Source organism: Oncorhynchus mykiss, chromosome 8, assembly GCF_057628025.1.
Source record: "Oncorhynchus mykiss isolate SJ-2025 chromosome 8, ASM5762802v1, whole genome shotgun sequence".
Classification (NCBI taxonomy): Eukaryota; Metazoa; Chordata; class Actinopteri; order Salmoniformes; family Salmonidae; genus Oncorhynchus; species Oncorhynchus mykiss.
Window position 1 is genome coordinate 22,057,926 of NC_143029.1, and position 253,389 is coordinate 22,311,314.

Here is a 253,389-nt window from a genome sequence, read left to right on the forward strand (position 1 = left end):
TTGCGCAATACCCTAGATGCAGTTGCACCCCTAAAAACTAAAAACATTTTTCATAAGAAACTAGCTCCCTGGTACACAGAAAATACCCGAGCTCTGAAGCAAGCTTCCAGAAAATTGGAACGGAAATGGCGCCACACCAAACTGGAAGTCTTCCGACTAGCTTGGAAAGACAGTACCGAAGAGCCCTTACTGCTGCTCGATCATCCTATTTTTCTAACTTAATTGAGGAAAATAAGAACAATCCTTTTTGATACTGTCGCAAAGCTAACTAAAAAGCAGCATTCCCCAAGAGAGGATGACTTTCACTTTAGCAGTGATAAATTCATGAACTTCTTTGAGGAAAAGATTATGATTATTAGAAAGCAAATTACGGACTCCTCTTTAAATCTGCGTATTCCTTCAAAGCTCGGTTGTCCTGAGTCTGCACAACTCTGCCAGGACCTAGGATCAAGAGAGACGCTCAAGTGTTTTAGTACTATATCTCTTGACACAATGACGATTTGATAAACAGAGCAATGCTTGAAGCACAGCGAAGAGCATGAAAGTGCTGTTTGAATGAATGCTTACGAGCCTGCTGCTGCCTACCACCGCTCAGTCAGACTGCTCTATCAAATATCAAATCATAGACTTAATTATAACATAATAACACACAGAAATACGAGCCTTTCGGTCATTAATATGGTAAAATCTGGAAACTGTCATTTAGAAAATAAAACGTATATTCTTTCAGTGAAATACGGAACCGTTCCATATTTTATCTAATGGGTGGCATCCATAAGTCTAAATATTCCTGTTACATTGCACAACCTTCAATGTTATGTCATAATTACGTAAAATTCTGGCAAAGAGCCAGGCGGCCCAAACTGTTGCATATACCCTGACTCTGAGTGCAATGAACGCAAAAAAAGTAACAATTTCCCTAACTTAATATTGCCTGCTAACATGAATTTATTTTAACTAAATATGCAGGATTAAAAATATATACTTCTGTGTACTGATTTTAAGAAAGGCAATGATGTTTATGGTTAGGTACATTCGTGCAACGATTATGCTTTTTTCGCAAATGCGCTTTTGTTAAATCATCCCCCGTTTGGAGAAGTTGCCCGTCTTTGTTAGGAAGAAATAGTCCTCACAGTTCACAACGAGCCAGGCAGCCCAAACTGCTGCATATACCCTGACTCTGTTGCACAGAACGCAAGAGAAGTGACACAATTTCCCTAGTTAAAAGAAATTCATGTTAGCAGGCAATATTCACTAAATATGCAGGATTAAAAATATATACTTGTGTATTGATTTTTTTTTTTTTAAATGGTTAGGTACACATTGGTGCAACGACAGTGCTTTTTTTGTGAATGGGCTTGTTAAATCACCCGTTTGGCGAAGTAGGCTATGATTTAATGATAAATTAACAGGCACTGCATCGACTATATGCAACGCAGGACAAGCTAGATAAACTAGTAATATCAACCATGTGTAGTTAACCAGTGATTATGTTAAGATCGATTGTTTTTTATAAGATACGTTTAATGCTAGCTAGCACCTTACCTTGGCTCCTTGTTGCACTCACATAACATAACAGGTAGTCAGCCTGCCACTCAGTCTCCTCGTTGAGTGCAATGTAATCGGCCATGATCGGTGTCCAAAAATGCAGATTACCGATTGTTATGAAAACTTGAAATCGGCCCTAATTAATCAGCCATTCCGATTAATCAGTTGACCTCTAGTCAGAACCTGGTAATATCAGGATGTAGGATGGGACATAAACCTAACACATTCAATGACTAATTTCTCTGAAAGGGGGAAAATATCACCAAATTCACTGGGAATACATTTCATAGGATAAAGAAACAATACTCCAAGCCGCAGGTCCATACTACTTGTCAGACACAGAGAACTGATACTATATACTCGTTAGGTGGGATTGGCGTGCGGTGTCTGTAGGTGGCTTTTGACCATTCCTTTGGATTCCTCAGGTCTAACTCATTGTTAGAAAAAGGTTTGGTCCAAATCGAATGCTAGGTACTATATTTTTGTAATATTATATGAATCCTATACATTTAAATGGCCAATTTAGATGCAATCAATTAGCTTAATTTCTCAAAGATAAAATAATATTAGAAACAAAATAATGTTGCAGGAATGCTAATCTTATCTGTTTCTAACAACAGAAAAGATTTCAGAACAATCTGATATGGTTGGTGTCGAAACCTTTCTTGTGCTTTTTGAGGTGGAACTACCCAACAGCACTTGTCAAACCCACCAACAAATATGGTCAAACCCCATCAAAGCCCATAGAGATCAAGGTAAAAGAGAGCCTACAATGAAATACAGTGAGCTCCAAAAGTATTGGGATAGTGACACATTTTTGATTGTTTTGACCCTGTACTCCAGCACTTTGGATTTGAAATGATACAATGACGGAGGTTAAAGTGCAGACTGTCAGCTTTAATTTGGGGAAATTTTCATCCATATCAGGTGAACCGTTTACAAATTACAGCACTCTTTGTACATATTCCCCCCATTTTAGGTGAATAAATGTATTGGGACAAATCCACATATATGTGTATTAAAGTAGCAAAACATTACATATTTGGTCCCATATTCATAGCACACAACATGTAAAGTGTTGGTCCCATATTCATAGCACACAACATGTAAAGTGTTGGTCCCATGAGCTGAAATAAAAAATCCCAGAAATGTTCCAGAAGCCCAAAAAGCTTATTTCTCTCACGTTGTGCACATTTCTTTACATTGGTTAGTGAGCATTTCTCCTTCGCCAAGATAATCCATCCACCTGACACCTGGCAAATGCTCACCTTCGATGGCCACTTGCACACTGGAGAAGTGTGCTCTTCACGGATGAATCCTGGTTTCAACTGTACCGGGCAGGTGGGCGAGCGGTTTGCTGATGTCAAAGTTGTGTAAAGAATGTCCCATGGTGTCCGTGGGGATACGGACAACAAACACAATAGCATTTTATTGATGCCAATTTTAATGCACAGAGACCCCATGATATCCTGAGGCCCATTGTCATGCCATTAATCTGCCGCCATCACCTCATGTTTCAGCATGACAATGCACAAGGATCTGTACACAATTCCTGGAAGATGAAAATGTCCCAGTTCTTACATTGCCTGCATACTCACCAGACATGTCACCCATTGAGCATGTTTGGGATGCTCTGGATCGACGTGTACGAAAGCATTTTTCAGTTCCCGCCAAAATGCAGCAACTACACACAGTCATTGAAGAGGAGTTGGACAACATTATACAGGCCGGGCCTCCCGAGTGGCGCAGTGGTCTAAGGCACTGTGTTCGAGTCCAGGCTCTGTTGCAGCCGGCCGTGACTGGGAGACCCATGGGGCGGTGCACAATTGTCCCAGTGTCGTGCAGTTTAGGGGAGGGTCTGGCCGCCAGGGATGTCCTTGTCCCATCGCGCACGAGCAACTCCTGTGGCGGGCCGGGCGCAGTGCACGCTGACACGGTCGCCAGGTGTACGGTGTTTCCACTGACACATTGGTGCGGCTGGCCTCCGGGTTAAGTGGGCATTGTGTCAAGAAGCAGTGCGGCTTGGTTGGGTTGTGTTTCAGAATACGCACCGCTCTCAACCTTCGTCTCTCCCGAGTCTGTACGGGAGTTGCAGCGATAAGACAAGAGTGTAACTACCAATTGGAAACCACGAATTTGAGGAGAGGGGGGTAGCAAATAAATAAATTATGAAAAAAACACACAAAAAAAATACATTACACAGGTCACAATCAGCACACTGATCAACTTTATGCAAAGGATATGTGTCGCACTGTATGAGGCATATGGTAGTCACACCAGATACGGACTGGTTTTCTGATCCACGCCCATATTTTTTTTAAGGTATCTGTGACCAACAGATGCATATCTGTATTCCCAATCATGTGAAATCCATAGATTAGGGCCTAATTCATTTATTACAATTGACTGGTTTCCCTATATAAACTGTAACTCAGTAAAATCTTTGACATTTTTACGTTTATATTTTTGTTCAGTATACAACAAGCATACTTTGTTGTATGCTATGATTATGGGACCAAATACTAAACTTTTCACAGCTAGTGAATCTGTCCCAATACTTTTGGTCCCCTAAAATACTATGTACAAAAACTTCTGTAAACGGTTTACCCAATATGGATGAAAATACCAAAGTTTTGGAGTACAGAGACAAAACAACAATCAAAAAATGTCACTGTCCCAATACTTTTGGAGCTCAATGTCCTTCTGTTGGCTTGGATGTCCTCGGACCATCAGGATCACCCACAACTTCCTCCTTGTGTGAGGTTATTCTCAAGTACAACAAAGACATCCGCCTTCTCCTCCGGCTCTTTATATATAGAAAAATCCCCCAGAAGAAACTCTGTCCTTGACTCAGTGAATAGGGAAGCTCAGTCTGACATGTGCTTTTCATCTGTGGAGAAGGAATGTTATGAAGACTGTGGTCTGTGCAGCACCACCGCTAGCTAGGTCACACTTTCATCACCACATAGAACCAGAGAGACAATAGCCAAGGCCAAGATGGCTGACTCAGACTTACCATGCTCGCCTCCGTAGACACCCTTGAGGACCTTGACGTAGTCCGACTGGCAGTCCCGTGCCTCCACGTCCAGGTCTCCGAACCTGAGGACCAGGCTGTTGCCCTCTGGCACGCGGATCTTCCATTCGCACCAGGTGTTGTTGGGGTAGGTTCCCGGGTAGTTCTTAGAGGAGAGGACACCGCTCTCTGGGCCCAGCATGGAGTGGCCACAACCGTCATCTGGACAAAACCATAGGAGAGAAGTCAAGTTAGATCAGAAGAAGTTCCGTCTCCATTTTGGTGTTGTATTTCTGTTAAATTGTTTAAGACTAGTTAAACCATGATATGAGGAACACACGTGATGGTGGAGTTTGGTGGAGAAAAACACTAACTCTCTCAAACTGGAAGGCAAATAAGAACATTCACCATTCAAGGCTCAACTTTCACTCCACAAACACGCCAAACAACCTCACCAGTAAATGAGACATTTTGTTCAGTTTGCTAGCTAGCCAACATGACTAATTTTACCAAGCTGACAGTTTGAAATGAATCAAGGAAAGCAGCAGGTCTAGATAGAGAATGTGCCAGTACATATGAAAGGAATAACGTATGTTAAGTAGACATTGAGGGAGGGAGACAAGTCAAGACAAGCAAAACAAAAGACACTGTACATATTGCATTGTGTCAGACAAATACAAGCTCTGATGACAGCTATTGGAAGGCAGTCTTAATTACATCAATCAAAGTGAGTAAAAATTTGCCAATGTCTCAATGAGCGAACGTCTTCTCAAACAGACAAGTCAAAACAAATAGGAGTTACTTCACAGAAATACCTGGCTGATGCACTTCTGCTTAAGAATGCAGACACAGCTAAGCAAAAAAAACACAACCTCCAAGAAAGGCAATGCTCTCTCTTCTAGAGATTCCCTTTGGGTGGTACGAGAGGTGGGGTGTCTGTCTGATATGCTCAGCTGCTTGGGCTAGGCCAACTCCAGGCTCTTTCAGAGGGTGTGGGGCTTCCCTTTCGTGTGTGTGTGTGTGTGTGGTGTGTCAGTGGCTCCCACGCCTCGGGCCTAGCTCAGCACCCTGGTGGCACAGTGGACACTGTTTACAGATAGGTTAATCCACTGTCCCCCTGGGTGTGGCATTAACACTTGTGACAGCACTAACAGGCCTGCAAGGGCTTCATGGCAGCTGTGGCCCACAGAGACCAGCCACCGGACTGGACTGCTTCCCACAGACCTAGGTCCTGTCCCTCTAATCCCTAGAGACTTCATGTAGATGTGACATTATTAGCAATATTTATTAACAATATGGTGAAAATTCTACCTAGCTTATCATAGGGAAAGGTTGCGCTACTATCACATGTCTTATGCTTACACCTATCCCCAATACATCATCCCTATTCAATTTACTTCAGATCTAGCCTACATGAAGTGCCTAGAAGGTTGGGGCTTGGAGGTAGGGGCTAGTGTTTGGACTGGGCCCTTGAATTTAGATGTATGTAGAACAGAAACACATAGTCCAGACATAGTCCACATTGAGTGGCTGCTGCCAACACACTGACACTAACTCAACTCCAGCCACTTTAATAATGGGAATTGATGGGAAATGATGTAAATATATCACTAGCCACTTTAAACAATGCTACCTTATATAATGTTACTTACCCTACATTATTCATCTCATATGCATACGTATATACTGTACTCTATATCATCGACTGTATCCTTATGTAATACATGTATCACTAGCCACTTTAACTATGCCACTTTGTTTACATACTCATCTCATATGTATATACTGTACTCGATACCATCTACTGTATCTTGCCTATGCTGCTCTGTACCATCACTCATTCATATATCCTTATGTACATATTCTTTATCCCCTTACACTGTGTACAAGACAGTAGTTTTGGAATTGTTAGTTAGATTACTTGTTGGTTATTACTGCATTGTCGGAACTAGAAGCACAAGCATTTCGCTACACTCGCATTAACATCTGCTAACCATGTGTATGTGACAAATAAAATTTGATTTGATTTCAATGGCAGGATCATTTCACATAGGCCTAAAACATGCATGAAATAACACTGGTTTCTGGATAAGGATCTCTAAATGATCTCTCTTCTTTCCAAGGAAGGTAAACTCACATTTAATGGAAAAACATTTCAAGAAAATGAGTTGGCCTGTGGACAAATGAATGAGGCTATTAAAAAACACATGACGGCAGCTTTGACTTGACTGGCCAGTCCACAGCCATGCAGTGATGGTTACGTCAGCGTCACACACTGCGCAGGCACACACAGTGGCCTTTGTGGTCCAAGGCTGGACTCAGTCCAGATGTGAGGCTAGGCGGACACCACAGCGGGACGGAAAAATGTAAACAAGATGCAGCTACCCACCTGGGGGCAAGCGCAGGGGCGGTGGTATCGTCACACAACGGTAAAGTAGGAGAAGGTCAGAGTGGGCACTTTAAGATCCCCTCAAGAGCCTTTTCGGGTAGTGGTTTGTTTGGAACAATAAAAATCAAGGTTCAGCCCACATGCACTTTAAATACCTACTGTACAACAAAATGTTTACATGACAGTGTCCCCAGCAGATAGACCTACTAAGACATTGTTTTGTTTATATAGATCTTCAATGACCTAGACATTTATCTGATCCTCTCAGATATGGGCTCATGTGTTGGAGGTTTCAGTCAGATTTCACTTATTGCGTTTTTTGTTCCTTGAGATTCCTCATTCATAGCAAGGTTGCATTTCTCTCTATGCAGTGCACATAGTTCACTAGAGTAAAACCTTTATGCATCTTTTTTCACTTCAGTCATACTGATATACACCAGCAAACTCATGCATTTATTTTTACTTACAGAGAATATAATTATGCTATTTACATGTTAAATGCCAGTGCATCTCTCATCGTCTCTCCTGAACACCTGGCTGACTCCTGCCCTCAGGACAAACGTTAAATATTCACTTCACACACTCAGAGGGGGATCTGTGGAAGCAGATGCAATGTGACAGGCAGGGAGGCTCAACATACTGTAATACCAGGTAGAGGGGGAAAACACCATCAAATAATGACAGGAATCAATTCTTCCCAGCTCTGTCAGACTACAATGTGCATCGGACTAAAACTGTTCACTGCATGGATCCACACAAGGATCCCAAAGGCAGCCAGTGGGAGAGCTTTGGCTGAGTCTCCTAAACTGAGTGCTAAGGCATGCGTGGCGCTGTAGGGCATTGTTCAGCAGCCAGTGGTGACTCCTTGGTACGGAGAGACAATACCACAGGAGCACAGACACAAAAGGATGGCCCTGCTCCATTGTCATTATAATGCACGTAGGCTATTAGGCCAAATACTACAGAATCGAGAGCCATGCCGTCCATTAGTGTGGTGAAACAGGAGGATGATCAAACACACAACTATTATGGTTTCAGCTCCAGTACCTCCTATTTGGCTGTTTTATCACTGGTGAAAGTCACCTATCTTCTTAGGGGTTGTTAAATTACATTTGGTATGTAGCCTATGTAAGCCTACAGGTTTAATGGTTAACCATTGAACTAAGTACTACTATACTTACTTTCAATATTCCCCTTCTAAGGTAAAACAGCTCAGAGAGTTAAGGAGTAATGTTTGAAAGACAACTGAAAAAAATGACTGGTTCTATTTTCTCACAACGTCCTGCATGTTTGATCTCAACTCAATGTAGCCTAACAGTGATTCAATGTAACAAATTCATAATTAATTGTAATTACACGACACACACTATTGTTACATTTGATTATTGGCAAACCAGTTATGGCAAGTACTTAACATTCGAGGCTTATTGAACAAGCCACACACAATGTGTTATTAACCCTTTATGTGCCATGTGTTTAAGGCACATAAAAAACGCCTGGTGTGCTTTCAACACATGGCACACCAAAGTCTAGTAAAATGTCAAATTATCGGTGCCATGCTGAATCAAGGAATATTCCGTTTCCATTGAATATAAAGTAGCGAGACCTGTTACCAACAATCTGTTGTAGTCAACAAAAAAAAAATCATGGGTAAACGTGTAAATCGCTGTTGCTTTAACGACGGTTAGTTTACTTACCGAGTTTTTCGCCAAACGCGGAAAGTATAGTCCAAACGACAAAGAATCCATTAAGTTTCTCCTTTCCCAACATCTCAGATTTTATCCAAAGTTACGCAACGAAATTGCATATGGAGACACATTTGTCTCGTCTTCATGGGATAATTTTCTTCAGGAAGGTTTGCTGTAAATCAAAGGATCCCGATGCGCTCCGTGTGCTTCTATCCTGCCTGTATCTCCACAGTAGATTCCTTGAATGAACTCTTCCGTGTTTCATCCACAGGCGGCACCCAGTGCTCAGGTCGACCAACCAGTCTGACAGCCACGGTGTCCGTTGGGAAGAGGAGTATATTTGTTGAGCAGCCAAGACAGGCAAGAGGCAACACTTGATCAAAATAATTGTTGTTGAGTTCAACTGCACACCCCTGCTTAAAGATAGGCCCATGACCTTTTATACTAACTCAAATCAGCCAAATAGGAGGTACTGAGAACTCAGACTAAAATAGAACCAGTTGTCTTTCAAACATTACTCCTAGAAACTCTCTGAGCTGTTTTATCTTAGAATGGGAATACTGAAAGTAAGTATAGTAGTACTTAGTTCAATGGTTAACCATTAAGCCTGTAGGCTTACATAGGCTACATGCCAAATGTAATTTAACAATCCCTAAGAAGATAGGTGACGTTCACCAGTGATAAAACAGCCAAATAGAAGGTACTTGTAGGCCTACTATTCTGTAATAAATTGCAATGCTATTGGTCATTGGCTATTCTAGCTATTTATTTAATGACATAAAAAGTGACTCTGGTGGGGTGTTTTAGACTAGCTGATTAATTGATGATGTTTGTTTTCATTAACATTTAAGGTGATCATAGGGCAGTGAGGTGTGGAAGACCTACGTTAATGGGTTGATTAGATCTAATTTATATACACTGAACAAAAATATAAATGCAACATGAAACAATTTCAAAGATTTTACTGAATTACAGTTCATATGAGGAAATAAGTACATTTGAAATAAATGCATTAGGCCCTAGTCTATGGATTTCACATGACTGGGAATACAGATATGCATCTGTTGGTCACAGATACCTTAAACATAGGGGCGTGGATCGGAAAACCATTCAGTGTCTGGTGTGACCACCATTTGCCTCATGCAGCATGACACATCTCCTTAGCATAGAGTTGATCAGGCTGTTGATTGTGGCCTGTGCGAAGTTGTTGTATATTTGGCAGGTACTGAAACACGTTGTCGTACACGTCCATCCAGAGAATCCCAAACATGCTCAATGGGTGACATGTCTGGTGAGTATGCAGGCCATGGGAGAACTGGGGCATTTTCAGCTTCCAGGACTTGTGTACAGATCCTTGTGACATGGTATCGTGCATTATCATTCTGAAATATTAAGTGATGGCAGCAGATGAATGGCAAGACCAAATTTCCATCGATTAAATGCAATTGTGTTCGTAGCTTATTCTTTTTATTTTTATTTCATTTAACTAGGCAAGTCAACCTCTTAAGGATCCGCCCCTTTTTTCAATTTACTCCTAAAATGACATACCCAAATCTAATTACCTGTAGCTCAGGCCCTTAAGCAAGGACATGCATATTCTTAGTACCATTTGAAAGGAAACACGTTGCAGTTTGTGGAAATGTGAAAGGAATGTAGGAGAATATAACACAATAGAGCTGGTAAAGATAATACAAAGAAATAAACAACCGTTCTGTTGTGTTTTTTTTGTACCATCATCTTTGAAATGCAAGAGAAAGGCCATGTTGTATTATTCCAGCCCAGGTGCAATGTAGATTTTGGCCACTAGATGGCAGCAGTGTAAATGCAAAGTTTTAGACTGATCCAATGAACCATTGCATTTCTGTTCAAAATGTGCTTAGTTTGTTTATTAACAACTTTTCATGTTCAAAATTGTGCACTCTCCTCAAACAATAGCATGGTATTCTTTCACTGTAATAGCTACTGTAAATTGGACAGTGCAGTTAGCTTAACAATAATTTAAGCTTTCTGCAAATACCAGATATGTCTTTGTCCTGGGAAATGTTATTGTTACTTAAAACCTCATGCTAATCGCATTAGCCTACATTTGCTTAACCGTCCCGTGGACAGGACACCGATCCCGAATATGTTTTTTTAAGAACAAATTGTTATTTACAATGATGGCCTACCCCGGCCAAACCCTAACCCGGACGATGCTGGGCCAATTGTGTGCTGCCCTATGGGACTCCCAATCACGGCCGGTTGTGATACAGCCTGAAATCGAACCAGGGTCTGTAGTGATGCCTCTAGCACTGAGATATGGTGCCTTACATGCTGACCACACTGCTCGCACGCACCAACGATCGCTCGCGTGCATTGCCAAGCGCTAAAATAGAAGTTAGTTCTATTTGTGAAGCTGAGCGCGGTGCAAATCCTGCCTCTCCCATCTCCTCATTGGTTTATGGAAGCAGATACCCACGTGCCATCTCCTCATTGGTTATACCCACATGGGTGATTGAAAGATGAACTTCGGTCGGCCAGTCGTGGCAAAACACCTATGAAAGTTAGATGCCAATCGCCATACAAAGTCCAAAGAAGAAAAAGTCTGGAAGGAGGAGAGATGACTAGAAACGATTCGGTTGACCGTTTTATGTGTGGATTCATTGTCGGAGTAGAGGACCTTGTGCATTTCAGGTAAAATAACAACTCAACGTTTATATCCCAGAACAAATTAGCTTGCAACAGAAATCTAGCTAAATAGGACAAATTAGCTATCAGGTGCAAGTAAGCTAGCTAAATTGCCATAAATGTTTGATGCTTTTCGACCTGTCCCCAAATTAACATAATTGGTTCAGTGTTTGTTTTGATATTTCAACCTGCGTGTCGTGATTGCGTTTGGTGTTGTGGGACAAAAGCAATTTGCGCACGATGGGGCATGCATGCGGCCGGTTTGGGTACGTATTAGACCGCTGCGCCACTCGGGAGCCCCAGTGGTGTACAGTACTTAAGTAAAAAATACTATCTAAGCTGTTTTTTTGGCAATCTGTCTTTACTTTACTATTCATATTTTTACTTTTACTTCACTACATTCCTGAAGAAAATTCTATACTTTTTACTCCATACATTTTCACTAACAGCTAAAAGTACTCGTTACGTTTTGAATGTTTAGCAGGACAGGAAAATTGTCAAATTCACACACTTATCAAGAGAATATCCCTGGTTATCCCTACTGCCTCTGATCTGATGGACTCACTAAACACATGCTTTGTTTGTAAATTATGTCTGAGTTTTGGAGCGTGCCTCTGGCTAACCATAAATTTAAATAAAAAACAAGTATCAGGTTTGATACTTAAGTATATTTTAGCAATTACATTTACTTTTGCTACTGTATATACTGTACCAGTCAAAAGTTTGGACACCTACTCATTCAAGGGTTTTCTTTATTTGGACTATTTTCTACATTGTAGAATAATAGTGAAGACATCAAAACTATGAAATAACTTTTATGGAATCATGTTATAACCAAAAAAGTGTTAATCAAATCAAAATATATTTTATATTTGAGATTCTTCAAAGTAGCCACCCTTTGCCTTGATGACAGCTTTGCCCACGCTTGGCATTCTCTCATCCAGCTTCATGAGGTAGTCACCTGGAATGCTTTTCAATTAACAGGTGTGCCTTGTTAAAAGTTCATTTGTGGACTTTCTTGCCTTCTTAATGCGTTTGAGCCAATCAGTTGTGTTGTGACAAGGTAGGGGTGGTATACAGAAGATAGCCCTATTTGGTAAAATACCAAGTCCATATTATGGCAAGAACAGCTCAAACAAGCAAAGAGAAATGACAGTCCATCATTACTTTAAGACATGAAAGAAGGTCTGTCAATGCTTTTCCTTCGCTCTGCGGTCCAACTTATCCCACACCATCTCAATTGGGTTGAGGTCGGGTGATTGTGGAAGCCAGGTCATTTGATGCAGTACTCCATCATTCTCCTTCTTGGTCAAATAGCCCTTACACAGCTTGGAAGTGTGTTGGGTTGTTGTCCCGTTGAAAAATAAATGATAGTCCCACTAAGCGCAAACCATACGGGATGGTGTATCGCTGCAGAATGCTGTGGTAGCCTTGATGGTTAATTGTGCCTTTAGTTCTAAATAAATCACAGACAGTGTCACCAGCAAAGCACCATCATACCTCCTCCTCCATGCTTCGTGGTGGGAACCACACATGCGGAGATCATCCATTCACCTACTCTGCATCTCACAAAGACACAGCGTTTGGAACCAGTAATCTCCCCTAACCCGGACGCCGCCGCCCTATGGGACACCCAGTCACAGCCGTTGTGAGATTGTGAGTGACGCCTGTAGTGACACCTCAAGTGTGTAGTCTGTAGTGACGCCTCAAGCACTGCGATGCAGTGCCTTAGACCGCTACGCCTCTCGGGAGGCCCACTGAGGTATATTTCAAACCAAATACTTTTAGTCTTTTAGTCAAGTAGTATTTTACTGGGTGACTTTTACTTTAGTTATTTTCTATTAAGGTACCTTTACTTTTACTCAAGTATTGCAATTGAGTACTTTTTCAACCACTGCTAATGTCTGCCCATACCATAACCCCACCGCCACCATGGGGCACTCTGTTTAAAACACTGACATCAGCAAACCGTTCAGCCACATGATGTCATACCATCATGTCACCACCATGTCTGCCATCTGCCCAGTACAGTTGAAAGCAGGATTCATCCATGAAGAGCACACTTCTCCAGTGTGCCAGTGGTTATTGAAGGTGAGCATTTGCCCACTGAAGTTGGTTACAACGCCGAGCTGCATTCAGGTCAAGACACTGGTGAGGACTACGAGCATACAGAGGAACATCCCTGAGATGGTTTCTGACAGTTTTTGCAGAAGTTCTACGGTTGTGTAAACCCTCAGTTTCATCAGCTGCCTGGGTGGCTGGTCTCAGACGATCCCGCAGGTGAAGAAGCCTGATGTGGAGGTCCTGGGCTGGAGTGGTTACATGTGGTCTGCACATGGTCTGCGTTTTTGAGACCGGTTGGATGTACTGCCAAATTCTCTAAAACAACATTGGAGGTGGCTTATGGTAGAGAAATTAACATTAAATTATCTGGCAACAGCTCTGGTGGACATTCCTGCAGTCAGCATGCCAATTGCACGCTCCCTCAACTAGAGACATCTGTGGCATTGTGTTGTGTGACAAAACTCCACATTTTGTGGCCTTTTATTGTCCCCAGCACAAGGTGCACCTGTGTAATGAGGATGCTGTTTAATCAGCTTCTTAATATGCCACACCTGTCACGTGGGTTATCTTGGCAACGGAGAAATGCTCACTAACAGTGTGTATTAAACATTTATGGGTACCTTTATGTCAATGAATTATGGGACCAACACGACATGTTACTTTTATATTTTTGTGCAGTATATGTGAAAGACATGCACTGAGTGTACAAAACATTAAAAACACCTGCTCTTTCATGCCATAGATTGACATGGTAAAGCTATGATCCCTCATTGATGTCACTTGTTAAATCCATTTCATTCAGTGTAGATGAAGGGGAGGAGAACGGTTAAAGAAGGATTTTTGAGCCTTAAGACAATTGAGACATGGTTTGTGTATGTGTGCCGTTCAGAGGGTGAATGTGGTAAGATCATAAAATGGAAGTGCCTTTGAACGGTGCATGGTAGTAGGTGCCAGGCGCACCAGTTTGAGTGTGTCAAGAACTGCAACTAGTTTTTTACACTCAACAGTTCCCTGTGTGTATCTAGAATGGTCCACCACCCAAAGGTCATCCAGCCAACTTGACACAACTGTGGGAAGCATGGTGGTCAACATGGGCCAGCATCCCTGTAAAATTCTTTCGACACGCTTTCGCAGGGGGATTGCAACTCAGTATTAGGAAGGTGTTCTTAATGTTTTGTATATAATGGGTTGATTAGATCATGTTTATATGAAGTTTAACTTTTCAAATAATGTCACACATTGTTTTCTCTCACACTCATGGAGTTCAAATACCCTTATGACTGCTTCTCTTTTGCCCTGTCTCTGTAGTCTTTATCCAGACATTCAAATGCCGTTTTGATTGACTGTTGTTGGGGCCCTTTTAGGGAAATCCATTTTTTTAAATTCCTTGTTTATATAATAATGTGACTAGAACATTTGATATTGGTGGATGTACAGTGTAGCTGACGGTTATTGATAATGATAATTAAACAAAGATCTACTTTACTGTAAGGGCCACCTCCAAATTGTCCCCCTGCTGCTCTCTTACCAAAGACAGATCAGTTATACACTATCAAACAGTCACAGTGCTGTCCTCTCAGGGGAGATGATGAGTGACTGTGGGAGCTCCCCTATCCCTGTTACAGGGCCTGCTGCTAGCTGCAACAAATCCGTCGACAAGTCTACATCTGAGCTCCATTAGACACTGCCTATAGTACATGGGCTCCTATCACATATCAAATCACAATGAATTATGAGACAAAACACTTCTGCCATAGATTGACCAGGGAATCCATAAACTGTTATGGTTTTGATAATGACACATAAAGTGGTATAGTGACAGGATTATGCAATAATGAGTTAAAACGGGAGGAAGTATCCAGACAGGCAGACTCATAAGGCTCTGGACAGACTGTCTTAATGCTGTGGACCATCGTTTGTTAGTCATATATTTAATCCCCTTGATGTATCTTTTTCTCTATTTTTATCCTTTTTTACTTTGATTATTAAACAGCAAGGAATCTTACAGATTGTGCTTTAACGTTTATCTTTGGTCCAAGAAATTGAATAGTGGAACTATATCTCATCCTAGTGGAGTTTCTGTGCACTACATGTTAGACAAACTTCAACAATTGTAGGCACAGGAGAGACATGAGAGGTTAGTTATATTTGGGAGAGATGCAGAGTGATCTACAGCTAATATTTAATTCTGTTGATGTTCCTATTGCAGAACTGAGTCTGAAAATGGTTTGAGGTTATTTTGAGGTCACTCTGAAGTATGTGACTTTCTGTACTGAAGGCAGAGAAAGCATCGACTTCCTTTTTTTAAACAACTATTTCACGTGTCACCCATTACACTTGCTGTGCAGAGCAAACGCACTTCTGAAAGCGCTCTGGAAATTCACTATCTGTAATTGATTGAATCACTGACTTTGGATAAAATAATCGGCTAAATGGCCCACTATGTTGACACAAATATGGATAGAATATAGCAGCCTGCAGATGGCGATGTTGATTGGGAAGGGATCTCTTCCTCTTTTCTATACAGGGAATAACACCCATTTCAATGGCAACAACACTTGTCTCAGTGCTTATTACCTACACATTATATTGAACCTAAATGAGGTATGACCCCAAGGTGAGAAACCATTTTCAATAAAAGAAAAGGGAGTAGCCTGAACAAATAGCACAGTTGTTGGTTGCCACTAGAACAGACTCAATAGATTATGGCTGTAATTTACAGTAGCCTACATTTAATGAAAGTCCATAAGGCTAGTTACTCTCCTTTGTCCTCAAAAAGTTTACATTTTATTTTCAAATGACATTGACCTACAGTATTCCGTAAATGTGTTCACAGGGGACAGGCAAGATCTTGTCTGGATTATTTTCAATTATTTGTCAGTAGTGTAACTTGGTGAAAACTATAGTACGGGCCAAATAAAGTAAATATCAAGGCACAAGGCGAGACCCAGATGCATACACTAAAGGCAGATGGTTGGAGTCTTACAATGTTTATTAATCCAAAGGGGTCGGCAAGAGAAGAATGGCAGAATGGTCAGGCAGGAGGTACAGAGTGGCAGACAGGCTCGTGGTCAAGGCAGGCAGAATGGTCAGGCAAGCGGGACAGACAGGCTCGTGGTCAAGGCAGGCGGGGCAGACAGGCTCGTGGTCAAGGCAGGCAGACTGGTCAGGCAGGCAGGTACAGAGTGGCAGACAGGCTTGTGGTCAAGGCAGGCAGAATGGTCAGGCAGGCAGGTACAGAGTGCCAGACAGGCTCGTGGTCAAGGCAGGCAGAATGGTCAGGCAGGCAAGTACAAAGTCCAGAAACAGGTAAGGGTCAAAACGGGAGGACTAGAAAAAGGAGAATGCAAAAAGCATGAGAACGGGAAAAACGCTGGTTGACTTGGAAACATACAAGACGAACTGGCACAGAGAGACAGGAAACACAGGGATAAATACACTGGGGAAAATCAGCGACACCTGGAGTGGGTGGAGACAATCGCAAGGACAAGTGAAACAGATCATGGCGTGACAGTAAAAGGGTTGTGTCACGCCCTGGCCTTAGTATTCTGTGTTTTCTTTATTATTTTGGTTAGACCAGGGGGTTACATGGGTGATTTATGTGTCTTGTTTTGTCTAGGGGTTCTGTAGTTTATGGGGTTGTGTTCAGTTGAGTGTTCTAGCCAGTTCCCCTCTTTCCTCTGGGATTCTCTGCCTCTAACCCTATTACAGGGGCTGAGTCACTGGCTTACTGGGGCTCTCTCATGCCGTCCCTGGAAGGGGTGCGTCACCTGAGTGGGTTGATTCACTGATGTGGTCAACCTGTCTGGGTTGGCGCCCCCCCTTGGGTTGTGCCATGGCGGAGATCTTTGTGGGCTATACTCAGCCTTGTCTCAGGATGGTAGGTTGGTGGTTGAAGATATCCCTCTAGTAGTGTGGGGGCTGTGCTTTGGCAAAGTGGGTGGGGTTATATCCTTCCTGTTTGGCCCTGTCCGGGGGTGTCCTCGGATGGGGCCACAGTGTCTCCTGACCCCTCCTGTCTCAGCCTCCAGTATTTATGCTGCAGTAGTTTATGTGTCGGGGGGCTAGGGTCAGTTTGTTATATCTGGAGTACTTCTCCTGTCCTATTCGGTGTCCTGTGTGAATCTAAGTGTGCGTTATCTAATTCTCTCCTTCTCTCTTTCTTTCTCTCTCTCTCTCGGAGGACCTGAGCCCCAGGACCATGCCCCAGGACTACCTGACATGATGACTCCTTGCTGTCCCCAGTCCACCTGGCCGTGCTGCTGCTCCAGTTTCAACTGACCTGAGCCCTAGGACCATGCCCCAGGACTTACCTGACATGATGACTCCTTGCTGTCCCCAGTCCACCTGGCCGTGCTGCTGCTCCAGTTTCAACTGTTCTGCCTTATTATTATTTGACCATGCTGGTCATTTATGAACATTTGAACATCTTGGCCATGTTCTGTTATAATCTCCACCCGGCACAGCCAGAAGAGGACTGGCCACCCCACATAGCCTGGTTCCTCTCTAGGTTTCTTCCTAGGTTTTGGCATTTCTAGGGAGTTTTTCCTAGCCACCGTGCTTCTACACCTGCATTACTTGCTGTTTGGGGTTTTAGGCTGGGTTTCTGTACAGCACTTTGAGATATCAGCTGATGTACGAAGGGCTATATAAATACATTTGATTTGATTTGATTTGTTCTAGGTAAGTCTATGGCTGCCTAGAGTGGTTCTCAATCATAGGCAGGTGTTTATCGTTGTCTCTGATTGGGAACCATATTTAGGCAGCCATATTCTTCAGGTATCTTGTGGGTGATTGTTCCTGTCTCTGTGTTTTGCACCAGTTAGGACTGTTTCGGTTTTTCCACGTTTTCATCTTTCATTAAAGATGAAACAGCGGCCAAAGACACAGGACTCTTGGACATGGGAGGAAATCCTCGACGGGAGAGGACCCTGGGCTAAGCCAGAGGAGTGTAGCCACTCCAAGGTGCAGCAGGAGAAGCGGCAGCAGGAGCAGCGCAAAGAGGAATGGACATGGGAGGACAAATTGGACGGTAAGGGACCCTGGGCACAGCCAGGAGAATATCGCAGCCCCAAAGAAAAGCTGGAGGCAGCACGGCGGCGCCCGAGAGTCAGCCCCAAAAATGTATTGGGGGTGGGCACACAGGGAGTATGGCGAAGCCAGGTAGGAGACCTGCGCCAACTTCCTTTGCTTACTGGGGGGCGAGAGAGACCGGGCAGGCACCGTGTTATGCTGTGGAGCGCACGGTGTCCCCAGTGCGGGTGCATAGCCCGGTGCGGTACATACCAGCTCCTCGTATCGGCCGGGCTAGAGTGGGCATCGAGCCAAGTGCCATGAAGCCGGCTCTACGCATCTGGTCTCCAGTGCGTCTCCTTGGGCCGGCGTACATGGCACCAGCCTTGCGCATGGTGTCCCCGGGTCGCCTGCACAGCCCAGTGCGGGCTATTCCACCTCGCCGCACTGGCAGGGCGACCGGGAGCATTCAACCAGTTAAGGTTGGGCAGGCTCGGTGCTCAAGAGCTCCAGTGCGCCTGCACGGTCCGGTCTATCCAGTACCACCTCCACGCATCAGCCCTCCGGTGGCAGCTCCCCGCACCAGGCTTCCTGTGCGTGTCCTCTGCCCAGTACCACCAGTGCCAGCACCACGCACCAGGCCTACAGTGTGCCTCGCCTGTCCAGCGCTGCCAGAGCCTTCCTCCTCTCCAGCGCAGCCGGAGTCTCCCGCCTGTTCGGCACTGCCAGAGCTTCCGTCCCTCTGTCCAGAGCCGCTAGAGTCTCCCGTCTGTCATGAGCCGCCAGAGTCTCCCTTCTGTCATGAGCCGCCAGAGTCTCCCGTCTGTCATGAGCTGCCAGAGTCTCCCGTCTGTCATGAGCCGACAGAGTCTCCCGTCTGTCATGAGCCGCCAGAGTCTCCCGTCTGTCATGAGCCGCCAGAGTCTCCCGTCTGTCATGAGCCGCCAGAGTCTCCCGTCTGTCATGAGCCGCCAGAGTCTCCCGTCTGTCATGAGCCGCCAGAGTCGCCCATCTGTCATGAGCCGCCAGAGTCGCCAGTCAGCATGGAGCAGCCAGAGCCGCCAGTCAGCATGGAGCAGCCAGAGCCGCCAGTCAGCATGGAGCAGCCAGAGCCGCCAGTCAGCATGGAGCAGCCAGAGCCGCCAGTCAGCCAGGATCTGCCAGAGCCGCCAGTCAGCCAGGATCTGCCAGAGCTGCCAGTCAGCCAGGATACGCCAGAGCCGTCAACCTGCCTGAGCTATTACTCTTAGTTTTGGGCTACCTCTCAGTCCTGAGCTACCCCTCAGTCTTGAGCTACCCCTCAGTCTTGAGCTACCCCTCGGGGGGGGGGGGGGGGTACTGTCACGCCCTGGCCTTAGTATTCTGTGTTTTCTTTATTATTTTGGTTAGGCCAGGGGGTGACATGGGTGATTTATGTGTCTTGTTTTGTCTAGGGGTTTTGTAGTTTATGGGGTTGTGTTCAGTTGAGTGTTCTAGGTAAGTCTATGGTTGCCTAGAGTGGTTCTCAATCAGAGGCAGGTGTTTATCATTGTCTCTGATTGGGAACCATATTTAGGCAGCCATATTCTTTAGGTATCTTGTGGGTGATTGTTCCTGTCAATGTGTTTTGCTCCAGTTAGGACTGTTTCGGTTTTTCCACGTTTTCATCTTTCATTAAAGATGTTTATAAATAACCACGCTGCATTTTGGTCCGCCTCTCCTTCCCAGGAAGAAAACCGTTACAGGTTGACCTTAACAGGGTTAACGCTTTCACCTTTATTCACTTTAAATCAGCCATAATATGTTCCAAATGTAGCATCATATGATGCAAAATGCGTCATATGGGGATGATGTCTGTATTTTGAAAGTTACATATCTTAAAAACTTGAGTGCTGACAAGGAAAACACTTTTGGGACTATGTCAACAATGGACTAATGAAACAAATAACAAAATTTAGTTTTTGGGTGGAGTTTTCCGACTCATTTCCCTGACCTACCCACCTAAGTGTAGGCTATCTTAACCCAGCTAGCACATAACGTTCTGAGAACCATATGCTTCTTAGAGCTTGGTGAGAGCTTGGTTGTCCTATGGTTATTTTGAATACAACCTTCCCACAACATTCAGGGAATGGGGCACAATACCCAGCTAGCACATAATTGTTCTGAGACCATATGTTTCAATACTATGGGAATTTCAGTACTTCAGTATAACGTTTTCTACAGGTTTCCTCAATGTTTCATTCAAAGTCATGTTCACAGAACGTTCCGAGAATGTTAATAAACAACGTAAAAATGAACAGCTTTGAGTAAAAAAAACAAAACGCTCCATGCTAGCTCCATCCTGGTGGCACAGTGGACTAATTCCATGGATAGAGAACAGAAGATCATTGCTTTGAATCTCCCTGACGCCATGCCTAAATAAAAAAAATGATGCGTTTGCAGGATTAATCCCCCCCCCCCCCCCCCCCAACTGAGCATATTCTTATACCTGCTCATATTGCACTTAATGCTAATCAGACAGTATGTTGTATAGCCAATGTCGATAGGTGAAGGCAATGATTTCCATTACTGGTGATCTATACAGTGTATTTCCATGTACAAGGAGAAAACTAAGAGGAACTCAAAGATGATTTACTAGATTATATCCCTGCAATTATAGCTGAATGGTTCTCAATATGCACCAAGCTTGCAGCCTATTCACCACTATCCCAAAACTATTGCCAGCTGAAAGCAGATTGCAATAACTAAATCAAATTACCATCAATAAAATTAAAATAATTCCGATAATAATGTCTAGATGGTTATGGTTATCTTTCATGCACCAACAGCTTTGGTGAAGATTTATCTTACGGTCCTTGTCATACTGTGCCTGTTTTCTCTTTTGTTAGATTGAATCAAGGCTGATTATCTTTCCAAATGTGAGATTTTTTTTTACACATCTTGCGCATTCTATCATGCATTCTTAATGTTATGACTCTGAGAGCTGAAATGGTGGGTGAAATGAAGCACTATGAATGAATAAATTGCATTTGATTTCGCTATTCTAACTCTAGATTTAGGGGTCTTCATATGCCTTGTTAAAACTGAATAGAATTTGAGAGAATACACACATCCATGTTGTTGTAGTTTTTAAAGTTCAAGGGCACCAATGTCTGTCCTATAACGACAAAAGTACAATAGTACTTTTTCCAAGGTTTCAGTAGAGAGGTGAGGGCACTTCGCTATTCAAGGCTTGTGCTAAATCAATATCCCATTTTCAGACCACAATTTAAAGTGTCTCTCTTTTAATGAAAAGAAGGGTTGAGGCTTTCTTTGCAATGGTCTCGCTCAAGGTTCCATTTCATTTTTACGATACAAAAGCCAAAACGCTTTTTAATGTTAATTCCACAACACAATTATAATTGTGTCTAATGGTCCGCTATTTTATTTGTTTGGAGAGGAGTTTAATTTTGTTTTTATATCCACCAGTTAAGAAAATGGTTAACCTGTTCAGTTGTTTTTCAGCTGTGAAGTTGTTTACAAATCTAATTTCTTCACCCACATTTTGACCCTAAGATTTCAGAGGTTCTTGTTACTGTGCATACTCTCCATGCATTATTTTATGGAATATTTTTGACATTCACAATTTTCCCACATGAAAAACATGAATAGGCCTACATTCGATTAAAAAAATCACGGATAGACTTTTCAATATCAAACTGTTACAGCGTCTGCTTTCCATATAATTATTGTAGGAATGATGAAACGTTGATAACCCACAGTATAGTTTACTGAATGTCCTTGACTTGCTGGTACCATTGAAAATGTGTGTCCTCCACATTGTTACACAAGACTGCGCTGTTTCTTACCCATGGCTGCAGTCCACAGCCATAGATCATAAAGCAGTGCTTCGTAAGTGAAATAGATTTTTAAAATTATTTTAAAGAATCTAAAAGACACCATCTGACTAGTTTCTGAATTCTTTGAAGAAAAATCCTCAAATGTAATTGCAATATAATTTATTTCATACCGGTAAACCACCTAAAGCATTAAGCCCACCCATCTTGGGACAACTGCATAAGCTTCCCTTAAAGGGACAATCTGCAGTTCAAACTACAACAAGCGGTTGCCCAGCCAATGTTTTGGTAAATAGCTGAAGCATGGGGCTGGAGAAATGGCAGAATAGTTTTGTTGTTGTTGTTGTTGTTGAGTGCACTACAGATGGCTATATCGGTCTGCTAATACAGAACTAGTAAAGTAAACTTTTTTTGTAGATTTTTTTTGTAGTAATTTTTTGTTGTTGTTTTATTAACTTTTTTATTCTGCTTTTTTCAGCGGGTGCTGCAGAACCCTCAGCACCCCTGCTTCCCGCGACTGAAAGGTACAGTGTATATCAATGGGTATGTATCATTATAATTAGAGTCCAGAAATGGATGCAGCAACTGCAGATTGCCCCTATGAATCACAAATCCAAACAATTGGATAGTAAACAGTTTATTTTAAATTCAACTTGGGAATCAAATCAAATCAAAATCCAATTTATTTATATAGCCCTTCATACATCAGCTGATATCTCAAAGTGCTGTACAGAAACCCAGCCTAAAACCCCAAACAGCAAGCAATGCAGGTGTAGAAGCACGGTGGCTAGGAAAAACTCCCTAGAAAGGCCAAAACCTAGGAAGAAACCTAGAGAGGAACCAGGCTATGTGGGGTGGCCAGTCCTCTTCTGGCTGTGCCGGGTGGAGATTATAACAGAACATGGCCAAGATGTTCAAATGTTCATAAATGACCAGCATGGTCGAATAATAATAAGGCAGAACAGTTGAAACTGGAGCAGCAGCACGGCCAGGTGGACTGGGGACAGCAAGGAGTCATCATGTCAGGTAGTCCTGGGGCATGGTCCTAGGGCTTAGGTCCTCCGAGAAAGAGAAAGAAAGAGAGAAAGAGAGAATTAGAGAGAGCACACTTAAATAGCTATGTTGGTTATAAATGCTAAGCCATGGAAAATAGAATGGCACAAAACTTGCAAGGCACAAAAATGCATGGACAAATGCCATATCATATCAACAAGTGAACTGTCCAGCATCTCTGAATTCTACTTTTTTAAATGTTGTTTGTACATTGGTATATTGAGCACATTTTCCCATTAATTAGCTAGAAGATTGCAGACCAAGCTGCAATATATCAGTTCTCTGAAAACTAAGATAGAATGCTGTTGAGACCTTGGTCGTTGTGTCTCTTTCTATGTGACTGGCAGTAGTTGAAACACGAAAGCTGGCCATGGTATAAAACAGCTTCTTGACAAGAAGATTTGTGTCGTGACTCGCTGGTTTTGGGCTATACAGAGTCATTTGTCATTTCAGTCATTGCTGGAGGTGGCTGAGTGGGGCTCACTTCTCTGATAGGGGAATCAGGGGTTATATATTTTTAGCCTTGCCATTATTCTTGCTGACAGAGTCCTCTCATTAACTTAATTCCTACAGTATCTCTGTTTTAGACAGAGACTAGATGATTGGGCATGAAAAAGGAGGGTGGCAGAGTGAGTATTTTACCTGGTAGGGTCCCCACTTTATCGTACAAAACGATTTACTTACACCTAATTCATTTCGTAGTCTTGAAGCCATTACACACTCACATTTGTTCAAAATCGGCAGAAAAATTGACAACTGCAGCTATTGTACCAGATCATAGCAGGGATCTGTAAACAATCTCACACTAAGTCCTCTTAACTGGCAATGAAAATATCTCTATAAGTGCTTGTTGCACAAACCACCACGTGGTGGAATGCAAGTCAAGGCTGTAAGCTACATTTTTCATAAAGACTTCGACTACCGTTATCATTAAGACAGTGCTTGTTTGTTGTCTTGTGTTTTGTTAGGTTTGGAAACCGGATAGTAAAGGCATAACGATAAAGAAAGGTCCATACACAATACAAGAGGGATGTAAGTGAAATGCAAACCACATGTTATCACATGGCCGATTAGGAATAAGGTACTGATTGGTGCTGTTCTGTCGTACAACTCTCCTGTCTGTTTGGACTTTCAGATGAGGCTTTTTAAAAACCAACAGAAGGAGAAGGGACTGTCTCCCAGGGATGAAAGGGATGCAATGGACAATGCTATATGCTTTCATCCACATCCACTTCCATCTTTGAACTCAGCCCTATACTGCAGCAATATATTTTACACGATTTCTATAGTTGAATATGGAAAAGATTGAAGGACAGAAGGATTTTGTGTTAACCAATAAAATCCTTGAGATGGAGGAAGCATGAGCTGACAGAAGACTGGTAGTCTGAAGATACGCGGTCCCATTGTTAGCAGCAGCAGCTCAGAAATAATAATGTCATGTTGTAGCCTGTAAACCAGTGTTTCAACAAAGCCACATTGGTTGGTGAGATCTGGATTTGAGATATGAGTAGTAAACTGTGAGGAACTTTTATCATTACAAGTTACAAGATCAATGCAAAGATAGAATAGCTAAGAAATATGTGTGGGGGAAGAGTTCATGTAGAATTGTAGTTCACTGAACTCTTCAGAAATTCTTCCTCTGTTCATTTTCAGTATTAATTTTTGTAGAGACTGCCAGAGGCTCCATCCCAGATGGCATCGTATTCTCTATGTCGTGTACTACTTTTGACCAGGGCCCTAGGGCTCTGATCAAAAGTAGTGCACTATATAGGGAATAGGGTGCCATTTGGGACTGAACCAGAGCGAGGCACCACTGCAACCGAATACAGCTGAGGTTTTAGAATTCTTCAATTCTTAATTTCAGACTGAAAACGGGGGAAGGCCTCAACTGGCAACAAAGACATTCCATACCATAGAGAAGCTGTTACTTGTGTAATTACTGTGATGCTGGCGTCTCTTACAGGTGTTCATATATGTTCCTATAGGTTCCATTGACAAAAATAAGTGGATTATTTATTTATCCCAGACCTGTGTATTGGCTTCCTCTGTGTGCAACAATCAAGTGCATCCTCTTTTGAGAAATTGTTGTTGAGATGGGACAACACCAAAGGAGAGTTTAAATACAGCTGTTCCCCAGCACACCTTCATCTCTGCAGTAGAGACAGGAGGCAACAAGCTACTGTAAACGTTTGAGGGATAAGGAATTTTAATTCACCCAAGCTTGCAAACCCACAAACTGGACATGAAAGCATGTTGATCATTACCGGTCAGCCAAACAAATTCACTTGCTCAGGTTTCTTAATTACAAAGCTTTGATAGAAGAAACTCAAAAGATAACCTATTTTCACTTATTTAGGACTGAACACGAAATGGGGTTCCTGACGGTTCTGTACTTCTATGCTGTAATTGCCTTGCTGTCAAATAAGACAAGTAATTCTAAGAATGTAGCACTCCCAATAAACAAAATCAATGATATTCTTGTTATTAATTGTAGCACATGAAGGTAGAAGGGCAGAGCAGACAGACCATGTTGTTTCCAGATCATAGAAAGAAAGAAAATAATGTAAGCCAAAGCAAGTATGTGATCACATAGAACTTACTTCGGCTAATTTGGTTTAACAAGTAAACACAAACAACTGAAAGCAAAAATGCTCTGTATAACATATTTTTAAAAATGCAATAGGTATTCTGTAACTACATGCTTCATTCCTGTAATATAACACAGTAATTACATTGGATATTCTATTGCTGTACCTCTGGCACAAGGCCTGTGTACTGCAAAGTGTGGCCAAATTATTCTATAATGCTAGTTTGGTTTAGTTTAGTAACATAGGCCCAGTTTACTGGGTACAACACATGTTGAAATTAATCTTCATGCGAATAATGAGGACTATTATTGTATGACTCCTTTATTCTAGAAATGTCTGTCTCTCAATGGCAACTATCCCCTTCACACTGTATATCAACCTTCAGACAATCAAATAAACTATGAGAGAGAGGGTTCAACAATCTGCCCCTGACTCAGAAGGCCCTCAGAGTTCAACTGGCCCATTACCCAAGGCTCCAGAGTGTCCCGTTGTGGTAAAAGACAACACATCGAGGCACAGACCAGCACAGCTGTCTACGCTGTAAGAGAATACCCGGCCTCTCTCTAACCCAGAGCATCAATCTCCAGCAGGCTGACAGGCGCTATGCCCACCTGTTCATCAGAACCGGCCGCGGCCCGGCTGTGTCCTGGCCAACACTGGGCCTACGTGTGTCACAACCAGTAGCATTTCAGCATCAATCCTTGCCCCTGTGTTGTCTTACTCCTTCACTTTGCACCACTTGTTCTCGCTTTCAACCCTGTCGCTATAATTCCAACCTGCATAGCTCTAGCACAGAAAGGTTGTACATAACAGCCGACGTAGCTCACAAAATGCCCTTTGTCTTACATGAGATATGGCCCAATCGGATCATGTTTTTGATATTTGGCCAGTCACTTATAAATGTTCATGTATAAATCATACCATTGAATTAAACGTTTAGCAGGCTGTTGTTACAGTCCCTGAACTTGAAATACACAGAAAACAGAGTCCCATGTTTGCTGCTAAGATCATAAGGTGATTCTCCTGAATGAGGCCAACCACAAGACTTAAAATCCCAATGTATGAATGAAGACTGCAAATCCAATTACATACAGTTACAGTACCAGGGAACTGCTCAGTAACAGACAGAGTGGCGTGTGACTATGTTGCGTGGTTTGGGTTGACATTAAAAACACATTTAATCTGCATCCCTGACCCCCCCCCCCCCCCTTTCCATAAACCATCAACTCTGTGTGAACTATGTAACATCACTTATACACTGAGTGTACAAAACATTAGGAACACCTTCCTAAAATTCAGTTTCACCCCCTTTTGCCCTCAGAACAGCCTGCAATTCATTAGGACATGGACTCTACAAGGTGTCGAAAAGCGTTCCATAGGGATCCTGGCCCATGTTGGCTCAAATGCTTCCCAAAGTTGTGTCAAGTTGGCTGGATGTCCATTGGGTGTTGGACCATTCTTGATACACATGGGAAACTGTCGAGTGTGACAAACCCAAAATCGTTGCAGTTCTTGACACACTCAAACTGGTGCACCTGGCACCTACTACCATACCTTGTTCAAAGGCACTTCAATCTCTAAATCCCATTCACCCTCTGAATGCACACATACACAATCCATGTCTCAATTGTCTCAAGCCTTTAAAATGATTATTTAACCTGTCTCCTTCCCTGATTTGAAGTGGATTTAACAAGTGACATCAATAAGGGATCATAGCTTTCACCTGGATACACCTGGTCAGTCTGTCATGGAAAGAGCACGTGTTCTTAATGTTTTGTACACTCAGTGTATGTTGATATTGGATTCATTCAAAATAACTGTCAAACACTAATATACATGATTGCAAAAGAAAATGTGAGGTCTCAAGATTGTACTGACATGTAGGACTAAATAATACTTGAAGTGGGATGGACCTGAGTACGTAGACAGAGGAAGGGTCTCAAGTTAAATGTGCTCCTTATTGCCAGTCACATGATCATTTTAGTTGTTGTTTTGTTGTTGTTGTTTGTAATAAAACATCTAATAAAAGCCTTCTTGCTCTACATACTTAAATAAAGCCTTCAGTAAAACAAGTATGTCACTTGTTTATGCTCTTTGCTCTACGAATGAAGCCTTTGAAATCTTTGGCTCTCCTGACATTAACACTGCTCCCATATTGAGAACAATCATTAAAATCTCTATGTTCTTATCAAACAACCCCCTCACAAAGAAAGACAAAAATCCTCTATGCACTTCCTCCTCTTGGTCTACCCTCTTAGTCTAACCTCCCAAGACCCTCTCTGTTCTTCTTGTCTCTATCGATCACCTGTCAGGCTCTACTATTTTCTTGAGCTTGTGGAGGATCCTCGCAGGCGAAGTGCTCTCAGCATACCTCACCTTCACACCTCACCAATCTCTTCTCATCCCCTACTCTTTCTTTCCTCTGTCTCTGCTCTCTTCTGTTGTTTCCTCCTTTGCTGTTCTGACTGTTGAGCTCCATTATGCCTCCCCCAGGCACCCTCTCATTTCTTCACAAAGCCCCCCCCCCCCCACACACACACACACTCCCGGGGAACAACCCTAATGGTAGGGGGGCTTGGACCTGGGCTCTACGGGGTGCCAGAGCAGGAAGGTTTTATGTTACCTGGCCAGGTAAGACCATGTTTGTTTACCATTATCACAGCAAGTCCGGAGGTCATGGGACATGAAAAAGTGCTGTGGCTTTGGAGAGTGAAGAATTGTTGACATTTGGAATAGCTGATACTTAATCCTAGCATTGTGTGGGATCCAGCACTCTAGCTCCCCGGCTCTCAACATTCCTCGCCCACCATGGACAGACAGCGCAGGTCTAAAGGTGTGAGAGAGAGGCCCTTTTTTCTCTCTGTGTTCCCCTATGATCCTCACACCTACACCAACATGCACACATGCGAACACATTGTTTGATTCTTGTGCATTATCAATTACAGAAACAAACAGAAAACAACATGTTGTTCCTCAAATACAGTAACTATGTCAGAGAGTTCCTGTGCTATGGCAACTTTCCACTCCCCTCATGTATTCAGGTCAAAGTAAATTGTTGCACATGCAGTTTATCACGATTTTTTAAAGATTTTTTTAAGAACTCAGTCGGGGTCTCAACTTACTGTTGAGAGTTAGAATAGTAGAATACAAGGTGCAATTTTGAAATGTGGTTGTGCACCAGCAGTTTTTCTCTTATGTCAGCCACTGACAGTCCCTCGATTAGCCCATGTCAGCTAAATGTCTTTGGATTGGTAGCGGCCAGCTATCTAAACTTGTAGTAATCAAGGTCGAATTACCGACCGGGTGCCCCTATTGATTTTGTTAGTCACTCTCACTCAAATGTCATATTAAAAACTGCTAACATTTCTACCCTCTGGCAATGTGTGTAGAGTTGCAGGAAATTAGCTGTAAAATTGCAAATTTTTCTCTCCGCTCCATGGCAAAATGAGCAGAATTTAATGACATTTCCTATACAATTGCAAAATCTTTTCACCACCTCATGGCAAAATGTGTAGAATTGCAGCCAACTGGCCTCCCGGGTGGCGCAGTGGTTAAGGGCGCTGTACTGCAGCGCCAGCTGTGCCATCAGAGTCCCTGGGTTCGCGCCCAGGCTCTGTCGTAACCGGCCGCGACCGGGAGGTCCATGGGGCGACGCACAATTGGCCTAGCGTCGCCCGGGTTAGGGAGGGCTTGGTCGGTAGGGGTGTCCTTGTCTCATCGCGCACTAGCGACTCCTGTGGCGGGCTGGGCGCAGTGTACGCTAGTCCAAGGTGGCCAGGTGCACGGTGTTTCCTCCGGCGCATTGGCTGGCTTCCAGGTTGGATGTGCGCTGTGTTAAGAAGCAGTGCGGCTTGGTTGGGTTGTGTATCGGAGGACGCATGACTTTCAACCTTCGTCTCTCCCGAGCCCGTACGGGAGTTGTAGCGATGAGACAAGATAGTAGCTACAACAATTGGATACCACGAAATTGGGGAGAAAAAGGGGTAAAATAAAAAAAAAAATTAAAAAAAGATTTGCAGCCAACTTGCTTTAAAACTGCAACATTTTCTCTACGCCCCATGGCAAAATGTGTAGAATTGCAGCCAACTTGCTTTAAAACTGCAACATTTTCTCTACGCCCCATGGCAAAATGTGCAGAATTGCATGAAATTAACAAAAAAAATAAGAATCGTTAAAAAAAGAAAGATTTAAACACTCAAACTAAGGTAAAATATCAAGAACCTTTACCAAAAAAACGATTTCAAAAATTAAACGTACAGTGACATATCAAGAATTTTTAACCAAAGAATATAGTTAAAAAATCTAACAGACTATATTGAAATATAAAGAATCTTTACTAAAAAAACGATTTCAAAAATCAAACAACTACAATCAAATATAATGTTTTTTTAATCAAACAAAGACTACAGTAAAATATAAAGAATCTTTGCCAAAAAACACAATCAAAACATGTCTGTCACACAGGGTCTGCCTCTTTTAGAAGGGCGATATACTACTAATCACAAACCGCACAGTTCAAAGAATCTGGCGGCCGATGCAGACGCAGTGTCCATCATCTTAAAAATAAAGTGATTACAATTGATGGGAACAATTTATCCTGCAGATGCGATATGACACTGACATTTTGGCAGAGGGAGCTCGTCCAGAGGGCAAACTTTCACTGCCTCTGAGAGCTTCTGAAACAGCTGGTCCGGAGGACCCGGTGGCCACGCTGCTGTTCCCCTGTAGCACGGCACACTGTACAGATGGAGCCACTGAGTCTCGTAAATCAGGCCGACCAAGAGTTCAAACACAGATTCAACCACAAAAACCAGGGAGGTTTTCCAATGCCTTTAAAAGAAGGGCACCTTTTGGTAAATGGGTAAAAAAAAGAAAAAAAGTGAGTGCCTTCCGAGCTGCACTGTGGTGTAAGGCACTGCATCGCAGTGCTAGCTGTGACACTAGAGATTCCAGGCTCTGTCGCAGCCGGCCGCAACCGGGAGACCCATGGGGCGGCGCCCAATTGGCCCAGCGCTGTCCGGGTTAAGGGAGGGTGTGGCCGGCAGGGATGTTCTAGCGACTCCTGTGGCGGGACGTGCGCAGTGCACGCTGATCTGGTCGCCAGGTGTACGGTGTTTCCTCCGACACATTGGTGCGGCTGACTCCCGGGTTAAGTGGGCATTGTGTCAAGAAGCAGTGCGGCTTTTTTGGGTTGTGTTTCGGAGGACGCACGGCTCTCGACCTTTGCCTATCCCAAGTCCATACGGGAGTTGCAGCGATGAGACAAGACTGTAACTACTAATTGGATACCACGAAATTGGGGCCAATGGTGACTTTACAACAGTTACAGAGTTTAATGGCTGTGATAACATAAAACTGAGGATGGATCAACAACATTGTAATTACTCGACAAAATTAACCTAAATTACCACGTGAAAAGAAGGAAGCCTGTACAGAAAGATAATATTCCAAAACACGCATCCTGTTTGCGTTAAGGCACTAAAGTAAAAGTGCTATAAATATGGCAAAGAAATGAACTTCATGTCCTGGATACAAAGCGTTATGTTTAGGGCAAATCCAACACAACATATGAGTACTTCTCTTCGTATCTTAAGCATGGTCGTGGATGCATCACGTTATGGGTATGCTTGTCATCGGCAAGGACTAGGGAGTTTTTTTTTTATAAAAAGAAACAGAATAAAGCTAAGCACAGGCAAAATCCTATAGGAAAAACCCTTCAGCAGAACAATAACCTAAAACACAAGGCCAGATCTACACTGGAGTTGCTTACCAAGACGACATTGAATGTTTTTGAGTGGCCAAGTTACAGTTTTGACTTAAATCGGCTTGAAAATCTACGGCAAGACTTGAAAATGGCTGTCTGGCAATGATCAACAACCAATTTGACAGAGCATGAATCATTTTAAAAAGAATAACGTGCATATGAAAACACAATCCACAAGTTCATCTGACTCTGGGGAAGTAGATAAAGGGCCTCATTCTCAAAATCCCGAAGTATCCATTTAAGTACGGTGGTGGAAAAAGTACTCAATTGTCATACTTGAGTAAAAGTAAAAAGTACTTTATTAAAAAAAGTACTTTAAAAAAGTACTTTTAAAAAGTAAATTCCTTATATTAAGCAAACCAGACAACATGATTTTCTAGTTTTTTTAAATGTATTTACAGACCGACGGGCACACTCCAACACTTGGGCATCATTTACAAACGCTGTATTTGTGTTTAGGGAGTCTACCAGATCAGAGGCAGTAGGGATTACAACATGTTATATTGACATTGTCCTGCCTGAGCATTCGAAATGTAACAAGTACTTTTGGGTGTCAGGGAAAATGTATAGGTGTAAAAAGTACAGATTTTCTTTAGGAATATAGTGAAGTAAAATCAAAGTTGTCAAAAATACTTAAGTAGTACTTAAACATTTGTACTTAAGTACTTAGGGCCACTGTAAATTAGATTATTTCTGTATTTAATTTTCAATAGATTTGCTAAAATGTCTAAAAACATGTTTTCACTTTATCGTTATGGTGCATTGTGTGTAAATGGGTGAGAGAAAATCAATACATTTATAATCCATTTTGAATTCAGGCTGTAACATAACTAAATTGTATAAGTCAAGGGGTGTGAATACTTTCTGAAGGCACTGTAGATCCTTTCACGCCATCTGAACTGCTGCCCTGCTTGTGCTTGATGGCACTAACAGAGCGACTCGGGTACATGTGTGTTAGTTTGGTTGTGTGTGATTCTCTGTCCTTGGAGGCAGTGAGTGTAAGTAGAGGTGGTCAGAATGGACTGAGGGGGTATGTGAAATAGGAGCAGCAAACTGTTTAAGCTCACCTCCGCTCATATGAGTATGATTTATGTAACCAGCTGCTACCCTCTGAAAATCAGAGTTTTCCATCTCAATCTGCCGTCTTAATTTGCAGGAATGAAGTGGTCCTTTAATCCTGGAGCTCAATGTGTGGCACATCACTTTAAACGCTGCCTCAAATTATATCCCACTGGGAGGTGGTCCTCTGTATACATATCATTTAAAAGGGAAGTAATCACACCAAGCAGGGGAATTCAATCTGAGCTCTAGAAGAAAGTATATGAAAATAAATAATGCATTTACTGCATTTGAGTTTTTTGGAATGAATTTGTTATGCAAGTCCTGACCCATAACAGCTAACTATGGAATATTCAGTGAACTGAAAATGTATTTACTCTCTCGAGCCCTCAAACTCGAATCTGGACCTAGAAGCCAGTTCCACTGCTTTTTTTCCTTTGTTCCCCTCTAATCAGGGGCTGATTTAGACCTGCGACACCAGGCGTGTGCAATTACTTATTAGGTAGAACAGAAAACCAGCAGGCTCCGGACCTCGTAGGGTCTCTAGGGGATTCTGATAGAGAATGGCTCTTCTATCTGTTCTAATGCTGTAAATCAGACTCTCTAGATGGGTACACCTAAAAGCCTGCTGAACATGTTTACTAAAAATGTAAAGCATGTAATGGATCTAAATTAACTTCATTTTGGCATGTATTTTGTATACATTGTTGGCATTTTCAAGTTCACAGATGACCGTGTTGTGAATTACCCCAAATAGGCATAAACAAACCTCAATAAAAATCACCTACTGTATTTTTTCCAAAAAGAATTGTTTTATTCAGCGACGGACAGTTTTGACAGTGGAGTCTTGGCCGGAGACCACCACAGCTGTTTTTCCATACTACCTCCTTTTTCATCTCTCTTTTAATGTCCCACATTTCTGGTCAGTAATTGCAGATTCTGACAACAAGATCATACAATTTGTGATTTGTTAATGTGGGTTGTCAATGACTTTGTTGATGCATGTATTTCACCAAGGGGCTCCAGTTCCAGAGAAACTCTGTGTTTGTGTGGAAACTCACATTCAGTTACGTTCTCTCTCACTGTACACACTCCAGGGGGGAAGGTGACAGTTGTTGTTGGCTAAAGTGGCAGGCTATGGAGAGGAAAAAGCTAAATGCAGCTATGGAATAAAACCAGTGATTTCTCAGGCTGCAGGTGGAAAGTCAATCTTGTGGCTGAAGTTCACGACTCTGAAGCTTTTACTTTGCTTTGATGGTTGGATGTGAAATTGTGTTTTTCTACGATTTCGTTGTCTGTCCCCCATCCATTGTTTTAGACGGCTCTTGTGCCCATCAGAGCTCCACACAAAATTGCTTAAAAATACTCCCATGTCAACTATTTGTCTTTGAGGCCTCTTTCATGGCACAAGATTTTTAACCTTCCAGTGTCATTTTGTCAGTCATTTGTAACCACTGACTTTGTTTCTCCCATCCAGAGGACTGTAGCAAAGCGTATTAGATATGTGAGGCATTCTTAGAACAAGACATGAGGATTCATTTCCATTATTAAGAGTGTTCCAGCCCAGTGTAAACAGTGAGCGCTGCAGTGAAATAGGATATTGTGCTGAGATGGATGTGCACTGGTGCAAAGTAAAAGTAGTACAATTAGACATTTAAGTAAAAGTAGACATTTCTTCCCCACAGATTCTGCCCCACAGATTTTGATTTATCTAGTCTGTGTGTGTGTTAATATTTATTTCATGTTATTAGTGATTTAGGTTGAGGTTTTAAAAAAAACCTGTCCCTCGTTTTAAGGTCAACTCTGTTGCATGAACTGAACACTTGTTTTAATATGGTGAAAACTATTCCTTTTGAAATAAATTGAACATCTTATCATCAATCATAGTGTAAAAGCAGGTGAGCTGATCCTCCTCTTTCTGGCCTTTTTCTGGTGTTTTGTGGTGGGAAAGTTAATGCGTCAATCCCTATGGCTGATTTAAGATGACTTCTTCAACCCTGTTACGGTCAACCCTGTTACGGTCAACCCTGTTACAGTCAATCCTGTTACGGTCAACCCTGTTACGGTCAACCCTGTTACAGTCAACCCTGTTACGGTCAACCCTGTTACGGTCTACCCTGTTACGGTCAACCCTGTTACGGTCAACCCTGTTACGGTCAACCCTGTTACAGTCAACCCTATTACTTTATTTTGCACTTAATGGGTGAAATAAAACATACATTTTTCATCAAGTTACACTACCCAAAATACTGATCACATTCCTCATGTATGCTCATATATTTTGATACATTAAATGCTGATATTGAGAACCTATGTTATGTATATGTTATATATTTGTACGTCCTGTTTTAGGGTGTGATGTCACTGAGTACTGCCCCTATATATAGGACCTTCCACCCCCATCTGGGATATGGATCCTGATGGAGATCTAGCAGGGGAAACATTGCAATAATAAAATCACCTGGGAGCATGAGCAGCAGTGTGCAGTGTTTCTTTATTTTTTTACTACCCAAATGGAACTCATTTCGTGGAATGACCCTTGTATGTTTTACATGATTAACGACATGCCTTCAGATCTTGGTGTGTTCAAAATGGCATCAGTGCCTATCACCATGTGTTGTCATAAACCATTCTAAAGTAGACCCTAGAGGAGAATACACGTCCCCATCAGACCAGTTGACTAAAATGCTTTGGATGGTCTTATATCAGCTGTTATCACCTGGAATGTCAGTCTGAGGTCAAACTTAAAGAAATACAGATACTCTTGGTGGATGTTGAGTCACTCTAGCTATGTAGTATGTAGATGGGTATTCTGTTTTGCTGGCTTTGAAATAAATTCAAATCAATAGCATCCTTGGATAAATGATCCACTTAAGAACACATTTTAAAAACAGTTTGCTCCAAATCACCAGCAGGATGCTCCTGTGTGGACAGGGTTCCAAGTACGCATTTGTAGTGCTTATGTTGACTAATGTGAAAAATGCCAATGGCCATGGTGTGAGAATCGGCAGCCATGTGGCACACGTGCATGGTCTGAATGTCATATAGAGCTGCTCTACAACTTCAGCATTAGCGTGGTTGGCATTCCTCTACAACCAGGGAGAGGCATTATCACACAAACTCCCACATCCAATTCCTATGTTCAATGGTGGTGAGAGGGCCAAGTAGCAGGCATTACAACAGTGATACTATCACAGAGCCCCGCCAGGAGGTTTTATGTGGCCCTCGACTTTAATTAATTTCATGAGCAAATAACGTTCTACAATATGATCCCTAGGAATTTGTATTATCAAAGTTTTTAAATACAAAGTCAAGCTCATAGACACAAATGATTGTATACTGTACTAATAATTTTAAAAGTTCCTGCCTTCATTGTTGGAAAGATTATTGGGCATACCTTATGAATTATTGACATACTGTATGCTGTAGGAGTTGCTCATGTTGTCTTTTCAAACTATTGACCTGTGACCTTTTTTAATGGCCCACTAATTTATATAGTTTACTGTCAGTGCATTACAAGGGCCCACCATTGAGGTTTTATTTCTTTCATAAACAGCCTCCATCCATTCATCTGAATTCAAGGATGGATTCCTGAGCCATAAAGAAAGAGACAAAAAAAGAAACAGAGGTTAAAGAGATGACATAATATAGTGGGGGTCATGAGGGGTCATGAGGGCTCCTCTCAAATCAAGATGAACAGAGTTGGAAAATGACTGCAACACGGCTGCACGTAGCACACTACCAGTCTCTCAGGTGGTTCATGTAAGTGATCCTGTCTTGTGTTTACGTAGCAATAGACCCACCACAAGCCCTATACTCTGTATGACTATGATGGAGAAAAGGCTGAACGCTAATCTGAGAGGTGGCACGCTGCCCAGAGAGAACAGACTGTGGCAATGAGAGCAGAGCAAGCCACTGCTTGGGATGGTGAAGCTGAGGGTGTGAGAGAGATCAGACTGTTATTAATTAATGGACTAAATTAAAAAACACAATGCTTTCTGCCATTTAGCCTGGCATGTGTTAACAATCATATTTCAACTCTCTAAGGTTATATTATAATGCAAGCCTCGTTCCAGGGTGGAATATATCAGATGCACGTTTTAATTCTGAGCATACTGATAGGGGTAATGATATTCTAACCAAACAAATTGAAATAGTGCCAATGGTTTACAGAAGTGGAGAATGTTTTTGCATGGTTGAGACAAACTATACAGAGGGAAATGTAATGTTAAGCGCACTAAAATGATATAGTATGTGTTGATGGATACCTTCTATCTTGGCAAACACAAATAACCTGTTCACAGTGTGGTTTCCACTTTTATGAGACCATAGCGAGAAGGCCAATTTAAGAACTTTTTCTTCTTGGAGAACGCATGCTGAAATATGATAGCCTGTCTATCCATATACAAAAATCAATTTACATAGGGCTTAGGCCTATAGCATAGCCTATTGGTGCAATGAATCCTAAAGTATCACAGTTAAAAATATATGGCAAATAGAAAGCAAACTGGATGGTCTTCAGAGATAGATGGGAGGGGTTGGGGGTAGCTGAAGGATGAGACTAAAAACAAACAAAAGAGAACTATTGTAAAATAGATTGTGTCCGTAAAATATGTATAGTATGTATAAGCCGGAAGTAAAAGCCAACGTGTTGTTGTCCATTAGTTTACGCCAGTTAGGGGAGGGGTGGTAGGGTTAGGGGAAAATAATAAATATATATATATACATATTATATATATATATACATATATATATATATATATACGGGCGATTGTAGATTATGCAGACAATTACATTGATGGAAGCCACAATCAATCTGCAATATTAAAACTAATCTACCCCCTAAAAACACATAAAGAAGAAGCCTAAAGTAATTTATACACATGGTGATCAAAACGTCTTGTGATAGGCTGTCTGCTGTACTGGACCTGACTGATCTGGTGTAGATCATTGTCCCACCACTGCTGAAGGTCACACATAGTGACAACTGGACCCAGATCACACTGTCCGTATACGGAAATGGGGGTCTGTGTGTTTTTAGGATAATATGAATGACAGCTCCTCTCTATCTCTAATTAGCAAGCAAGACTTTATGAGTTCCTGCTTTTAGATTATATGCTAACCTCACAAATATTCCTAATAGCGACACGAAAGGCTATCGTGTGTCCCATCGCATGTTCCAGAGGACCAGCTGGTCAGAGTTACCCACGTGGTGACGACGGCTTGGAAACAAGACTTCTGACAGTTCTGGGTGGCACAGTCAAACTGCTACTGGTCTGTTTTTGCCTACACACCATAGCCGTGGGAAGATGTTTTGTGGTGGTGGGGGGGCACATTTCTCCCGCGCTGCAGATGGCTGTATCAGTCCGCTAATACATATACTACTTTTGTTTTATTTATATATTTTTATTTTTTACATTTGATTTTGCAGGGGGTGCTGCAGCACCCTCAGCACCCTTACTTCCCGCGGCTCTGCTACACACCAATCTATTATGCAATGTTATTTTTTGCCTACATGCCACCTAGACAAGTTGATGATAGTAGGCAATAGCCCAGATGACGCTGAATAGCCCACACTTTGATGGTAGGCTACCAATAACAATTATGTAATAAGAACACATAGCCTACATACTGATAGTTTTAAATCTCATCAATCATTTTTCACTTAGCCTACATGCAGTAGGCTAATTCATTGACCCAAACACTGCATGTAGCCTATTTTTATCCCATTAACTGCTAAAACGCTTCCATGATTACTGAAAAATAATCTCTCTGAAAAGAGTCCTTTGTTAGTGGCTCTCTGGGAAGGGAGAGAGACCCACCACCCCTCGCTTGTCTTTCATCACATTTGTCAGAAGCTGATATTAATCTACAGCTGTCCAGTGCTAAACTGAAACACAATCAAAACGACCATCTGAGAGAGGAAACATATGGTGGCATCGTCACTCTTTTATTTGGACTTTTGTTGTAGATTTTTCTTTCTCAACCCCTATTTTTTTTCTCCGTCTGATATGTAAGTTACGTGTTATTTGTGGCTTGTTTGTATGTAGCCCATTGTATGACCTCATGGAGAAAAATAAAGAAAATAGTAGTGGTGTTGAGTATAGTGTAAGAAATATCCATGGTCTCTTCTCAAGAACGTCTCAGTTGAATGTGCATAGCTGCTATCTCCCTGTAAAGAACTTTCTGAATACTACTCTGTACAAATATACTACTCTGTACAGGTATTGAATTCCCTTTAGACATACAGTATGTCTTCACACTGAAAAGTTGAAGCATTAGCATTGACAATATCTACAAGAGAATGATGTAGCCCTTTCCTGCAGTCAATGGCCAAAAGCGCACTCTTTGACCTCATGGGTGGAACATTATTGATATTTGTTATAATGTTCTCATTAATAAAGGTTGTTTTTTTTACTATGAAAATCTTGTGTTTCTATGTCAAACCGTTTTGTTATATTTCAGTTTTCTGTGATGTATATAAAAGTGAATAAGGATTAGGATACAAACTCAAATTGGAATACATTTCAACTCTAGATCTGACATGGTACAGGTGTCTTCTTTTTTTAAGCCCATAACCATGTGTGTGAGGTGTGTACTTTTGTTTCAAAGTAGATTTGTTGAAGACTACCAAGAAACACTCTGTGGGACCCTGATTTAACCCACTGCAGTAAAAGGTTAAGAGGGGAGAAAGAAAATAAGATGAATGTGAACCCCAGTACACTGACAATGCATCAGTGGAGGGTAAAAATGTAACACTTAAGTTGTGCTTACAGATGACTGGAAGATATGGATGTTGTACAATATAATATCATTGAAGAAATTAACCAGAATAATAGACTGACACATCATCAAACATAATAGTTTTCAATCGGACTGTCTATGAAATTGTATTTTCTAAAGATCACCCATATCTGCCCTGTACATGTTCGCCTAAACAATCAGAGGCTATAGTTGCGTTTTAATCACATTGTGCCGTTGCTTTATAGTTACAGGCAACACATTGACATTACATCCGAACTGTATCAAGAAAAAATACTTTAAAAGGCAATATATTAATATATTCACAATACAATATTCAATGGGTAATCTTTTGACTTTGCAATATACCTGGGATGACTGAAAAAACAATGAGGAATAAGTTTATAAAGATCCAAATCTTAAATACAACATTATCACAGATGTAGGATCTTAATTTGAGCCAGAATTGGTGAAGCAGGAAAATAATCCTGCAGCAACACGAAATGTGAATTATTATGTGGATTATAATTAATGGACATTAGTGTAGGGATTGATACATTTTTCATAAGGGAAAATCAACTCTGAAATTTCAAAGTGGAAATTTCAAATTTCAGAAGCCTTTTTAAACTTCAAATACGCTACAAGTTAGAAAAAAGTTATCCTGCAACAGGGTGATCAAATTAAGATCCTACACATGTATAGAGCTGCCCATAGATCGCACACAGACATACATACATAGCACAGTTGTGTGTGTCCACTTCTGCTACCACCTGTCCACCCTTCCCCCTCAAAATCACCAGTCAAACCAGTTGTTCCCTGTGGGTCGGGGTCCAGATTTGACAAAATGCTCCTTTTATGAAGTCCGGAGCCCCCGTCAAATACTGTGCAGTGACACTACCATTGTGTGTGTCCGTTGAGTTCTGAAACAGTTGTCGTTGACAGCTGCTGGGGAGCAATATAGATAGAGTCAAGTGGCTTCAAATAGCCAGTGCTCACTTCAGTCATGTTAGAGAATGCTCCTCTCTCTTGCTCCTCTCCTTTCACGGATAGAAAAATAACAATGGCAAATAGTGTTTGTCCAGTCTCTGACTATGCTCTTGTCAAATCTCATTTTTGATGTTCCAGTTTCACACATTCACCATATTTGTTTTATTTTTCAACAACTGTCCTCTTTGGAGGAGTTGAATGCGTTCAGTCTTGGCCAGATAAAAGTTGTCAGTCACACCACTTAGTATTTCTGGCATGCTGTCCAGCAAGTCCTGCCCTCCTTTCTCTTAAGTAGGAGAGACTCAGTTTTAGATTCTCTCCCTTGTGCACTGCATTTCCAGCAGATGGTATCCACAATGGCGTAATTTCAGCTGAGGATGTTTCCGCCACAGAGGGTGTAGCGTCGAGCTGCAAGTGAGATTAGAATCTGTTACAGAAAATGTCTGTCAATATCACACAGTGCAGAGAAACACAGAGGCCAGCTTGGGCCTGGAGGGCAGCAGAGCTTTAAAACCAGTACAAGTCCTTGCTCTTATCCTGGGCCTGCAGACCTGAGAGGACAGGAAAGAGAAAAAAGAGAGAAGAGAAGGGAGGGCAAGAGAAGACGATTAGGAAGAGGGAGATCAAATGGCTTAAAGGTAGAAGCAGGAAGCCTTGAAGCAGAAAAGTGTAAAAAAAAACAAAAAACATTTTGCCTCTCAGAAAAAAGCAGAGACAGAGAACTCAACCTGTTAAAACACAGAGACATGGTCTTTCTTAGTGTTGGAGAGTGGCCTTGAAAAGACAACAGTTTTCCCAGGCAGAAAGAAACCCTACATTGTGTTATGAATGTAAGGATAACCCTGGTGTAAGGCGTCACAACGTTTCTTAACTTCTATCTTAAATGAATTGGAGAGCCCACAATAGTATTCACGCATGTTTGGGGACAATCAAATAATGAAGGCTATTCTGAAGTGCCCTTGGAACCACTACTCCTTTATGAAGAGTGTGTTTTTGTTGTTATTGCTATTATTACCTGCATCTACATTGAGGCCGATGCTCTGGCTGATGTCTGCCCCTGCCCCGGTGAAGGTACCGGTCCAGGCCGAGCTGGTTGGCTCACTCTTCCCAATGTCACATGTTGAGGCGCTCGGCCCTTGGACAGTGGATGGAGGGAGCCGGTGCGGCCGGACGGAGGGCACCAGCAGAGAACTGTAGCGGGGGTCAAAGTGCGTGCCATACACCTCGTGCATGCTGGGTCGAGGGTAGGTGGAGCCCTGGGTGCCGATGGCCCCGCCAAGTGAGTAGGGGTGGTGGTGGTGGTGGTGGTGTGAGTGGTGCCAGGGCTCTGGGGTAGCATGGTGGAGGTGACTATGTAGGGAGGCAGAGGAGTAAGGGTCCCCAGTGAAGGGTATCTCTGAGTGGGAGGCTCCTAAGGCACTGCTCATGGAGGAGGGCTGGTACGCACTGTTCCAGAAGGACGGAGGGAAACTCCTCTGGCTCATCGGGAATGGTCCATCTAGGAAACCACAGACACACTGAAATGCTCAATCACAGATCAATTATGTGGTAAAGACTATGAATGTATCTGTGGATGAGGATCGATAAGCCTGTTCTGAGGATGTGGTAGAATAGCAGAGCTTAAAGACTGATCACTCAATGATCAGTTCAGTTGTAGGGATGAAATAAAGGAGAACATGATGGGAAAAATATGCATGGATGAATATCGTTGTTGTTGTCCATCATTTCTGATGGTTGATCAACATTGGAGAATTTTGTTGATTAAGGAAGTAACATGCAACAGAAAAGTTATACCAAACTCTCACTACAGGTTCCCCTACAATACAGTGAACAAGTCTGAGCCCTAAATTCCACAGAACCCACGTTATTATATTTTCAACTGCTTTATTTACAGCAATTCATCATGCCCATCAATTTTGTTTGACTTTCTGATTCCTTTGTAATTTTGATCAAACACAAATGAGAGTGAATGACTGCCAACTGAAACAATGAGAGCAAAACATGGGATTCATTGATTTGTTATAAAATCCAAACTTTTAAAATGCAGTTTATTTTAGTAGGATGTGAACACAATGATATACCAAAAACCAAGAACTCACTTGCATGCAAGACCTAGGCCTACTTGCCAAATGAATGCAAATATTTATGAAAACGTTTCCTTTATCTTCTATGTAGCCTAAATACACAGTTTTTGAGGTTAAATGAAACCCCGCGCGCGAACAGGTGTTTGGAGTGGTTCTGTGATCGGCACCTCTCCAAGAGGTGGATGTAGGTCTACCTCGTGCGGACTTGTTGCTGACCGACCCGGGGACGTAGCTGGTGGGCTGGTTGAGGGCCCGGCTGAAGTGCTCGTCCACCACTGAGCTGATGTCCCCCTGGAAGTAGGTGAAGAGCACGCACCGCGAGTTCAGGTACTCGGCCTCCGGAGGGTGATCTTTCTCGCGCGCGCAGTCCTCCTCCTTTATCGTCGGACCCGCGAGGTTCGAGAACGAGCTGCCCCCGCTGACGCTCTCTTGCGCTTCTTGCATTTTGGAATAAAATGCCAATTTCTGAAACATCCGATAAAAAAACGTCAGAACGTAATAGCCTTGACATGTATTAGATATGAATTTCTATCAAGGCATCAAGTTACAAATGATCTACTTGAATTTCATCTGCACATTTGGGTGACCACGTGTGACATTTTTGCGCTTTTCATTATTGTCCAACAGTTGCGCATTATATTGTGGTCTCTGTGTGTGGTATATTAAAAATAAACGCATGGTCCTCTCCTCATTCATAGGCCTATTCAAACTTGTTTTAGAGGAGGCAGTGATTGGATTCAAGAACAAAGTTATTGCATTTAAATTCCTGAACATATCGCAACTCAGTTAATTTGTTAATTATGGACATTGGAGAGTTTTTAATTAATGCCATTATTCCATTCTCCCTGTGCATACTCACTCAATTTAAAGAAAACGTTAGACCTATTTGAAATATGAAAACCAGCTCTGCATTTGTGTATTGACTATGAGAGGTTTTAAGAAAGTTGCAAACATTTAAAGGGCCGTAGCACCAATGCACGTCTGGAAAACAAATAGTCCATATAGGCCGAACTGGTTCTTGTGCATGCACAAGCAATATCTTAACTTACAGTAATCACCGGATAAGCTTAAACGAAATCGTTACCAGAGCACTGTTTATTCAATTTTCAACTGCCCTTGCTCATTGCAAGTTATGAAAAATGTGACGCGGTAACAAAATAATTGTTGTGAACGTAAAAGAATCCTAAATTGCATCCAACTTCGACTTCGACGAACGGTTAATAAAAGTGTTAACGAAGCCCACAATCTATTAATGACCCATCATAATTTTGCTTTGATTGGTTAATAAAGGCCTTGGCTATTTCAATGTAGCCGACATTACGAATAGTCCTAACATACACATAGCAAAATATCCTAAATAGCAATAGAATACAGACACAACAAATTCAGTAGCCCAGCCTGAGCGATTCGATTTAGCAAGACAGAGAACATTTCTATAAACACTTGAAAAATAAGTTGGTTTAAAACACCTATAAACACTTACATCAACTAAAAAATATTATCACGCAGATTCGATATAGTCAACAATATAAGGAGGTATGGCTATCATTATTCATTAATGAATCATCAATAACAATAAAAAATTGGCCTAGCATTGTCAATAGGCTAATATATTATTATTAAATAGATAACTGTCGGAAGGGACTATTGGTTCCCAATTTTTAAAGTGACCATTGCCAAAATACAGTTGCCTAGAGAGACCTAATGATGCGCCATAATGCGCAATGAAAGTTTTATTCCACACAAGTTTTACAAAAGTTTCCGTGCACTAAATATGCCAAAAAGCGAAACAACACAATACATAACATACCTGGTGATGATAAGGGCTATACGCTGCGGAAAAATAAGGCTGAGGTGGTGGACCATACACTTGATACATAACATCCAAGCAGCTCATGGCGAAAAAAGCGAATTCTCACGGTTAATAACTTGACAGAATAAGCAGATTGTAGGGATGTAATTTCCTAAACGGAGAGAGATTAACCTGGGACGTTGGAGAGCTGCATTTCTATCCCAATCGCGCTGCGCGTCCTGCCTTCTTAACGCTACGTCAGTGCGACAGGGAACGCGTGGCGGGGGAAAGTAAAGACGTTACACAGCCAGCGGTTTTCAAGTGTCTCTGGACGAGCCTGCATCTGACCAATGAGGGAGCAAAAGCACTTCACAAGCTGGTGTATTATGTCTTCTGAAAGTCTGCAATGAACATTTCATTACTGTCATGAGATGCGAGATGCTAAATGAAATACAATGGAGCTCTGCCAAATAGGGTAGGCCACTTAGTGGAGAGTTTAGTAACAAGTTTACTGACTGTTTACTGATATCGACTGTTACCTGGAATGAATTCCTTTGATGCGCACCTGCTTGTTACTTGCATTTAATCTATATTACATGCCAACACGCTAATTTCACACACATATGTATGTGTATTATATTTGTAGCTCATTTATATTGTCTTTACATAAGGCTAGTTACTGGTTGCCACAAATGAGAGAGTATGATACAAAATATTGTGAATAAAACTTTTTACAAATTATATTCTAATACTTTTATAGTTGGTTGGGCCAGGATAGAAACCCATGGATCTGTCGCATAACGTTCATGGCTCTGTGGTAAGCTGTAAAGACCTATTAATAAGACTGTGTTATATCCTTTGCAATGGAGGCTTTTAAAATAATCCCTCAGTGTAAGTTATATCAAGCAGTACATGCAGCCTGTACGGCTGTCAAAATAATCTATTAATTGGAACATTACATTTATTCATACAAATTTCCCCCAAATGAGTACAATACGAGTCAGAAATGTCAACATAAGGAATGTAACATATTTACAACGTTGTTGGTGTTAATTGTCTATGTAAACAGTTCAAATAAATGAATGGGAGGAATGCAGGTCTCCAGCCCCACACAGTACAGAGTGTCACAATCCTTCAGTGGCCTGTCAGATTCCAAGGTCAGAGGTTAAATAGTTTTGTCGGGGTCAGAACGGATTACCTAGAGTTTGAATGATAATAATAATCATTTCACAACAAACAATAATGGAACTGGAATTAAGGTATTAATATTACAAAAATGTTGCTCTAGTCTATTGTGAACAAAGTGAGACAGGTAATGACTATTCATATCCTAAGACTCTCTCTGTATTCATGGTCATTGTGGGCTTAGACAAATGGTTTTTCCACCATAAATATAGTGAGCTCCAAAAGTATTGGGACAGGGACACATTTTTTTGTTTGTTTTGGCTCTGTACTCCAGAACTTTGGATTTGAAACAATGACTATGAGGTTAAAGTGCAGACTGTCAGCTTTAATTTGAGGGTATTTTCATTCATAGTGAACCGTTGAGAAATTATAGCACTTTTTTTACATAGTTTTAGGGGACCATAAGTATTGGGACAAATATGTGTATTAAATTAGTCCAAAGTTTAGTATCTGGTCCCATATTCCTAGCATGCAATGATTACATCAAGCTTTTGACTCTACAAACTTGTTGTGTTTCAAATGATTTTGTGCCCAATAGAAATGAATGGTCACCTATGGTAAATAATAATAGAATATGTTTCTAATACATGTGGATGCGACCATGATTATGGGTAGTCCTGAATGAATCGTAAATAATGATGAGTTACAGATGCACAAATATCATACCCCCCAAAAAATGCTAACATCCCTTGTTAATGTAATGTTGAGAGGTTAGCATGTCTTGGGCGCATGATATTTGTGCATCTGTAACTTTCTCACTCATAATTATTCAAGATTAATTCAGGACTATCTGTAATTATGGTAGCATCCACATTAATGTAGAAGTGTTTAGACACATATTTTATTCATATTTACAATAAAAATTACTCCAAAATGACACAATAAAAATTGGGGGATTATGTACAAAAAGTGGTGTAATTTCTAAAACGGTTCTGGAATACAGGCCCAAGACAATAACAACAAATTGTCACTGTCCCAATACTTTTGGAGCTCACTGTATTCCTTTAAATGTTTCAACAATTGAAGGGAGACAAACCTTTTAACATATCCTACAAAACGTGTCTGATGCTGGATAAACCATATGAAGGAAATCCAAGGTAAAGATGATTCTAGCCCTCTGATGGCGAGTTGGATAAGAGAGTGTCTTTGCACTCAATTAACCTTGTTGGCTGGGGCAGAAACAGGACCATGGAGGAAACCACCACCCGCTCTGCTCTGCCAGCCCTGCGCTGTGTCGGGGAGAACCCGGCCCCTCACGCATCAGCCCTCTTAAACTCACAATTAACAGCTCTGGATTTTCAGATGAAAACTGAGTCCCAGCACCACTGCATGGTTGGAAGTAACACTTTGGGCACATCAGTGGAATACATGCAACACATACTGACTTTATCCTCCTGTTTTGTCTACAGTCTACTGAGCACATTGCCTCAGGTCTACAAACAACGTACTCTACCTTTTTAGAATGGCTGTGTATTCTAGCACTTATTCAACTTATTCATACACTTATCATCTTATATTTCAAAGTCGTAACAGTTCATCAGTGGCCTATATAATTTTTAGTTAGCCAAATAATTGACATGAGAATCCACTGCAGGTGGTAGTGAAATGGTCAGTAGGGTTATTGTTGAGGGATACTGCGTGATAAGGGACTATGATAATTGTATTTCCTTTCCTGCGCGTTATACATTAGACTCGGTCAGAGCTCAACTTTCAGTCAGTCAGATAATATTGCCATTTGCAATACATTTCCATTTCTGATGTCAGTGTAACGCAACGTGTTTTTCTTTCTACACAACAGCTTAAAGACAAGAAATGGGTGGTGAGGGTTAACACCGCGCTAATAGGAGCTAACTCGCCGAGACAACAGCACATTTAACACGTCTAATGAAAGGTAGTGGATAGGGGTCTGGAAAGGAAGGGAGGGGGAGTGCACCTCACAGACTGCTTTTATTTATTGTTATGTTCAACACGGGGCTGCCTAGACCAAGACTCAAGTCTAAAACCATTGTTTGGTCCCCTGATGGAGAGGGACCCTTGGCCCTGACCTTCCATTTACAGGTAATATGCCTGGCTCCTCCCAAGGCTACCGACTAGGAGAGAAGGTGGGGCTGTGGGTGGAGGGGTGAGGGGGGTGGGGGGGATAGATGAGGGGATGAAAGGAGCGGCACACAAAGGTATTGCCAGAGAAAGCCTGAAGTGAACGAGGTATGCAAACATGTACTTTACATAGTAGCTGAAGGAGGGTAGGGTAGGAGGGGACTGCAAAATGAGGACTGAATATATTAGTAGGATATGTTTTTTTGTTTTTTTGCTGCGCTAATCATTGTCTTGTGTGTCCGGTGTTTTAGTTCCAGCATTTAAAAATTCATTATGAATTAAAATAATTATTATCACTCTAGTTATTTCAGGATCTCTACAAAAACATTAAAATACTTACAACTAGATTAAAACTCTTCAAACTGCTTGAATAACTATTTTATTGTATTACAACTGACTCCTCAAATAAATTAAGCTGAAGGTCATTGGTGACAAATCCTTGTCGTATGAAATGACTTCCATGTTGTGTATGAGGAATGATCATTGATCCTCATTGGGTTTGAGGTGTTCTGGTAGTGTGACATAGGTGTTAACACCTACACTCCATGTGACCGCAGCAACCGTTTTAGAAATGGGACTTCCAGTGTGAAATGTGAAACAGAGAGTTTCTGTTTCAGGAGGGATATTGTGACACCTGTCCCAGACACACAGCCTCACTGCCACACAAGGCCCAGCAGCATATGAGGAAACCATTAAAGAGCACAGAACAGGCACATACAGCCCAGGACCAGGGGGAAAGTTCGAGGGTCATAGGTCAAATCCTAGGCGGTACACAGCTTTTTTGTTTGAGCCAATGATCATTTAAAATGCATGTAATGAACACAAAGAAAAAAAGAAACCCGCACTCATTTCTAATCAAAGGCCTGCTACATCGGGACCGGTAATATTATGACACAATTAGGACGCAGTGGGCCTGCAGTGTGTCCAATTGATTCGCCAGAGCTCTGACTACATAGCACGACATGGCATAAGAGAAGCTTGATACGTACAGTAGAGCCCCAGCAAACCCTTCTCGTGGCAGAGACACCTGTCGCTAGTATTAGGTGGCGATGAAGTCGTGGTCTGGCCTGGGGAGGAAATGTGGAAATCCAAAGACACTGGGGTGACTCTTGAATTGAGCGAGTAGGAACCGTCAGCTGTGGACCTGCTGCTAGGCCGCTTCCAGGCTTATGCATTCACACTGACTCCATTCATCCACCCATTCATTCCTTTGGACACGCCTGACATTAGTCTAATATAATTTATTGAAAAACTACCAGTGTGACTGTATGTTGCATATGTGCTTAACCAGGACAATGTACAGTAGCACTCCGCATTAGGGAAAACACAGCAAGAGAACTGTATGTAGAAAGTCAAAATGAAGTCATGTAAAACATGACCAGCCCTTCCCTAGACTTTCACTAGATTGCTAATGATTATTTTAATTAGATTGATCAACTAATGATAGTTTCCCTGTTATTTCATGTTGGTCTTGGTCATCATGTAAATGTCCAAGACGACCAATGTACCTTTTTTCCCCTTCCTTTTTTATAGGAATTTGAACTTAGAAAGATTTCATTTAGAATTCAAACCAAGAAAAGCAAGGCCAACCATTTCAAATAATATTTGAATGACTGTCCTGGACAGTGATTTTTTGTTCTCTGTGCAGAAGCTGAAAATACCATGTCCACAGCTCTGTAACAGAAAACCTTGACAGTACAGGGAGTGGTTTCTTACCAGTTTAGTCTTCAAATGTGTCTCTTCTTTGTGACAATACACCATCATAGACACATGATTGAAAAGGCATTGAAAGTCTAAGAATAAATTTAATCTGAGATTCGGGTGATTCATATAATATGATGACTGATTCTCCATCTTAGAGAACACACTGAGGCAAATCAATGCTGGTTGTTGGTGATGTATTCTGCCTACAAGGTCTAACCCTAACTTTAACCTGAAAATGCTGTAAAGCTTGAATGAGATGATTCAACACAAGCAAATTTATTCAAACCTGGTCATTGTTACTTGTTCTACGCAGTTTGTTTGTTCTACGTTGTAGCCCAGGCAATCTCAGTGTACCCTGGATGAGAGGTTAGGGTTAAAAAGAGAGATCTTGCTAGATGTGCTTCAGCTTCTCATTACGTGCAATACTGTCTACACAAAACCCCTATAATATTATGTCAATTGTAGGAAATACATTTGTTCCATAACTTCATGAATGTTTCATAAGGTAAAGGTAAAGGGTGTGTTACTATTAACTCCCTGTAGAGTGTGTGTGTCTGCAGTGAGTGTGTTTCTTCCTCGTGTATGAGGAAATATTACTGAAAGGTGACTAGCATAAAAATATTTCCTTTCCATTCAAGTGGTGCCATGCTAAGTTGGCATGGGTTTGCCTTGGCGGTGGAGTGCGTGTGATAAACGTGCACTACTGCCCCCTCCACAGAGTGCGTGTGATAAACGTGCACTACTGCCCCCTCCACAGAGACCCACATAACAACAACCACACGTTACGTCACCAGGCTCCTGTTGCATATTGAAGTCATATCTTTTCCTGCCAGTTTTATGGGTGAGGGACACTATAAACCAGGGTGAGGGTGGGGTTGAAGGATGTGGTGTGTGGGTGACGAGCAAGCATTTCGGGGAGTAGTCAGGAAAAAATTGAGGAGAAATATATTAGTGCCACATTTTTACAGGGGCAAGAAATTCCATCCGGCTCAAATGTGTTTTGGCGGGCGTCTTGGCCCCTTGTCAAACCCATGACTGTCACTGCGCCTCCTATTTCTGGAGGGGACCTGGATCCAGAGAGGGGCGAGCCCATTAGCAGTTAAAATTAGGGCGGCCCGGTTGTAACAACACACGCTTACTTCCAACAAAGGCGACGTGAGTGTCATGGTCATGTGACAGTACTGAGTCCTGTGATTCAGGAGACAGCTGGAGGGACAGGGCTGGCGATGTGGGGGACGGACGAGGTGTGGGGTGCAGTGTGTGTATGTGTCTGTATGTGTGTGTGTGCGGGGTAGGGGTGTGTAGGGAATGTGTGTGGGTGTGTGAGGGGTAGCGGGGTATAGTGAGTGTGGGTCTAGGATGCAACAGGGTGTTTGTGTGTCTAGTAAATACAGGTAGTTTGTAATCGTCTGGCTATGGCCCCCTGGCCTCTCTGGACTTTGAAACACGCCCATGGCCAATCAGATATCACCTGGCCCAAGTGGCACAGTGTACCCCTGGACCCCCCACATCACTGACTGATTACATCCTGACTGCTTATATCAGTGTCTCACAGTGGATAAAGTTCTGTGTGTGTCAATCTTTACATGCTTTGCCTTGTCTCTCCTATGACAGATTTCATTACAAAATCATTAGGAATGACGGCTGCTGTTCATACCGTCATAAGTGGGAGTTAGAAAAAATCCATTAATATTGAGTGCACATCAAACTCAAAGTCGTAACAATGTCACACCTACAACTTTCGCTTCTGTACTGTATCTGTCCTCTGCACAGTACAGCTACCAGTGAATGGTACTCTTTTTGTCAGGAAAATATCTGCAAGGACGTGGAGAGATGGAGAGATACTTCCTCATTGGCTGCAACAAGGCGGTAGAAATATATAAAATTAAACACAATGCAACCGGACTGATTTGATTGAGTTTAAAAGGTTGTGCAGACCGAATGGGCAGGCTTGTCCTTGCACTCTGAATCTCCCATTGTGGCCCTCATTTCAACACCTCTTTTATCCTGGGCCATTAGGAGCAGAAGACAGGATACCTTGAGAAGAGAATCTCTCTCTGTTCAATACTGTTATGTCCCTAGGTTAGCATCCAGTGGTAACTTTGAAAAAGCACTTATTGGTAAATGGAATCTAACTTGAGTTGAAAAACCTTTATAAAACTGTTCTTTACCAGTTGAAGAGAAAGTCCTCGGACACAAGGTTATAATGATGATGGATCTGGGAATAACACGTTTTCAGATATTAATGCAAAACACTACAAAAGTGGTTAATTCAATTATAAATCTGCATGACTTTACCTGCTTGGTAAATATGCATATATATATATATATATATATATATATATATATATATATATATATATATATATATATATATATATATATATAAACTGATCAAAAAACACAATATCTATAAAAATATATATTGTACATTTTTTTAAAACTTTTGTTTTGATTCTGTACATGTTGACATGATATGGTATTGTATGGTACGACAACAGATTTCTATGCTGAACAAAAACAAAAATGCAACATGCAACAATTTGAGATATTTTACTGAGTAACAGTTCATTTAAGGAAATCAGTCAATTTAAATATATTCATTAGGCCCTAATCTATGGATTTCACATGACTGAGCAGGGGCGCAGCCATGGGTGGGCCTGGGAGGGCATAGGCCCGGGACGGCATAGGCCCACCCACTGGGAAACCCAGACAATCAGAATTTTTTTTTCCTCACAAAAGGGCTTTATTACAGACAGAAATACTCCTCAGTTTCATCAGCTGTCCGGGTGGCTGGTCTCAGACGATCCAGCAGTTAAAGAAGACGGATGTGGAGGTCCTCGGCTGCCGTGGTTACACGTGGTCTGGGGTTATGAGGCCGATTGGAGGTACTGACAGATTCTCTAAAACGACATTGGAGGCAGTTTATGGTAGAGAAATTAACATTCAATTCTTTGGCAACATTTCTGGTGGAAATTCCTGCCGTCAGCAACTTCTTTGGTAATGTATTGTGTGACAAAACTTCACATTTTGGAGTGGCCTTTTATTGTCCCCAGCACAAGGTGCACCTTTGTTATGATCATGCTGTTTAATCATGTTCTTGATATTCCACACCTGTCAGGTGTATGGATTATCTTGGCAAAGGATAAATGCTCACTAACAGGGATGTAAACAAATCTATGCACAACATTTGTGAGAAATAAGCTTTTTGTGCATATGGAATATTTCTGGGATCTTTTATTTCAGCTCATGAAAGATGGTACCAACACTTTACATGTTGCATTTATATATATTTGTTCAGTATAAATGTGTGTCTAAATGCCCATAGAATTGAAGAAGCCCACTGAAGGCCACTGGCAATCCATGTGCTGGAATTTGGGCTTGGCTACATCAGTTCGGTCACACTTGTGGCTTATTTATAGGGGCCACCGCGGACTGATGAGGCAAACCCACTGCTGTCTGTCCACTCTCCTTGTTTTCGCATGACTTAGTTTGCAGACATGGCCAACTGAACGTGAACGCAAGTTGGGCAGACCACCCCCCCCCCCCCCCACCCCCCCCCCCCCTTGGACAAACCAAACGTCTTACCTTACACACCATGTGACATATCTCTCTAGAGAGCTAAAGGTCTGAAGAGACATTATTTTACTTTTATGTTAAGATTCCAGGACATACAATAGGTGAAACCTGGAACATACTGTATGCAGGACTGGGGTTTGAGTTGAACCCAGTTAGGATCATGGCTAGAAAGCTCGGAATCTATAATATGATACATACTGTACATATTATAGCTTCCGAGCTTTCTAGCCAGGATCCTAACTGGGTTCAACTCAAACCCCAGTCCTGCATGGGATAAACAGGGGTGATAATGCACACAGCCCAAGAACATTTGAAAATATGAAAGACAACTGCTGACAGCAAAATCTGATTAACCGAAAAGCATTTCTGAGGGACGTTGCACCAGAGCGTTGCACAGTGGGCCCTTTTCACAGCCACGCTGTCTGGGTGGTGATAGAGGCAGCTGTCCCATCTTTTTTTTCCCTTCTCTGTTGGCCATTAATTTCCCACAAAGGCCCGAAGTGACAGCTCCCTCATAGTGACCATACTTGGAAACAAGGTGCATGACAGACATGGGGAGAATGGAATACACAACTTGGGTGCACAACAACATGTGCATGACAGCTACCCCCTTGTACAAGCAGGTCACCCTTGACCTGCTTGTAAAAACATTAAATGATGTTACATGTTTTATGTGAATGGTGAGGGGAATTTATGTAGTACAGAGTGTAACGGTTTCAATCATCAAACTTTACATATTGCCTTTACATTTTATCAGGTTAAGGGGCTTTTTTGTAGGCCTGCATGTTCACTGAAATGTATTCTCAATTTATTTAGTCATTTATTTTATAAGTTGAATTGTGAATTTAATATGAATAACTTTCATGGTGTGTACAATAATGAGGGTACTGTCCAAGAATTTGAATACTTAAGGTTGGACTTTCACCATGAACACATATTTTATGGCAAATTCCATTTATTTATTATAATTTAACATCTACATTTCAGTTTAAATGCATATTTAATATAGGTCTACTAACAGTTGCAAAGATATTGCACTGAACTAATATTGAGAATATCCTGAGAGGAGGGGGGGGGATCTCTACATAATGGTAATTTAACCATTATCCTATTTGTTTAAAATGCCATATTTTGTCAGCAAGACACATCAATTAATTCAGGCTACAATAGTGTAGACCCAATGACAATCGTCGAATGTCATTAAACATTTTGGTGTTTTGTAACAGATGTCTCTTTCCATTCATCAAATGGCGCCAGTGCACAGTGCACTGTTTGGATGCTGGAATTATTTTGGAGTGGACGAACATGCGCAGGTGGCCTATTTTTTTAAGTGATTCGTTTGACAATAAGATGAAAACGTCATGATTGTTCATGCCAAATTAAAAGGTAATTCATTTTTTGTTGTTACATTTCCACAGAGATCCAGTGAAAAAAAATATAGACCTATGATTGTCACAGGTATAATTCGCACTCCGCATATTTCTATTAATTTCTAGGAATATTCATCATAGCAGTTGGGTTTTTAACTACTCTCCCAGCTATGTAAATGAGATATGTTAATTAATGGTTTCTTTCATCACATGAAGTGCAAACCAAGTATGCCATCTATGTCTACCTAGGCCTCTGTTTATGATGAGAGTGTGCCAAGCATTCAGACTAAATGAAAATATACACTACAAGAACCATCCCAGGCATCTCCCATAACAAGCTGCAGAAACTCTCTAAAGCATTGCTGCTATGTTGTGGGGAATCTTGAGAATCTTAAGCTTAAACCACCATGCTTCCCAGCCTTCAGCAGGACCTACGGGGTTACGGGGATCAGATCAGCCTAGCAGTCCACTCTCACGATTATACTTTTTCCGGGATCTAGATTCTTGCCCACAACCACCGACACGGCACAGAGAGCGAGGCAGGCACCGGAGGCTGGAAAGTGATTTGCTGTAATTAGTCATGAGGGAGAATATTCCATCTATCTATCTATCTATCTATCTATCTATCTATCTATCTATCTATCTATCTATCTATCTATCTATCTATCTATCTATCTATCTATCTATCTATCTATCTATCTATCTATCTATCTATCTCTCTCTCTCTCTCTCTCTCTCTCTCTCTCTGTCTGTCTGTCTGTCTGTCTGTCTGTCTGTCTGTCTGTCTGTCTGTCTGTCTGTCTGTCTGTCTGTCTGTACAGTAGGTGTTTTTGTGTGGTCTCTCTCCCCCTGTAGAGTGGCAAATCTCCCCCGTCTCCCCTGTTCCACTTAACACTCCCCATATGTGTCCTGAAGGGTGGACAGGTGGCTTAAGATTCACTTAAATGATGGTTTGGAGGAATGGGGTAACAAAACGGTAATGATTGTCAAATCTGTGGGAAATACTTCAGAATAATGGTCTGGTCTGGCGCTCTCCTCTCAGAAATGTTACAGTTATGCCTTTAGTGTTAAACAGTGTTGCATTTGCAAGATCATATTCTGCATGACACAAATTCCTGATTCCAGTGGTGTCTCAATAAAACTGGACACATCTTGTAAACAAGGAATTTGGCTGTTTAAAGGATGGGAGGGAAAATGTATGATATATTTTAGTGGTGCTGAGAAATGTGAATAACCTAAAGAATCATTGGATCTATGCTGCTACTGCTATACTTTATGTAGACCACTTTATGTTACCACATCATTTCCTACAGCACGTTGTAAATAAATAAGCCACATCCATACTTATGGAAAACTAATCACCAAACCACCAGGGCTTATCATCCATGACCTTTGAGTGCTAAAGCGACGGAAATCAGAGAGAAATGTGGCCAAAAAATATCACCCCTATCTGTCACAATGTCAAGTCATAACTTTTGGACTTGTCTCCTTGGACTTGATCACATTTCATTTCAATATTTAGAAAAGCCCTTCTATGTCAGTACCTTGGGTCCTGTGACCAGCAGGGCCATCATATTGCAGTATTTCAGGATGAGGTCAGAGTCTTTTTCATTGCGCAGCGGTCTGCCAATTTCTCGACACCTGCCTTAAAAGTGACAGCTCTATGGGCGTCCCCATGAATCAACGGTCATGTGGCCACATCTCAACGGTCCAGGACAGGCACCAAGTTAGAAACGTCCCTGTAACCCTAGTAGGACAGCTGAAAAAGAGTACGAAGAAACGGACTAAGGGCTGGAGGAGGGTGGGGGGTGGACGGTTATTTGGAGGTTGAGGTCAGCAAAGGGTTTTGAGGGGCGCATGGAGATTGTGAAATGAGAACAAGGGATGTGCTGACTTTTTGGGAACAAATGTATGGAAGCCGATTTCTGCCACCAGATTTTAAAAAAAATATATAGATCCTATCTGGACATTTTTTGATAGTATCGACATCGAAATTATTAGATTCTATCTCCAAATATCGAGATACTGTGTTTCTTTATTTGTATAATTGTGTGGTGACTTCAGAGGGGGCACCACAGGTCCCAAAGGGGGGGGGGGGGGGGGGCTAAACTAACAAGGTAAAACTCTGGACCCTAGTAATTAACATAGTTCACAGGAAATAGTAACAAATCAGCCGTAAAATAGATTTATATTGGCTATGATGGGGTCAGATTCTTTCTAATCAGGTCATGTAGTTACAAAAAACTAGACAGCAACTGCAATTGGACAATAGAACTAACAACACTGAGCTTGTTTTATGCAGGGTTGCATCGTGTAGGCCTTTGCATCTGTAATTACGTAAAAAGTTACTCAAACACTATGTCATCACCATTGATTGATTAATTTCAGTCAATCATTCTGGATTGAGAAGGTCTAGGTATATGTACTCGATGTATTTACTAAAATATTGGCACTACTCTCCACAGAATATAAACAACATTTGTCTTAACAAAATAAATAGGCAAATTTCAGGCTATAAATACATAGCTTAGGCTATAAATACACGACGTTAGCGATTCGCTTCCACTGGCAAGACGGGATCAGAGAGCATAGGTTCCTCAAGGCCTGCCGCTGTGGTTGTTATCAGTAGGCTACAGTTGATCAGACTGAAGCACAAATGAATTGTGCTAGAGTTGACAAATCATGAAGCAAATCAGTTTAAACAACAATACTTTGTCCCTCTTTTCAACGCTTTTGTGGCAATATTTGTTATTAAACCAGCTCACCACACGTTTGCCGGCAGCCCTGCTGTGCTGATCTCTGCTACGTAGATAAATGGAAATCGCCACTTAACGCTACAAATGAAAAAACATTTCCTATATGTATGTTCTAATAACTCAAATTTCGAGTTAGTATCTAACAATTTCAACTCAGTATTTCAAAAATGTTTGGATAGTAACGCAACATATCAACACTCCCTAGTCCTTGCCGATGACAAGCATACCCATAACATGATGCACCCACCACCATGCTTGAAAATATGGAAAGTAGTTGCTGTGTTGGATTTGCCCCAAACATAGCACATTCAGGACAAAAAGTTAATTCCTTTGGCATTTATTTTTGCAGTATTACTTGTTAAGTGCCTTGTTGCATGTTTAGGAATATTTTTAAAAAATGTTTATTTTTATTTTATTTAAAAAAAATAAAAAAAATATTCAGGCTTCCTTCTTTTCACTCTGTCTTTTAGGTTAGTACTGTGTAGTAACTACAATGCTGTCTCCATAGGGGAACCCTTTTTGGTTATAGGTAGATCTCATTTGGGTTCCATGTAGAACCATCTGTGTAAAGGGTTCTACATGGAACTTAAAAGGGTTCTACCTGAATCCAAAATCGTTCTACCTGGAAGCAAAAAGGGTTATTCAAAGGGTTCTCCTATGGGGATAGCCGAATAACACTTTTAGGTTCTAGATAGCACCTTTTTTTTCCAAGAATGTAGTGACTGGGTGTATTGATACACCATTTAAAGCCTATTTCATTGTTTTATTTAACTAGGCAAGTCAGTTAAGAACAAATTCTTATTTACAATGACGGCCTACCAAAAGGCAAAAGGCCTCCTGTGGGGACGGGGGCCTGGGATCAAAAAAATAAACAAATAAATGCAATATAAATATAGGACAAAAATATAAATATAGGACAATTAATACCTTTACCATGCTCAAAGTGTCAGATTATTATTTATTTTTTTATCTACCAATCGGTGCCCTTCTTTGCATAGCATTGGAAAAGCCCCCTGGTCTTTGTGGTTGAATCTGTGCTTGAAACATAGTACTCGACTGAGGGACCTGACAGATGTATGTGTGTGGTACAAAGATGGGGTAATCATTAAAAAATCATTTAAACACAGAATGAATCAGTGCAACTAATTATATGATTTGTTAAACAAATGTAGATTTCTGAAATTATTTAGGCTTGCCATAACAAAGGGGCTGAATAATTATATAGCCAAGTCATTTTAGTTATTATTCTTTTAATTCATTTGTAAAAATGAATAGAATTTTCTATTAACTTTGACAGTACGAGGTATTTTGTGTCACAATTATATCCATTTCAATCACACTTTTTAACACAACAAAATGTGAAAAAAATAAAAGGCGAACACTGTAGGTTACTGTAATTCTAGTTAAATATTATTTCAGATATTAACATCAAATAATGAGAACAACCCTTAATTACATACAGAGTTTTTTTTATTATCGAGCTCCACCATCATTCCATTTACAGTGGCCCAAACTGTCCTTGATTAGCAGAATAGTTACCTCAGATAAAGAGATAAAGAGAGATGGGCGAATACATTCCAGTTGCCTGGGCACTTGTTAAAGAATATATTACAGTTGCTCAGGGGGCAGTCTGAAGTATTCATCTGTTAGAAGTCACACAGGTCATTTATCCTGTCGCTATAACACATGTAATTATGCAGGCCAAAATACAGCATGTGAAAAACATTGTTCACATTTTAGCTTTGCTCCTTTTTGGATGGCTAAAGTTTTTTGTTATTAGCCAGCGTCTCAGTATCGTTGGCCCAACATCTCCTTAATTAAACACCTCCTCATATCTGCTAATTAAGAATCATTCAGCCTCTTTCAGTGTCCAGCTGGAAAGAAAAGGACTGTCTTCCTATTTCTTTTGCAGCGCTACATTTTTCCACCATCTCTAAAGACTTTAATTGAATGCTCATATAATGCTAGCGCCTTAAGGTGACACAAGGGCCCGGGGAGGGAAGGCATGCTTGGTGATGAAAAGATCCACACAGGTCCTAGGAGACATAAATTGGCTCGTTAAGAGGAGAAAGATCAGTATGCAACATATTCCTCTTATTCACATTGAAAATAGACAGGTGCAAATAGAAAACAATTAAATCCCTCTGGTGTTTGTACACAGACCAGCCACACAATGTATTTCTATCATTTTCTTTTGGTTTTTAGATTTGTTTAATTGTAGCTGAGGAGGATGCTTGCCATGGATGGTGAAAAAATATGTACTCCTCAGTCTCCAAGGCCATTGTCTCATATTCTCTGAATGGGGGAGGAGAGGTGAGGTGCCAAACAACGCTGACACAAACTGGAAAAAAAATTGTGTTGTTTATGAATTTGAAGGACCAATAAAAAGGGATAAAAAATGTAGGTGCTGGATTTTAGGGGTGTCCGTTCATAACACGAGGAAGCAGTAGTTCCAGTTCAAGGGGTTAATGAAGATCCACACACACACGCATACAACACCACTCTCTCTGATACTAATTGTGGTTCTGTAAAGAAAAGAGGAGAACTTAGGCTATGGCACAGTTGGGAAAATATATGCCTATTTGCATGTCAACAACTAAACAGGCTATGTGGACCCAAACACATCAAATCAAATCAAATTTTATTTGTCACATACACATGGTTAGCAGATGTTAATGCGTGCACATGCTAGGTGCACGAAGAACAATAGAGCAATGTAGAAATATATATACACTATAAAACATAATAAGCATGATCAATTAACAACTGAAAATAACTTAGCACCACAGACAAATGCTAACAAATGCCAATCGCTATTAAGCATGCGAAATAGTAATGCATTCTGGATGACAATGCTAATGCTAACGCTAGCGGGAGTACACAAGCTAGCTAGCTAGCAAGTTTCACACAAATGGTACCTATTTACAACAGTCACTATTTAGCTCCAAACAACAAGACATCTGTCACGAATTACTAAGGTGGGTGGACAGGGCGAATAAAATACCCAGGCCTAACACAGGACCAAAATAGTCCGGAGAATAAAACACACGAAAAACCACTCATACCGGCCAGGCTCCCAAAACACCAAAGCCGACGCGCTGTCCCTCCTCTATGATACCGAGGAGCGGTCCGTTGAGCCAACTCCCATCATTCCACCGTCATGTCTCGTGGCACCGGTGGTATGGGAGGTGGACGCGGAGATAGAGGAGGCCTCACGGTTAGAGCCGGCCCCCCCTAACTGTCCAGTGGGGACTCAGTACGTGCCGAGGGGGGTCCGGGACAAGCTGATCCGGTGGGCTCATACTCTCCCCTCCTCGGGTCATCCTGGCATCGAGAGGACAGTGCGGAGTCTGAGAGGGAGATACTGGTGGCCCACGCTGGTGTGATGGAGGACCCTCTCTTCCATCGATGGGAGAGGAGACGCGGCTGCTCCTGCTGATTCTATTGTGTTCCTGTCTTTGTGTTTGCACCAGATAGGACTGTTTTGGGTTTTCACGTTTCTTGTTTTTGTATTCAGTTGTTCGTGTGTACATTTACATATTAAAAGAAACATGGACACTTACCACGCTGCATATTGGTCTTCTGATCCTTACCTGAAATCCCTTACAACATCAGGATTTTGGCACTTACATTGAGCTGTACGCACAATAAAGAATAGCAATTTCTTCTAATAAGGTAGAATAAGCTGGAGAGAAAAACAGTTTGGTCATCAGAATGGAAACTACAAACTGCCTGAGGACCTGCTTGGTCGGGTATTACGCTAAGTAACCCCGGGAAAACCAAAATAATGGAAAACCAAAATAAAGTTTGGGTCTTGGAAAGGAGATGAGCTGGCTGTTTTTACAGCCGCCCCCAAATGTGTTGTACATATTTGCTTCAACTGACAAGCCAGCTAAGGGTCAGTAGCTTCTTGAGGAAGAGCGGGCAGCTGGATGAGTTGAGCAACAGGCCTGACGTAGATTTGTCCTTGACTTGGATCTCTGCTTTCCTCACTTTCCCGTCTGCTCCAGGGATAACTGACTTGACAGTTCCAACTTGCCAGAGTGCCCTAGGAGACTGATCGTCCACGATCATCACAACGGTCCCACCTACAAGGTCTTCCTTATCCTTGTGCCACTTATGGCAGCCATGAAGTGCAGGTAAATAGTTCTGTGTAAAGCAGTGCCAAAGATGGTTGGGTAGAACCTAGCTGTGTCTACATCTTTTGTGACTAAGCAGTTCAGTCTCTGGGTAAGCCACCTGTGGGACTGACGAGTCTGGCCACTACATGAGAAGAGAGTTAGGAGTGATTGGATCCGGATCCGCGATGTCTGGCTACACATATCCCAAAGGCTTGGAGTTCAAGATCCCTTCTATTTCGATTTGGACAGTCCTCAGAACCTCTTCGGAGATGGTCTGCGCACCAAGGGTGGTTTGCAGGGCAGTCTTGATGGATCTGATCTCCCTGACATCCTCCAAAGTGTTGTGCACTTGGTGGGTTGAAGGCGAAGCAAATCTTCTGACTGGCTAAATGTTCCTGGACCTGTGGGTGGGGAGTCATGAAGGCCTCTCGCTCCCCTCACTTGAAATTTGTTCCTCGATCAGACATGATCTCAAATGGCTTTCCTCTTCTAGCGATAAAGCGTCTCAACACCATTAGGAATGAATCGGAACCCATGTTTGTCAGTAGATCCACTTCTACAGCCCGGGTGGTCATGCACTTAAAGATGAAGCCCCATCTCTAAATGTTTTTTTCTGCCAATCTTGATGATATACAGTCTAAAGCAGCCCATGCCCGTAGAATCAAATGTGGGCTTGTGGAGCCGCAGTCGGACTGGAGGCAGGTCAGCCATCCTAGGTTGGCCTCACCACTTCCTGCATTTGGTGCCATTCGGTGCCAAGCTGAAAACAGCGAATGGCTGCCCTCCCTCTCAGTATCCAGAACCTTGAACGTAACTCAGCAAACACCCTCTCTGGGCTCGGGTGCCTCAGCTGCTAATCATATTTATTGATCAGCAACCTGGTGAGAGGATGGCCTGGGTCCAGAACTACTGGGTGAAGAACGTCAAGGCACAGCTGTTCACACCTTCAAAGGCGACCTCCAACACGAATCAGTCCGGTGTCGTTGTCAAACTCTGGGGCCAGCGTCACCAGACGGCTGCTCAGAGGGATTGGCTTGCCTGCTTCTAGTAGGGAGAGGTCTTCTGGGAAGCTCTCAGACTGAGCATGTCTGAGTATTTTGAGTTCTGCTTGCTTGAAATTGTCGTCTGAAGGGCTTTCAGCCCCGTGTAGCAACTGCACTGTGGCTTCCACCAGCTCATGGAAAGTGTTGAACTGGGCAACATCAGGAAGAAACGACTTGGTGACCGCTGACAGGGGTCCACAGAAGATAGGCTTCCGCGGCTTCTCTGTTTCATCAGGAGGTACATGGTCTGGTCTTCTCGGCCAGGATGACTGGGCTTACCACAGGAAAGGAGGAACTTTACTCCAACGGTTGTGTTCTGAAAGCTTGTGATATTGTTAGCCGGATTTCTATCCGTGTCCACGTAACGCCAGGCCTGGGGTTCCTGTATTTAAGCGTCTCTTGTGGCTACAAATACTTTGTACCTGCAGGAGTCTGACTGGAGCTAGGTTAAGACTGTTGTAGAATCCGACCAGTACGTGACCTCATGGATTTCCAGGGTGAGTTATTTTCTTAAGGCCACAGCCAGCTGGGCACCGGTGAGTGCAGTGCAGAGCTTGAGTCTTGGCATCAACTGTTGTCGTTCCGGGGCCACTCTTGATCTTGCTGCAAGGAATGCCACTTGGATCCGTCAATTGGTGTCTTCAGTATGGAGGTACGCAACGGCACTGTACGCACGTTCTGAGGCATCACTGAAGACGTGAACAATTCTTGTGCTGGTTGGGAGATCCATGTCAGGGCTGACGTAACACCTTGGCAGTATGACCTGAGATAGCTGTGGAAGTTTGTTATTTCAAATAAGCTAACTTGGAGAAGATCTTCAGGTAGGTCTGGGTCATCCCACCCTCTTTTCTTATTCCAGAGCCTCTGGACCACAACCTTGGCCCGAGTGGTGTATGGGACGATGAAGCCGAGTAGATCGCACTGGCTGTCAAGGATCCAATATATGTTGCGTGTGGTGGGTTCAACTTTCTCCATGTGACCTTGCTTGTAGCCAAGAGTGTCAGACAGACTTTGCCATCGTAATCCAAGGGTGTGCTCTTGGGGTTCCATGCCATCCTGGGTGAACCACAGCTCACTGCTCTCTGAACTAAACTCTTGAGGTAGGTGGTCGATGCTGTAAGGTTGCTGACCCACTTTCCTAGATCGAATCCTCCCTCAGTAAGAAGGTGCTTCAGCTTGTCCACCAGTTTCTTGGCTTCATCCGCAGAGGGGAGGCTTTTTTAGACAGTTGTATACATAGAAACAGTGTTCTACAGAAAAGCGAACATCTTCTTTGGGCTCACTGTGGTCGAACACATGCTTCTGAAGGGTAAACGTGGCACAGCCATCACTAGCTGGCTACCACCCGGTTACTCAACCCTGCACCTTAGAGGCTGCTGCTCTATATACACAGACTTGGAATCCCTGGTCACTTTAATAATGTAACACTAGTCACATTAAACATACTGCTTTACTCGTTTCATATGTATATACTTTTTTCTATTCTACTGTATTTTGGTCATTGCCACTCCGACATTGAGGACAGAGAGAGCTCTGCAGTGTTGATTTATGACATTTGAATGTGCATTAGACGGCAACACGATCATCAAGTGTTTTAGTACTATATCTCTTGACACAATGATGAAAATAATCATGGCCTCTAAACCTTCAAGCTGCATACTGGACCCTATTCCAACTAAACTACTGAAAGAGCTGCTTCCTGTGCTTGGCCCTCCTATGTTGAACACAATAAACGGGTCTCTATCCACCGGATGTGTACCAAACTCACTAAAAGTGGCAGTAATAAAGCCTCTCTTGAAAAAGCCAAACCTTGACCCAGAAAATATAAAAAACTATCGGCCTATATCGAATCTTCCATTCCTCTCAAAATGTTTAGAAAAGGCTGTTGGGTAGCCTAGCCAGTCTCCAGATCTCAACCCCATAGAAAATCTTTGGAGGGAGTTGAAAGTCCGTGTTGCCCAGCAACAGCCCCAAAACATCCCTGCTCTAGAGGAGATCTGCATGGAGGAATGGGCCAAAATACCAGCAACAGTGTGTGAAAACGTTGTGAAGACTTACAGAAAACGTTTGACCTCTGTCATTGCCAACAAAGGGTATATAACAAAGTATTGAGATAAACTTTTGTTATTGACCAAACACTTATTTTCCACCATAATTTGCAAATAAATTCATTAAAAATCCTACAATGTGATTTTCTGGATTGTCTTCCCTCATTATATCTGTCATAGTTGAAGTGTACCTAAGATGAAAATTACAGGCCTCTCTCATATTTTTAAGTGGGAGAACTTGCACAATTGGTGGCTGACTAAATACTTTTTTGCCCCACTGTACTTACACATACGCTATGGTCACAAGACGCAGGCCTCCTAATTGTCCCTAGAATTTCTAAGCAAACAGCTGGAGGCAGGGCTTTCCCCTATAGAGCTCCATTTTTATGGAATGGTCTGCCTACCCATGTGAGAGACGCCAACTCGGTCTCAACCTTTAAGTCTTTACTGAAGACTCATCTCTTCAGTGGGTCATATGATTGAGTGTATTCTGGCCCAGGAGTGTGAAGGTGAACGGAAAGGCTCTGGAGCAACGAACCGCCCTTGCTGTCTCTGCCTGGCCGGTTCCCCTCTTTCCACTGGGATTCTCTGCCTCTAACCCTATTACAGGGGCTGAGACACTGGCTTACTAGGGCTCTTTCATACCGTCCCTAGGAGGGGTGCGTCACTTGAGTGGGTTGAGTCACTGATGTGATCTTCCTGTCTGGGTTGGCGCCCCCCCTTGGGTTGTGCCGTGGCAGAGATCTTTGTGGGCTATACTCGGCTTTGTCTCAGGATGGTAAGTTGGTGGTTGAAGATATCCCTCTAGTGGTGTGGGGGCTGTGCTTTGGCAAATTGGGTGGGGTTATATCCTTCCTGTTTGGCCCTGTTCGGGGGTGTCATCGGATGGGGCCACAGTGTCTCCTGACCCCTCCTGTCTCAGCCTCCAGTATTTATGCTGCAGTAGTTTATGTGTCGGGGGGCTAGGGTCAGTTTGTTATATCTGAAGTACTCCTCCTGTCCTATCCGGTGTCCTGTGTGAATTTAAGTATGCTCTCTCTAATTCTCTCTTTATTTCTCTCTCGGAGGACCTGAGCCCTAGGACCATGCCTCAGGACTACCTGACATGATGACTCCTTGCAGTCCCAAGTCCACCTGGCCGTGCTGTTGCTCCAGTTTCAACTGTTCTGCCTGTGATTATTATTATTTGACCATGCTGGTCATTTATGAACATTTGAACATCTTGGCCATGTTCTGTTATAATCTCCACCCGGCACAGCCAGAAGAGGACTGGCCACCCCACATTTCTTCCTAGGTTTTGGCATTTCTAGGGAGTTTTTCCTAGCCACCGTGCTTCTACACCTGCATTGCTTGCTGTTTGGGGTTTTAGGCTGGGTTTCTGTACAGCACTTTGAGATATCAGCTGATGTACGAAGGGCTATATAAATACATTTGATTTGATATTGTACAGAAATGTCATTAGGTAACATGAATACAAAGCCAGCGAGAGGTGGTTAGAATAGGATGGGAGGCCAAGAGCCTGTGTAACCAATAGAGAGTCAGAGGCACTAGTGTGGGAACAAACATAGACTGTCCCACAGTTGGGTAAACAAGAACGTTCATAGTCAACAGAGCATGAAGGAGTCCTGAGGCAAATAGCATAAAGCACAAGAAATAAATATAACAACTTGGGGCTAGCCATTGTAAGTTCAGAGTCACACGCTCCAACAGTTTGTGTGTACTGGAGGTGAGCGAAAGCTCGGAGCGAGGGGGGAGTGTGGTGGGGGTACCTGTACCAGACAGGGGGAGACAGGCCAGGGCAGACAGTGAACAGATCGCCAGGTGGAATCCAAGCAGCAGTGCAGCAGGCAACGGGAGTAGGTGTCATACCCACTTGGGAGAAGCTTTTTTTTGGAGGCCTCTGGATTTGGGAGGGGTAGGCTGTGAGAGACTCCTGCCATTGTAGAGCTCAAAGGCTTTGACACCTCTCACTTCACAACTCCGTGCTAATTGAAGTTGTATCTGTTCTGTCCTAGCAAGCTTGGCAGCCTTAACTTAAATTAAAATATATCATTGTAATGTACTTCTTGGCTTTCAAAATAGCATCAGACCAAACATTACTAACTCAGTTCCAGGTTGGATGGTGTTCTCAGGTCTCTGCTGTTTGTTTCCCAGAGCACCCGCTGTATAGTTAGGAAAAATGAATCCTTGGTAGTAGGATTCCTTCTAGGCAATGTTGCCCAAAATCAGGTGGTAGGTTTGGAGTTTTGATCTGGGGTGAAGGTTACAGTGTAGAGGGTAGCATCCTCTATATGTGTTTCTGCCCTAAAAAAAATCCAAGTTTATCTAACTCCAATATACAGTATGTCCCTATGGAACAAGGCCTTGCAGTGCATGGGAGATGGCCTTGGATTCCAGGTACCTAGGTCCCCAAGACTGTTTTTGTTGAATGACAAGTCTGAAATGAAATTAGAGGGATTAACCAGACAGAATTTCAAACATAATATTTAAGTATTGTGTCAGTGTTAAGGCTGGAAAAGCTCTAATGAGCCAATGTTCCTGGAAGGGATGAATATGTTGATAAAAACAACATCATATCAAATTATGTTAGCAAAGAGGCTGGACAAAAATAATATACTATAAAAAGATATTGGAACGATTCTGTTTTCTTAACGGTACATAAAACAATCATGGCCATGAAATAGCATATCAATTATCAGTAAAAAATATCCCTATGTTTTAGTGTTTTGTATTTCTATTTTTTGTTTTGTTTGGTGCGTTAGTTGCTTTGTGTTGAAGACGAGATAAATGAAATAAATTGTCTATATAAAATAAATACAGTCAATTCAATTCAATTCAGGACACTAATAAAGAAAACAAACACATACAAACACATTCAACATAGCATGAATCACATGCACTGTATAACGTCATTTTTATGTTCTGTGAATTACAGTATTTTCTCAACAGATGTAGGAGAACCGTAATTCTTTAAGGTAAAACTGATGAGAGAGTTAATGTGCTGCACATGACTCAACCCTAGCCTCCTGGCTGGCCATGAGTGTCATTGAACTGATTTACCTATTTGAAGAGGCTGCATAAAGGAGTTTGTTGGTAGAAAGCAGGTATTTTTCTACATGTATTTATTTGAACTCAAAGGGGCTGTTTTTCTGTAAGAGAAGTGCAGGGTCCTTCTTCTATGCGGATGTTGTATATAAATGTGTATTGTTTGCTCAAGGCCAAATAACAACAAATTGTATTGTCTAGCGAATGAGTGCACAGAGAATGGGCCAGACTTTTAGTCTCGTTACAGTTCGACAACCATTTGTTCAGCTGGTTGAAATGAATTTCAGATACATTAAGTGGCTTTGGAAAAAAAACATGAAATAATGAAGAAACTGTTATTTTATTATATGATCAATGTATCGTTTACCCATCTTGCAGCATGTAGCCTAGTGGTTAGAATGATGAACGAAGTAACTGAAAAGTCGCTGGTTCGAATCCCCAAGCTGACTAGGTGAAAAATCTGTCCATTAACCCTAATCGCTCTGGATAAGAGCGTCTGTTAAATGATGTAAATGTACTGTATATTCAGCTAAAAATAAAGCTACACAAATTGTGTTCTCCTATTTTATCATTCAGATTCGTATGAGCTTTCATTGAACATTAACGTTAGCATTACATTGACTGTCTGTTGTGGTGGGGAAGACGTCTGAATACATTATCCCACTGAGTACAACAGGTCTCCTCCCTCATCTCCTCAACAAAGCCAGTCCACACCTGGCCATTTCTCCAGACATCACATGTCCTAAAGCCACTGAACCTCATCTGGGCTGCCATAGAGACTGGGGGTGTCCTCACAAAAGCATCACATTGAAATGGATCAGTCATGCTCTAAGCCTGTGTGAGAGAAGAGGAGCATAAAGGAAGCAAATGATTCATAGGACTTCAATGACGTCTCGGACAGACATAGACAAATAGGCTACAGGCAGACACTGAATATAAAACACAGGTCTGAAGGGGTACATCAGAATTATTTTCTAATATCAAGTGGATTTATCAAATGGTTTGTAATAATTTATAGTATAGGAACGGTTGCAGATTTATAGTAAAACTATCTAATTTACTGTTTCACGATGGGAATAAAAATACTAAACTGCTGACAAGAAAGTTGCTATAATAGAAATATAATCTGTCCCTAAAATGTCTTTCAAAGGCTGGAATTTATCAGGAAAGAAAACTGTAAAAAAAAAAAAAAAAAAAACTGTAATCTGAATAGCTTTTATTCAACAAGTTTCCCTAAATACAGGAGTCCGCTTACAGTCTAATTAAATGTAGAATAGGCCGCTATCACCTCATACTGATAACAGAGAAAAACACACAGACTTCATGCACAACAATCACACCCAGGGAAATTAACACATAGGCCATCACAGAAGACAGAGTGTACATACACTCATTAAAACTCATATTTCCTTTCTAATCGCCCCAGTAATGCCTTAAAAGCCACAATCTGTCAAATGTAAGTACCATCCTAGTGGGCCAACTACAAAAACAACGGAGGAAATGCATGAAATGTAGATGTTGTAGGTGTCCTCAGAAAGTCAAGGAAATTCAGTGCATCAATGGAGAACACTTTCACACAGAAAGTGCATAGTACAATTATCAAAAGCATCCTTTATTAGGCGCACATCAAAATTGGCACGGGTGAAACGTCGGCCGTTCAGAATACGAGAAAAATACTTTCTTGATTTACTCCATCCTTGTTAATGTGAAAGAAAAGAGTGAGAGAAGAGAGAAGAGGGAGGAGGGGAATAAGTGGAAAACTCAAGGCTGTGATGTACAGTACAGAATGCGGTGAGGAAAAGGTTTTTAAGCCATCTTTGCCAGCTGGAATAAACCATTTTGATCCCAACCCTGGTTTGACATCCACTTGATCAACACATTTAGAGCACTCTCTCTTTAGTTAAGTCTCAATATTTTGCACAGTGAGTTTCTTTACTTCAGAAACTTCCCTTGACCCATAGAGTTTTGAATGTGATGAATCTGTGTAATGTACAATATGTAATAAAACCACTTGTAACCTCTGGCCCATGTATTAGGTGCACATATTTTTGTATTTCACATATTATTCTGAAATTAGAAAACAAAACAACTTTTAAAAGCTTGTAGCCATAGTAATATAACACATTTCATGCTGAAGTGGTAAAAGGTACTTAGCAATGCTGTCTTACAACAGATTCCCTGAACATGGTACAAGCTCAACCGGTAGATGAATTGAAGCGCAGTGATGTTTGCTTATTCCATGGCATTGTTGAATACTCGTTTTTGATTGGCTTGAATGGCATTCTGGAGTGTGTGCATTATTTCCCTTTATACAACGGGTGAGTCTCATCCTGAATGCTGATTGGTTAAAAGCACATTCCAGTGGGTGTCTATTCCACAAGTTACCAATAAATCTACTTTTAAATGCCTATTTACTCTGCTCCATCTGACTGCGCAATCCACTGTCTCATCAGCCCAGCCAGGCAAATTATAAACTTCATATCCACTATAAAAAGCATCTAGACATTATCTCACATTTTTTTTAGACAGACATTTAGTTTTCAACAGCGGTGATTTGTATAAACCTTGCTGTCTATCTCGTCGACATTTGCAACACTGTCTCCAGCTGTCCCATAGTAATGAACATGTAGGGGTTGGGAGTCGGGATGAGACAGACAGGTAGGCAGCATTTCTCAGCTAGTTGACATCATGAATCAGTTGGCATCATTTTTATGGATATATGTAAATTGGAAAAAGGTCAAACGAAACAAAGTGCAGCGAGTTTACAGTCTTTTTTAACTACGCAAGTCAGTTAAGAACAAATTCTTATTTTCAATGACGGCCTAGGAACAGTGGGTTAACTGCCTGTTCAGGGGCAGAACAACAGATTTGTACCTTGTCAGCTTGGGGGTTTGAACTTGCAACCTTCCGATTACTAGTCCAATGCTCTTAACACTAGGCTACCCTGCCGCCCCAATCTTCAGTGTTTGAAGTGATTGTGTTAGCTGTGTTGTTGGCTAGCTCCTCTGAACAACAGTGTCCAGACGAGAGAGTACATTTTCTACACCAGGCGAAATCGTGCCTCATTAGCTCATTGTTATGGATGTATCCAAATAAATGTCACTAGAAAACAGCTTAAACAAATACAAATGGAGCTACTATGCTGTTATTATTTTTGACATTTGACGTGACTGTAAATTAGCCTTAGTTGGCTAGCTAGCAAGCAAGGGATAAGATCGTTGGCATTGAGTATGGAAATGGAACATTTAGAACGAACGACTGGGTTGCGTCCATAGATACAGAACAAAAGTCTGAACGAACGACCAGCTGGCTTGGGTAGCAACCCTAGATTAGTGTCAGGACCATATCTTGTGGAAGGATGAAATAGGATGGATAAATTAATTAAAATGTAAAAAAATATGAATATATGACAATCATTATTTGAATATGTTGGTAACCCGTTGTATAAAAGTGATAATGCTCTCGAAGCTGGTGTTTGGAGGATATATTAACAACACCCATGCCAATATCCTCCAAAGACCAGTTTATCGGGCATTATCACTTCATATAATTCAATGGCTATAGTTCATTCTTACGTGTTCTATGTTTGAGCTGCTTTTGAAACCAAAAGTTGAATTGAAAACATTGATATTGTTGAATATGATTTTCATAATAGCAAGCTAGGACTGATGGCTTGGTTAGCTAAACTAGCAAGTCTGTTTGCTTGGTTACCAAGGCAACTACTGTCGTTCTCTAGTAAACTTGCTAGCTACCTCAGTGGATGTTGAACACATTTATAGCAGCAAATGCGTTAAATTATACCCATTGTATAAAAGGGATAATCAACTCGTGGCTCTATGCGTTCTCTGGAAAATAATGCAACTCTGTGGAAGGTTAGTTCCACTCCAGCACCATCCATCCGTCGTTCATTATTTTCCATAGAACGCATAGCCTCCTGTTGACTGTCCCTTACTTAACATGCAACAGAAGAGTAAGAGAGCAGTGTGTCTTTTTCTTCATTTTGAGTCTATTGATATTGTATGAGCTGATCCCCAATAAGCTAGTGATCATTTACTGATTAAGCTCTCCAACACACACACACCAGATCCAGTACCACTTGCAGCAGCCAATGCAAAACATAAGGCGCAACTTCAGACCTATTCTAAAATGTAACAAATGTTGGTTACAAACATTATTGCATTCCTGTAACATTGCATTTATTTGGTCTGCAAATTGGATCGGTTGTACAATATGATACAATACAAGAGTTCAATAGAGTAATTCAAACCATATTACTACACTTTTAGAAAAAAAGGTTCCAAAAGCGTTCTTCAGGTGTCCCCATAGGACAACCCTTTTTGGTATCCATGTAGAACCCCTCTGTGGAAAGGGTTCTACATGGAACCCGAAAAGGGTTCTACCTGGAACCAAAAATAGTTATTCAAAGGGTTCTCCTATGGAGACAGCCGAGGAACCCTTTTAGGTTCTAGATAGCACCTTTATTTTCTACAGGTGTAGGTAAGGCAAAGAACTGAAGAGGAAGGTTTTAAAGAACCAAAACTGTGTTTGAGTTTCTAATGGACAATTTACCTTGAAGTTCTGCTACATATATGCGTACAATGTAAAATGCTTCAATGTAAGCGTGTGCATACAGTACATTTTGCCCCTGCCTTTGACTGACAAACCCCTCCGCTATTCAGTTCAAACTGAGACTTGTTTTCCCCAGATGGCATTCAAGCACCCTCTGCTTTGAAATATACAAGAGAATGAGTGAATAAAGCCACTATTCAATCAAAGATGGCACAAAGTGGAAACCATTCACATGATTGGAAATCATTCACATGATTGGAAACTATTCACATTATAGGCTATACACCTCTAGTTCTTGACAATGTCGAAGACGTTCAATAGAGTTGGTAAGAAAATGAGTCATGTTTAATTAGTGCCTCTGCAGTTAACCTGTGTTTACAACATCAAGATCACATTTAAATGTAAATAGAAACATCAGTTTACTCTCAGCATTTTACAGTTTAATAATTCAACGATGATTAACATTTGAATTATGTCTGGGTGACAGAAAGGTGTAAAGACATGCTTGGAAGATAACTGTTAAGGAGAGATGAGCATTTGAACTAGTTTGCTACAGCAGGAAAAGAATTCTGCAGCAACAGGAAATGTGAATTATTACGTGGATTACAATTTTCCGTTATGGCAAACCAAGTCTGAAATTTCCAAGTGGAAATTACAAACTTTAGAAATCTTTTCAAACTCAAATTGTCACGTCCTGACCTTAGTTCCTTTTTTATGTCTCTATTTTAGTTTGGTCAGGGCGTGAGTTGGGGTGGGCATTCTATGTTTTTGTTCTATGTGTTGTAGTTCTATGTGTTTGGCCTGGTATGGTTCCCAACCAGAGGCAGCTGTCAATCGTTGTCTCTGATTGAGAACCATACTTAGGCAGCCTGTTTTCCCACTATGGTTTGTGGGTAGTTGTTTTGTGTATTGCACCTTGCAGAACTGTTTGTTTGTTGTTTTGTTGTTTTTTGTTCAAGTATTCGTATTGATTAAAAGGTATTATGAATACTTACCACGCTGCACCTTGGTCTTCTCCTTCTCCCGACAACAGACGTTACAGAACTACCCACCACCAAAGGACCAAGCAGCGTGGTGAAAGGGACTCCTGGACAGGTGAGCAGCGCTATCTGGAGTATGAGACAACCTGGGAGGAGATAGAGAGGTGGTCGGTCGACCCAGGGAGAGTGCCGGAGCCCGCCTGGGATTCTCTAGAACAGTGCGAGGAAGAGTCCCGGAGAATGGAGTTGGCGACACAAACACGGCTGGCAAGGAAGCCCGAGAGGCAGCCCCAAAACAATTTTGGGGGGGGATGCACACGGGGAGTGTGGCAGAGTCAGGTTGGAGACCTGAGCCAACTCTCCGTGCTTACCGTGGCGGACGTCGTACTGGTCAGGCACCGTGTTATGCGGTGGAGCGCACGGTGTCTCCAGTACGCGTTCTTAGCCCGGTGCGCTACATCCCAGCTCCCTGCATCTGCTGGGCTAGGGTGAGGATCCAGCCAGGGCGGATGGTGCCAGCCCTGCTCTCCAGACAGCCAGTGCATCTCCTCGGGCCAGGATATCCTGTGTTGGCTCTGCACACTGTGTCTCCGTGTGTCTGCACAGCCCAGTGCGTTTGTACCTTTCGCCACGCACGTGCCGGGATAAAATCACCATCCAGCCAGGACGGGTTGTGCAGGCCCTTAGTTCAAGACCTCCACTGCGCCTCCACGGCCCGGTCTATACTGGGCCTCCTCAGAGGACCAGGCTGTCTCTCTGTCTCCTCCCTCCAGGTTCTCCCCCTGTCCGGAGCCGCCAGAGCCGTCCATCAGTCGGGAGCCGCCAGAGCCGCCCGTCAGTCAGGAGCCGCCAGAGCCGGCCGTCAGTCGGGAGCCGCCAGAGCCGCCCGTCAGTCTGGAGCCGCCAGAGCCGCCCGTCAGTCGCGAGACGCCAGAGCCACCCGTCAGTCGGGAGCCGCCAGAGCCGCCCGTCAGTCTGGAGCCGCCAGAGCCGCCCGTCAGTCGCGAGACGCCAGAGCCACCCGTCAGTCGGGAGCCGCCAGAGCCGCCCGTCATTCGGGAGCCGCCAGAGCCGCCCGTCAGTCGGGAGCCGCCAGAGCTGCCCGTCAGTCGGGAGCCGCCAGAGCCGCCCGTCAGTCGGGAGCCGCCAGAGACGCCCGTCAGTCGGGAGCTGCCAAAGACGCCCGTCAGTCGGGAGCTGCCAGAGTCTCCTGCCTGTCCGGCGCTGCCAGAGTCTCCCGCCTGTCCAGCGCTGTCAGAGTCTCCCGACTATTGGGGGCCCGCTGTAAGGGCGCCGGAGTCGGAGGCGAGGGTCACCGCTCCAAAGGCGCCACCTAAGTGGGCCAAGACTAAGGTGGAGTGAGGTCCACGTCCCGCGCCGGAGCCGCCACCGCGGACAGATGCCCACCCAGACCCTCCCCTATGGGTTTAGGTTTTGCGGCCGTAGTTCCTTTTTTATGTCTCTAGTTTAGTTTGGTCCGGGCGTGAGTTGCGGTGGGCATTCCAAGTTTTTGTTCTATGTGTTGTAGTTCTATGTGTTTGGCCTGGTATGGTTCTCAACCAGAGGCAGCTGTCTATCGTTGTCTCTGATTGAGAACCATACTTAGGCAGCCTGTTTTCCCACTATGGTTCGTGGGTAGTTGTTTTGTGTATTGCACCTTGCAGAACTGTTTGTTTGTCGTTTTGTTGTTTTTTTGTTCAAGTATTCGTATTGATTAAAAGGTATTACGAATACTTACCACGCTGCACCTTGGTCTTCTCCTTCTCCCGACAACAGACATTACACAAATACACTACAGGTTTGCATTTCTGAGCAACAAAGAGTGATCAAATTAAGACCTTACATCTGTAGAAAAAATACAACAAATGGCAAGGCTAGCCTACATCATGACAACAAAAGAATATGCAAAAGAATATGCAAGGAGTATATGGAAACCTACAGTTCTTACGAAGTCCCAATGTATATTTTGCCAGATGTTATCCTCTTCACTGGTTTGCATTCCCACACAACTACAATCAGGACCTACTCCACAGCATCATAATGGACTGTCATAGCTTAGTTAATTAAAGTCTATTGCACTTAGCAAGGAAAACATAACAAGTAATTATATTACAAGACAGAGGCAATGTGAGGCTAACAATAGCAATGACACTCCACTGTCTTTCACATTGTATTTTCAATGAGGGGTAGGAGTCTGTGGTGAATTGAATGGTCTTTCCTTTCATGTGACTGACTGAATATAGGCAAAAAAAATTGTGTGTGTGTGTCAGTGACAGAGAGAGAGGGATTGTGCTTCCTTTAAGATTGTCTGGGTTAGTTAGAAAAGGAGCTCTCTGTCTCTCATATATACAGTCATTTAATATGTTGTGGTTAGGCATTTTGCCAGTCACATAGCTGCTTGTATAAACACTGTACTGTATAGACAAATCATGTATGTCTGTGGTTGCCAAACTTCATCATGCACTTCATCTATCAATCCATTTCAGAAAAAAACAAGCATCCTTTATAATCATGTCACTATTGAGCCAAATTGGCAAGCACTTAGTCGACGGTCACGGATTTCAAAGGCCTTCAATGTTTGTCCTCTTGTTGTTGGAAGTTTTGCCTCTCACTATTTCTTCGGTGATGATCTGCAATGATTCAGAGTTTCTGTGCCAGAATATGCAGTGAGATTCCCCCAGATATTTACCACCAATGAGAGAAATGCCTACCATGTCTGATGCTGCTCTTCAAATACAGCCACACTGACCTGCTGCTCGCTCCGGGTTAAGACGCACACAGTTGTGGAATTCTTGGACCTCGCGTTAGTCAAAACCCATAAACTGATCGACAACCTCTCACAGGAAGACTGTGGGCAACAGTGAACAGAGAAAATGCAGCTAGTATTCATTCACATTCACTATGATGCACTTTCCAATCAAAGGGATTCCTCTTCATAAACACATGAACTTAAAAATGCCTGGGTAGGAAAACGGACAGGCAAATACAGTCTCCACAAACGGCAGAATAGGAGCTTACTCATATATATTTACCACTAAACCATGCATTAACCAATGTTTCCTCAAAAGCTACTAATGCCATAAGGGGTTAGGGTGAAACAAATAGCTTCTCCTCTTTCTGTCACTCCATCAATCAATTTCAAGCTGCAGGTTGATCTTTCTAAGGTTGTTTCTCTGTAATCTTAGATCCCAGTCGTTTCCAGAGGTTAAATTCCAACAGGGACCTGGAAGACCAGTGTGTGGCTAATAGAGTAGGAGAGGAGACAGAGTTGCTTTCCATAACGACTTAAACTAACAGCAGGCCGGGACTTTGGGAGGAAGGCTCTAAGAAGGGTGTGACGGGAGGTTTAGACATCAAATCCCAGGCTTATCTCTACACTGGTCAGGTTTTTAACTGACGACTTTGAAGTCCAGTTTCTCTCCCTGAGGATCAATATCACTGATGGTGTCTTTCTTTAGTATTCAGCGTAATGATATAATCTGAGACATCAAGATAGAACAACATAACTGTTTTGGATTTTTAGAATGTGTGTTTTATTTATTTGCTTTATGATTTATAGTGATAGTATCAATATTGATAAGATATTGGAGGAAATCAATATTTTCACATGTCAAAAATAAAATATGTTTCCTATCTGAAAAGTGATCATATTCAACAGTTCAACAGAGGTCAATTGTTTGCTGTACATTAAGTCTCTAAAATACATCAGATACTGTTCCACCTATTATTTAGTAACATGTTAACAAAGCTATTGGTTGGAATGTGTATTTGGCCTCTGTTTCTCCAAATACAGCACACAGTTTAGTAATAACAGATTTACCATGGGGCCAACCAAAACAGAAATGGATGTGATAAATGTATTTTGTACACTATACTGCCATCATATGGACACTTTCAGACCTACACGTAACTCAAGGAGATTCATCATTCAAGACAAACACCAACCACATCATAATTTTCCAGCTGAATAAGACAGTGGCAGAGATCTTGTCGGATAAAAGATCATTTTACTAATACAAAAAAAAAGAAGTAGAAGTTTGATATTTAGCTGCAAATGTAGATTTGTGAATGATCCCATTCAATAAAAGCTTAATCATTGACAGTACAGGACACCTCTAAATATTGTCCTACCATAGGCTCCAGCAGGCAGTTATGTGCAATGCACTCATTATAGACACACACTCATTAAGACACAACACAAAGACAAGATGTCAGAGGCTTGTAGTGGGCTCTACTCTAACCTCTGACAGAGCTCCTACATTACAGTGTTGCTAAAGGTGTCCGCTCACTGTTCTTCCCAACACTGACATCTCGAGTGGCTTGGACATATTAATGCAACCTGTACAGTTGATATTATGATAAAAAGGCAGCTTCTAGTATGTAGAGAGCTTTCTATATGGCCATTGTTGATCCTGTATGGCTGATAACGTGGTCTCCAACCCCCACTTTACTGAACTTGTGTGTTTGAGGTATGAGTAAAAAGTACATAATAACCACTCTCCTGCATTGAAGGCTTCAGTGGATATACAGGTGAACTGGACAAGGATGGAGATTATGTTTAAATATGTCCTAGTCAGACCCCTTTTTAAATGAATATCCTGTAGAAATACACTATGAAATGTCCTGCTAAAGTCAGCTAAACGGAAATGTAATTTCACAGTATGACTATACAAATAGCAAAAACCCTTCAAGGTATAAAATTAAGGATATATTTTTTGCATATGAAATGATATCTGAGGTGTCTATGGGTGGTTTTTAGTGGGTCTGAGAGACCCGTGAGGTTAAAGCAGTGTTGTGGTTTGATTCTCTGACATACAACAGTAAAGCCATCAGTCTCACACATCCCTGGATCTCTTGATCTTTGGCCCACCTGGCCTACATATGGAGACTCACCGCCAAATGTAAAGTTCTGGTTAAACATTGTCCCAACGTTTGCGTTCAGCCTGCTGTTGTTTTTACACTAAAGGTCCCCGCAATTGTTGGAGGCATTATTGACTTTGTAATTAAACTATTTTAACGTCAGGATTTGGTCATCATTAGATTTCAAGCCATCTGTTCCCGTCCATGGGCTGAAATGGATTTTCCCCTTGAGTAGATAAAGGATAACACTGATGGGGAATATCATTCATTTTGCTTTATTTATTCATGTTGTGGAGACAAATGTTGAATCCTCTACTTTAATACATAGCCTGTGCACGTACGTATCAACTCAATACATTTAAATAGTGTATCGCTTCGAAATGATATCATTTCGGCACACAAATGCCCTGGTCAATCTAATGTTACTGATTATGGTTTTATTGGCTTCCATCTGCTCAAAGGCTAACAAAGCTCCATTTAGACAACTCCCCGGAAGTTTCTCTAAAGGGTCACAATGTATAAACAGCTTGATCCCGCTGTGGGTCAAACACCTCTATTGGTTCTAGTTTCTGGTAAACACCTTTATCTGACCATATCTCCCTCTATTGTACAACGAAGAAATCAAATAATAACAGACAAAGCTCAACTTTGATCCACTGCTTCTTCCATTGTCATTCCGGACAGTAATCTTTCTCTCCTCACCTGGTGTAGGTCCAGTTGAGCCATTAAAGGGATGTGTATACAGAGTTTTGACACTGGGGCTTTCAATTGAGAGATTAGAGATTGTTATTTTGGATGTACTGACAACCAGACAAATGGCTGAAGAAGCACATGAACGCAAACTAACAAAGTCTCTCTCTCTCTCTCTCTCTCTCTCTCTCTAATGAATGAAGCCTTACAGTATTATTTAATAAATGTTAATCTGTATTGCAAACAACAGTCATTTCTAAGCTCCTACCTCTCATTCGGTTATATACAGGTCAAACACCTCTATTGGTGTATAAGTTAATTTTCTCTTAATTTTACATTTATCAAAACCTAAGATACAAAAATGTTTTGCTTACAGTTTAGTTTCAAACACCGTCTGGCCTAACTCAGATAGAGAGTATATACATTTCCAGCATTAATATTACATTGTAACAGGCTATAAAGGCAACTAAAATAAATAACATGCTGTTTTAAAACTTGTATAATCAATCAAACCTGTCTTACATGAGACTATATATTTTACATTTCAAATGTTTACATTCCTGGTATCATTCTACAGGTATTTATTTACATGTTGACTCAGAAAATACACAAAGTCGCCTTTGAAGATGAAGATGAACAGATTGAATTATATTAAAAAGGCTCAATTGCAAATGATTCATTAATTCAATTCATCAAAACATTTGACTGCACATTGACTGAACAGCTGAGGGCTTCAAAAATGGACAAAAGATATATAGGCTACATAAGAGATACTTTAAGCATATTTCTGTCTGTGATCTGAGTCATTGCTTACAGTGACTGAGTGGTGTGGGAGGGAACGGAGGACCTTGAGGAACGGTGTGGGAGGGAACGGAGGACCTTGAGGAGTGGTGTGAGAGGGAATGGAGGCCCTTAAGGAGCGGTGTGAGAGGTAACGGAGGACCTTGAGGAGTGGTGTGGGAGGGAACGGAAGACCTTGAGGAGTGGTGTGGGAGAGAACGGAGGACCTTGAGGAATGGTGTGAGAGGGAACGGAGGACCTTGAGGAGTGGTGTAGGAGGGAACGGAGGACCTTGAGGAGCAGTGTGAGAGGGAACGGAAGACCTTGAGGAATGGTGTGGGAGGGAACGGAGGACCTTGAGGAGTGGTGTGAGAGGGAACGGAGGACCTTGAGGAGCGGTGTGAGAGAAAATGGAGGACCTTGAGGAATGGTGTGGGAGGGAACGGAGGACCTTGAGGAGCGGTGTGAGAGGGAACGGAAGACCTTGAGGAATGGTGTGGGAGGGAACGGAGCACCTTGAGGAATGGTGTGGGAGGGAACGGAAGACCTTGAGGAGTGGTGTGGGAGGGAACGGAGGACCTTGAGGAATGGTGTGGGAGGGAACGGAGGACCTTGAGGAACGGTGTGGGAGGGAACGGAGGACCTTGAGGAATGGTGTGGGAGGGAACGGAAGACCTTGAGGAGTGGTGTGGGAGGGAACGGAGGACCTTAAGGAGTGGTGTGAGACGGAACGGAGGACCTTGAGGAGCGGTGTGAGAGGGAACGGAGGACCTTGAGGAGTGGTGTGAGAGGGAACAGAGGACCTTAAGGAACGGTGTGAGAGGGAACGGAGGACCTTGAGGAGCGGTGTGAGAGGGAACGGAGGACCTTGAGGAGTGGTGTGAGAGGGAACAGAGGATCTTGAGGAGTGGTGTGAGAGGGAACGGAGGACCTTAAGGAGTGGTGTGAGAGGGAACGGAGGACCTTAAGGAGTGGTGTGAGAGGGAACAGAGGACCTTGAGGAGTGGTGGTGGTTGGAGGTTCTGTCACAGCTCACGGTCCTCCTCCACTAGACCCCATAAACACAGTGTTGATGGGTGGCAGCGATGACACCATGTCACGTACCTCAGATGATCCCTGGTGAGGAAGCGGTGCATCCTGGGAGTGGAACTGGGCAGGACCTCCATACATGCAGGGTGCGGAGATCGAGGAGGGGAGGGGAGGAGCTAGAGACAAAAACAAAATTATCTTGAATGGGAAACTTACTAGAACAATTATACAAAGCACTCATCGTTTCACCCAGGCCATTGCTACACATTGGTAGTGGAACAATGCCGTTCCCTATTACAATGTAAAGTGCCTTGAGCACTAAATATAAATTAAATCCACCACTGACCTCCAGGTGTGCCCAGTGAGTCAGACTCAGGGTAGTAAGGGCCTGCCGGCTTACTGCCTGTGTCATCCAGGATGTTGAGGGGGTCGTGTACATCAGCGTATGTTGGGACGGAACGAATACTGCTCACACTGCTGATAACTGACACATGCTGGTCTATCATGGAACCCAGCCTCTGGCTATCCAGGTAGCCACTGTTTCCATAGTACCCTGAAAAACAGAGAGGTTCCTCTATAAGCAGAATACACATTTATGGTACAACCCTGAGTTATTTCTGACTAGGTGACGTGACCACATGATCTAACAAGGAAAAACAGACTACTCAGGGCCTATTTCAATATAATTCATCCTTACCACTGTGTCCTGCTGTTGAGTAGGCAGACTCCTGACAGCCACTACTGTTTAACCCACTCATGACAAAGTTGTATCCTCCAGAGTCCAGTAGCTGAACCCCCTGAGTCTCCATCCCAGGATCAGGGACTGTGCTGTAATTGGAGGTGGGTCTGGAGCTGTAGGGGGACACAGCACAGCTGCTGTTGAAGTAGTCTTTGGCCAGGTGCTGCTCACTGAAGGACGGGTAGTGGCTGCTATCGGAGCGGGTGTGGTAGGCAGGGGCCTGAGCGTGTGTCTGGGGCCTGAACACAGCCTGGTAGTTGGAAGTGGTTGGGTAGTAGCTGGGGTTACTGGAAGGCAGGCTCTGGTACATGGTGTCTGGGAAGGCTTGGCAGGAGATGTGGGGCTGGATGGTGGTGCAGGCGATCTGGGGTATGACGGCCATGGGGCCCTGGTTGATGACACTGCCCCTGTTCACCATGGCAGGGGAGATGGGAGGGGTCATCAGAGGGCCACTGTTCTGGGAAAAGTCCATTTGTCCTTGGAGTATAGAGGAAAGTGACTAAGATTTTAGACAATACAATAGGAACATTTATTATTAAATTAGCAATTATCACACAAACTTATTTATGTTAAACCAATGAAAGTTTCAATAAAGCTCACATACAATCGGGCAAATTAAATTCAGGAACTGACTGAGAAAATGTAACCCTAAAAATACATTTGCACCTGACAGAGAGAATCCATCTGTTTCAGAGCCTTGGTAGACAGTCATGTTTGCCTGCTGATTAGCTGACAGGGTCATGTATGTGTGTTCTGAGAGGGACTCGTTCTTCACAGACAGATCACTGGACACCGCGCTGGGCTTGTTACGGTTGGCCAGGAAACAGGAGCTAGGGGAGGCAGTGAATGCCGCCTTGCTGCCATCTGAAAATAATCACAACAATGTACCTCAGTGATCCTACATCCTCTACAATTACTCCATACTGCTTCATAAAAACGGATAGTATTAAGATGAAATTCAATAACAACTTAATGAAAAAAAAAACAATCAGAGTTCCACATAACATAATTAGATACTCTATGTATGACATGTAATTGTATATTTTCGATCAAAAGTAAAAACAGTCACGATTGCGTGTACCTGCATTTCTCATGTATTTGTCTAGGATATTCTGGAGGTCTTGTTCTTTGTCATTGTTGAATTGTGTCTCAATAGCCAGAAGGATATACTCATCCAGCAGCATGCGGATTAGGTGGAACGAACCTGGGATGAAAAAAAAACACATCTTAGTTTGCTACTAGCCTAACAACCTCTTACTGTCCTAGTTTTTCCCACCAGAAATCAACCTATTATCTTATCACATTTTTCTGAAGCTCAGATGTGCACTATCATTACAGAATATCCAAATATTCTCTAACAACCTTCACCTTACAAATTGTGAAACCGCTCCAAAGGCTGTTCTGTGCACCAATCACCAGGTGCGGAGGGTTTGACCCAACCAGCCCCAGAGGTCTGCCTTCACCTGGGCTTTCATCTCCCCAGGCCTGCTGTTTGACCTGTTGGGTCATGTGATTGTTCTCCAGTCTGTTTGACTTTTGTTTGGTGATAGACCCGTCATGGCCAGGAGGTGAGGAAGGTGCATGGAAGTCTGTCTCCAAACACAGTGCACGCGACCGAGAGATAATGCTTTGTTTACCTGGGGCTAGGCCATTATAATTTATGGCTCATTGTAGCATTCTGTTCAGAGCCAGCCGACCTAACAAAATGATAAGTGTGTTTGTGTCTGTCGTAGTGCCCGACCGGGTATCATTTAGGCTATGGCAGTAGTAATGAATTTAACTAAAAGCTGAAATGACATATAAATAGGCTAGTGTACAGCATTTCCTAAATGTTCTAGATGTTCCATGGATATACACACTATCAGGAGGAACTGTTATAGAGGGATGTAGTCATTTCTTACCAAAACTTGTGGCGTTGTTCAACGTGAGGTTGTGCATAACACGTGCTCCAAAGAAACTCCACTTGAGGAGGAAGTCCTGAGCTCGCTTCTTTATGGACCGTCCGTTCTGCTTCCCAGGCTGGAGAGAAATAGAAAGAAACAGATTAGATGTCAACATCCAATCTGACAACCCCAATCTTAGATTGGAAATGGGGACAACGTACCTTAATGACCTTCTGCTCCACAACAGTGTCCAGCCACTCGATAAAGGATTCCACAGTGGCATTCTTCTTCAGTAGGTCTTTCAGCTCTTGGAACGCTGTTATAGAGTCATCTAGCAACACGAGGAGAAAGCTAATTAACATTGTTTACAGGAATTAACCTGCCAGTGTTTTCCATGTACAATGTAAATGTTCGATGAGGGAAAATGATTCAAGTCTCTCACATTCAGAGTAGAGGTCAGAGTCTTGGTCACCACTTGAGATGGTGAAAAGGGCTTGTGACCCTATGCTGTTCAAATCCACTTGATCTATATCCACCACCATGGAGTTCACCACATTCTGGTCAAAAAGAGCTGGTCTTGCGATCTGTTGTAAAAACAAAAAATGACCAAAAATGACATATGCAAATTCTATATCTTAGAGTCATAATAAAATGAATGATATATAGATATACTTCAAATACTTTTAAATATGTATTTGTAAAGTTAAACATGAACAAAATATGTATATTCTTCTGTGCTGTTATCAGTGCTTTACCTGGGCAAGGTGTAAGAAGGAGGTCTGACGTTTTAGAGAGGACACAAATCTGCGTGCGATCGGGAGCTTCTTCTCTGAGAGGCATTCTGGGAGGTTTTCCAGAGAAGACACCATCCAGTCTTCCCAGTGCTTGGCCAAGTTACGGATGTCTGCCAGGAGACTGCAAACAATATACTCTTCACACAACAGTACATGACCTGGACCGACTGCCATATCTTATGACTAGTAATTCCATATAGCATAAACCTTACAATACATCTGGTGTCCAGGTGAGCAAAACATAAATGTCGAAAGACAAAAATACTCTACCTTTCAGGCATCTCCTGCATCGTAGCAGGGATCAGGACATCTGTCAGAACCTGAAAAATGGATAGCACAACCTGTCCAGTTGAGGTAGGAGTCCTTCAACAACTAATGAGGATGCTGCTTTATGATTCTGGAGAAACACCCACCTTATATAGTATAGAGTCACACACACAGAAGATGTCCACGATTATGGAGTTATCCAGCAGTGGTAAAAGATGGTCGGGCATTCCTTGCCAGAAATGCAGCAGAAAATTCTGTATCTGAAACATAGTAAATATAAATAGTGAGTCATGAGAAAATTTGTCAGAAAAGGCTACAAAATCTTTTGTCTGGATTTTGTATAGAATACCTCTTCAAAGTTGACATTGATGGCATTGTCCAGGATGCACTGACAATGTGTTTTGTACATCATGATGAGCGTGTCCACCTATGGGACATAACGTTTTGCATTTACATTTGAGTCATTTAGCAGATGCTCTTATCCAGAGCGAGTGCATACATTTCACACTAACATAGTGTGAAGATAATTCACAACGGTTACAGTCTTCTTGCTACTGAATACCATAAGTGATCAGCAATCTTAATCTTAATAATCCTCCTAGGTTTTGGCCTTTCTAGGGAGTTTTTCCTAGCCAACGTGCTTCAACACCTGCATTGCTTGCTGTTTGGGGTTTTAGGCTGGGTTTCTGTACAGCACTTTGAGATATCAGCTGATGTACGAAGGGCTATATAAATACATTTGATTTGATTTGAATGGCACAGAAAGTTGAAGTGTTGATGAAAAAAATACAAACCTTCTCTTTAGAGACAGAACCTTGAAGCACTAGATGCTGTACACTTGGGAATTCTGGGAGCAAAGTTCCTGTTTTGGAGCTGAGGGAGTATTTCCGAGTATATCCTCCCTGTTAAATAGAGGAACATCAAACAGTATGAATGTTTGACGCCGTAGTCTTGTAACAGGTAGAAGGTATTAGAAAACATGATTCACGTCACTAAAATCTTACAAGAAGATATGAAAATGAAAAGAAACTGTTATTCGTCTGTTATATATTTGCTAGAGACTGTTCATTCATAACAATCTTACCTCATTCTTGAGTTTGCTCCCTGAAAATCTAGAATCAAATAATAAATCAGACTGAGATTCAATTCCAGAATGTCATTGCAATTTCAATTCCATAGTTGAGTAAGTAGCCTCAGACCTGGCTGATCACTTCCCATAACAAACATTACAGATTGATGTGTATTATGACAATGCTCCAGAGCAAATTCTGTGAATGATCTTACCTCGTCAAGCCTTTTCCTGAGTACACCAAGTGATAATAGGCACTGCTCTCTTTGATGCCAATGCCGTAATAATGATATCTGTCGAATATCAACAACATCCATACATGTTATATTGAGGCATATCATAAGAACAAGAACAATTATATTTGAAAAGCAAATATTCCCCTCTACATCTTACTTTGAATGACCTCGGGTCCCAAGTCTTCTTGTTGTAAGAAGTGGAAATTTCTGACGAATTGTCTAATGTGCACAGAGAATACAAAAAAAACAACATAATTTACATTTTCCACCACCATAAGTTGGGTTTATCTATAACATCACACCACAAACTCCACAGCATCCTCAAGACTCATCTCACCTTGCCAAATGTAGCAGCACAGGCTGGATCCAGTTTCTCCTTCCTACAGAAGTCTAGGTAGTGAGCGTACAGGATGCAACGTGGCAGACAAACCCCTTCACAAACAATATAGTTTTCCTCCAGCCTAGGGAACCAACAGTCACACAAATCAAATGGATAATCAATCATCAACAACAAAAAATAAACATTCACATTCGTAAGAAGGATTGTTACTATACAAATGCATTACAACACAAGAAATATTATAAAATGTTGTGACTTTGGAACACTACCATTGAAGGGTGAGCTGAGTCTGTTTCTTCTTGTCTTTTATGATCTGAGTGATGCTTTTCCTCGGGGTCGTCTGTTTGAAAGCCAAATCTTTGGAATACTCAACAAAATCCTGGTCCTCCTCAGAAGATGGGGTTTCATTAGTGTCCTCTGCTTCTGACAGTGTTGTGGGGGAGAAAACAGTCATGAGGTGAAAAATATTTTTCAGTTGTACAGGGCCATGACAAGGTAGGTGGCTAAATGAACCATACAATTAGAAATAAGTATTCCCTAGACAGGATTTCCAAGAGTCATGAAAATTAACATAATAGAGAAAAATGGGTCCCATGTGGCTCAGTTTGAAGAGCATAGTGCCTGCAACGCCAGGGATATGGGCTCGATTCGCAAGTGGGACCGGTACATGGTACGAAAAAATGTATGTCCTCACTACTATATAATTCGCTCTGGCTAAGAGCGTCTCCTATGACTTATTTCTGGTCAGATTGAGTAGAATGTTTAGGCTACAAATGGTAAGAGAGAGGGAGAAAACATGGGATTTGGAATACATGCTTTTCTTTTAGCCTACCCAACAAACAATAAAAAAAAGTATACTTTGGTGCAGGCATATTTCAACAAAAAACGATCCACAATTTAATACAGCACAAACTACTGCTTGACATCAACAAGCGCTCAATTTTTAATGGCGTTTATAATTTGATGACTCTTAGGGGAAGAGGGCCTCTCAGCAATCAATTATGTGTAGGCCTATTAATCCGAATTTATTCATCACCTGACTTAATTCCCGAATCATCTTCCTCGACAAACTTTGAGAGTGAATGTCCATGGAAATCACGGGGTAATTTCTCGTCAGATAAAGCGGTGTGCATAAACTCCTCAGAGGCATCGCAGAATTTCTTGGCTGAAGGTGGATGAACATGAAGAAATGGGCCATCCCGGATCGGGCTTGTATTCCGTTTCATAGGCATGTTCAATTAAAATATTATGAGGTAAAAAGTAAAACAAAACAAATACAAAATAACTGAAATAGAACATTTAAATGCATGTGTAAGAACATGTACACAGATTGTCTTCATGAGGCAAATATCCTATCCGCACAAATACAATTCTCTAAATAAATATACTTATATATACTTTTCCCCCAATTTCATCATCTCATCTCATAATTAGATATCCATTTTCAGTAGCCTAATAGAAAAAAAACAAAGCGCAGTTCTCAAGTCTCTCCCTACACCTTACAATGAAACTCTGATAACGACCTTTTTGGAGTCAATGCTGTGGTTAAAGAACGACGTCACATTGGTAATTGCCTAGGGATTCATTTATCATATTTGCAGAGGACGGGGCGCTGATTCAGTCTATCAATGATTAACTAAAAAGCCAACATCTATCCTTGGTCTGCTGTAGTCCTGCACTGCCTCGCGCCTTATGCCGTTAGCAGACAAAAAGTGTTTGCTATTTTAATCTAAAATTGAATCATCTATGCAATAAAGCAGTGTATTTGTTTACGCATAATTATTTCCTGTGGGTTTATGCGAAATACCTAAATGAAACAGTTTTTCAGCAACAAGGATATAGGCCTTGTATCAAATGCTACTCGGGATGTCCCCCTACAGTGTAGTCAAGCCAATACGTTTTTTTTGCTCTAAAGTTACATCTGAACACAACAAATCCGTTTCAAACCTGACATTAAATTAAATACCGTGTTATTTTATCGAATATTTTGTTTGCTGGGCAAATTCTCACATAATTTTCCATACATTTCTTTAGGGGGGGAATACCTTGTGCTATTCTTACCAATGCAGCAGGTACAGTTGAAGTCGGAAGTTTACATACACCTTAGCCAAATACATTTAAACTCAGTTTTTCACAATTCCTGACATTTAATCCTAGTAAAAATTATCTGTCTTATGTCAGTTAGGATCACCACTTTATTTTAAGAATGTGAAGTGTCAGAATAAGAGTAGAGAGAATGATTTATTTCAGCTTTTATTTCTTTCATCACATCCCCAGTGGGTCAGAAGTTTACATACACTCAATTAGTATTTGGTAGCATTGCCTTTAAATTGTTTAACTTGGGTCAAACATTTTGGGTAAGCCTTTAACAAGCTTCCCACAATAAGTTGGGTGAATTTTGGCCCATTCCTCCTGACAGAGCTGGTGTAACTGAATCAGGTTTGTAGGCCTTCTTGCTCGCACATGCTTTTTCAGTTCTGACCACAATTTTTTCTCTAGGATTGAGGTCAGGGCTTTGTGATGGCCCGTCCAATACCTTGACTTTGTTGTCCTTAAGCCATTTTGCCACAACTTTGGTAGTATGGTCATTGTCCATTTGGAAGACCCATTTGCGACCAAGCTTTAACTTCCTGACTGATGTCTTGAGATGTTGCTTCAATATATCCACATAATTTTTAACCCTCATGATGTAATCTATTTTGTGAAGTCCACCAGTCCCTCCTGCAGCAAAGCACCCGCACAACCTGATGCTGCCACCCCGTGCTTCAAGGTTGGGATGGTGTTCTTCGGCTTGCAAGCCTTCCCCTTTTTCCTCCAAACATAACGATGGTCAGCTGTTTAAAGGCACAGTCAACTTAGTGTATGTAAACTTCTGACCCACTGGAATTGTGATACAATGAATTATAAGTGAAATAATCTTTATGTAAACAATTGTTGGAAAAATTATTTGTGTCATGCACAAAGTAGATGTCCTAAAAGACTTGCCAAAACTATAGTTTGTTAACAAGACATTTGTGGAGTGGTTGAAAAACGAGTTTTAATGACTCCAACCTAAGTGTATGTAAACGTCCGACTTCAACTGTATAGGGAGGAAGTTCGATTTTTCTCCGTTCTTTTCAAGGTCACAGCTGTTGACTGCTGATCCGAAGTTGGATGGGTCTTCAATGAAATGAAGGTAGCCTACAGTCATTTCTAACAACAAAAATGTAACAGCCAACATGCTATTTGTCACAGAATTATTGTGTTTATTGTAGCTGCCTGTCAGCTTACATTTGTGGTAGTTGTGTAATTTAGCTACCTTGCAACGCAACCAGCTACATGTAGCTAGCTCGCTAATTTCCATGCGGAGAATAGTTAGCACCAATGGTATGGAATTGTGGCTCGAGTACTCCCTGAACCATAATCTGGTATTACAGGAGCCATTCTCCTTTATGCCCAGGAAGCAGCCATTCAATTTGCCATTCACCAGCCTTTAAAACTTAATCATGTTAAAATATTCAGGCCAATTTACCAAAGAATAGGGCATGCACACTTGCTCTAAAACAATACTTAGGTTCTTCCCAGATGAGGCATTGTTTTGGTTCCATGCAACTTTTTACTTATACCTTTTTTGGAAGTAAATACTGGCAGGGACGGCAGTACTGCCGATAGTTTCCCTTCGAAACGCCATTGTTTGGTAAAGTACCCAGCATGTTTTTATATTAAGATTGAAAAAATGGTGAAAGGCAAGTTGAATGGCTGCTTCCTGGGTTTAAAAGATAAGGCTTTCTGTAAACCCAGATTCCAGTTCATAGCTACCCATGCTGTACTGTAAATATTGTCCAAACTTCTTATCGTATTTTCGTAGCCATATCTAATTTAATGTTTGACTTAGGGAATTCATTTGATATGTTAGTTGGTTAGCTAGTTAGTTATACTTCTCATGTGTAACGATGTGCGCTGAGAGTCGGGAAGCTAGTTCAGGGAGTGAGTATTTTAATTAATAAATTAAACATAATACAAAACAAGTAACACGAACAATGCACAGACATGAAACAGAAACAATGACGCCTGGGGAAGGAACCAAAGGGAGTGACATATATAGGGCAGGTAATCAAGGAGGTGATGGAGTCCAGGTGAGTGTCATTATGCGCAGATGCGCGTAACGATGGTGACAGGTGTGCACCATGATGAGCAGCCTGGTGACCTGGAGGCCGGAGAGGGAGCACACGTGACATCATGACATGTGTGAGGTCACTATGTAGCCATGCACCAGCTCACGTTTCTCTATGATCATTTGCTGTTATGCATACATCTTCACATATTCTAATCTAGGGCAGTAGGTGCGTGGGTAAAATGACCAGGGAAGCTAATACAGGAAAAAAGCCATATTACAACCTGTGTGTTGTGATAATTGAAATTGTTTTCTGTGAGACTAGTCAGGATCGAGAGGAAGATAAATGGAGCAAAGTACAGAGAGATACTTGATGAAAACCTGCTCCAGAGCTCTCAGGACCTCAGACTGGGGCGAAGATTCTCCTTCCACAGGACAACGACTATAAGCACACAGCCAAGACATCGCAGGAATGGCTTCGGGAAGTCTCCGAATGTCCTTGAGTGGCCCAGGCAGAGCCCGGGCTTGAACCCGATCTAACATATCTGGAGTGACCTGAAAATAGCTGTGCAGCAACGCTCCCCATCCAACCTGACAGAGCTTGAGTGGATCTGCAGAGAAGATTGGGAGAAAATCCCCAAATACAGGTGTGTCAAGCTTGTAACATCATACCCAAGAAGACTCAAGGCTGTAATCGCTGCCAAAGGTGCTTCAACAAGGTACTAAGTATAGGGTCTGAATACTTACATAAATGTGATATTTACGTTTTTTTTATAAATGTGCAAAAATGTCTAAAAACCTGTTTTTACTTTGTCAGTATTGTGTGTAGATTGATGAGGGGGGACAATCATACATTTTAGAATAAGGCTGTAACGTAACAAAATGTGGAAAAAGTCAAGGGGTCTGAATACTTTCTGAATGCACTATATATGCATCAAGAAGATCAATTTGTCCTCAGTTGTTCTCTCGTGAATGTCAAGCCTTTTGACGATGACGATGTATGGAGAATCTTAGCAACAGAATACTTCAGACGAGCAGTCTCCAACAAAGCTCGCTTTGTGCATGTTGTCCACGTAAGGAAAGATGGATATGTGGTTGATTTGTATGAGAGGGAAAACATCACATCACAGAGCTCCTGACCACGACCAAGTATGTATAATTCCGGAAATACACTCCCTCTGAGCCTGTGATACTTAAGAGCGAGATGGAGAAGAAAATGATGAAACAGAAGTTCTGTAGAAAAGGACACGTTAGTGGAAATGGATTAAGCACGAGTGGAGTCACCAGGAACTCTCCCAAAGATATGTGGGACATTTCTGAATCGGATGGCTGTGAAAAGAAACCTGAAAGCCCAAAGTCAAGAACCCCAAAAGACAAGAATCCGACTGTGAAATTCAAAGCACTGACATTCGGAGGTGAGATAGCTGTGCAATGCGCTCACATCAACACCCTCAGATTGTTGGTGCCAGCTGAAAAGCAAGATCCCCAATTTGGAGGAAATGATGGAAGCGATCCAGGAGCATTACCATACACACACAATTCCCGTGCAGGCAGGTGTTTCATGTTGTTGCCAAGTCTGAAGATGACGGCAGATGGTACAGAGCCTGCATTGTCGGAGCACAGTAAGACGAAGTTGAAGTGATATTTGTGGACAATGGGATAGTAGCAAAAGAGTTTGCACGATCTTCAAGCAATAGTGCCAGAATTCCTTGATCTTGAGGGGCAAGCGTTTAGATGTAGCCTTTACAACTTGATTGAACCTGCAAAAGGCAGCGGTGGTGATTGGTGCACAGAGGCATGAGATTTACTGAAGGACATCACTCAAAGCCACTCAGGGAATTTGACATGCAGTGCACACTTTCAACTGTATGTAAAAAACAATGTTGTTGACCTCCAGAACACTCAACAGAATGCAACAAAGAAGCTTGCCGAAAAAGGTCTTGCAAGAGAAGGGCAAACCTCTATGCAGCTTATGCAATCAGTATGCCCAGACTCTTTTGTCCATTCCTCCTTCAACTTGAGATGCAGAAAGTGAAGAGCAAGTCTGTGTCACTCATGTGTGCAGGCCATGGGAGATGTATTGCCAGTTGGACAGAAATACTGAAATGATTGAAGACTTGATGTAGAAAGTCACCATGGAAAGTGAAGAAATTCCGCGTGCCAACTCTGGTCCTGGTATTGGAAAACTTTGCCTGGCATAATAATACGGTAATGGCAAATGGTACAGGGATGTGGCTTGCCCTGTTCAGTCTACTCTGCTTCTAAACATGTTTTGGCTGTGGACTATGGAAACATGTATATCGTTGAAAAAACTAAAACTATTTCATGTCTATTCCCAGACATTCAGCAGATTTACTGTTCACTCCCATCCAGGCATTCAGATGCAGTTGAACAAATCCTGAAAAAGGACAACTTTGCAGAGGTCAACAAATGGCTGGAGAAATCCATTCTCCACTAGCCACTTCAAGCTGTTGTTGCAGGAAAGAATGAGGGTGGGACTGTCTCTTTCGATCTGTTTGATGGAGACATAAACATCAATGAGAACGTCAAAACCACTCATTGCTAATCAAAAACACAAGGAGAAGAAAAGCAACAGTGGACCTGTGACTGGTCACGAAGGACACAAAGAGCAATTGAAGAACAAAACTTGATAAAAAACTAGACAGACATCATCTGAAAGTGTTGCTGGCCACAACAAGCACCAACATCAAAAGAAACAGTCTTTAAATGCTCAAAAAGCAAACCCACCAAAGTGTCCTGATGCCCAATAAGATTAGAAAGAGCACAGTGAAAAAAATCACATAGTTCAAATGTGAGGAAAGGACAGAAGGAAAAACAGATCAAAGTGATGTAGACAGTTCCTCCAAACTTCCAGAAATAGTTTGCTCCATCCAATTGCCAAAACTTGCACAACTCCCCCTTGTTCCCAAAATAAAATCAGGGTTCCGAGGTCTGGGGTTTGTTTCCCACATCAATACCGTAAACAGCTTTTTTTAAATCCAAATGCAAAATGATGAACAATCCATTCTGAAAATGGATTGAGCTGTTTAACGCTGAGCTGTTTAAAGAAACCATGGAGAACCATGTTGCTGCTGAATATGAAGAGGATGGTGTACTCTACTGTGCAGTTGTAACAGATAATACATCAAATGGCCATTTCACGGTGGAGGTTGTTGACTATGGAAATTCAGACAAAACGTACACTCTGACAAGTGAGGAGTATGTCAAAGGACTTCAACGCTTGGCAAAATTAACAAAAGTCGACCAGTGGCACAGGGCAGTTGTACGGCATGCATCTATTTACCTACAGAGGACATCTCAATGGGTTGATGAATGGAGTGTTCATCATCCAGCAAATGGAGGCTGCAATTTCTGAATGTGCTGAAGACAACCCCCCCCCCCCCCCCCCCCGAAAGGTAATATGACAAGAGTGTGATGAGGAACAAAGGACTTCAAAGCTATTCCTGATCACCTTTTAAGCATGACTTAAGTTATCTAAATGAAGATTTCAGTATGACAACATCTTCTTGGAGTGTATTTGAAAGAAGATCAGTGGTGTTGCTTTCTGACTGGCACAGTTTAGTCTTGATATTCATGTATCATAAATAACTGAAGTGGAATGTCCTTTTGTTTGAATGATATTGTGCCTCTTGCTTATCGAACAAAAATACTATTGGGATATTCAGGCAAACTGCTAAAATGTTATGACTATACTGATATTCAAGTTAGTAATTTGATAGGCCTAGTTTTTTGATAATTGATTATGGTTATTTTCAGTGGTGTAAAGTACTTAAGTAAAAATACTTTAAAGTACTACTTAAGTGTTTTTTGGGGGTATCTGTACTTTACTTGAACTTTTCTTTTACTTCACTACATTCCTTAAGAAAATATTGTACTTTTTACTCCATACATTTTCCTTGACACCCAAAAGTACTTATTTTGAATGCTTAGCATGACAGGAAAATAATCAAATTCACACACTTGTCAACCAAACATCCCTGGACATCCCCACTGCCTCTGATCTGGTGGACTCACTAAACACACATGCTTTGTTTGTAAATTATGTCTGAATGATGGACTGTGCCTCTGGCTTTCCATAAATACATTTTTAAAAAAACAAGAAAATGGTGCCATCTGGTTTGCTTAATATAAGGAATTTGAAAGGATTTATACTTTTACTTTTGATACTTAAGTATATTTTAGCAATTACATTTAATTGTGATATTTAAGTATATTTTAAATCAAATACTTTTAGACTTTTACATAAGTAGAATTTTACTGGGTGACTTTTACTTTAGTCATTTTCTATTAAGGTATCTTTACTTTCACTCAAGTATGACCGTTTTTCCACCACTGGCCACAAAAATAACCAGTGGTGGGAAAAGCACCCAACCGTCAAATTGAGTAAAAGTAAATATATCTTAATAGAAAATTACTCAAGTATGCCTTTAACACAATTATCGGACTCATTTCAGTAATTGATACGCCATTTCCATTTTTATAATGCTGTTATTTGTTACAGATTGGTTGTGAATGGATTGTCAATAATCGATGTGTAACAATCGTTTGTTAAGTAAAGATACATTTAAAAAAAGAATAACAATTAAAGCCGTCGAGAGTGGATTCAGGTCACAACGCTGTTAATACTGTTAATGTAGAAAAATATACTGTCAGAAGTGGGATTCGAACCCACGCCTCCAGGGGAGACTGCGACCTGAACGCAGCGCCTTAGACCGCTCGGCCATCCTGACTCATGTTAAGCATAGCATGAGTTGGCTATTAGTATAGCTATTTGAACTAGATACGCTGTTTTTTTTTAGAATCTGTCAAATGTAAGTGTTACAGATTCCATGATAAACTATACAAATAAAGAGTCGCACACTCCATATATCATCTTCCATTAATTTATTGGGTAGACCCAATAATCATCCGGGAGTTGATATATGGATTGTGCGACTCTATTTTTTTGAGTTTATAGTTATTCCCTTGTTTGTCAGCACCTTCACACAAAATAATGTGTCTGGGTGTGCGCCAGTTTTTTATTCTACAGATTCCGCGATAGAAATATAAAGGTCATTTCAGATTGAGCCGACATATGCAGCGTTTACTGTGAATGCAGTCTCCGTTTATTTTTTTAATTGAACCTTTATTTAATTGTGCATGTCAGAGAAAAACATTATTTTTTTTTACAATGACAGCCTACCAAAAGGCAAAAAGGCATCCTGTGGGGACGGGGGCTGGGATTAAAAATAAACATATTGGACAAAACACACATCATGACAAGAGAGACACCACAACACTACATTAAGAGAGACTTAAAACAAAACATATGGTAGCAGCACAACATGGTAGAAACAGAATTGGGCACAGACAACAAGGTATAATTGAAGCGGGAACATTGCCTTTACATTCCATTCACGCTGTAAAATTGCATTTCCGCGATGCGGGTTGAATGTAGCACTAAATTGCTGTCTAGAAATCACGTGCTTTTGCAAGATGTTCTCGTGCTCACTTCCTTGTTAGCATTACATTAGCACACAAAATCTGATAATCGTGTTAGTGGGTTGTGGTATATATCATCGCAGTTAACCTCCTTTAAGCAGGTTTTCTATGCATTTTGTAGCCAATTCATTTCAACCAAAGTGTTGAATCTCGTGCAAGGCTGCTAACACATTCTAGACTGCTTCATTGTTTCTTCACTGCTGTTAGACAGCGTCGTCTTTGCCGTTGGACCATCTAATGGTATAGCATTCTCTACAAATTGACCTACACTTGCCTAAAGGGTATAAACATTGCGCTTGCTCTAGTAGCTACTGCAGTGCCTGTTTTGCGTGTTATTTTGGCATTAATCTGTCACATATCAGTTTGCAAACAATGTACAAAAAAAAGAAGATATCACTAAGTTAATAAAGCCTTATACAAACATGGTCTCTTTTTTTGTTTTCTTGAGTAAAGGAGCTCCAAAATGCATGTGTTTCAGCCTAGCTCGGTGCTTTCTGTGGTCGGGCAAACCAGCAGAAAATCCAGAACGTTGCACCGTGATTGGCTCAGTGTTCTGTCCCTCAAGGGGATACAACGTCACCGCCATGTCTAAGGGTAGAGCTTGAAAATTCAAGCCCCTTGGGTGCTGCCATAGAGTTAAATTAGAAGTGCCCATCCAAGAAGGCTCAAGGTCATTGGGGGCTCCCGAGTGGCACAGCAGTCTAAGGTACCTTATTTTAGTGATAGACACATCACTACAAACCCTGGTTCAATCCTGAGCTGTATTACAACTGGATGTGATTGGGAGTCCCATAGGGTGGCGCACAATTGACCCAGCATAATCCGGGTTAAGATTTGGCTGGAGTAGGCAGTCATTATAAATAAGAAATTGTTCTTAACGGACTTGCCTAGTTAAATAAAATTGGCTTTTGAAGTAGCTTTGATACTTTCAAAATCTTAACTAGCAGTCATCATCATGAATCAAGTCAACAATCTACTGGCAAATCCTTTTTAAGCCTTGTCATATGAAAATAAATTATAGATAACACGTATTGGTGCTCATTGGCCATTGGACATAAACAGTGGCAATTTTAACATGTAAATCTTGGTGGGGCGGGGGGAAAAAAGCAGGATGCATGCCAGCAAAGCGACAACACAACACTAAACAATACATTAATTGCACAACGGTGACAAACGGTGCCCACAAACTGTTAGGGCCTACATAAAGCTGTCCTAACATCTTACCATTGCTACAGCTGGCTATCAGTGGAGCCTTGTCTGGAAGCGAAACAGTTCATTCAGCTAGGGAGATATATACAGCTGAAGTTGGAAGTTCACATACACCATAGCCAAACACAATTAACCTCAGCTTTTCACAATTCCTGACATTTAATCCTAGAAAAATTCCCTGTCTTAGGTCAGTTAGGATCACCACTTTATTTTAAGAATGTGAAATGTCAGAATAATAGTAGAGAGAATGATTTATTTCAGCTTTTATTTCTTTCATCACATTCCCAGTGGGTCAGAAGTTTACATACACTCAATTAGTATTTGGTAGCATTGCCTTAAAACTGTTTAACTTAAGTCAAACGATTTAGGTAGCCTTCCACAAGCTTCCCATAACAAGTTGTGTGAATTTTGTCCCATTGGAAATTGCTCTCAAGGATAAACCACAATTTTCTTCTGAGGGCTTGGCTGATTTCTTTGATTTTCCCATGATGTCAAGCAAAGAGGCACTGGGTTTGAAGGTACACCTCCAATTGACTCAAATGATGTCAATTAGTCTATCAGAAGCTTCTAAAGTCATGACATAATTTTCTGGAATTTTCCAAGCTGTTTAAAGGCACAATCAACTTAGTGTACAGTGGGGCAAAAAAATATTTAGTCAGCCACCAATTGTGCAAGTTCTCCCACTTCTAAAGATGAGAGAGGCCTGTAATTTTCATCAAAGGTACACTTCAACTATGACAGACACAATGAGAAAATGAATGAATTTATTTGCAAATTATGGTGGAAAATAAGTATTTGGTCAATAACAAAAGTTTATCTCAATACTTTGTTATATACCCTTTGTTGGCAATGACAGAGATCAAATGTTTTCTGTAAGTCTTCACAAGGTTTTCACACACTGTTGCTGGTATTTTGGCCCATTCCTCCATGCAGATATCCTCTAGAGCAGGGATGTTTTGGGGCTGTTGCTGGGCAACACGGACTTTCAACTCCCTCCAAAGATTTTCTATGGGGTTGAGATCTGGAGACTGGCTAGGCCACTCCAGGACCTTGAAATGCTTCTTACAAAGCCACTCCTTCGTTGCCCGGGCGGTGTTTGGGATCATTGTCATGCTGAAAGACCCAGCCACGTTTCATCTTCAATGCCCTTGCTGATGGAAGGAGGTTTTCACTCAAAATCTCACGATACATGGCCCCATTCATTCTTTCCTTTACACGGATCAGTCGTCCTGGTCCCTTTGCAGAAAAACAGCCCCAAAGCATGATGTTTCCACCCCCATGCTTCACAGTAGGTATGGTGTTCTTTGGATGCAACTCAGCATTCTTTCTTTGTCCTCCAAACACGATGAGTTGAGTTTTTACCAAAAAGTTATACTTTGGTTTCATCTGACCATATGACATTCTCCCAATCTTCTTCTGGATCATCCAAATGCTCTCTATCAAACTTCAGACGGGCCTGGACATGTACTGGCTTAAGCAGGGGGACACGCCTGGCACTGCAGGATTTGAGTCCCTGGCGGCGTAGTGTGTTACTGATGGTAGGCTTTGTTACTTTGGTCCCAGCTCTCTGCAGGTCATTCACTAGGTCCCCCCGTGTGGTTCTGGGATTTTTGCTCACCGTTCTTGTGATCATTTTGACCCCACGGGTTGAGATCTTGCGTGGAGCCCCAGATCGAGGGAGATTATCAGTGGTCTTGTATGTCTTCCATTTCCTAATAATTGCTCCCACAGTTGATTTCTTCAAACCAAGCTGCTTACCTATTGCAGATTCAGTCTTCCCAGCCTGGTGCAGGTCTACAATTTTGTTTCTGGTGTCCTTTGACAGCTCTTTGGTCTTGGCTATAGTGGAGTTTGGAGTGTGACTGTTTGAGATTGTGGACAGGTGTCCTTTATACTGATAACAAGTTCAAACAGGTGCCATTAATACAGGTAACAAGTGGAGGACAGAGGAGCCTCTTAAAGAAGAAGTTACAGGTCTGTGAGAGCCAGAAATCTTGCTTGTTTGTAGGTGACCAAATACTTATTTTCCACCATCATTTGCAAATTAATTCATAAAAAATCCTACAATGTTATTTTCTGGATTTTTTTCCCTCATTTTGTCTGTCATAGTTGAAGTGTACCTATGATGAAAATTACAGGCCTCTCTCATCTGTATACTGTAGCTAAGAAAGTAATACAGTGTGTGTTGTGTAGTAAACTGTTAGTAGCCCATGTGCATCACCCTAATAATTTGGTGCACATGTAGCCTATAACTTGTTTTTGAGAAATGTATTTGAATATTGTAAGAGCTTTCATTGTCTGCTTATATGCCCCCTTTATTTATCCTACGGTTCTGAGCTGGTGTACAGGGAGAACACTAAGAATGGCCCATGTTCTGAATTCTGTCTCCGTACAAAAAGCTATATTGACTATGTCTGTCATAGCTCGCTTGGCTTAATCGAAATTACAGATTGCCTCTTATCCACTTGTCCCCTTGTGCCATAGTTTGAACTATGATTGTCAGTAGAACCCACATTTGTTTAAGCAAGTCAGCCATATCAGCATTTTTTTAAAGGCAGTAAATGAGGCTGAATGAATGTTTCATTGCCAGACAAGGCTTCGCTGATAGCCAGGTGTAGCAGTGGTAAGGTGTTGGGACAGCTTTATGTAGGCCCTAACAGTTTGTGGGAACTGTTTGTCACCCTTATAGTGCAATTAATGTATTGTTTAGTCTTGTGTTGTGCAGTGGCTTTGCTGGCATGCTTCACCCCCCCCCCCCAACCCCCCAAGATTTACATGCTAAAATCACTACGGTAACTAATTAAACAGAACAGTGTCCATGTTTCAGTTTATTAGAAAAAAATGGTTGCAAGTGAGTAGAATTTGGCCAGTTTCTGTGCTCCCAGCTGCAGCAGAACGTGCCATTTTCAAAAGGCTTTGCGGTCCCATCATGATCAGACCTATACATTGTTATCAACCCTAACAGTTCAATACCACACCTAACATAGACTTCAATGTTTTCCTTCTGATAGGAAAATAGTGTTGCACAAAAGGATAATCGGTGATGTGAAAATAGGCTGCCCAGTTCCACAGTTTAGGACTGATGCTGCAGGTCTTAATACCTGAAGACACCCACTGTATGGAGTTTCTTCAGACACCGAAGAAAGTCTTATAATAATGTAAAAAACAACCTTAGTCCAAAGACAGACATACCAAGGTTAGGCCTACTACTCACGTCAGTAATCAGATATGTTCCTCTCAAATCCATAGTTCCTTGGAGGAGTCTTCAAGATGTGCATGTACACAAGATACATACGCCAGTACACACTGCAAAGAGGTGCATTATCACTATCACAAAGAAACTATAGCTAAAGTATGTAAAGAAAACAATTGTAAATATTTCTACACAAATGTGTACAGAGTTCCAGCATTTTGTAAAATCTGTATTTATTAATGATTTACAAAAGGCTATCATGAAACAATTTAAATGATTCAAATGTGTTACCTAAAATGAGAAACATGAATACATTTGTATACATGTCGGTTAACATCTTTAAAGCTGAAACAGGATATTGATACCGTTACTTTATGGATAATGAACATTAACAAAGTCAAATCTGGCCCATGTTCTGAAAAAAAAAAAAAATCATATTTACACACAAGATGGAGTCTCTCAAACAGCTGTGAATGAAGAGATGTACTTCATGTAAATAGCATTCTGCCCAAATCCTTAAAACAGCATTTACCTACAGTAGCCTATAGGTCCCAAATGTATTCCATGTTTGTTTTTATCGATTTAACCGAATTCTCAAGCATTTTAAATAAACAAAATCTGTGCAAGTACATTACATAAGGTTCAAATAAATACCTGTTAAACAAAACAAGGTTTTTACTTTGGATTTTTATTATCATTTGAACTGAAAATGAAGTAATTTTCCATCATGGTACGCTTCCACTTTCCGCATACTGGCAATGTATATAACTGGTCAAATTTCACAACTCTGCAAATTACTGTTAAATTCAAACGAAGAAAATCAATACTAAAAAGTGTGTGGGGGGGGGGGGGGGGGGGGGAAATAGAAAACATAAGACCCCCCCCCCCCCTTCCCAAATTTACAGTGAGAACCAAAAGGTAGGAAGGAGTTCCTTATCTCAATTTCCTACGTCACACTTGTATAAAATGCCCTGTTGGATAAACTCTGAACCGTCCATTTCTGAAGATGAAAACCAAATGAGAGCTGTTACTATTAAGAATTGAGAGTTATGTTTGGAAGGAGAGAGATATTTACAGTGTGGGCGTGCACTCAGGTGGACCCCCAGTAAACCAGTTTATATATGTGGAAGTCGTAGTGAAGACATATCCTCTTCCAGTGATGCCTGGATCAAAACTAAAGCCACATTCTAAGGAATGAATAATACAGTGTATCACAAACCAGAATGGACAACTTACTCCATTTGAATCAATGAGTATAGAAAGAAGTTCAACTTAAAAGATTGGTCTGGTAAGCCTGGGCATTTATTTAAAAGTGTGAAAATATGTAATGCAGAAAGAGCATAAAATAACATCATAAAATATTCCACATTACATTAAGCTATTAAAATCGTTTAAATGAACAAAACTTTTTCATCCCTTAACCCAAGAACCATTTTACAAACAAAAATATATTCCCCTTCATGTGATTTCAAATTTGTCTTAGTAGTATAATTCATTTTTGTTATTTATTATTATTTTTTACAGTGCTTTATTATAATATCTGATAGTTTAAGAGGGAAATTAAGCAAATAAATGTCTCACCTATTGCAACGATACATCTAAATTGTATGTAATGTATGTAATGGGTCCAGTTGTTCAATAAAAACAACAAAAAAGGAGAGTCACTGGGAAACAAAACCTGTCTCTCTTTCCCATTGCTCAGTCGGGGCCTGGCGGTCAATTTTTCTTGCTAAGGCTACTTGTCTACTGCTTTGTATTGAGTTCATTTTCCAGCTCCATGAGTTTTCGCGAGGCCTTGACTTTGTTGGATACTTCCTTCCCTTGGGAAAAAAGCCGCTGGCGCTCCTTGAATGTCATACTCTCCGGGGCTCCTTCAGTTAAAGTGTTTTCCTGTTCTTGACCACTGCAATGAGAAAAGCAACCACAATACGACTTAAAACATATACTGTACAACGTTGTGTGTTCTGAGAATTCCTCCATACGTCTCAGTTTCTTATGGTCCTCATTCGGTCTAAAAGTATTTCCTCTGACCCAGTTGAATTGTCTGTTTATGAAGAGAGAGATAGATGCATGGCAGGCCTCACCCTTTCGTCCACTTTTCTCGCGGGTCCTTGTAAACTTCTCCTGATCCTACAAGCCCGGTTGTGTTTCCAGTGTATGAATGAAATCCTATGTTCATTCATTAAATTGGGGAAACAGAGCACATTAGTTAATGAATATGTTTTGTACCATGTTGGGAGGTTAAACCCAAAGCGTTTATTTTTTAGATTTTTTAAAAAGCTGCTGGGTACATAACTTCTGTGTAGAACATACCTTTACTAAATGTATTCCCTGGGATAACATTTACCTGCTTCAGTACACAAGGAATATCGCACACCAATGCAAAGTTATTGTGACATAACACCGTGTCAACTGTAAATTGTTGCCAAGTCACAGTCCAGGCTACATATGATCGTTATCTGTACCCAGCAACTTTTCAGTCACGTTCAAATTATACAACGGTGCCTTTTCCACAGACCAAAACAAGCCACAGGGACTAGATTAGCTGAGGGAATAGTGTTAGTACAGTCCAAGGCACGCCTGAAGCAGCAGGGTCTGCAAAACAAGTTTGTGGGATCAAAAGTGGAGGTCAACCACTAAGTCATGTAGCACCCAAGATAAACTGTCATCAAGCCTGTTATGACTAAAACTTTACTTAATAACCACTGGATGGTAGCTAGGAGCTCATCAAAGCCACAGGTGGCTGAATGAGGACTGATTCGGTATCTTAACTGGCATTCTAACTTCTAACCCAACACTATTGACCCCCAGGTGACCTCTATCTCTGACCCACAGTAGGCATTAATCAGTAAGATCACGTGTCCGTGTGTGCCCGGGCCAGGCAAACGCAGTTGCTGCTGTCTATCACACTAACCCGGAATTCCCACTAATAGAATCTTACTGGTTGTGTTCCAACATGCTGTGTCTGAATGGAAGCACAACCATAATTCAAATGCATGTGGATTTCTCTTTGTTTAAAATGAATGAAAACTAGGGATAGCAGGGCAGACACAAACACATTGACGTGTGAACCGAGGCAAGTCTCCACTGGCAGGGTCAAGTTCTTCTGGCACAGAACAGGCTCTCGGAGTCTACAGACTGGTTGACAAGTTGGTACCTATCCAAGATCCGTTTGTCCCCTGAGATAAAACTATACCTTCTGAACCCTCCAGTAACTAAGTCACCACAGAAACACAGTTTTTCATGGTTTGTTGATTTCATTCTTTCGGAAGCCAAATTTAAGCTTATACAGAACAGTACTTGGCTTCAGATGTAATTGTAAAAATGCATAAAAGTCAACCAAAGGTCTTTCTACATTCGTGTGCCATGGATAATGTTTTCCTTTCCTTACACCTGGTTCCAAATATTCACATTAGTCAGATTTAGCTGATATTCTTTTAAGATAAAGTGGAGCAGAAGGTGGAATCTGAGCCTTCTCAAAACCTTTGGCTAGACATCTAGACGTCTTCTCAACCAGAGAGCTGGGTTGCCCTTCTTCTTGATGCTGCCAGTGGATTAGTCTGCCTGAATGTATTATTGTTAACAGAGGGAGCCAATGATTCAGGTGGAGACGGGTCACGTGAACCATGGCATGGCCCTCAGAGGAGGTGGTGGTGGCAAGCAGCAGCATTAGACAATATCACTGACACAGACAGACTGACGGGACAGCCAGAGACACAGAAGGCACAGACAGATAGACAGACAGGGCATACCAGATGAAATACACAAAAACAGAGACATGGCAGACAGACGGCAGAGACTGGAACAGTCATAGAAGACACATAAAGGAGTGAGCAGAACACTTGAGCGCTGAAAGGAGGAGTGCAAAGCAGCAGAGGCAGTAGATAGCAATGGATATCAGGTCGATTGGATTGAGTATAGATTCAACGCAGGGAGGCGTGTGACGGAGTGAGGCGGGTTATGTTGATGTGGGGTTATAGCAAGGTTAGTGATTGGTCTCTCAATTTGAGTGAGGAATGCAACACAATAACAAAAGGCCCAGACATCATCATCATTCATACTGGGTAGGGGAAGGGCACTGGTGCTGTGTGCAGATGCTACATGCATGGTGACAGTCACTGAACATCTTGACACTGTTAGACTGTGTTGCATTAGTGACATATTTTCTCCATGGCTGTTTAAAGTCTTCATATCCGGGAGGGGGGGGGGGGGGGGGTCACTTTCATATTTTCTTTTAGAACATGTACCAACAAACTCATCTGTCTGGAAAATGAAGGCACAATCCTGTGGTTCCGGACAATGTGAATATTAAGTTATTTACTACAGTAGTCTATGCTACGGCTTACAATGGAACACTGAACATGTATTGTGTTTAGAGTAACATAAGATAGAGATATTAAGGGAAAGGGGGATACCTAGTCAGTTGTACAACTGAATGTATTCAACTGAAATGTGTCCTTTGCATTTAACCCAACGCCTCTGAACCAGAGAGGTGGGGGGGGCTGCCTTAATTGACATCCACGTTACACTTGAATTCTGTTCTCACCAAGAGGCTTTAAATATTGTGGTTTGTTGAGCAAAAAATGTACAGACTATTCCTCAAATGTAAAACAAAGCTAATCTTTAAACATTTTATGGAAGCATAAATACTGTTTTAATAACTTATAAAATAGAATGTCATTGGTTCCAGCTGTTGATGAAAATAACAGAACGTTTCTACTTTTGTCAGTAGGGGTCACTAAAGGCTTAAATAGAAAACATTGTGTCACAGATGAAGACCATAGAACTAGATTCAAGTGAATTAGTACTGCTCAGTAATCTAATCAGTGATTGGTTGGGAGCCCTGACAGAGCTTTAAACAGCCACAGACAAAGACAATGCCTCACTCAACAGATCTTTCCCCTTTGCCAGGTGTGCAAGTGAGCCTAAAGAGAGCTGCTCCTCTCAGGTCCCACCACAGTGTGTGTGATAGATAAGCCAGTGTCTCAGTGTTCCTTAAAGCCAACACCACCACCAAGCAGCCGTGGGGCCCGCAGGCGGGAGGCCACCCCCTCAGCAAAAACAAACACACATGGGCGGGTCGGCGTTGAGCGGCAACACCAACAGTACTATGATTGGATATCTGGAGTGCTTTCACAGGGAATCACGGGTTGGTAGGTTTACCGATTGCTTTTACTCACTAGAAAGATGATTGGAGGAAGAGGAATGGGTGAGGACAGAGGACATTTTCTGACAGAAGGATTGGGAAAATTAAACAAAAATGGAACCTGATTTGCTAGTGGTTGAGTGGAAATTCCAAAAAAAGAGGACAACAAACTATAACACAAACTGATGGGAGAAAAAACGAATTACAAGTTGATTGGCAACTACAATACAGATCTATTGGATTGCGAATAGAGAAATAGTGGGAGAAAGGGAGAAGGGGAAATGGAAGATAGAACGCCTCTGTACTGGAAAAACAGGAACACAAAAATATAACACAAAAAACACGAACGACTGAATGAGAGATATGGAGTGAGAGGTATACGGGAGGCGTGTCCTCTCTCCTTTCTGTGTCTACCTTTAAAGTTGCCTGTCGGGATGAAGCTGAGGCTGGGTTTGATGGGAGGGGGAGGGGGCTGCCCTGCAGTACTGTTGGCATTGACAGCCGGCGGCTGGAATGAGCTGGACAGAAAGATCCCATCAGACATAGGACGGGGCTTGCGCGCAGGCGGCTGCGGCTTGTGCGCGGGCGGGAGGTCGCCATAGGACTTCCTGGTGGAGGAGAGCTTAACCTGACCTGCTAGGCCTGTAGTGTCCTCATCCTCCTCGTCATTGTACGAGACAAACTTGGCAGTGTACAAGGCGTCAGGGGAGACGACCTGGGTTTTGAGGTAGGAAGTGTTTCTCTGAGGCGGGGGTGGTGGAGCGTTAGTGGCAGTGGTTGCGGGGGATGCAGTGGGAGGGGGGGGCTGAGGCTGGTAGTCCCTGGGGAGGGGAGGTCTGTACAGACCAGGCTCGTCAGGCGTCAGCAGCTTGCGCTCGGCCTCCTCGTGCTGCCGGCGCCGCCCTTCCTCCAGACGTGTGTAGTACTCCTCCTCCTGCCTCCTCTAAGGGAATGGGAAGAGCCTGTTAGTGTGGCCTACTCTCACCAAGGCATGGCTGGCTGGACCTGACTCACTCTTCCTCTGCTGGAGGGAGACTACCCATGGCCACAAGACACCCAGACAAGTCTTCCACCTTATCTGTCCACTATGTGTCTGTATGTCTGTGTGTGTGTGAGGTGGGGGAGACTACTCTGTGTGTACTGGGTTCTGTAATACTTTAGTAGAGAAGCCTAGCGGTAAAGAGCGTTGGGCCAGTAACAAAGGTCGCTGGTTTGAATCCATGAGCCGACTAGGTGAAAACTGTCGATGTGCCCTTGAACAAGGCACTTAACCCTAATTGCTCCTGTAAGTCACTCTGTATCAGATCGTCTGCTAAATGACAAAAATGTAAATGTGCTGTTTTTCCTCTCCTTCCCTCCATGCTGTGTTGAGAACCACCAGAAGTGAGGATGGATAAAGAGACTTCTCTGACAGCTGGGGCCAACAGTTTGAAGTGGTTTGGGATAGACTACAGTCAACTGATCCGATAGGCTTGAAGACTCCAATTCAGGGATTTTTGGAGGGATTCTATGGTTTTAGCTCTGGAAAGGTACCAGCTGGTAATAGAGATTGGTCAGCTCTGGATTCTGTACATGGATCCCCTGGGTTAGTGTGTGCGTAGTGGGTGGTATGGTGGGTAGGTATATGTCATCGATGAGAGGATGGTGGGGGAACAGATATGTATTGTACTCTGGTATGACCACCACAAACCACAGCGAGGGTGGGGCATTCCAATAGCGGTTCCAAGCAGTGCCTGATGGAATGACTATGGCTTCCCAGCAAATGTAAAATATCGTAAAAAGTGACTACCATGCTTTTTGGGGGTAGGAGGGTTACATGCATACATCCATACATAACATTACATAACACAGAGGAAGGGGACCATCATGAGTCCATGCAGTTGGACATCATTGCCATTATTACAGGGCTTCAATTACCAGTGGTGTGAGGATGACTCACAGGAAGACAACAGCTGAATCAATGGTCACACAGTAAAACAAAATGGCACTGGGATGTTGTAACAATGTCACACAAGGCAAGATGAAGGGGTGCTGCTGCTCTCAGACCACTGGTAATTCAATGTCCTTGTAACTAACTGGGACTGAGGACACAAAACACTAGTGCTCCAAAAACATGCTTAGCCTCTGACAGACCAAACACCACCAGGTTTCATTAAGATAAGTCAGCATCCTGTCTGTCTGCAGACTCCCTGTCCACACGCCCTTTGCTCTCTGGCCCAATAACACATCCCCTGAACACAGGGTACTACTTCCATCACTAATCACTGTCTACTGGCTTCTTCTTATGTTCCTAAAACCCTGTCAGACAGAGTACCCTTCACAGTTCTGTGACTGGTTCAATGTAGAGGGGCGTGTTCACAACTCCTCCCACAAGATCACTTACAGCTCTGTGGGAGACTGACCAACTGGGAACAGAACAGTAGAAACCTTGAAAAAGCTGATCATGTTAGCAGATTTCACAAAAAACGACCACCTCAGTTGACCCTTTCCACCCCCTGAAGAGAAGTGATCCAACGGATCGGTCTTTGTTTTTCACTGTGTATTCTGCTGCTGGGCTGTTTTGTTGAGGCACAACTCCTGTTTCACGAGGTAAACTACAATTAGCTGGGCAGATCCCCACAGGGTAATACTATAATTACCATGCAGGTAAGACTCTCTCTGGGTTTTCACTTTGATGTCCTCTGTTAATAGATCTGACTGGGGCATTCTGCTTTAATCTGCTCTGCTGGCAGTGACATCAATCCGTTCACATAACTAGCTTTAATAAAATGGAAGGAATAATAATACTGAAAGACAGCTGTGGGCAATGCAAGCATCTGGATTTCATTGCGGTCTATTGCATTCATATTATTTTATAATCGGATTGAAGTCTGACTGAACAGAAATCACAGATAGACATGTATGATACAATATTTTGCCTGTATGAACATAAATGAGAAATCATATTTTGACAGCACCCGTCTAACCAGCTGTGTGTTAGCTAGCTAGCTATGTGCTGTGCGAGAACTGTGTAGCGTCGATATACGTGGTTCTGTGGGTCCTGTCAGGGAGGTGTACCTTCTCATCGACCTCTCGTCTGGCCCTCTCCTCCTCTCTCCAGCGTCTCTCCTCCTCCTGTTTGGCCCGGTCCTCCGCTTCGCGCTTACGGATCTCCTCCAGCTGTTGCTTCCTCCGCCGCTCCTCGTCCTGCAACTACACACAGACACTTCAGCACCATGTACACGGCCCAGGAACGGCCTACAGTCTAGTGATCTCAGGAGTCCTTCAAAATTGTGTGCTTGGAGATGAATCAGTGGAATATACTTTTAAATCAACTGTTTCATATACTATTCAAATGCATTGTACATTAATGTTGTGAGGCCATACTTTCTAGCGTGAAAAGGTGGAAATATAATTTAGTAACAAACTATCCTCAGCTCTGCAACTAGAGCAGTGCCTACTGCTGCGCTAGTCTGTCTGTGGTCTCAATGCATAGTGCAGGTCAGGTTAGTTCACACAGAACCTCCTGTCATGGGCTCATATCACTATATTTGGTGTGTTTACTCACTCAGTCACAGCTCCACAGTAAATCCCCAAAGCCCTAAGGACCCCTATCAGGTCTGCATCTACACACATCTACACAAAGGCTAATTCAGTAGATTGGCCCCCCTGTGAGGTACCTCACACTGGCATCGGGTTTCCAGACAAGGGCTTGTTGTGTTGAAAACTTCTAGGTCTAGATATGCTGATGGGATGCTCTGTATGCTGTGTAGAAATCTAGAGGTTATTTTCTCTCTGCCACAGGATAGGTTGTCTGTGGTGAGAGTAAAACGGTCTGCACTGCAGACAGACATATGGCGACAGCTGGACATGCAGAATGAATGGCAAAGTGCAGCGAGAACAAACAGCAGCATGGCTAGGCAGAGCAGAGGAGCGTCCAGTTCAAGCCTTAGTTACATCACTGATGTCATGGTGACCAAACACAACAGACTGGAAGTCAATCACCGGATGAAACATGATTACAGATGGACAGTAGAAACATTTGCTACACGGTGCAACTTCCCCAATGAGAGGGGAGTTGAGGAGGAGAGCGATGCTATATTGGCTGAGCACCGGCGTTGTTCACACAGAGCTGGATGAGTTGAATGAAGTGGACTGACAATGACACAATGATGGGTTACACCCCACATGCAGATGACCACTGCTGGGGGAGGGTCTCAAATCATGCAGACAGACCCCCACTGCAGGCCAGGCAGCTCCCTGTACTGAAACAGCTGCATAGTACTGAGTTCTCTGGAAGAAATACAGTATTTAACCATGCCCCAGGTAGTTCTTTCTTTCTAACCTTCTTTAAGGTTAGATGAGTTATCATACTGATTTTCTTATTCTTTTGGGGATTTTTTTTTTCAGGGATGATTATTTATGTTATGAGGCATTATTATGTGGTATTGTCTTTAAATGAGCCCTGACCAAATTACTAAGTGTGACTGTCTGTTAGATCACCGTTCCACAGCAGCAGTTATCTAGTGGAGACAGACAGGGTTCCACAGCATCGCAGGGTGACTTCCCCGTACCCCGCCCCCGTCGCCCCACGAGAACAGCAGCCCCCCCCCCCCCAGGCCAGATGACAGGGAGGGGACAGAATGAACGAGAAGAGAAATACAGGTGGAACCGAAGACAAGAAAGGAGGATAAGGAGGAGTGCGTAAAGAGAGAACGTACCAAGTCTAGAACAGAGATTGCTGGGACAGCAGTCTGCTGCGGGAGAAGAGAAAAAAACAAATAGAAAGAAAACAGGAAGAACGAGGGAGAAATAGAGTAAATAAATATAAATTAAAAGGAGGGCATAGAAGAAGACAAAAGTAATTTTTTTTAGGGGTTTTGGAGGCAGCAGTGATGTGGTGCCAGGAACATTTCTCCACAGAATGGGGCTTATTACTGCCAGCGGCCGAATGAGTGGCCCACTTCCCCTCAGACAGACAACGCTCCGCTCAGTCCCATCCCTCGCATGGAGCTCCAAAGTGCCCCGTTTACAGGAGGAATTTACACATCGTTCCACCACCAACCCCCTGGCCGAAACTAAGACCATCTTTCTCCCTCAGAGACAGACAAGAAGGGGATGTGAGCCTTGGCCTTGCTGGCAGGGACTGCTCACTACATCCCAGAATAATTGTCTCACTAGACAGTCTGGATACAAGGTCACAGCAGACTGAAGATAGTACTGTTGTAACAGTTACAAATGAGAAGCAATACACTGTAGAGGGGTTTATGTTGATCTGTGGTGTCGTCTGAGGGGACTAGCGACATTAGCCCAGGTTAGATGGCATTTTATTCTGGTGTTTTTTTTGCATGTACAATGGTACAACACTTTTGATGGGCAAAAATATGCTACTCTAGCCATCTTGTTAGACCAGGAAAATGAGATGAATCATTTCCAAATGGCCATAATACATTTGTTAAAAATAACCAATTTGTACTTTGCCATGTTTCCATGTAAGTTTGTTGTGTGTCCGGCATCCTCCCTCCCTCCCTCCCTCCGCAGCCAGTCGAGTACAGCAGCTAAGCTCAGCATGGCAAAGCAATGACGTAAGGATGTTGAATGTTTTGCAATGTGCACCTGCATTGTAGCTAGCTACTTCATGGGGTTCCTCATGGGAATTCCATATCCTATTCTGTAACCATTAAGCCCAGTTCCATTTCCTCTTTTCTTAGTGTTTTGCTTCCCATGGCTCGCCCTTCCTTGGCATGAGAAACTTCAGTAGAGAGGCTAAAAACCTTTCAGAGCTCAGAACATTTATAATGGGTGTACTGTAACCAATGATGGGTTCATGTGCATCTAATTGCACTATGAAGATCTTGGGCCACTGGTCTTCCTCCATACACCTTACCTCTGATGTCCGGTATGATTCTCTATACTGTAGCCTACCTTCTCCACATCCTCCTGTTCTCCCCTGTGCACACTAGACCTCTGCTCTCCAGGGCAGCTCACCCTTGCTCTCTTCTCTGCCTCCAGCCGCTGCATGATCATCATGGTGTCCACGTCCTCGTCGTCATCCTCCTCATCTTCCTCATCACTCTGCTTGGACTCCTGCAGTCTCTTCTGGAACTGCCACTCCAGCATCAACTTCCTGAGCCGGTCGCTCTCCTCGGCCGTACGCTCCGGCTTGGCCTGCAGGTCCTGGATCTCCCTGTCCAGCAGATCTACGATGTGCAGCTGCTGCTGCTTCTCCAGCTTCTCCCGGGCGTCCCTCTTCCAGGGGTCTGGGGACAGGCTGTCGCTGGAAGACAGCTCCTCCTTGCTGATGGTGATGTACTGTAGGTCCCGGCGCTCGATGGTGCGGGGCTGCTGCTGGGGGAGCAGCTCTCTGATCACGGTGTCCATTGGGTTACCCTGAGGGGGCAGGGTGCCCGCTCTGGGCAGGGTGGACAGTTTCTCTGGCCTGGGGGGCTGCTGCTGCTGGGCCTGCTGTTGGCCCTGGGGGGGGAGGTAGGGATGGGGCACCTGCTGCATGGGGGACCGGGGAGGGGGCATCTGCTGGTGCTGTGTGGGAGGGGGGAGTGTGCCCCCGTGTTGGTTGTTGTTGTGGGCTACAGGCACAGCTGGGTTACGGACCTGTCCCAGCTTCCTCTCCTGCTCCCTCCTCTTCCTCTCCCTCTCCTCCTCTAACCGGGCCTTCTCCTTCTCATACCAGCGCTGCTGCTCCTCGCGCTTCTTGCGGTCGGCTGCGGCGGCTGCGGCCTGCTGCTGGGTGGCTGAGGGAGGAGGGGGCAGGGGCAGGTCGGGCTGGAGCTCAAAGTCCTGGTAGTGTACGGGGGGAGGGGGCGGTGGAGGGGGAGGGAGGTCCGTGCGTGTGGACTGGGCCACGGGGCCTGGGTGGGGAGCGATGGGGCCAGGGGTCTTCCAGCGTCCCGGGCCACTCTTGTGGTTGCTCTGGGTCTTGTTGGAGGAGGACGAGGAGTAGTTGAGGTGCTCCTGGCTGGAGGTGGAGGACTCCACAGAGGAGGAGACCTGGTGGTGGTTGACCCAGTGTTCCCCACTGCCCCGCTGGTAGTCAGCCTCTCTCTGCTGCTGCTGGTGCAGGTGGACCAAGTCCTCAGGACGCAGGCCGGTTGGAGGGTAGCCCCCTGGGAGGTCACACAGCTCCTCCTGAGAGTGGTCCACCCGCTGAGAGGACAGACACGGCAGTCACACACACATTAACACAGTGCAAGAGCAGCACAACACTTTTTCCCAACTGTATACACCTAATTCCTTTATAAATTAACACGCTTTTCATAGTATATACTCTGAGGGAGGCTATTCAGAGAAAACATTTCTGTATGATTCCTTTGCTCCTGGAGTGATGTCACTGTGTGCACACCTGCATAGCTATGCTGTTGTGGTGGTGGTCTTCCATGGGGCCGGGAGGACCCCTGTCGTCAGCGTATATCTGTCCTGGGGCCGAGTCCATCCGGTTCGTAGACTTGGAGGCTGGGATGGTGAAGTATTCCCTGGGGTAGGTCTGAGTGGGAATAGGATAGGCCTCCGGATGGGGAGGAGAGGGCTCGTCCTATAGACAAGGAAAAAGGGACTACTATTTAACCAGACATTACGGTTGTCTAAGAGATCAAGATAATCGTTCTTGTGGTCGCATAGAGAAGGAATTGTGTTAGTTCAAACCATACATTAAGGTTGGCTACCAGACACCTGATAAACTAGACAATTGTTCTTGTGGTCTTGGATTTCTGGAATCAGTGTTGTTAACGGTAGATGGCGTTGGGGTGCCGTAGTCAGGAAGACCATTGTTTGTTGGTGATGCAGTACATGAACACAGCACCACAGCTGGGTAGCTAATCAGTAAGTGGTTTGAGAACTGATTAGGATTCATTAAAGGGGAACATGAAAAACAAGAGGTAAAGCTATTTTCAGTAACGCTGCTTTCGGTTTTTACCACCAATGACTCATGACTCATTACAGTTTTGAGTGCTGAGAAAAACGGGTTTAAAAACAGGAAATAACGCAATACTGTACGGTCTCTGCATGATGGACTTCAGCTCTGACCTGTCCAGTGGTGTGACTGGTAATGTCTTGGTGTGGTCTCATAAATTTCTCCTCAGAGAGACATTCCTCTGGCTGCTGTTGCTGCTGTGTTTACTCACGTCAACACACAGGTTGCCCGTGGAGACAGAGGTGATCTTGGTCCCAGGTCCTCGTGTGTAGACGGCCTTCCCTCCCGGACTCTGGCTCTGGTCTGGAGGAGGAAAACGCCATGGAGTCAGAGCTGAGCAGAGGCAAACTCAGTGGTCACACACTCTATACTGTACCCCAGTGGTCACACACCATACTGTACCCCAGTGGTCACACCACATACTGTACCCCAGTGGTCACACCACATACTGTACCCCAGTGGTCACACCACATACTGCACCCCAGTGGTCACACCACATACTGTACCCCAGTGGTCACACCACATACTGTACCCCAGTGGTCACACCACATACTGTACCCCAGTGGTCACACCACATACTGCACCCCAGTGGTCACACCACATACTGCACCTCAGTGGTCACACCACATACTGTACCCCAGTGGTCACACCACATACTGCACCTCAGTGGTCACACCACATACTGCACCTCAGTGGTCACACCACATACTGCACCTCAGTGGTCACACCACATACTGTACCCCAGTGGTCACACCACATACTGCACCTCAGTGGTCACACCACATACTGTACCCCAGTGGTCACACACCATACTGTACCCCAGTGGTCACACTCTATACTGTACCCCAGTGGTCACACCACATACTGTACCCCAGTGGTCACACCACATACTGCACCTCAGTGGTCACACCACATACTGTACCCCAGTGGTCACACCACATACTGCACCTCAGTGGTCACACCACATACTGTACCCCAGTGGTCACACCACATACTGTACCCCAGTGGTCACACCACATACTGCACCTCAGTGAGCACCGTTCACCATCTCTTGCTATGGGGTTTGGAGGCTTTTGTTCCAGCCCGACACTAAAATAATCTCCTAATCAAGACACACTGGCACAAGTCCCCAGGAACAGGGTTGGGTAGCACTGCCCTCCGGACATGTACAGTATGTCACAACAGGCCTAATAAATGTCCCTCTATCACCCCTTCGATCTACTCACTGGCCACGTTGGGGCTGGAGCGGTGGTCGGCCCGGTTCTTCAGTAGCCTCTCCTCCCCGCTCATCTTCTTTGGTTCTGGGTAGGCCTGCCAGTCGGCCTGGGGGCTCTCTGGAGAGCCGTTCTGGACCGAGTTGTTGTACAGTTCAAAGCCTTCGCTCTTTGGTCTCAGTTTACCATTCTTGTCACGCCCTCCCTGCGACGCTGAGAGGGAGAGAGAGATTAAGGATTAATGAGCCAACCACAGTAGACAGTTCATGCACAATGGACATCCTTAACTATCTGCAGTCATGTTCACAGCACACACTAACATCCAGCACCTCAAACTACAACTGTCTTTCTAATACCACAGAAGTCTATAGGCTGGATGTTGAAAACAAAACAACTCAGACTTTGGCTTCTGACATTTCAATGGAATTTTGAGCCCTAATGACAACTGCTAAGTTTAATTGGGGGGAGGGGGGGGGGGGATGCCAGAGCCAAGCCACAAACCCTGATTATGCTAGTGTGGTAACACTGACTCTAGACCATGACAACAAGAAGGGACATTGTCTACATCTGGAATGGTACCCTGTGGGCCAGTAGTACACTATATAGGGGACAATAGGGGAATTTTCAGACACCACCATTGCCCTAGCAGAGCAGACCCGTACCTCTGGGCATCATAGGAGAAGGCTGGTTGAGGAGCGTGGCCAGGCCGTGGTAGATGGCTCCCTGTTTGGCCACCTCCAGTGTCACCACAGAGCCTGTCCTCGTCATCAACTCCGCAGCCCTGACAAGAGAACGAGGACATCACATATATTCCTGGGACTCAATCAGAATAGATTAGAATGGAGAGATGATTGAATGTAACAGATCAAAACAAATATGCCAAAGTTGTTGTTTTTCATCGTGGTAGTACCAAGTACAGATGTTTATGAGACTTTCATTGGCAGACAAGGAGTTGACATAACTTGATCAGGAATGGCTTTAAAACATTCCCCATATGCAATTGCATTTAGAAATTCATTTCCCCACAGTTTTAGACTGTCTGTTTGGAGCTCAAGGCCTTGTGGTTAATCACTGGCAAACACATACACACAATAACTTCTCAAAGCAACCAACAAGAGTTGGAACAGATTCTCAGCTGAAGAGCAGATAGAGTGTAATGCTTTCATTTCAACATGGCTATTAGATTTTAAAAGTACAAATCAACTCTTTGAAAACAGAATGTTAGCGATTGAGCACTGAGTTTCAACTGTTTGGGCATTTGGAAACCGAAGGCACACAGACAAAAAGGTTGTGGGTGTTTGAAAGGGTATAAAGGATTAATCTGTGAGAGGCGTGGACCAAGGATAAGCTATTCATTACTATTAGACCCAACATAAACATTGTGGAGGTCATTGTAAGTCAGTGCACTGTAGATAAGTCCCCCGCTCATTCAACGTGATTGAGCCAATTTAGTTCCATGGTGTGACTGGCTTCTATTGAAATGGCTCTTTGTATCAACTTGGCCTTTATGTTCCCTATCTAGGGTTCTCTTCAGTGCGTTATAAGGACAACAGCAGGACATTACATGTCTTGATTCAATCCTAAACCGAATCTGTACACAAGGGCCAAGTAGTGTTGTAGAGTGACCCGGGGCAAGGCAGGCCAGAAATATTTCTGAGGCATTACCTCTCCTGGGAGAGGCCCACCAAGCTGCGGCCGTCCACACTCAGCAGCTGGTCCCCTGCAGCCAGACGCCCGTCCTACACACACGCAGACATGGACACGCAGACATGGACACGCAGACACGGACACGCAGACACGGACACGCAGACACGGACACGCAGACACGGACACGCAGACACGGACACGCAGACACGGACACGCAGAGAAAGAGGGTGAGGGAAGAAGAGACAGGTTGTATAATAGCAGCAGTACACACATGTATTTGTCATTGTTGTGAGTCAGTCTAGATTTTTGATTTGAGTAGATTTATTAGGACACCCATTAGCCAACGCCAATGGAGACAGCTAGTCTTACTGAGGTCCAACATATAACAAAAAAAGACATTACAGCCAAAATACTTCACAATTGACATACTAGATGAGGTCGTTCTGAATACAGGATGTAGTCGTTGATCTAAAACACTCACCATGTCAGCCGCGCCTCCCTTCACAACAGACTTGATGTAGATCCCGAGCTTGTCCTGCCCAGCACCCTGGAGGAAGACCGAGGAGAACATTCAGTACACAGGCCAAGGAGACAGACAGAACACTTGGACATAAAGAAGGTCTGGCTGGGACACTTGGCCCCAGTGTTCTATTGTGACACATGCTACTGTGGCGCAGCTGCTGATCAGCTGGCCTACTGGACTGGTGAAGCATTGTTAACAGCATCACAGACCATTTAGGGTTATAGCACATCACTCAAATCACACAGCTACTGTAGCACTGTCTGGAGGCATCTGTCTGCAGTGAACTGACAGCTAAATTAAACTATTCATCTGGAATCTAGAGAGCCTGAGAGCAGGACAACTTAGATTCAATCAGCACTGTTGACAGAAGTATCAACAAAACATGCTGTTAATAATGACGCTACATGAGACAAGGCCAAAGGAGGGTTGACATGATACTACGTGCCATCTGCTGTTTTGACATGATACTACGTGCCATCTGCTGTTTTGACATGATACCCCGTGCCATCTGCTGTTTTGACATGATACTCCGTGCCATCTGCTGTTTTGACATGATACTCTGTGCCATCTGCTGTTTTGACACGATACGTGTTTTGATACGTGTCATGATACGTGCCATCTGCTGTTTTGACATGATACTACGTGCCATCTGCTGTTTTGACATGATACGTGTCATCTGCTGTTTTGACATGATACTACGTGCCATCTGCTGTTTTGACATGATACTACGTGCCATCTGCTGTTTTGACATGATACTACGTGCCATCTGCTGTTTTGACATGATACTACGTGCCATCTGCTGTTTTGACATGATATGTGTCATCTGCTGTTTTGACACGATACGTGTTTTGATACGTGTCATGATACGTGCCATCTGCTGTTTTGACATGATACTACGTGCCATCTGCTGTTTTGACATGATACGTGTCATCTGCTGTTTTGACATGATACTACGTGCCATCTGCTGTTTTGACATGATACTACGTGCCATCTGCTGTTTTGACATGATACTACGTGCCATCTGCTGTTTTGACATGATACTACGTGCCATCTGCTGTTTTGACATGATACTACGTGCCATCTGCTGTTTTGACATGATACTACGTGCCATCTGCTGTTTTGACATGATACTACGTGCTATCTGCTGTTTTGACATGATACTACGTGCCATCTGCTGTTTTGACATGATACTACGTGCCATCTGCTGTTTTGACATGATACTACGTGCCATCTGCTGTTTTGACATGATACTACGTGCCATCTGCTGTTTTGACATGATACGTGCTATCTGCTGTGTTGACATGATACGTGCTGTCTGCTGTTTTGACATGATACGTGCCATCTGCTGTTTTGACTAGCCACTTCAGCCAGTTTAGGTTCCCTTTAAGCGTCACCACATTTGAAAGACCGGGAAACCCTATAATGAGTGGTTCCCCCATCCCTCTGGCCTAACTAAAACTCCAACAAGGCCTCAAATCACCATACCAGTTAATACCGCTTAAATCATTCCATTTCAAATACAATCCTAGAGTAGTGTGGGAGAATCCCTGAGCGTCAGCGTTTTAGAAAGAGTGGACTAAAAATGTTATTTTGATGAAAAAGTATTTTTCCATTGCTGATGGCCTGGCCAGAGCCAGCTGTAATATTTAGGGAAGATCAGGTAGAGATCACATTGAGCTGCCTGGGATAGTACTTGTTCTGTTCGGTTTAATATCATTCCATTTCAAAATAACGAGAGAACAGTTTACATGGAGCTATGGCCCAATAATACCAGACCACTCTAAAAAGAGCTTTCACCTGTACAAACATAGCAGGCTAGATAGTAGATACAGACTTTACTCCTACTTTGTAACTCCAGAACTCCACTGAACAATTGCTCCTTAGCCCATTCAACATCATGCTTGCCTGAAGGAACCCATGGAACAGCATCAAATTAACTTGACAGAGAACTTGGCCACCAGACACTATTAGTGTTACTGAGAACAAACGGTTCATCTCTGAAGTTGAACATGAACTCCTTCATGAATTCAAGGGAATTAGTACAGCTTCCATTAAAGCAATGAAACTGCTTTACACTGTCACCTGCATCCGCATGTAGGCCTATAACACACAGTCCTGACCTCTTCTGATGAGCCACCAGTACAGTACAAAACATTTAGAAACATGTAGGCCTATAACACACAGTCCTGACCTCTTCTGATGAGCCACCAGTACAGTACAAAACATTTAGAAACATGTAGGCCTATAACACACAGTCCTGACCTCTTCTGATGAGCCACCAGTACAGTACAAAACCTTTAGAAACATGTAGGCCTATAACACACAGTCCTGACCTCTTCTGATGAGCCACCAGTACAGTACAAAACATTTAGAAACATGTAGGCCTATAACACACAGTCCTGACCTCTTCTGATGAGCCACCAGTACAGTACAAAACCTTTAGAAACATGTAGGCCTATAACACACAGTCCTGACCTCTTCTGATGAGCCACCAGTACAGTACAAAACATTTAGAAACATGTAGGCCTATAACACACAGTCCTGACATCTTCTGATGAGCCACCAGTACAGTACAAAACCTTTAGAAACATGTAGGCCTATAACACACAGTACTGACCTCTTCTGATGAGCCACCAGTACAGTACAAAACCTTTAGAAACATGTAGGCCTATAACACACAGTCCTGACCTCTTCTGATGAGCCACCAGTACAGTACAAAACATTTAGAAACATGTAGGCCTATAACACACAGTCCTGACCTCTTCTGATGAGCCACCAGTACAGTACAAAACCTTTAGAAACATGTAGGCCTATAACACACAGTACTGACCTCTTCTGATGAGCCACCAGTACAGTACAAAACCTTTAGAAACATGTAGGCCTATAACACACAGTCCTGACCTCTTCTGATGAGCCACCAGTACAGTACAAAACCTTTAGAAACATGTTGGGCTCTCGAGTGGCGCAGCGGTCTAAGGCACTGCATCTCAGTGCTAGAGGTGTCACTACAGACCCTGGTTCGATTGCAGGCTGTGTCACAACCAGCCGTGATTGGGAGTCCCATAGGGCTGCGGATAATTGGCCCAGCGTCGTCCAGGTTAGGGTGTGGCCGGGGTAGGCAGTCATTGTAAGCAAGAATTTGTTCTAAACGGACTTGCCTTGTTAAATAAAGGTTAAATAACATGTTTTTGTGAGAATGTGTGTTGAGAAGCAAAGGGAGAAAGAAAACAGAACAGGTGTTTTCCTCTAGACAAACCATAGCATCTTGGAGCGGAGGAATATGACAAGCCAGAGAGACAGCAGCCAGAGGAGAGGGAGATCCCAGCCCTCGTCCTCAACGGTCAACAACGCATTCCACTGTGCAGCAGATAGATACCGCCACACAGCATAGCCAGCCTGGTGGTCCTTCTCCTCCACAGCACCAGTTCAACACCTCACCACAACACCAACTTATGCTCCTACTCAAGTGTAGTGACTCACGATAAGACCCTGTATTTACAGAATCAACATTCCAGTCTTAGCACTAATACCTCTTGACGCTGGGCCACGAGTCTTTGGAAGCGACATTAAAGGAGGGGTGTGGGGCTCTGGTGACCCTTAACAGAGATCAGCAGGGGGCTGTGGGTAGAGACTGACTCCAGCTGGCTTTACCAGTAAAAGCCACCCATGTGTGGGCCCATTGCACGTCTCACGCGAGGGCTGCCGTAGATGCGACACACTGTTGTTTTAAGGCTAGTGTGTGGTGATCGGCTGAGAAAGGCTGGCGGTCGACACTAAAGCTACGGGAGAGGTTTGGGCGGTCGCCTGCTGACTTTATTCCTCAAAGTGTTTGATGATCTGTTGTGAAGATCTGCCAAAACAACCACTGAAATATAAACCGCTGAGGAGTCAACTACCACACTCCTTATAATGTGTTGCTTTACGTCTGATGCCAATGAAAACAATGTAAAGACAGAGGATCTGAAGACTAAAAAGGGCGAGACAGAGAGAGAGGATGGACAGAGAGAGACCGAGGGGATCTGTGGGTATGGGAGCCCAGAGTAAGGTTCAGCCACAGTAGCGGAGAGGCAGACACAGAATCTGCCTGAGAAAGCTGAGCCATTTACTCTACATTATACCCCCCTCTCCTCCCCACCTTGATGTCCATGTCACTTTATATCTACTGCACCATACAATTGTTCTAATATAGCACAACCACCACCACAGAGCATCAGATAAACAAGAATGAGCCAAGAATATGAAAACCACCAGACCTAAAACCCTTGAATAGAGGGAAGAGTCAACTAAACCAGCAGCAGATACACTGAAGACATCGCTATGTTCAGTCTGGCACTGTTGTGGTAGTCACTATGTTCAGTCTGGCACTGTTGTGGTAGTCACTAATCTGTGTCTTATCACCAGTGCTGTCACTTGGTGCTGGGTGACAGACTCCTCTTAGAGGGGTGTCACCTAAGCCCAGAGGGGGACATTCCAGAGGGCCTCCCGTCCTCCCCGGGGGACATAATGGTCCCCATCACAGAGGGGGGGGAACAGGAGGAAAAGGTGTCCCCTTACCCACATGAGGACTACTGGCCCTCTACCAAGCTGATACAGATTCAGGTTTGTTGTCCTACAAGACGGAAATCTTATCATAGCTCACATTTGGGCAAGTGAGAAACCCAGGCTGTCAGTTTCATCTATACTGCCACGGGGAAGAAACAAACCTGGAAATGCGTGTGTGTGTGAGATGCAACGCCACTTGGGTTGTTGTTACCGACACGACGACGTCATTAAGTCACCAAAAACCCAAATGGTACTTGTGTTCTTTCAGGTGTCCAATCTAAAGCCATAACTAGGTGCTACCTGATCTCCCCAAAACATGTCAGAGCTTCTGTTACCACAGAAACATGTAGACTAGTAGAGTATGAGTAATGTTCTAGATGAAGGCCTTTACATCAAGTAGAGATGTGAGGGAAATAGGAGCTCTAACCCAAAGACAGAGAGGGAGGCGGTGTTTCATGGAATCCACAACCCTGTAAGGTAGTAGTCATAGACCGACACAGCAGGAGGGCTACTGTACCCCGCCTCGGCCGCTCAGCCCAAAACACACAAACCAAGTTCATAGGCTCAGTTAGCACAGCATGAAACAAAGAAGGTCTATAAAGCCCATTAATACAACTCTGCAGTGCTTTAACGAGAGCTCTAATTGCTACTGTTTTTTAGTATGACGGCTGGCTAGTGTAGCAGAATACAGGGTAGTATTCATGCCTGCCTAAAGGTGGTATAATGTATCTCACCTATGTCACTAAAACCCCTTCCTTCGGACCTAAAACACATAGACCTAACTTGATTTATTCTAGTAAAGGAGAGGAAGTTGACACTAATGGCTGAGTTCACAGAAAGCTTGAAAAAGGAGAGCCACACACCCTAGGAGGTCAAATATAATTTAATAGTCTAATAACCAGCGTTATTCAATTATTACATCTGAGCTCCTAGAGCGTCTGGCTCTCCATTTCTTTTTCAAATGTTCTACTCTGCCAGCCAGCACCTCGTCTAGCCAGGTGTTCTACTCCGCTAGCCAGCACCTCGTCTAGCCAGGTGTTCTACTCCGCTAGCCAGCACCTCGTCTAGCCAGGTGTTCTACTCCGCTAGCCAGCACCTCGTCTAGCCAGGTGTTCTACTCCGCTAGCCAGCACCTCGTCTAGCCAGGTGTTCTACTCCGCTAGCCAGCACCTCGTCTAGCCAGGTGTTCTACTCCGCTAACCAGCACCTCACCTAGCCAGGTGTTCTATTCCGCTAGCCAGCACCTCACCTAGCCAGGTGTACCACTCCGCTAGCCAGCATCTCGCCTAACCAGGTGTTCTATTCCGCTAGCCAGCACCTCGCCTAGCCAGGTGTTCCACTCCGCTAGCCAGCATCTCGCCTAGCCAGGTGTTCTATTCCGCTAGCCAGCACCTCACCTAACCAGGTGTTCCACTCCGCTAGCCAGCATCTCGCCTAGCCAGGTGTTCTATTCCGCTAGCCAGCACCTCGCCTAGCCAGGTGTTCTACTCCGCTAGCCAGCACCTCGCCTAACCAGGTGTTCTACTCCGCTAGCCAGCACCTCGCCTAACCAGGTGTTCTACTCCGCTAGCCAGCATCTCACCTAACCAGGTGTTCTACTTCGCTAGCCAGCACCTCACCTAACAAGGTGTTCTACTCCGCCAGCCAGCTCCTCACCTAGCCAGGTGTTCGACTCCGCAAGCCAGCACCTCCCCTAACCAGGTGTTCTACTCCGCTAGCCAGCACCTCGTCTAGCCAGGTGTTCTACTCCGCTAGCCAGCACCTCGTCTAGCCAGGTGTTCTACTCCGCTAACCAGCACCTCACCTAGCCAGGTGTTCTACTCCGCTAGCCAGCACCTCACCTAGCCAGGTGTTCTACTCCGCTAGCCAGCACCTCACCTAGCCAGGTGTTCTACTCCGCTAGCCAGCACCTCGTCTAGCCAGGTGTTCTACTCCGCCAGCCAGCATCTCGTCTAGCCAGGTGTTCTACTCCGCTAGCCAGCACCTCGTCTAGCCAGGTGTTCTACTCCGCTAGCCAGCACCTCGTCTAGCCAGGTGTTCTACTCCGCCAGCCAGCATCTCGTCTAGCCAGGTGTTCTACTCTGCTAGCCAGCACCTCCCCTAACCAGGTGTTCTACTCTGCTAGCCAGCACCTCTCCTAACCTGGTGTTTCTTTCGCCTCCTGACAGAATGAACATGTGTAGCTAGCTACAACACTGTTTTTAATGAACACATTGTCGGAGGAGGTGTTAAACGTGTTGATTCGCAGTCATGCTGCACGCCTCGCCCGATGCCAAGAGGAGATTTGTGTCTGTGTGGACTAAGTGTGGCACACATCACAACTGTGATTGGAGCCTCGGCGCATGTGGCTCCAGAACAACACTGTAGACAGCATGTTCAGCCTCGGCGCACGTGGCTCCAGAATACACTGTAGACAGCACGTTCAGCCTCGGCAAGTGGCTCCAGAATACACTGTAGACAGCACGTTCAGCCTCGGCGCATGTGGCTCCAGAATACACTGTAGACAGCATGTTCAGCCTCGGCACATATGGCTCCAGAATACACTGTAGACAGCACGTTCAGCCTCGGCGCATGTGGCTCCAGAACACACTGTAGACAGCACGTTCAGTCTCGGCGCATGTGGCTCCAGAACACACTGTAGACAGCATGTTCAGTCTCGGCACATGTGGCTCCAGAACAACACTGTAGACAGCACGTTCAGTCTCGGCGCAGGTGGCTCCAGAACAACACTGTAGACAGCATATTCAGAGGAAAGATCAATGCCCAAAAACATCTGATAGAAATGAAGTGCTTGATAGAAACTATGAAGAACTTTAATAGGGAGCTGCAGTATCACAAAGTTTTCAAACACTTTTTGGATGAAGTGCCTTGCTGTCCATTTCAATGTTACGCTTCTGTTAACTTTTTACGCCACAATTGTACTTACTACAAGAGCTGTTTTTCGGACAGACACTGACGCCTTTAAATGTGTGGACTAACAAGTGACCGCATCACTCTTAAGTAACTGGTCAACAACACAGGGTGAGCAGGGGAAATGACCCTCTCCTTTGTAGTTTGTGATTAGTTTACCAGGTGTTATGATCTGAGGCTGAGCACACTCACACTGAGGTGGCAAGGTCCAGTAAGGACAGAGAGTACTTCATCTCACACACACCTAGTGCAGCCGCCACCACACACTTTCACAAAGCTAGCACTGCCCAGAGACACACACAAAGCTAGCACTGCCCAGAGACACACAAAGCTAGCACTGCCCAGACACACACACACAAAGCTAGCACTGTCCAGACACACACACCTAGAGCAGCCGCCACCACACACTTTCACAAAGCTAGCACTGCCCAGAGACACACACAAAGCTAGCACTGCCCAGAGACACACAAAGCTAGCACTGCCCAGAGACACACACACACACAAAGCTAGCACTGCCCAGACACACACACAAAGCTAGCACAGCCCAGACACACACACAAAGCTAGCACAGCCCAGACACTCACACAAAGCTAGCACAGCCCAGACACTCACACAAAGCTAGCACAGCCCAGACACACACACAAAGCTAGCACTGCCCAGACACACACACCTAGAGCAGCCGCCACCACACACTTTCACAAAGCTAGCACAGCCCAGACACTCACACAAAGCTAGCACAGCCCAGACACTCACACAAAGCTAACACTGCCCAGACACATATCACACCTCACTGTAAACTCACAGTTCAACTTCAGTTAATTTATTGTTTTAACCAATTAGAAGAGAGGACGCACTGCCACAAAATATAGATCTGCTTTATCGCAATGTGTGCTTTTACAAAATCTAAATGAAGTTTTACTACTTTAATTGAGAACTGTTAAGTTTTTCACAAACTAGCTGACAGAGGAAAAATGTAGATTCAGGAAGGGAGCCCACTAAAGCAGTCCAAATGTCTGTTTATTTTTTACTTCAGTCAAATGTACTGTGTCACAAACAAACAGCTCTCCCGACCTGCCCTGCCCTGCAATGAGTCTTCCTGCCCAGGGAAGGGCCCTGTAACCCAGATCTGCTTTATAGGAAATTAGAGCAAAGACATCCTGTCACACAACTACTGTCTGTCTGTCCCTTCACACTGAGGCGGCATTCATACTGTGTGTGAGTGTGCATATCTTAAACCAGACTCCTAGAGGACATAAAATCATACTATGATATGCAGTTTCCTGCCTTTGGGTTTAGCACAGGAAAGAATAGTTAATCACACCAAGTCGAGTGCTGTGGACTGGAGTCCTGAAGAAGTTTACTATAATACACACACAAGTCAATTTGTCCACAGCTCTTTGGTATTTAAGCTGAGCTCCATAGTGAGACGTGAACAGCTCCATCCATCCATCCATACACTCATTATTTCAGGCTACGCTACACAATTTGACTGGAGAAAGAAGGAGCAAGGAACTAGCAGCATAATATCATCTCACAAAACAGACTTCTTTTTCTCTCTCATCTCTGTTCTTATCTCTATTTCTCAAGATGGAACATTCTGTCTGTGATGACAGCGAATTAAGCAAAGAGAATGTGTCCTTGAATTGGATAAGAAGTGTGTCAGACAGTGCGATCGTCACACTGGGCCAACTCTATGCAACTCCAGATGAACAGGATACAGACACACTTAGGCACCACACTAATCTGACGTCTTGACATCTGCCTGCGGTCTAAATAATTCCAGTATGCTTCCCTCTGTTGTGTGTGTGTGTGTGTGTGTGTGTGTGGTGGGGGGCAGGGCGTGCTTGGTTTAGTGGAGACCACACAGATCGGTGTCTTCGCCCCTCTGTCTGAGGTGTGTGATGGTTAAAGGAGGCTGCTAGGCTCTTCATGTGGTTTTCTATTAAACAGGCTCTTCAGTCTTGACAGAGGCAGACGGGGCTCTGGTTTAGAAGGGGGGGATTTGGATATTTCCCTGGAGAGTACAATCCATCTCTCGCTCATTCCTCGTCTGCTATTCAAGTCTTTCATTTGGTTGTTTAATAACTTCTGCCTCTGTCTGACAGTCTGTCTAAAAGCTGCAAGGCTGTAGACAAGGACACACACACGGCAGGCTCACTGCTCTAATGAAGTCATAAAAACAGTAGTTCACAGAGCGGCGGGAACGAGGGACCTTTCAGGGGCTAACTCAAGCCAGATGTGCTATATGTCAGTCTGATAAGAACCACGTACAACATGGTCAAATGCAGGCGCACACACTCACAAATCATTGGAACCAACGCTCCACAGATTGAAGAGGGACAATTATGGAGAGGGAGACTAGATGTCTGGTCCCCTGGACACACTACTAACCGCATGGAGAGGAGAATACCTAGAGAACAGCATGTTTAAACCTCTAGCAGCTTTTCCTTCCATTCCTACAACACTACGTGGTGGTCATATATCTGTTGCCTTAAATTAGACACTCCCTCCCTCTCTCAGTACCTGCTCCTAATCCAGACAGTTGCAGTCAAACATGGAATGAGTGCTGTCACAAATGTGAGCATCCACCCCAATCCTAACTGACAGTATGAGGCAGTTCTATATGGGCAAATGAGAGTGCTGTCAAATTCTACTAGGCGCCAGGATTCAAAGTGGCAAACTGTCTCGACACGAGCATGGCTCCCATAGAGGTTAGATTATTAGATCTTTGGTTAGGGAGGCAACAAGGCCAAGTGTTAAATTGCCCGTGATAATGTGTGCATCACCGTGTACAACTTCACCCCAAACAACGTGCGTTTGACAGAAGGGCAATTGGAACAGTGAACTCGCTGGGCATTGAACTAAACATTCCATTTGTCACAGAGAAAGAATGGCAAAGGAAAAAGGGGAGTGATCATTAGCTGGGAACCCACAGCTGGGTTATGCCATGTTCTTAGTAACCACTGTCATTCAGTTGAGTACATGCTGTAGAACCCACCCAGGAAATATAGACTACTGTAGGGCTACATGTTGTAGCTCTTGCTGTGCCCCAGGGCAGGACTGGCAGGCAGTGAGTGACCAGTGCAACCACATTCTGAGAAGCACACACACACACACTTGTAAGCTAATGCTCAGAGTCCCGTCTCACACACAGCCAGCCAGCGAGCTAACCAGCAGCAGGAAACACAGCCCCGCGAGCTCAGAGCACATCCTCCCATTGTTACTGCTGCTACAGCACTCTACTGGAGGGAGACCATAGAGTTTGTACTCTACCAGCTAATCATTGTATAGCTGCATCTACACTACTGTTCCATCACTATCGCCTCAACATCTACAAAACAAACAGACTAGCAAACAGACAAACAAGCCAACTTATATAATATTTAAAAAGCACTGAAAGGAATGAGAACGTCTGTTAAGTTCGAGGGCCAGTCTGTCTACCTCCAGATTGGGGAAAGATTAATCAGAATAGCTTCCCCAGGCCTTGGGTTGTCGTCAGTGTGGGGAAATGCTGGACAATGAGCAGCAGGACTCCCCTGTGAGGTGGAGTGGAGAGAGAGGGTCAGGATATCCCCCTGTTCTTCCTCATTTGGAACCCAACACTCTGTCCCCACAAAACCCTTTAGGTGAACATCTGCAGAATAACAGCCTGGAGTAAACAAAACTAGGCCTGTCAGAGCAGAATCAAGGGGACAAAAGTTAAGCAAATCAAGCTCTTGTCCCAGAGATGAAGTTCTGGCCTGTGTGCCTGCATCGCCTTGACAATCATTAACTGTGTGGTCTTGAGATAGCAGCAGTAGAGCAGCTGGATAGCCCAAAATAGCTCAGTAGAGAACCGTCCTAGGTTCCTTACATAGTGGGTCACAGCAATATGATGAACTGGTGTGAGCTCTGGAGGCTCTGGAGGCTTATTTGGTCTGAGTTTCTGGCTAAAGAGAAATACATACATTTTGAATGAGCAACCCTGCAAAAGATGGAATTTAAACCCAAAACAATACTTGATTAGAGAAAACTCTACAGGTGTGAAATATGAAAGACAGTGTGAAGCTTACAGCAGTAGAGAACACTGAGCAAGTGGAACTGCAGCACATACTGGAGGTCTATTACCTGTGTCTTCCCATCCTCAACCCCCTCTTCTGACAAAACGGCTACACACCCCCCTCCACCCACCACACATACACAGTCACACCTGTATTTAACACAGAGAGAGACAGAGAGAGAGACAGAGAGAGAGCGCCTCACCGACTCGTCCTTCTTTCCGACCACAGAGAACCACATGGTGTAGGTAGATAGTTCCCGCTCGGCTAGAACTGGCTCGTGCTCAGGCTCAATTAAAAGTCCACAAGGAGGGGCAGATCACAGCCCAGATGTACTGGTGTAATAATCACAGAGACCACAGACCAGTCAGAGACCAAAACAAAACAGCTAGCGAAGGAGGAGATACTAGGTGCGGCGCAGTGAGAGAAAGAAAGAGGTCCACACTACACTCTACTGTAGGACGCCATATGACAAATAATCAGCAGCCAGCCAGAGTAGGAAATACCATTTACAGACTTAAGTAAACAGTCCACCAGCGTTAGCCACTCACTACTCTGCAACAGTTTGGGTAAACTTTCAGAGCACTAGCCAGCTGTGTTCTGCACTGGGCAAATTACTCTCCTCTCCCCCTCTCTCTCTCATTCCTTCGCTTCTCCAGTCTGCCTCGGACTCATGCCTTCCTTCTGTCTCCTGTCCTCCCCTCCCATTTTCCCCTCCCTCTGCTCTCTCTCCCCACCTCTCTCGGTCTTTCTCCCTCCCTTCCTCACACCACCTCAGGTTGAAAATAGCAGTAAAAACAGAGGGTGTGGCCCCCACCTCCTCAAATACAAAAACTATGCTTTGAAAATAAACAGTTCAGGGAGGCCACTCTATTCACCCCCCCCCCGCTCATCCTCCATCCACCTCCCAATCATCCTGCCCCCCCCCGCTCATCCTCCATCCGCCTCCCAATCATCCTCCATCCACCCCCCCACACCATCCACCCCCCCAATCCATCTTCTTCTCAGACTCTCATTCATCTGTCAGTGACAGTCTAAAGCCTCATGTCCACCAGACGCGTTAAAATCATTGCCAATGGAGTAGTCCGCAACGCGGCGTTGTGGATGTTGCACTAGGCTGTGATGTGCTTTACCGCATGGTGGTACAAACTACAAAGTAGTCCGCAACGCGGCGTTGGGGATGTTGCACTAGGCTGTGATGTGCTTTACCGCATGGTGGTACAAACTACAAAGTAGTCCGCAACGCGGCGTTGGGGATGTTGCACTAGGCTGTGATGTGCTTTACCGCATGGTGGTACAAACTACAAAGTAGTCCGCAACGCGGCGTTGGGGATGTTGCACTAGGCTGTGATGTGCTTTACCGCATGGTGGTACAAACTACAAAGTAGTCCGCAACGCGGCGTTGGGGATGTTGCACTAGGCTGTGATGTGCTTTACCGCATGGTGGTACAAACTACAAAGTAGTCCGCAACGCGGCGTTGGGGATGTTGCACTAGGCTGTGATGTGTTTTACCGCATGGTGGTACAAACTACAAAGTAGTCCGCAACGCGGCGTTGGGGATGTTGCACTAGGCTGTGATGTGCTTTACCGCATGGTGGTACAAACTACAAAGTAGTCCGCAACGCGGCGTTGGGGATGTTGCACTAGGCTGTGATGTGCTTTACCGCATGGTGGTACAAACTACAAAGTAGTCCGCAACGCGGCGTTGGGGATGTTGCACTAGGCTGTGATGTGCTTTACCGCATGGTGGTACAAACTACAAAGTAGTCCGCAACGCGGCGTTGGGGATGTTGCACTAGGCTGTGATGTGCTTTACCGCATGGTGGTACAAACTACAAAGTAGTCCGCAACGCGGCGTTGTGGATGTTGCACTAGGCTGTGATGTGCTTTACCGCATGGTGGTACAAACTACAAAGCTAACCACTTGGCTAGTTAGCCTCCCCTTTCCAGCTAATTATTTCACATTCAACTGACCAGCAACATTTTTTGCATGGAGGCCCCGGTAGCAATTAGTGCTTTGGTGGAACAGGGCAGAGAGCCCAGAGACAGGCAAAATGACCTTCTCCTCCATACTGCAAACCTTTCTGCAGCCTTGCGATGCACATGTGCGTCAAGTAGCGAAAATGCGGACTAGACATCCGGCAAAATGTATACGCATCTGGTGGACATACAGCATAAGCCCCCAGAAACACACACAGACCTACCCGGGTCAGACCTGGGCTATAATGGTGCCAGCTGAAACAGGACGGTCACTTTTTACACACACACACACACACACAATTATCCGGAGTTACGGCAGACTAATGCAGTAAACAACCACAGAAGAGAACCCAGTACAACCTAAGGCTCTTATATCAATCCACACCAACAGTGTTAGAAACAGCATGTTCCACCGGCAATGTTGTTGAACTGAAAATGAGGACACCTTCAGGCAGGTTCTTGACAACGATTGAGAGAAGGGCTTATTTTGGATTATTTATGTGTTCACCAGGCAGTAGTCATCAAGTCTGCTTGAGCATGGACGCAACAAATGTTATTTCTTAATTGAATCTGTGTATTTCACATCACTCACATAACACTTCCCTTCCAGCCAGGAAGTCACAAACCTCTTCCAGGAGCACTAGCGGGTATCGACAAAAACCTTATCAATAATGAAAGGAAAGGATTGAAAGATGTCTTACCTTGGCAGCCACAATGCTGAGGCCCATGCCATTGTGCTTCTTCAGGGTGACCGTCACAACTTCCGGTTCCTTCCGCATTTGCTGCAACGAGAGGACACAGCTTAGAGAGCGTTAGCGTAGGAAAAATGTGCTTCTACAGGGCTCTCAGAGCTGGGAGCTCTCTCCTGGACGTTTCTCAGGCAGAATGAGGCGCTGGATGAGGGAGCAGAGGGATAGGCGCAGAGCAGGGTCGTCATACAGAGAGAGAGCTGGGTTGGGGCGACCGCAATGAGAAATGGCGGGGGCTGGAGAGGAGTCAAGAATGAAAGCCACATGCGCTTGGCTCCAGAGGATCTCAATGGGATCGTTTAAAAAGAGGGCTGCCTGGGAGCAGGGTGGGGAGAGAGGGAGAGGGCAGGGCTTTCCACACAGACTGCCTCTCGTCCCTATGGCACTGAACACATTGAGACTCAACAGCCCCAAAGACACAAACAACTCTTCGCTCATCTGCTGAGCTATGCTGTACAGCCACATAGTTCAGAGACAGAGAGTGGATACAAAGCCACATTAAGTAACAGGGATCTGGTGGCATTTCTCATCGTGTGATGTGGTGTAGAACAAGTCTTTCTGAATGCCATTGGAGTGATTTCACCAAGTGCTAGAGGGCAGGGCAATGGTGATGCAGGGTTCAGCTGGCTACAATGAGTAAAGAAAACATTCATTCAGACAACAGATATTCTGCAGTAAGAGACTAACTCTCAACTCAAACAACACCTGCCAGCGAGAGCATCTTCTCCAGAGAGAAAAAGTTTTTAGGATGACAAAAGTCTGACTGCACTAGGCTAGCTACAGTAACACCTCCTGTCTGGACTAGTGATCAGGGAAACCTACCCGTTGTTGTCCTCGGGGATCCCCTGTCTGTCTCTGTGTGTCTTATTAACCCTGTAATGGTTGCTAACAGTGGGACTCTATGGAACACTAGAGTAGTGATTCTGGAGCAATGTGGTGGAAACATGAGGCGGGGTGCCGGGGTCGCCCTGCCTGGCACACGACCAAGAGGCCATTAATCAAAACCTCAGCGGTGCTTAAATGGTTTGGGCGCCCTCCTCCTCTCCGGTCCCTTTACTAGTGTGGGGGCTGGGGCTAATGCCAACCCCGAGCTGAGGTTTCAAGCATGAAAAAGGAGAGCTGGGGGGGAAAAAAACAGGGCAATTATACAGGAAGCAGTGTAATTTCTTTTTTTGTGTGATTAGGGTGAGAAGGGTATAATTTACTGCTGTTCCAGAGCTCTATGGTCACTTATTGGCCTCTGTGGTGTAATTGGTGTTGATTGAAATCGAGCAGGAGGAAGTGTGTGTGTGTGTGTGTGTGTGTGTGTGTGTGTGTGTGTCTGTTAGTGTTAAGTAGAGTAGGGCAGAACGGTGATTGCATGACAGCAGCATGAGACATTAACGTTTTCCATACGATCGTTGGAAACAAGTGATGCCAAAACATTAAGCCACAAACAGAGAAGTTAGAGTAATTGAAACATTAAAGTGTTCTAAACAGCTAAAAGCAGCAGCCTATTCATTCCTCTGTGCTTCTCCGTTACTTAGTAATATGGTGGCTAATGTATAAGGACATGTCTGCGTCATGACTAACAGGGACTAATGTGCATGATCATGCAGCTCAATGTAATGGTGTCCTGCATAGTCCTAAGCTGTAACGGTTGGATGGACACCTACCAGGTCTGAGTTGTCTGCAGAGAAGTGGCTGTCGCAGTCGACTCCTTCAAAGTGGATGGTCCAGGTCCCAGGGGAGCGCGGGTGAGGGGTTAGCCGACAGAATCCTGCACAGGACACGAGAGGAAATCACAGTTATCTTCTTCTACTTAGTACAGATCTGAGACTACATTTACACGGCAGCAGGAACAACTCTCTCTCAAACACTCTGATGAGGACAGGAGCAAACAGCTCTCCAGTCTCCTCTTACATAGCTATTACATTCCACTGCCTACACGTCAACAAAACAAACACAGGCCAGCCCAGCCTCTGATTGGTTCACAACTTTAGGTTTAGACAGAACACAACCGGTGTGACATTCCGAAATAGAGTGTATTTTTGTATCCTCCTCCACACAAGTACCTCTCTGACAAAGGGGGTCCAGGAACTCCTGGAATCCGTTGGGAATGTTCCTCACAACGTCGCAGGAGTAGCCGTCCTCGGGCAGCAGGAAGGGCAGCTGCAGGTCAGGGTCCTCCTCTAGCTGGACCTCTCGTCCGTCGCTACGAGCCAGCTCATCTGCTGTGTTCTCCGCCACGGCAACCACGTGGTCTATAAGCTCCTATAGGGGGAGACACCAGACGGACCAATGGGGGTTTAGTTACATCAGGGGAGAGGGATGTGTGTAATGGTCCTTTGACTGTTTCCTCAATATTCCACAAAGTAGAAACAGCAACCTGGACTGGAAAAGGGAGCTAGGAAGATCAGTCAAGCGGTGAGCTTAGCTAATGTTTACCCCAAAATAACAGCTCAAACTCCAACACATTACAACTATGGGAGGAGACTTGTGTTAAGCAATACTTCAAACCGCAAACCCCCATTTCTCCACTTCAGAGTCATTCATTGCATCTCTAGTGTGTGAGTGCGAACGTGAATAGAGGAGTGCGCACGTGAATAGAGGAGCGCACACGTGAATAGAGGAGCGTGAGGTCATGTCTTACTGGGGGGATGTAAGGCTCGTCGGGAGCACAGTGGTAGTTGGTCATGAGGGCGTTGAGCTGCAGGGAGTTCAGCTTGAAGCAGGTGTTGTGGATGTTCTGCACGTCCTGCATGGAGTACTTGTCCATGGTGAGAAGAGTCGTAGCCTGGGGAGGAACAACAGAACAGAGTACAATTAATGACAGAGAAGGACTTGATTTATAGTGACCTTTTGTCCACGCTGAAGTCCTTCCCCTACAACTTTCCATAGGAACAACGGCTCCTAAAGCATCACCCAGAGCTGCTGACAAGAATTCAATGAAAACCATTCTTCTGAGGTGGAAGAGCCTGCCCCGCCTACAGTAAGTCACCATGTGGAAAACAGTGGGTAGCTAACAGGTGTCCGTGCTGGACAAAGATAGGTGGATCATACCTGTACGATGCGACTGAGGTGGCAGTCAGCAGCCAGCTCCAGGCCCTGTTTCTCTGCCCAGGCCTCGATGTGGCTGAGCTGCTGGCGGAGGATGGCGCCCCAGTAGTGTGAACACAGTCCAGAGTCGGCCTCCATCACCAGCTTGTTGAACAGCCACATGTTGATGAAGTGGAAGAGCTGGGAGAACAGCTGGATGGTCAGCGCCGCGTTGACACGGCAACGACGCAGCAGCGACATGGCGCCCGTCAGGGTGTGCAAAACATCCTCTACGTGGGGAGAGAGCGAGATGGAGGATGAGGAAGAGGGGAAGGAAGAGGAATGTCTTTTTACATTTCCACTACTGCTGGAGTACTTAGTGAATAACCAGTCCACCAAGGTTTCAGTTGATTTCTATACACTATGTTCCCACTAGAGGGCTCACTTTAAAAAACAAGCCGAGTGACATACTGTGTAGCTGTGAATGTAAATAAACTCTGCAAAAAAAGAAACTGTCTTTCAAAGATAATTCGTAAAAATCCAAATAACTTCACAGATCTTCATTGTAAAGGGTTAAACACTGTTTCCCATGCTTGATCAATGACCCATAAACAATTAATGAACATGCACCTGTGGAATGGTCGTTAAGACACTAACAGCTTACAGACGGTAGGCATTTAAGGTCACAGTTATGAAAACTTAGGACACTGAAGAGGCCTTTCTACTGACTCTAAAAAACACCAAAAGAAAGATGCCCAGGGTCCCTGTTCATCTGCGTGAACGTGCCTTAGGCATGATGCAAGGAGGCATGAGGACTGCAGATGTGGCCAGGGCAATAAATTGCAGTGTCCATACTGTGAGATGCCTAAGACAGCGCTACAGGGAGACAGGAAAGACAGCTGCTCGTCCTCGCAGTGGCAGACCACGTGTAACAACACCAGCACAGGATCGGTACATCCGAACATCATACCTGCGGGACAGGTACAAGATGGCAACAACAACTGTCCGATTTACACCAGGAACGCACAATCCCTCCATCAGTGCTCAGACTGTCCGCAATAGGCTGAGAGAGTCTGGACAGAGGGCTTGTAAGGCCTGTTGTAAGGCAGGTCCGTAACACACATCACCGACAACAATGTCGCCTATGGGCACAAACCCACCGTCGCTGGACCAGACAGGACTGGCAAAAAGTTATCTTCACTGACAAGTCGCGGTTCTGTCTCACCAAGGGTGATGGTCGGATTTGCGTGATGGAAGGAATGAGCGTTACATAGAGGCCTGTACTCTGGAGCGGGATCGATTTGGAGGTGGAGGGTTCGTCATGGTCTGTGGCAGTGTGTCACAGCATCATCGGACTGAGCTTGTTGTCATTGCAGGCAATCTCAACGCTGTGCGTTACAGGGAAGACATCCTCCTCCCTCATGTGGTACCCTTCCTGCAGGCTCATCCTGACATGACCCTCCATCATGACAATGCCACCAGCCATACTGCTCGTTCTGTGCATGATTTCCTGCAAGACTACCATGGACAGCGAAGGGCCCGGATCTCAATCCCATTGAGCACGTCTGGGACCTGTTGGATTGGAGGGTGAGGGCTAGGGCCATTTCCCCCCAGAAATGCCCGGGAACTTGCAGGTGCCTTGGTGGAAGAGTGGGGTAACATCTCACAGCAAGAACTGGAAAATCTGGTGCAGTCCATGAGAAGGAGATGCACTGCAGTACTTAATGCAGTTGGTTGCCACAACAGATACTGACTGTTACTTCTGATTTTGACCCTCCCCCCCCTTTTGTTCAGGGACACATTATTCCAGTTCTGTTAGTCACATGTCTGTGGAACTCAGTTTATGTCTCAGTTGTTGAATCTTGTTCTGTTCATACAAATATTTACATGTTAAGTTTGCTGAAAATAAACAGTTGACAGTAAGAGGACTTTTTTTGTTGTTGCTGAGTTTCCAAATGTAACAGTATCCCCCCACTGTGGCCTGGATGAGTTTAATATACACACAGTAAGAGTGTCAGACTGTGTATGAACAGAGGGGAGTCACCTATTTTGGGCCTTTGAGGGTTCTGTTCCTCTGGGTCGTCCAGGAAGGCAGGCATGTAGTTACTCAGGTCAGACTGCAGACACTGGACCAGGTACCTGAGATAACACAACAACACATTGGTTCTGTACGGTCCACACGGATATGGATAAACAAAAAGACACATACAATGCATATACGTCCACCTACATGAAGTCAAACACACATACGTTCCCTTGTCCTGAGAGCAACACTTGTCCTGAGAGCAACACACACACATAAAAGACAGATATACAGAAGAATGCAGAAACTTGCACACACACACACACACACACACAGCCCTAACGGGACTTCCTCTGGAATCCCACAGTAAACCAGTGGTCTGGCCTGGCCGGCACGGCCACCGCTCTGCTCCGGGAAAAAGACAAAGCACCAGTTGTTTCAGCTAGCCATTCCAGGGAGCAGCGAGCAGAACAGGGGAACGGGAGAGCCGTGGAAACGGTTTTTACTGGGACCTTTCCCCTCTCCCCAGGCCCATAGAGCCCTGCTCCAGCCTGGCCAACACAAGCCAGGCCCAAGACATTCCACATATTCACAGCTCCCCTTTGTGTTCCTGCATCCACACACAGACTCCAGAAACAGTACGGACAAGGGCTAGATTTACTTCCTCCAGATCCTTACATGGTTCGAGCTGAAGCAACACAATTATCTTGCTTAACCCCCTGTCCCTCGGCTACTTTTATTGCTCATGGGACAGCTCAGGCAGAAGTTAGCATGGGCCGCTAACCACTAGCTACGACACTGTGAACGAGGGCCATTTTTCCATGGGCAGCAGACATCTATATTTTGTTTTCCACTCAGGAGAATCGATGCCAGAAATGGCAGGGTACTTCACATTTTGATCTAGAATTAGCATAATAATTGTCCAGTCATACTATTACTCACATGTGGTTTGAGTTAGCCCTGATGGCGTACATGCAGACATGACATACACAGGATTGACAGGGTAGTGTGGGCTGCTGCTCCGTGTGACTAGCACACAAACAGAGCTGGGAGCAGGATAAGGTAAAGCCTGGTCTCCAGGTCATGGGTGAGAAAGTGGGGGGCAGAGAAGTGATCAGAAGAGGGACAGGAACAAGAAGTGGGAATGATGGGGCAAAGAGGAGTGGAAAGAAGACAAACCGGGGCAGTTAAAGAGGCTGGCCAAGAAGACGGAGGAGCATCGAACTACATAGAGGAGAGGACCAGGCGTTAGGAAAGAGACGGGGCCAGAGGGTAGGGAGGAAGTCGGGGCACTCACTTGAAGGCCATCTGGACGAGGTGTGCCAGCACGTCCTGGGCGTCCAGTGTGATGCGCGACAGATCCTTGTCCTGCTTGATGAAGTTGAGCAGCTCTGAGGCATTGGCCATCCAGAAAGCCAGGGCCCCCGCAATGTTCTTCTGCTTCTGGAATACACCAATCACAGAGCAGGACAGACCGAGAGAGAGAGAGCAGGGGGTCAGAGAGGAGGTATAGACAGACACAGGGTGAAGGGGGGACTTTCTCAGACTCACAGCCATGAGCAGTAGCAGCAGGGATAGGGATAGACTCGTGCACCTGCCACCCTACCCCACCCAAATCCAAGATGTCCAGAACCAGACACTGGCCCCCAGTTATAGCCTCTCACAGAGGGTCAGGTTTGGAGGGGGGGGGGGCTGTGCAGAGTTGACTACTGGATTAACAGGCTCTTTATTCAATATATTATTTGATATGACAAACATATTGTACAGCTATAATAGGCACAGATCTAAGATCAGTTGACCCTCACCCAATCCGAACCGTAACCATTTAGGGAAAACTGACGTTAGAACAGTGCCTACAGGAAATTTAATTCCACTTTTATTTTCTTGCTAGCTTCTGTGTGGAGCAGTTCCCTGCATGTCCTGATATAAATGCGGTCTACTTCCTCTAGCAGTAGCTACTGCATCTCTGCAAGGGGACCACATTCCACATCAATCAGTATACAAACAAATACTGGTCTGGGATGGACATTCAGCGCAGTTCTCATGTTTTGTAGCCTGTGAAGCGGTTCTTGAACACCTCTAACATGTAGCAGAGATAAAGCTAAAGCTTTAGAGCCCAGTGTCTGGTCTGTGTGATGAGCTAATGTCAATGTCCCCTTAACACAAAAAATAAGGGATACACAAGGTCCTCCCCGACTTGACTCGGCCGGCGCTGGTCCGTGTGTATTCCGCACTCGTCTATCCCCACAAAGAAACGACAACACCCCCACTTCAGAACGGCCACAGGGCAGAACGCATCCAAAAGAACAACCATGTCAAACCACAGACAAAATTAAAAATGGAGAAGGGGAAAATTCAACAAAAGCAAAAGAACGTTGGGGTTTGTCTCTCATCCACACTGAAGTGCAGTAAAGCATGAGGTCACATGGAAATTACAATTACTTCAATGTTGCCACAATCAGAGATTTGTTGTTGGTTTTAGTACCACATGTTCCAGGTTGAAGGCTGAATGAGGGTTATTATGTTGGTGTTTTAGAGTCCAGCTGTTGGAGAAGGGATTGTTTGGTTGAGGGGTTTTTGGTTTCTGTTATGGAGAAAAGAAGCATGGAGGACTGAGCAAAGCTTGACTGAGACGATAGAGGGCGAGACTGAGTGAGAGATGAGAGAGAGAGAGCTCTCTCCCCGAGCAACGTGTTAGGTGTCCTACCTGGTCCGCTTCAGGAATCTCCTGTCACAGAGGTGAGGGGGGGGGAAACAGACAGACATCCCACAGGACAGAGAAAGACTGTCAACAAAAGCCATGGCATGGACAGATTCACACACAGGTATGTCAACAGAACACAACACACAGCACTCACACACACAAATGGTCATGTGAAATACACATGAACTCCACTTTGGTAGTGTATGGGAAATGCCTTTTCCTTTAAATATAGCAAGAGAAGGCACAGCCTACTGGCAGAAACTAGTTTTGAATGTACCCACAATTCTGTTCCCTGTAGGAGGCAGGGGCATTGCTGTGCAGATGGATTATTTAAGGAACACAGATTACATTTCCAATGTCCCTCATGAAGGTTTAAGACTTGGATTTCCAAAATCATCAGGATGATTTCTATAAGATTTCTATAAGACACACACAGAGCAACGCAGACAGATATCCCTAATGCTCCTGCACTGTGTGTGCCTAGTATGTGTCTGTGACAGACACTGTCAGTGTGTAGACAGATAATCATCTATCTATTAACAGACTACAATCGGTATGTAAATTGAGTGTCTTTAAGGTTGTATATTGACAGGATGAGGAATCCCATGAGAACTGACCAGACAAACAGGTCTAAACTCACACCATATTGAGTGTTGTGAGGAGTCAGTCAAACTCTGCTAGGTTTGATTGTTTTGGACCATTTCTGTTTTTCACACATAACTCAGGGTTGGTGTCCCAGAGTATGGGCATTACTGCTACACTAGTACAAAATGTCATTTGGGTTTTGTGCTGGCTGAGAGTGCTTTTGGAACACCACAATGATCCTGTATTTCAGTGTGTTTCAGTTAATACATTAGGGAGGGGGACACAGAGACGTTGGACACACAGACATAACATGGGCTTCACGCCTCTACAAATTATTCCGTGGAAATGACCTGGTTGAATAAACCAAGAGAAATCTTACAAAATACTACGACTACCGGGACGACTACCGGGACGACTACCGGGACGACTACCTAGTCAGCTACAGGGTTTGGGGTTTTCTTTGGGGTTTTGTTTCGGTCCTGGGTCACCTGTATCTCTAGAGGGAAGTGAAATGAACTAATCAAAAGAAAAACATAAAAGTGCAGAGAACAAAATGATATTTTGTCAGAGTGTCCTTTTTCCAGGCAACTGGCTGAGGATATAACGTGGTCATATACACACCAAACCCAGGCCTTAAACCTTGAATGTCCTCCTAATTAGAATGAGGAGGAGAAAAAATACAGCGAGGAGGCAGGATGGACACTCACCTGGATGACTCCTTCCATCATGCTCACCATCTTGTTGACGATGGCTATGACTTTGTGGGTGCGCTCCGAGGGGCCGATGTCGGGCCGGTAGTGGCTGGACATGACGTAGCGACAGGTCATGTACAACACGTAGGTGGGGGACAGCTTGAAGTGCACCGTGGAGCTGTTGGTGTAGTTGATGATGGCCGTCAGGAAGGTATCTTCGGCTGGAGGGTGACAACGGTGCGGTGTGAGTTCACGTGACACAGGCAGATGGGTCAGTCCTGATTTTGCTACAGGAGTGACTGTGTGCATGTTTGTGTGTTTACAGAAGGGCCTTGTGATAACATTGTCCCCAACCCTGGCTTCCTGGTTCCCCAGCAGGGGCTGTTTATAGTGCATTGTGAGAGAGCAACCCCCCCCCCCCCGATATTAGAAATCAAAGGCCTCTGCTCCACAGCCAAACACATAAGCTCACACAACTTCAAATACACAGAGACTGATTTCAGCCGGGCCCAAGACTAGACTCCACAAACAAGGTTCTGCATATAATAGGGCTTGAAAGGCAAGTTAAAATGGCTTAAACCAATAAAGCTATGCCAAAGGGGGAGCGGGAGAGCCCATCACACACATCAGAAGTAGCAGTACATTCAGTGTGTGTTCATTGGAGAATCATTGCATGTCATTCACAGAACAGACTGGTGGGTTTGGCTCCCTATTGATTAGAAGGTAATCAACCAATTGCTCGATCAAGAGAGAGAGGGAGAGAGAGAAAGAGAAAGAGAGAGAGGGAGAGAGAGAAAGAGAGAGAAAGAGAGAGAGAGCGAGAGAAAGAGCGAGAGAGAAAGAGCGCGAGAGAGAGAAAGAGGGAGAGAAAGAGAGAGAAAGAGCCCTGCATGCTACCACCTGCTATTTTCACAGCCTGACTAATTCATGTCGACAGTCATACATACATATGACCTCTATGGTACCAAGGTCTAACAATGTGCGTATTTACATAATAACATTTCAGTTAATGTTGACATGACCGTGTTCAATAAAACCCCTAGGGGCAGTGGACAACATTAAAAGCCAGTTGGCGGCAGCTTGCAGACAATGAGTCAATACCTTTCAGACACCAGCTAAATGCACTGTAGCAAGATGGTGTGGATGTCCTTTATCTAGTTATCATTAAGTCACACTATTACTACACAGCAGGTATAGAGAGAGATGTTACTAAACTACACAGCAGGTATAGAGAGAGATATTACTAAACTACACAGCAGGTATAGAGAGAGATATTACTAAACTACACAGCAGGTATAGAGAGATATTACTAAACTACACAGCAGGTATAGAGAGAGATGTTACTAAACTACACAGCAGGTATAGAGAGAGATGTTACTAAACTACACAGCAGGTATAGAGAGAGATGTTACTAAACTACACAGCAGGTATAGAGAGAGATATTACTAAACTACACAGCAGGTATAGAGAGAGATATTACTAAACTACACAGCAGGTATAGAGAGATATTACTAAACTACACAGCAGGTATAGAGAGAGATATTACTAAACTACACAGCAGGTATAGAGAGATATTACTAAACTACACAGCAGGTATAGAGAGAGATATTACTAAACTACACAGCAGGTATAGAGAGAGATATTACTAAACTACACAGCAGGTATAGAGAGAGATATTACTAAACTACACAGCAGGTATAGAGAGAGATGGTAAGAGAAAGACTCAGAGTGAGAGAAGAGAAAAAGCTAGAAACAAAGAAAGAGAGAAAGAAGGGCAGAGTGAGCCAGTACTTAGCCAGGACTCAGCTCCAGCAGAGAAGGACTCACAGTTGTCCCTGAACTCGATGCTGGCCGGCAGCGTCACTTCTGGGCTCAGGCTGTCCTGGGACCTGCAGGGAGGACAGAGGCTCTCAGTAAACCAGCACACATAGGACCTGTTCACCCCGCCGTTCACCCCGCCCGTTCACCCCGCCCGTTCACCTCTCCAGAAGCAGGGCCTGCACACGCTGGTACAGCATGGCTCCAGTCTGCTCCGGATATGTGAATGCATGAGCTTCCCTGTGCGTCAGAGTGAGCAGTCGTGTGTGTATACCATGCACGTGTGTATCTGTATTATTGATGAGGGACCCCAGTGCAGCTCAGTGAGGCTCGGGTTTCCCCTGGTTCACAAGGCATGGCTGGAGATGGTGTGTCCGACAGAGCAGGGGACTGTAGCGTGACAGAGTTATGACGTAAGCTACTGTACCACTGCTCTCTAGGCAGCACCACTGTAAACACAGATGCTGTCTCGAGTAGCAGTTGACCTAGCTTCAACTGAGTTACCTAGAGTGGAGATTTCATTTACATTTAGCGGACACTCTTATCCAGAGGGATTCACAGTAGTAAGTGCATTCATTTTCATACTGGTCCCCCGTGGGAATCGAACCCACAACCCTGGCGTTGCAAACGCCATGTTCTACCAACTGAGCTACTAATGTCCCCATTAATTCATTGATTCCAGGTGTTTGTGTGTGTGTGTGTGTGTGTGTGTGTGTCTCACCTGCTGTCCTGCTGCTCCCCGCGGATCATGGGTTTGACCATGCCTCTCTCGCTGCCGTTGGATGAACGCTCCATTTCCAGCTTCCCTGAGCTCTGCAGTAACACAGCAATACACTTCATGGTGGAATGTTCTGCTGCCCAACGATGGCACTAAGATCCCTCAAACACAGCAACTACACACACAACATATGAAACACTCTGACCGCAATCACATACAACCACCACACACGTAGTGCTGAGAACACCAAAGGACACACATTGACATGGAGGGGGAGCTACTGTACCTTGCTGGTGGAGAGGGCCGTCCCACTGTGGAGGTCCCCTTGCAGGTCAAAGGTCGTCTCAGGAACACTTCTGCTTGACAGATGGGCCAGAAAGAGAGAGGTGGCCAGAAAGAGAGAGGTGGCCAGAAAGAGAAAGACAATAAGCTCAAGGACAGAACATCTCCCAGGCAGAGCAGGAGGGACTTTCATTACTGGGAGAGAATGACAGGAGCTCAGACATAATCCACAGCACCACACACACACACACACACACACCAGGCGACGCACACGAGCACACACACCAGGCGCATACACACACGCACGTACGCACACTCACACCCACCAGGCGCACGTACGCAGACACACACACACACCAGACGCAAAGACAGAGCTGTCTGTTCTAAAGAAAAGGACTTACTATTTCATATGCTGACCCATGACAAGAGGACGCACACATGCTGATCTCTACAGTACAGCCATACAGTCTGCCCTGAGGGGAACATGTGACTGTAGCCTCTCTTACTGAAAGCTGTGTAATTGACCAGAGAGGACTGGTTCAGGCCAATCACAACACAGTCCCATACTTAGAGCAAAACCCATAGTCTGAGTTTGAACTAAATTGGTGTCATTTGATTTCCATTGCTGTTCAAAGCCATTGAGTTTTTGGAGGTCATGGAGCATGGAGGTCCCATAGCAAACATACGTGTCCCAATGTACAAGTAGCAAGAAATGCACCAGAACTGTCCCAAAAGTCCTCTGATCTATTCTCTTTTCCACTCCCTCGTTCCCTCTCTCACCCAGATGTCATCCTCTCTAACATCAGGCCACAGCATTAACGGTGGATTAGGGTTTATCACTACATCCACAAACATGAAGAAATTAACCAGCCCAGCCAGCCAGCCCAAATGTTATACATCAAGTCAACGTGGCTGGTCAAATTAACATCCTGGGAATTCTGTCCTTAGTCTAAAGCCCAGATATACACAGACTTAATGACTCTCTAATTAGTGGATCTACATCAACAGTTCGTCTCCGCTCACCAAACGCACTCTAGAAGCCTAACGACTGATAACATGCTAATATAGTCATCTTCTTGAATCCTCATAAATCTACTGTCAATGAGAGCCTAGGTCATTCTCCAGTCATCTACTATAGTGTCCTCCCCCATGTGGTGGAGACGTCCACAAATGCAACACATTCTCCTCTGTGAGAAGTAGAAACCCTGCCCTACCACTGTCTAACCATAGGAAGACATTACTCTGTCTCACCTGGCAGTGTCCCCGTCCTGTTCTCTCTCCCCCTCTCTCTCTGGTTGGAGTAGTGTTTGTAGTGAGCAGAGGAGGCTGCAGCAGTGATCTGTGTGTGTGAGCATGTGGGGCGCCAGGGTCCTGGTCCTCTCTGCCTCGTTAATGACACAGCACTGCAGGCCACACCCCAGCCAGCCAGCCCGGACTGATCAGATTAGAGTGTCCTTACAACAGCCCAAGCCTGGCAGGCAACCCAAATCTACCTCTTTACCCTCTTTTTCCCCATTCTGGCACTTCCGCTCCCCCTCTTTCCCCCCACCCTCCTCTCTTTCCTCCACTCTCTTCCTACCTCCTCTCTTTCCCCCACTCTCTCCCTACCTCCTCTCTTTCCCTCACTCTCTCCCTACCTCCTCTCTTTCCCCCACTCTCTCCCTACCTCCTCTCTTTCCCCCACTCTCTCCCTACCTCCTCTCTTTCCCCCACTCTCTCCCTACCTCCTCTCTTTCCCCCACTCTCTCCCTACCTCCTCTCTTTCCCCCACTCTCTCCCTACCTCCTCTCTTTCCACATCTCTTTTCGGCTCCCTCTCTCTGCAGCCAGAGTTAAATTAGAGCTAAACCTGCTGCACCCAGATGGCTCCTCCCCCTCCCGCCCACGTGGCATCTGTTTCCATGGCAGCGATGTGGTCAACTACGGGCTTAGAGTCACATCCCAACCCCAGGGAACGAATCTCTCTCTCACACACACACACACACACACAAACTAATACACCTTTGAGAAGGTCAGAATCCTGCAAAATGGAATTCAGCAGCACTGACTGAGCTGTAGAGATGGGTAGGATACCTGACAAGATATAGGTTTTGACTAAAGATTCAACTATCAGAAGATAGGTTGGTGTACTAAGGCCACAGGGTTCTAGACCAGAATGAGTAGCAGGTAGGCCATGGCTGGGTTAAATGGCACTCTATTCCCTTTAAAGTACATTGGTTTTCACCAGGACCCAGAGGGCTCTAATTAAAAGTAGTGCACTATATAGGGAATACGGCTCCAATAAGGATGCACATGTCATCGCTGGTGGCTGGCAGCGATGTGTAAACAGGAGGCTATGCTGTCATGGCCTGTTCAGAACACACCATTGTGCTGTTCAGTCAGGCAGCTGAGAGATGCATCCTGGGACTGATGACACTGGTTTCAGCCGGTCTCCGCTGCTTCCTGTCCCATTCACAGCCATTCCTGTCATCACCACTGGGATGAGCGAGCTAGCTTTCCAAATGTGTCTACATTCGTAGTGTACTGCAAGTGTGTGTGTGTGTGTGTCAAAGCCATGGGAAGTAAGGGGGGGGTTGAGGGTGCCGCAGCACCCCCTAAAAATAAATAACCCCCCCAGACCCATCTTGGTTGTAAAGATGGGGAGAGGTCTGTACGTAATGAGATGCTCTGATGTTTTGACACCACACTCCACAAAGCAGGTCCTACAGGCTCTAGTTTTATCTTATCTTGATTATTGTCCAGTCATATGGTCAAGTGCTGCAAAGAAATACCTAGTTAAGCTGCATCTGGCCCAGAACAGAGCGGCACGACTTACTATTCATTGTAAATCAGACGGCTAATATTAATACTATACATGCCAGTCTGTCTTGGCTAAGAGTTGAGGAGAGACTGACTGTCGCCATAGGTGTCGGCTAACGGGGATCTTTATAAATAAATAAAAACTATTCTCGCGGCCACGGTGTGTGTGCGTGTGTGTGCGCGTGTGTACGCGTGCGCCGGTGAGTGTGTGTGAGTGTATATGCTGGCGCCAACACCCCTCACCCCACCTACCCTGACTTGTGCCTGCCTCTCATCATTTGTCCGGGCCCTCCCTTGCCCATGCTGTGGTCGTAGCTGGGGTCCACAAACTTGAACACGTGGGAGGCGCCGAACTGCAGTGTGGCTCCGCTTCGCAGCACGGTGGTCTCGGTGACACGCTGGCCGTCCACGTAAGTCTCAGCCTCCAGACTGTGTGGTGTCACTGTCACCAAACCCTCCGTATGCATCAGTTTACAGTGGTGGGGCAGGATACCTGGACCAAACAGCTGGAGGAGAGGAGACACTCAGTATTACTAGACCTTTAGCTCAGATAACTAGCTGTCCAGTCTGCCATCGTAATTTACAGCTACATCAATGTAGCATGAGACAGACAGACAGACAAAGGGCAGGTCCTTACCTGGATGGAGCCGTCGTCTGTAGTGTCTGAGCCCACCTCGGTGACACTGTGCTGCAGGCGGTAGAGTTTCGGTTTGTCCCTGGAGTCTGAGCCGTCTATGGTGGAGACCAGGAGACAGTCAGTACTCACAATATGGAGGGACGCTCGCTCACTCACTCACTCACTCACCAACACATGACAGAGTCATACACTTCACACACAAAATACATAAGAGGGGAAATAGACATACAAAACCCTGTTGTCATAACTTCCAGTAGACCAGATAATCTGTGTATTTTGATTAGTAAAAACAGATTTTAGTAAAAGCAAAGCAGCAAATTAGTTAACAAGGGTGGGAAAAACATGTATCTTCTGAAAATCCTATGGGTTTTGCGAAAATCCTCACTTGCTATTGCTAAGCTCAATAATGTCTGGCAGGGGCCCTAAACGTGGCTTAGTGCAGTGGAGTTGACTTAAGGTCCCGTCCTAGATAGTGAGGCCCTTCTCTGATTGGCTGAGCCACTGATCAACAAAGCATTCAGGCCAGTAGCATTCAGTTGCCCACAGACACTGACCTAAGGTTTCCTTTCACCGAATTGTTATGGCGAGCATTTGGGGTGGAGAACCTGATCCTAGATCAATGAAAGGGAAACTTAGGGTCAACTCCTACCCGATCTCCTAACAACTAACCACTGATACAAGGTCAGATAGATATTTTGCCATCACAATAATGGTCAAAACTAGAATAACCAATAATCTTCAGGGTAGTCTGATCCTAGATCTGTACTTAAGGGCAGGTTTTACCACAAGTCAACTTCTATCCAGAGAAACACAGCAGTAGATGGGTGTGGTGGTGGAGAGGAGGAGAGGCGTGGGTGGTAGGTTTACCTTCGTGATGCCGATAGGTGTAGTAGCCATAGTGATTCCCCCTCCCTAGGTGAGCAGACATGCAGAGGCGGCAGCAGTAAGACACAGCAGTAAGACACAGCAGTAGGTTGTAGCGACAGACAGAACACACCACAGGAAGCCAGGAGAGAGAAGACACAGCATGGGGTGTAAATGTTGCACCAAGGAAAAAACGCAGAGCCCTTCTTCGCCTCACACACCCACAGTAATAATCACCAATCATTTTTTTTTTTTTTTTAAATCGCAGAATCCACACTAACACACACAGCCTTCACCTAAACCCCCAACACACCTTGAATCACTTTCCTGCAGAAAGAGCAGATAACCCTTGCCTGGGAGACACACTTTTGTGGCAGTGTAAGCAAACAGATTGCAAAATTGCAAATCTTTTAAGTACTAATCAAATCCCTGAGGTTAAAAATGGTTCTGAGAGACAGGGTTAGTGCACTGCATGGTTGGTCAGGGGAGCAGAGAGAGAGAGCGAGAGAGAAAGAGAGGGTCAGTGGAAACAGGCAGCTGTTAGGGCCAGCCCAGCAGTGAGGACTGACCATCATACTGGACCCAACACCTAGGCCAGGGATGGGCAACTTGTTGTCCGCACCTTTTGTAGGGGGAGGGGGACTCAGCCAGGGTCTCAACACTGGTGCAACTTTGAAACTTGTCAATTAGCCCATGTCAGCTATTTTTTGGAGGTGATTGGTAAGTTAGTCTATCGTCCAGCTATCTAAACTTGTAGTAAGCATGGTTAAATTACCCATGCCTCTTGATCAGTAGTTATATTAAAAACTGATAACATTCACCTCCACCCTAATTGGGGGGGGGGGGGGGGGGGTGTACCCAGACCCGAGCCACAGCGACTCCTAATGATGTGTTCCATGTTTTTTGTGGCCCCCACCCCCATCAAACCACCCCCATTCCTGACCAAGGAAGAACACGAGCAGCAGCTACTGTAGTCCTGAAAGCATTCTCTTGGTGGGGAAGGGAAGATACCTAGTCAGTTGTACAACTGAATGCATTCAACTGAAATGTGTCTTCAGCGAGTGGGAGAGAGAGGGTACAGTTAGGCTTGGGAAGTATACCGCATACTGGAGCATTTGGAAAAAGCAACGGGATGGTTTTTCAATACTATCAAAACTATTTATTTGAAGTAGAAGAAGTCAACCGATTATGATTTTTCAACGCTGATACCGAGGACCAAAATAAGCTGATACAGATACCGATTTACAAAAAAATGTATTTGTAATAATGACAATTACAACAATACTGAATGAACACTTATTTTAACTTAATATAATACATCAATAAAATAAATTTAGCCTCGACTAAAATGAAACATGTTCAATTTGGTTTAAATAATGTAATAACAAAGTGCTGGAGAAGAAAGTAAAAGTGAAATATGTGCCAAGTAAGAAAGCTAACGTTTAAGTTCCTTGCTCAGAACATGAGAACATATGAAAGCTGGTGGTTCCTTTTGACATGAGTCTTCAATATTCCCAGGTAAGAAGTTTTAGGTTGTAGTTATTATAGGAACTATAGGACAATTCCTCTCTATACGATTTGTATTTCATATACCTTTGACTATTGGATGTTCTTATAGGCACTTTAGTATTGCCAGTGTAACAGTATAGCTTCCGTCCCTCTCCTCGCCCCTACCTGGGCTCGAACCAGGAACACATCGACAACAGCCACCCTTGAAGCAGCGTTACCCATCGCTCCACAAAAGCCCCTCTGCAAGGGGAACAACCACTCCAAGTCTCAGAGCGAGTGACGTTTGAAACGCTATTAGCGCGCACTCCGCTAACGAGCTAGCCATTTCACATCAGTTACACCAGCCTAATCTCGGGAGTTGATAGGCTTGATGTCATAAACAGCTCAATGCTTGAAGCACAGCGACGAGCTGCTGGCAAAACGCACGAAAGTGCTGTTTGAATGAATGCTTACGAGCCTGCTGGTGCCTACCATCGCTCAGTCAGACTGCTCTATCAAATCATAGACTTAATTATAACATAATAACACACAGAAATACGAGCCTTAGGTCATTAATATGGTCGAATCCGGAAACTATCATCTCGAAAACAAGACGTTTATTCTTTCAGTGAAATACGGAAATGTTCCGTATTTTATCTAACGGGTGGCATCCATAAGTCTAAATGTTCCTGTTACATTGCACAACCTTCAATGTTATGTCATAATTACGTAAAATTCTGGCAAATTAGGCGGCCCAAACTGTTGCATAAACCCTGACTCTGCGTGCAATGAACGCAAGAGAAGTGACACAATTTCACCTGGTTAATTTTGCCACCGTTACTAGGCCATCTTTGAAAATAAGAATGTGTTCTTAACTGACTTGCCTAGTTAAATAAAAGGATAAATAAAGGTGTTAAAAAAATAAATAATAATTCGGCCAAATCGGTGTCCAAAAATACCTATTTCCGATTGTTAGGAAAACTTGAAATCGGCCCTAATTAATCGGCGAATCCGATTAAATTGGTTGACCTCTAATTTGAAGTTTTCAATAAATGTGAATATTTGTAGCCTTCTTAAGTTAATACCTGCAGTCAACTTGTGCAACTTCATTTCACCGGTCACATTATTTCACATGATGAAGTTTACCGTAGTTTACCGTAGTTTACAGTAGTTTACCGTAGTTTACAGTAGTTTACTGTAGTTTACCGTAGTTCCCCAGAACAGTTGAGCCAGTCACGTGTTTGTTTGTAAATAGCACAACGGGAGAAAGCGGGAGCTAGTCAGTCCATAGCGTTCTCTATCGGTGAGTCTCTGCTGTGCAGCTATGGATAATTTATCTGTACAGCAGCCATTTTTTCCCAGTGCTTCATAGTGTTTTTTTCCCCTCTGTTCTTTGGTGTACATATGCTGCTCTTCCTTCAGAAACGCATGCATCACAACTTTGTTCTTGTGCACAATTTGCCTCGTTCACTTTTGCTGTTAAATGTCCACACTCACCGAAAGTGATTCGGTAGCTACACTAGCTATGCTTGTAAAACTTTATGAGCTGGATTTGCCCATCTTGCAACTCGTTTAAGTTCGTTTTCGCTCATTAGCATTTAGCTAACAGCTTCTATGTGAGTTCACTATAAGTTGGGGCTAATTTTGTTAGCATTCTGGTAATAGAGGCCCAAAAGGGCTTTTCTTGCGTGTGCCGGTAATACCGTAAATCCCGGGATGAGAGAAGGACGGTATGACAATATGAAAATCTGGATACCGCCCAAGCTTAGGTACAGTCAACTTGGCAGGAGATGCTTCTAGGGCCCACCTCACTCCCCTTTCAGAAGAGTAGAAAGTTCAGGGCATCAGGTTTGGTCCATATTGCCTACCATGCCTCTACTGGTGTGTGAATGTCATTGCGCAATTACAGTGATTATACTGTTCTGTTAGCTATGTGAGTAGAATTAACTGTCGTCTTACATCCTGCAGTTCTGTACACGCCAGCATTTGGCGTCGGCTGGGAATGTGTGTGTGTGTTCTTGTTCAAGAGTGTGTATATGTGTCATATATATGTGATCTGCAGTGCGTGTGTGTATGACACACCTGGGCTGAGCTCCACCAGGTAAGGCAGTTTCTCTGGGGGTAGAGACCCATGCAGGGACATGTCCATGCCCTTCCCCCTGGGGCCCTTGTCCTCTGGCTTGCGACCCTTCTTTGGCACGTAGTCTGGAGGTCTCTTCTTCAGCTGGAATACTAGGTCTCCTGAAACAACACATGCATTATGACCCAGAGCTACCAGGAGAGGGCAGTATAGACAGGGGATTTCAGATTAAAACAATACAATCCTTACAGACAACGGACTATCCTCAACGCAACATGCAATTCATTAGGCCCAAATCTATGGATTTCACATGACTGGAAATACAGATATGCATCTGGGCACAGGTGTCATTTCTGGTCACAACTTGCAGACATGTTTACGTGCTGCTGTGCGTTTTGTTGCTAACCTTACTTTGCTACCTGACAACTTAACGGTTTTTACTTTTTAATTACCATTTATATTTTTTAGTTATTTCCCCTCACTCAACTTTTTTTTTTTTTTTTCATACAAATTTTTCACTCCGGACGCTTTATCTGGACTTGGTTCGTCAGGACTTCCACCAGCCGAAGCTAAGTAGTAACATTAACATGATGCCTTCTAATTGCAGTCGCTGTACTCATAATATACAGGAGAACGATCGCCTTACGGTGAGGATAGCTGTGCTACAAGCCCAGCTTCAGACGCAATCGTTAGGCAAGGGTAATTTCAGTGTAGGAAAGGATGAAACAGCGTCTGTGCCACCAGTAAGTACAGATAGTAGTATAAATCCCTTCGCACAGTCCCCGCAGCCGGACAACTTTCTCACGGTTTCTGGAGGGAAATGCTGTAGGAATGCTCAACCGGTGTCGCTCATTCAGCCGACAGAAACTTTCAACTGGCTCTCCCCATTAAGCAGCAAGTCGGAATCACAGGACGAGCCTTCTCTGGTCTCTACTTCTCCCGTTACGGGGTCTGAGACGCCGAAGCCTCCCACCATTAGCTCTGACTAATGTAAAACCCTAGTCATTGGCGACTCCATTACCCGCAGTATTAGACTTAAAACAAATCATCCAGTGATCATACACTGTTTACCGGGGGGCAGGGCTACCGACGTTAAGGCTCATCTGACGATCGTACTGGCTAAAGCTAAAACTGGCGAGTGTAGAGAGTATAGGTGTAGTCTGGCCCAGGAGTGTGAAGGTGAACGGAAAGGCACTGGAGCAACGAACCACCCTTGCTGTCTCTGCCTGGCCGGTTCCCCTCTCTCCACTGGGATTCTCTGCCTCTAACCCTATTACAGGGGCTGAGTCACTGGCTTAATGGTGCTCTTCCATGCTGTCCCTAGGAGGGGTGCAACACTTGAGTGGGTTGAGTCACTGACGTGGTATTCCTGTCTGGGTTGGCGCCCCACCTTGGGTTGTGCCGTGGCGGAGATCTTTGTGGCCTATACTCGGCCTTGTCTCAGGATGGTAAGTTGGTGGTTGAAGATATCCCTCTAGTGGTGTGGGGGCTGTGCTTTGACAAAGTGGGTGGGGTTATATCCTGCCTGTTTGGAACTGTCCGAGGGTATCATCGGATGGGGCCACAGTGTCTCCTGATCCCTCCTGTCTCAGCCTCCAGTATTTATGCTGCAGTAGTTTATGTGTCGGGGGGGCTAGGGTCAGTTTGTTATATCTGAAGTATTTCTCCTGTCTTATCCAGTGTCCTGTGTGAATTTAAGTATGCTCTAATTCCCTCTTTCTTTCTCGGAGGACCTGAGCCCTAGGACCATGCCTCAGGACTACCTGACATGATGACTCCTTGCTGTCCCCAGTCCACCTGGCTTTGCTGCTGCTCCAGTTTCAACTGTTCTGCCTGCGGCTATGGAACCCTGACCTGTTCACCGGACGTGCTACCTGTCCCAGAACTGCTGTTTTCAACTCTCTAGAGGCAGCAGGAGCGGTAGAGGTGCTGACCTGTTGCACCCTCGACAACTACTGTGATAATTATTATTTGACCATGCTGGTCAGACCCACCAGATCCACCCAGCACAGCTAGAAGAAGACTGGCCACCCCTCATAGCCTGGTTCCTCTCTCGGTTTCTTCCTAGGTTTTGGCCTTTCTAGGGAGGTTTTCCTAGTCACCGTGCTTCTACACCTGCATTGCTTGCGGTTTGGAGTTTTAGGCTGGGTTTCTGTACAGCACTTTGAGATAGCAGCTGATCTAAGGCTATATAAATACATTTGATTTGAGATAACGGGCCTCAGGATCTCGATGTTATTTTTATGCATTCAAATTGTCAATCAATCAAATGCAATGTTGTTGTCCGTAGCTTATGACCTTCTATTGTCCCCAGCACAAGGTGCAACTGTGTAACAATCATGCTGTTTAATCAGCCTCTTGATATGCCGCCACACCTGTCAGGTGGATGGATTAGCTTGTCAAAGGAAAAATGCTCACTAACAGGAATGTAAACAAATTTGTACACAAAATTTAACAAAAAGAAAGTTTTTACTCATAGAACATTTCTGGGATCTTTTATTTCAGCTCATGAAACCAACACTTTACATGTTGTGTTTCTATTTTTGTTCAGTGTAGATTCACTATTAGTTAAAATGAGCTTTTGGCTGTGTATAAATCATGCAATGCTGTCAATGGAAGAGGTGCTGTAAAACTTCAGATACAAGCAGGATCTGAATCTATGATTGGGCCCGTAGTGCTATGGTGTCCTACCTCTGTCATTGGGCCAGTCTCTGAAGATCTGAAGAGGACACTCTGTATCATCCAGGATGATCTCCTTCCCAGACTTGTCATCTGTGTGCTGCAGAACCACAAAACCACACCCATGAAACAACCACACATTCCACAGCAAATTCCAAATCAACCAAACAATAATTCACATAGAATACCTCAATGCTCAATTATAATGTATATAGGGGCCATAAAAGATGTGTACCAAACCAGCCTTTATAACATGATTACTGCACCTAAGAATGCTCCAGTTCCTCATGCTCCAGACATAACCTCTCTCCCTCCTACTCTCCACTCACTCTGGCTGTAGTGATGACCTGTCCAACACAAGACGCTGGCGAGGCAAATGTCCATGTCTGATTGGAGCATTTGAAATGTTTCCTTTTTTAATGACTCGGATGTATAAATGAGAGGCGGATGGTGGAGGGACTGAAGGGGGAGGGACTGCTTTAATGTGATTGGCTGTGACCGAGGCCGGGATGTGAGGTGGCGAAGGTTGGCGCTGAAGCATGGAGATGTTTGTCACACGATGACAGGCGATATTAGGCCAGCCATGGTGCTGCTGCTCTGCTATCCCTACCCTGCAACCACACACACACACACACACACACACACACACACATCTGCTGGCCTGGCACTTTGGAGAAATGCAATTCAATTACTATCAAACAAAGGCCTGTGCCAACAGACCCCTTCATGCTTTAATCTGTCAGACCACAGGGAGGAGTGTGGCCGGCCAGATGGGAGATACGGAGAGAGAGACGGATGAAGGGAAGGAGAGAGGGAGTGAGAGTCACACACACACATACACAGAGACAGAGAGTGCAGCCGGCTGATGAAATACTGTATGTAGGGTTTAAATAGGACCTAGGCCAGTTACCGCAGAAACATTAAATCAGCTTAAAATGTGGCCCGGCAACACCCACCCTGTCCTCTAGTTCACCCCGGAGACAAATGGAGGGGAAATCGAGCAAACATTCATTTGTTACTCACACCTCCATTTTCTAAATAGGACAGCATGGCGGCTCGGGGGTGTGTATTACACAAGGGTGACCTAAGCTCCTCTTGTGAGGCATATATACAGTGCCTCACAAGCCTACCCATAACATGATGCAGACATGACTATGCTTGAAAATATGGAAAGTGGTACTCAGTAATGTGTTGTATTTGCCACAAACACACCACTTTGTATTCAGGACAAAAAGTTAATTGCTTTGCAGTATGACTTTAGTGCCTTGCTGCAAACAGAATGCATATTTTATTTATTTTTTAAATTCTGTACAGGCTTCCTTCTTTTTACTGTCAAATTAGGTTAGTATTGTGGAGTAACTACAATTTTGTCAATCGATCCTCAGTTTTCTCCTATCACAGCCATTCAATTCTGTAACTGTTTTAAAGTCACCATTGGCTTCATGGGGAAATCCCTGCGTGGTTTCCTTCCTTTCCGGCAACTGAGATGGAAGGACACCTGTATCTTTGTAGTGACAGGGTGTATTGATACACCATCCAAAGTGTAATTAATAACTTCACCAAGCTCAAAAGGGATATTCAATGTCAGCTTTTTTTCAATTTTTACCCATCTACAAATAGGTGCCCTTCTTTGCGAGGCATTGGAAAACCTCCTTGGTCTTCGTGGTTGAATCTGTGCTTGAAATTCTCTGCTCGACTGATGCACCTTACAGATAATTGTATGTGTGGGGTACAGAGATGAGGTAGTCATTCATGCAACTTATTATGTGACTTTACCACGTTGTCACTCCTGAACTGGCTTGCCATGACAAAGGGGTTGAACACTAATTGACTGAAGATATTTTAGCTTTTCATTTTTGATTCATTTGTAAAAAAAAAAACATAATTACACATTGACATTATGGGGTTTAGTTTGTAGGCCAGTGACAAACAACCCCATGAATCCATTTTAAATTCAGATCATAACAAGAACATGTGGAAAAGGTCAAGGGGTGCAAACACTTTCTGAAGACACTATACAAACGTTTCACTTTTGTGAACTGTGCTCCCAAACTAAGAGTGTTCCCTGTAAAACTCTGACCACAAGTGGGTGCGTGATTTGATGATGCTATAAAACTAGAGATACAAGGTGAGAAAGGTGAGTCTGTCATATTGTATAACTGTGTACAGCAGTTGTATTCCAATTTAAGCTGGTACACCATTTTTTCTTTCAGAATTTCTGAGGACCCCATCCCACCCCAAAGCTAACGACACAACCTTAAAAATCACTATATTTATTTTTAAGTCAACAAATAACCTTCATTACATTTAAATCTCTTATCAAAATGAAAAGAAACCCAAATAATAAATGTAATAAAATTGTATTTTTCACATTCTTACTCAAAAAGATGTGTATATTGTCCTATACAATAATGTGTACTCACTGTTCTGTTCAATTTCTTTTTTATTGTTTATTTTGATGACCCCACTAGGGGCCACGACCTCGACTTTGAATACCACTGGTGTACAGTAATATCTAGAGCAGGGTATTGACCTCTTACCCAACGAGGTCCGGAGCCTGCTGGTTTTCTGTTCTACCTAATAATTAATTGCCCACACCTAGTGTTCCAGGTCTAAATCAGCCCCTGATTAGAGGGAAACAAAAATGCAGTGGAACTGGCTTCGAGGTCCAGAGTTTAGTTTGAGGGATCTAGAAGCTTGGTAGGTGAGGCTAATATGGAGGAGTGATCACCAACCCTGGTCCTGGTGAGCTACATGGTGTGCAAGGATTTTGTACCAACACTAACAACCCTGATTTAACTAATAAACTGCTCATCTAGGGTGTGAAGAGCTGAATCAGGTTGGTGCTGGGTTGGAAGAAAGGCCCAAACCCGCTATAACTCTTCAGGCCCAAGGTTGGCTTCTAATGGGGCAGAGTAACGTCTAGTTGTGTTTGGAATGGAGTGGTGTGCTGACTCTTACCCTGGCAATGCAGTACTCCCGGGGGTTCTCCTTCTCCAGGCCGTACTTCTCCAGGGCCTCCACCACAGCAAAGTCTGCCATGTCTGTCATGGACAGCAAGATGGTCTTATAGGGGATATTGGGTTTCAGACTGTCTGCATAGATCCTCAACGTCCCCCCTAAGAGACAGAGACAGGACACTCGCACGTGTGAGCATATTCCTTGGATTATGCTAATCTATTAGAGATATTTTACTTTCCATTGTGGGAATATTCCATATAGCAGTATTTCTCCCAATCAGCACTCTGACACACACACTTTATTTTTTATCTTTCCCTCTCAGACTAAGCACTGGCTCTGAGTTGAGTTAAAAGACAGGGCTGTAGGGCTAAACTGCTGGCCTATTTTACACAGGGCTTTATCCTCTGGACTGGGATGAGATAGAGAGGAAATATGAGAAGGAACTGGGATAAAGGTTTATATCTGTGCCAGAGAGGGGTATTTAGCTGGGAGTGAAGAGGCTGACCAGACCAGAGGGCTAAGGCATCCCGATTACATAACCTCAGAGATCTGGGCAACATAACCTCGGAGGTCTGGGCAACATAACCTCGGAGGTCTGGGCAACATAACCTCGGAGGTCTGGGCAACATAACCTCGGAGGTCTGGGCAACATAACCTCGGAGGTCTGGGCAACATAACCTCGGAGGTCTGGGTAACATAACCTCTGAGGTCTGGGTAAAGAAGTGTCAGGAGGTAGAAAGTTGCCCCGAACCACAGATCTAGGGATTAGATTACCCTAGATTCAAGACAATCTTTTTACTTATTCTAAACACTACGAGATGAATGCCTTTTTAACAACAGTTATGCCACCATAACCACTTGACCAAAAAAGTTCTGGGATGCAGAGGTCAGGCGGACCAATTCTTTTTTTTACACGTCACTAACTATGGGAGAAGAAAAAAAACTTCTGCGGCCGTTTTTGGTGTTGCAGCTTGCTGTTCCTGCATTGGTTGGCAGAGGGCTGTAAGCCACAGGGAACAAGATGTGAGGACTGGCAGTACCAGACAGTGTGTGGTGTTCACAGAGGACATTGGCTAAAGCGGGTTAGAGTGGACCTCTGCTCTGACTGATCCAGGACTTATGTAATTACAGTATGGTGACAGGGTGTTCTCTACTGGTCATAGACGGGACACGACAAGAACCAGAGACAATGGCTTTTGGACTTCACCCTGACACACACGCTCGGCTCTCACGCTCGGCTCTCACACTCGTGTCCTCACACCGCTAGTCTGTTCAAATAAAAGATGAATAACACATTGTAAGTTTTTAATTGACAGACAGTCCCAGGGTGAGTGTACCCGAGTCTGGCCTGCCGTCGCTGCTGCGGAACTCCTGCATCCTCTTCTCCAGTTTCTGCTGCCGCCTCCTCTTCATCACCACCTCAGGGTTGGAGATGGTCCGGGTGAAGCTGTTCTCCGGCATGTCCTTGTACACCTCCGCCGCCAGTCTGGAGTTCTCACTGGAGGAGCAGGAGAAATACATTCAGAAGTGCTCCTTGGCTCCATTTGCTTTACCATGCATGTTAATATACTATCAGGTGGATGTGGGGACGTTCTTCATCAATTATATAATTTTCAACCAGCAAGACTAAGTAAGTAAATATTATATAAAGCGTGTGACATTGCCCTCCTTACCCATCTTCTCTGCTCAGTGCTTGCTCATCTCCGTCAGAAATGTGAGCCTCCTTCTCTCGTTTCTTCTCCTTCTTCTTCTCTTTCTTGGACAGTGTCCGTTTGAAGTTCTGGATTACTCCCTCCTTCTCCCTCTCCGGCCCGTTGCTCTGCGCCTTCTATGGTGAGAAAGGGCACGAAAGAAAGAGAAAGAGTGAAAGAGTGAAAGAGTGAGAGCAAAAGAGCGCAAGCAGTTACGATGGGAGAGGGTGTGAGGTTTGTTATTAAGGCAGTTCACTTAGTCTAATTGTGTCATTTAGGTGATCTGTGGTATTAGGAACTGGCTGGCTGGCTGGAAGGTTGGCTGAGGGCTATGTAGGATTCAGTGACCCAGGGCCTCCACACAGAGGGAAGTACTGGGGCCTACCTAACACCTAGAGTCTGAGGCCTGGGCACCACTCTGCCAGCTAGTCGATTCAGCTGACAGACAAAAAACAACATGGCCAGAGTTCAATCAAACTGGCAGTCCCACACATACTTAAGACTGGCGTTTATAATGCTGCATATGTAAACAGAATAATAACCAGCTGACAAAGGATTTCATTGCTTTGGCGGCAGTAGTTTCGTTTGGCCATTTCACAAAAAGCAGGCTGAAAAGTCAAAGCCTAATGTGAACTGACAGAGGCATAGACTTGGCCATAGAAAGCAGAGAGAGAGAGAGCGCGAGAGAGCGGGCCTTTTCAGAAGGGATCAGTCAGAGTCTAAATCCCCATAAAGCATTAGATGTGTTAAAGCAATCCAGTGTTCCAGGCCTGCCCTGTCAAACGGCTGAGCAGGGGACGCTTCTGATAGGACTGACTCTCTTTCCACTTCCCAGAAGCACTCCAGATGTCCTAGTGTGGTTAAAACACTCCAGACACTTCTAATGTCCTAGTGTGGTTAAAACACTCCAGATGTCCTAGTGTGGTTAAAACACTTCTGATGTCCTAGTGTGGTTAAAACACTTCTGATGTCCTAGTGTGGTTAAAACACTTCTGATGTCCTAGTGTGGTTAAAACACTTCTGATGTCCTAGTGTGGTTAAAAGACTTCTGATGTCCTAGTGTGGTTAAAAGACTTCTGATGTCCTAGTGTGGTTAAAACACTTCTGATGTCCTAATGTGGTTAAAACACTTCTGATGTCCTAGTGTGGTTAAAACACTTCTGATGTCCTAGTGTGGTTAACACACTCCAGACACTTCTGATGTCCTTGTGTGGTTAAAACACTCCAGATGTCCTAGAGTGGTTAACACACTCCAGACACTTCTGATGTCCTAGTGTGGTTAAAACACTGCAGCCTAACAACACTTTAGGGAGTCCTCCTAGTAGCAGATACTTTTAGGAGAGGGTGTGGTTTCAGATCTGGTCCTCCTGCTATGACCGGACTTACACACCATTTCAGTCTGGGTAAGATAATCGGGCTTGTGTGTGTGTGTGTGTGTGTGTGTGTGTGTGTGTGTGTGAGAGAGAGACTGAGTGTGTGTACACAAACATGTGTATATTTTAGAGCTCTTTACTGCTCTCCTGGGCAGGGGAGGTTAAACTCTCACTAATCAGTGTAGCCACCTGTACCAGAAGATTACGCACATAACGCAATCATACATCTCAAAACACACCCAGACACTACTGCATTTTAACACACATCTCAAAACACACCCAGACACTACTGCCTTTTAACTAGAGCCAGGGGGGAGAAGCATTTATTTGTCTGAGGAAATGGAAGCGAGGCTTGGGGCGCTGAGGTACTTGAAGTCAAGTGCTCCACTATAAAAAAAACATTTGCATCTCTCTGGGGTGCTAAAGAGCACTAAAAAGGTCTCGGAGCAGGAGGCACTTCATTGCATCAGAGCCAAGATGGACATAAACACACTGAACAGTCAGTCCCATTGAACAGCCTCTAATGAAATATAGACTAACAAGATCATAGCGGTGAACTTGATGGTTGGGTATTTAGTTACAGTGCTACAGAGTAACGTGATAGTGTTATCATGACAGAGGTCCTGCTGTGCAGCAGTTGGAGTAGTTTTACTGAGGGCCACATCTAAGACTTGCCTCGATCCACTCTTTTTCAACAGTGTTACGCAAATTCACAGGAATCCGCAAACCTCGGCATATAGCGCACTACTTGGTTTAGCTGAAGCAGAAACAGACTGGAAGCCAGGCTAGCCTAAGGCTGATCTGCCTCTTGATGTTGTTGTTGACACTCACCTTGGGGATGATGTCGTTCTCATTCTTGAGGACGAAACGTCCCTCGCGGTCATCTTTGTTCCAGTTGAGCTGCACAACCAGTGGCTTCTCATCCAGGTCCAGCTTCCGTTCTTCTGCCAGAGAGGGTGGAGTCTACCACTTAACACACTGTTAACCCACCAGTTTGCCTATACCCCTATACAGCCAGCTAGCTAGCTCTGGGCTATATATTAACATAGATAAACATGGATTAGGATAAGTTTAAGATAAAGTGTTAATGATTTACATAATGTGGTAGCACTGCAGTTTATAAATATTACTATATAAGAAGCTGGTCTAAATTAGCTTTCATGACCGCTGCTAGTGGAAAACCACACAACTGTGCTATGCAGGCACACACGTACATGCTCTGCCTATCTCTCCGTATGATGAGTGTTCAAAGCCTGAACTGCGGGCTGTTGATCTCAAGTTCACATTAAGCACCATGGGAGTTGGATACCGCTCTCCTGTTTTTGCCCTACTGCAGGCTAACAGTGTTTGTCTAGTAACCCCAACAGAGTAGCTAACGCAAAGCAGATTGTCAAACCACATACCCAAACAACCCTCTTCAATACCCTTGGTCTAAGCTACTTTACTACAGAGCCACCCTACAAATCCACACCCATCCATCCACATATCCGACCATCGAACCACCCACCCCCACACTTACCCCCGCTGACATGGACCTCGTAGAGGGAGTATTTGGGCGAGGAGAGCATCCTCATGTCGGGCCGGAACTTCTCGGCCAGCGTCTCGATGACATCCTGAGTGGTGGCCGTGGAGGACACGCGGATACACTTGGTGGCAAAGTTCCCTGCTACGCGGTCCTGGAAGTAGAAACGCATCACGCCGTGGAACTCCAAGTCCTGGAGAGAGGGAAGAGGAGAGAAAGGGCGAGGTGAGGGTCTGTCCTTTACTTCAGAACTGGTGACGACCTAAGGGTCAAGTTTGGGATTTTCTTTCCTTCTCTCAAACACTCCATGCAACACTGCCTTCACATCTTGAACCCCCCCAGGTTAGGCCAATCACAAAGCTAGTCAAACGTACAGGCCACTTCGCTCTCACTCACTGTCCGATAGAAAAGTATGAACAAACACTGCAGCAACTGTAGAAGGCATCAACTCAACTTCCTGGTTAGGAGAGTAAGCCTAAACCCCTGCTCTCATCTTCTCCTTGCACTGTGAAGTCTGGAGCAGCAGTCTTGTTTTAACATAGCCTTACTTTGACAGCAGTAAGCTGTGGATGATATTTGAGCGAGAAGAATACATTTCTCTGGGACAAGAGAAAAGAGGACAAGTAGCCCAGGGATAACTGAGGACAGTAGCCCAGGGATAACTGAGGACAGTAGCCCAGGGATAACTGTCCCTGTTCCTAACCCCACGGGGAGCTAAGGGAAGAAGAGCCTGGAGGAACCTGCTCTCCTTCGTTTCAGTACAATAGACAGGCAGGCACTTCATACTGTAGCTCTTCCAAGCTACAGTGATTGTGTCTGAGGAATACGAGCTTAGCCAGGAAAGCGATAACGGTCAAGTCTAACACCAGAACACCCTTCAATAATCATATCATACAGAGCTCATTACCAACCACACCCAGACACTACTCCTGACCCTGTCATGTCTCAGACAGACTGCCCATTGTCTCCCACAGGTAACTATGTGAGTTGCAACTATCAACGGCGTGCCTGTCATTTCCAGCTAAACCAGCCTTCTGTAGAGAGTTATAGAGGATGTAAGCTGGTGGTACCTCCAGTGAGTTAATTATAAAAAGGGGCTTAGAAGGGATTCAGGGTCAGGACTGTATGTGTGTATGTGTGTGTGTAACAGCCAGCTCAGGTGCAGGCCCTGAAGGTAGATGACAAAGCAGACTATACACTCCAGCGCTCATCTCAGTCTGTTCAGCTAGAGACAGAAATAGCCTGCTTGACCACACAGGACCTTGTTGTGAGTACTGCACACTACAGGTGATGCCAGGGGCAACACACAACCACATGATATTTATCCCTAAACAATAAAACCCATGTGATTGTCTTCCCCTGGGCAGTCCAGTATTACATGTCCTCTGTCTCCATTCCCTCAGAGTGACATCAGCCTAACCCCAGGGACTCATGGACCAGAATCACTCATTCTCGGCCAATGACAGCGGGAGGAATGAATGAAGTCGCACCAACCAGAACGATGGATTCAGTAGCGTCACTGTGCGTTTCCTTACCTCCGAGAAAACTTCTTCCTAAAATTACTGCTCAATATGGTGTGTGTGTGTGAGAAAGAGAGAAAAAGAGAGGTGTGTGTGTGTGTAAGAGAGGGATATAGAGAAAGAGTCCCACAAAGACCGCTACAGTGCGTTAGGAAAGTATTCAGACCCCATTCACTGATTCCACATAGTTACGTTACAGCCGTATCATGAAATGTATAAAATAAAATAAATTCCCTTCAATCTACACACAATACCTCATAGTGACAAAGCAAAAACAGATTTTTTTTTCTGCAAATGTATAAAAAAAATGTACAACTGAAATATCACAGTTTCATAGGTATTCAGACCATTTCATCAAATCAAATGTTATTTGTCACGTGTCAAATACAGTGGAGAGAACAAGTATTTGATACACTGCCGATTTTGTAGGTTTTCCTACTTACAAAGCATGTAGAGGTCTGTCATTTTTATCATAGGTACACTTCAACTGTGAGAGACGGAATCTAAAACAAAAATCCAGAAAAAAAAAATCATACAATATGGTTAAGTAATTAATTTGCATTTTATTGCATGACATAAGTATTTGATACATCAGAAAAACAGAACTTAATATTTGGTACAGAAACCTTTCTTTGCAATTACAGAGATCAAACGTTTCCTGTAGTTCTTGACCAGATTTGCACACACTGCAGCAGGGATTTTGGCCCACACCTCCATACAGACATTCTCCAGATCCTACGGGTTTCGGGGCTGTCGCTGGGCAATACGGACTTTCAGCTCCCTCCAAAGATTTTCTATTGGGTTCAGGTCTGGAGACTGGCTAGGCCACCTTGAGATACTTCTTACAGAGCCACTCCTTAGTTGCCCTGGCTGTGTGTTTCAGGTCATTGTCATGCTGGAAAACCCAGCCACGACCCATCTTCAATGCTCTTACTAAGGGAAGGAGGTTGTTGGCCAAGATCTCGCGATACATGGACCCATCCGTCCTCCCCTCAATACGGTACAGTCGTCCTGTCCTCTTTGCAGAAAAGCATCCCCAAAGAATGATGTTTCCACCTCCATGCTTCACGGTTGGGATGGTGTTCTTGGGGTTGTACTCCTCCTCCTTCCTCCAAACAAGACGAGTGGAGTTTAGACCAAAAAGCTCAATTTTTGTCTCATCAGACAACATGACCTACTCCCATTCCTCCTCTGGATCATCCAGATGGTCATTGGCAAACTTCAGACGGGACATGCGCTGGCTTGAGCAGGGGGACCTTGCGTGCTCCTCAGGATTTTAATCCTGTGTTACTAATGGTTTTCTTTGAGACTGTGGTCCCAGCTCTCTTCAGGTCATTGGCCAGGTCCTGCCATGTAGTTCGGGGCTGATCCCTCACTTTACTCATGATCATTGATGCCCCACGAGATGAGATCTTGTATGGAGTCCCAGACCGAGGGTGATTGACCGTCATCTTGAACGTCTTCCATTTTCTAATAATTGCACCAACAGTTGTTGCCTTCTCACCAAGCTGCTTGGATATTGTCCTGTAGCCCATCAAATACTTATGTCATGCAATAAAATGCAAATTTATTAATTACAAATCACACAATGTGATTTTCTGGATTTTTGTTTTGGATTCCGTCTCTCACTGTTGAAGTGTACCTATGATAAAAAAATACAGACCTCTACATGCTTTGTAAGTAGGAAAACCTACAAAATTGGCAGTGTATCAAATACTTGTTCTCCCCACTGTACAACAGGTGACCTTAATGAAATGCTTACTTACAAGCCCCTTAACAAACAATGCAGTTTGTGTTAACAATGTGTAAAAAAAAAAAACTTTTAAAAAAACGAACAAATAATTAAAGAGCAGCAGTAAAATAAGAATAGCGAGGCTATATACAGTGGGTGTCAGCACTTTGTTGAAGCACCTTTGACAGCGATTACAGCCTCGAGTCTTTTTGTGTATGACGCTACAAGCTTGACACACTTGTCTCGAAGCCACTCTTGTGTTGTCTTGGCTGTTTGCTTAGGGACGTTGTAATGTCGGAAGTTGAACCTTCACCCCAGTTGGAGGTCCTGAGCGCTCTGGAGCAGGGTTTCATCGTGGATCTCTCTGTACTTTTCTCTGTTCATCTTTCCCTCGATCCTGACTAGTCTCCCAGTCCCTGCCGCTGAATAACATCCCCACAGCATGATGCTGCCACCACCATGCTTCACCGTAGGGATGGTGCCAGGTGACCTCAATCCTAACCTGTGACTGGGGGGGGTCATCTATGGTTCATTTACAGAACCAGACTAGTCCAACTAGACACCTGGGAGAGCTCAGCTCACACACATCCTCCTATTTCAGGAAACCTGCCTCCTGAGTCATGAAGAATCCCATCCACACACACACTAACCATGCAGACAAACACATGTACCCAGAGGATATTTCTTTGAAGGTAGTGGACTTGACAAAGAGAAGGGTGAGAAGACAGATGAGGTAAGACACTACTCTGTGTGTGTGTCTGTAGTCTGCATGGTTACCGTGTACAGCTATGGACAGGACCTCGGAACTATGAGATACCCAGCTAGCTCACATCCACCCCAGGACTGCCTCCACAGACAGTCTCCCACTCTTTGCTCATCTGACTAGTCTCCCTCTGACAGAGGCCTGGCCTGAGCCGCTTAGAGGTGATAAATCAGCTTCACTCCAATACAGCTCCTTTCATCCCTATACCCGCTTCACATTCCAAAATTCCTCCCTGCCTCCTCAGGCACAGCGTCAGTCTGATGATATATATCCCCCACATCCCTCTGTCCTGGGGCAGAAATATTGCTGCTGTCATCCCCACCCAGCCTTATGAAAATTCATGTGGAGGAGAGAGATATTATTAAAGAGTGGAATGGGGGATATTAGAGGGGAACTTAAACCATAGCTGATATGGCCAGGGAGGCTCTCTGGACATGGATGGTGGTAAAATCAGAGCCTTGTCTATAGTCCAGGAAAATATGGACGGACAGCAGAACAGACTGATGGGTTTGAGAGACCGTGCTGAAGTTATTATCGTGATGGGCCAGTCTACTTCACATACAGTCTGACTGACATCAATCTACTAGCATCAATGCAGTCAATATGCTAGAACTTTAATGAACAGCTCCATTCACCTCAGTAAAGCCTCTTTAAATAAATAATTGGAAGTCTTTTGAAAAGTAGTATGAGAATTCCAACAAGCAAAAGAAGATACATTACTATTTTTGTAATAGTAAATAACTTTTCACAACGTCAGTTCTTTCCAATTCAAGTATACAACATGCAGTTGCCCATCAGCCCAGCAGGTGGCACTGCCATGTCACAGTACACTAACTGTAACAAAGCAGTACTCCCAACGCTCATCACTCCATGATGATATCGTGATGTAAACAATCCCATAACAAATTCAGTCCACCCTGACTCCACCTGCCTATACCGTTCAGTACCCCTGAGACGAGAGCAGAGGAGTAAAGGCACTTCCATCAGCACTGGTTCAAGTTAAAAATCTCTCCCTCTGTCTACCTCTGGACCAGATGCAGGCTCACTAGTGGGCCAATGAATGTACATCTGGGGTTTTATCTCTAGTTAAACAGTGTAGACAGAGACCAGCTTTATAAAGGCTATATGATCATCTCTATTTATAAACAGTGTAGACAGAGACCAGCTTTATAACGGCTATATGATCATCTCTAGTTATAAACAATGTAGACAGAGACCAGCTTTATAAAGGCTATATGATCATCTCTAGTTATAAACAATGTAGACAGAGACCAGCTTTATAAAGGCTATATGATCATCTCTAGTTATAAACAATGTCGATAGAGACCAGCTTTATAAAGGCTATATGATCATCTCTAGTTATAAACAATGTAGACAGAGACCAGCTTTATAAAGGCTATATGATCATCTCTAGTTATAAACAATGTAGACAGAGACCAGCTTTATAACGGCTATATTACTTCACTTGCTGTGGCAATGTATACATGTATGGTTCCCATGCCAATAAAGGCCTTTAAATTGAATTGACTGATTAGTTGCCGTACTTTCGAGAACACAAACACTCGCATCTTCCATAGCGAGCTAGCGAGGGACGGGGAGAGGGGAAGCTCACATCATAGGCAGGTCCGCCGCCAGGACAGCCAGTCAGAACCGTGCACTAGGACTATATGCAATCAAAAGTTGTATATCACAATGGAATGCTGTATCTCACAATTTATTGGCTTGCAATGTCTCGCAACTTCGTTAAAGCAGGACCTATCATCAATGAATAGGCTACGATATTCTACACGCAACTGACCAAAGACTGAACACACGCTGGCATCATTAGCGAAGATAAAGAGCCGTCGAGCCAGCGCGAGGCTGTATTGCATTAGTGGAAACCAAGACTGTTCTCAGGGCAGGTATGCCAGTTTTGACTAGCAGAAGTGACTTTTCGTAGCAGGTTAGGAGAATTAGTAATGTAAGGGAAAGGTTAGCTAAAATTGTCCCAGATAACACGACAACCAGGCCTGCCCTGAGAACTGTCTTGGTTTCCACTAATGCAACGCTGCCAGTGCAAGGGAGAGAGGGGATGGGGCAGGCAGAGAGAGAACCGTGGTGCACGTCTTGGTAATCTGTATCCTTTTTGAGCGCCTCGCAAATTCACTAAAAGTAGCCTAAAGTTCGCCTCTGGTTTTATTTAAATTTCACAAATTTCATATCCCATCCATCGTCTACATCGTCTATGAGAAGGAAAATAATGTTATGATAACTGCACTGTGATTTTAACTTTGAGGACGGGAGAAAAAAAAATGACGTTCACACCCCTAACGACCAGCCTATCACGTCTGTCAGGCTAACTGATGAACAAACAAAACAACAACCTGCCTAGGCCATCGCTAACCACTGCCAGGCAAAGAACTGGCCCCGGTCACGTGACCAGAGCTCAAAGGACTACAGAGGAGGGGGTGGAGAGAGAAGGGAGTGGTTGACATGGTAACAGGGTTAAACCAATGCCCCTGCTAAACCTGTATTTGGCATAGTAACAGCCAGCGGTCAGGTCAACCTTTGTCAAGACCAATATTCAGGGCCTGAAGAGAGACACAGTCATCTATTCTCAGTAGCACCTTCCTCCTCAGCATGAAATATGCCAGGAGAAATCACTGTCTTTCCTCCTCAGCATGAAGTATGCCAGGAGAAATCACTGTCTTTCCTCCTCAGCATGAAGTATGCCAGGAGAAATCACTGTCTTTCCTCCTCAGAATGAAGTATGCCAGGGGAAATCACTATCTTTCCTCATCCAGCAGAGTTATGTCAGTGTCCTGGATTAACACGACTGACTGAGTGTGTGTGTGTGTGTGTGTGTGTGTGTGTGTGTGTGTGTGTGTGTGTGTGTGTGTGTGTGTGTCTCAAACCTCTCACACACACTGACCTTGTCAGCAGAGAAATTGAGGGGTTCGAGAAAGCCACGTTACCACAGACCTAGAATCAGCTGAGGCAACCTGATCCATTTACTGCTGTTAATCATCCACCATTACCACAGCAACATCAACCCAGCTCCCTGCACACATAGCATGGATGCTGTCCCTCTTCCTCTCTCGCTTCCTCTCCTCCACTCATCTCCCTTTCTCATGTAAGAACCATGTCTGCCAAGCAGCTGGCTGGAAGGAGAGCACTTAGCCATTGGCTGGGTGGGAGGAGAACAGGCAGGTTATTGGCTGGGTGGGAGGAGAGCAGCCAGGTTAATGGCTGGGTGGGGGGGAGCAGACAGGTTATTGGCTGGGTGGGAGGAGAACAGGCAGGTTATTGGCTGGGTGGGGTGGGGGTGGGGGGCAGGTAGGGCATTGGCTGGGTGGAGGGGGGGGGGGATTGTCTGGGAAACGTATCACAGCGTTCTCTCTCTCATTGCATGAAAGGGAAATAAAGCATTACATCATCGTCCCCAAGGCTCTGACTGGACAGGCTGGAGAATCTACACTGCTACTGTAGGGACAGGGACAGACCTGGAGAATCTACACAGCTACTGTAGGGACAGACTGGAGAATCTACACAGCTACTGTAGGGACAGGGACAGACCTGGAGAATCTACACAGCTACTGTAGGGACAGACTGGAGAATCTACACAGCTACTGCAGAGACAGACTGGAGAATCTACACAGCTACTGTAGGGACAGACCTGGATAATCTACATAGCTACTGTAGGGACAGACTGGAGAATCTACACAGCTACTGTAGGGACAGGGACAGACCTGGAGAATCTACACTGCTACTGTAGGGACAGGGACAGACCTGGAGAATCTACACAGCTACTGTAGGGACAGACTGGAGAATCTACACAGCTACTGTAGGGACAGACTGGAGAATCTACACAGCTATTGTAGGGACAGAATGGAGAATCTACACAGCTATTGTAGGGACAGACTGGAGAATCTACACAGCTACTGTAGGGACAGGGATAGGCTGGAGAATCTACAAAGCTGCTGTAGGGACAGACTGGAGAATCTACACAGCTACTGTAGGGACAGGGATAGGCTGGAGAATCTACACAGCTACTGTACAGACAGGCTGGAGAATCTACACAGCTACTGTAGGGACAGGGACAGACTGGAGAATCTACACAGCTACTGTACGGACAGGCTGGAAAATCTACACAGCTACTGTAGGGACAGACTGGAGAATCTACACAGCTATTGTAGGGACAGACTGGAGAATCTACACAGCTACTGTAGGGACAGACTGGAGAATCTACACAGCTACTGTAGGGACAGGGACAGACTGGAGAATCTACACAGCTACTGTAGGGACAGGGACAGACTGGAGAATCTACACAGCTATTGTAGGGACAGAATGGAGAATCTACACAGCTATTGTAGGGACAGACTGGAGAATCTACACAGCTACTGTAGGGACAGGGATAGGCTGGAGAATCTACACAGCTGCTGTAGGGACAGACTGGAGAATCTACACAGCTACTGTAGGGACAGGGATAGGCTGGAGAATCTACACAGCTACTGTACGGACAGGCTGGAGAATCTACACAGCTACTGTAGGGACAGGGACAGACTGGATAATCTACACAGCTACTGTAGGGACAGACTGGAGAATCTAAACAGCTACTGTAGGGACAGGGACAGACTGGAGAATCTACACAGCTACTGTACGGACAGGCTGGAGAATCTACACAGCTACTGTAGGGACAGACTGGAGAATCTACACAGCTATTGTAGGGACAGACTGGAGAATCTACACAGCTACTGTAGGGACAGACTGGAGAATCTACACAGCTACTGTAGGGACAGGGACAGACTGGAGAATCTACACAGCTACTGTAGGGACAGACTGGAGAATCTACACAGCTACTGTAGGGACAGGGACAGACTGGAGAATCTACACAGCTACTGTAGGGACAGACTGGAGAATCTACACAGCTACTGTAGGGACAGGGACAGGCTGGAGAATCTACACAGCTACTGTAGGGACAGGGATAGGATGGAGAATCTACACAGCTATTGTAGGGACAGGCTGGAGAATCTACACAGCTACTGTAGGGACAGGGACAGACTGGAGAATCTACACAGCTACTGTAGGGACAGGGACAGACTGGAGAATCTACACAGCTAATGTAGGGACAGGCTGGAGAATCTACACAGCTACTGTAGGGACAGGCTGGAGAATCTACACAGCTACTGTAGGGACAGGGACAGGCTGGAGAATCTACACAGCTACTGTAGGGACAGGGACAGACTGGAGAATCTACACAGCTACTGTAGGGACAGGGACAGACCTGGAGAATCTACACAGCTACTGTAGGGACAGGGACAGACCTGGAGAATTTACACAGCTATTGTAGGGACAGGGACAGGCTGGAGAATCTACACAGCTACTGTAGGGACAGGGACACACGTGGAGAAATAAGCTACTTTGCATACAACACAGTGACAGTGCTGCTTAACTAACAGGCATCATGGTATTAATGCATTTTGAGTCCTGCTGTGACGTGGCTGAGAATGAGAGCAATATGCAGCAGCAGATTTGACTCCGGCAATGAGAGGCTAGATTGGGTCTTAACTGAGGAGCACAGCACATGAAAGGGCAGAGGCTCAGTCAGTCAGTGAGCTGGCTGAGGTTTAAAGGAGAGAATGAAGATTCCTCTCTGTTATCGCTTCTCTACAGCGAGGCCAGATTAGGCATTTCCCAGGTGTTCTTTATCAGATAGTGACTGAGGGGAGAGAAGTGCCTGTGAAATGTAATTGGGTCAGTTTACATAGAGGGCCATAGAAATGCCCTGTATCAACACACTAACAACCAGTAAACACAGGCTGAGATAGAGGAGAGATACAACATGGGGCAGTGATCCTGCCAGGGACAGACCTATAGGATATCTAATGATTTCTATAGTGCATAGCAACTTCTTTTTGAGTAGTCTGATTTAAGGCAACTTACATATCAATTATCAACTCACCTATAAAACATGTAAATGATTATCATGAACTCCATTTCCCACCCCCACTGTATTTGTTTATTAACAACGCCTTGGTTTTGGTTTTGCACACAAAGAGATAGATGTGACCTGTCATAGTAGTTGCCAGGCAGATGATGCCATGGGGAGAAACATCCAAAACATATGATCTCATATGGCACAGACAGGTGAGAGGGGAAAGAATTCCTGATGAAAACAGGCCTGGGGCCTCAGACAGAAAGTTATAAAGCCTCAATACAGTCCCTACAACAACCCTTCAAATCTTAATTCCAGACCAGCACTGAAAAGTAGTAAAATTGCAGAGGATCAACCCTATATTTGTCTCTCTTTAATCACTGGACTTGTCCTTTATGTAGAACAGTGTTTTGAAGAGGGAAAACAAGGCTAATACTGTCTATTGTCCTGTGTTGGCTAAAGTATAGACAGTGTTCTCTTTTCCAGAGAAGGAGATCACAGCTGATGCAGGAGCAAAGCACTACGGTCAACCCTCCTCTTCTTTCTAGCTGTGGAGACAGAAGTGTGTGTCGGCGGGAGTGGCCTGAACACGCACACAGAGCGGAGAGTGAGCGAGTGTTTATCGCAGACCTACATTAAACGTGACAGGACAGGCTACAGAACGGACAGTGTGGTGGAGAGGAGAGACTCACAGCCTTTCTGGTCAGTCCATCAGCAGTGCAGTCAGAGCACCTCTGTATGAACCTCTTAGCTAGCATGCTGTCAATCCCCCAAACATTCTCCACACATTCTCCTGTGTCGTTACTTGGCCATTAGGATTGTTCTGATTTATGCGCAACTCTGGGTGAACCCAATTCTCCAGGAGTGGAGGCTTTTTCTGCTCCATCTCCCTCCACTGAGATAAAATAGCAGTCAGTTGTTGAAAATGCTTCAGTTCTGCTTGTTGACAACACACTGCTGGACAGGTGGAGCGAAATTACATCAATCTAACGTCGCCTATTTCCAGTGCCCAAAATAACAGTCTTGCTCATAATCCATTACAGCCAGCTCAATGTAACTTCCTTCATGCAATGTAATTTGGGGCCAGGTAAATCACTAAGTTCCAATCAATTAGGCTTCACTGACTTCTATAGATTCTAAATAGCTTAATCTGTTATGAAACCACATGTCTGCATTTTCCCTAATGTGTCCACTGGGCCCAAGGAGAGCAGCACATTATGCTTGGGGCAGTAGTAGCACCTAATTCACCCGGAGCAGAATTCCCAGTGTGACACTCGGACATAGTCCCATGCCCATGAAGGGGAGGAGGGCTAGGGGATGGGATGAAGAGGCCCCAGGGGGACTGTGGCCGTGGGGCCACTGGACCAGGCATGGATGAAAAGTCAGTTCTCTGGGCCAGAAGGAGCTATAGGACCAGTGATTTAACACCCTACACAGCTGCTGCTGCTGCATGCTGACACAGCAGCTGTTAAGATCCCACTGGATCCCACTTCAACACCAACTGTCATTTGGACAGGAAGGAACTAGTCTTAACCAGCATATCAACAGCGGTGAGGAACAAACTTGTCATTACAATTGAGAAGGCAGAGCATAGGACAGCGAAGGTAGTCAATAGTAGTCAAACCGCCCTGGCGCTCTTGATGATGGACTGGTGTGGTGATGGAAACAGACAGCCCAGTCAGATTAGCCCGTCTCCCTCACAGACAGCGGACCAGAATAACACGGCAGACCCAACCCAGAATCTGTAGCCCTGGCCTGTTGGCAGCTGTCAGCACAGCATGGGAGACTTCTGCAAAGACAAGTCTACCACACACCCATTCACACCACTTGGTAGCACATCTCTGGGCTCAGCTGATGTCACTAGCCTTGTCACCAAACACTGCACTTTGACATGGAGGACAGTAGCAGGTGAGAAACGGGGTGCAGGTCAATCTTCCCTCTAAGCTGTGCAAGGGAGCGCAACAGTCCTGAGAAGCTGCCCCGGGACTAGAGCTCAGCCCACGGAGAGAAGCACGAGATTAAACTTAACACAACATTCTAGAAATGGTCACCAACCGGCATTCCTAGTCGATTGGCCAACATTTCTGTAAAACAGTCAAAGATAAGGCCTTGTGTTCTTACTCAGCACTGTCAACACTTTGTATTCAACATGTTTATAAGCCATAAAATGCGTGTTTTTTCCACTCAGTGCTACAACAAGCAGTGCAGCAGTAATGAATGAGGTGGAAAGCATCTATAGGCTGGCATTGTTGTTGTTATTAGCGGCTTGGGTCTTTTTTTAATGTCGAGGAATATTTCACATGAACAACATGAACTTGTGCAAAAACGCGGTGCGACTCGAGTTTCACCATCAGCTGGAAGACGGTGTCCTTTTTGGTCAGTGTCAGTGGAGGGAAGGGAGAGAGGAGGGATGTTGAGAGACGGTCAGCCTCAGCGGAGGGAGAGATCAGCAGACTGAGGGGTCCATCAGATGCAGGCACCATCAGCCCAGTAAAATAAAAAGCTAATTATTTAAATGTATGCGCACTCAGTTGTGCCTCATAAGTAATACAACAACGTATTTATTACCGGTGTGATCGTATAGCATACCTCAAAATGTTGTCATTTTAAAAAGATGCCTGATATGCAAGCAAAGCCAATATGGGGTGATCATGTATTGGGCCTATAGCTTAATGCAAACATTGTTGCTACAGGAGTGTTTTTAATTGGTTAATGCTGCATAGGCTTAAGTTCTACGTAATGTTTAAAAAACAAATCTGAGCATCTCATGGAATGTAGCCCTACATTGAACACCACACATTGGCTGCTACTGTAGGCTGAATGAGCCATGTTAAAATACTATTGGATGCATTTTCTCCCTTGTTTTTAATGGTAGGCCACTCTGGTAGGTCTATGGTCAAATAGCCACAGTAGTCTACTTAGCTTGGAGAACAACAGCGGGTACAGCCTCAGTGTTCACAGTAAGCATGCACTGGAAGTTGCACAGAATTTTCATAACATTCAAGTTTGCGCTCAGCAGACCAGAAATGATCTCAGTGCCATTTTTTTTAGGGAATATTGGTGCAGGGTAACATGAAGCCATCTTCTTCAGGCGTAGTCATTTTGCATTATGTACTGCCTCCTGCCTTATACTCTGCTCAATTTAGAATGAGCAGTTGGAAACTGCATGTACCAATAAACTGTTACACCCCTACTTCATCAGAATCTGTCTCCGTTCATTCAATGAAGCCGGCCGTGGGCAGTAGTAGTAGTAGTAGTAGTAGTAGTAGTAGTAAACAGGCCAGAGCTGAGGTAGCTGAGGAGGAGTCACGTGGGCGGGGGAGGTGTCTGCCTGGCATGGCCTTAGCGTAGCGGTCTAGCCTAGCGTCAGAGTCACACTGGGACGGGCCTGAGGAGAGGCGGGAAGTCTAATCCTCATGTCTGAGCTGCAGTCTGCATGAGAGGAGGAGGGAGTTAGCCCCCTCTCTTTCCTTCTCTCTCTGTAGTACAAAGACCCAGGCTGGGCCCCAGCTCAAACGCACTAGCTACGTAATAAACAAGCTCGTTTTCTCCAGCCGTGTGTATGTTAGGCTGGTGGCTTAATTCATTTTACTTAATCTTAGAGCCCCCCCAGCCTGACAATACTCTGGACCACCTGCTATTCTCATAAGATCCATCTAAAAACATTGCTCAGACTGTGTTTGTTTGGCTATTTGTCTCAATTTTGTCTGGGCAGAAGAGGCATGTGCAGCTGTACGGCTACCACATCTGGGGTCCCCATCTGTCAGAACCACAGTCAGCACGTGCAGCTTGGCCTTGTCACTTCATCATAGGAGGGAGCAGCTAATCAAATACAGTACAACCACAAGCAAGAGGACCAATCCGAAGCGTTGCTTAAATCAGGGGTCAAGCGTTTGATGAGTAGCTTGCTACTAGCTGGTCTCAGGATGGGGAACATTGGAACTAAGCCAGCTTTGAGCCGACTGTTGTCCTACTAGCGTGACCTGAAGAAACTACAGTAGTGTGTTCAGTGCAGTGACCCCCCCTTACCTTCATAAGCCCTGGGCTTATCACACACATGACCTGGGAGGTTACCGTGTGTACAGCAGAGCACAGAGCACACTTCCCCATCGTCCTGTTAACCCTCCAATCAGGTCACAGGGTTGGGTGTGGCGCTATTAACGCCCCTGCTCTCAGCAGAGCGGAGGGACTGCCAGAAACATCTAGGCTCAACCACCACACACCCTAACCTAAGCATTAAAAGGAATAACACAAAACAGACAGTGATTCTTCCTTCTGCAGCTGAGGCCTGTAGTGTGCAGGGCCCTGTTTATTGAAAATCACAAAATCTGATTAGAAGCCCTGTTTGTGTACCTGCGCAGATTAGAGTCCCTGGAGTCTGGCCGGCTTGCCCTGTGCTCTACTGTGGCTGGCTGACTCTGGGTCTGACGTGGCAGAAGGTGCTGCTGGCTCACCACCCGGCCCAGGGGGAAAAAACAGAATAATCATTCCCCGGGAAACACAGCCCTGTTACTACTGGTTGCTGGCCTGGCCTGTGTCCAACCACCTATTCCTCTGTTTTTCTCTTCCCATCTCACTCTCTTTCTTCCTCATTCTCCATCTCTCTCTCAGTGAAGGGGCCAGGCGAAGGGTTGTGTGCAGTAAGTAGGAGAGGCATTCCTCTCTCTCTTGCACGCTCTCCACTGTGCTGCTCATTGCTCGTTAGGACAAAACTCTCCCATCATGCACCACTGCACACTCATCTCTGCACACTGCCCACAAAATAACCAATAGTTACATTTATTGTCCGGAGAGAGCGAGAGAGCGAAAGGGGAGAGCGACAGAGAGTGCGAGCAAGACAGATCAAAAGGGGAAAGCGAGAGAAAGAGGTGGAGGGAAAGAGAGTGGAGGAGGGAAGTAGAGAGAAGCCCCCAGGGCAGCATCTTTAATCAGTGGCTTTAGGAAGACATTCACTTTAAGGGGGCGATACGTCGTGGAGGGTGACAAGAATCCAATAATGGCCCCGTGCCCTCGTGTTAGATACAAGAGCAGCACTTGCACAGCAATAACACAGAACCTATCCAACAGGAGCTGCTTGCCCTGACCCCAGGACTCATTAACAAGGCCTGGAGAGGAAACACAAACAGGAATGTGGGAAAGAGATGGTAGAGGAGAAGTGGTGGGGACATAGAAAGACACTAGCAGAGAAAGGGTGAATCAGAGAAAGATAGCACAGCAGACCCTTCTCTTCCAGCCCTACATCTAACAAGGCTGTCCTAGACTGTGGTTTTCATCACCCTGCTATTAAGGCTAAGGTAAAACAGGCCCCAGAGAGAGAGGCCAAAGTTCTCAACAGGCTAGGCCCGGTGACCACTGAGAACATACACTGCTACTGCTAACACACACACACACACACACACACACACCTACCTCCCACCCACCGCAAACACACCCCCTTTTTTATTAGGTGGTAGATCAGCTTTAATATTGCAGATAGATTGTTGCTTACATCAATGTAATTGCCTGCATCATTTCCAATTCCCCATATATTTTTGGGGTATATATGTTTTATTTATTTTTATTTTTTTTGGGGGGGGGGTAAAATAAATAAATATATACACACACACACTTAGGCTTCTACCTTCAGTTTATACATACTACACACATTTTACAGACAATCTAATTTACAATAGTTATATTTAGTTTGTTTTTAGTCCTTCCTCTATTTCTGATGTCCATCCAGTTTGAATTCTATTTGTAACTGTGCTATTTCATAAAAGTTCTGAACCTATATACATTTTACAGATCCCATATGTTTTACATTGGTTATCTTGTTATTAGTCCCACCCATCAGCTCCATTCAACCCCTCCCATCTATCTCTCAACATCATCCATTTTGGATTTCTATTTGTCATATATTTTTCAACTGTGCTGTGATGCTTCACAAAAGTACTGAACCTTTCGATTCTCAGTTTCTACTACAGATTGTAAATTAAAGACAAACATTTTTTGCTAAAATAATGATTATATTATTGATCGATTGACTATGACTTTCCAAATCACCCAGTACTGCTATCTGCAGCATTAGTTCTAGGTAAATGTTGCAATTCTTCAGCCATTCCTGGACCTGTGACCAAAAACAAGCTAAATATGGACAATACCAAAATAAATGATCTAATGACTGCCTCCTCACAGCAAAATCTGCAGAGCTGGGAAGATATATAATATATATATATATAGGGGATACATTCTATTGGTTGCAAGAATTTTGTATAATCATTCAAATCCGGCGTCGAGTCAATTCATAAACCATGTGCCACGGAATAGGTATATCGAAAATCTCTTCACAACTATTTAGCAATTTATAAATGGCACAGCTATACATTTTTTGGTCCTTAAATGAAACTGGTATATATTTTTAATTATCACACACACACACAGCTAACACACACAGCTAACATTTAGAAGCTAACATGTAAAACTGACCCTCTCCCCCTCGCTCCAGGGAGAACAACATGCTTCGTTACAGTCAACAGCAGTAAGACATGCTTAGTCAGCCCAAAGCATGGCACAGCTACCAGAGACACACCAAAGACCCTCGGCTACATCCCCACTTGCCCGTCATTATCAGCTGTGTGTCAGACTGACTGGGAATCAGTGTGTGGCCGTGAATAGAGACAGCCGCTGGCACACTGAGCGGACTGGATCTGACCTGGGTCCTGCCATGGAGGGAGCAGACCTGGGGAGGGGGAGAGAACAAAGACCCTTTTCACTGAACACTTGTTGCCTCCCCCTCGGCAAATCTCCCCCTCCCTGACTCACGAAAGAGGTTTAGAGCAGTTTCGGTAGCTTCTCTCTGGAGGAATGATCAGGCTGCACGTACAGTTTGCACACACAGACTAACCTGAGGGACACACACACACACAGACTGACCTGAGGGACACACACACACACAGACTGACCTGAGGGACACACACACAGACTGACCTGAGGGACACACACACAGACTGACCTGAGGGACACACACACAGACTGAGTGTGTGTGAGTAACAGCAGTGCAGGCTGATTTATTTGCTGGAATGTGGGTGACCAAGGGCTGTCAGGCCTGTCTGATCATGGCAGTAACTGCCTCCTAGGTGACGAACGCAGCTACGGCAAATGAAAACATCCAAACCAACACGGATGGGACAGTACACGGTGAGGGGGAGCAACAACGGATACATACAACACTGTGTTGAACTCACCCTGTTGACCTTTTCAAACCAACAGAGTCCTGCAGGCGAACAGGACTGAAACATGTCAGTGAGGAGAGAGTACCGTGTAGCAGCTCATTCCTCATCCGTGACAGAGGGAGCGGAGGGGAGAGGAAATGGAGATGACAGCTCATCACATAGTTGTTTCTTGGTTGGAGGGGCTACACTCTCTCCAACCTGCTCTCTTTCTGAGTGACTTTACACACACACACACACACACACACACAACCACCCACGTAACCGCACACGCGCACCCACACACACAGCAGGGCCTCGGTCTGCACTGCAGACTGGAAATCACTCCCTCCAAGATCTCATTTCCTCTTCTCCTCTCCTCCATTTCCTGTCCATTCCATGACGTCTCGAGCGCTTCAAAGTGTCTATTTAAACCAGATATCAGAATCCATTTGGAAAAGCAGCAAAGAGAGACTGAAAGACAAGCGGGGAGAGCATTCCCCCCCACCTCCTTATCCCCACCCCCTCCCCTCACAGCCCAGTGCTACATTCTCCAGTCTCTTTACTGTTGCTATAATCCCCTAAGGCAGAAGACTAAGGTTGTTTTCCTTCTCCAAAGCCTCCCTTTCATACCTGGCCAGGGTTAACACACAGAGACTTCAGCTCCATGGGCTGTGATAAATATACTAATAGCAGCGTCTCCCAATTCCCACACACAGAGTAGTGCTTCAGATAAGGCCTGCCTCCCAGCTCCCGCTCTCACACACACAACGGGTTGTTTTGAAATGTTCACTAGCCTTGGGGGGGGGGGACCCTCAAACCTTTCAACGCAGGTTCAGGGGATTTATATTTATATAGCTCTATTTCATTCTGGATGGTGTTTGTGTACGTGTGTGAGAGAGAAAGCAGAACAGTCAAAAGCATAACCTAACTGTATGCCAGTCCTCCCCAGTAGGCAGAGAACACAGAGAAGCAGTTAACACTGACCAGTCACTTCCTGTAGTAATCACACTCCCACTTCCCCTCATTCAACCCCACCTAAACAATGGTAAACCTGCCCAGTGCCCTGCATACAATGCAGAGCTGGAGGGGCAGCTAAACCACAGTGCGCTAACAAAGTGAAAACTCATTCCCTTTCACACATGCTGTGTATCAAAGCTAGAGGTCGACCGATTAATCGGAATGGCCGATTTCAAGTTTTCATAACAAATCGGAAATAGGTATTTTTAGATTTGGCCGTTTACATTTTTTTTTTTTACACCTTTATCTAATCTTTATTTAACTAGGCAAGTCAGTTAAGAACACATTATTATTTTCAAAGACGGCCTAGGAACGGTGGGTTAACTGCCTCGTTCAGGGACAGAACGACAGATTTTCACCTTGTCAGCTCAGGGGATTCAATCTTGCAACCTTACAGTTAACTAGTCCAACTCTCTAACCACCTGATTACATTGCACTCCACGAGGAGACTGCCTGTTACACGAATGCAGTAGAAGCCAAGGTAAGTTACTAGCTAGCATTAAACTTACATTATAAAAAACAATCAATCATAAAATCACTAGTTAACTACACATGGTTGATGATATTACTAGTTTATCTAGCGTGTCCTGCGTTGCATATAATCGATGCGGTGCGTATCGTTGCTCCAATGTGTACCTAACCATGAACATCAATGCCTTTCTTAAAATCAATACACAGAAGTACATATTTTTAAACCTGCATATTTAGCTAAAATAAATCCAGGTTAGCAGGCAATATTAACCAGGTGAAATTGTGTCACTTCTCTTGCGTTCATTGCACGCAGAGTCAGTGTATATGCAACAGTTTGGGCTGCCTAATTTGCCAGAATTTTACGTAATTATGACATAACATTGAAGGTTGTGCAATGTAACAGGAATATTTAGACTAATGGATGCCACCCGTTAGATAAAATACGGAACCGTTCCGTATTTCACTGAAAGAATAAACGTCTTGTTTTCGAGATGATAGTTTCCAGATTCGACCATATTAATGACCAAAGGCTCGTATTTCTGTGTGTTATTATGTTATAACTAAGTCTATGATTTGATAGAGCAGTCTGACTGAGCGATGGTAGGCACCAGCAGGCTCATAAACATTCATTCAAACAGCACTTTCGTGCGTTTTGCCAGCAGCTGTTTATGACTTCAAGCCTATCAACTCCTGAGATTAGGCTGGTGTAACCGATGTCAAATGGCTAGCTAGTTAGCGGGGTGCGCGCTAATAGCTTTTCAAACGTCACTCGCTCTGAGAGTTATTCCCCTTGCTCTGCATGGGTAACGCTGCTTCGAGGGTGGCTGTTGTCGTTGTGTTCCTGGTTCGAGCCCAGGTAGGGGCGAGGAGAGGGACGGAAGCTACACTGTTACACTGGCAATACTAAAGTGCCTATAAGAACATCCAACAGTCAAAGGTTAATGAAATACAAATGGTATAGAGGGAAATAGTCCTATAATTCCTATAATAACTACAACCTAAAACTTCTTACCTGGGAATATTGAAGACTGATGTTAAAAGGAACCAGCTTTCATATGTTCTCATGTTCTGAGCAAGGAACTGAAACGTTAGCTTTCTTACTTGGCACATATTGCACTTTTACTTTCTTCTCCAAAACACTTTTTTTTTACATTATTTAAACCAAATTGAACATGTTTCATTATTTATTTGAGGCTAAATTGATTTTATTGATGTATTATATTAAGTTAAAAGTGTTCATTCAGTATTGTTGTAATTGTCATTATTACAAATAAATGTAAAAAAATATATATATTTTTAAATCGGCCGATTAAATCGGTATCGCCTTTTTTTTGGTCCTCCAATAATCGGTATTGGCGTTGAAATCATAAATCGGTCGACCTCTAATTGAGAGACCACACACTATAAGGCTAGCAGTGTCTTCATCGACATGGGAGTTCTGGTCAGTGTGCTGCATTGTCATGGAAACATGTTGCACCCCTGTCCCCGTCCCATCCCCCTAGAGCTGACATCATGATAGATGGGTGCCCTCCCGCACAACCAAACCCATGATGCCCTTGTCTGGTGAGGGGTGCAATGTGACCAGTCTCCTCCCCCCTCTAATCATCTCACAACCTCATCACCCCATCCCACTGTCACGGAGAGAAAGGCCTTCTAGCTAGCCCTGTCAACCACAGGCCTGTTTTTAGATTGGAAGGACCTTCCTCCACCATCCATCAGACAGGGAAGTGGGAGGAGAGGGTCTCTCCATCCCACAGGGATGAACGCCTCCGGCTGTGGTGTATGTTGTCGCTGGCGTCAGCGTTCTTCCAGGAGGGCAGCTCTAGGGCCTGCTAAGCCCCTCTGTGCCCCCAGGCGGACCCTAGTAGAGAAGGGGGAGGGGGGACAGCAACCCTTCCTCACTGGCCTGTTGTCCATCAGCACCACTACTGGAGGGGAATTACAATGAGTCAGGCCCCTGGGAAGCACAGTCGGTGCCCAGGAGCTCAGAACATGGGCTGTGTCAGATATGTCGGTCTATGTCTTTGAACATACAAGTACACACTTTACCTTGACATACTTGATTTGATGCCTTGGCCAGTGGACACAATTTTTTCCACAGAACATAGTCATAGAAAACCAACTGACATGTGTTCCAATGTAGGTACAGTCTGTATGGAGTCATTGGATGTTGAGTTTTATTATGGTGCAGCGTCTCAGAGATTCAGCTCTGCTGGCCTCAGTAAAAGGTGTGGTAGAAAGGGAGGGAGAGATGGACACGTCTAGGCCTGTAGAAGGTCCAGGAGGAAAGGCCTTTTGACCTAAATGATTACCTGACAGGAAACATCCACTTCCCCTGCAGCTCGTTAAAGGGGAGTATGGGAATGAGAAACCACCCTCACCTCACACTACATACCCCCCTCCTCTCCCCAAGAGCCAGCCTTCCTGAGGTTGAGAAAAACATTGACCTAACTCACCACAGGAGTTTGGGTACAGAGCCACACCCTGCTAGCCCTGCTACACCCAGCCTACAGCCCCACACAGAGACCCTCACACACCCTGCTAGCCCTGCTACACCCAGCCTACAGCCCCACACAGAGACCCTCACACAGCCAAAGTTAATATACACCCAGCCCACAGCCCCACAAAGAGACCCTCACACAGCCAAAGTTAATATACACCCAGCCCAGAGCCCCACACAGAGACCCTCACACAGCCAATGTTAATATACACCCAGCCCATAGAGACAGACCTAACCTGAGGGAAACCAGCCCCTTAAAACATCACACAGCAAACATTAATTTCCAACACAAATACACAGTTGGTTAGCCAGAGGAACAACATCAGATTCCATTTCCGCCCCAGTCAGCCAACGAAAACTGCTCAAGTGCACCAGTTTTATCAAACCTTGATCTGTCAGAAACTAACCCTGTGTAAACAACAGATTGGAACAGGAGCCAGGCCTGGTAGTAATGGGGAGAGTGTCGTGGGTGTTTTGGCATGTGTGTGTGTGTGTGTGTGTGTGTGTGTGTGTGTGTAGATACTGCAGGAAGGAACAGGGAGGTACATTGAGTTAGCTGCTGGCCTGAGTCTCACTGTGGCCCAGAGTTGTCAGTCAGACATGGCCTGTGGTATTTTCCCACCCAGTGAGAAGGGCAACACCGTCATGGGGAATGTGGCTGTGCTGTTTCATTATAAAGCTGTCAGTCTACCTCACTGGTTAGAATGGTTAAACCTGCTTCACATATGTAATATCACATCATAGCACATTGATTAGAAAACGTCCACATCTAAATGTCCCTAATGAAATGAGGAAACGGCCAAACTCAGCGAGACCACATGTGGCTTCAGAACACTGACACAGAACTGCTATTGGCAAGTGTTGATGTGGGTCAGGCCAAGACAGATCGCTGCAAACCAGCGTTGTTGTCACTACAAGCCAACGTACACAATGGCACTCTCTCCAATACTCTCACACAAACACACAGTGTGCTGAAAAAAAACAAAAAAAGGAAGCACTTATTCTGTGGCAATTAGTGAGTGGATATCTAGAGGGAATAGACAGCCCATACAGCGACGCTACTATTGACTAGTGACCACAGACCCTCTCCTCTTACAGCTGCAGCGTGCATTTCCTCCTGACCCTACAGACACCAGGCCTTATGAGTGCATCATGAGCACGCACACACATACACACACACACACACACGTAAGAGCAATCAAATAAAAACACACACACCTGGATAGCACTCATCTCATCCAGAGTCCTACAGCCCTGTCTTTCATTTCCTGCCCAGAACTCCATACTGACTGAGATAGAGCCAGTGGGTTAGGACACAAGGCCAGGTTTTGTTAGGATACAAAGATGGGAGAGCGACAGCGAGGGAGAGCGAGCGAGTACGACCCTGTCCTTTGAGGTAACGGTCAGTCTGGTTAGGTTGGTTCTGGCTGGAGTGCCTGCGAGTCTTCCTGCTGTACCGACGACGCAACAGGTTACACATGGATTGAACTGAAATTGTGAGAGAGAGGGTCAAAGAAAGAGAGAGAAGAAAAAAAAAAGAGGGAGAGAAATGGAGTGAGACACTCAGCTGTCTGAGCACTGTAGGGAAAAGGGGTAATTAGACTGTCACTGAGGGAGTTCCACGAAGACAGACATGAATAGTTGATGTGGGCTTCTCAGAGACAGACAGTGTCAGACTCAGGCCACTGCTAAGTGGATGTGTATTGTGCTGCTGGACACAAGCCACAGAATAGAGCAGTCAAAACACGCAGGCAGCATTCACATGAAATAGCTGGGACTGCAGAATTCTGCCGACAAAGACGATCAACAACCGAGAAAACAACAATACGGTCAGTCTAGTCTGCGAGACTACAGGAAGGGCAGTGTGAATGCGGATGACTGCGTTGCAAGTGTGTGTGTGTGTGTGTGTGTTCGGGTTTCCCCTTGCAATGCAAAAAGGCAGACGGACGGACCACTCAAGCACTGTGCAGTAAGTAGCTGGTCTGTCATACATACAGATGTAACACAGTGAGGACCGTTAAGCTAAACGAGTCGACAGGCCTTCAGATCCCCAGGCTCGCCGAGGTGCCCAGGTCACAGACAACAGGAAATTACTACTCCCACAGAGCAGAGCTGAGAGAAGCAATCTAGCAACAGCTGGCATGGAATCCAACATCAATCTTTTTTTTATACCCCAAACTCTAGTATTGTATCCTGATTGCTTGAAGTGTCCTGCTATAAGCTAGTCTAATCAGCTTAATTACATGTACATCAAGTCCATAGCTCACCCTGTAATACCTTACCTTACTGTGAAGAAACTGTCACCTGATAAACTGAGTTGACCAGCCAGGCCATTGAATTTAATTATTTATTCTAGGACCACACACACTCCTCCCCAACTGCTTTCCCATGCACGCACACACAGAGCTTTATCACATTGGTAAAACAAGTCTGCAGGCACCTTTGTGCCTCTGCGTGTGATATTCCCATCTACATGACCAAATGTGAGCAAAAATAAATAAATAGGCCTTTTAGTTTAGCAACAGCACCACAGCAACAGCACCACAGCAACTGCAGAGTCCTCGAAAAGGTCATTAGTGAGAAGAGAGATGCTGTGCATCCACCCAAGTTACAGGAAGAGATGGACGGCTGGGTGATGGCTGTCTGTCAGTCAGCTGCAGGCTAGCTCATTAATCAGAGATGGAGAGAAAGCATATAACCAAGCAAGAGAGAGCTAGAACGCAAGAAAGAGAGCGCTAGGCAAAAGGCCTGAGGTGTTTCCTGACTGAGTCAGCAGCAGCATTATGAGAAGCTGTCCTGCCCTGCCCATCAATAGTCTATCACAGGAGCTGCTGGGCCTGGAGGAGGAGGCAGTGTGCCTTGTGTTATGAACCACAGAGCATCAAAGAGAGGAACTCTTTCATTCACTCCCTCTCTCTCTCCGACACACAGAGACACGCGCACGATTAATCACCAGTTTCACAGAGCAATGGGGTTCTCGCTAAGGAATAAAATTGTTGTTTAGATTTTGAAACCCCTATACACCCGTAGGCCTGCCTTTGACTTTTAATACACTGCAGAGCAGGGTTTTTTTGTTGCTAGGCAGCATTAGCTAGTGCTGGTTGGCTGTACCTGTGTCAAAACTCTGGTATTTATCATCCTATACCTTCTTTATAAATAGTGAGCCAACATGTTTTAATATCAAATCAAAATAAAATTGCAGTAGCGAATCACAATACATACAGAATCGTGAGAATTGCAACACATTTCATATCAGCACCAAAGCAGTGTTCTCCCCATGATTTTTAACAAAATGGTACTGCTGAATACGGCGGGATAACACATTTTTCACAGTACACACAGCCAGTACACACAGCCAGTACACACAGCCAGTACACACAGCCAGTACACACAGCCAGTACACAAGGTGGCGCAGCGCCCCATATACATTATATTGGGAGAACCCTGCTAAGTATCGTGATAATATGGTATTGTGACGTCCCTTGCAATTCCCAGACCCACTAGCCGGCTAGTTAGCACCTGGAAACACTTAGCTTCAAACAGCTAGCAACGGCGGCTAGGAAAACAAAATCATTTCATTTCCTGCTTCCAATTCCCCCCAAACACCTGACCCTTCCAGAATCCTCTGGAGACCAAGCAAGCATTAAGTCATTTGGGATAAATCCACAATTAACAGGGATAACGGGCCAAGGTGTTCCTATAGAATGAAAATGGAAATAAGTAGAGTTAAGACTGACCACACTTTCAAATCAGGCTACTGGAGAGAGGGGAGGTGGAGGAGAGGGGAGGTGGAGGAAGTGGAGGAGAGGTGGAGGAGAGGGGATGTGGTGGAAGGGGGAGGTGGAGGAGAGGAGGAAGGGGGAGGTGGAGGAGAGGGGAGGAGAGGAGGAATTCGGAGGTGGAAGAAGGGGGAGGTGGAGGAGAGGGGAGGTGGAGGAGAGGGGAGGTGGAGGAAGGGGGAGGAGAGGAGGAAGGGGGAGGTGGAGGAGAGGAGGAAGGGGGAGGTGGAGGAGAGGAGGAGAGGAGGAGGTGGAGGAGAGGAGGAGGAGAGGAGGAGAGGGGAGGTGGAGGAGAGGGGAGGTGGAGGAGAGGGGAGGTGGAGGAGAGGGGAGGTGGAGGAAGTGGGAGGTGGAGGAAGGGGGAGGTGGAGGAAGGGGGAGGTGGAGGAGAGGAGGAATTGAGAGGTGGAAGAAGGGGGAGGTGGAGGGGAGGTGGAGGAAGGCGGAGGTGGAGGAAGGGGGAGGTGAAGGAAGGGGGAGGTGAAGGAAGGAGGAGGTGAAGGAAGGGGGAGGAGAGGGGAAGTGGAGGAAGTGGAGGAGAGGGGAGGTGGTGGAGAGGAGGAGGGGGGGAAGGGGGAGATGAGGAATTGGGAGGTGGAAGAAGGGAGAGGTGGAAGAAGGGAGAGGTGGAAGAAGGAGGTGGAAGAAGGGAGAGGTGGAAGAAGGGAGAGGTGGAAGAAGGAGAGGTGGAAGAAGGGAGAGGTGGAAGAAGGGAGAGGTGGAAGAAGGGAGAGGTGGAAGAAGGGGGAGGTGGAAGAAGGGGGAGGTGGAAGAAGGGGGAGGTGGAAGAAGGGGGAGGTGGAAGAAGGGGAGGTGTAGGTGGAGGAGAGGGGAGGTGGAGGAGAGGAGGAAGGGGGAGGTGGAAGGGGGAGGTGGAGGAGGTGGAGGAGGAAGGGGGAGGTGGTGGAGGAAGGGGTAGGTGGAGGAGAGGAAGGGGGAGGTGGAGGAGAGGAAGGGGGAGGTGGAGGAGAGGAAGGGGGAGGTGGAGGAGAGGAAAGGGGAGGTGGAGGAGAGGAAGGGGGAGGTGGAGGAGATGAAGGGGGAGGTGGAGGAAGGGGGAGGTGGAGGAAGGGGAAGGGGGAGGTGGAGGAAGGGGAAGGGGGAGGAAGGGGAAGGAAGGGGAAGGGGGAGGTGGAGAGGGAAGGGGAGGTGGAGGAGAGGAAGGGGGAGGTGGAGGAGAGGAAGGGGGAGGTGTAGGTGGAGGACGAGGGGAGGTGGAGGAAGCGGGAGGTGGAGGAGAGGAGGAAGCGGGAGGTGGAGGAGAGGAGGAAGGGGAGGTGGAGGGAGGGGGAAGGGGGAGGTGGAGGAGAGGAGGAAGGGGAGGTGGAGGAGAGGAAGGGGGAGGTGGAGGAGAGGGAAGGGGGAGGTGGAGGAGAGGAAGGCGGAGGTGTAGGTGGAGGAGAGGGGGAGGTGGAGGAGAGGGGGAGGTGGAGGAAGGGGGAGGTGGAGGAAGGGGGAGGTGGAGGAAGGGGGAGGTGGAGGAAGGGGGAGGTGGAGGAAGGGGGAGGAGAGGGGAAGTGGAGGACGTGGAGGAGAGGGCAGGTGGTGGAGAGGAGGAGGAGGGGGAAGGGGGAGATGAGGAATTGGGAGGTGGAAGAAGGGAGAGGTGGAAGAAGGGAGAGGTGGAAGAAGGGAGAGGTGGAAGAAGGGAGAGGTGGAAGAAGGGAGAGGTGGAAGAAGGGAGAGGTAGAAGAAGGGAGAGGTAGAAGAAGGGAGAGGTAGAAGAAGGGAGAGGTAGAAGAAGGGAGAGGTGGAAGAAGGGGGAGGTGTAGGTGGAGGAGAGGGGAGGTGGAGGAGAGGAGAGGGGAGGTGGAGGAGAGGAGGAGGGAGGTGGAAGGAGAGGAAGGGGGAGGTGGAGGAGAGGAAGGGGGAGGTGGAGGAGAGGAAGGGGGAGGTGGAGGAGATGAAGGGGGAGGTGGAGGAGAGGAAGGGGGAGGTGGAGGAAGGGGAAGGGGGAGGTGGAGGAAGGGGAAGGGGGAGGAAGGGGAAGGAAGGGGAAGGGGGAGGTGGAGGAGAGGAAGGGGGAGGTGGAGGAGAGGAAGGGGGAGGTGTAGGTGGAGGAGAGGGAGGTGGAGGAAGCGGGAGGTGGAGGAGAGGAGGAAGGGGAGGTGGAGGAGAGGAGGAAGGGGAAGGTGTAGGTGGAGGAAAGGGGGAGGTGGAGGAGAAGGAAGGGGGAGGTGGAGGAAGGGGGAGGTGGAGGAAGAGGAGGAGAGGGGAAGAGGAGGAGAGGGGAAGAAGGGGGAGGTGGAGGAGAGGAGGAATTGGGAGGTGGAAGAAGGGGAGGTGGAGGAGAGGAGGAATTGGGAGGTGGAAGAAGGGGGAGGTGGAGGAGAGGGGAGAGGGGAGGTGGGGGAGGTGGAGGAAGGGGGAGGTGGAGGAGAGGGGAGGTGGAGGAGAGGGGAGATGGAGGAGAGGGGAGAAAGGGGAGGTGGAGGAGGAAGGGGAGGTGGAGGAGAGGAGGAGGGAGGTGGAGGTGGAGGAGAGGAAGGGGGAGGTGTAGGTGGGAGGAGAGGGGGAGGTGGAGGAGAGGGGGAGGTGGAGGAGAGGGGGAGGTGGAAGAAGGGGGAGGTGGAGGAAGGGGGAGTGGGAGGAAGTGAGAGGAAGTGGAGGAAGGGGGAGGAGGAGGAAGGGGGAGGTGGAGGAAGGGGGAGGAAGGGGGAGGTGGAGGAGAGGGGAAGTGGAGGAAGTGGAGGAGGGAGGTGGTGGAGAGGAGGAGGAGGGGGAAGGGGAGGTGGATGAGGAATTGGAAGGTGGAAGAAGGGAGAGGTGGAAGAAGGGAGAGGTGGAAGCGGGAGTGTAGGTGGAGGAGAGGGGAGGAGGAAGGGGGAGGTGGAGGAGAGGAGGAAGGGGGAGGTGGAGGAGAGGAGGAAGGGGAGGTGGAGGAGAGGAGGAGGGAGGAGGAGGAGGGGGAGGTGGAGGAGGAAGGGGGAGGTGGAGGAGGAAGGGGGAGGTGGAGGAGGAAGGGGGAGGGGGAGGTGGAAGGGGGAGTGGAGGAGGAAGGGGGAGGTGGAGGAGGAAGGGGGAGGTGGAGGAGGAAGGGGGAGGTGGAGGAGGAAGGGGGAGGTGGAGGAGGAAGGGGGAGGTGGAGGAGGAAGGGGGAGGTGGAGGAGGAAGGGGGAGGGGGAGGTGGAGGAAGGGGGAGGTGGAGGAGGAGGAGAGGGGAGGAAGGGGGAGGTGGAGGAGAGGTGGAGGAGAGGTGGAAAGGGGAGGTGGAGGAGGAAGGGGGAGGTGGGAGGAGAGGTGGAGGAGAGGGGAGGTGGAGGAAGGTGGAGGAGGAAGGGGAGGTGGATGTGGAGGAGAGGTGGAGACTAGAGACAGGGGTAAAGTGAGGGAGACGGAGAAGGGGGAAATAGATGCGGAGAATTGAGGCAGCTCAGGCTGTGTGTCTGACAGTGAGCACGTAGTAGAGTGTAGTGAAGGTAAGCACATGACTCCAATCACCAGAGCTCGGCTAAATCAGCAAACCATCAAAGCAGAAAACAATTTGGCTTCCCTCAATCACAATAATGAATGATGTAATAAAGCAGTCAAACGTGATTAACACATTTTAGGATCGAACTTGACACACACACACACACACACACAGAGAGAGAGCAACACACAAACACTTCCTTCTATAGGGAGATCAGAGACCTGGCAGTGTGGTGCGAGGAAAACAACCTCCCCCTCAACATCAGCAAGACAAAGGGGCTGATCGTGGACAAAAGGAAACGGAGGGGTGAGCACGCCCCCATCCACATTGACGGGGCTGTAGTGGAGCTTCAAGTTCCTGGTGTCCACATCACATCACTGGGGCCGAGCTGCCAGGATCTGTAAGCGAGGCGGTGTCAGAGGAAGGCCCTCAAAATTGTCAAAGACTCCAGCCACCCAAGCCGTAGACTGTTCTCTGCTACAGCACAGCAAGCGGTACCAACAGAACCCTGAACAGCTTTTACACCAAAGACATAAAACTGCTAAATAGCTAATCAAATGGATACCCGGATGTCCTGCATTTACCCTTTTCTGAACCTCTTGCACTGACTAAACACACACACACACACACACTGACATCGCACACACACTTTCACCACATACGCCACTGCTACTGTCTATTATCTATCCTACTATATATGTACATAGCTACCTCAATTACCTCGAACCCAGCACGTCGAATCGGTACACTGGAAAGAGAGAACACACACCCAAACCCTTGCCCTGTTCAGTGTGTTGTTAGGGACAGAGAACAGTGTGTCAGCGCTGATCCCACTATGGATTCTGACCTCACCGTTAGCTCTTCACCAATGGCATGACAGTTATGTGGCAATACATAACGCCATGCTGCCAATGGTAACTGCTAACCACGCTACTTACTGGAACACCAGGCAGCCATAAGAGAGCAGAACACGCTAACCAAGGCCTCAACTACAGAACCCTGTTCTCCATACACTCTTTTGTAACAGTGAGAGTTGTTGGACTGTGGCAATGTACTCTGGCCCCCAAGAACCACTTGCTCATGAAATAAGGCCCCAGCAGAGCAGCAAGGGTTTTGACCTCATCTCACCTTTACCTGGGTGAACCCCAGTGCTGAGCCTCAGCTGTGGCCCTGGACAATCCTAGACTAGCTCTATCCATCTACTGCAACCTTTGATACACGCAGCAGCAACAAATGAGGGCCATTGATACAACAGATGAGGCTATGCACATTAGATTTACACAGGGCACATCCACAGGGCTGGCAGTGGAGTCAACTTAGCCTGGTAGCCAGAGGTGTTGGCTCCAAAGAACGTAGAAACACATCAGGCTACAGTTAACTCAATGAAACCAATGGTAGATGACTAAGTTCTTAGCTCAGCCAGGCTGTAATGACATCAGTGCCAAATGCTAGATGACTACAGCCGTAGTACAGAGAACGCTTGTGTAGATTTCTCTGGAAGTAAAGCCAGCCTCTCCACAGCAATAGCAGCTGGGTCAGAGTCGTACCACCCAGAGGATCAATGGCTGGCATGCTGTTCAGGGGGATCCAGTGGACAACAGGTTTCAGTCAACTGCCAGCCAATTATTTCTCACCCTGTGGAAACACTGATCTGGATTAGTCATTGTTGATGGGTATTGAGATTATTGGGTGTATAATTTGTCACTGGATAAACACAGGGATTAAGTGACACTCAATGCTGGTGTGCTGATTTCCAGCGGCTCAGGTTAAACAGAGGGGCTGAGAAAGGCGTAGTGGGGTATAGATTCGTCTCTGAGCAGAGCCTGGGAGCCTAAGGCTAGAGGGTGGTGAGGAAGGAAGGAATGTTCTCCTTCAGTGTGTGTGTACTATTAAGGTGTCCACCCACGGTGCTCAGAATGACAGACATTTTGCATTACCATTTTGATTATGGTAATGCATCTTAACAGAACATGTACCTGATGTAATTTTAAAATATTTGCCAAAATGCAATTTGCGGGAAACCACCATTCTAAACAGCCCACCTGGGAAACCACCATTCTAAACAGCCCACCTGGGAAACCACCATTCTAAACAGCCCACCTGGGAAACCACCATTCTAAACAGCCCACCTGGGAAACCACCATTCTAAACAGCCCACCTGAGTGGTTCCATATGTGACAGAGTTGAAAATCTCTGTTAGAAATTTTGAAAGATGCAACAACTAGGATGGTTTGCCAACAGGAGAGAAATGGCATGGCTGGGTCCAATAGGGAAGTACATTTACCAAAATTATAGAATTAATCCTGTCTATACAGAAATAAAATCCTTAAAAACACTTTACCAGAAAGCATGAGTTAGCCACAGGGGAATCATTTAATTCTTTATAAAAAAATGATCTGTGGATTGTTTCAAATCACAAGCTTGTAGGCCTATGTGTATTCAGGGAGCCTGTGTGCCAATAGGCCTAGCTGATTATTGAGTTGCGGCCGTCAGTGAAAAGCATCTAAAATATGTCTGAAGATAACAGGTCTCGAGTAGAATTTAAAATGTTGAGACAAGGGGAGGGGTGTTTGGCGAAGATATAGGCGAGTCTTTCTCCAAAACGGCTCAGCTGTCTCCCTCTAATTATTGAGCATTCATTGTGTGAATAGTTTTTCCTTTGATTTAAAATTAAAATAAATTCCCCATTACATGTCACAAGTAGTTAGAGGCCATAATTTGGTTACATTCATTTCTGTTAATGCATGTATTGCAGTTATTTACAGTTTAAAAGTTACTTGCAAAGTTCACAACCTGCTAAAAAAAATGTGTTTATTTCGCAACCATCATTTATGAGATTTGTAAATGTTTTCATTTTCTTTTGTTTGGAGTAAGCGTGTGAGCAAGTGTCTGGTCTCTCTGTCCTGATGATGTTGAGGGAGCGTACACACAGAAGTACCTGGCCAGTTGCACAGAAACGTAGAAGTATTTCCTTAACATCCCATTGTGAATTATAATATATTACAACTATAGCTCCTCACAGTAAACTATTTAAAACCTTTCCAACAATCTCTCTCTCAGTAATCCTCGGTGTGAAAGATGGAAGTTATTAGCCTATAACTTCCATGCGCTAATTTCTTAGCCGCCATTGGATCACGGTGTAACAACGAGTCCATATGGCAGAGGATGCTGCTCTCGTATTAGTTCACTTTTCACTTTGAGATTATCATCATTTTAATTCAAATGTGTATGATTGACCACGTGACAATGATTCTGAGAACGAAAACATTATTGAAATGAATCTGTTCCACGAAAATACGCATTTGAAAATCATAACTGGCACACAGAATGGTAGCATATATTGTAAACTTCCCCAAACTTCAAACTCACGCTCCACCTATGAAGACTTTATAAAATAATTCCCTCCACATTTCCATGGTCAGATTTTTCCTGAAGCAAGGTAAGACATTCAAAATGCATACTGCCTTCAGCTCACCCACAAGTGGTGGGTGACACACTGATAGCCTGTTGCCTGCAGTTGAATAGTGAATGGGAGGAAATGTGTAACTTCTTAATTGTGCAGCAAAAAACTTAACATATGATTGTGTTTAGAATTGTTGCGCAATGAATGTGCTTCTAAAAGCAGGTTTTAAATTCGCAGCGAGCCAAGTAGCTACAGGAGAAACCCGCACAAAACAATATGCTGGATAAATAAGATACATGATGACTAATGAAAATATACAGGGCAATTTAATTCCAATAAATGATGCAAATTAACCTATAGACCAATAAGCAAGGAAATTAATAAAAAAACATGAATTTGCAATAGGATGTTTTTTCCTCCTGGTCATTTTGGCTGACTTCCATTTATACATTTTTCATCCAAAAGCCCAATTGCTGGCTAATGGAAACCCTGGTGTGTGTGTCTGTGTGTGTGTGTGTGAGAGATGGGCTGAGCTAATCCCTCTACTCAATTCGTACCAGGCCGAGACAGCAGAACAGGAATGCACAGGCCTGCCCACTGAAAACATGAAACGCCAACCCTAATTACTATAGCAGAGCGAGAGCGGAGAGCGGGGAGAGAGAGCGGGGGAGAGAGAGCGGAGAGCGGGGGGAGAGAGCGGAGAGCGGGGGAGAGAGCGGAGAGCGGGGGGAGAGAGCGGAGAGCGGGGCGAGGGGGGGAGAGAGAGGCGGAGAGGGGGGGCTAGGAGCGAGAGCGGGGAGAGAGAGCGGAGAGGGCGGAGCGAGAGCGGGAGGAGAGCGGGGAGAGAGAGCGAGCGGGGGGAGAGAGCGAGCGGGGGAGAGAGGAGCGGGGGGAGAGAGAGAGCGGGGGGGAGAGAGAGAGCGGGGGGAGAGAGAGAGCGGGGGGAGAGAGAGAGCGGGGGGGAGAGAGAGCGGGGGGAGAGAGAGCGGGGGGAGAGAGAGCGGGGGAGAGAGAGCGGGGGAGAGAGAGCGGGGGGAGAGAGAGCGGGGGGAGAGAGAGTGGGGGGAGAGAGAGCGGGGGGAGAGAGTAGAGAGAGAGAGAGCGGTGAGAGAGAGCAGAGAGCGGAGAAAGAGCGGAGAGAGAGAGTGGGGGGGAGAAAGCGCGGAGAGCGGGGGAGAAAGAGCGGAGAGAGAGAGAGCAGAGGAGAAAGAGCGGGGGAGAGAGAGCGGGGGGGAGAGAGCGGGGAGGGAGAGAACGCAGAGCGGGGGGAGAGAGAGAGAGCGGGGGGAGAGAGAGAGAGCGGGGGGAGAGAGAGAGAGCGGGGGAGAGAGAGAGAGCGGGTGCGGAGAGCGGGGGAGAGAGAGCGGAGAGGGGGGAGAGAGAGAGCAGAGAGGGGGGAGAGAGCGGAGAGAGCGGAGAGAGAGCGGAGAGAGGGGGGGAGAGAGAGAGCAGGGGGAGAGCTCAGAGAGGAGAGAGCGCAGAGCGGGGGAGAGAGCGGAGAGCGGGGGAGAAAGAGCGGAGGGCGGGGGAGAGAGCGGAGGGCGGGGGAGAGAGCGGAGGGCGGGGAGAGAGCGGAGGGCGGGGGAGAAAGAGCGGAGAGAGAGAGAGAGAGCGGGGGAGAAAGAGCGGAGAGAGAGAGAGCGGGGGGAGAAAGAGCGAGAGAGAGCAGGGGAGAAAGAGCGGAGAGAGAGTGGAGAGAGAGAGAGGCAGAGAGCGGGGGGAGAGAGAGCGGGGGAGAGAGAGAGCGCGGGGGAGAGAGAGAGCGGGGGAGAGAGAGAGAGAGCGGGGGAAGAGAGAGAGAGAGCGGGGGAAGAGAGAGAGAGAGCGGGGGGAGGGAGAGAGAGAGAGAGAGCGGGGGGAGAGAGAGAGAGAACGGGGAGAGAGAGAGAGAGCGGGGGGAGAGAGAGAGAGAGCGGGGGAGAGAGAGTGCGGGGGGAGAGAGAGTGCGGGGGAGAGAGAGTGCGGGGGGAGAGAGAGTGCGGGGGGAGAGAGAGGGTGCGGGGGAGAGAGAGAGCAGGAGAGGGGGAGAGAGCGGAGAGGGGGGAGAGAGAGCGGAGAGGGGGGAGAGAGAGCGGAGAGGGGGGAGAGAAAGCGGAGAGGGGGGAGAGAAAGCGGAGAGGGGGAGAGAAAGCGGAGAGAGAGGGGAGAGAAAGCGGAGAGAGAGCGGAGAGAAAGCGGAGAGAAAGCGGAGAGCGGGGGAGAGAGAGAGCGGGGGGAGAGAGAGAGCGGGGGGAGAGAGAGTGGGGGGAGAGAGAGAGTGGGGGGGAGAGCGCGAGTGGGGGGGGAGAGCGGGGGGAGAGCGCAGAGAGGAGAGAGAGCGGAGGGGAGAGCGCAGAGAGGAGAGAGAGCGGAGAGAGCGCAGAGCGGAGAGAGAGAGCGGGGGAGAAAGAGCGGGGAGAGAGAGCGGGGGAGAAAGAGCGGAAGAGAAAGAGCGGAGAGCGGGGGAGGAAAGAGCGGAGAGAGAGAGCGGGAGAGCGGGGGAGAGAGAGCGGGGGAGAGAGAGAGCGGGGGAGAGAGAGCGGGGGGAGAGAGAGAGCGGGAGAGAGAGCGGGGGGAGAGAGCGGGGGGGAGAGAAAGAGAGCGGGGGGAGAGAGAGCGGGGGGGAGAGAAAGAGAGCGGGGGGAGAGAAAGAGAGCGGGGGGGAGAGAAAGAGAGCGGGGGGAGAGAAAGAGAGCGGGGGGGAGAGAAAGAGAGGCGGGAGAGAAGAGCGGAGAGAGAGAGCGGAGAGCGGGGGAGAAAGAGCGAGGGACAAAGAGTGGAGAGCGGGGGAGAAAGAGCGGAGAGCGGGGGAGAAAGAGCGGAGAGCGGGGGAGAAAGAGCGGAGAGCGGGGGAGAAAGAGCGGAGAGAGAGAGAAAGAGCAGAGAGCGGGGGAGAAAGAGCAGAGAGAGAGAGAAAGAGAGCAGAGAGCGGGGGAGAAAGAGCGGAGAGAGAGAGAGCAGGGGAGAAGAGCGGGAGAGAGAGAGCAGGGGAGAAAGAGCGGAGAGAGAGCAGAGAGCGGGGGAGAAAGAGCAGAGAGAGAGAGCGGAGAGAGAGCGGAGAGAGAGAGCGGGGGGAGAGAGAGAGCGGGGAGAGAGAGAGAGCGGGGGGGCGAGAGAGAGAGAGCGGGGGGGAGAGAGAGAGGCGGGGGGAGAGAGAGAGAGCGGGGGGAGAGAGAGAGCGGGGGGGAGAGAGAGAGAGGCGGGGGGAGGAGAGAGAGCGGGGGGGAGAGAGAGAGAGCGGGGGGGAGAGAGAGAGAGCGGGGGGAGAGAGAGAGAGCGGGGGGAGAGAGAGAGAGCGGGGGGAGAGAGAGAGCGGGGGGAGAGAGAGAGCGGGGGGAGAGAGAGAGAGCGGGGGGGGAGAGAGAGAGCGGGGGGAGAGAGAGAGGGGGAGAGAGAGCGGGGGGGGAGAGAGAGAGCGGGGGGGAGAGAGAGAGCGGGGGGGGAGAGAGAGCGGGGGGAGAGAGAGCGGGGGGGAGAGAGAGCGGGGGGGAGAGAGAGCGGGGGGAGAGAGAGCGGGGGGAGAGAGAGCGGGGGGAGAGAGAGCGGGGGGAGAGAGTAGAGAGAGAGAGCGGGTGAGAGAGAGCAGAGAGCGGGGAGAAAGAGCGGAGAGAGAGAGTGGGGGGGAGAAAGCGCGGAGAGCGGGGGAGAAAGAGCGGAGAGAGAGAGAGCAGAGGAGAAAGAGCGGGGGGAGAGAGAGGCGGGGGGGAGAGAGAGCGGGGAGGAGAGAGAGCGGGGGAGGAGAGAGCGCAGAGCGGGGGAGAGAGAGAGAGCGGGGGGAGAGAGAGAGAGCGGGGGGAGAGAGAGAGAGCGGGGGGAGAGAGAGAGAGCGGGTGCGGAGAGCGGGGGGAGAGAGAGCGGAGAGGGGGGAGAGAGAGAGCAGAGAGGGGGGAGAGAGCGGAGAGAGCGGAGAGAGAGCGGAGAGAGGGGGGAGAGAGAGAGCAGGGGGAGAGCTCAGAGAGGAGAGAGCGCAGAGCGGGGGGAGAGAGCGGAGAGCGGGGGAGAAAGAGCGGAGAGCGGGGGAGTAAGAGCGGAGGGCGGGGGAGAGAGCGGAGGGCGGGGGAGAAAGAGCGGAGAGAGAGAGAGAGAGCGGGGGAGAAAGAGCGGAGAGAGAGAGAGCGGGGAGAAAGAGCGGAGAGAGAGCAGGGGAGAAAGAGCGGAGAGAGAGCAGGGGAGAAAGAGCGGAGAGAGAGTGGAGAGAGAGCGGGGGAGAGAGAGAGCGCGGGGGAGAGAGAGAGCGGGGGAAGAGAGAGAGAGAGCGGGGGAAGAGAGAGAGAGAGCGGGGGAAGAGAGAGAGCGGGGGAGGAGAGAGAGAGAGAGAGCGGGGGAGAGAGAGAGAGAACGGGGAGAGAGAGAGAGAGCGGGGGGAGAGAGAGAGAGAGCGGGGGGAGAGAGAGTGCGGGGGGAGAGAGAGTGCGGGGGGAGAGAGAGTGCGGGGGGAGAGAGAGTGCGGGGGGAGAGAGAGGGTGCGGGGGAGAGAGAGAGCGGAGAGGGGGAGAGAGCGGAGAGGGGGGAGAGAGAGCGGAGAGGGGGGAGAGAGAGCGGAGAGGGGGGAGAGAAAGCGGAGAGGGGGGAGAGAAAGCGGAGAGGGGGGAGAGAAAGCGGAGAGAGAGGGGAGAGAAAGCGGAGAGAGAGCGGAGAGAAAGCGGAGAGAAAGCGGAGAGCGGGGGGAGAGAGAGAGCGGGGGGAGAGAGAGAGCGGGGGGAGAGAGAGTGGGGGGAGAGAGAGAGTGGGGGGGAGAGCGCGAGTGGGGGGGAGAGCGGGGGGGAGAGCGCAGAGAGGAGAGAGAGCGGAGGGGAGAGCGCAGAGAGGAGAGAGAGCGGAGAGAGCGCAGAGCGGAGAGAGAGAGCGGGGGAGAAAGAGCGGGGAGAGAGAGCGGGGGAGAAAGAGCGGAAGAGAAAGAGCGGAGAGCGGGGGAGAAAGAGCGGAGAGAGAGCGGAGAGCGGGGGGAGAGAGAGCGGGGGAGAGAGAGAGCGGGGGAGAGAGAGAGCGGGGGAGAGAGAGAGCGGGGGAGAGAGAGAGCGGGGGGGAGAGAGCGGGGGGGAGAGAAAGAGAGCGGGGGGGAGAGAAAGAGAGCGGGGGGGAGAGAAAGAGAGCGGGGGGGAGAGAAAGAGAGCGGGGGGGAGAGAAAGAGAGCGGGGGGGAGAGAAAGAGAGCGGAGAGAGAGAGCGGAGAGAGAGAGCGGAGAGCGGGGGAGAAAGAGCGAGGGACAAAGAGTGGAGAGCGGGGGAGAAAGAGCGGAGAGCGGGGGAGAAAGAGCGGAGAGCGGGGGAGAAAGAGCGGAGAGCGGGGGAGAAAGAGCGGAGAGAGAGAGAAAGAGCAGAGAGCGGGGAGAAAGAGCAGAGAGAGAGAGAAAGAGAGCAGAGAGCGGGGGAGAAAGAGCGGAGAGAGAGAGAGCAGGGGAGAAAGAGCGGAGAGAGAGAGCAGGGGAGAAAGAGCGGAGAGAGAGCAGAGAGCGGGGGAGAAAGAGCAGAGAGAGAGAGCGGAGAGAGAGCGGAGAGAGAGAGCGGGGGGAGAGAGAGAGCGGGGGAGAGAGAGAGAGCGGGGGGGCGAGAGAGAGAGCGGGGGGGAGAGAGAGAGAGCGGGGGGGAGAGAGAGAGAGCGGGGGGGAGAGAGAGAGAGCGGGGGGGAGAGAGAGAGAGCGGGGGGGAGAGAGAGAGAGCGGGGGGGAGAGAGAGAGAGCGGGGGGAGAGAGAGAGAGCGGGGGGAGAGAGAGAGAGCGGGGGGAGAGAGAGAGCGGGGGGAGAGAGAGAGCGGGGGGAGAGAGAGAGAGCGGGGGGGGAGAGAGAGAGCGGGGGGGGAGAGAGAGAGCGGGGGGGGAGAGAGAGAGCGGGGGGGGGAGAGAGAGAGCGGGGGGGGAGAGAGAGCGGGGGGGAGAGAGAGCGGGGGGGGAGAGAGAGCGGGGGGGGAGAGAGAGCGGGGGGAGAGAGAGCGGGGGAGAGAGAGCGGGGGGAGAGAGAGCGGGGGGAGAGAGTAGAGAGAGAGAGCGGTGAGAGAGAGCAGAGAGCGGGGGAGAAAGAGCGGAGAGAGAGAGTGGGGGGGAGAAAGCGCGGAGAGCGGGGGAGAAAGAGCGGAGAGAGAGAGAGCAGAGGAGAAAGAGCGGGGGGAGAGAGAGCGGGGGGGAGAGAGAGCGGGGAGGAGAGAGAGCGGGGAGGAGAGAGCGCAGAGCGGGGGGAGAGAGAGAGAGCGGGGGGAGAGAGAGAGAGCGGGGGGAGAGAGAGAGAGCGGGGGAGAGAGAGAGCGGGTGCGGAGAGCGGGGGGAGAGAGAGCGGAGAGGGGGGAGAGAGAGAGCAGAGAGGGGGGAGAGAGCGGAGAGAGCGGAGAGAGAGCGGAGAGAGGGGGGAGAGAGAGAGCAGGGGGAGAGCTCAGAGAGGAGAGAGCGCAGAGCGGGGGGAGAGAGCGGAGAGCGGGGGAGAAAGAGCGGAGAGCGGGGGAGTAAGAGCGGAGGGCGGGGGAGAGAGCGGAGGGCGGGGGAGAAAGAGCGGAGAGAGAGAGAGAGAGCGGGGGAGAAAGAGCGGAGAGAGAGAGAGCGGGGGAGAAAGAGCGGAGAGAGAGCAGGGGAGAAAGAGCGGAGAGAGAGCAGGGGAGAAAGAGCGGAGAGAGAGTGGAGAGAGAGAGAGCAGAGAGCGGGGGGAGAGAGAGCGGGGGAGAGAGAGAGCGCGGGGGAGAGAGAGAGCGGGGGAAGAGAGAGAGAGAGCGGGGGAAGAGAGAGAGCGGGGGGAGGGAGAGAGAGAGAGAGAGCGGGGGGAGAGAGAGAGAGAGAACGGGGGAGAGAGAGAGAGAGCGGGGGGAGAGAGAGAGAGAGCGGGGGGAGAGAGAGTGCGGGGGGAGAGAGAGTGCGGGGGGAGAGAGAGTGCGGGGGGAGAGAGAGGGTGCGGGGGAGAGAGAGAGCGGAGAGGGGGGAGAGAGCGGAGAGGGGGGAGAGAGAGCGGAGAGGGGGGAGAGAGAGCGGAGAGGGGGGAGAGAGAGCGGAGAGGGGGGAGAGAAAGCGGAGAGGGGGGAGAGAAAGCGGAGAGAGAGGGGAGAGAAAGCGGAGAGAGAGGGGAGAGAAAGCGGAGAGAAAGCGGAGAGCGGGGGGAGAGAGAGAGCGGGGGGAGAGAGAGCGGGGGGAGAGAGAGTGGGGGGAGAGAGAGAGTGGGGGGGAGAGCGCGAGTGGGGGGGAGAGCGGGGGGGAGAGCGCAGAGAGGAGAGAGAGCGGAGGGGAGAGCGCAGAGAGGAGAGAGAGCGGAGAGAGCGCAGAGCGGAGAGAGAGAGCGGGGGAGAAAGAGCGGGGAGAGAGAGCGGAAGAGAAAGAGCGGAGGAGAAAGAGCGGAGAGAGAGCGGAGAGCGGGGGGAGAGAGAGCGGGGGAGAGAGAGAGCGGGGGAGAGAGAGAGCGGGGGAGAGAGAGAGCGGGGGGGAGAGAGCGGGGGGGAGAGAAAGAGAGCGGGGGGGAGAGAGAGCGGGGGGGAGAGAAAGAGAGCGGGGGGGAGAGAAAGAGAGCGGGGGGGAGAGAAAGAGAGCGGGGGGGAGAGAAAGAGAGCGGAGAGAGAGAGCGGAGAGAGAGAGCGGAGAGCGGGGGAGAAAGAGCGGGGGAGAAAGAGCGAGGGACAAAGAGTGGAGAGCGGGGGAGAAAGAGCGGAGAGCGGGGGAGAAAGAGCGGAGAGCGGGGGAGAAAGAGCGGAGAGAGAGAGAAAGAGAGCAGAGAGCGGGGGAGAAAGAGCAGAGAGAGAGAGAAAGAGAGCAGAGAGCGGGGGAGAAAGAGCGGAGAGAGAGAGAGCAGGGGAGAAAGAGCGGAGAGAGAGAGCAGGGGAGAAAGAGCGGAGAGAGAGCAGAGAGCGGGGGAGAAAGAGCAGAGAGAGAGAGAGCGGAGAGAGAGCGGAGAGAGAGAGCGGGGGGAGAGAGAGAGCGGGGGAGAGAGAGAGAGCGGGGGGGCGAGAGAGAGAGCGGGGGGGCGAGAGAGAGAGCGGGGGGGAGAGAGAGAGAGCGGGGGGGAGAGAGAGAGAGCGGGGGGGAGAGAGAGAGAGCGGGGGGGAGAGAGAGAGAGCGGGGGGGAGAGAGAGAGAGCGGGGGGAGAGAGAGAGCGGGGGAGAGAGAGAGAGCGGGGGGAGAGAGAGAGAGCGGGGGGAGAGAGAGAGCGGGGGGAGAGAGAGAGAGCGGGGGGGAGAGAGAGAGCGGGGGGGGAGAGAGAGCGGGGGGGGGAGAGAGAGCGGGGGGGGAGAGAGAGCGGGGGGGAGAGAGAGAGCGGGGGAGAGAGAGAGCGGGGGGAGAGAGAGAGCGGGGGGGAGAGAGAGAGAGCGGGGGGGAGAGAGAGAGAGCGGGGGGGAGAGAGAGAGAGCGGGGGAGAGAGAGAGCGGGTGCGGAGAGCGGGGGGAGAGAGAGCGGAGAGGGGGGAGAGAGAGAGCAGAGAGGGGGGAGAGAGCGGAGAGAGCGGAGAGAGAGCGGAGAGAGGGGGGAGAGAGAGAGCAGGGGGAGCGAGAGGTAGAGGAGAAAGCCCTTGCTTACATCTACTAGAGCTGGAACTGCACACACACCATCATCCTCCGATTAATGGTAGCAGCCGTTTGAACCCATTGGAATCTCTTCATGATGGAGTAGCACAGTTCAACTAAAACATTGGCTGCTGGAACTGGGCCTTTTAGCTAGTGGGCTTGGTCTCTCCCTCTCATGGTCTTTCTGCAGGAGCGCTGGGAGGTTGTGAGAGCCCAGTTTCTCCCCTTTGTGATGGCCTGTACAAGTGTTCTAAGAGACCAAACACTGCTTGCACCTTTTGCTAATAACAACAGGCACTATGCCCATGCTCCTTTGAAGAGGGCCTTTGTGATGTGTAGCAGCACAAGCAGGGAGATGAGGAGGCAGGGAGACTCCCCCTGACAGTGTCTACGGCATCAGAGTTCTCCTTCCCTTCTCCAAATCTCCCGACAGATGAGATGTCAAAACAGGTTCTTTAAAGCATCCCAAATTCCCTTTTACACCAGCAGTGCTTTCATCTCCCCAGTTTGACAGGCCAGCATTTCTGAGGTTTAGAGGCGTAAAAATATGACCACATATGCACAAATCATCACTTCACTTTACTGTTGCTGGGTGGATACTGTGTTGAGAGAAGACCCACCAGATAACCTACAATGCAGACCACAATAAAAAGCTTCCATCTATCTTCACAGGATCTGGTAGCCCCTAACCACAGATACAGGGTCAGATTGTCATAACCCAAAATGGTTATGGTAACCTGATCCTAGATCTGAGAATAGGGGGTAACTTCTACCTACTGCTGGGTTTGTTGGCCCTTTGATGGTCCAAATAATTCAGTCTCAGTTAGCCTTTCCCAGAGGGCAGCAGGGAGAGAGTGTCCGGTAGAGAGAGGAAGGAGGATCTCTGTGACGAACACACTGACAGAACAAGGTGATTTACAACACACACACCTCTTATCAATCAGTGTGACAGACAGGGACAGGTGGGGACTATACAGGCTGTCTGCAGTGTGGGAGTGAAAGTGACAGCACATTCCAAGGCTTGGTCTGTGCTGGGGTCACCTCTGACCCAAGGCCTTCGGGTGTCCCGTGGGAACTCACACAAGGTCAAGTTAAGTTCTATTAGTCATATGTACCGTCCAACGAAATACTTACTTGCAGGTTCTTCCTCAACAATGCAACCGCAATAAGAAATAATAAGATACTAACAAAGTAAATGGCCCAGTAAAATATGTATATTTTAGTGTAAGTATAATACAGGAAAGCACAATTTATAGTCCAATACTTACCTGTGTTTTGGGGAAGGGTGGGATTGGTCAACCCCCAGAGTCAGCTAGCGAGAAGCACAGTCTTGGGAGAATCATCACTTCAAATATGCAAGCATAAGCCAGACACCGAAACCATGAATTAATCTCAATGGAATATTTGTATGGTGATTTTGTTCACAGATCTCAAGTTAGGATTTGGCTCTCTGAGAACTTCAACTACTCAAAAGATAGTTCACTTTTAGATGTTTTAAGTCAAAAATATCAACGCCATCTCTGTCTAGGCTCAGTAGGCTGGTCTTTAGTCCAATGCTATCTAATAACAGCCTTGACCTTGTTTCCACTTCACCTCACTTCAACCCATCCAAAATCCTCTCCAGTCACAGCCAGCACTATCCATGTTCCACTTTGAAACGGAACGCACTCTGAGGCAATGATAAGTCCCAATTTGGAACTTGACAGAAAGAAACACCACCACATTTATAAGGCGAGACAGTTCTATTTAAATCGTTGGGAGTGGCGGTGTTAGAACCGCCTGACGAAGCCATTGTGAGCCTGTTGTTTGAGGCGGGGGTAGCCAGATAACTAATAATCCTGCATGCAGGCAGCCATAGTGCCGGCCATCTGCGGAGCCTGTTCCTAGGCAGACAGACACGCAGGCAGGCTGACAGTAATGCCTTCTCCCCGTGTGGGCTGCGGGGGTGCAGGCTGATGCTAATGCGCTCCGTCAGATTTAACATTCTCCCAGCACTAATGCTTTTAATGAGGAGCTACGCCCCCTCACCCTCAGCATTCTCACACCATCCTCACCACCGCCTCACCCATGCCAGTCCAGAAATATTATCACACCCCCTACAGGTAGGTAGAGCCCCATGATGACAGGAGATGAGAGGATTAGGGGAGGGCAGAGGGGCCAACATGTTTTAATAGAGCGCTGGCTGACAGGCAGTCTGGGTCAGATGCAGCACCATGGGTGGATGAATGGATCCAGCTGTGGAAAGACGATGGATTTCAGCAGAACTAACTGTTTAATGAAGTACTGAACAAAGCTCCTAAAAAGCAAGGCCATCTTTACAGAGCAAAGTATATCTAGGATAATGTCCACCTCGGCCCTCTGCACAGCATCATGACATTTAGATCATTACTCATCCTGTTTCTCCACTACGCCAGCCAGCCATAAAGCACAAGCTATGTCCATGTGTATGTTCCTGTCACTAGTTTTATGTAACTAGACAAGTCAGTAAGGCCCATCAATCAAATGTATTTATAAAGCCCTTTTCACATCAGCCGATGTCAAAGTGCTGTACAGAAACCCAATCTAAACCCCAAACAGCAAGCAATGCAGATGTAGAAGCACGGTGGCTAGGAAAAACTCTAGAAAGGCAGGAACCTAGGAAGAAACCTAGAGAGGAACCAGGCTCTGAGGGGTGGCCAGTACTCTTCTGGATGTGCCCGGTGGAGATTATAACAGTACATGGCCAAGATGTTCAAATGTTCATAGATGACCAGCAGGGTCAAATAATAATAATAATCACAGTGGTTGTAGAGGGTGCAACAGGTCAGCACCTCAGGAGTAAATGCCAGAGCATTCAGAGTTATTTACAATGACGGCCTACCCCGGCCAAACCCTAACGACGCTGGGCCAATTGTGCGCCGCCCTATATGACTCCCAATCACAGCCTGATACAGCCTGGTTCCTCCAGCATTATAATGAAAAGGGGCCGCACGGTCCCAAAACACAAGGTTTCTGGAGACTTGTGGGAGGAGTGCTAATTAAGTCGCTCACTGTATGCGCTTTCGGTAACCTGATCGTGTCCAGACTGAGGAGAAGTCCGCACACAACACATCCCTGACCACCTCCTGAAGTGGTCAGACAGATCTGAACACAATCAGACCACAAAGCGCCTTTTCAATATGATATTCTTATTCTGATAGCAGACGTTGCATGTAAGTGTCAAGTGTAGACACAACCTGATACATGGAGTGTGTGTACAGAACTTCCTCCCCATCTGTTCACGGCAGCCTATATCCGCACACTTAAACTAAATAGTGCCGCAGCAAACTGCACACACACACACACATCGTCCCACACAGGTAAACAGCTGAGGACATACTGTACACACAGTACAGAAGGGAAGGAGAGATGGGAGATTGCTGGGCCACAGCCAGAACTTACATTATGCAGTACCAACACCTGTGACTAGACATTCAAGCTACAGTGTTGTCTGTGGATGTGAGTGTTCTCAATCAAAACAGAAATAGGCCGACCAGATTTTTTGACAAGAGGAAACATCAAGGGAGTAACTTACTGTATTATATGAGTGAACAATCAGCACAGAGTGAGAGAGTCTTCTAGTTCATTTGAGGCTGCTGCTGCAATTCACATAACAGCATTCCAACAGGGGAGCACAGCAGGAAGTCAGACAGGTTCCCAGCCTGACCCCAATCAACACAATGGGCCTTTTCCCATCAACACCTGTCTGCTGAAGTCAAACTGGGGCCAGACATGGGGTGTATTCATTAGTCGGATTCCGTTGCAGAAGTTGCAAAACATTTTGCAACAAAAAACGTTAACTCCAACCGCTCTTCAACGTGACGTAAAAGCCATTGTGCTCTTAAAAAAGGAATTTGTAGTTATTTACATTTAAACATTTTGCAACAGACAAAACAATTTACAACATAATCCAACTAATGATTACACCCCATGTTCAGCAGGGTGGTATGTTGGGCAACGATCAGATAAGTCTTTTCTGTAGAATAAGGAATTCAGTATATCAGTTCCATTAGTGATCTTTCTATCTGCAACCTTCCACAACATTTGTGTGGAGACTGAACGAGGCCCATCAGCATCTCCATAGCATGCCCTACACCAGGACAAGGCAGCCCAGAGGGCATCCAGTCAACATCTCCCCAGGCAAGGCCTAGTGATAAGAGCACACACTCATTCAGGGCCCAAGGTTAGGCTAAAGGCAATCAGTACACAGTCCACCCATTCACAGCCAGTCAGTCCACCCCCACCCCACAGTCAGCACCATAAAAGGCACTGTTGACTGGCATGGCAAGGCACTCTCACTCTGCAACACTTCACAAAACTAAGTGGCTGTGATGGACTTTGACCCAGTTACGCTCCTACTACAACAATATGAATCAGTGGTTGAACTAATCCCACTCTACAAAGGCTTTATCTGCTTATTTACACCCAGCGGATAAGAGCTGCCAAGATGAACTAACGGTTTAACCAACTACCTGTGGACATTCAAACATGGCGCCATCTTAGGGGTTGTGACAAAGGGATTTGAAAAGTAATGAGTCAGGTGACTCACTATCGTTGATCTGGTTTTGTTGCCGTCTAATTTTAGGCCCTGATATGCCTCACAGTAAGTGTAATCAAAGCATTAAAGATGATCATTGTTATGACTTTGCCACCTTTAACCATAAGGGGGGAAACTGTAAGCTGCCCTAGAATCAGAATCTAGGGCAGTGGTATTCAAAGTCGGGGTCACGAGCCCTACTGGGGTTGCGGGGGAATTGCAGTGTGGTCGGCATTTCAAATAATAATACAAGTACAGATCATTGTACGGGCATGGCAAGGTAAACATTTTTGCGAAAGATCATTTCAATAATACTATTTTATTGAGTAAATCTATTTATTGGTTTATTTTCCTTTTGATAAGAGATGAAAATTCATTACATTTAAGTTGATTTGTTAATGTAAAAATAGAAATGTACTGATTTGAAGGTTGTGACATTAGATTTGGGGTGGGGTCAGCAGAAATTCTGACAGAACAAAAAGGGGTCCCCAAAGAAAAGAACTGAATACCACTGATCTACGCTCAACGTCATTGAAGTGAACTTAATTCTAATCATTCAAGATAACAGATCAGGCATATCAGGCCCACTCTCCACACTGAGTCCTAACACAGGGGTCCCCGAGGGGTGTGTCTTCAGCTGTACTCTCTGTTCACCCACGACTGCATGGCTTGGCACGACACCAACTCCAAGTTTGCTGACGACACCACAATTGTAGGCCTGATAAGTGGTAAGTGAACTGTCATTGTGGTGCCAGGACAACAACCTCTCCCTCAACGTCAGCAAAACAAAAGAGTTGATTGTTGATTTCAGGAAGCAGAGGAGGGAACATGCCCAATCCACATCAACAGGGCTGCAGTAGAGAGAAGAGGTTTTATGTTCCTACTGCTGCATCATCAAGAGCATCCTGACCGGTTGAATCACGGGAATTGCTCCATCCAGCGGGTGGTGAAGACGGCCCAGTACATCAATGGGACTGTGCACCCAGCCATCCAGGACATCTAATCAAAACAGTGCCGGAGGAAGGCCCTCAGCATCAAGGACCCGACACACCCCAGACACGAGCTGTTCTCTCTCTTACCGTTGGGCGGACGATATCGGAGCATGATGCCTGATAGAAACTGTCTCTGAGCCTGTTGGTATCAAAGAGCCGTCAGACTGCTGAACACTTGAAATGGACTGACCACCTGCTCGGATTCTCCGCACCTTGGCGCGCACGCAAGCACACACAATCAGAACTGCTGTTATCAGACTCCTATTATGATAGCTAAATACAACACAATTTAAACACTGGCCCACCAAATGTTTATTCTGCTGAGCCATATACTTTAAGGTGGTATTCTTAACTTGTATTATTTCTTATTGTTGTTACGTTGTCGAGAAGGAACGTGCAAGTAATCATTTCATTGGGACGGTGTATACCATGTGTATCCCGTACATACGACTAATAAAACTTGAAATGTCTAATCACATGAAGAGCAAGATAAATGAAGCCTGCCGGTCTCTGACATCACTTATATCCTCCCTTACAGCCATGGTCTTAATCCAGCAAACAGGGCCAGTGGGGTGGATGATTAAGGCCTATGGTTAGAGAGAGGGGAGGTGGATGGCTGAGTAAAGCCCTCCCCCAGGCCACATGTCAGTCATAGGGAGGAGGAGAGGGAGAGGTTACTGGTTGATCAGGAGTCCAGGACAGTCGACAAGCCTGATGGTTGGGATGACGTCACCTCAGTCCCACCTCCTACTCTTGCTAATTCTCTCCCTATATCCAACTCTACTTTCCAGTCTCCTTCCCACTACTCCGGTCCCGCTCTCCTCCATCTGTGTTATCCCTGGTTGGAGGATGCTCTCTCTCTTGGTGCAGCACCTTATGAAGTCAGCCCAGTCTGTTTGAGATGCACTGATCTCTCTCTCTGCAGCACAGTACAAAGGGGATTGGGAAATACGTTTACAGGGAATTTCACATGAACACCGTCTCAAGATTTACCGCACTTTTCTCTCACAAGGCTTGGTTCGAAGAAAATCTTGACTTTAACAAGAAAATAATATACTAAAATACTGAAGTTGGGAATATTCAACAACATTCAAGCAATGGCTCCAAAATGCCTGAAGCAATGGCTCCAAAATGCCAGGTCTCAATCCTAAAGTACAGCAAATGGGCCAATTTCTGTGGCCTTTTGCTCTAGTGCATTTCCACCAAGTGCGTGAAAAGCATAAGTTCACACAAATGGGCCCTATAAATCCTGGAGGATAGGTCAACCATGCAATTCTGGTGTTTGACAAGCCGTCCTCCCACGACAAACTGATCTGAGAACAGTAATTAGTGTCGTGCAGGGCTTTTAACTACCTAGTGAGCAGGCAGCCACCTCCCCCAGACATACAGTGTAGTTTATATGGGAACTGTTAGACAGGGTCTGACAGACACAGCAAAGTAGTGATAGGGGGCGGGGGTGGGAAAATCAATGGTTAAATATAGGGAAATTGTTTTCACTGTTTATGGTATCGTTTTGACAATATCGTAATATTTTTGTGCTCGTTGGCTGTACCTGCACCAAAACTCCAGTATTGTCTTAACTTGTTCTACATCTGTTTTTTTATTTTTTATTAATAGGGAGACAATTGTTTTTCAGCACTTTCAATTACATGACTGATCAAAAAACGTGTTCTCTCAAGGTCAACGTCCCTCTGCAGCAGACATATGGAGAGCAATATGACTGGAACCTCGAATCATAATGAAATCACAGTATCCAATCACAATACATAATCGGTATCAAAGTATCATGACAATATTGTATTGTGAGGTCCCCTCTGTCAAATTTATTTTAAAGATACTTTATGCTTGAAAGCCCATTCTGTTGACTTCTTTGCAGACAGTCAGAACAACTCTGACCATTCTGTTGACTTCTCTGCAGACAGTCAGAACAACTGACCATTCTGTTGACTTCTGTGCAGACAGTCAGAACAACTGACCATTCTGTTGACTTCTTTGCAGACAGTCAGAACTGACCATTCTGTTGACTTCTCTGCAGACAGTCAGAACAACTGACCATTCTGTTGACTTCTTTGCAGACAGTCAGAACAACTCTGACCATTCTGTTGACTTCTGTGCAGACAGTCAGAACAACTCTGACCATTCTGTTGACTTCTGTGCAGACAGTCAGAACAACTGACCATTCTGTTGACTTCTGTGCAGACAGTCAGAACAACTGACCATTCTGTTGACTTCTGTGCAGACAGTCAGAACAACTGACCATTCTGTTGACTTCTGTGCAGACAGTCAGAACTGACCATTCTGTTGACTTCTCTGCAGACAGTCAGAACAACTCTGACCATTCTGTTGACTTCTTTGCAGACAGTCAGAACAACTCTGACCATTCTGTTGACTTCTTTGCAGACAGTCAGAACAACTCTGACCATTCTGTTGACTTCTGTGCAGACAGTCAGAACAACTGACCATTCTGTTGACTTCTGTGCAGACAGTCAGAACAACTGACCATTCTGTTGACTTCTGTGCAGACAGTCAGAACTGACCATTCTGTTGACTTCTCTGCAGACAGTCAGAACAACTCTGACCATTCTGTTGACTTCTTTGCAGACAGTCAGAACAACTCTGACCATTCTGTTGACTTCTTTGCAGACAGTCAGAACAACTCTGACCATTCTGTTGACTTCTGTGCAGACAGTCAGAACAACTCTGACCATTCTGTTGACTTCTGTGCAGACACTCAGAACAACTCTGACCAATCTGTTGACTTCTTTGCAGACACTCAGAACAACTCAAGAACTGCAGGGTCAGTCAGAAAGAAGAGGGTGCTGACAACACGCCAGATACAACAACATGTCACCACGTGTTTGAGAAGAGCCTTGCACAACGACGTCTGACAAAACATCTCGTTAATATCACTCAAAGGGTTCAGTCACATATCGGAGCTTGCGCAGTTCTGAGAGAACCGAAGCAGAACAGTGAAAAGCACCAACCGCTCCAAATCATGGTCAGGAGAATCACAATCAGGAGAGCTAGATTAGATTTCTAAAAGGAAGTTAAAACAAATTTGAAACGTCCAATCTAATAAACTCTAACGTATCTAACAAAACTTCCAGGCAGCTTGGGGACAGACACGGCTATTAGTGCAGGTCTGGGGAGGGAATGGAGGCTACGACTACAACACACAATGGAGATACTATCAACACAGGGGCCAAGACCTCAGGGTAGATTTTATCAGTCTGAGAACAGACACTTTCCTCCAGACAGCCCTTACATCACCCTCCACTACCAGCTCTATGGACAACCAGGTCTCCTGAAAGCAGCCCCTTCTCCTATACAACTCAAAGAGCCCAACTCACACTTTGCCTAGGCAAAGATAATGTATTGTAATGGAGGACTGATTAGAGAGAACCTGACAAGCCAAAGGCCTTCCCATATATAGGGCCTTGATCTGGAAGTGACTGGTGGATTTCCAGCTTCATACGCAGCCAGACAGGAGGGGTCCTACTAAATAACATCTCCTCTGGGAGACTAGTGGTGGTGATTGTGAAAAGCCAAGAGTGGAGAGCTGAAAGCCACCCAGCCAAGTCAGTCCATCACCCGGTTTATGTTAAGACGCAGCATTACAATCTCTCTCCTTAACCTTCACTCCCTCCATTCCATCGCTCTCTCCACGCACCGTGAAGTCTGAAGGGGACATACTTCCGCCGGCGTTAAAGAGCGAGTCGTCCCATTATGGGGAGAGCGGCACATCGCTGAAATGCCATTAGGTCCCTCGCAGTGCTTAGTTCAACAAAGAGGCTCTCCCTCTCCAGTAATAAAAGACAGATGCACAGCTGCAGCCTCCGCTGGACCACTGCCCCTGAAGGGCCTTAGAGAGAAGACACAAGGCGGGGCGAGAGAGGCCAGAATCCAGCCACATCCTCCTCTACAGCTGGAGGGTCATACCAGAAAGAGTGAGAGAAGAGAGAGTCAGTGAAAACAGCCTTTATCACTTCTCCCTGATTCCATCTCTAGAGCTGTGTGTGGTGCAACATTGAGTAAACATCCAGACAGTCCAGTATGGCTAATAAAACCATGGTAAGCATGTTAAATTAGCTACATGGCACATTTCTAAGAAAAGTCTCAAAGTGCACTGAGTGGGGTCAGCTGATACATGCACATCTGCACTAACTCTCTCCACTTAGCTAAACAGCTAGATACACAGCTAGAGACCCATGGAGCTAGACTGACATTATAGACATGTTCCAACAGCAAAAACACCAATATTTTTACTACAGAGAGGAATTCGCACTAGTACCGTATTCCCATTAGAAAACCTGGATACAAGTGTGAGAAGCCTAAAATGTATTTTTTTTTAAATGGCTTTCGTTTAATTTTAATTGAATAGAGGAAAGACTAAACTTGAAATTATTTTTAATGCTTACACCTCAAAGTCAATGTTGACAGTTCTATCGTCTCAATTTTAAAGCTAAAAACCACACGTTCTCTCAAGGTCATGAGAGGACCGGCATTAAAAACACTGCATCTTCTGAAGAAAAGGTCAAGGAGGAAAAGGTCAACAACAGCTCTGTATAGCAGTCTCAGCCTGAGGATATGGAGCTCTGGCAGGGATGACATCAGTCTCAGACCTCCACCACAGGGGAGTCTCTGCAGGAGATCTTCCCCCAGGAACAAAGCCCTGTTCTGGGACACGACTCAAAGGAGACCTGGATCTGTATCTTTGCATGGGCCAGCCCCATGAAACAAACTTGGCAGGTGTCACCAACGTCAGTCACCCCGTCAGTCGAAAGTCAGAGGGGACGGTTCAGTAGGATAGGCGACTAGGAGCTGGAGGTATTTAAAGGTGCTTTGTGGCTGATGACAGTAGTGATGTGCAGTTCAAGAACGAGTAATGATTCGTTTTTCTGAGTGACATTTTGGCGTTCGTTTGACCTGCTGGCCGCAATGACTACAGCAGGATTAATAGGCACTCCTCCAGGTCATCGGCTCTAGAGATGCTCTTCGACCAACAACTAAAATAAATCCTGTTGCTGGCAGAAATAACAGCTTAGAGAAGGAAAACACATGTTTGGAACTGGTAATTGATCACATGGTGCAAGAATGAACACAATTAATTGGTTATTCAATTCTGGTCAACAAACTAACTCGAGAACGGATAGTTTGGGCTGCTGCAGTTCGAACGATATTGTGCTTATCACCCTCACGGCAGTCAAGAAATGCATTTCGCCAAGAGGCATTCATTGTAAATAAGAATTTGTTCTTAACAGACTTGCCTAGTTAAATAAAAATCTAGTCCGTTGCAGCCACAACTAGACCTCGTTTCAAATGTATCAAGAAAATCGTATTCTATGTATAGCAAATTAACATTGTTTAACTTTTACAAGTCTGTCACAAATGACAGCTCCAATAAGCCCCTTAAGGTGAACAATGAACAAGAGGCATGTAGAATTATGACTCTTTCGAGTTGTCATTTCATCGTTCACCAGTGGGGGGTCCCGCGAGCATTACTGACCGAAATGAACGAAATTAGTCGAAAGATGTTATTTTTACTGAACGAGTCGAAAAGATCAGAAATTCCCATGACTAGATGACAGCCCATCTGATAACAGAGCCTGTTCCAGGTCGTTGTTCAAAATGAATTCCAGCTGCATGCAGTCATCTCCCCAGGAATCTGGGTTATTAATCTGACCTTCCTTAAACATGCTGTGAGGCGTGACCGCCTTATGGGAACAGCTCAGCCGAGGAGGGGGGGGTCCTCTACTTTCTAAGTAAATATTTTTTGACTTAAGCAAGACTTCAGAGGAACTGGGGGGGAACCTCACGCTACTCCCAGTTAATGTGTGTGGGCTTCTTCATTCTCCTCAGTAGAAACTAATGTCACACCCAGACAACCCCTCAAGGTCTATCAATACACTGTTAATCAGAGCTTTAATAGCTTTCATTACACTCGAAACAAACCTCCTCCTACACCAGTCTATTTCCATCTTCTCATCTGCTAAGCATGTGGTGTGTCATAACCTGCAACTCTACCTCCCTCTATGGAGTCTCTTGTTGGTTGGTCCTCCCTCAGTACATACAGCAGCAGTATCCTGTGTTAGTGCTGGAATGGAACAAATGTCTGCGGCACAACCCGAAGAGCCCCAGGCCTGAAGAACACTGCTCTATAGCAAATCTCTCCGAAGTGCTCCATATGAGTGCATCTCCTATGTCCCAGGTGTAAGTTGTGCCCAGTCTGTTCTGTGTTGAGCATTGTGGCATAGGATGGAGTGAGTGAGGACCAGGGGTGTGTTCTAAATTAGCTGATGCCATGCAACTGCAAATTAACTGTGGCAAACACTTCACTGTGCCTGCCTGCCTGCCGACCGACCAGGCTGGGCCTTGATAGACAGATCAAGGTTACGCGATAAACCAACAGTGGCCGATTGTTACCAGGGGATGGCGCAGTATTTACTGTGCCCACAAGGAGGAGGGGTAACTTCCTTCCTGGTTCTGAGGTCTTTACACAAGGCCCGGCATGATGAGAAGCTCCGCTGTGTACAGACAGAGCAGTAAATCCCAGGAGGAAATGGGAGATGGGCCGGTCTGCCTGCCGCTTCAGTAACACAGACCATTTAGGCGAGGTACAGCGTCTTAAATTACCCTTCAACTCAGGCCGTTTGCCTGGCTGACACTTGACATGCAGCCGTTGTTCGACATGGTCCTGGCTGAGCAGACAAGAGAACAGCATTCCCTCTGTTACACAGCAACAGCCTCTCTGAAGGCATCACTGTTTAAGCAGAGCTGGAAAGTATGGGTGGTGAAAGAGACCCCTATACACTGTGTACTTGCCAATAATATCCATCGATTAGGTTTTATGGATAAAATAGCTGGATGAATGGGGACATAGTTCTGAGCTGAACCTGGCAGGTCACATGGTTGGCTGAGTGGGTATGTGGGTTATCCCATCACTGGGAGCTCAGACCAGGTCATGAACCATTACAGCACAGGGAAAACAAACACAAAGGATGAGCTGAAGTTGGTTCTTTTTTCTCTCCCTTGATAAATAGCGTTGTTTCTGCCAAAGAAAAGTTCCTGTCTCTCCTAATGGATCCCAGTGAGAATTGCAATCCCAGTCCCAGCACAGGCCTCCTATTGTTCTTCATTGGGACGTTATTCAGTCTTACTCGACAGCTCACGCACTGACAGGCTAGAGCACACAAACTCCCTTTTGACCAAACTGTGGGCAGCCAGAGCACACAATGTTTTTATTTGTATTTATTTTTAACTGCGGTTCTACACATGCAGCCCCATGCTTCCCTATAAATGGAAACTTCCATTTACTGTTGCTTTTCCCCCCACTGCCTTCCAGTATCACAGGAATGACAATAAGAGAGAGGAGAGTCTTGTTCTAGAAGAACCAGTCAGTATTCTCCTGGTTGCGTCAGTAAGAGGGACTGCTGTGTGCTGTGCTGCTGTGGTTGAACATCACATGGGATCGGGCTGACTCCACACAGCACTGTTGTTTTAACAATAACTGCATTTCTGCACTACTGTCACTCTGTCTCCGGACAAACCAAAGAACTTTGTTCCGTTTGAGGAATCAATCGATGTTTAAAGCTGGTTAATGGCTTTACGTAAGCCCTCGCTGTGAAATATTGGGTTGTGGTGCAACACGGTAATGTGTGATTACAATGTATAGATTTTCTCACACACGCAGGTTGCATGTCAGTGAGCTGTCCACACAGGCTGTGTGTGACCTTAGCGTGATCTGTATGGTCCTACTTTGTGTGGAGAAGAGATGTGACACACAAGCACACACTGAATTATGCAACAGGGCACCCGCACCGTCCACTTCTAGCAGCTTGGAGAGGTGACTTTGGTACAAAGAAGAAAGAAAAAAAGTGCTGACGAACATTAGCCAATTATCGGAGACAGCAAAGCTTTACAAAATTGACCGCAACCTCGCACTATCGAGTCAAAGGCCGGTCAGTCCTTAGTAAGTCTGGTCACCTTAGGACACCTGTGTTAGCAACAATAACCAGGTGTAGTGTAACCATAGAACCCTGCCCGGGACACTGATGCCAACCACTTCTCAGGTTACAATGGTGTCTGCAGATGAGACAAGCCATGACAGGCCTGTGTTGTTTTTACCCTGGAAGGAAGACTTCACACCACAGGTATGGCAGCGGTTCTAAATATTACCGATTCATGATGTTGCTAAGTACTTATGTATTTTGTCTTCAGGAACTGATGCCTGATAACTGCAGAAGACTGAAATGGGCCAGAAATGAGCCAAACATTAAGAATAACTGTTCTGTGAAACTGCGCCCATTACTCCAACAAAGACATATTGGGATTTGACAAAACAGATAATTGCCTTCTTTCCTCCCACCTAAATCATTGCAGGCCCATTCCCAGGATTCAAATCACATTCAACATAGCAATGAAAGCACATCACATACTCTGCCAAATGCTATCAATCCAGTCAACTGCCTCTCCTCTCCAAGTGTGAGCCAGACTGCCTGCCTCATATGGAACACATCTTCTGTCAGATTACTGTGTGTGTGTGTGTGTGTGTGTGTGTGTGTGTGTGTGTGTGTGTGTGGGGAGGGGGGGGCAGACACCACACAGGAGCCCACCACTAAACACATGGGCCTGAGGGGAGACTTCTGGGAGCTGACCACATCCTTACACAAAACTGTTCCCACACAGGGTCCTCATACCCACCCCCAACCCACATCAGCTAGACCACACATCTGGGCCCAACCTGAGTCAGAGCACTCGGTCACTCAACGCCATCAGGCCTCTCCTCCACTGGCCTCCATGTACAGCCCAGCACCAGACTACTGCTAGCTAGGACGTTCCAGTTCCACTGTTTAGAATGAACCCAGCAAGTCAACCAACGGAAAAAGAAAAACATGAGTGCAAAGGAGAAACCAACTCGTTTGAAGGGATTTTTCTGACAGTTAAGATTAACAAACATGTGAGTGTGGAGCTGTGTGTAGGGAAGCCTCGGTCACAGCGGTCATCTTTCAGACAGCCATTGTCTGCTTGGCAACAATATTATGTGTGTGGACAGGCCCCGCCGGCGGTGTTCTACTGACCCCGGTCTACATGGGTGTGGGTTGGGTAGGTGGGCCAAAGTGAAAGAGCTGCGGAAGGAGACCCTAAAAGGCCTCCCTCAGCCCCACCACACATCAAGGTGGGGGTCAGGTTCAGTCCTGGAATTAAAACACAAATAAAAAGGAGACCCATATGAGAAGCAGCAGATGTTCCCAGTCTAACTTTTGGCATTTCAGACGAGGCTGCCTCAGGCACGGTATTCCCCGCACACACACACACACCCTCGCAAAGAATACAAATACCAACTGGCCAATTCTACTGAAAAGGACATAAGCCTTTGAGTTATTGCGTCCATACTATCCTTGTCAATCATTTATTACACACATACACACTGTACTTTAAGGGGCTCACCTAACTTTTACAAGACAAACCTGAATTGTCTAAAGGATCCTACAGTGCTTTCTCCTACCCGATCATTCAACCTCGACTCCCCCTCAACCCCGGCCTGTGATCTAACAGGCATTTATCAGCCACAGAGGAGCTGACCAATCCCCAGTCATCTGAGCAGGGAGGGAGGGCTGGTCTGGTCCCCCGGGGACTACAGGGGAAAGAGGGGCTCTCATTCCAGCATTATCTCCAACCTAGCTCCCTGTCCACCCACAAACGCCCCCCCCCCCCCCCCCCCCATTCCCCTCTCTGACCCACCACAACCCCCCTCCCACCGGATGGCTACGCTTATCTTTCCTGCTCAAACCAAACAGAGGGCCGACCCCCTCCAACAGTGTGACAGAACGGTGCCTTTCCTGTGTAAAGAGATTAGGCCTAGGCTTGTAGGGCCGGGGGCCATTCTCAGGTATTTCCTACATACAACAGTAAAGATGCTCACTACCCTGTGCTGGCCAAACATTATTTATACGAATCTCTACATTTATGTTATTACATTTTAGTCATTTAGTAGACACTCTTGTCCAGAGTGACTTACAGTAGGGCATTCAACTCAAGATGGCTGGGTGGGACAACCAGTCATATTAAGTACATTTTTCCTCAAAGTAGCGATCAGCTAAATCAGAGCTGGTAAATGGGAAGAGTGTCAAGCGCGAGTGTTAGTTTACGAAAGGTGTGTGTGGGGGGGAAGGGGCAGGGACTCTGCTGTTTTCAAGGAGAAGCTAGTTTCACCATTGGAGTGCTAGGACAAAGAAGAGCTTGGACTGGGCTGAGCAGGAGCTGCCCTCCCATAGGGGTGGGAGGGCCAAGGTTGGGGTGTAGGGTTTGAGCATAGCCTGAAGGTAGGGAGGGGCAGTTCCTCTTGCTGCTCTGTAGGCAAGCACCATGATCTTGTAGTGGATGCGAGCTTCGACTGGAAGCCAGTGGAGTGTGTTGAGGAGCAGGGTGACATGAGAACCTGGGAAGGTTGAACACCAGACGGGCTGCAGCATTCTGGATATGTTGCAGGGGTTTGATGGCACAAGCGGGGAGCCCAGCCAACAGCGAGTTGCAGTAGTCCAGACAGAAGAGGACAAGTGCCTGGATTAGGGCCTTCACCGTTCCATCTACTGGGATATGATGCCACGCACCATCATTCATTAACTTGAGTAGAGGCATTTGAGGGGGGCTGGCTTGATCTCACAGGGTCAAAGATGAGTCGCCAGTACTGCCGAAAGCAGCATCAAGGAGTTTGAGCAGGACAAACAGTACCATCAGGCATACAAAAGAGATATGTCATACACAAAGCGGGGTTCTGAAATACAGACATGTTGCAGTCCTAATGTAAGTGAAACAACCTGACATGCAATAGAACATTGTTCAAGAGAAAAGCTATTCAGGAAAGAGGATGAGGACAAAGACCGCACACCACCATGAGAACATTGGTTGTCATACAGAGAGAAAATGGTTCTCTGGTACACAAGCACAACAAGGCCAATGTATAGGCTACATAGTACTGTATGCACAAGGGCCATTCAACTCTAGTTTAATGAGCAAACTCCAATTGGACATCAGAAAGCCAGCAGTAGGTCCATTAGACTGGATCTGCCAGGAGGCGCTCTCTCAGCAGGTCGAAAATGAGAAGAGGATATCCTGCCGTCTCTAATCTCTCTCTCCTACTGCATTCTGTTCCTCATCATAAGAGAAAATGTAGGTTTAATGCGTCTTTACCTTTCACAGTTCTAGAGATTTAGATGTGCTTTCAAACTTTAGGCTGGTCCCAAATGTGGCCATCACTCAAACTAATGGGAGGGCTGCCAACTGTCCCCATAAAACAGTAGTCATCTGGACAATGTGGATTAGAGTATTAGATCTAGCCCTGAAGATTAAACATCTATCTAATAGTTACATTATTCTCCAGAAGTATTAAAGGGGAATCCTGTATAAGGGATTTGTATGTGATGTTCACTCAAATACGCAACAATCACCAGACACCATAAAGGAAGTAGGCGAGGCACGAGTCTTACCATCTCAGGTTTCAATTCAGACTACACGTTCAGGCCAGCATCATTCTAGAGCTAAGCCAACTCCCATACCAGTCTAGCCTCTTGAGACTTGTTGTTGTTCATAAACATGCGTGACACTCAGTCACAGCCCTCTCAGCACAAACCCAGAGACATTCCACACACCACCCCGCCCACTGACAGACTGTACTAAATAAAAAAGACACCATTCCGTAATGTGAAGGACGACCACAAACTATTTAACAGACAATTTTTTTTTATTTTTTATATTTGGCAAATGGAAGGAGACATTTCCAGCAACTAAAGCACAAAGGGTGGCTGAGAGAGGTTTGAATTTCCCCTGGCTAAGCAGACTCAAATGTTTTTTTTCCACATGAGGAAAGTCCTGTAACAATAAGCCCAATATCAGACATTGGGCCTGCAAATATCAAATTTCCTCCAGTCAGAATAAGGAGTGGAATATAATACCGGGTTGTGTGATCTCTATTAGTTTGTCAAATAGGCAACATGGGAGCTGAGAGGAGGGTGACAGACAAGTCATCAGCCCACAATGCCCGTCTGATCCTGTGAGGTCACACTGAGTGACAGAGTGTCTGGCTCTGAATGACAGAAGGAACAGCCAAGCAGAGGACTGGGTGTGTTGTGTGGACCAGTAAGGACCGGGGGCAAGGGCTGACTGGAGTGACTGTCAGGCCTCCGAGGTTGAATGGGGTCTGACAAGCCAAGACCAGGGAATAGAACATAACATTTTTGTTGAACAATCAGGAGACCACTAATCTAAGCCATTTTGAATTTGGGGTGTTACCGTTTAATGCAATGTGCACCAGGCACCAGCCAGAGATGTTTGGTTAGTGGTGTTTCTCAAACGCTCATGCGATTGCAAGGTTTGCAAAAAAATGGCCAATGGATTGATGCAAATAATCATAACAGCCTTCTGTCAGGTAGGCTACTTTGTAGTTAGCATTTCATTGAGAAGGTTTTTTGGGAAGCCTTTCCATCTACCAGCAGACCGTTATAATTAGCATTATTGCTAACGGCTACAGAAATTGTAGATCCGACACACAAGGGCACCACACAACGCACAGAGACGGGAATTCCTGTGCCGTTTCAGAAACGTTCCGGAAAAAATAATCACTGATGCATTTTATTCATGTCTTATGATTAACATGAACTTCCCAATAAGTTCAATACATTTAGTTGATTTTCTACTAAGTGCAATGCATTTATTCAAGTTTCATATGTCACGTGCACAAGTACAGTGAAATGCCTTTCTTACAAGCTCTAAACCCAACAATGCAGTACAAAAAAAATAAAATAAATAAGAATAGGAGAAAGAAAGAAGCTACATACAGGATCAGTTCTAATACCCTATTTACAATGTGCAGGGACACGAGTGATGGAGGTAGATATGTAAAGGGATAAGGTGACTAGGCAACAGGATGTATGATAATTTATGCTGCTGCTACTCTGTTTAAGATTGTGTGTGTGTGCGAGATCTACATCAGAATAACAGGATCAGGGAGAGGCAGAGACGCATTCACATGAAAGCACCTGTGGTAACGGCATAGGAAAAATAAAGTCACCGTCCTTACCATATCATGTGACCAATTAGCCAAAGTGCAACATTTGTTAATGGAAATGTGTTCTGCTTTGGATCACTCAACATAATACAGCATCAGGCATAGATTAGACAGACCAGGAAGTGTAATAGCCAGTCTGGCCATGAGATAAGGGCCATAATTCCATTTGAAGCCAGTAAGACAAGTTGTGTTCGTGATCTTTGGGCCACTTCCTAATGAACTGAGAGCCATTACGCTAACAGAGATTTCTCAGCTAAATACAGTCACAGGCAGCCAGCCTTGAGCAGTGACATAGAACTAATTTACAGCTTTATCTCCCAGTAGAGGAGACGGAGGAGAGCGGGATGTACAGATTTATTAAGAGAAGAGAGGAGGAGACACAGGTAGACACACGCTCAGTAGGATGTATGAGGCGAGCCAGCCCAACTCTCAGCATCCCCTTCAAGTCAAATGCGGTGCCCTCCAATAGTTCAACCAATACTAGGCGAGTCATCTTGTGAACTGTACAACACCAGAAGCAGTAATCATATTTTACAATGAATGTCTCAAACTTTAAGCAGGTAATAATTTGGCCCATTGAAGAGTAGCCAAGTGTTGGCCAGTATTTTATTTATTTATTTTACCTTAATTTAACTAGGCATTTTCAATGATGGCCTTGGAACAGTGGGTTAACTACCTTGTTCAGGGGCAGAACGACAGATTTTTACCTTGTCAGGTGGGGGATTCGATCCTGCAACCTTTCGGTTATTAGTACAACACTCTAACCACTAGGCTACCTGCCAACCAGTATGAGCCGCAACAAACAGTCACAGAGGGAATGACAGATCCAAATACACAGTCAGGTGCTAAGTGCTAATCCCAGACAGCCCACTCCCAGGTTCCCACATATAACCACTCTCTGGATTATAAACTCACAAATTACAGCTGTTGGACCTGTGGGTAACTGTGTCTATTCTGTGTAAAGTATAACTACAGTACACAGCGAGCACACACACAAGGATGCTTCAGTGTGTGTGTACATTTCCTGAACAAATTTATTTTTTTAAACGCTACAAGTGTTGGTTCCATGTTTCATGAGCTGAAATACGAGATCCCAGAAATGTTCCATACGCACAAAAAGCTTATTTCTCTCAATTTGTGCACAAATGTTACATCCCTGATTGTGAACATTTCTCCTTTGTCAAGATAATCCATCCACCTGACAGATGTGGCATATCAAGAAGCTGATTAAACAGCATGATCATTACACAGGTCAACATTGTGCTGGGGACAATAAAAGACCACTAAAATGTGCAATTTTGTCACACAACAGAATGGTTTTCTGATCTACGCGCCTATTTATTTTTATGCATCTGTGACCAACAGATGCCTAACTGTATTCCCAGTCATATGAAATTCATAGATTAGGGCCTAATTTGTTTATTTTAATTGACTGATTTCCTTATATGAACTGTAACTCAGTAATATGACTTGCCTAGTTAAAAATAGGTTAATAAAATCTTTGAAATTGTTGCATGCTGCATTTAGATTTTTGTTCAGTGTATTTCAATGCAGGGGAACATCTCCATGGAGATGGTAAACAAGGAAATTAAAGTGTAAAATAGGTGTGACAAATCAAACACACTGGCTTTGATCAATTTAAATCTTAAGACTTGATGAAGCAAGACAGGCACCATTGGTTGAGATTCTGCTCGTGTATTTATGGTGATAGGTTCTTTACCTCAAAACTACATTAAATCACATTTTATTTGTCACATACACATGGTTAGCAGATGTTAATGCAAGTGTAGCGAAATGCTTGTGCTTCTAGTTCCGACCGTGCAGTAATATCTAACAAGTAATCTAACCATTTCACAACAACTACCTTATACACACACACAAGTGTAAAGGAATGAATAAGAATATGTATATATAAATATATAGATGAATGATGGTTGTGCAGCATAGACAAGATGCAGTAGATGGTATAGAGTACAGTATATACGTATGAGATGAGTAATGTAGGATATGTAAACATTATTTGAAGCGGCATTGTTTAAAGTGACTAGTGATACATTTATTACATCCAATTTTTAATTATTAAAGTGGCTAGGGATTCGAGTCAGTATGTTGGCAGCAGCCACTCAATGTTAGTGATGGCTGTTTAACAGTCCGATGGCCTTGAGAGAAGCTGTTTTTCCAGTCTCTCGGTCCCTGCTTTGATGCACCTGTAATGACTTCACCTTCTGGATGATAGCGGGGTGAACAGGCAGTGGCTCGGGTGGTTGTTGTCCTTGATGATCTTTTTGGCCTTCCTGTGACATCGGGTGGTGTAGGTGTCCTGGAGGGCAGGTAGTTTGCTCCCGGTGATGCGTTGTGCAGACCTCACTACCCTCTGGAGAGCCTTACGGTTGTGGGTGGAGCAGTTGCCGTACCAGGCGGTGATACAGCCCGACAGGATGCTCTCGATTGTGCATCTGTAAAAGCTTGAGTGTTTTCGGTGACATGCCAAATATCTTCAGCCTTCTGAGGTTGAAGAGGCACTGCTGCACCTTCTTCACCACACCGTCTGTGTGGGTTGACCATTTCAGTTTGTCCGTGATGTGTACGCCTAGGAACTCAAACTTTCCACCTTCTCCACTAATGTCCCGTCGATGTGGACAGAGGAGTGCTCCCTCTGCTGTTTCCTGAAGTCCCCGATCATCTCCTTTGTTTTCTTGACGTTGAGTGGGAGGTTATTTTCCTGACACCACACTCCGAGGGCCCTCACCTCCTCCTTGTAGGCAGTCTCGTCGTTGTTGGTAATCAAGCCTACCACTAGAGTCATCTGCAGACTTGAAGGAGAGGGCTGAGAACGCACCATTGTGGGGCCACAGTGTTGAGGATCAGCGGGGTGGAGATGTTGTTTCCTATCCTCACCACCTGGTGGGCGGCCTGTCAGGAAGTCCAGGACCCAGTTGCACAGGGCGGGGTTGAGACCCAGGGTCTTGAGCTTAATGTTGAGTAGAGAGGGTACTACGGTGTTAAATGCTGAGCTGTAATTGATTAACAGAATTCTTACATAGGTATTCCTCTTGTCCAGATGGGTTAGGGCAGTATGCAGTGTGGTTGCGATTGCGTCATCTGTGGACCTATTGGGGCGGTAAGCAAATTGGAGTAGGTCTAGGGTGTCAGGTAGGGTGAAGGTGATATGATCCTTGACTAGTCTCTCAAAGCACTTCATGATGACAGACGTGAGTGCTACGGGTCGATAGTCGTTTAGCTCAGTTACCTTAGCTTCCTTGGGAACAGGAACCATGGTGGCCCTCTTGAAGCATGTGGGAACAGCAGCCTGGGATAGGGATTGATTGAATATGTCCATAAACACACCAGCCAGCTGGTCTGCGCGTACTCAGAGGACACGGCTAGGGATGCCGTCTGGGCCGGCAGCCTTGTCAGGGTTAACACGTTTAAATGTTTTACTCATGTTGGCCGCGGTGAAGGAGATGCCGCAGACGTCCATGTCTGCGACGGGGCTGGTTTTCTTTTTGTAATCCGTGATTGACTGTAGACCCTGCCACATACTTCTCGTGTCTGAGCCGTTGAATTGCGACTTTACTTTGTCTCTATACTGACGCTTAGCTTGTTTGATTGCCTTGTGGAGGGAATAGCTACACTGTTTGTATTCGGTCATTTTCCCAGTCGTCTTGCCATGATTAAAAACAGTGGTTCGCACTTTCAGTTTTGCGCGAATGCTGTAATCAATCCACGGTTTCTGATTGGGGAAGGTTTCAATAGTCACTGTGGTTACAACATCACCGATGCACTTGGTAATAAACTCGCTCACCGAATCAGCGCATACATCTATGTTGTTGTCCGAGGCTGTCCGGAACATATCCCAGTCCACGTGATCTTGAAGCGTGGAATCCGATTGGTCGGACCAGCGTTGAACAGACCTGAGCACGGGCATTTCCTATTTTAGTTTCCGTCTATAGGCTGGGAGCAACAAAATGGAGTCGGAGTCAGATTTTCCGAAAGGAGGGCGAGGGAGAGTAGCAATGATCCAGAATACTGCCAGCCCGGGTTGCGCATTCAATACCTTGATAAAACAAGGCTCCCTAAATTTCAAATTAGCTTTGTTAAAATCCCCAGCTACAATAAATGCAGCCTCAACATATGTGGTTTACAGTTTATATAGAGTCCAATTAAGTTCTTTCAGGGCCATCGAGGTGTTTGCTTGAGGAGGGATATACATGGCTGTGATTATAATCGAAGAGAATTCTCTTGGTAGATAATGCGGTCGGCATTTGATTGTAAGGAATTCTAGGTCAGGTGAACAAAAGGACTAGGGTTCCTGTATGTTGTTATGATCACACCACAACTTGCTAATCATGACACGGAACCCAAACCGGCTATGCATGTGCGCCATCGTGCATAAATGTATTTTGTCCCCCCACACCAAACGCGATCACGACACGCAGGTTAAAATATCAAAACAAACTCTGAACCAATTACATTCATTTGGGGACAGGTCGAAAAGCATTAAACATGTATGGCAATTTAGCTAGCTAGCTTGCACCTGATAGCTAATTTGTCCTATTTAGCTAGCTTGCTGTTGCTAGCTAATTTGTCCTGGGATATAAACATTGAGTTGTTATTTTACCTGAAATGCACAAGGTCCTCTACTCCGACAATTAATCCACATATAAAACGGTCAACCGAATCGTTTCTAGTCATCTCTCCTCCTTCCAGGTTTTTACATCTTTGAACTTATATGGTGATTGGCATCTAAACTTTCATAGTATTACCACAACGACCGGCAACAAAGTTCATCTTTCAATCACCCACGTGGGTATAACCAATGAGGAGATGGCACGTGGGTACCTGCTTCTATAAACCAATTATGAGATGGGAGAGGCAGGACTTGCAGCGCGATCTGCGTCAGAAATAGGAATGACTTCTATTTTAGCCCTTGGCAACGCAGACGCTTGTTGATGCTTGCAGGCAGTGTGGGTGCAATAATTGAATAACATAGATTCCTACATTTATTTTGCTCACGAGCGGTGTAGTCTGGGTATAAGGCATACACCCCCCCCCCCTTCTTACCAGAGAAATGTTTGTTTCTGTCGGCGCGATGCATGAAGAATCCGGGTGGCTGTACCGACTCTGATAACGTATCCCGAGTGAGCCATGTTTCCGTGAAACAGAGAATGTCACCATCTCTGATGTCTCTCTGGAAGGCAACCCTTGCTCGAATTTCATCTACCTTGTTGTCAATAGACTGGACATTGGCGATTAGTATACTCGGGAGCGATGTGCCCGTCTCCGGAGCCTGACCAGAAGACCACTCCGTCTGCCCCTTCTGTGGAGCTGCTGTTTTGGGACGCCTAATTGGATCTGATCCATTGTCCTCGGTGGTGGTCCAAACAGAGGATTCACTTCGGGAAAGTCGTATTCCTGGTCGTAATGTTGCTCTTCTATCCAATAGTTCTTCCTGGCTGTATGTAATAACACTTGAGATTTCCTGGGCTAACAATGTAAGAAATAATAAATTCAAAAAATCTAAATACTGCATAGTTTCCTAAGAACGCAAAGCGAGGCGGCCATCTCTGTCAGGGCAATCTATTAATGTTCAGTGCACTCAGAAGGTATTCAGACCTCTTGAATTTTTCCAAATGTCATTACGTTATAGCCTTATTCGAAAATTGATTAAATAAAAAAAAATCCTCAATCTACACACACCTCCCCATAATGACAAATCAGAAACAGGTTTTGAGAAATGTTTTAACATTTCTGCAGCATTGAAGATCCAAGAATACAGTGGACTCCATCACTCTTAAATGGAAGAAATGTGGAACCACCAAGACTCTTCTTAGAGCTGGCCGCCATGCCAAACTGAGCAATCGGGGGAGAAGGGCCTTGGTCAGGAAGGTGAGCAACAACCCAATGGTCACTCTGACAGAGCTCCTATGTGGAGATGGGAGAACCTTCCAGAAAGACAACCATCTCTACAGCCCTCCACCAATCAGGCCTTGCAGGTAGAGTGGCCAGACAAAAGCCACTCCTCAGTAAAAAAGGCACATGACAGTCCGCTTGGAGTTTTCCCAAAAGGCACCTAAACAAGATTCTCTGGTCTGATGAAACTAAGATTGAACTCTTGGCCTGAATGCCAACCGTCACGTCACGTCAGGCACCGCTCATAACCTGGCCAATACCATCCATACGGTGGCAGCATCATGCTGTGGGGATGTTTTTCAGCGGCAGGGACTGGGAGACAAGTCAGGATTGAGGGAAAGATGAACGGAGCAAAATACAGAGAGAGATCCTTGATGAAAACCACTTCTAGAGCGCTCAGGACCTCAGACTGGGGCGAAGGTTCAACTTCCAACAGGGCAACGACCCTAAGCACACAACCAAGGAGTACAAATGTAAAACTTCAGTTTTTTTTGTGTGTGTGTGTGTGTGTGTATGTATGTATGTATATGCAAAAAAAATCTAAAAACCTGTTTTTGCTTTGTCATTATGAGGTAGTGTGTGTGTGGAAAAGTAAAGGTGTCTGAATAGATTCTGATTGCACTGTATATCCAATACACTCTTCAAAACAACACATTTCATGGGGCTTTCTATGAAACCACAATCCTTCACACAACCTCCAATATATGAGTTAATATAACAGTTTGTGGTGAATTGGCACAGAGGTTAATGTTTATGCGGGGGAAAAATTGTGTTTTCTCAATGACATTCAAATCAGCATTGAAAAAAGGCACAAGTTTACATTTGTTCAAGTCTGACCATAAATCAGAGACTACTATGATGACACACCAAATGTGTTTGATGGATCGCGGGAAAAGAGCAAGAACAGGCTTTTGTAGAACATGCTTTTGTAGGCTACAGCCCAAGCCATGTCTTCCAATGGTGAGACTGCCTTCAGCATCAAAAGATTATCCAACTTGATTAAACGCTTGGAGGTAAGGATAACAGCGGTGGTGTAGTCTATGGCGATACGGATATCACTTACTATTGATATCTACATTGCTACATTGATGTGAATCACACTGCTGCTCTGTCATTTTTCTATTTGCGCCTTACGGATTGTGGATGGCTGTTCACAAATCTAAATGTGTATTTGAACCCAATAATTGTTAAATTCAAAAAGTCTAAGCTGCCTATCAATCATTGTTTTTGAAACCAGTGAACAGCCAGTAAAAAAATGCACTCTTGCAACAGCTGCATAACGCAGATCCCAGCCTATGGAATAAAAGTGAGGCATTTACTGCTCAATCTAATTAATGCTAAAGGACACATGCTCAAACTCGCACACTTTTGATTGCTACTTTAAGTCTCTCTAGTTCCTACATCCATTTTTAGACTTTGTAATGGAATATCTACATAGGCGTACAGAGGCCCATTATCACAAACCATGACTCCTGTGTTCCAATGGCACGTTGTGTTAGCTTATCCAAGGTTATCATTTTAAAAATCTAATTGATCATTAGAATTAAGAAGTCTACATAACCAACCCATTAAGTAAAATGTAACATCCATATATGGCCAGCTATGTAAAGTTTAACATGGATTTATCCTGCAATTGGTAGCATACATTTCTGTCTTCTTCTAATGCCTCAAACGCTACGGGATCGGTGAATTTCTCTTGAATTTCAAAGATGAGAATATGCATACCCTTGCTTCAGGTCCTGAGCTACAGGCAGTTAGATTTGGGTATGTCATTTTAGGCAAAAATTTGAGAACAAAATGGTGTCCAATCCTTAAGAGGCTGTTATGGGGGAAGTAATCTAAAAGTAACGGAATGTAATCAGATTATGTTACTGAGTTTGGGTAATCCAAAAGTTACATTACCGATTACAATTTGACAGGTAACTAGTAATGGATTACATTTAGAAAGTAACCTACCCAACCCTGGCAACAAGTCACATGCTAGAGAGGGCTGCAGGACAAGAACCTCTCATGTTATACATGACCTGGAGAAATAACACCCCCCCCCCCCCTTCTCAAGGCCACCTGACATCAGTCTTTTGCTAATGGATGTTGAAAGCAGATAAATGAACAAGGTATTTCACTTTGTCCTTGTTTAAGGAAGAACACAACAGCATGGTTAAAAACAAACTGGGAATAAACATTATCCATCAAAGGGTCAGATGTTCCTTTTGAATATACATTATGTTGCTCTGATCACTAACTCAGTCCTCTTTCCATTCAAAATATAACAAAAACTAGCTGTGCTTTAATTTGGTTGGTAGCAGTAGCACACAAAAGAGACGGGCGCTTAATTTCTGGCCAATCCAACCCATAGTCAACATACGCAGCATTCCCCCAGGATCACATTGCACACAGAGGGCGTATATGATAGGTTCTAAAAGGTGAACCGTTCCACTGACACCAACAATCAAATCCCTGGATTCCACATGGATGGAATGGAAACCCGGATTACGACAAAACTGTTTTCTGACAAACAGACCCAACCTTCTGACAGGATGCAGTGCTCCACAGGGCTTTGATTTGGGCCAGTCAAAAGTTTCCATCCACCCTCTCTCAAGCCATGCAGCTAATGAGGATCAATACGAAGTTGGTGAGGAAAATGCTGTTTGGTTGGTTTTAAAATGTAAGCCTTTAAAGACTGCTGGTACTGTATTTTGGCCCTACTCCAAAGGATAGAGACTTGGTCAGCAGTTACAACTAGTTGAATATCTTATAGCATTGATCAAGACTTAAGGGGAGAGGGAAAAAAGGAAGTGAATTCCACAGGACATAGAGGAAAGAGATACACTGACCCACCTGCTTTAAAATAACCAGCCATGGGGTCATGCTATAAAACCATGTCATTAACATCTTTGCAAGAAATGTATACTTTTTTGGCTTAAGGAGCGGTTGTCACACATGGGCTAAAAATGACATAGAAGCCTTGATTAGAGGTCGACCGATTATGATTTTTTAACACTGATACCGATTATTGGAGGACCAAAAAAGCTGATAGCGATTAATTGGACGATTTAAAAATATATATATTTGTAATAATGACAATTACAACAATACTGAATGAACACTTATTTTAACTTCATATTATACATCAATAAAATCTATTTAGCACTCAAATAAAATGAAACAGTTTCAATTTGGTTTAAATAATGTAAAAACAAAGTGTTGGAGAAGAAAGTAAAAGTGCAATATGTGCCATGTAAAAAAACCTAACGTTTAAGTTCCTTGCTCAGAACATGAGAACATATGAAAGCTGGTGGTTCCTTTAATATTCCAAGGTAAAAAGTTTTAGGTTGAGGTTATTATATGAATTATAGGACAATTTCTCTCTATACAATTTGTGTTTCATATACCTTTGACTATTGGATGTTCTTATAGGCACTTTAGTATTGCCAGTGTAACAGTATAGCTTCTGTCCCTCTCCTCGCCCCTACCTGGGCTCGAACCAGGAACACATCGACAACAGCCACCCTCGAAGCAGCGTTACCCATCGCACCACAAAAACCCCTCTGCAAGGGGAACAACCACTCCAAGTCTCAGAGCAAGTGACGTTTGAAACGCTATTAGTGCGCACCCCGCTTACTAGCTAACCATTTCACATCGGTTACACCAGCCTAATCTCGGGAGTTAATAGGCTTGATGTCATAAACAGCTCAATGCTTGAAGCACAGCGACGAGCTGCTGGCAAAACGCACGAAAGTGCTGTTTGAACGAATGCTTACGAGCCTGCTGGTGCCTACCATCGCTCAGTCAGACTGCTCTATCAAATCATAGACTTAATTATAACATATTAACACACAGAAATACGAGCCTTAGGTCATTAATATGGTCGAATCCGGAAACTATCATCTCAAAAACAAAACGTTTATTCTTTCAGTGAAATACGGAACCGTGCCGGGTGGCATCCATAAGTCTAAATATTCCTGTTACATTGCACAACCTTCAATGTTATGTCATAATTACGTAAAATTCTGGCAAATTAGGCAGCCCAAACTGTTGCATATACACTGACTCTGCGTGCAATGAACGCAAGAGAAGTGACACAATTTCACCTGGTTAATTTTGCCTGCTAACCTGGATTTCTTTTAGCAAAATATGCAGGTTGAAAAATATGTACTTCTGTGTATTGATTTTAAGAAAGGCATTGATGTTTATGGTTAGGTACAGTCGTGCAACGATTGTGCTTTTTTCGCAAATGCGCTTTTGTTAAATCATCCCCCGTTTGGCGAAGTTGGCTGTCTTTGGTTAGGAAGAAATAGTCTTCACAGAGTTTGTAACGAGCCAGGTTAGCAGGCAATATTAACTAAATATGCAGGTTTAAAAATATATACTTGTGTATTGATTTTAAGAAAGGTATGGATGTTTATGGTTAGGTACACATTGGAGCAAGACAGACCTTTTTCGCGACTATGCACCGCATCGATTATATGCAACGCAGGACACGCTAGATAAACTAGTAATATCATCAACCATGTGTAGTTAACTAGTGATTATGAATGATCAATTGTTTTTTATAAGATAAGTTTAATGCTAGCTAGCAACTTACCCTGGCTTCTTACTGCATTCGTGTAACAGGCAGTCTCCTCGTGGAGTGCAATGTAATCAGAGCGTTGGACTAGTTAACTGTAAGGTTGCAAGATTGAATCCCCTGAGCTGACAAGGTAAAAATCTGTCATTCTGCCCCTGAACAAGGCAGTTAACCCACCGTTCCTAGGCCATCATTGAAAATAAGAATCTGTTAACTGACTTGCCTAGTTATATAAAATTATAAATAAAGGTGTAAAAAAATAATAAATCGGCCAAATTGGTGTCCAAAAATACCTATATGCGATTGTTATGAAAACTTGAAATCGACCCTAATTAATCGGCGATTCCGATTAATCAGTCAACCTCTAGGCTTGATGCAGAATGTTATTATGTTAATGACATCCAACAATCTCTAACATTTTGTTGGCAAGTTCATGAGCAATGGAGGAAATACAAAATTGACATAGGGTTGTGGGTGTGGAGAGCAATGACTATAGTGGGGAGGGGGGTGTGTGTTGCATGTGAGACATGTTAACCAAACCATTACAAAAGCAAATTATATTTAAGCAATTTAAATAAGAGCAGGGGAATACTGACTCAGGACTACAGGAACACAGCAGCAACAGTTAGGCCTAGCTGACAGTGAGGCTGTCCTTCTGTCCAAAGCTAATTAATCGGATCAGAGGGGACCCCCATCACCCCCAATGCTTTGACTTGTCTTGCAACTCGGAGCAAGGAGGTGGGGTTAGCTGGCTGCTGCCTGCGCGCCTAAAAAACACTTTACCCCATGTAGCAAACTGTACACACACACACTAACAAATATTAGCTAGATCTGAAACCGATCAGACAAAAACAACAACCACGTGCGTGTTGGATGCAATAAATATAAACACGACAGGAGACGCAAGAACACGACTCATTTTAGTAGCTAGTATAGATTAGAAAAGAGATAACTAGCTAACCAACCATCATCATAAATGGTCAGTGTCAGACCATTTAACGATAGCTTAGCTAGCTAGTCAGCCATCGGGCTATATTGAGACACCCAGCAACAGGTTAAATATTTAACATTGTCTTAGCAAACACTTATTTGATATAGTAGAAGTAATGCTTATTGACACCAACTAGCTACCTTACGGCCTAGTGACATAGCTACATGATGAGTGGCAAAGAACATGGCTTTAATGAGTAACGTTATGTTCCTTTAGTTCATTACTGACTGGGCTAGTCATCATCCCAACTCAACACTCTCGATAACGTTAGAATGATATCTAAGATAGCTAACTAAAGAAGCCGGTGTTTAAAATTGCTGCTATCCATAATCATGGTGCTGAAATACAAAATGACCAAACGACATCCTAGCGACATGAGCTTACTACTGTTAGCTAATGTGTGCTTCACTTGTTTACAATGTGAACGTAGCTAATTTTTTTAACCAGCACAATAAATGCAATACAATTGTTTGTCTATCTGTAAATAGCGAGATTTGGAGTCGTGATTTTCCAGGTAACCGTCCACGTTGGATTGCATCTGTGTGTGTTTAGATGCTAGCTAGCTTGGTAGCGAATAGTTAAGTGTGACTGCAAGTTTACAATCTATTGCATCAATTACTGTATTCACCTCGTCCGCCATTGCATGCACTTGCCACAGCTATAAACCGAAGCGTGCTGCTGGTGGTGAGCAAGAAAACAGCCTCGAACTGTCTTTCTAGCTAGCTCTCAAACATCACGTTAGCTGGCGCCAATGATCCTGTTGTCAGGTTGGTTAGCTCAGTAGCTAGTTTGATTTGCGATTACGGTGTGGATAATTTGTTTTTCGAGTTTGAGACAGTTGTGGTCATTTGACCATTTCAATAATACTATACAGGTATTTGTTAACAAATGTGTTTGGTTGACAGTTTTTCATAATTCATTATCAGACTAGAGAATCCGCACGCGTATCCTCTGGTCTTCTTCCCACTTAGGAATGATTGCCTCTCGCCCTACGGGTGCGGCCTGTGCTCAGGGAAGGTCCACGGACTCACCTCGGTGGGTTGGCTGATCTCGAACAGGTCAAGCCGGTTGGCGTTCCAGTGGTTAATGATATCGGCTAGTTTCCGCCGCTCCTCCTCCCTGCTCCCCGACATTCTGAATCCCGAATGACTCTCTACTGAAGAAAAATCCCCTTACAGCGATAAAAAAAAAAAAAAGCCTCTGATCCGATAACTTCACGAAAAAAATGCACCCAGGATCTGGGTTCTATACCGTTCGAGTGTTTCGCTGTCACCGGTAGCTGTACCTCTTGCGGACCGCTCCTGCTGTTTCCGCGTTCTCCTCTCTCGCTTACCGCACCCGGTTCTCTCTCCCAGGGAAGCAAATGGGACTATTTCAGCGCGCGCTCACGCCCTTACAATTTGCCCTGCACGAGCACAACAGTGATGTGTGCCTTTCCCTGCGTTAACTAGTTCGACTCCAGTACAGTGTCCAGTCAATACAATAAATATATAAACATTTCAATTGTCATTTGAGAATGGTCAATGAAACTTTGTAAATTCACAGACAGGTCATTGTATTTTACTGTAATTTAATGACTACTGAATCTTTTCAGGAAAATATGACGTATTTGTGTAAATTGTCATCTAATTCTATGTAATCTAAAATGACAGTTGGCCTATGTGTTTTATCAAGTAAACAAGCATTGAAGGGAACCCTGTCTCCCTCCTGGTCCCCAAACAGATCTGAGTCAGCAGGTTGAACAATATGGTTGAATGTCACACTGGCTACCATGGCAATGCCATCATCCTGTGACCACACCCACTGAGACTCTGAAGTAAGTTTGGTACAATGATCTAGACTAAAAGCGTTGGAAAGGTCAGCATTGAATAAACCTCTTGCTTTAGTGTGTGCTGTAATTGTCAGACAGGATAATGTCATGTTGAATGGGATCATAAAAATTGGGATGAACAGAGCTTTGGCTCATGTCTGTGTGGCCTATCCGGCGTAGCTTTCGCTCCTGTGCTCATGCGAAAGTGGAAGGGCCATGGGGCGTGCACAGTCAGACAGCATCACATTAGACCTGACGAGCCCAGCTGTGCAGTCCTGGGCAGCAGTCAAGTCAATGAGGCAGGCAGGGCTACTGTGGCCACTGACAGAATATGAGTTCATTTACATCATTACATTGCGTCAGTACTGGGCTGCCTGCGTGCTAAGGCTATATGGGCACACATGGCTGGGCACGATACAGCTAAGTAGAGTCTATACCATCCTACAGAGCAAGACAAAGCATTTTTATACCAGGGCCAGGGGATAGAGTAGAAATCAGAGGATAAATGGATGTTTTCTGTCTACTAAGATAGTACTTTACTCTTCATCTAAGAGGACATCTAAATGCACCAATCATTCCATCAGACACAAGTAAATAAAGACAAGGTCAGTCAGTAACATTCAGTTGGACATATATTGTGAATGAAAATTACTATGGTTTAGTCCATCTTAATTTCTGTTTTTACCTTGTAACTGACTACTTTTGCTTTGTGCCATTTTACTGAGCTGATGAATGCTTGTGCTAGCATGGCTCTTTTTGCAGAGGTGTGATTTCACCTCCCACCATTTTATATCTATATCAGGGGACACATTTCACACCATAATGGAATTTCAATTATCACAATTAAATTAGCCTTATCCCTAGCCTGGCCAACAGAGGGAGATATGTGTGTTGGAAAACTGGAGTGTGTTGAGTTCAACAGAACAGTGTGCAACGTTTAATTCAAAGGAAATGGTACTGAACGACCAGTTGGAGAATGGTGGGATTATGTTTACCCAGAGAGTGATTGTGCATGCTGTGTGCTGCAGGATAAATGTGTTTTAAAATGATCACACCCATATTGATCAGGCCACACATCTCCACACCCATGGAATGGGAGAAAGCATACCTCAACGGTTATTAATTACTGCAGTGGGCTAAATCAGGGTCACGCAGAGTGTTTCTTGGTAGTCTTAAACAAATATACTGTGAAACAAAAGTACACACCTCATACACATGGCTATGGGCTTAAAAAAATAAGACATTTCAGATATAGAGTTGAAATGTATTAAATGTTGAGTTTGCATCCCGATATTACACTGGAAATACTGGATTTATTAATTATGAATTAATTAATTAATAATTAATTAATTTAAAAAATATACCATTCGACCCTTGAAGCCATTAGGTCATTTGACTGCAGGAAACAGAACGGTCCATACCGTTTAGGGGAAACGTGTGTAATTCAGTATAAACCATCATGCAACATAGAAAAAGTTGAACCAAACTGAATGCATCCCTGGGGAAATGTTTAGATATTAGATGCAAAGGACATGTTACTGTATACAGTATATTTAATGTTGTCAACATGTATGCAAAATATCATCAAAAGAATAGCTAACCTAAAATTGACAAAGGCAAATAACATTTTCTATGTCACCATGGTACTAAACAGCAATAATGTGTCATCACAACTTAAACAAGTCACATTCTGCTGATTGAGTTGACTTCTCCACCATCCCAAAGGTTGTGCAGATGTCTTGGAAAAGTGTAACAGTGGCTAGATTTTGTTATTGGGTGTGAAAACACACTGTCAAATGAATTGCGTCCCCGAAAAAGGAACCTCTCACAGACGTGATGAATTTCACATTTGAGATCAGCCTACCAAACAAATACACAACACACTTAAGGTTAGAGAGAGGCTCTCTTGACTTTATTCAAGTTCAACTGTACACTGGAGAAGACACATTTACCCTGAGAATCAGAACAGTCTTTATTACAGCCATATTCTAGATGTCAGGAGGAAGGTCTCAATCAAGGTGTGACCTTGGAGTGGCCAATACATTAATCAGCTGCAGCACCAGCAATATAATGGTGTTTTTTACAGTGACAGTGTCCTTTGAGACCTCTCTCTCAACCCTGTGCCATCCTGTTACGTGTCACACCAAAGAGGCTTAGATTGGAACAGCTCCAGCCAAGGTGTCGAGGCAGACAGGGCTGTATAAATATTTGCTCTGGCAGAGTTTGGATTTGATGGTCAAAATGGCAACTGTTGACAGTGAATGCACAGTATACTCAAAATACTGAATGTAACACCTGAGCAAGAATAGGTCAGTCAGGTCAATATAGATGCCTATGAATCGTACTTTTGATAAAGAAACAATTTATAAAGTACATAGCTATTTTAAGAAAAAAGTCAACCAAAACTCCCTCATCAACCTGCTGTAAGCATGGGCATGCAGTTGAAGTTTGTTATTGTTGCCATGGCGCAGGTGTTGTGCGGAGGAGTCGGGTAATTATGTCATGGCCTTCAGGCAGTGAGAAATACAAATCATTCACATTTGTTTACACTAATAAGGACCTAAGAGAGTGGAGAGGAGTTTGGAGAAACATTTGCATTTAAGCAAAGGTACAGTAAAAAATCACATTACTTGTGAAATATTAGCTCTTTAAAACATATAAATATTTAGGGGAAAGGTGTACCTATTCCCACTGTCATCATTTTAAGGATGCTGAAACACTACTGTATTCTGTATACTACTGTGTACTACTGTATACACTCTGTGCTGTATTCTGTGGCCACTGAGGTGGAGACATACTGTATAACCCCAGACCGGAAGTTATCTGCTAATATGGTTTCCTGCTGTGGTTTTAACTTCTACTGTGTCAGACAGAACTTTTTCAGTTCAGTATATACTTCCACACATATTTAGTCATTCTGAATAGGTTTACAGTAGGTTATCAACAACTCAATGGTTAATAGCCTACTTTTGGTTAATACTTTCACTATGTGAAATGCTCAGGAATTTATATTTAAAAAGTTAAACCTAAATTAATTCAAAAAGTTTTAGATATGAGGCTTTAGATATGAGGCTTGTGCTTTGAAAGACTGACCCCATTCAAAGCCAGTTTAAAGTTACAGGAAGTCAGCCTTGCCATAATAGAAGACTTTGAGCCCACAGGAAGGTGCTGCCTCCACAACTGCTACATATAGATTAATTGTCTCCTTGGCACCACACTGGACAATAGGACATCAATCAAGGAGCACAAAAAGGAGTCTGTGGTGGAGCCCTGCCAAGCTGCTAATAAAGATACAGTAGACTAGACAGTGCATATTGATGAGGGCATCATGGGTAGTGTTTCTGGTTCACAGAGCAATGGCCCTCCTGTCGTATTGCTCTTATTGGTCCAGTAGGGGAGGCAACCAATGAGAGGCCATCTTGCTCTGCAGTTCCGTTCCAGTTCCATTGTGTAGACAGATATACAACATTATACAGTACTATTGTTCCAGATTAAATCATTTGAATATGACAGATTACATTTTAATCTAAAATGGTAAAGTACTTAGTAAAATTGATTATTTGGTTATTCATTTTCTAAATCAATGTTGCCTTTCTTCTGTGAGTGTTTTGCAGCTTCTCTTTGACACAACCAGGACATCTCAGTTAAATTACTGCTTGTACAAAACCGAAGCTTTATAACATTTAGATAAAAATCCCCTTGAAGGCCTTAAGGACAGTCATTCATATAGCCAGCTCTTGCATATGTCCTTTAGAATAGCAGACTGAGGCTACGCTCTCATCTTCATTTCCATGGTGACATCATATGAATATAACCCCCCAGCAATTTGTTACGAGAGCTTTACAAATGAGCTTCAACAGAGAATTCATTCATGGAAAATGTGGCTCTCCGCAGTAGTCAGTGTTTTTGTGAGCAGAAACATAAAACTACAGTAATGACTACTGTACTACTGTTTGTTTTGAAGTAGCTAGCTAGCTGATTAAGGCTGAGAACAATGTCTCTGTTCCTGGTCAGTGTACTAAACATCAGTCTGTCATGGGAGAGGAAGAATGGAATTCATTAGATTGGATAAAATAAGATGAAACAACCATGTGAAACCATAACTCACAAGGAGAGGTCATAGGGAGAATGAAGTACACACAGGCACACACACACACGGACACGCACACAAACACACAACACACACACACCCACACACAATTACATCACTCATGATTGCTCCCACATGAAAAAAATATTGTAGTATTTACTGTAGTATACTATATTGTTTTTGCGGATTGTAGTATATTGTAGTATTTACTGTAGTGTTTTTGCAGCATGTACAATACTGTAGTATAGTTTTTGCAAACATTACTGTTGTATTTACTATAGTGTTTTTGCTTTATTATCTTTGACATAGAAGCGGAGACTTTCTCATTCAGGAAACCTACTGGAGAAATACTAAAAGAGCAAATTTGACATAACCTGTAGGTAGGACTGGGGTCTGAACGGATAGCTCAGAGCTTCTGCTCTTTTCTATAACCTGTAGGGAACACAATATATGGTCTATACATGGCATCTAATTTTCACAGTTATGGGTGACACCAGTTGAGATATGGGGGAGGGGAATGGGAAGGGTATATACAAATTAAATACTGTAGTATTTACTATTGTTTAAAAAAAGTGTAGGGATTTTGCTGACTGTAGTGTTTTTGCAGACATCACTATAGTATTTACTATAGTATTCTACAGTATACTACAAAATTCTATAATAAGTACACATGATCGAGGGATACTACAGTGTGTAGTATAGTATTTTTTTATTTTTTTTATTTTTTTATTTCACCTTTATTTAACCAGGTAGGCTAGTTGAGAACAAGTTCTCATTTGCAACTGCGACCTGTCCAAGATAAAGCATAGCAGTGTGAACAGACAACACAGAGTTACACATGGAGTAAACAATTGACAAGTCAGTAACACAGTAGAAAAAAAAAGGGGAGTCTATATACATTGTGTGCAAAAGGCATGAGGAGGTAGGCGAATAATTAAAATTTTGCAGATTAACACTGGAGTGATAAATGATCAGATGGTCATGTGCAGGTAGAGATACTGGTGTGCAAAAGAGCAGAAAAGTAAATAAATAAAAACAGTATGGGGATGAGGTAGGTAAAAATGGGTGGGCTGTTAACCGATAGACTATGTACAGCTGCAGCATTCAGTTAGCTGCTCAGATAGCAGATGTTTGAAGTTGGTGAGGGAGATAAAAGTCTCCAACTTCAGCGATTTTTGCAGTTCGTTCCAGTCACAGGCAGCAGAGAACTGGAACGAAAGGCGGCCAAATGAGGTGTTGGCTTTAGGAATGATCAGTGAGACACACCTGCTGGAGCGCGTGCTACGGGTGGGTGTTGCCATCGTGACCAGTGAACTGAGATAAGGCGGAGCTTTACCTAGCATGGACTTGTAGATGACCTGGAGCCAGTGGGTCTGGCGACGAATATGTAGCGAGGGCCAGCCGACTAGAGCATACAAGTCGCAGTGGTGGGTGGTATAAGGTGCTTTAGTGACAAAACGGATGGCACTGTGATAAACTGCATCCAGTTTGCTGAGTAGAGTGTTGGAAGCAATTTTGTAGATGACATCGCCGAAGTCGAGGATCGGTAGGATAGTCAGTTTTACTAGGATAAGTTTGGCGGCGTGAGTGAAGGAGGCTTTGTTGCGGAATAGAAAGCCGACTCTTGATTTGATTTTCGATTGGAGATGTTTGATATGAGTCTGGAAGGAGAGTTTGCAGTCTAGCCAGACACCTAGGTACTTATAGATGTCCACATATTCAAGGTCGGAACCATCCAGGGTGGTGATGCTGGTCAGGCATGCGGGTGCAGGCAGCGAACGGTTGAAAAGCATGCATTTGGTTTTACTAGCGTTTAAGAGCAGTTGGAGGCCACGGAAGGAGTGTTGTATGGCATTGAAGCTCGTTTGGAGGTTAGATAGCACAGTGTCCAAGAACGGGCCGGAAGTATATAAAATGGTGTCGTCTGCTAAACTAAAGTTTACTATTGAATTCTATAGTAAATACTGTAGTATTCTGTAAACTGTAATGTGTTTCCATGTGGGCTGTCATACCGGACTATGAAGACAGATAATATAGGAGGCTGTGTTAGCTGGAATTTCCATTTGGAGCAGACGAATGGGTTGGGTTACCTACAGCTGTAGAATGGGAAACAAAACGAGAAACAATGTGGAACATCTTTTTTTTTTTGTCTTGCTGAGCTACCCTTACCATCTGTAAGTCATAGAACAGAAACCGAAAGAGACTCATTACCAGTGAGTCGTTTTTACCTGTGTCTGCCAGTGCCACCCACACATTTAACATTCTTTACAGAAGGAGGAGGAGGAGAGAGGGGCTAAATATCACATATGGTTTGTGGTGTCCAGTTCCATTTGTGGAGTAAGGGAGGGCAGTAATCTGGAAGGGTGCCTGGTATTAGAGAGGAGGTAGAGTACAGTTGGCACTAAGACCAGAGGTGAGGAATGGGTATCTCGGGTCAATTTGTGGAGTAAGGGAGGGCAGTAATCTGGAAGAGACGTTACTACCCAGAATGCCTGGTATTAGAGTGGAAGTACAGTACAGTTGGCACTAAGACCAGAGGTGAGGAATGGGTATCTCGGGTCAATTTGTGGAGTAAGGGAGGGCAGTAATCTGGAAGAGACGTTACTACCCAGAATGCCTGGTATTAGAGAGGAGGTAGAGTACAGTTGGCACTAAGACCAGAGGTGAGGAATGGGTATCTCGGGTCAATTTGTGTAGTAAAGCATTATCTGACCTTCACTTCTTACTCTCCTCAAATTGCAAATGGATGGGATTAGTGCTCGCAATGATCAGTAGCTAAATGTGAGCCGTTTAGCACCATAAATGTGATATTATAAAATAGGATGGGAAACAATAAGAACTGACAAGGCAAAGAGGGCAATTACCTATTATGACAGTATGAAAAATAGTCTACTTAAATGTGCGCTATGTTATCAAGAAAGACAATAAAGTCTTAGTCGGACAGCTGAAAGGACTTTGAGGGATTGGATGTTCTAAAATTGGTGAGACTTTTAAAAATTCTCCAGTGGCTTCTTCTCAACTGACAAACCTGAGAGAACAGATGCAGCAAAGCTGCCTGGTTCCATTACCCAGGGACGCCGTGAGAAGGACACAGTGGTAAGATGTGGGGAGAGTCACAGCCCCAAACACTAATCTGAAGATCATTCCATTGTTCTAAGAGGCCAGACTGTAGCAGACAAGGCGTTGAACGGTAGGTAGTGCAACCATACACAGTGACATTTGGAAGGAACATGGCTTAAAAAGGTGAAACACTAGTACAGAGTAGGAGTGATGAATTCTTTATGAAATGGTGGAGGGTTATAATAAGGACAAACAGATGTTTTGATACTGTATGTGTGCAGTGCACCTTTGCATTTCTACTCAGTTCATTTTTTATTATAGGCCCTCAGAATTGCTTAATGTTGTTCACTGCCCCACTAAAGAGACAATTAGTAACCCCCACCTCCTTGGTGTACAACATGTTTTATTAGCCAAATAAAGCAGTTTGTGAGACTTTCTTCTCACACCGTTTCTCCCATAATGACTCAACATACTGCAGGCTTCATTCGAAAACCTTTCCCACTCACTCAATGATTGAACACACCACAGCAGTAAAACTATGTATCCTCCCTTAAGTTAGCAAACAAATGGGCCCTGAATGGGAACAGAGCTCCCCTAACCTCGAAAAATTGCAGGCACTTGGCTCCTCGTAACCCTCCTCCCTCACAGCTGGGCTTGATATTAGTGTGGTTTTACAGGCAGGCAATGCGTCAAGCAGCTCTCTCTCTCTCTCTTACTCACTGACCCACAGGACGACTTGGAGAAAGTGTCTTCTCTCAAGAGCTCCTTTCTCCCCGCTGATTAAATGGAGATGGTGGGCTGTGGGCAGACAGTGCCCGCCCGCCTCTCCTCCCTGAGGAGCCTCTCTGGCACCGAACGCAGTTTCCGTGGCAATGGCTTGGCATGGAGGAAGCCTCACCTCATTAAGCCACAGAGCCTATCAAAGAGCAGCCATAACTATCGACCCAGTGCCCACTGACTTGACCAGAAGAAAAGCTAATGTTACATTTTAGCACTGTGATTTATATGACCACTCCCTTATTTTCAGGCGGGTTACAGACTTATTCTAAAATGGATTAAATTGTTTTTTTTCCCCCTCATCAATCTAAACACAAGATTTACATAAATATTCAGACCCTTTACTCAGTACTTTGTTGAAACACCTTTGGTAGCGATTACAACCTTGAGTCTTCTTAAGTATGACGCTACAAGCTTGGCACACCTGCATTTGGGGAGTTTCTCCCTTTCTTCTCTGCAGATCCTCTGTCAAGTTGGATGGGGAGCATTGCTGCACAGCTATTTTCAAGTCCCTCCAGAGATGTTCGATCAGGTTCCTCCAGAGATATTTGATCAGGTTCAAGTCCGGGCTCTGGCTGGGCCACTCAAGGACATTCAGAGACTTGTCCCAAAGCCACTCCTGCTTGGCTGTGTGCTTAGGGTTGTTGTCCTGTTGGAAGGTTAACTTTCAACCCAGTCTGAGGTTCTGAGCGCTCTGGAGCAGGTTTTCATCAAGAATTTCTCAGTACTGCATCCTGAGTGGTGCAGCGGTCTAAGGCAATGTGTCGCAGTGCTAGCTGCGTTACTACAGATTCTGGTTCGGTACATGTCTGTGTCGCAGCCGGTCGCGACCAGGAGACCCATGAGGCGACCCATTGGTGCGGCTGGCTTCCGGGTTAAGCGTGCATTGTGTCAAGAAGCAGTGCGGCTTGGCAGGGTTGTATTTCGGAGGACGCACAGCTCTCGACCGCCGCATTTCCCAAGTTGCAGCGATGGGACAAAACTGTAACTATCAATTGGAAATGACGAAATTGGGGAGGAAAAGGGAGTACAATTTTAATACAAATAAATAAAAGGATCTCCCGGAACATTGCTCCGCTCATCTTTCCCAACTAGTCTCCCAGTTCCTGCAGCTGAAAATCATCCCCACAGCATGATGCTGCCACCACCATGCTTCATTGTAGGGATGGTGCCAGGTTCCCTCCAGATGTAACGCTTGGCATTCAGGATTCAAGAGTTTAATCTTGGTTTCATCAGACCAGAGAATCTTGTTTCTCATGGTGTGAGAGTCTTCAGGTGCCTTATGGAAAACTCCAAGCGGGCTGTCATGTGCCTTCTGTCTGGCCACTCTACCATAAAAGCCTGATTGGTGGAGTTCTGCAGAGATGGTTGTCCTTCTGGAAGGTTCTCCCATCTCCACAGAGGAACTCGGGAGCTCTGGAGTGACCATCAGGTTCTTGGTCACCTTCCTGACCAAGGCCCTTCTCCCCCATTGCTCAGTTTGGCTGGGCAGCCAGCTCTAGGAAGAGTCTTGGTGGTTCCAAATGTGTTTTTAAAAACATTATACATTTGCAAAAATGTCTAAAAACCTGTTTTCACTTTTTCATTATTGGGTATTGTGTGTTGATTGCTGAGGATTTGTATTTATTTAATCAATTTTAGAATAAGGTTGTAACGTAACAAAATGTGGAAAAAGTCCAGGGGTGTGAATACTTTCCAAAGGCACTATATACAGCGCTATAGTCTCATAATGACAGAGGTATACAGACTGGCTGGCGAAGGATGCCCACACAGCAGCCTACTTGTCCCAGCTTCACAAAGCCCTGCCCAGCTAGGCCTTAACTGGGAGGTACAGGGGGGTTGCTAGCTAGATTAACTGAGCTGCCTGCCCTTGAAAAAGTGTCATTCCTCTCTGGCATTGTCCAGCCGGCGAGGAATGTACCATCCCAGCCTTTTATGTCCAGCATGGGGCCCACGTCCCCCCTGCACTCTACAGCGAGCAGCCCTACAAACTGGGCTCCTGCTTGTGGTTAGTGCATTCCACACTGTGTCAGCCAGCCAGGCCAGCCCTATTTGAAAGGACGTTGTGCTTGAGCGAGCGCTGCTTTTCATGCACTGTTTCACGAGTGTGTAGCCTCAATCTTCCCATCCCTCAGCGCCACTTTATTAAGTAGGCTTTTGTTATCACCAGACAATGTCATGGAAAACATAACAGCCACAAAGACAAAGGCATCTAGACAACTGACTCCCAATTAAATCAAAGCATTGGCATCAGCATTGCTGCGACACTGTGCGGTAACATTGTAAAGTGCTAACATTGTGTTTTGAGTGTGATTGAACATAGCTTTCAGTAGGTGTGTGACTATCCAGGCTAGTTTCCAGATGTTTACCAATACAGAGAGACAACAGATCAGTCTGATACTGGCAGCCCTGAAGATTGAGTGTGGGCGTAATTCACGATCTGACATCTCCTTGCAATGCTAGACAACGTGTCAAAAAGCTGTCATACCTGCTTGTACTGGCATCAAGTGACAATCATGTACTGTAGGCAAGGTGGCTGATGATGTCCCAATAAAGGGGAAGTGACAGTGTCATATAAGAACATGAGTCAACAACAAATGAGGTGTGTCTCATCCTCCCTCTTACTCCTGATAAAGTTATTTTGTCAGTTCAATCAATCAATCAATCAACAAAATGTACAGTTGAAAGTTTGGACACACCTACTCATTCAAGGGTTTTTCTTTTTTTTCTACATTGTAGAATAATAGTGAAGACATCAAATGAAATAACACATGGAATCATGTAGTGACCAAAAAAGTGTTAAACAAATCAAAATATATTTTAGATTTTAGATTCTTCAAAATAGGCACCCTTTGCCTTGATGACAGCTTTGCACACTCTTGGCATTCTCTCAACCAGCTTCACATGGAATGCTTTTCCAACAGTCTTGAAGGAGTTCCTACATATACTGAGCACTTGTTGGCTGCTTTTCCTTCATTCTGCAGTCCTACTCATCCCGAACCATCTCAGTTGGGTTGAGGTCGGGTAATTGTGAAGGCCAGGTCATCTGATGGTCATCTGATGCAGCGCTTCATCACTCTCCATCACCAATTTGGACTCAGACCAAAGGACAGATTTTCACCGGTCTAATGTCCATTGCTCGGGTTTCTTGGCCCAAGCAAGTCTCTTATTTTTATTGGTGTCCTTTAGTAGTGGTTTCTTTGCAGCAATTCGACCATGAAGGCCTGATTCAAGCAGTCTCCTCTGAACAGTTGATGTTGAGATGTGTGTTACTTGAACTCTGTGAAGCATTTATTTGGGCTGCAATGTCTGAGGCTGGTGACTCTAATGAACCTATATTCTGCAGTAGAGGTAACTCTCCTTTCCTGTGGCATTCCTCATGAGCGCTTGATGTTTTTTGCGACTGCACTTTTCAATTTTCAAAGTTCTTGAAATGTTCCGTACTGACTGTCTTAAAGTAATGATGGAATGTCGTTTCTCTTTGCTTATTTGAGCTGTTCTTGCCATAATATGGACTTGCAAAGAAAAAGCATTATCTCAGACTGGCCAATAAAAAGAAAAGATTAAGATGGGCAAAAGAACACAGACACTGGACAGAGGAACTATGCCTAAAAGGCCAGCATCCCGGAGTCGCCTCTTCACTGTAGACGTTGAGACTGGTGTTTTGTGGGTACTATTTAATGAAGCTGCCAGTTGAGGACTTGTGAGGCATCTGTTTCTCAAACTAGACACTCTTATGTAGAGTTGAAGTCTGAAGTTTACATACACCTAAGTCAAATACATTTAAACTCAGTGTTTCACAATTCCTGACATCTAATCCTAGTTTAAATTCCCTGTCTTAGGTCATTTAGGATCACCACTTTATTTTAAGAATGTGAAATGTCAGAATAATAGTAGAGCTTTTATTAGTACAGCTTTTGGAATGTCGTTTCTTTCATCACATTCCCAGTGGGTCAGAAGTTTACATACACTCAATTAGTATTTGGTAGCATTGCCGTTAAATTGTTTAACTTGGGTCAATGGTTTCGGGGAGCCTTCCACAAGCTTCCCACAATAAGTTGGGTGAATTTTGGCCAATTCCTCCTGACAGAGCTGGTGAAACTGAGTCAGGTGCGTCGGCCTTCTTGCTCGCACTCGCTTTTCCAGTTCTGCCCACAAATGTTCTATAGGATTGAGGTCAGGGCTTTGTGGTGGCCACACCAATACCTTGACTTTGTTGTCCTTTGTTGCCATTTTGTCACAACTTTGGAAGTATGCTTGGGGTCATTGTCCATTTGGAAGACCCATTTACGACCAAGCTTTAACTTGCTGACTGATGTCTTGAGATGTTGCTTCAACATATCCACATAATTTTCCTGACTCATGATGCTGTCTATTTTGTGAAGTGCACCAGTTCCTCCAGCAGCAAAGCACCCCAACAACATGATGCTGCCACCCCCATGCTTCACGGTTGGGATGGTGTTCTTCGGCATGCAAGCATCCCCTTTTCCCTCCAAACATAAAGATGGTCATTATGGCCAAATAGTTCTATTTTTATTTCATCAAACCAGAGGACATTTCTCCAAAAAATACAATCTTTGTCCCCATGTGCATTTGCAAACCGTAGTCTGGCTTTTTTATGGAGGTTTGGAGCAGTGGCTTCTTCCTTGCTGAGCGGCCTTTCAGGTTATGTCGATATAGGACTCGTTTTACTGTGGATATAGATACTTTTGTACCTGTTTCCTCCAGCATCTTCACAAGGTCCTTTGCTATTGTTCTGGGATTGATTTGCACTTTTCGCACCAAAGTACGTTCATCTCCAGGAGACAGAATGCATCTCCTTCCTGAACAGTATGACGGCTACGTGGTCTCATGGTGAATATACTTGCGTACTATTGTTTCTACAGATGAGAGTGGTACCTTCAGGCGTTTGGAAATTGCTCCCAAGGATGAACCAGACTTGTGGAGGTCTACATTTTTCTTCTGACGTCTTGGCTGATTTCATTTGATTTTCCCATGATGTCAAGCAAAGAGGCACTGAGTTTGAAGGTAGTCCTTGAAATACATCCACAGGTACACCTCCAATTGACTCAAAGGATGTCAATTAGCCTATCAGAAGCTTCTAAAGCCATTACATCATTTTCTGGAATTTTCCAAGCTGTTTAAAGGCACAGTCAACTTAGTGCATGTAAACTTCTGACCCACTGGAATTGTGATACAATGAATTATAAATGATCTGTCTGTAAACAATTGTTGGAAAATTACTTGTGTCATGCACAAAGAAGATGTCCTAACCGACTTGCCAAAACTATCATTTGTTAACAATACATTCGTGGAGTGGTTAAAAAACAAGTTTTAATGACTCCAACCTAAGTGTATGTAAACTTCCGACTTCAACTGTATAGGGAGGAAGTTGGAGAAACATCTATCTTATATATACACACATTATAATTATAGAACTATAGCCCAGTTAGTCCTGGTCATCTCACATGGCCAGAAAGAGAATCCAGCCCCTACTTATATTAACTGATTATTCACATGAATAATTTACCCCATTTCATCAGCTTATCTAAGACCACATCTCAAGAGATGCATCTTAACAACAAAACCCCTTCCCTGTAGCTGCTGTTTCTTCTCCTGGTCCTTGGAATAAAAGAGCACTTGAAGAACATGCATTTCCCACAGTCACCTGCAAGGAAGCGTCAGGGCTGTAATTTGGCAGTCTAATTAACGGGGCATTTTGAGCAGTCTGAAGCCTTGTGAAGGCGACGTAGGCAAGCAGGCAACACATCCCACTCCAAAGACAGAGGCAGAGCTAGAATAAACCTGTCAGGGCCATTCCAACAAAGCCCTGAGAAGAGGAGTGGGAGACAAAAGAGGAGCTGAATAATTTATTTTGCAGAAGGGAACTCTCCCGCTCTCTCTCTACGTTCGACCTTGACGTTCCTTATTATTCCAGGCATCAGCCAGGCAATCCTATCATTAACATCCCCTACGTAACGCCCATATGTCCCCCCCCCCCCTTTCGCCTCATGCTTCCCCTCTCTCTACAAACTGCTGTCACAAGCCTCTTTTCATCTCCATTAGAACCAGTGGTTACTGTTCCACGCTGACTGTTCAAGTGTTTCATTGCGCAAAAATAGAACCCACAAGCACACAGACAGAGACATCCTTCGGCCAAAGCTTAGTCGATGGTGTCTGGTCTGTTTATTTAGGGTGGTGGGAGGGGTGGGGTGGGGGTGGGGGGGGGGTGAACCAGGGTCTCCAGATTGGCAAGATGGCACTATATCTGTCTTGGCACCAGTTGGCCAAGGGGGAGGGGTTGGGTGTCCAGGCTGGCCCCTCACAGTCTTTGTGCCCCTTGGTTTTATAGGCTTTTTTCTGATGCAATAACACAACCAATTTGCATATGTTTGAGTGTTGCAGATCTAGTGAAGTAGATTCAGAAGTATGTTTCCATGGAAACCTGTATCAAGGGTATCAGGGTCAAACTCAGCCAATCATACTAGACTATTCTACAGACTATTTGTTTTTTGTGCACCCACCCTCCCTTTCTTTCATTCTCTCTTCCCCCCCATTTCTGTTGTTGTGGGGCACAAACACGTCAGAGGCCCAATGTCGCTTTTGCTAAATAAATACATTTTGTGGTGGTGTCAGCGTCTGTCTGCCATTGTGCATTGTGCTGGGGGCAGCAACAGAAAATGCCCCACAGATCCTGCATTTACATCAGCAAACGGTTAACAATGGGCAGTCTGAAAGTGACTCACACCTGTCACTGTCACCAGCGGCTATCAGCAGGAAAAACAGGTCTCGCCTGCTCCACTACATGGCACACACACCTGGCACACACATGGCACACACATGGCACACACACACCTGGCAAACACATGGCACACACACACCGATAGACCGATTATGATTTTTCAGCGCCGATACTGATACCGATTATTGGAGGACCACCCAAAAAAAGCCGATACCGATTAATCGGCCTATTTTTTTTATTTTTTATTTGTAATAATGACAATTACAACAATATTGAATTAACACTTATTTTAACTTAATATAATACATCAATAAAATCAATTTAGCCTCAAATAAATAATGAAACATGTTCAATTTGGTTTAAATAATGAAAAAACAAAGTGTAAAAGTGCCATGTTAGAAAGCTAACGTTTAAGTTCCTTGCTCAGAACATGAGAACATATGAAAGCTGGTGGTTCCTTTTAACACGTGTCTTCAATATTCCCAGGTAAGAAGCTTTAGGTTGTAGTTATCATATGAATTATAGGACTATTTCTCTCTATACCATTTGTATTTCATTAACCTTTGACTATTGGATGTTCTTATAGGCACTTTAGTCCTGCCAGTGTAACAGTATAGCTTCCGTCCCTCTCCTCGCTCCTCCCTGGGCTCGAACCAGGAACACAACGACAACAGCCACCCTCGAAGCAGCGTTACCCATGCAGAGCAAGGGAAACAACCACAGGCTCAGAGCGAGTGATGTTTGAAACGCTATTAGCGCACGTTAACTAGCCAGCCATTTCACATCGGTTACACCAGCCTCATCTCGGGAGCTGATAGGCTTTGAAGTCATAAACAGCACAATGCTTGATGCACAACGAAGAGCTGCTGGCAAAACGCATGAAAGTGCTGTTTGAATGAGTGTTTACGTGCCTGCTTCTGCCTACCACCGCTCAGTCAGATACTTAGATACTTGTATGCTTGTATGCTCAGTCAGATTATATGCAACACAGGACACGCTAGATAATATCTAGTAATATCATCAAGCATGTGTAGTTAACTAGTGATTATGATTGATTGATTGTTTTTATAAGATAAGTTTAATGCTAGCTAGCAACTTACCTTGGCTTACTGCATTCGCGTAACAGGCAGTCTCCTTGTGGAGTGCACAAGGACTAGTTAACTGTAAGGTTGCAAGATTAGATCCCCCGAGCTGACAAGGTGAAAATCTGTCGTTCTGCCCCTGAACGAGGCAGTTAACCCACCGTTCCTAGGCCGTCATTGAAAATAAGAATGTGTTCTTAACTGACTTGCCTAGTTAAATGAAGATTAAATAATGGTGTAAAAAAATTATAATAATAACAAAAAAAACTGGCAAAATCGGTGTCCAAAAATACCGATTTCCAATTGTTATGAAAACTTGAAATCGGCCCTAATTAATCGGCCATTCCGATTAATCGGTCGACCTCTAACACACACACACACACAGTCAGGAAAAACGAATGAGCTCACGTAAGGTCATGTGGTGGCTGGGGGAGCTAGGCTAAGCATGCAGGTTTTTAAATACACTAAACGTCTCTTAACATGTCAAGTAGTTGCATGTCACACTGCACTGCAAGGATGACCACCCTCTCTGATACACTCTGGTAGCTTAAATAGGTGGTCTCAGTCTACTCCATTCATATGGCTGAGATTCAGGAAAGACCCCTATAGTGCGACAGTCATATAGGATGTGACCTACATCCTAGTGATACAGGCCCAGCAGTGGTGTAAGTTACTTAAGTAAAAGTACTACTAAGTAGTTTTTTGGGGTATCTGTACTTTACTTTACAATTTATATTTTGGAGTACTTTTACTTCACTACATTCCTAAAGAAAATAATGTACTTTTTACTCCATACATTTTCCCTGACACCCAAAAGTACTCATTGTATTTTGAATGAATAGCAGGACATGAAAATGGTCCAATTCACGTACTTATCAAGAGATTGTCCCTGGTCATCTCTACTGCCTCTGATCTGGTGGACTCACTAAACACAAATGCTTCTTTTGTAAATTATGTCTGTGTTGGAGTGTGCCCCTGGCTATCTGTAAATTTTTAAATATGAAAATCATGCCTTCTGGTTTGCTTAATATAAGGAATTTTAAATGATTTATACTTTTACTTTTGATACTTAAGTATATTTAAAACCAACTACTTTTAGTGAAGTCAAATTCTATAAGTGAAGTCAAATTCAGAGAGAAAACCCAATAGGCAACATTTCTATTTTAGCCAAAGCCTTTGTAACACTCAAAAAGAGAGTCAAAAAGTAGTGAGTGCATTGATAGAATGACTCATACCAGTTCTGAAGTGTTTGACTAAAAATATAAATCCCTCAGGCATGAGGTCACTGTTAAAGGTGGTGTTCAGTTCAGTCATAGATTAATAAATACTCAAATTGTATAACAATGGGCCAAAACTTAGATGTGTACTAGTGTACTATTTTAGAGTACAGTAGTCACTAAGTTTGTTGAGTTCGGCGATGTTGACCCCAATGCTTCCCACAGTTGTGTCTTGTTCAGCTTCCCAAGGGAGATTAGACCTCCAGTTCAGTGCATGCATGTCTGGGATTCCACAGGAGATTTGGTAGAGTGCAGGAGGTAGGAGAGAAGGGAATGAAAGGGGAAAACAGGGTTTGTTTCCCATGAAAGGTCAGCCTGACTGACTCTGCTGGTGAGAATAACACACAGACAGGTGGGTGCCTGAAGATAAGCTAGCTTCACTGAAACACTGTTCCTTTCCTATGTGTGTGTAAATCAGTAAATCAATACCCCGGGGACTATCTTATATACATAAGGCCTGGACTGATTTAAAGCCATAGGTAATCACACATAACGTAAATAGAGATTTCTGTACGGATACTGGCTCTATAAGCAACACATACTGTACAGTACAGAACCGCTAGCTCAAGTTTTAACGTCCAACAGAGCCCCCTGATGGCAGTCATGAGTAGCACATGTCCTGCCAATGAGATGATGCATTAACATTGCAGAAAGGTATGTGTCTGATCTGGAGGTCCACTGGAATGAGCTAGAAGCTCTTTAGCAGGTCCGGTTTAGGCTACTTTAATGAAGCACCCAGTGGGGAGACAGACAGGCCCCAGGGTCCTCTCAGCCAGCCGATAAACACACGGCGGACCGAATAAACACAGCCTGCCAGACCGCCTGTCTCTGAGGGGGCCGAAACAACAGGAAGTGCAGGGAAAGGCTAGGATGCAATGACCTCTGAGTGACTCTACGTTAGGAGGCCCTTTGCTTGTGCTGTGTTGAGGCTTTGCTAGGGCTGTTTGGGCTGGAAGGCCCGGCTGTACTGGGAGAGCCTTGGTCCCCTGACGCACTGGGCAGACACTGGTTGAATTAACGTTGTTTCCACATAATTTCAATTAAATGACGTGGAACCAACATGGAATAGACGTTGAATCGACGTCTGTGCCCAGTGGCGAGTGAGTCAGAGTCCAAGCTGTCTATGATCCATACTGCTGCCTCCTGGGAGAAAATTATTATTAAACAGTCCTCTCCGTACACCATAACAGGCTGAGTTGAATCTGTGCTTTTTGAAATGTAAAATCCACTACTATAATAACAGTACCATTACTGTATACAACCTGGTAAAGAGGACAAAAAGAGAGAACTATACATCAGGCATCTCTTAAAGTCAGTTAGCATTATACACTGAGTATAACTAACATTAGGCACACCTTGCTAATATTGAGATACACACACACACACACACACACACACACACACACACACACACACACCCCTTACCCTCAGAACAGCCTCAATTCATGGGGCATGGACTCTACAAGGTGTCGAAAGCGTTCCACAGGGCAGCTGGCCCATGTTGACCCCGATGCTTCATATAGTTGTGTCTTGTTGGTGGGATGTCCTTTGGGTGGTGGACCATTCCTGATACACACGGGAAACTGTTGAGCATGAAAAACCCAGCAGCATTGCAATTCTTGACACAAACCGGTGAACTTGGCACCTACTACCACATCCCGTTCAAAGGCACTTCAATCTTTTGTCTTGCCCAATTACCCTCTGAATGCACACATACACAATCCATATCTTAATTGTCTCAAGGCTTAAAAATCAATCTACGTTGATTGAAGTGGATTTAACGAGTGACATCAATAAGGGATCATAGCTTTCACCTGGTCAGTCTGTCAGGAAAAAGCAGGTGTCCTTAATGTTTTGTATACTCAGGGTATAACCAACAGCATTGGCCTTCACCTACTGTGAGTAGTAGTCTTAGCAGTAGTAGTAGTCGATGTACCTGGTCCTATAAAATTGGCCACGTTTACAAGTTAATTTATGGTGAAACATATCAATACTCCTGATAAAGGGTGGCACGCACACATCACATAGGCTGATGAACTTGATGAACTATCAATCACGCATTACATATCTTGTTGACATTAAGTGGGACACAGTCAGTTGTACTGTAGTGGGTAATATGTGATATTAGTAGGATAAACAATTATTTGTATTATCTACCTATTGCCATAGTTATTTTTGAGCCCTGAAAAGTAAGTTTTACAAAAACAATAAGGAAGAAAACAAATTATGTTTTACATTTTTGGCTTTTCCATAACTATCAGTTAACCTTTGCACCCTGGTATCTCGTTTGAGTGGAATGCATTCCCCATGCACAGCTGAACTAAACTGTGATGATTATGTGCCTGAAAGGGAATCAGAGCAATGTAAAACTAAAAAAACTGACAACTTCACAATTCATATTTAATGGCTTAAATCTTGGGGTTGGGGTCAAACCCAAAAAGGTGCACTCAAGTAGAATGTTCAATTCAACTGACCCCAACCCTGTTACCAGTAATACTGGTAACAGTGGGGCGGCAGGTAGCCTAGTGGTTAGAGCGTGGGCCAGTAACCACAAGGTTGGTAGATTGAAACCCCTGAGCTGACAAGGTAAAAATCTGTCGTTCTGCCCCTGAACAAGGCAGTTAACCCACTGTTCCTAGGCCGTCACTGTAGATAAGAACTTGTTCTTAACTGACTTGCCTAGTTAAATAAAGGTTAAATAAAAAAACACACAGTATCTAAAGTCACTAAGCCTCTGGTCCAGGAATTTGTAGGAGTTAAGCAAACAGCCCAGGGATGCTTTCCCTATAATATTGATAACAATGTTTATTTATAAGACAGGGTTCATACACATTTTGACAGATGGAATTTCATGACTTCTCCATGAGTTTTAACCAAATTTACTTGACCAACAATTGTCAGCGTCTCTATTTACATATCGAAAAGTAAGCGTATGTGGTGTCGACACTGGGAGGCTGCTCTGTGATCCCAAGTACGATCTCCTGTTGTTGTGCAAGGCACTCAACCCCCCACAAAGTAGAATAACTGTTAGGCAACTGTATAAAAAAAATGTGGTCAACTCTCAGTCTGTAGAGCTACTGGGTGTGCAGGCTCTTGATAAAGCCCTGCTCAAGCACATCAGAGACAGTATATCAAGGTCCAGTTGAGCAGCTCATTTCTACAATGTGGTTTGTTCGAGCGGAATAAATGCCTGCACGCCCTTTAGAAATAAAAGTATGCACGGCCTTTAGGAATAGAAGTCTGCACACCCTTTAGGAATAAAAGTCTGCACACCCTTTAGGAATAGAAGTCTGCACACCCTTTAGGAATAAAAGTCTGCACGCCCTTTAGGAATAAAAGTCTGCACACCCTTTAGGAATAGAAGTCTGCACACCCATTAGGAATAGAAGTCTGCACACCCATTAGGAATAAAAGTCTGCACACCCATTAGGAATAAAAGTCTGCACACCCATTAGCTTTCCTGGAGGATGGTTGATCTAGAACATTGCAACATTACCATCAAATACGTTTCATGCCTTTTGAAATAATTTGCCCATTCAATATATCAAAGCTCTATTGGCTATGGTAGGCTGCAAATCTTTCTATTCAGCAGAAACAAGAACACACATTTTCTTCGGGAAATTTACCTTTTCTAGTTTAGTCATATTTATATTAGCTACCTTGGACGTGTTTACTTTGCATGTTGACTAGCAGCAATTGAGTTGCATTGCCCCATACATTGGATGAACCAAATCAACTGTCCTATACAGACGTGGAAGCTGATAGTCAGGTTTTTCTATCCACAATCCAGACTACAATAAATGGCTTCCTAAAGAAAATCAAATCCAAACCTGGCCAAAAGAGCACTCTTCCTTGGCTAAATGGAGAAATCTGGAAATTGATGAAAGAACGAGATTATGCTCTAAAAATAGCCCTAAAATCTAAATTAGAGCATGACAGACATAGGTTTACCATGTTGAGAAATAAGGTGATGAAAGAAATCAGACAGGCCAAGGCAAAGTTTTTTATTAACATAATTGGTGAAGCAAAGGGAAATTCTAAATTGATATGGGAGAATCTAAAAAAGTTAACAGGGAAAGACCATAGTAACACTGCAAAAAGACTAGAAATCATGGTGAATAACAATCTAACACAGGATGCAGTCGAAATAGCAATAGCCTTCAATTCCTACTTTATTGACTCTGTCAGGGCACTGACACAGAACCCCTCCACTTGTTTCTTGGGCTCAGTGCTAGTGAATGGCACTCAACCTGTCTTCATCATAAGGGAGGTTTCTGAGTCAAAGGTGAA

The 253,389-nt window shown here is 45.0% G+C and overlaps 4 protein-coding genes, 1 non-coding gene and 1 pseudogene across 53 annotated transcripts in view; 1 reads left to right on the forward strand and 5 right to left on the reverse strand.

Moving 5' to 3' along the window:
- The window catches only part of LOC110529592 (discoidin, CUB and LCCL domain-containing protein 1), a 44,157-nt gene extending 34,910 nt beyond the window's left edge, over nt 1-9,247 (reverse strand). The window contains exons 1-2 of the mRNA XM_021611935.3: nt 8,648-9,247; nt 4,565-4,783 (exon numbers count right to left, since the gene is read on the reverse strand). Coding sequence (XP_021467610.2) covers nt 4,565-4,783; nt 8,648-8,720 — 292 coding nt within the window. The 5' untranslated portion in view covers nt 8,721-9,247. The remainder of the gene's footprint in view (nt 1-4,564; nt 4,784-8,647) is intronic.
- Nucleotides 9,248-38,580: 29,333 nt separating this feature from the next.
- Nucleotides 38,581-44,673, reverse strand: LOC110529593 (transcription cofactor vestigial-like protein 2). Of its 4 annotated transcripts, none has more exons than XM_021611936.3 (4): nt 44,284-44,673; nt 42,668-42,938; nt 41,405-41,887; nt 38,581-40,940 (listed from the first exon to the last, which is right to left on the reverse strand). In XM_021611936.3, the coding sequence occupies exons 1-4, from the start codon at nt 44,368-44,370 to the stop codon at nt 40,897-40,899; spliced, it is 885 nt and encodes a 294-aa protein (XP_021467611.1). In that variant the 5' UTR covers nt 44,371-44,673; the 3' UTR covers nt 38,581-40,896. The 4 variants fall into 4 exon arrangements, with proteins under 4 accessions (XP_021467611.1, XP_021467612.1, XP_090099026.1 ...); XM_021611937.3 differs by having other exon boundaries at nt 39,454-40,797; nt 44,284-44,653; XM_090242900.1 differs by lacking the exon at nt 42,668-42,938 and having other exon boundaries at nt 39,454-40,797; nt 44,284-44,557.
- A 33,208-nt stretch (nt 44,674-77,881) lies between these two features.
- LOC110529205 (DNA-binding protein RFX6) lies at nt 77,882-86,765 on the reverse strand. The gene is made up of 19 exons (XM_090183027.1): nt 86,486-86,765; nt 85,719-85,872; nt 85,447-85,570; nt 85,267-85,328; nt 85,089-85,166; nt 84,889-84,916; nt 84,599-84,706; nt 84,154-84,231; nt 83,951-84,064; nt 83,808-83,857; nt 83,499-83,658; nt 83,186-83,327; nt 82,965-83,074; nt 82,762-82,879; nt 81,942-82,064; nt 81,527-81,724; nt 80,819-81,337; nt 80,468-80,674; nt 77,882-80,297 (listed from the first exon to the last, which is right to left on the reverse strand). The coding sequence occupies exons 1-19, from the start codon at nt 86,679-86,681 to the stop codon at nt 80,125-80,127; spliced, it is 2,742 nt and encodes a 913-aa protein (XP_090039153.1). The 5' UTR covers nt 86,682-86,765; the 3' UTR covers nt 77,882-80,124.
- A 3,638-nt stretch (nt 86,766-90,403) lies between these two features.
- LOC149981451 (tudor domain-containing protein 15-like) lies at nt 90,404-92,918 on the forward strand (annotated as a pseudogene).
- Nucleotides 92,919-94,210: 1,292 nt separating this feature from the next.
- On the reverse strand, nt 94,211-94,293 carry trnal-cag (transfer RNA leucine (anticodon CAG)). Its single transcript has one exon. It is a non-coding gene; the product is annotated as a tRNA-Leu (tRNA).
- A 5,369-nt stretch (nt 94,294-99,662) lies between these two features.
- On the reverse strand, nt 99,663-231,987 carry afdna (afadin, adherens junction formation factor a). Of its 46 annotated transcripts, none has more exons than XM_090242919.1 (35): nt 231,293-231,987; nt 160,032-160,227; nt 159,344-159,453; nt 157,122-157,276; nt 156,786-156,946; nt 155,449-155,606; nt 152,500-152,587; nt 149,811-149,969; nt 146,244-146,288; nt 145,377-145,471; nt 144,992-145,245; nt 141,946-142,015; nt 141,663-141,754; nt 140,951-141,012; nt 139,139-139,344; nt 137,850-137,870; nt 136,440-136,585; nt 135,164-135,258; nt 133,144-133,409; nt 132,734-132,877; nt 132,156-132,354; nt 131,757-131,860; nt 130,054-130,134; nt 115,841-115,906; nt 115,378-115,451; nt 114,375-114,493; nt 113,725-113,925; nt 112,710-112,801; nt 111,932-112,120; nt 110,560-111,735; nt 109,293-109,325; nt 107,650-107,784; nt 105,439-105,535; nt 101,531-101,615; nt 99,663-101,349 (listed from the first exon to the last, which is right to left on the reverse strand). In XM_090242919.1, exons 1-35 carry the CDS (start codon nt 231,392-231,394, stop codon nt 101,190-101,192), a joined length of 5,436 nt encoding a protein of 1,811 aa, XP_090099045.1. In that variant the 5' UTR covers nt 231,395-231,987; the 3' UTR covers nt 99,663-101,189. The 46 variants fall into 46 exon arrangements, with proteins under 46 accessions (XP_090099045.1, XP_036840911.2, XP_090099044.1 ...); XM_036985016.2 differs by having other exon boundaries at nt 105,007-105,535; nt 109,293-109,328; XM_090242918.1 differs by having other exon boundaries at nt 159,344-159,456.
- Between the last annotated feature and the right edge of the window lie 21,402 nt (nt 231,988-253,389).

What these genes read in the sequence shown, in the direction of transcription:
- afdna (XM_036985015.2), bottom strand. Translation starts at nt 231,394, where the DNA reads ATGTCGGGGAGCAGGGAGGAGGAGCGGCGGAAACTAGCCGATATCATT. An exon ending in TCAGCATTGTGGCTGCCAAG is followed by an intron (nt 115,907 to 130,053) that starts GTAAGACATCTT and finishes GTCTTCCTCCAG; the next exon opens with GGTGCTGGGCAGGACAAGCT. An exon ending in CGAGAAAAGTGGACGAAAGG is followed by an intron (nt 101,350 to 101,530) that starts GTGAGGCCTGCC and finishes TTCTCATTGCAG; the next exon opens with TGGTCAAGAACAGGAAAACA.
- LOC110529593 (XM_021611936.3), bottom strand. Translation starts at nt 44,370, where the DNA reads ATGAGCTGCTTGGATGTTATGTATCAAGTGTATGGTCCACCACCTCAG. An exon ending in ATAGCCCTTATCATCACCAG is followed by an intron (nt 42,939 to 44,283) that starts GTATGTTATGTA and finishes CGGATGTTTCAG; the next exon opens with AAATTGGCATTTTATTCCAA. An exon ending in CGGCCTCAATGTAGATGCAG is followed by an intron (nt 40,941 to 41,404) that starts GTAATAATAGCA and finishes CTGTCCTCTCAG; the next exon opens with GTCTGCAGGCCCAGGATAAG.
- LOC110529205 (XM_090183027.1), bottom strand. Translation starts at nt 86,681, where the DNA reads ATGCCTATGAAACGGAATACAAGCCCGATCCGGGATGGCCCATTTCTT. An exon ending in GTTCTGTCTCTAAAGAGAAG is followed by an intron (nt 84,232 to 84,598) that starts GTTTGTATTTTT and finishes TATGTCCCATAG; the next exon opens with GTGGACACGCTCATCATGAT. An exon ending in TGGAGCAGAAGGTCATTAAG is followed by an intron (nt 82,880 to 82,964) that starts GTACGTTGTCCC and finishes ATTTCTCTCCAG; the next exon opens with CCTGGGAAGCAGAACGGACG.